The sequence below is a fragment of the Podarcis erhardii genome, assembly GCF_964252035.2.
Source record: "Podarcis erhardii genome assembly, chromosome: Z".
In the NCBI taxonomy this organism is placed as follows: domain Eukaryota; kingdom Metazoa; phylum Chordata; class Lepidosauria; order Squamata; family Lacertidae; genus Podarcis; species Podarcis erhardii.
The window spans coordinates 1,500,634-1,766,959 of NC_138504.1; the positions used below are offsets into that span (position 1 = coordinate 1,500,634).

Here is a 266,326-nt window from a genome sequence, read left to right on the forward strand (position 1 = left end):
TCATTTAGGAAGTCACTGACCAGTAACAACAATGATTGCACTGTGGCACCAGTTCAAGTCAGTCAGATGAATGGGGAGGATTTCAACTTCTGATCCAATCTGAGGCATTGTTTTGTTTTTAAAGCCTTTCACACATCTTATGTTTCACGAATAGAGTTTAAAAGTGGACTTGGAGGACAAATGGGATATCCCCCCTCTCACCCATATTGTTCAGAATATTTGTGTGTGTTATACCTGAAAAGATATCAAATGGGCACCATCACTTCCCTGTAACAATGAAAAGAAAATACCGAGAACCAGCAGCGACAACCAGAGAATCTGCAGATTCACCAGCAAGGTATGTGAGTTTCTAGCATCTTTAACAGCAAAGAGATCAGTGCCCAGTATCTTTGGAGTTCTCTGCTGCTTCATTGGGAGCCTGTGAAGAGAAGCAGAATAACCAGACCTTTGTTTTACATCTTGTTTGCTTTTACTTTGTTTTGTTGTTCTGGCCTGGAAATTTCTCTCATGTTACTGCTTTTATGATTTGCATTCTTGTCTTTTTCTGAAAATAATATTTTTTTAAAAAAAACATCTGTATCACTCAGAGCTCAGTGAACAGCCTGTGAAAAATAGCAGCTGTTCCAAAGCAAAACAGGTGCAGACCTGATCAGTAAACTGTAAGACACAACGTGTAGCTACAATGAGGAAACTTTTCCAAGTCTCTGTCGCTTTGTAAAAAAATTCCCAGATACATAAGTCATTGTTTCAACATCACAACGACCCTGTGAGGCAAGTCAGCTCCTCTCCCCCTGCCCAGGGTTACACAGCTGAGAAACTGAGGCCAGGAATTAGTGCTTGCCCAAGGCCTTCCCATAAGGCCATACTCAAACCGGGATAAAACGATAATTGGTCAGCAATCGATTTAATGATGCTGTGAGAGGAATGGCGCACGGTATAAATGACAGAAGTTTAAAAATGTTACCTGTGTTCTTTGTGCCTTGCAGCAGTGAGGATGCTCAGGTGCATTCATCTTTTCCCCCATGGGCTTGCATCTCTTTCCCCCTGCAAGGTGAAAGGTTGCTGGAGAGGGAGGATAGTTTGGATATGGAAGTTAACAAGCATCCTCCTCCCCTTCTTCCTTGAACATTCTTCTGCTCCATGGCTGCTTTGAATTCAATTAGTCATTGGGGGAAATATGCATTGCATTGAGCATGGCATCTAGTCTGCCAAGGGAGTTGGGGGACCTATCCTTCATTTCCAGAGGAAGAGTGGCAGCCAAAGCATGTTACAAAACATGTTACTTCAATGGGACTTCATATCCGTTTCCTTGAGAAAGAGTGTGGCCAGAGATGGAAGGGAAGTGGGACTGAATAGGCAGGCAGGCTAGAGCAGCGGTGGGGAACCTGAGGTCCTCTAGACTCCAACTCCCATTAGCCCCAGCCAGCATGGCCAGGGACTAGGGACCACAGGAGCTGGAGTTCAGCAATGTCATTGCAGGGAGTTGGACTGGATAACCCTCAAGGTCCCTTCCAGCTCTACAGTTCTCTTATTCTAGAGGGTCACATCTGGCTTACAAGAGAGAGGGAGAAATGGGGGGTGCTATAGCTCCATGGTAGAGCACCTGCTGAGCATGCAGAAGTCTCCAAGTAGGACTGGGGGAGACCCACTGCCTGAAAACCTGGACAGCTGCTGCCAGCCAGTGTAGGCAATGCTTAGCTAGAAGGAAGCTGTTTCCTATGTATGGAGAGTCTCTGTACCTTTTCCTCCTCTGACAAAGGTGTTTCAGCAGATTTCTGAAGCTTTGCCCCACATAACAACAACTGCTCTTTTCAGGCAGCACAAAGACGTTCTTCTGGGATAAAGTGCCCTCTATTAACCAGTTGGTCTCTTTACTCATGAGTTAAAGGCAGAAGAGTCAAGGAGGAGAGACTTGCAAGATCCTACCTGAACCACTCCATTATGATGTTCCTCTCTGGCAGTGGTGAAGGGTGAGGCAGCATAGCCAGACACCCTAAACCTTCAAAAGGTTTGGGAAATTGATGAGTTTGATTTGCACGTTCCAGAATGTGGCCAAGGGATGTGAGGGCAGTGCTTACTTGTCGGATTGGGAGGTGGCGTGGGCTGTCAGAGGTGCAGTTAAAGGTAAAAAGGTAAAGGACCCCTGGATGGTTAAGTCCAGTCGAAGGCAACTAAGGGGTGCAGCGCTCATCTTGCTTTAGGCTGAGAGAGCTGGTGTGCGTCCACAGACAGCTTTCCAGGTCATGCCATTCCAAGAGCAATCTATACATTTTTGGCCACAGACAGCTTTCTGGGTCACGCGACCAGCATTATTAAGCCACTTCTGGCACAATCGGACACCGTGACAGAAACCAGAGCACACAGAAATGCCGTTTACCTTCCCACTGCAGCGCTACCTATTTATCTACTTGCACTGGTGTGCTTTCATAGAATCATAGAATCATGGAATCATAGAGTTGGAAGAGACCACAAGGGCCATCGAGTCCAACCCCCTGCCAAGCAGGAAACACCACCAGAGCACTCCTGACATATGGTTGTCAAGCCTCTGCTTAAAGACCTCCAAAGAAGGAGACTTCACCACACTCCTTGGCAGCAAATTCCACTGTCGAACAGCTCTTACTGTCAGGAAGTTCTTCCTTTCGAACTGCTAGGTTGGCAGGAGCTGGGACAGAGCAACGGGAGCTCACCCCATTGTGTGGATTCAAACCACGGAACCTTACGATTGGGAAGCCCAAGAGGCTCAGTGGCCTAGATCACAGCGTCACTCACTCCCCTAGGGTCAGAGGTGCAGGGCAGGGGCAGGCCTGCTCCAACAAGTAGACAAGGTGCTTGGTTAGTTGTTTAACTCTATCATTGTTGCCAGTGACAGGAGGTGGTGCTTGAGGGGCTTCCTGCCACATTTGAATAATAATAATAATAATAATAATAATAATTTATTTATACCCCACCCATCTGGCCCAGTCACTCTCGGAGGCTTCCAACAAAATACTAAAATACAATAGTCCATCAAACTTTAAAAGCTTCCCTGAACAGGGCTGCCTTCAGATGTCTTCTAAATGTGAAATAGTTGTTTATTTCTTTGACATCTGGTGGGAGGGCATTTCACAGGGCAGGCGCTACTACCGAGAAGGCCCTCTGTGTGGTTCCCTGTAACTTGGCTTCTCGCAGCGAGGGAACCACCAAAAGGCCCTCAGCACTGGACCTCAGTGTCCAGGCAGAACTGGGCGGGTGGAGACGCTCCTTCATGTATACTGGACCGAGGCAGTTTAGGGGTAGAGGACCCGAGGCCGTTTAAAGATCAGCAGCAACACTTTGAATTGTGCTCGGAAACATACTGGGAGCCAATGTAGGTCTTTCAGGACTGGTGTTATGTGGTCATAGATCATATCATAGAATCATAGAGTTGGAAGAGACCACAAGGGCCATCGAGTCCACCCCCCTGCCAAGCAGGAAACACCATCAGAGCACTCCTGACATATTGTTGTCAAGCCTCTCGGCAGCCTCTCCCAGTCACCAGTCTAGCTGCCGCATTCTGGATTTATTGCAGTTTCCGGGTCACCTTCCGGTCACATAGAGTGCATTGCAGTAGTCCAAGCAAGAGATAACTAGAGCATGCACCACTCTGGCGAGACAGTCTGTGGGCAGGAAGGGTCTCAGACTGCGTACCAGATGGAGCTGGTAAACAGATGCCCTGGACACAGAATTGACCTGCACCTCCTTGGACAGTTTCGAGTCCAAAATGACTCCCAGGCTGCGCACCTGGTTCTTCAGGGGCACAGTTACCCCATTCAGGACCAGGGAGTCCTCCACACCAGCTCGCCTCCTGTCCCCCAAAAACAGTACTTCTGTCTTGTCAGGATTCAACCTCAATCTGTGAGCCACCATCCATCCTCCAACCATTTCCAGACGCTCACACAGGACCTTCACTCCCTTCACTGGTTCTGATTTGAAAGAGAGGTAGAGCTGGGTATCATCCGCATACTGATGAACACCCAGCCCAAACCCCCTGATGATCTTTCCCAGCGGCTGCATGTAGATGTTAAAAAGCATGGGGGAGAGGACGGAACCCTGAGGCACCCCATAAGTGAGAGCCCAGGGGTCTGAACACTCATCCCCCCCACCACTTTCTGAACACGGCCCAGGAGGAAGGAGCGGAACCACTGTATGACAGTGCCCCCAGCTCCCAGCCCCTCAAGACGGTCCAGAAGGATGTTATGGTCGATGGTATCAAACACCGCTGAGAGATCCAGCAGAACTAGGAAACAGCTCTCACCTTTGTCCCTAGCCCGCTGGAGATCATCGACCAGCACGACCAAGGCAGTTTCAGTCCCATGGTGAGGCCTGAATCCCGACTGGAAGGGATCCAAATGGTCCGCATCCTCCAGGCGTGCTTGGAGTTGTTCAGCAACTAGAAAAGTGGAAATTTGTCCTAAAACCTGCTCCGACCATAATGCTGTGAAAATGGAGATGAAACTAACACCAAGTGGCTCCTTCAGATGGAGGATGAACGACACCTTGTTTAGAGATGGAGAAGTGACCAAGAAGGCCCAAAAAACTTTGAGAGATTATTTTGAGATAAATATGAAGACTAGTGTTGAAAAAAGAGTAATGTGGGACGCAAGCAAAGCGGTTATGAGAGGGTTTCTGGTACAACAGAATGCAATAAAGAAGAGAACCCAAAATGAGAAAAAAAGATAAAATTTTGGACAAAATAAAAGAAGGCGAGAAGAAATTGAGAGCGAAACCAAAATCTCAAGAGATTCTGAGAGAAATAAAGTTACATCAAGTACAATATATGAAAATGATGAACCAGGAAATAGAGTGGAAAATCAAACAGATGAGACAAAAGACATTCTAATCGGCCAACAAATGTGGGAAATTGTTAGCTTGGCAAATGAAGAGAAGACAAAAACTCAACACTATTACAAATTTGGAAGTGGAAGGAAAGGATATACAGAACTCAGTTGAGATTAGAAAATGTTTCCAGAGGTACTTTAAACAACTATATACACAAGGGCCACAGAAAGAAGTTGATATAGATCAATTTTTGAAATTAAATGGACTACAAAAAATCTCTCAAGAAAATAAGTTAATGTTGAACTATAAGATAACTGAACAGGAGGTGGAAGGTGCCATCCAGAATATGCAATTGGGTAAATCTCCAGGGCCGGATAGTTTAACTTCAAGATATTATAGATCTTTGAAAGACTGGATAATACAACCATTAAAGGAAGTTTGTAATGAAATTTTGGAAGGGAAAAAAGCACCAGCGTCGTGGAAGGAAGCCTACATTACACTTATACCGAAAATCGAGTCTGAAAAGACACAACTTAAGAATTACCGCCCCATATCTCTGCTTTGTAATGTGGATTACAAAATTTTTGCAGACATTTTGGCTAAAAGATTTAAAAAAAGTACTAGTGGAAGAGATACATAAAGATCAAGCAGGCTTTCTCCCGGGCAGACACTTGTCTGATAACACGAGAAATATAATTAATATCTTAGAAAAATATCTTTAGTGAACATTAACACTAAAGCAGTTTTGATTTTTGTAGACACGGAGAAAGCTTTTGACAACATTTCTTGGAGTTTTATGAAGAAGAATCTTCAGGGGATGGTGGTTGGTCAAGGTTTTGGAAATGGTATAGGTGCAATTTATTCAGAACAAAAGGCTAAACTAATTGTTAATAATGTGGTGACGGAGGAATTTAAGATAGAGAAAGGGACACAACAAGGTTGCCCAATTTCCCCATTGCTCTTTATTTCGGTCCTGGAGGTTCTCCTAAATATGATTAGAAGGAACCAATTGGTTAAAGGTATACAAGTCGGAGCCAAACAGTACAAATTGAAAGCATTTGCAGACGACTTAGTACTGACACTACAGGAGCCAGAATCTAGTACTAAAAGAGTATTGGAATTGATTCAAGAATTTGGTCAGGTTGCAGGATTCAAGTTGAACAAGTTAAAAACTAAGGTTTTAGAGAAAAATCTAACACCGATTGAGAAAGAGAGGTTTTAGAAGGAGACAGGTTTAACATTGGTTAAGAAAGTAAAATACCTGGGGGTCAATATGACTGCTAAGAACCTGAATTTATTTAAAGATAACTATGAAAAATGTTGGTCAGAAGTGAAAAAGGATTTAGAAATATAGTCAAATTTGAAGCTTTCCTTGCTAGGCCGTATTGCTGCTATAAAAATGAATGTATTGCCAAGAATGTTGTTTTTGTTTCAATCATTGCAAATTTTGGACAAAATGGACGGTTTCAAGAAGTGGCAGAGAGATATTTCTAGATTTGTCTGGCAGGGCAAGAAGCCCAGAATAAAATTTAAAATATTAACCAATGCAAAAGAAAGAGGTGGATTTGCCCTGCCAGACTTTAAACTTTATTATGAATCAGCAGCATTTTGCTGGCTGAAAGAATGGCTGCTTCTTGAGAACACAGACATTTTGGATTTAGAAGGTTTCAATAATGTATTTGGGTGGCATGCATATTTGTGGTATGATAAGGTTAAAGCACATAAAGCATTTAAAAACCATATTGTCAGGAAAGCATTGTTCAATGTCTGGATAAGATATAAAGACTTACTTGAAAATAAAACCCCAAGGTGGTTATCACCGATGGAAGCAAAGGCTCAGAAAAAGCTCAATATGGAGGCCAAATGGCCGAAATATTGGGAGATCTTGGAATAAGAAGGAGATAAATTGAAATTGCAGAGCTTTGAGAAACTAAAAGACAAAGTGCGAGATTGGCTTCATTATTATCAAATAAGGGAGGCTTACAATTTGGACAAGAAAATTGGTTTCCGGGTGGAAAAATCAAAATTGGAAACAGAACTGTTAGATCCCAAAACTAAGATATTATCAAGAATGTATAACTTGCTTTTGAAATGGAACACTCAGGATGAAATGGTAAAATCTGCTATGATAAAATGGGCACAAGATGTTGGACACAACATTATGTTGGCTGACTGGGAACAGTTATGGACCACAGGTATGAAATTTATGGCATGTAATGCTTTAAGAGAGAATATTATGAAAATGATATACAGGTGGTACATGACACCAGTCAAGCTTGCAAAAATCTATCATTTGCCCGATAATAAATGTTGGAAATGTAAAGAAAATGAAGGTACATTCTTTCACCTTTGGTGGACGTGCCCAAAGATTAAGGCTTTCTGGGAGATGATCTATAATGAAATGAAAAAGGTATTTAAATATACCTTTCAGAAGAAACCAGAGGCCTTTCTCCTGGGCATGGTCGGCCAATTGGTGTTAAAGAAGGATAGAACTTTTTTTATGTATGCTACAACAGCAGCAAGAATACTCATTGCAAAGTATTGGAAGACACAAGATCTACCCACCCTGGAAGAATGGCAGATGAAGGTCATGGATTATATGGAACTGGCGGAAATGACTGGCAGAATCCGAGACGAGGGAGAAGAGTCGGTGGAAGAAGATTGGAAGAAATTTAAAGACTACTTACATAAATACTGCAAAATTAATGAATGTTAGAATGATGTCGGAATGAAGTTAAGTGGTTTTAGCAGCAATGTTATAAAGGAGTATGTAAAAATGGATTGTTATTAGGTGAGAATGCAAAGTTATAATACATCAAGGTAAAGGATTAAGATAAAAACAAGGAGGGAAAGGATTTGCTGAATTAACTAATTGAACTGGAATACAAAAAAGGGAGGTGTGAGGAGGTCAGGGAAACAAGCTGATGAAAGACAAGATATGAAAAGATTGATTTGTTTTTAACTATTTTTATTTTTCTGTACTTTGTATTTTTTTTCTTCTTTTTCTTATTCTGTAATCTTTTTTTTGAAACTTTAATAAATATCCTTAAAAAATAAAATAGAGTGGTTCAGCAACCACTCGCTCAATCACCTTGCCCAAGAATGGAAGATTTGAGACTGGGCGATAGTTGTCCATATTGGCCGCATCTAAAGATGTTTTTTTAAGAAGCGGTTTGATGACTGCCTCTTTCAGCGGGTCTGGGAAGGCTCCCTCACCGAGGGAAGCATTCACCACCCCATGAAGCCTGTCTCCCAGCCCTTCCCGGCTAGCTTTTATAAGCCAGGATGGGCAAGGATCAAGGAGACAGGTGGTTGGTTTCACTCATCCAAGCAGCCTGTCCACATCCTCGGAGGTAAGAGATTGGAATTGATCCCACGCAACTTGACTAGACAGGACTCTAGCACTCTCCCGCCCTGGCCCTGCTCCCATGGTGGAGTCTACCTCTTCCTGAATCTGAGTGACTTTATCTGCATTGCAGGAGATCATGTGACCTGTACTGGGCCCCGATGGAGCAGGGGCGAACCACCTGAAAGAGTCTCTTGCTGTTGTTTTCTGCAGATGCAATAGAGGCGGTGAAGAAAGTCCTCTTTGCCGTCACTATCACCACTTGGTAGGCTCAACATTGAGCTCTAACCCGTGTCTGGTCAGATTCAGAATGAGTTATCCGCCGCCGGTGCTCTAGCCGTCTCAGCGAAAGAAGCCCAGTTGGCCATGGGTGCTCTGCATCTTAACTTGGAGAAAGGGTGTTTGTTTATAGAAAGTGGCTTTGTTGGGTATAACATTGGAGTGGATGAAGTGAATTTTGTTTATATACAGTGGACTTACCTTCTGAATTTTATTTTTCTCTCTCTCAACCTCTTTTTAATTTTTCTTTATTTCTCTCTTTCTCTGTTTTTAATAATTTCTCCCTCCATTCTCTTTATATTTTTATTGTATTTAAATCAAAGTCTTAGTTCGGATAAAAAAAGAGGAAAATATATTTGATATTAAGTTTTGCATTTTTCTCTATAAACCCTAATAAAATTTATTCAAAAGAGAGAGAAAGGGTGTCATTTGGGCTGCAACATTTCTTAAGATAGCCTTTCGCCTGGGAAAAATGTGTGTGTTTTGTCCCCATGCCTTGGAAAAATTGCTACTCCTTAATTCTAAAAATGTAAGGAAATAGATCATAGAATCATAGCAACTTTAAAGTGAAGGAAAATGTGTTTAGGCATGACAGGAGATTTTCTATTAAAATTGCTATAGGCAAGTTTACATCTATTTCTTTTTTTAAAATGGGCATAGCCAATCATGGGAGGGGTGTGGTTAAAGATAGAGAGGCGGGGCTCCAGGAGATGCTAACACCACTGATGCTTGGGGTATGTGTGTGTGTGTTTGTGGAAGCACGCATGCACATGTGCAAAGACAACCAATTAATTTGAATTGGTTTACCTGCCAATCAGAAATCACCACACGGAAAAGATCTGCATCAAAATCCATTTGGGTCACTGACTTTTAACCCAGGCCTGCAGGAAAACAAAGAAATGTTGGGAGTACCAGGAATCTCCCCCTCCCTCTTAATAATAACTAATAAGCCTCCAATAGAAGGAGTGTAGAAATTGCAAATCTGATGGAGTTAGTAAATAACAGACAAGACACACCACTGAGCGTAACACCTGTTTATTATTGTAAAGGCATCTGGTTCCTTAGCTGTTGTGTCAGCACCACAAAAATGTCAAAGTTGCCAGTAAAACACACACACACAAGAGGGTAAAGATGAGGCCAAATCTGTTTGAAAAACAAATGAACTTGTTACAAAACACAGCTGAGTGAAAAACAGGTGAGTTAATAAATTTGAACCAAATACAGTGGTACCTCGGGTTAAGAACTTAATTAATTCTGGAGGTCTGTTCTTAACCTGAAACTGTTCTTAACCTGAAGCACCACGTTAGCTAACGGGGCCTCCTGCTGCCGCCGCGCCACCGGAGCACAATTTCTGTTCTCATCCTGAAGCAAAGTTCTTAACCTGAGGTACTATTTCTGGGTTAGCGGAGTCTGTAACTTGAAGTGTATGTAACCTGAAGCGTCTGTAACCTGAGGTACCACTGTAGTGTACAGCCCTGTGCATTATGTGTTTCCACAGAAGTAAGTCCCAAGGGATGCAATAGTTTATTTTCTAGCTACCTGTAGTCTGAAATGTGTGTTTTCAGGGTCCACCTTATTCCTGGGACTGAACTCTGTTTTAACTGTCCTTAATTCTGAATATAATGATGTAACCTGCTCTGGGATGTGCTAGTGAAGGCTGGATGGTAATAATAATGATAATAATTTTATTTATTGCATTTATAGCTCCTCCTCCTCATTCTATCCTCACAACAACCTGTGAGGTAGGTCAGGCTCAGCCACTGGGTCCAAGGTCGCCCAGTGAGCTTCCTGGTTGAGCAGGGATTTGAACTCTGGTCTCCCGGGTTCCATAATGTCACTTAGCTGTAATGAAGTAAGCTCGATGGCAGCCTGCCATGGAACCAACACGAAAGGAAATAAACAGAATTGTAACCTAAACATGTTGCAGGATACATATTTAGATGCTGGTGGTGTCAATAAATGCTCATTTTCTTTTCTGTCATTGTAATAAGACTTCTTGGTGTAGGGACGGGCTACCCTACTACCTGAAAACGAGCCCCCCCCCCCGCCCGCGTCGACTTCATTCGGGCTTCCTTCTGCAAACACCTCACCAGGAACAGGCTGCGCGGATCCAACCCTCCGCCTACTTTCAGGGTTTAACAGTGCCCGCTCCATTCTCCCCTCGCACGTCTGCTCAAAAGTAAGACCAATTGTTTTCAACGGGACTTGCCCCCAGGTGAGCAACCGCAGACTTTTCCCCGCCTCCGTCAGAGCCATTCTATGCACGTGGCTTCGGAAACAAGTCCCAGGAAGGCTTACTCGCGAGGAAGCGCATGGAAGATTTTTGCAGCCTACGGCGCGCCGGAAAAAACACCCACCCACGCACCCCTCACCTGTTCCTTAGGCTCTCATTGAACTCAATGGGTCTCCTTTCTGGCGCAGACGGAGGGGGAGGGGCGTGCGGCTTGCCAGGATTGTAGCGGCGGCCAAAAATCTGCTTTTGGAAGGGAGGGGCACCCTAGGGAATGGAAGCGAGACCCGCGCAATCTATTTTATTTTTTAAAAAAGAGCCCCTGCGAACTCTCAGCCGCTTCTCTCTTATCTTCATTATGGGCAGGGGCGGAGGGAGGGAGATTCGCGATTGGGGCCAGCCCACCCATTCACTGCCCCCTCTCCGCACTCCCATCCCGCCCCCGAGCGCGCCTGCCGGCTTCCCCGCGCGGAGGGAGGCGCGCGCGCACGCTTGGAGAGGCGGAGGCGGAGGCGAAGGCGAAGGCAGGGCTCCAGCTCCACTCCGCCCCGCCGGGCTGCTCCTGCTTTTCCTGGGGGCCGCCGCCGCCGCTGCCTGTCCCGGCTGGTGTTTCTGTCGCCACCGCCGCCGCGTCTTTCCCTCCGAGGCGCCTAAAGTTTCTTCTCCGCAGCGGAGCCGCCGAGGACTCGGTCGCGGTGGGGAGCCTCGCCGCGCGCGGCAGGGCGCCCTCGCCGTCCTCCGCCGGGCCGTGTGGCCAGCGGCGCCCTCTCCTCTCCGGAGCCCGCGCGCCTTCGTCCAGCATGCTGGCCCGCCCACGGCTCCGGCCCCCGGCCACCGCCGCCTGGGGCCGGCCGCTCCTTTGGCTGCTTCTCGCCGCCGCCGCCGCCGCCGCCGCCGCCTCGTCGTCGGCCGAGCCGCGCTCGCGAAGTTGTTCCGAAGTCAAGAAGCTCTACGTGGCCAAAGGTTTCAGCCAGAGCGAGGCGCCCAGCCACGAAATCAACGGTGAGGGGCGGCGGGGAGTTAGGGGGGTGGAGTAGCCGTGGGGGACCGGCTTTGGGTCACTTTCTGCGGGGTGGGGGAAATAGAAGCCTTCTTTGTCGTCAGTTCTGGAGTAGGCTCGGGGTTTAATTTTATTATATTCCACGACTCTTTCTCGCTCTACCAAGACTTCCAGGGGGGGGCGTCGCTTTTCTCTCCCTTCTCCCCGAGGTTTTGCCAAGAGCTTTCAGCCGCAACTGGTGTCCTTGGACACCCCCGGGGCTTTACTCGCTCCCCCCCCCGCCTTGGAAAACAGGGCCTCGTTGGGGTGGGTGCGGGAAATGGACCCCAAACTCCTCGATACCGTTTGCAAACTTGGGACAAGGCTTGCAAGCCCGACGCCGTTCTTCTGTGGAAGTTCGATTTGGAGCTCATTCCCAGGAGCGTCTACTTGCATGTAAGCCTCCTGGAGCTCAGTGGGACTTACCTCTAGGTAGGCGCGTGTATCCCCAAAGAAAGAATTGGGGAATGGGGATTTGTGTGAAGGAGAAAAATTTGCCCCCCGTTCTCTCTTTCTTTATCAAGTTGTTGCTTGTGTAAGGCTGGGGGCGTGCGGCGGCGGCGGCCGTGTAGGGAGATCTGAGGGGGAAATCTCCAGTGAACAAATTGGCAAAAAACTGTAGTCTTTTATTGCAACCCCCCAACACACACAAACGCACACAATTACAATTTAATTGTAATCTGGGTTCCTGAGTTTTCCAAACACACTTTTCAAGATATCCCTGGATTGCAGACATCTCATTCTTTCTTTAAACAACTTCAGTTTCGGAGCAGCTGAAAAGCGGAGGGGTGGAGAGAGATTATTTGGTGAGGAAATCACCTCCCGTCTCTCTCCCCCAGCCCCCCTTCGGATCTACTAAATGAATTCAGGCAAACCGTGGAGGAATTTGCTGATGGAATTCGCAACAATTGATGCCTCCCAAACCATGTGGCTGTTGCTCTCTCCTCTACCCGCCCCCCCTGGCAGTGGGGTGGAGTTTCTAGCAAGGAAGCTGAACTCGGGATTGGTGGGAAAGAAGGTAGACTGCATTTACATTTCCTTGGCAATTGAGAAGCCTCTGCCATTGAGAAGGCCACACAGTATTCCTACCCCCCTGCTGCTTTTTTTGTCGTAGCAAAAAGAAAGAATTCAGTAACTCCTAAGTAGTTTCAGGAGGCAAACCATAAAGAGGAGACATGGCTGGTCACCTTGGCCATTGCCTTGACCCGCGTTTCAGGCAGTTGATGAAAATTGATAATGGCCTGGAATAGCCAGGATGCCAAGAAGGATGGTGAAGAAAAACTTACGAAGAGCCTGGTCAACATGGTCAGGCCAAAGGGGCCCAACTAGGCTAGCACTCTGCCCTGCCAGTAGCCAAGCAGATGACCCTGTGGGAAATAGCCTGCAAGCGGGACCCAAGGGAAACAGCCCCCCCCACTAGCAGCCCCCAGCAACTGGGAGTCAGAAGCAATGCTGCCTCCAACAGTGGAGTGAAGAATCTAACCACTGACACTAAGCCACAAATTGCCTCCCCTGCCTCCTCCAGGAACTTGTCCAGTCCTCTTTTAAAGCCATCCAAGTTGGTGGCCATCATAGGAGCCAACTCCTAGGGGTTGAAGGGTCTTCTCTCCCCCCCCCCGTAAAATATTTGAGCCCCCCCCCAATAAATAGGCATTGCCATTCAAATGGTGTTTATGTGCTGCGTCGTGTGAACAATTATGTGGGGCTTACCTGTCCCCCCAAATATTTTATTCAAGTTGGCATCCCTGGTGCCCATTGCTACATCTTGTGGGGGGGGGAGTTCTAGAGTAAAACTGTTTTGTGAAGGAGTCTTCTGACATTTGGCTTCGTTGGATGGCACCTGGTGCTACTCATCCAGCCCTGCATGCCCTGCTCCCCCCCAGATATATTTATCTTTAAATGAAAGCAATTAACATGCCCTCTGTATTTTTGTCACATTGCAAAAGCCACATTTAACTTGTTTGCTGCTTGCCAGATTGTGCAGCTAGGCAGCCCCCCACACCCCAAGCTGCCGTCACCCCCTTGGGAGAGCATCACTTTAACTGGCCGATGAATTTTGGCAGACTTCTTGCCGAAATGCGAGACTCTCTCTGCAGGAAGTTCTTGGCCTTTCTCTGGTTTTGGGCCCCACCAGGCTTTATAAATAGGCATCCTGACTTTTGCCTCTTGCCCTTTAGAAGAGAGTTATTAGCAACACTTCCTAGGGAGGAGGGGTGGGAAAGAGAGGTGTTGATTCCCCCCCTCCTTAAGAATAAAGAGAGGCTACATGCATTGTTCCGTACTTTTAAAGCTCATTCAGAACAAATCCTATTCCTAAAAAGAATTCTGGGCACTGTAGTTTTACCTCTCACAGTTACGGTTCCCAGCAACTTTTTACAGGTTGCAGTGAGGGGTCAAAAATGTGTATTGAATGTGCTTTAAAGGTATAGTGTATGCCCAGCCAGCTGTTACTAGGGGATGGCCTCCTGCATAAAGGATCCTGTTTTAACTGTCCCATCTAGCCCAGGACTGTGTGCCAGCCTCCCTGCTCTCCAGATTACACTTCCATTCAACCCCAGGTCAAGGATGATGGGAGTTTTAGCTTACCAATATCTGGATGACACCTGGTTGGTCTTTGCTGACTGGTGGCAGCCAATCAGCAACTCTCCAGGATCTCTGCCAGAAAGAGGTCTTCCCCAGCTGATATTCTGCAAGATTGACCCTGGGAAGATGTGCATGCACTGCTGGCCCTCTGAAGGGAGAATGAAGCAGGGTCAGCCTGCTATTTAGCTCTCCTGCACTTCCCAGTCTTTGACTGGCAGTGACCCTCCAGGGCGTCTCTCTCCTCACTTACAGCCCAGTTCCTTTAAAGCTGAGGAGGACTGGGTTTGAATCCCTACTTCGCCAATCACTTTGGATCGGTCTCTGTGCATTCCCTTCTTGTTCTGTGCCAGTAAATGGGTGGTGGCGGTGGCAAAACCCTACTATTTAGGGGTTTTAGAAGCTGATTTCTGTGGAGTTTGGTCCTTTGTCTATCTAGTTCATTTCTGTCTGCATGCTAAATGGCTGTCCAAGGAGTCTTATTCCATCCCTGCATAGAGATGCCAAGGCTGAACCTGGGACCTCTTGCTCTGCTACTGAGCTGAGGCGTCTGTGAGAATAAAATGGATTGTAAGGCACTGCGTAAGATCAGTACTGTCCTGCTATAGAAGAAGAAGGACAAATCTCTGAGGTCTTATCCTTACAACGACCCTGTGAGGTAGGCCCGTGTTCTTATCCCTGCCCCCCAACATATAAATAGAACAGTCCTCTGTATAGAGGCTAAGTCCCACCAACAAACAAGGCTTTCTTCCAGGCGAGGCTCCTGGGGTCTCAGCTTCTCCAAGTTTATAATGGAGGTGAGGCTTGAATGGATCCTTCTGGATTCACAGCTCAGTCTTGTTGTGATGTTTCTCAAGGCTACCTGAGAATGCGCCACAGAAGCTGAGTGGCAGAGCATTTGCTTTGCATGCAGAAGGTCTCAGGTTCAAGTCCCAGCATCCCCAGGTAGGATCTTCTGCTTGAAACCCTGGAGAGCTGCTGCCAGTCTGTGTAGACAGCACTGCGGTAGATGAACAAATGGCTGCTGATTCAATATGAGGCACTACTGGCAAAGAAGGGTGCTTTCTTTTTCTAGATTCAGAACTGCTGTGCCCTTCCAGATGTTGCTCGAAGACAGTTCCTATCGCCCGTGGCCTTTGGAGGGCCACTGATGCTCTTCTCCACCACAGCCTTAGAGATGGTGCCAAAACCAAGGAGGCCACTTTGCGCCACCAAAATGCACCACTGGGAATGTTCATGGATAGCATCTGTGCAAATCATATGCTCGCAGGTGACTTTGAACAGGCTGCTCCTGTTGCTGCTGTTGTTATATTTATTTATATCCTGCCTCTTTCCCTGACAGGCGACTTACTGCTAAAATAGAAGCAGCTAAAAATACAGGGAAAAGCAATCATTTTTTTAAAGAAACGCACACATTTAAACAAAAGTAGAATATGGATGCTTTAGCTGAGATTACTGCATTGCAGGGGGTTGGACTAGATGATTCTCAGGGATTTCTTACAGCTCTACAGTTCTATGATTCTACACCCACCCACCCACCATTACAATACAAAGTCTGGGAGCAGACACCAAGAAGGCCCTGTCCCACGTCCCTACCAAGTAGACCTGTGAGGGTGGTGGGACTGAGAGTAAGGCAAAAGCCTCCCAAAAATCTCAGAACCTGGGCACGTTCACATGAGTGAATATGCTCTATCAGATAGCCTGGACCTAGGCTGTATAGTGCTTAATAGGTCATAGCCAGCACAGTTTGAATTGAGCCTGGAAACAGACCAGCAGCCAGTGGAGCTTTTCTAGCCAGGGACTCGTCTGCTGCCATGGTGCAGTTGGCTGAGCCATGTGTCAGTCTCCCATTATCCAAGAGCAAGCTTCTCGTTGCGGTTTCAGAACTGCAGAACACCCCCTTTGCAGCTTTGCCTTGATGCATTTGTGTGACAAAGGTACCTTGCACACTTTAAGCAAGCAAAACCGTCGTCACTGCGCTTGCACCAAAACGTTTTATTTCTCCCCACAACAAGCCTCTTTTTCACAGTTGCTTGTTTCAAGGTTTTTTCCCCCCACCCCCTCCAAAAAGAGAGAGACTGCTGCCTTTATTTTCCCTTCTGAATGACCTACTGGACTGCATTCTCCCAAGGAACAAAGGATGTGCCTTTTTAGCCGGGGCCTTTGAGAGACCACCAAGGACTCTCACCCTGGTGGTGCCATTTCACACTACCCCCACAATAACAAAAATGCATGACTGAATGACTCAAAAATGTGGAGGGTTAAGGCATTCATATGAGTCTAGGACACTGTCACAACACAGACAGCCCCTAAGTAAATACCTTGACACAGCAGGAAGTAGGGAGTGGGAGTAAATCTTCACTGTTGCAGGTGTCCTCCAGGTAGCTGTGGCATATCCTCTTTCCTTGCCATGAACAAAGACAGTGTTAGTTATTTTTTGTGTCTTGGGGAGGTGCCAGAGTTCAGAGGTAGAGCATTTGCAGGAAGACCTGAGGTTCAAACTCCACCCCCTGCATTTCCGGGTAAGCTGGGAGGACTGGCTGAAACCCTGGAATGCCAGACTCTAGACAATACAGAATGAGATGAGGCTATGCCATCTATCTATCTATCTATCTATCTATCTATATTTATTTATTTATGATAATAATAATTTCAATCTGACTCCCCCCCCCCTCAAGGAGCTCAAGGTGACCTATGTGGTTCTCCCCCTCATTTAATCCCCACGGTGTCCCTGTGGGGTAGGCTGAGAGGCAGCAACTGGCTCAAGGTCACCCAGTGAGTTTCATGGACAAGTGGGGATTTGAACCCTGGCCTCCTAGGCCCTGGTTCAATGCTTTAAAGTGCTGCACACATAGGCTCTGTCTCATTTATTCAGCAGCACGGAATGTTGGAAGGTGACCACTGCAGGGTCAGCAGTATAGGGCGGCTTCCTATCTTTCTGTGTCTTAAAGGAAGGGCCATAGATCAGTGATGGTGCCCAAACTTTGTGTGACAAAGGCTGCAACATTCAAGGCCTGGCATCACCATTTAGCAGGACCAAGTAGGTGGAGAGAGGCAAGGTGCACAGAGCGCCAGACAGTAACTGAACAAGGTTCATTTATTTCGTTCAATTATTAAACTTATCACCCAAAGGTATTCAAGCAACTTAAAGCAAAATGAATATACAATACATAAAGCCATGGGAAATGGGGGTGGGGGGGTGGGCAGGCGGGGGGAATCCTATAATACATGAATATAAAATAACATGGAAATAAATATACCAGCCGTATAGGTAGTGGCGAACAACAATAACAATGTTCAAATAATAATCAAAGCAGTTTTCTGACCACAAATTAGCAAATAAACAAAACTTCCTCTTCCTAGTCCAAAAATCATTCACATTGAACCAATATCCTGCCCCCATTTAATCTCCCCACCCAGAAGTCTGGTGTTACAAATCGGTGGTGGGTGGGTCCAGTGTCCTCCAGGAATGGTCTGCAAAGCAGGAAAATAGTAACCGCTTTGCAGTTGATCCGGCTGCTCCTCCTTTCCTGCTGCTGGTGGGGTTGCAGATCAATATAGTTAGGAAGTAGATGAGCATAGTTCAACTCTGGAACCATGTGCCTCAGGAAGCAGTGACTGCTACAATGTGGATGGCTTTCGAAGAGCTTTAGACAAATCCTCCCTGTAGTGAGTGCTGTGGAGACATCTTGGAAGACCTTGAGGCTGATGATCCTGCGGAGGGTCCCAGTGGGGTGGGATGAACCATGCTGGGCCCTGGGAAACATCAGAGTTGTCTACAGAGGATGTGGCAGGTGAGGAAACGGATTCAGGGGAGGGTTCCAGTAAACCAGCCTTTCTCAACCCTGGGTTCCACCTGGCCTTACATGAAGTGGCAGATCCAGTGCACACAACATCGCTAACAGATGGCAGAGGGGCCAAACTGCCTTGGAGAAGCAGACTTTGTGACATGCAGTGGTACCTCGGGTTACATACGCTTCAGGTTACACACTCCGCTAACCCAGAAATAGTGCTTCAGGTTAAGAAATTTGCTTCAGGATAAGAACAGAAATCGGGCTCTGGTGGCACGGCAGCAGCAGGAGGCCCTATTAGCTAAAGTGGTGCTTCAGGTTAAGAACAGTTTCAGGTTAAGAAGAGACGTCTGGAATGAATTAAGTACTTAACCTGAGGTACCACTGTATCATTAAATCGTGATGTTTAGCTGCTGATATATCATGATGTTGAAAACCAGATATCGTCTGCCCTGGTGGCAACCTTCTGAATGCCAAGCAGGTTCTCTGCCACAGAGCTATGGTCCTTCCCAGCTGGCATTCCGCCGCCCCCCCCCGCCTCGGTATCTTTTTTCTTCACCCTGATGCTGCTTCTCTCTCTTCCTTGGGATCTCCTTGCCTCTCTTCCTAATCAGAACATAAGAAGCGCCCATCTCAGTCAGGCCAATGATCTGTCCAGTCCAGTATCTTGCTCTCATTATGTCCAACCAAATCCATGTAGGAAAGTCACAAGCAAGACCCTTTCAGCTATTGGTTTCTGGAAACCACCCAAGCTGGTGGACATCACTGCCTCTTGTGGGAGTGAGTTCCATAGTTCAACTGTGCACTGTGTCTAATGCTCCTTCCTGCAGTTGTCATTCAGTGGTAATACCAGCCATTGCATCTTTGTTGCTTGTTGATTTACACATTTGTCATTGCAGCCTTGGCTCCTTGCCGTTTGCTTCCAGGCCTGTTGGCAAAACTTCACCCCTTTCTGTTCCATTGCTGGGCGTCCAAATCAGTCCTCCTTGTTTTCCTGCATTTTCGAGATGCTTGGTGGTGGGTCAGGTCAGCCAATATGAAGCTCAGAATCTTTCCTGAAAGGAAATGAAGCAAACGCCAGAGAATGTTGTCTGGGGAATCCAGCTTTTGATTATCCTTGCATTTGAAATGCATTTGATTATCCTTGTTCCTCTGAAGTCAGGGCTGGAGCCGTGCACTAATCTTCCACTAGCGCCACTGCATTTCTGCAGAGGTGGCTCAATCCTGGTGCAAGAGCATAAAATAAGGAGAGTCCTAGTGGATCAGAACAAACTCCTATTTGTCCCATGATTGCATTGCCCACAGTATCCAGCTGGCTTTAGGAGCTCATGAAGCAGGGCATGTGAGCAATAGTGCTCTCTCTCCCTCTCCCACTCTTGTCCCCCAATTTATATGAAGAGCATTGAGGGATCAGACCAATGGCTCATAGTGTACCATCCTGTTCTTACAGTGGTCAACCTGATGCTCATTATGGGAATCACACAATGCACAGAAAGCCTTTAACATATCTATAGAATTATATTGAACAGATATTAATTATTGCTTCATGTGTTTGGCATTACAAGCAATATACCGTATTTTTCGCCCCATAGGACACACTTTTTCCCCTCCAAAAATGAAGGGGAAATGTGTGTGCGTCCTATGGGGCGAATGCAGGCTTTTGCTGAAGCCTGGAGAGCGAGAGGGGTCGGTGCGCACCAACCCCTCTCGCTCTCCAGGCTTCGCACAGATCTCCGCAAGCCGTGGGAGCCCGCGGCGGGCTCCCACGGCTTGTGGAGAGTTGCCTGCATGCTGAAGGCTGGGCACGCTGAGCTCAGCGCGCCCAGGCTTCGCGCAGCTCTCTGCAAGGCGTGGGAGCCCGGTGCTGGACTCCCACGGCTTGCGGAGAGTTGCCTGTTCTGGGGGCTGGGGTGGAAATAAATTTTTTCCCCTTTATTTCCCCCCCCCAAAAACTAGGTGCGCCATATGGGACAGTGCGTCCTATAGGGCGAAAAATACGGTACATAGACACTGATGATGAATGTATTTGGAAACAGATGATTTATGCTAGCTACTCCATTTGTGTTTTCTTATCAGCATCTGATGCTGAACACATGGCTATTCACATAAATTGAATTTTCAAATCAGCCTTTTTGTGCATGTTTTGGTTTTCTTTTGCATTGTGGGAAGTCTGCAAGCAGGAACTGAGCAAAACGGTAGCCTCCCCTGACTTGTGATTCCTTCACTGAGTGCTCAGATGCATAGTAGTAGCTGTTGATAGTGTTGTCCTCCAGGAATTTGTCCAATCCTCTTTTAAAGCCATCTAAGTTGATGGCTATTGCTACATCCCCTGAGAGCAAGTTGCATGCCCTGTGCATAGAAGTCCTTCTTTCTAGGCACCTTTGTCCTGCCCCTTCCAACATTCAGCTTTATTGGATGGTCCAGAGTTCTAATACTGGGAGAAAGAAAAGCTTATCGCTATCTGCTTTCTGTGTGTAATTTTATACACCTCCGTCACGCACAAACTGTACTTGCCATGCAATCAAAGTATCCCTTTCTCTCAGGGAAGTTGTTCCAGCCCCTTAATCATTTCGGATGCTCTTCTCTGAACTTTTCCCAGCCCTGCATTGTCCTGAGGTGAGGTGATTGGAGCTGTAAACAGTATTCCAAGCACAGTTTCAAAATACTTGTCAGTGCAGTGTGATTTCTGGCCCCTTTCCTAATTATCCCCAAGATGGCATTTCCTCCCCACATCTGCTGCACCATGGGTCAGCATCTTCATTAAGCTGTCCATTAGGACGCAAGAGTCTTGTTCTTGGCTGGTCACAAGATGCCATGAGCGTAGATTTGAAACTGGCATTCAGACTTGGTGGTGTTTCCAGGACGTTTCTTCGTTGTCAAATTTTGCAGGGTGGTGTGTCTGCCTGGGCCCTGTGTGAGGGTCGGAGTAGATGCATGGAGTTCTGGGGTCTGAGAAGGGAGGTATGTTAGAAGGAGAAGGAATTGATGTTGTTATATATTAACAATTTATAGTAATGTAGCATCCATGCATGCAACACTCTGTATTTCTGTAACATTCCTTTATGTTATTATTGTTTTAGATACTTTTACATGTTAAGCAGTATGAAAATGGTCCAAATAAGAAAATAACATAGGTGACACTTGTTCCCCACACCCCCAAGTGTATATCAGTACATGTGAAAAGGATAAAATAATAATAATAAATTTTATTTATATCCCGCCCTCCCCAGCCGAAGCCGGGCTCAGGTCGGCTTAGATCCTTGTGACATGGAAGCAAAGAAGCCTAATGCAATTAAAGGCTGCATTAACTGAAGTTACCGTATTTTTCGCCCCATAGGACGCACCACCCCATTTTTATTCCCCCCCCGGCGCGGGGGAAGCCCGAGCTTCCCCTGACCCCAGCCCCCAGAACAGGCTGCCGCCCCAAGCCTCGCGCGCCCAGTGGGATCTCCCGCCAGGCACAGGAGGCTTGCGGACACCTGCCCGAAGCACGGGGCGTCCTCCGGAGGGCACCCCGTGCTCTGGGCTGCAGGCTGCTGCCGGGCTCGCAAGGCTTGCGGATAGCTTCCTGAAGCCTGGAGAGCGAGAGGGGTCAGTGCGCACCGACGCCTCTCACTCTCCAGGCTTCAGCGAAAGCCTGCATTCGCCCCATAGGACGCACACGCATTTCCCCTTCATTTTTGGAGGGGAAAAAGTGTGTCCTATAGGGCGAAGAATACGGTAATCACACCTGGAGTCCTGTGTCCATTTTTGGGCCCCACAGTTCAAAAAGGGTATTGGCAAACTGGAAGGTGTGCAGAGGAGGGTGATCAATATGATCAGTGGTCTGGAAACCAGGCCTGATGAGGAATGGTTGAGGGAGCTGGGCATGTTTAGCCTGGAAACGAGGAGACTGAGAAGGAGATATGAGAGCCAAATATCTAAAGGATTATTACACACAGGATGGAGGAAACTTGTTTTCTCCTGCTCTGCAGGGTAGGTCTCAAACCAATGGCTTCAAGAAAGGAGATTCCAACTAAACATTAGGAAGAACTTCATGATAGTAAAAGCTGTTTGATAGTTGAACAGTCTTCCACTTCCATGTTTCTATGATCACTACATGAAACAGTGAACACTATTTCATTTCAAAGCATAACATGATAAATCAAACAATGTCTTTTGATAGTACTAACACCATAGCCCTTTAAATTTATTATGAAATTTCAGTCATTAAGACACATATCCATTGATCTTACTTGTGTTGAAATGTACAGGCCTGGCATGACACAATATAACTTTGCAGTGCAATTGGGCATAAATAAATAAGATAACCAGAGACCTGTTCCTCAAAAGTGCCAGATTCAGGAAACAGCAGCTAGATTATTTGGAGCCTGCAGCAGAAGACCCCCCCCCAATATATTCTGCTGCAGTTCTTTAAGGGTCTGTCAGTAGCAGAGAAAGGGCAGGGGTCCCCTCACCTCTTCCCTATACACTGGGAGTTTTCCTGCTTTCAGTTGCAGTGGCAAGAATTGTCCAGAGTGAACCAGGAAGGCAGCTCTGCCTGCAGAGCCACCAGACCCACTGGACTGGGAGCTCTGGCTTTTCCATTCTCTTGCCCTTGGGGGCTAAGGCTAAGAGAAATCTGTCACTGCTCTGTCGTAAGAAGATGCCTTACACTGAATCAGGCTGTTGGTCCACTTAGCTCAGCATTGTCTACACCAGAGCTTTCCAAACTTTCCCTGTTGGTGACACACTTTTTGGACATGCATCATTTTGCGACATAGTAACTCAGTTTTACTAGCAAACAGGAGGTTAAACTAACCCCTTTCCAGCCCCAGGAGGAGCATGGGGAGTGGTCATGTGACACACCTACACACTGCAGCCAACACACTTACGTGTTTGGAAACCTCTGGTCTACACTGATTTCCAGCAGGGGAACATTCTCAGCGCCATTTGGCAATGCTGGGATTGAACCTGGGACCTTCTGCCTGCAAGGCAGACACTTCCCACTGAGCTGTGGCCCTTCTTCCCCTGTGGGAGCAAAGGAAACTGCCTTAGTTCAACCACTGATCCATCTAGTTCAGCAGTGTCTACACTGACTGGCAGCAGCTCTCCAGGGTCCTGTGCATGTGCCTTCCTTGAGCTGCTTTTTCAGAGGTTGAAAGGGATTGGCTCATTTTTGAAGAGAAGGGGCAGCAAGACATGTTGAAGTTGGTATCTCCTCTTCCCTACAGCCCTGCCCAGATTTCCTTGAACAGGAGTGTGAGCTTCCCTCTTTGCCCTCCCAGCTGCTTGTCTTTGCCTTGCTGCCTTGAAAGCTCCAAGATTAGGGTTTTGTTTGGCAGCAGCCGGGATGTTGGGTCTGGGCAATCTGCAGCGTTAAGCGTGCGGTTAGCCAGAGCTGCTTAGCGATGGGCCAGTGTGAGTGGGAGGACCGTTTTGCTTGGCATCCACTTCACACAGAGCCCTGCTTGATGTGCCAGAATAAGCAGTCATTACATTCCACGTCATTTACAGTCAAATTATTATCTATTGTTGAAATTGCCTCAATTATCAGATGGCTGCCTTCAGAAATGCAGAAGAAGACAATCTCCCGTCCCCACTCACCACCCAGATCAGTGTGGAAGACTAAAGTCATTCCCAAAGGCAGATAGGAGTCACATTTTAAAGTACCGGTATGTTTGGACAATGCAAGGAATGTGTGTGTGAGAGAAAGAGACAGACAGACAGACAGACAGACAGACAGACAGACAGACAGACAGACAGAGATAGATAGATAGATAGATACTTGCAACACTGTTGGCAGTTTCTTTCCTTCAAAATCTTTTTTAAAAAAAGTGTTCCTCAAAGTGAGGCAGGTCTTCCTGAGAGGCGGGCAGAGCTGGCTTCAAGACTCGACCCTCCTTCCTGATCCTCCTGTGAGGCTCCACCGTACGGAGAGGAGCATTGCTTTGTCTGTTACGCCATTTCAGTACATTCTGAAAGCCAGATGGACAGAGCTTTGGAGTTGACTTTGACCTTCTCTGGTGGCCTGTTTTTATGACATCAGACAAGGGCGTGGACTCTGAAGGGCACACGTGTGTTTCACAGCGAGGCCTGCACAGCTGGATGCTTTTAGAGCACACAGACCTGGATTCAAAAGTCCTAAGCAGCAACTCCAGAATTTGGAAGGCCTTTGGCGAAAAGGTGTGAGTGAGCGCCTTTAATTTGGAAGTGGCAAGTGGCACCAATTTGATCTCTGGCCTGCTAGGATGCCTAGACCAAACCAAGGGTCCCTTTGTCCATCTGTTTTGGTCTTGTCACCCTCTGGAACCAGCTGAGCTAACTGACTGGCTTTAGAAAGCCCAGACCCCCCCACCTCTCTGAGTATAAGCTTGCTTTTTGTTCCTTGCAGGAAGTTAAATAAAGAAATGTAAATTTTTGCACGTCTGACCTTGATTCAGGTATGTTTGAGAGAGATTCCAGTGTGTGCAGCAGTACGTTTTCAGGTATATTTCCTGATAGCCTTCTAAGCCAGCTTCACCAGCCTGGTGCTCTCCAGATGTTCTGGGTCAGTGGGAGTTGTAGTACAAAACATCTGGAGGCCACCAAGTTGGTGAAGGTGGCTGTAAAGAGCCTGATTAGTCCAAGGACCATCTAGCTGGGCATCCTGTTCTCACAGTGGCCAACCACAGATTTCCCAGTGGGAAGCACATAAGCAGGACCTGAGCGCACTCTCCACTTGTTATCCTCCACAGCTGGCGTTCAGGGGCTACTGCTTCTGACAGTGGAAATGAAGCGTAGCCATTGTGGCTGGCAGCCATTGACAGCCTTTCCCATGGATTTGTCTTTCAAAACTGCCCATCACTGCATCTTGGGGCATCACTGCATCTTGGGGCCATCACTGCATCTTGGGGCAGAGAGTTCCATAGTATAACTGTGCACTGCATGAAGAAGTCCAGCTTCATTGCACACCCGCAAGTTCTAGTGTTAATGAGATACAGAGAAAAATGTTTCTTAATCCACTTTCTCTGTGCAGTGGCCCACAAACACCCACAATATTTGCTTCTTTGGTGGCACCCGTTTCGTACGTTGGCTACCCGTTGTACGCATCCTTAAGCGCTGTCATTAATATGAAGACACCATCCTGCCCCCATCCCCCCAAATTAGAAGCTGGCTGAAGTTTCTGGTCCATTTCCAAGCTGTTAAAAACAGTGCAGAAAACAATTCCTGGAACTTTAAGTGTACCTAAAAGCTGATGCCCTTGTGTGTTTTTAAAACGGCATGCTTAATTTCAGCCAGTAAGTAGCAATAACGCAGGGTCCCAACTTGCAACTCTTTTCTCTGTGGCAGTTGATTTTAGCTGAACTGTACACGAATTCTGAGACCTGCACAAAAGTAATGGAGGGGGGTGCCAGTCAGAAATTGCCAGCTGACTCCTTTATGAATTGACTCTGTTTCTATATTCCATTGTTTCACTGTGGGCAGTAATGCCTGGAACTGTAAATGAAACTTGGGTTCATCTTGCAGATTCTAATAACAGCATTCAAAAGGGATCATGGGGATTTACCCTGTGAACTTCTCACTATAATGTCCCCACTGTGGAAGGACGTGTGGATCCAGAATTGGCCTCCACAGTCACTTACGGACTCATTGTTTAAACCGTGTTTATGGAAGACAATCTTACTCAGCTACGAGTGATCGCCAAGGAATAATAATAATAATTTATATGTGCCTTTTCAAAATAGTGGGGCTTCTGTGAAAGTCAGCATTTCTGTACTGCTGTATATGTCATCTGAAGGAAAAAATGCAAGCTTGGAATGCGATTTCAATTAAAAGCATGAAAATCTAATTTGAATCTGTAGAACTAGGTGCCTGAAAATGTTTGTTTGTGTGTGTGTGTGCGCGTGCGCGCGTGTGTGTGTTGTTAGAAAGCGGTATTCTCTTATCCCCCCTTCCTTCCCAAAAACTTTATATTGCAAGATTAACTCTTGTGTAGTCTTTCTTTGGGGTTGGGGAGAATGCTTTGTTAAAAAGGATTAAACACAACCACAATTGCAAAGCCATTTGATTAATGGAAAAATGGAGCTCTCCCTCCTTCCCTGAAGTTTATATATTCAGATTCTTTAAGCGCATGGTGTGGTCTTTGCGGCAAACTTATTTAAAATACGGTAACACTTTTATGATTGTAGGGGAAGTAGAAGAATTTTCAGCTCAGTGCAAAGTAGTTAAAACAACAACAAAATAGTTGCATGCTAGAAAGCACCGCCACACATAGCCAGTGATATTTTGTTCTTCACTTTGTGTGCACTTCTGTCAGTTTTCACACACACACGCACTCTCACATTTAATTATGGTGCAGGGAGGATAATGAAATGAATGTCTCAGCTTTCTAGTACATGTGTTTGGCAGGAGTGGCAAGTCTTCCACCTGAGGCCTTTTCACTCAGCTCCACAATTGAGGCTTAGCTCTCGCTGAAGTGACAAATCCATGATAGAATCATAGAATCATAGAATCATAGAGTTGGAAGAGACCACAAGGGCCATCGAGTCCAACCCCCTGCCAAGCAGGAAACACCATCAGAGCACTCCTGACATATGGTTGTCAAGCCTCTGCTTAAAGACCTCCAAAGAAGGAGACTCCACCACACTCCTTGGCAGCAAATTCCATTGTCGAACAGCTCTTACTGTCAGGAAGTTCTTCCTAATGATCCTTGGCTGCACCATTCCAAGCAGCATGGGAGAAACCAGAGGACTGCATGTTAGGATTCTTTGGAACCTGAGAGTATGGATTTGATTATAACTACTGAACAAGGTGTGGTACATCACCAGGAGGGTTTCTTTGTGTATTTCGTTGTTTTTAAGATTGCATAAATTGGCTCTAATTTTAGGGGGAACCAGGGACATTGACTATTCCATATCATAATGACGGTGCGATTTTGTGTTTTGGAGCTGAGATGGGCACCTGTCTTCTGAGCCAATGGGGGCACATTGCTAGTGGCTGGTAGTGTGTTCAGATAGGCTGCTGGTGACTAGACTGCAGAGTAATGCTTCTGTAGCCTGCTGAGTCAGTAGAAAAGGCTGTGCTTTGTTTGCGGGCTACATCCCTGGCTTGAGGCAAACAAATTATGTTTCTGGGTGTGCATCGCTTAAGAGTGTGTGCAGCCAGCTTTAACACACCTGTTACTAGCCTCTGGGCAAAATCTTTGATCCCAGCAATAACTGTATCGCTTCACTTGAGCCGTTTGTCATAGAGTTAATGAGTTGAGGCTTGCAGAATGCTTTGCACATTAACAGTTACTATGTAAATGGTTAAGAACGAAAGGCATATCTATTTCCTTCAGAGTAATGCTTGATTATTTTCATTATTTTCCATTTTTTTTAAAAAAAGAGACCTTTATTGGTATTCTTTGTGTCCATAGTTACAGATCCCTGGGAGCAAAAGCAAGTTTTGGACTGCGGTAATCTTGTTTTAATTTTAAGTCGCTAGCAAAACTCCCATGGATTTTGTCATTTTGCAGGAGCAAAAACGAAGAGCCACGAATCTAAATGATACTGTGTTTGTTTAACAGGTTTGCCTGAACAAATGTTCTCCATGAGCCTCTGATAAATGTTTACACCTGCCCTTTAGACTTCTCACAGACTTCCAAGAGTTTGGTGACTTTTAATCAGTTAGAGGAAGTCAGAAAAGGGGGAGATGTGATTTTTTAAATTAGGTTGCTTGAAAAATAATTTGGCAGGATTATGACTTGAAGCAAAGCAGCTTTGCATTTTTGTCCCATACAATGAATGACTTGATGTTGACTCATCTCTCCTCCCCCCACCCCATGGGACGGAGAGGGAAAGGGGGTAGAAAGTGGGTGGAAGTCTCTCCCTTTTAAATGAATCACACACACTCCTATTGTTGATTAGGAGGCTGTTCCATAACTTCTAAGTCTGGATTTGCCAGAGTGCTTTGTCTTATGACAGTTGCAAATGCTTTTGACTGTCTGGAATTGGTTGGGTTAATTTTCCCTGAGTTTGGGGTGTGCATATTCCCATAGCACAGGTGTGCAGAATTTTTGCACTTTTGGATGTAGCTGAACTATAGTTCCCATCAGCCTCAGCAAGCATGACCAATGGCCTGGGACAATATAAGCTGCTGTTAGGAACATCTGGAGGGCTAAAGGTTCCTCACACCTAGTGTAGCGTCCGGACGCCAATGGCTGTACGGCCTAGGTAGAGAGTGCTTTCCCAGGCTCAGAATAAGCCTGTGTGGACCACAACTCTTGGCCCCTCGGACAGTTCCCTTCTGGTCTAACCTTGTATTTATACAAGGCCTGGCCAATCTGGAGGCTTCATACTATCAGCCAATCAAAGGAACTGATATTGCACACACTTATTCATGCACACAGAGGAACAGAGCGGTGCTTTACTGGACCTTTTGATTGGCAGATAGTATGAAGCCTGGTATGAATTGGTCAGGTGTGGTATTAATAAAAGGCAAGGTTGGACCCACATTGGCTAAATTAGGCTAATCTCTGGCTGGAGATTTCAAGCCCATGCTTGGATGTATTGTTATGATTTATTTAATTCACAGTCTGCCCTTCATCTGGAAAAAGGTGTTCAGGACAGGAAAAGGATATACAATTTAAAAACAAAGAAAAAAATATTCAAAATTGGATTAAAATATTATGAGAAATTTAAAGTTGAAAAATCTAAAAGCAGTTACAGTTAAAAACATTTTTAAAAGCAATTACAACTAAAAACACACTTCTATCCAGTAACCTCAAGGTTTCCAGAAATAGTATTCTTCTGCCTCCAAATGCCTGGGTAAAAAGGAATGCTTTCAAATTCCTCCTGAAAGTTAGTAGTGATGGAGACAGGCACACCTTGTGGGGGGGGGGAGGGGAGGGTTTTCCACAACCAGGGAGCCACAACTCTTTTTCTCTTTCCTTCTCTCTCTCTCTCTGGGTCATTGCAGTTTAGGGCCAAAATGGTTGTTTCAAAGGAGAATTGAGATTGGATCTTTTCTAATATATGTTCCTTTTGGTAAAAGCATCCCCCTGAGGAACCAGTTTGGATCAATGCAGGCGGAGGGAGCAGGCAGGGAGGCCTAAGACTTTGCCCTGGTGCCAGTGCCTTGACTTCACTGATAAGAGTGAGGAGATTACTGGGGACTAGTTTCTGACCCTTTGTTTGGTTTTTGTGTGGGTATTTGCTTTTGCTTTCCAAGGATTTAGAAGGGCAGCAATGAGCTGAAACAAAGAAGTGAGATATAGGTGTTGGAAATTCACTGTAAGAAACATGAAAGATTTATTCAAGGTTGAAAGCTTTCCTGAGAGAGGCACTTTAGCCCAGCTCAGAAGATGGGTTGGGTCAGCTGTCTGTGGCCTGTATCACACAGAGACTCAAGCTGGGGGCAAGGTTCTTAAAATGCAAGGAGCCATGTCTATAGATTCAAGAATAGCTGCTATGTGGATTGCATAGGAATGTGTAGATTCACAGAAGTTGCCTTGGGCTCTGTCTCCCTGGTACAGCTAAATCCCACTCTCCTGAACTGTTTCGAACTCATTCAGACCAAGACCAGTGTTTTTCGAGAAAATCTCTTCCAGTTGCTAATGTAATTAATTAAGTTTAGTTTATTTAATGAGTCACATTGAATGCAAGTCAAACTCAAAGAGTATAGCCATTGAAATAAATTTATCTCAGTGGGTCTTCTCTGGCCATGTTGGATGCCACCCATTCCTTTTTTATATAAGTTTATTTTATAATAAGCTTATTTTACAATAAACTTAAAAAGCTAACAGTTTCTAAGAATAATAATCCAAGCATTTCTCAGTAAAAAGAATATAAGCTTGCAACAGTGAAATAAGTTACAGATAGGTAGCCGTGTTGGTCTGCCATAGTCAAAACAAAACAAATTCCTTCCAGTAGCACCTTAAAGACCAACTAAGTCAGTTCTTGGTATGAGCTTTCGTGTGCTTAGTTGGTCTTTAAGGTGCTACTGGAAGGAATTTGTTTTGTTTTGACAGTGAAATAAGACAGTGAAAGAAAACACCCATAAAACAACAATAGTTAAAACTTACAAAGACGGCTGAATTAAAAATTCAGGAAAAAGCATCATGAAACAACAAGCCAATTTGAAAGTGTGCCTGAATTAGAATAATTAGGAGGAACCTGGCATTGACTGCTAAGAGTGAAAAACAACTCCAGATAAGATACAAGGAGGGCCCTGCATGTATAGTAGAAAAAAGTTGAGTCAGCATTTCCAAGGACTGTGGTTAGGAAGAGATATGGGGTAACAAAAGGTGGTTCGCCATAGGATGGTATGTATTTCCTATATAGTCAGAGGCATACCAGGGGTTGACAAAACCAGCCTCCGCCAGGGGCCCACCCCAGAAATCTGTCACCAGTTAGCTGTGTAAATTCGTGAGTTTAGGCATGAGCTGGAAGTGGAGCGGTGGGAGAAATGACAAGGCGGGGTGAAGATAGATTGCTGGAGACTTTGGGGCCCATGGCATATGTGTGTGCAGCAAGGCGAGATCAAACGCGGGAGAAGTTTCCTATCATTGCACCACGGCCCAAAGGCGTGAACATTTTTTCACTTTTCCTCCCTGCTTCACACATGCTTTGGATACTTTGAGCACTTGGGTCTCATAAAATATAGTAGTTTCTAATGTAGTTATTGCAGCAAAGTAATTTTTTTTTGGAAGGGGGCAAGAGACCCTAGGCACACATATGTATATAGCTTGGATTCTAATGGAAAGTGCTAGCATGACTCTCTGTTAAGCATTACTGAGCAAAGTCTGAGCAATTGGGAAGCCTCTGTACTGAACCCCACAGGCTCCCAACAAATGTGATAATGGAATCATAGAATTGGAAGGTTGGAAGAATACTGAGGGTCATCTAGTCCAACTCCCCCGCAATGCAGGAATCTTAACTAAAGCATCCCTGACAGATGGCCATCCAACCACTGCTCAAAAACCTTCAAGGAAGGAGAGACCACAACTTCATGGGGAAGTCCATTCCACTGATCCTGGATGAGTTGTACTGCTGCATCAAGAACTAAAAGAGAGGGACAGCACGCTCCGTTTACTATGACTAGTAGCCTGCAAGGATCCACCGCTCCTCCAAGAGCTTGTAATTAGCAGGCCATGGGACTCCTAACTCTTGTCGGCATTCCACTGGCAGACTGAGAGCTTAATTCAGGTGGCCTGTGGGTGCCTCTGAAGGACAAAAGCAGGAGGAAGCAAGTTGAAGGGGGCGAAGAGAAGGTTAGGAGGCAGAAGAAAGGAAATGATGAGAAAGGGAGGTGAATAGGTTCCTCCCAGTAAATCACTTTAAAAGTGAAAAAAGGCATCTTTATCTTGCGAACTGATTTGCTAGAATGGTTGGAGAAGATTGGGGACCAGGAAGGCATCTTTTATAGAGGGAAACTGGCTAAGCCCTTTTCCTAGCAAAGAAGTGGAGAAGAGGTCAAGCAGTTGCAAATGACAAAATTGCCTATAGCAAAGTTTTTCCCCATAGGAGGGGGGTGGAACCTTTCTGGTCTTGTCAGGCCAGGTCCTTTATCTCCCAACACTCTGCAGGCCAACTGACAGGTGAGTGGGATCACACATATGTCAGTGTGTCATAATGATGTCAAGCGCTTAATAACTGGGTTTTCCCATTCACCTGTCAAAGTTGGCCCGTTGCAGGGAGATAGTGACCATAGGGAATGAAAACTCGGCCATTCAACTGTGTTCCTATACACACACACCTCTTGTGTGGCAGGTGAAGAAACCAAGGTTGGCAACCACCATTTAAAAACCTCTGTGTTAGTCCATAGTTAATTCCATTTCCACTGTGTGTGTTTCTCCTCCTTGTGTTCTGGAACAAGTGACTTGTTGTAAGAGGAAGCTACAGTCAAGCAATATAGCTGAGATCACAGAATCATAGAATTGTAGCGTTGTAAGGGATCCCCTGAGCACCATCTACTCCAACTCCCTGGTGAATTGACAGTCTGTTATGGCAACCGTAACCTAGGTCTAAGGTGCCATTTGGCACCTGGCTTCTATATCTTAGTTTCTAACACTGGTTCCAAAGTGTCGGATGTGAGTCTGGTGGGTGTCATTTGAGTGATGGTCCATTGTATGTGTAATAAAAGGATAACTTTATCCCCCTCTTCTGGCTAATGCCTTGAATTCCTTAGTTAATTTTTCAGTGTGTTAATACCCAAACTTTTTGTTTCCACTGTGATAATTGCAAATGTTGTAAAGATTTCCAGTTTTGATGAATGAGTTCTTTAGCAGCAGGATGGAGATTAGTGTGTTATAGCTCAAGTTAACATTACCATCTTAAAAATTCTTAGTAACACTAAGGTTGGGGTGCAGGTATCATTTTGGTTCATAATCAAGCTTATTTCATCAACATTCTTCCAAAATGGGTAACAGTATTTTTTTAATGCTCTTTATCTTTGGTTCATTTCATTTCATTTCATTTCATTTCATTTATTTATTTATTTATTTATTTATTCTACTACTACCACCACCACCTCTAATAATAATAATAATAATAATAATAATAATAATAATAATAATAATAATAATAATAATATTTTTATTTTAAAAATACCAGCCTGGCCAGTGGTCAGGGGTGATGAGTGTTGGAGCCAAGGGGCCTGGAGGGCATCAGGCTGATGGAGAGGGGCTGCCATTACACCCACTGGTGCTACAAGACAGGCAGTCCTCCCCTTTCTCCACAGATCTCCCCCTGCTTCTGGCTGCCCTTGCATATTTTGCATGCACATTCTTAGCGCTTCAGTGCAAAGATTGCTGAATAGTTTCAGAGCACATACTTTATTTCCATTACTAAAAGCGGGAGCTGGGCTTTGTAGAGGCCAAAGGCACTTCAGCAGCCCTGGGGATAATGAGGGAGCTGACAGACTGGAATGCAGATCTATCAGGGGGGAAGGCCTGGCAGAATTCCTCATTCTTTCAGAAATAGCCCTTTCACACTCTGGGCTGGCTGCAGCGGGCCACTGATTTCGTCCCCCCCCCCCCGCCTTTTCCCAAGTGTCTGTTTGCTACAGCATTTATTTAGAAATGGCAACACAACCTAATAGGTTTCTCTTAAAAAAAAGAAATGGTTGCACTCTAACATGAAATATTCAAGGCAAGCTGATCTGATTCCCAGTTCCATAAGGGGAAAAATAAATAAGACTGTCATGTTCTAAAGATTAGGCTCCTGCATTGGATTCCTGTGGCAGTGACTCCTAAATTTCCAAACTGGATTTTAAAAATTACTTTAAAGCCAGTTGTTTGCCAGCCATTACAAAAGAATCTGTTGTGGCAGCCTGCCACTGTCCTTAGGGTGTGTGGGGTGGGGTGGGTTGCATCTGAATGGTTTCTTTCTTTTTTTTAATAATATTTTATTTGGATTTTTCAAGCATAAATGCAAAAATAAAAAAACAGTATAACATATATCATAACATCTTTTCATAACATCTTTGGACTCCCTCCTGCCTCCCGCTCCCATTTACATCATTGCCAATTCTTGCCAGCAATTTATCATCTTGTTTACACTCTTATGTCAAATTCATTTAAATATAATCTATAAGTTCTCCAAAAGGTTTATAATTTTTCTCAAATTTACTTATCATCTTAATTCTCACTAATTTAGTGGTGCACAATTATTTATGATCTAGCATCCTTTCTTAGCATTCAACCAAATTACAGTATTTTTTAAAATAAATCTTGAATTTCTTCCAATCTTCTTCAACCCTCTCCTCTCCCAGGTCTCGGATTCTGCCAGTCATCTCGGCTAGTTCCATATAGTCCATCAGTTGCATCTGCCACTCTTCCAGTGTGGGTAGTTCTTGAGTCTTCCAGTTCTTAGCGATGAGTATCCTTGCTGCCGTTGTTGCATACATGAAAAATGTTCGGTCCTTCTTTAACACCTTCTGGCCGACAATGCCCAGAAGGAAGGCCTCTGGTTTCTTAGGGAAGGTATACTTAAATACCTTTTTCGGCTCATTATATATCATTTCCCAGAAAGCCTTCACTCTAGGGCAGGTCCACCAGAGGTGAAAGAATGTTCCTTCATTTTCTTTACATTTCCAACATTTATTATCAGACAAATGGTATATCTTAGCAAGTTTAACTGGGGTCATGTACCATCTATATATCATTTTCATTACATTTTCCTTCAAAGCATTACATGCAGTGAAGTTCAACCCAGTGGTCCACAACCTTTCCCAGTCCTCGAACATAATATTATACCCAATGTCCTGTGCCCACTATATCATAGCTGATTTAACCATTTCGTCTTGTGTATTCCATTTTAACAGCAGGTTATACATTCTTGAAAGTACCTTAGTCTTTGGTTCTAACAATTCTGTTTCTAACTTCGATTTCTCCACCTGGAACCCTAGCTTTTTATCATTTTTAAAAACTTCATTAATCTGAGCATAATGTAACCAGTCTCGCACTTTATCCTTGATTTTCTCCAAACTCTGCAATTTCCAATTGTCTCCATCTTTTTCTAGTATTTCCCAATATTTTGGCCATTTGGCCTCCATATTGGGTCTTTTTCGGGCCTTAGCTTCCAGGGGTGAAAGCCACCTTGGAGTTTTATTCTCCAATAAGTCTTTGTATTTTGTCCAGACATTAAATACTGCTTTCCTGACAATATGGTTCTTAAAGGCCTTATTGATCTTAACCTTATCATACCATAAGTATGCATGCCAACCAAAAGCATTGTTAAAACCTTCCAGATCCAGTACGTCAGTGTCCTCGAGAAGTAACCAATCTTTTAGCCAGCAGAAAGCTGCGGCTTCATAGTACAGTTTTAAGTCTGGCAGGGCAAAGCCCCCTCTTTCTTTCGCATCAGTTAATATTTTAAACTTAATTCTGGGCTTTTTGCCCTGCCAGACAAATTTAGAGATATCTCTCTGCCACTTCCGGAAGCACTCCGTCTTGTCCACAATCTGTAATGTTTGAAACAAAAACAACATTTTTGGCAATACATTCATCTTAATAGCAGCAATTCGGCCTAACAAAGAAAGCTTCAATTTTGTCCAACTGTCCAAGTCTCTCTTAATTTCAGACCAACATTTTTCATAGTTATCCTTAAATAGACTCAGATTTTTTGCTGTTATATTTACCCCTAGGTACTTTACTTTTTTAACCACAGTTAGTTCTGTTTCTCTCTGAAACCGTTCTGACTCTGTATCTGTCAAATTTTTCCCCAACACCTTAGTTTTCTATTTATTTAGTTTAAATCCCGCCACCCGACCAAAGTCTTGTATCAGTTGCAATACTCTTGCAATACCCCCAGAACCGAAATAAATAACAGAGGGGAAATCGGGCAGCCTTGTCGTGTTCCTTTTTCAATTTTGAACTCTTCTGTAACCACATTGTTAACTATCAATTTGGCCTTTTGTTCTGAGTATATTGCGTCAATCCCATTCTCAAACCCCCGTCCCACTCCCATTTCTTTTAAATTTCCCTTCATAAATTTCCAAGAGATATTATCAAAGGCCTTCTCCGCATCTATAAAGATTAGCACTGCTTTTGTATTTATGTCTGTTTGCAAAAGTTCCAAAATGTCAATAATGTTCCTTGTGTTAGCAAACATATGTCTACCTGGGAGAAAGCCTGCCTGATCTTTATGAATTACTTCATTTAAAACTCTTTTAAATCTACTTGCCAAGATGTCTGCAAATATTTTGTAATCCACATTTAGAAGGGAGATGGGATGATAGTTCTTGAGTTGTGTCTTTTCAGTTTCAGATTTTGGTATCAATGTGATAAAAGCTTCCTTCCACGATTCCGGTGCCCTCTTTCCCTCCATAATTTCGTTGCTGACCTCCATCAATGGTTGAATCAAATAGTCTTTTAATGTCTTATAATACTTGGAGGTCAGGCCGTCTGGCCCTGGAGATTTGCCCAATTGCATGTTCTGAATGGCTTGTTCAATCTCTTGTCGTGTTATTTTATTGTTCAGGATTAATCTGTTTTCTTGTGACAGTTTTGTTAATCCGTTTTTTTCCAAAAATTGTTTAATCTCAACCTCCTCTTGCGGCCCTTGAGTATATAATTTTTTGAAATATCTCTGGAAACACTTTCTAATCTCCACGGGGTTCTGAATGTTTCTTCCTTCAATTTCTAGGTTTGTGACTGTATTTAATTTTTGTCTCTTCTTCAACTGCCACGCTAGCAGTTTCCCACATTTGTTTGCCGATTCAAAAGTTTTTTGTTTCATTAATTTGATCTTCCACTCTATTTCCTGGTTTATCAGTTTAGAATATTGTGCTTGATGAAGTTTAATTTCTCTCAGAATCGGCTGTGATTTTGGGTTGGATCTTAACTTCTTCTCTAGTTCTTTAATTTTCTCCAAAATCTTATCTTTCCTCTCATTTTGTATCCTTTTCTTTACAGTATTCTGTTGTATCAAGAACCCCCTCATCACCGCCTTACTTGCGTCCCAGATAATTCTTTTTTCCACCGTAGTGTTCATATTTATCTCAAAGTAATCCTTCAAAGCTTTTTGGGCCTTCTTGGTGATCTCCTGATCTCTGAACAAATTGTCATTCATCTTCCATCTAAAGGAACCAGTTGGTAGTAATGTCATATCCATCTTCAGTGCATTATGGTCGGAGCAGGTCTTTGGGCAGATTTCCACTTTTCTGACCTTGGGTGCCAGACCTCTAGTTATCCATATTTGGTCGATTCTTGTCCAGGTCAGCTGGGCCTCAGAGAAAAATGTTCCTTCTCTTCCCAAGGGGTTCTTTATTCTCCAAATGTCAATCCAGTCCATATTGTCTGTCATTTCAAAAAAAGTCTTTGGTAGTCTGCCATCTTTCGTGCATCTGAATGGTTTCAGCCCAGTGAAGTTACCTGTGCATCATTCAGCCTGCCATCCTGTACACCTTTACTTGGGAGTAAGCTGCATAGAGGTCAGTAGCCCTTGCTGCTGAACACACACGTTTAGGCTTCCATTGCGGAGATAATAATGTGCAAGATTGCTGTTAAGGCTGAAACCCATCAATTTGTGCAGCCTCTGCCAGCATTGACAACCCCTCTTCCATGTCCTTGGACTCCAGCTCCCGTCAGCCCCAGTCAGCCCGGCCAGTAGCCAGGAATAATGGAACTGGTGTCAAAGAAAATGGTTTCCAGGCTGGAGAAGATAAGAATAGAGAGACCCCAGGCATGGCAATGGTTTGGTTTACTACAGTGTCTGGAGTAGGTCCAGGGATGCTCAGATATGAATCCCTCCATATCCATGAAATTCATTGGGTGATGGTGGGCCAGTCACTACTTCTCATTTTGATCTCACTCACAAAGTTGCTGGGAGGGTAAAAATTGGGGAGGATAATACATGCTGGCCTGTCCCCTTTGGAGAGAAGGTGAGAGATTTGTTGTGTTGCTAGATCAGCTGTTGAGTCTTATGACATGGTTATAATGGACCCAAGTCTGGTTGGCTAACTCTTCATTTTAGAAGAAAAAGGCAGAGAGCCAATCTGGTGTTTCTGTGTTTCGACTCCTTCTAGGTTCAAAGGAAATCTTCCACGGAGCATTGTACAAGGCCACAATCTGCACTCTCCAAATAACCCTTTTGCAAACAATTCCTAGGAAAGGTAGTGTGAGGAAGATTTTCTTCGAACTCTTTGAACCAAGTAAATGCCTCCCCTCTCTTAAGTTGCTAAACTTTGTCTGCTAAATCTTCTTTGATTACTCTATAGAGAGGTGGCCAAATGGCACCAGTCCTAATCTGAAGCTCTTTCTATAGCAGGGTGGACAGACTTCAGGCTTATAGGATCTACAGTGGTACCTCGGGTTACATACGCTTCAGGTTACATACGCTTCAGGTTACAAACTCCGCTAACCCAGAAATAGTACCTCGGGTTAAGAACTTTGCTTCAGGATGAGAACAGAAATCGTGCTCTGGTGGCGCGGCGGCAGCAGGAGGCCCCATTAGCTAAAGTGGTGCTTCAGGTTAAGAACAGTTTCAGGTTAAGAATGGACCTCCGGAACGAATTAAGTATGTAACCAGAGGTACCACTGTACTTCATTTTTTACTAACCCTCAACACCCACTAGTCAGCACCATATGCAAAATACTGGTTTTCAAGTAACACAAAACCATGGTTAACTGGTTTATTAACTGTGGCTTAGCATTATAGCTGTGCCTAGCCTAGCAGATTAACTGTGGGTTGTTAACTATGGTTAAAGGTCACCCATTAACCAAGGTGTGTAGTTATTTTGTAAACCTTAGTTAAGCTTAGCATTATGTGTGAACCTGGTCGTCCCCCATTACCACCCAAAAACTACAGAGCTGTGAGTAAAGATCAACACAGAATTCAAACCCTGCTCAAGGCTCACCTCCTTCACTGGAGCTTTTAACTGTTGGGTGATCTAAGGTTTAAGTAACCGTCTGCCCCAGCCTTAACAATGGTTTACTAAATGGTTTACTAACTGTGGCTAATGTTAACCATGGTTTAGTGTTATCCACAAACCAGGCCAGTGGCTTGTCTGGGTAGATGTATCCTAAGAATAAGAGAATGTGCCCAGCCCAGGAATCAGTATCAGAAGCAAACTCACAAGTCCTTACACATGAAAATTGACCCACCCCCAAAAAACTCTTTTCCAACAACCAGATTTAGGAAGGCTAGAAGTTGTGGTTTTTTTGTTTAGTTACTGCTATTTTGAGAGCTTTGGAAGCCAGAAACCCATTGCCATTTTATTGCTGACCAGCCAGAGATCCCTAAATAGATCCTGTTCTAGCTTCTGTGCACTCCTGATCTAGAGCCAGGGTTAGGAAGAGCTGGATTCGCTGCAGCTCCTTTTCATGGCTTCATTCTGCACATTCCAAGGGTCTTGCTGGAAATTTCCTTGGGCTGTTTTGCTGGCACTTTTCGGTCTCTTCTTCGACTGGTGTCGTTGGCCTTCTCACAAAAGTGCTTCTGTGCTGGAGATAACTGTCTTCATCCTATTGGATGGTCCTTTGTTGCCTGCTTGGGTGGGAGTCAGCAAAGGTAAACACAGTACTGTAAGTACTTCCAGGGACTGACCTTCCAGACACTCTCCAGCTCAAGACAGTGGGATGCAATGACTCTTCTGCCACGATGTTCTTCCTGAATGACAGGGCTCCCACTGAGGGTTGGATGCTCTGCAACACAGAATTTAAGGATCGCCGTGAGACACAGCCAATGCCTCTAGAATGTCTGTCAGACAGATGTGCGACGAAAGGAGTCTGGTGGTTCCAAACCTATAATAAAATAAGAGACTTTCTCTTGTCCCTCTTGCCAGCTTCTCTTCAAGCCAGGGTATTCGCAAAGCACAAATACGTTTGCCTTAGAATTGCTAGCCCATGCTGAGGTTAGAACAGTGGTTCTCAAACTTTTTCCTCTGGGCCGCACTTTCAGAATAAAAATGTGTTTGTGCCACAAATATTTTTTAAATTTATAACAAAAAGAAACAACAACTAGCAGAGGCTTGATTTATAACAAAGAGCACAACTACTTTATAATATGATCATGGGTAAAACAGTTTTTATAGTATACTATACAGTGGTCGGGACGTGGATGGTGCTGTGGGTTAAACCACAGAGCCTAGGACTTACCAATCAGAAGGTTGGCGGTTCGAATCCCCGTGATGGGGTGAGCTCCCGTTGCTCGGTCCCTGCTCCTGCCCACCTAGCAGTTTGAAAGCACGTCAAAGTGCAAGTAGATACATAGGTCCTGCTCCGGCGGGAAGGTAAACGGTGTTTCCGTGCACTGCTCTGGTTCGCCAGAAGCGGCTTAGTCATGCTGATCACATGACCCGGAAACTCTATGCCGGCGGCCTCGGCCAATAAAGCGAGATGAGTGCCATAACCCCAGAGTCGTCTGTGACAGGACCTAATGGTCAGGAGTCCCTTTACACCTTAGCTTTATACAGTGGTACCTTGGGTTACATACGCTTCAGGTTACAGACTCCGCTAGCCCAGAAATATTACCTCGGGTTAAGAACTTTGCTTCAGGATGAGAACAGGAATCGTGCAGCGGCAGCAGGAGGCCCCATTAGCTAAAGTGGTGCTTCAGGTTAAGAACAGTTTCAGGTTAAGAACAGACCTCCAGAACGAATTAAGTACTTAGCCCGAGGTACCACTGTACTATACTACACTGAAATGTTGAAATGTTTCATGGTTTGTTCTTAAATCTTCCTGCTGCACTTGCCACCCTCTCCTGCCACACCTTTTGAAAACCACTGGGTTAGAAATATAGTTTAAAGGGCAGGGGGAGGTAGCTCTAATAGCTTAGTTTGCTGTTTATATTCTGCTTTCTTCTGTTAAGGAAACTACATCAGAATTAAACAGCAACAACTGAATGCATCAAATAAAAGCTAAGAGTAACGAATCAGCAACACCATAGAATTCAACCACGGTCAGCATATGTCAACAGGCAGTCAGAGTCTCTATTGTTGTTGTTGTTTAGGCGTTTAGTCGTGTCCGACTCTTCGTGACCCCATGGACCAGAGCACGCCAGGCACTCCTGTCTTCCACTGCCTCCCGCAGTTTGATCAAACTCATGCTGGTAGCTTCGAGAACACTGTCCAACCATCTCGTCCTCTGTCGTCCCCTTCTCCTTGTGCCCTCCATCTTTCCCAACATCAGGGTCTTTTCCAGGGAGTCTTCTCTTCTCATGAGGTGGACAAAGTATTGGAGCCTCAGCTTGACGATCTGTCCTTCCAGTGAGCACTCAGGGCTGATTTCCTTCAGAATGGATACGTTTGATGTTCTTGCAGTCCATGGGACTCTCAAGAGTCTCCTCCAGCACCATAATTCAAAAGCATCAATTCTTCGGCGATCAGCCTTCTTGATGGTCCAGCTCTCACTTCCATACATCACTACTGGGAAAACCATAGCTTTAACTATACGGACCTTTGTTGGCAAGGTGATGTCTCTGCTTTTTAAGAAGTTGTCTAGGTTTGCCATTGCCTTTCTCCCAAGAAGCAGGCGTCTTTTAATTTCGTGGCTGCTGTCACCATCTGCAGTGATCGTGGAGCCCAAGAAAGTAAAATCTCTCACTGCCTCCATTTCTTCCCCTTCTATTTGCCAGGAGGTGATGGGCCCAGTGTCCATGATCTTCATTTTTTTGATGTTGAGCTTCAGACCATATTTTGCGCTCTCCTCTTTCACCCTCATTAAAAGGTTCTTTAATTCCTCCTCACTTTCTGCCATCAAGTTTGTGTCATCTGCATATCTGAGGTTGTTGATATTTCTTCCGGCAATCATTCCGGCTTGGGATTCATCCAGCCCAGCCTTTCGCATGATGAATTCTGCATATAAGTTAAATAAGCAGGGAAACAATATACAGCCTTGCCGTACTCCTTTCCCAATTTTGAACCAATCAGTTGTTCCGTATCCAGTTCTAACTGTAGCTTCTTGTCCCACATAGAGATTTCTCAGGAGACAGATGAGGTGATCAGGATCCCATTTCTTTAAGGACTTGCCATAGTTTGCTGTGGCCAACACAGTCAGAGGCTTTTGCATAGTCAATGAAGCAGAAGTAGATGTCTTTCTGGAACTCTCTAGCTTTCTCCATAATCCAGCGCATGCTTGCAATTTGGTCTCTGGTTCCTCTGCCCCTTCGAAATCCAGCTTGCACTTCTGGGAGTTCTCGGTCCACATACTGCTTAAGCCTGCCTTGTAGAATTTTAAGCATAACCTTGCTAGCGTGTGAAATGAGTGCAATTGTGCGGTAGTTGGACCATTTTTTGGCACTGCCCTTCTTTGGGATTGGGATGTAGACTGATCTTCTCCAATCCTCTGGCCACTGCTGAGTTTTCCAAATTTGCTGGCATATTGAGTGTAGCACCTTAACAGCATCATCTTTAAAAATTTTAAATAGTTCAGCTGGAATATCATCACTTCCACTGGCCTTGTTATTTGCAGTGCTTTCTAAGGCCCATTGGACTTCACTCTCCATGATGTCTGGCTCAAGGTCAGCAACCACACTACCTGGGGTATACGAGACATCCATTTCTTTCTGGTATAGTTCCTCTGTGTATTCTTGCCACCTCTTCTTGATGTCTTCTGCTTCTGTTAGGTCCTTACCACTTTTGTCTTCTTGCATTTCCTTTTAATTGGGATGGTTTTAGTTGCTGCCTCCTGTATAATGTTGCGAGCCTCCATCCATAGTTCTTCAGGCACTCTGTCCACCAAATCTAAATCCTTAAACCTGTTCCTCACTTCCACTGCGTATTCATAAGGGATTCATAAGAGTCTCTATTAGGTAGTTTTAAAGCAACAGACCACATTTTGAAAGCCAGAAGGGAGAAGAATACTAGACGTCTAAAGGTAGGCAAACAGCAAACTCAGCAGATCTCAATAAGAAGGATTTCCATAATCTTTGAGCTACCACTGCGAAAGCCCTGCTTTTCATAACTGCTCACCTGGCTTTGTGAGCAGACAGGAGAAATAGCAGGGCCTCTGAGGCTATTTGCAAAGGCAATTTCAGAACAAAATTTGGGAGACTTTCAGGTACTAACCAGTGATTTGACATAAAATGCTTCCTTCTTTACACCGGAACTTCTGTTAAATTTCAGCAGTTGAGTGTTTTGGGGCTCACACCCACCTCTTTTAGTTCAGGTTTGATCAAGATTGTTGCGAACCTTTTTAGATTGCTCTCAAAAAGCACTTCCAGTCCAATCTTCCAGTCCCATCTGAAGTTTCTCTGAGACCCAGGTGGTAGTTGGAGATGAAATGTGGGGTGCTGTATTATACAGTAGTCAGGCCATTGGGTCTGCCTAGCTCAGTAATTCCTGCACTAGCTGGGAGTGGGGCTCTCGGGTTTTGAATTCAGGTCATTCCCAGCCTTACCAACGACTTGGATGATGGACTCAAGGGCATCCTGATCAAATTTGCAGGTGACACCAAACTGGGAGGGGTGGCTAACACCCCAGAGGACAGGATCACACTTCAAAACGACCTTGACAGATTAGAGAACTGGGCCAAAACAAACAAGATGAATTTTAATAGGGAGAAATGTAAAGTATTGCACTTGGGCAAAAAAAATGAGAGGCACAAATACAAGATGGGTGACACCTGGCTTGAGAGCAGTACATGTGAAAAGGATCTAGGAGTCTTGGTTGACCACAAACTTGACATGAGCCAACAGTGTGACGCGGCAGCTAAAAAAGCCAATGCAATTCTGGGCTGCATCAATAGGAGTATAGCATCTAGATCAAGGGAAGTAATAGTGCCACTGTATTCTGCTCTGGTCAGACCTCACCTGGAGTACTGTGTCCAGTTCTGGGCAGCACAGTTCAAGAAGGACACTGACAAACTGGAACGTGTCCAGAGGAGGGCAACCAAAATGGTCAAAGGCCTGGAAACGATGCCTTATGAAGAACGGCTAAGGGAGCTGGGCATGTTTAGCCTGGAGAAGAGGAGAGGTTAAGGGGTGATATGATAGCCATGTTCAAATATATAAAAGGATGTCACATAGAGGAGGGAGAAAGGTTGTTTTCTGCTGCTCCAGAGAAGCGGACACGGAGCAATGGTTCCAAACTACAAGAAAGAAGATTCCACCTAAACATTAGGAAGAACTTCCTGACCGTAAGAGCTGTTCGACAGTGGAATTTGCTGCCAAGGAGTGTGGTGGAGTCTCCTTCTTTGGAGGTCTTTAAGCAGAGGCTTGACAACCATATATATGTCAGGAGTGCTCTGATGGTGTTTCCTGCTTGGCAGGGGGTTGGACTCGATGGCCCTTGTGGTCTCTTCCAACTCTATGATTCTATGATTCTATGATTCCCTACCTTGAGATGCTGCCGAGTACTGAACCTGAGACCACCTGCATGCAAGGTTCAGCTGCTGAGCTACAGTCCTGAGATGGAGAAGAACCCCTATTTGTCTTTACATGCAAGAGCTCCATATGGAAGGTTTTTTTGAGGTGGGGGTATGGGGGGGCAGCCCAGCCAGTTCCTTATCACTGCTACTGCTGTGGCTTTGCAGAGTATAGTTGCTAGAAGGACTTCAGGCACTGGGGTTAAAATAAGCTTTTGAAGGAGGAGTGGTGGTGTCAGAAAGCAGAATCGACATGTTTTCTGTGCATCACCACCATCTTCATTATTAAAACCTCATTCATCACTTCTTACCTTAAAGGTCTTCAGATGACCAACATTGATAAACAAGACTACATTTTAGCATTGTGGTGGTGTGTGGGTGTGTAAATTCATATACAGGCGTACCTTAGAGATCATAGAATCATAGAGTTGGAAGGGATCCTGAGGTTCATATAGTCCAACCCCGTGCAATGCAGGAATTCTGCCCAAAGCCATCCCTGGGTGGGCTTGAGCCACCAACCTTCAGCCAGACACACAGATTCATTGCACCACAGATATTGCAGATTTGGTTCCAGATCACTGCAATAAAGCAAATAATGCAATAAAGCAAGCCCCACACAAAAATGTTTTGTTTCCTGGCCAACTCCACTCCTGTGGCCAGAAGAGGGGCGGGGGGGAGGGGGCCTTCTTCCTTCCTTTGGAAGTGACTGGGCTGCCTGGAGCTGTACCCCTTGTCCTCACAAGGAGCAATATCTGTGAAGTGCAATAAAGTGAGGTGTGCCTGGACAACAGCTTCTGTAAACTGCTTTTGAGGTTTTCTACAACCAAGGGGCTTATGCATTTTATAGAATGAATGAACAAATGAATTAATGAACGAACGAACATAGAACACTTCTTCATGCAATATCCAAAAATCAGAGCCACTCACACTAGCTATAAGGAGCTTTGATATCAGAGTAGCATGCCACCTCCAGTTCTTTAAAACCAGAAATAGCAATCGGGGCAAACACCATAATCCTGCAACTTGCACCCCCCTGTCCTCTGGTCATCTCTGCAGCCCCCCTTTCATTTCCATATTGGGCAAAGAGGCAAGCATTCTGCAGGTGCTGCTCAGTCACACAAACGTGCTGGAAATATTCATGCTGCAGTATATGTCTGTCACTCTGGGATTATTATTTTTTAAAAAACTATTATTTTCCCACTGGCATAAGCTCCAGCACCATCCGCATTCTTGACCCTTTCAGGTCTTCTGGCTTCCCCAAGTTCCAAAGAGCAAACAGGGATGTTGTCTCCACTGGATCCTTTTGAAGCATGGGACATTACTTCAGCTCTCTGAACACCTCCCAGGGCCCTCGCATTGTCTTATGCAGATCATTAAAAGTGTTCCCTGCTGGGTCCTCTTTCAGCGCCCCCTCCCTGCAGTTTGTCTGACCTCCTCCACTTTAATAGCAGGGGAGCTGAAAACCTTAAAATGAGGAAAATCTGGTGTCCCAGGGGTGGAATTCCATTTCAAGAAGAGGGTAGCCTCCCCCCTTTATACATTAAGATTGGGTTGCCATATTCCCAAAAGTGAAAATCCCGGGAGAGTTGTTGAGTTTTTAATTTTTTTTCGTCAAAGTTGATGAGCCTTTTTGGGGAACATATCAGCAAAACACATTCATTTGGGGGCGTTTCTTAGATTTTAAAAAATAATTTAAAAAAATGAAAATAGCCCAACTTGCCGTAGGTCTGGGTTTCCCCAGACATTTTATGCTGATTGAGCAAAAATCCATCCAGATGCCATTTTTCTGAGTGATTCCTGGATTTATGGAAGCCCTAATTAAGCAGTCTGGCAAGAGGCAAAGCAAACGAACATAAGGCAACTAAATACCTGATGTTCTACAGTGGGGGGGGGGACCCTTCTTGGACCAGTGGGTGCATTTCGGATTTTGAGAGAGTCACAAAACAGCTGCCGCCTGGGCATGGCATAACATCAAAATTAGAGGAGCTGGGAAGAGACTTTGTGGGGGCCATGTCTCCCCCAGTAACTGGTTTGGTGGCCCTTGTTCTGTGGCCTGATGCAGTCTGTTTGATGATGATGACTGTAATATTTTTAAAATTAACTTTCTCCTTCTTTGTTTTAATTTTCCAAAAATGTTTCTGCATTGCTTTCTGTTCAGACAAGCAAATGTTTAAGTGTTGAGGCCCCAAGATAATAGGATCATAGAATCTTAAGAGTTGGAAGGGACCCCAAGGGTCATCTGTTCTAACCCCGTCCAATGCAGAATGGTAACTTGGTGGGATAGGACTTCTTTTTAAAATCAGACAGCTGTTGCCAATCTTGCTTCGGACAGCAGGTGAGATGCAGCAGAAGAAGAGGGCTCTGCTGTTGATGGGCCAATCTGCACAGGGCATCCTGCTTTCAGGCTGGCACCTCCAGCTGTTTTGAATTCCAACAAGTGTACTGGCTGGAGGGGATGGTTGTTGCGAGTGTGGTTTGTTGTTGTTGTTTTGCACCCAAGGTGGTGGTGCCCTGATTCCAGAATGCTTTCTCCAGACCTGCCTGCTAGGAGCTGCCTCTGATGCCTTTTTGGGCCCAGGCAGAGGCCATTTTACTTCCCCATGCCACCTGCTGGCCTTTTGTGAGTCTCAAAAGCTTAGGGCATAAGTGTGCTAGTCTCTAAGATGTGACAATACACCTTGTTGTTGCTGTCTTCAAAAGGCTGCTGTTCTGTTTTATCCTGCTTTTTAGTTGTTGCTCGGGTTTTATTTTGGATGTCATCCATGCTATTCCTATTTGTCCTGAGAACACTTATATTGAGGAGCTGCATGTCAATTCTCCAATCAGTCAGTCAGTCAGTCAGTCAATGCCTGTTATCTTTCTGCTCCTTGAAAATAAGCTCCATCTCCCACTTCCAAATCTCTGGAAGAGGTTTGCCTTTTCCAGCTTTGTCAAAAGCATTCTTCAAGATCATATTTTCTCCCAGCAGTACTTTGATATGCTTCTCCTCTGCTGCTTACAGTAGAATGCCATTTGGCTGATGTTCCTTTTTATTGGTAGATTTCTTTTAATGGTGCTGAGATTTTATATTTACTGTTATGAGCCACCCTGAGTTAGTTTCATCATAGAACATGCAGGATATAAATGTCCAAATAAATCATAACAAAGCAAGTATGATGTGTAAATTGCCACAAGACTGCTTTGGGTAGAGTTTCTAGGGGGTGGGGGCGAGAAGTAGAAATTCTGGTTTTCTTGGGCCTCCAAGGAGCAGCTGCAAGCAAGACTCCACCCTTCCTCTCTAAGTAGCGCTGGCATGTGTTCTGGAGGTGGAAGAAAAGATGGTGGCCTTAAAAAATAATAATACAGATGTTCAGAGAAGGCATAGGGAGCTGTCTTAATCCGAGTCATGCCTTTGGTCCATCTAGCTCAGTATTGTCTGCACTGAGTGGCAGCAGCTTGCCAGGGTTTCAGGCAGGGAGTCAACCTCAGACCTACCTGGATAGATGATTGGGGATTCAACCTGGAAAGTTTCATCTGTAAAGCAGATGCTCTGTCCCTGTCCTATTTTTGCTCAAGGGCTTTTGAATAACTCCCTGTGCACAGCCAAGGAGCAACGGCACAAACAGGGTGCAGGGTTGTCTTTTCATCTGCAGGCATGCTGGCAGAGCACTGGCCCTTCAGATGTTGTTGGAACTCCAGTCCTGTCTTGGACTGATAGGAGTTGGGAGTCTGACAACATCTGGAGGGGCACAGATTCCCCTCAGCCTTGGCAGCAAGCAGGGATGGGGATTCTGGGCCCCAGCTTCCATAATCCCTGATCACTGGATAGCTCACTTGGTTAGAGCATGGTGCTGATATGCCAGGGTTGCAGGTTCTATCCCCATACGGGACAGCTGCACATTCCTGCATTGCAGTGAGTTGGACTAGATGATCCGATTCTTCCAACTCTACAACTTTATGATTCCATGGTCATGGGCCAGCCTGGCTGGGGCTGATGGGAATCTGAGTCCAGCAACATGTGGAGGGCTACAGGATCCCTGCCCCTAGTGTAAAGGAGCATTGATATCAACTGTGGTTAATGCTGTCCAAGGTGCACTCACAACTACCATTTGAAACCAGGGTTAGCAAACCTCAACTGAGAAGGAATCTGTTTGCTTTATTTAGCATGCATGTAGAAAACTCCCAAGCAGACGTTAAAGCAATGCACATAAAACCCGACATCAAATCAGGAACAAATACCTTGAAGCAGCAAGGCAGTAATAAAACTAATTTACTGATGAAATTAAAGTTCTGACTTATTATTTTTTAAAAAACCATGTCTTTGCCTGGCACCAGAATGAGACAAGATTTGGCAGCAGGCAGCCCTCCTTGGGTGGATGGAGTCTTCTCTAGGCAGGTGCCACCACTGAAAAGGCCCCTTTCCTGGTTGCCACCTTGTGGTACAAATGAGGACCACTTCCTACCCCTTTTGAAGAGAACATTGCTTCAAGGCTAATCTGCTGGAGAGAGTGTTCTGGAGGTGGGTAGGACTGGGGCTAACAGTTGACGGGGCTTCCTTTTCTCTCTTTCTGCCACCGCCATCCTTTTTCTGGCTGCATATACTTGGCATTTATATCATTTCCTTAACTGTTAATTCCTACATTATATTTGAGCAGTCACAGAAAACTAATGGAATGCAGTGCATGCTGAGTGTTCATTTCTGTGTTATTTGATTCCGGGGTGGGGGGTGGGGAAACTGTTTGCAACTCCCTTAAAGCAGTAAAATTGTAGTAGCAAGCAAAGTATACTGGCATGCCATTCCCTCCCCCCCCCCCCCCGCTGTTTTCATGGAGGAACAGAAGCAGGCATGTGCAGAAAGTCTGGAGGAGGAGTGACTTTGCCTGATGACATTTGTTGTTGTCTTATGGCACTCCCCACTGGCATGAATGAAATTTAACATGCCATGCTGGTATATCAGTGCAAAGGCCACAGTTCCATATTGCAGCAGGTACTGCAGGGTGAGAGGAATGTTCAAAAATGGAGTAGAGGCGCTGGCATTATAGTCCAGCAAGCTAATGCAGTATTCTGAATGCACCCTCTCTCTGTACCCCTCTTCCAACCTGCTCAGTGGGCTGCCAAGGAAAGGGACACAGTGCTCCCTTGCCAGAGGTCTGAACTGATTGCTTGTGTTGGGCTTTTCCCTCTCCTCCTTCCATTGCTCCATCTCCCCATCACCACCACTTCCTTCCCTCTTCCTTGGCTCCCCCAACCTGCATGAAAGGAGACTGAGAGCCCACAGATTAATCCTTAAAGCAGGGGTGGGCAATGCCAGCACTTTGGATTGCCCTTACAAATAAGACCAGTAAGCTCTTTGGGAACCGACAAAGTGTGTTCCCAGTCAGCTGGCTAGTGGTCATCTTTTGGACCAGTTGCTGCTTCTGGCTGCACTTCAGTGGCAACTCCACACACATTGCATTGCAGTAGCCTAGTCTGGATGCTAGCAGAGGGTACGCAATAGTGAGCTGGCTTATCATGGTGCCACCGTAATCCTTAACTGCTGTAGAAGTGGATGGGGGTTGGCACCCATGAGGAAAGTGAGGGGGTGAAGATTTTTGGCCTGCTCCTGTAGGTAAGAGACCCCCAGGAAGGGGAGAAACCACGAAGAGCCTAGTGTGGGGTACCTTATTTGCTGGTGAAGTTTGTTGTGCAGCTGTCTTGTTCTGGGATGAATAGCTTGGCAGCTTTGAATTGAACAGTGAAGTCCTTAGGTTGCAGCCATGACTCCTAGGATACCTGCCTTCTGACTGGGCTTCCCCTCACTCTGCTCAGCCTGAATAAACTCTGCCTTTACTTTCCCAGCAGAAGTGCTTTTGGTTGGGGCCAGAGAGAATACTTTGCCGGATAAGGGTTGGTCTCTCCGACAGAGGTTATATTATGCAGTGGCTCATACAGTACAGTGAGCAATTTGTGTGTGAGAGTTGGATGGCTTGCTTGGCTGATGTGCGGAAGCAGCGTTCAGAGCGGCTGGCTGGCTGGCTAGCGAGAGACCGGCAGGAATTTAAACACAAATAGTCACTTTAGCACAACTCCTGTTAAGGATGGTCTGGCTCCTGTGGATAGGAGCTAGCAGATGAAATGAGGGAGCAGAGGCTTTTGGGGAAAGGGCTACAGGCAGGGCTGTGTGTTTGTGCTGGAATGCACAGTTTGGGTACAAAGCCTTTTAGGGATCTTGTTCAGGGCAGGGAACATTTATGAAGCCAAGGGCCATATTCCATTCTGGGCAGCCTTTCGGGGGCCACATGCTAGGTGCAAGCAGGGCAAGAGGCAAAAGCAGATACAGCAGTTGATGTGAAGTTTTCCTCTGTGTTGTCAATTCTACATTCCCATTTCCACAACCCTCTTTAACCTCCACTCAGGCAAGCAAGAGTAAGAGTAAGTAAGCCTGTCCCTTTTTGTCGCCTGAGGCAAAATGGGAAGGAGCTGCCCTGCACATATGCCCCCTTTGCCACCCCCACCGAAGCCGTGCTTACCAGGGTTGTGCGGCTAAGGCTACCAGCAAGATCTTTCAGAGGCCTCACGCAAGCTTCCCAACACCCCAGTGAGTGAGGCAGGCTTGCAGGAACCCACTGCAGCTGCTTTTTGCTTCTCTGACAGCAGGGGGCATTCCCTGAGACACTGCTTGGATTGTGCTGCCTGAGATGGCTGCCTTAGTCTGCCTAATGGACAGGCCAGCAAGAGGCATGATATGAGTTCAAGAGTGTGTTCCAGTTATGTGAAAGCACTCAAGGAGGGTGCAAAGCTGGTGAGTGTGTGTGCCCTGGGGGAGAGGGATGTGGCTGATGAGGGGACGTGGCTTCCCAGGGGCCAGTTAGAGAGACCTGGGGGGCTGCATCTGGCCCATGGTGCACGAGATCTCTCCATTCCTGATCTGCCCAATCTTTTCAAAGTTTAATCCAGTGTTTTCTGCTCTCTGGGTTCTCTGGCCAAGAAAGGTCTTTCCCAGCCTCTGCTACTGGAGATGGAAGGGATGGAACCTGGGGCCTTCTGCATGCAAATCATGTGCTGTGCCAGAGTTGTAAGGGACCTTAAGGGTCATCTAGTTTAACTCCCTGCAAGGCAGGAATTACAGCTAAAGGATCCCAGATAGATGGCCAGCCAAACTCTGTTTAAAAACCTCCCAGTGGATGGAGGTTCAGCATCTTCCAGGGCCATTCATTCCACTGTCAAATAGTTCTTATTGCCTGAAAATTCTTCCTGATGTTGAGTCAGAATCTCCTTCCTTGGCATTTGAATCCATTGGTTCTGGTCCTCTCCTCTGGAGCAGCAGAAAACAAGCTTGCTCCCTTCATACATTCGCAGTTGTCTATCATATCACCTATCGGTCTTCTCTTATCCGGACTAAGCACACCCAACACCCTCAGCCATTCCTTGTAAGGCTTGTTTTCCAGACCCTTGATCATCTTGGTCCCCCTCCTCTGCACATGTTCCAGCTTGTCAGTAGCCTCCTTAAACTGTGTTGCCCAGAACAGGACACAGGACTCCAGCATTCTTGATTTCTAGGACTTTATGGCTGCAAAGACTCACTTACCTGAGTGTGGGCAACCCCTTCAGAAATCTTTGAAGTCAGAAAGGCAGCTAGAACAAGATTTTCCAGTGTCCTTCATAGCTCCTGCACTGTGCCATCACTACTGAAATCATAATATATTTATGTGCATTTATGTTTAGCCCTTAACAACTCTGGGGTCCATATACCTGTGAGATCACCTTACCTCATAGATGCCCACTAACTGCTTTGATCTGCAGAACTGTCACTGTTATAGGTGCAGCATAATACTCACTCCACATCTGTAAGAAATCTATCTTTTGTTTTGGCAGCCCCTGCATTTTGCAACTCCATCCTGTTGACATCAGGCAGATACCTTCACAGGACACTTTTCAGTGCCTGCTAAAAAAACATCTTTTTTTAAGGCCAGGGTATCCAGACCACTATTTTAACTCGGCTTTTTAGCTTACCATTGCTTTTTATTAGTTTATAGGACATTTAAAACAGTTGTTTTTAACTGTTTTTATTGATAGTTTCATTGTTTTATTCCTTTTGTAAATAGCGGGTGGCGCTGTGCTCTAAACCACAGAGCCTAGGGCTTGCCGATCAAAAGGTTGGAGGTTTGAATCCCTGCGACGGGTGAGCTCCCTTGCTCAGTCCCTGCTCCTGCCCACCTAGCAGTTCGAAAGCACATCAAAGTGCAAGTAGATAAATAGGTACCGCTCCGGCAGGAAGGCAAACGGCGTTTCCGTGCGCTGTTCTGGTTTCATCAGAAGTGGCTTAGTCATGCAGGCCACATGATCTGGAAAAACTGTGTGCGGACAAACGCCAGATCCCTCGGCCTGTAAAATGAGATGAGCACCGCAACCCCCGAGTCGTCTGCAACTGCACTTAGCTGTCAGGGGTCCTTTACCTTGACCTTTTTAAACTACTTTGAGGGTTTTTTTTTTTAAAAGAATCAAGCAGTGTATAAATTTTATGATATAAATAAATTTGCAGTTGTTGTTGTTGTTGTTGTTGTTGTTGTTGTTGTTGTTGTTGTTGTTGTTGTTGAAAGCCCCCCCCCCCAAGTGGCTGGGACAACCCAGTCAGAAGGGTGGGATTAAATCAATCAATCAACAAAGAATATGGCAATTGCAAAATAAATTACATGTACTTGGCTAGTTTGCATAATTTTGGCAGGCTGCAGAATCCAGCTGCTGTTGGTGCAGAGTTTGCATTACCCAGGCAAATATTTTTTTAAGCATGGAGCATGTGCTGGCTCTGGACTCTGTGTCTACAATAGTGCACTTGGTGCTATTTTTTGATTTCAGAGTGGAATTTGTTGCCCTAAGAGTCAAGGGCACTTTTGAGTTTCCATCTGTCACGTAGTCTCCCTCCTTGTTGCCTGACGGTGGTCTTTTTTAAACATTTGTGGCCTGTGCCTTTTGTTTTAATTTATGTCTTTAGTGCTTGCGAAAGGTCTATTTTTAAGAGGGAGGTTGTGCAGAAAGGTCTTACCAAATTGGGCACCCGTGCCCCTAAATGTCGCCTCTACCTTGTGCACAGTCAGGCTGGTTCTGAATCCAGGCTGCCTCCAGATTGTCACTCTTCAGTCTATACTGGAAATTTAGGTTTCATGAAGTTAAACTGGGTTAAAGAGCACTGTTGCAACAAATCTGCTTTAAAAACACACAGCCCTTTTGCAGTTAGGTGATGTGGGGCCGCACTCAGAAGTGAGGAAGAATGATCAGTTGACAGGAAGACATATGATGTCCCTGCAAACAAATGAGAACAAATGGTCAGTAAAGACAAGGCATTGTATAACCTCTTTGTGGAAACAAATTGGGATGGAATCTCAATAAACAGGATGCTTGGAAGAGGCCACAGTTAGACCCAAGTCAGGGTGAGAGCAAGCAGGCGTACCACTTCCCCCTTATAAAAGACCTCCTTTCTTCCTGAAAAGGACACCTCTAGGGTTGTTGCCCAGTTCAAGATATCTTAGTGGATTCATTGATTAAATCTGCATATGTTTGCATACAAGGGGGAAAGAATTAAAAAGAAAAAGAAAGTGCTTGCATTTATCATCTTAAAAGAGGCATCTCTTCCCATGTGAGGGAGGAGCAGGAATGCTTATTGTGAGGTGTGTGGGTTTGCTGCCTACCTGCCACTTTTGTAAGTAATTATATTCTATTCAAAATAAAAATAATACTTTTCTTTAAAATTTACAGCAGCTTTGTGTTTGCTCTGACCAGTTACTAATTGGCTAATCACTGCTGTGATGATTCTTGCTGATGGAACACTGACCGCCCCCAGCTTCAGTGGCATGTGGTCAGTGGACTAGGAGGACTGGGCTAGTCCGTAAATGCTTCTGGTAAAGAGGAGGAGACCCTTGAGAGTCCCATGGACTGCAAGAAGATCCAACCAGTCCATTCTTAGGGAAATCAGCCCTGAGTGCTCATTGGAAGGACAGATCCCGAAGGTGAGGCTCCAATACTTTGGCCACCTCATGAGAAGAGAAGACTCTCTAGAAAAGACCTTGATGTTGGGAAAGATGGAGGGCCCAAGGAGAAGGGGACGACAGAGGACGAGATGGTTGGACAGTGTTCTCGAAGCTACCAGCATGAGTTTGATCAAACTGCGGGAGGCAGTGGAAGACAGGAATGCCTGGCGTGCTCTGGTCCAGGGAGTCACAAAGAGTTGGACACGACTAAACAGCAACAAAAATTAGAGTATTAAAACCTGGCGCCTCCTTCCCAAAGCCCAGGAAGCTTCTACCCAGCTTAGGCACAGTGCTGTCTACACTGACTGGCAGTGACTCTCCAGGGTTTCAGGTTGGGGACATTCCCTGCCTTACCTGGCGATACCATTGGGGATTAACCCTGGGACCTTCTGCATGCAAAGCAGATGCTCAGCCACTGAGCTACAGCCCTTGCAGCTTACTCACTGCAGGCAAGCCCATTCTACTTTGGAGGCTGCAGTTTGAAAGAGGTTTGGAAATGATGGCTTGCCCTAGCTCTGTTTTGCCATTTTGCCTGAATTCACAGACTATTAACTAACCTTAATCTTGATGGGCGGTGTTTAGCCATGTTAGCGCAAACCATGGCTATATCATCTGTTGCTTGAATTGAGCCTTAAAAGAAAATCCTCAGGCAAACAGCCTTTTTTTAGCGAGAGTTTCTGCACTCCAAACACATGTAATTTCTGCTGAGTATAATAAAATGCAAGGAGTTTCCTTCTAGATGGTTTTTGCTAAATTTAGGAGCCTGGTGTCATATATTTATATATTTATTCAAAATATTTCTAACCCACCCTATATCATCTGATCTCAGGGCAGGGTGCATATTTCAGTTAAAACAACAATTCGCCATGTGAAACAAACAATAGGAGTAGTCTTTAAAAAGCAAAGTGAAGAATCCTCAAACTGAGCAGAAAAACTGACTATATCCAGACCTCCAAAGAAGGAGACTCCACCACACTCCTTGGCAGCAAATTCCACTGTCAAACAGCTCTTACTGTCAGGAAGTTCTTCCTAATGTTTAGGTGGAATCTTCTTTCTTGTAGTTTGGAACCATTGCTCCGTGTCTGCTTCTCTAGAGCAGCAGAAAACAACCTTTCTCCCTCCTCTATGTGACATCCTTTTATATATTTGAACATGGCTATCATATCACCCCTTAACCTCCTCTTCTCCAGGCTAAACATGTCCAGCTCCCTTAGCCGTTCCTCATAAGGCATCGTTTCCAGGCCTTTGACCATTTTGGTTGCCCTCCTCTGGACACGTTCCAGTTTGTCAGTGTCCTTCTTGAATTGTGGTGCCCAGAACTGGACACAGTACTCCAGGTGAAGTCTGACCAGAGCAGAATACAGTGGCACTATTACTTCCCTTGATCTAGATGCTATACTCCTATTGATGCAGCCCAGAATTGCATTGGCTTTTTTAGCTGCCGCGTCACACTGTTGGCTCATGTCAAGTTTGTGGTCAACCAAGACTCCTAGATCCTTTTCACATGTACTGCTCTCAAGCCAGGTGTCACCCATCTTGTATTTGTGCCTCTCATTTTTTTTGCCCAAGTGCAATACTTTACATTTCTCCCTGTTAAAATTCATCTTGTTTGTTTTGGCCCAGTTCTCTAATCTGTCAAGGTCGTTTTGAAGTGTGATCCTGTCCTCTGGGGTGTTAGCCACCCCTCCCAGTTTGGTGTCATCTGCAAATTTGATCAGGATGCCCTTGAGTCCTTCATCCAAGTCGTTGATAAAGATGTTGAATAAGACGGGGCCCAAGACAGAACCCTGTGGCACCCCACTAGTCACTCTTCTCCAGGATGAAGAGGAACCATTGATGAGCACCCTTTGGGTTCGGTCAGTCAGCCAGTTACAAATCCACTGAGTGGTAGCATAGTCAAGTCCGCATTTTACCAGCTTCTTTACAAGAATATCATGGGGCACCTTGTCAAATGCCTTGCTGAAATCAAGGTAGGCTACATCCACTGCGTTCCCTTCATCTACCAGGCTTGTAATTCTGTCAAAAAACGAGATCAGGTTAGTCTGACATGACTTATTTTTCAGAAATACATGCTGACTATTGGTATCACAGTATTCCTTTCTAGGTGCTCACAGACTGTTTGCTTAATGATCTGCTCCAGAATCTTCCCTGGTATTGATGTCAGACTGACTGGCGGTAATTATTTGGGTCCTCTCTTTTCCCCTTTTTGAAAATAGGGACAACATTTGCCCTCCTCCAGTCTGCTGGGACTTTGCCTGTTCTCCAGGAATTCTCAAAGATGACTGCCAGTGGTTTGATCAGCTAGAGGCTGTTTTTGCTTTCTTCAGGCACCTGGGCAAGGGGTTATTTGCAGATGGTTTTTAGTGTGTGTTTTGAAACTTAGTTCCTTCTCCCTGAGGCAGAAAGAGAGGGAGACCTTGAATCTTTACCTCCTTAAGAATCTTTGGAGGGCAGTTTCATTTAAGTGTTAATACAGTTTGCCTTTTTAAATTGTAGAGTGTATTTGCAAAAATAAAAAGGCCCTTCATGACTAAATGTTGCTTCTTTTATGTGCCTCGCAAGAAACTCCTAGAAAGTTATTTGACACCCACGCAAAAGAAACCAAAGTCCTGCCCTTCTGCTTGTCATTCCTAATAAAGTTTGCTTAGATCTTAATTTTTCTACTTCACTTCACAAAGTAATTGAAACTTCCTTTTTGCTGTGAGCTCCCACCCACCCCCAATGCTGAAAAAGTACATGTTTTGGTCAGTGAGTTTATGGAATGTCACCAAGAAATGTAGATGTTCTTGTCAGGAAAGGTTTTTGCCCTCCAGATTTGCACTCAGGACTTGGGTTGGAGGTGTGGGAGGTATATATTGGTTTGACAAGCAATTCCCTGATGCTGCAAACCATCCTAGATGTAAAGAACCTGTTCTTTTCTCCAGAGATGTCTGAACATGCAAGCAGAGCTTTAGGAAGTGAAGCAGATCCTGAGAGAGCCTCAATACCTGCAAACATTGGACAGATCAAGTTGAGGTGGGCAGAACTGCACCTGGAAGGTGGTTTGCATGCTTTGTCTGCCTGGAAGGTGTCACAGGCAAGAGACCCTATTTTTAGAGACCCTTGAGCAGTGCCTGTGAATTTTTGCTGACCGAGAGCATGAAGGAATCAAAAAGTCTGCCCCCAAATTAATGTCCCATGTTATAGAAAAATAAATAAATAAATAAATAAATAAATAAAGGAAGTTGGCATTTCTCATTAGTGGACAAAACCAAGCATTGTTTTCCCTGAAGCTGCAATAATTTCCAAAGGCTGTTAAGGGCCTTTTGTCCATAAAACAAGATTTTGATCTTACTTACAAAAGTCACGTACCTAGTTAGTATTTCCCCCCCTCCCAGTAGACTGCCAGTGGTGTAGAAGGTATAGGGAATGGAGAGCAAATGTTAAAAAATAAATGCTTTGAATAGATTATCAATGCAAAACCAAAGTTGAGTTGAACACAAATTTGAGGGATGTAGGTGAGGGAGGGAGGAATGGAAATGCCTGCTTAACTCTGTCACAGTTAACCAGGTAGAAAGCATTGTTAATACTAGAACTGTTCCTTCTTCTTTTCTTTTTCTTTTTTTGGCATTTGTGTGAACTTATCAGGTTGGCTTGCAGTAAATAAGCAGGGTGGGTGGGGAATTGAAATACAAAGTAAAACGCAAGACCATTAAAATATCAACAAACAAAAGCAAGAAATGAATAAAAGCAGAGCTCAATGCAAGGCATACATGCGCCCAAATTAAAGCAGAGGCTACGACTACTATGGGCAAATGACATGCTAAACACACTTCACGCACCATAGTCTTAAGAAAACAAGTGCTTTTGCCTTGATTTACAGTTAGGGAACACCGAGACCTGGAAGTGCACATGTAAGAAGGGACCTATTGGCTGAGCCACCTGGGCCAGCATCCTGCTTTGATGGTGGCCAGCCAGATGCCTCTGTGATGCCTTCAAGCAGAGGAATGAGCCCCATGGAACGCAGTAGAGCTTACCTGGGGAAGGGCTGTAGGTAATGATCTTCTGCTTTGCTTTCAGAAGACCCAAGGGTAAAGCCCCAGCATCTTCAGGTAGGGCTGGTCCAGAGACACATTTGTAGCCCTGGAGAGCTGCTGCCAGTCAGTGTAGACAATACTGAGCTAGAAGGACCAAGGGTCCGACTTGGTGTAAGCAGCTTCCTGTGCACTTAAACAGAGGGGCGTGCTTCTGAGTAGATGTGCACAGGATTGCACTGTTGGAAGACGTGAGATACCACTGTGAATTTCAACTGTTCAGTGTGTGTTTGGGTCCACTGAGGAAGCTTGTTGAGTATTTTCTGCCCTTCATTTTCAGACACTTTCCAATTTTCAGCCATTGCCTTTCCAATTTTCAGCCATGGTCCGCTGATTATAAAGCGGTCTGTTGAGAGGTAAGTTTGCAAAGCTGGAGGGGCAGGGACAGGAACCAGAGGTCAGGAGGCCGCAGGCAGAGTCAGGTCGTAACCTTTTGAGCAGGAGACAAGCATAAGGGGGCACTGGGATTTGCCTCTCCATTAAAAAAAAGCAGCGCAGTTGATTGCATGCAGGAATGTGGTAACAGGATTCAAAGGAAACATACAGAGCTAACAAGGATTAACCTTAATTATTTGCCCTGGTTCTTGGAGAAGGGGCAGGAAGTGGGTTTACATAGGAAACCCAGAATTAACCCCCAGCCTGCCTCTTTTATCAGAGTGGTGTGGAATGTGACATTTTTTAGAAACACAAATATATTAAACAGAAAACACCAATCACTTCTGATTGTTTTTTTAAAACAACAACACATGCACCAAAAAACCCGTGCTTTTGAAGCAGCAAGTTAGCCTGGTGTTGCCTTAGATTAATTCATTTGTTCAAACAATGCCCTAAAGAAGACTTACGGTTGGAATATTCTGCTTTATTAGGGTGGTGGCGGGGTTGTGTGCAATTTAATAAATTGAACAGTGGGACTGGGGAACAGGTATGCCAAGTCTGCTGCACCCCTCCCAGGTGTAAAAAGTAAAATGCTATGTTGGACACGATGCTCAACATATCTCTTTCAGTGTTGTGTGCATGTAAATAGTTCCATGTAAATGGTGGTGAGCTGGTCATTGTTGTGGCTGGGTGGAGAGTTCAAAACCACCACCACCCCAGACTGTAGCCTGGAGCAAAACCACCCACCAAGCTTTACCTTCCTTACGCATCTCTCATTGGCTTCTGCGGGAGATGCCCTCCAGGTGCGAATAGTTTTCATCAGGATCCTATCTTCAGGGGAGAACTCTTTCTCCTTCCTGCCACACCCCCAGTTCTAAGTCTGATCAGGCACCCCAGGCAGCTGCCTGCATTCCTGCAAATGTTTGTGCAACACAAAGAGGCACATGTTTAGTCTCACGTGAAGTTTGGGGCTGAAGATAGGTTAATATGTGCCACTTCTGGAGAGGGCGAGGGGAGAAAAGGTGGAATCCTTGCAGTACCATATGGTGCTAAATTTATACAAATGGGAACATAAGAAGTTGTCTTATTTGGTGACAGGTCAGACCACTGGCCCACCTAGTATCGCCTAAATTGACCCAGTCCTGCTTAGAGCTGCCACCTGGGATTGAACTTGCGAAGAGGTGCACTGCTGCTGAGCTATAGCCTTTCCCCAGGATGGATCCAAACTACAAGAAAAGATTCCACCTAAACATTAGGAAGAACTTCCTGACAGTAAGAGCTGTTCGACAGTGGAATTTGCTGCCAAGGAGTGTGGTGGAGTCTCCTTCTTTGGAGGTCTTTAAGCAGAGGCTTGACAACCATATGTCAGGAGTGCTCTGATGGTGTTTCCTGCTTGGCAGGGGGTTGGACTCCATGGCTCTTGTGGTCTCTTCCAACTCTATGATTCTATGATCCATGGCTTTCCAGTGCTAGAACTTGGGCAGCAGGAAGACTAGTTTTAATGGCTACTCCTGGACCAGCATAGGTGTCCTCCACCAAAATAGAGTGACTTCCAAAAGAGCCAGTGAGATGTTGCAGGTTTGAGTGTTGAGCTTTAGCTGAAGAGATCTAGAGATACAATAATGGTTCAGGACTGGGAAGAACCAGTGGTATTCCCAATGTTGCTGGACTCCCCAACTCCCATCAGCCCCATCCAGCATGACAAATAGAAAAGATGGGAGTTTGTAGTCCAGCAGCAAGTGGAGAGCAACAGGTGTAGCTTTATCTTAATCTGGAATCGTTCATGCTCGTCCTCCTCATGCGGCTTTCCACCTGGGTGGTTGTGGTTGCTTGATGTGCACTTGAACACCCATGCCATTTCCTCTTTCCGCATGCCCCAGGTGAATGAAGAAGGAAGTGGCAATTGCAGTCTTGGACTATGCCCACCCACAATGCCGTTGGGCAGGTGTGAATATGTCTCCCATTGCAGGGATTGCCAACATCTGCTTTCAAAATGGCATAATGCAGAATCAATCTACAATGAGCTTTTCTTTTCAATATGAAACTGGCTTCTCAAGAAGCACTTTGAAGCTGGAAAAAAGTGCAATGGATCTAGATAGTGTGTGGCATATGTAGAAAAAAACAACAAGTACTCTGTCTTCATTGAATAGAATAAAATCCTCTGTGTTCACAGTGACAGTTGCTTTATTCTAGAGAAAAGTAAAGAGAAGAGCTGGGTAGTTTTTATAAGCCAAGTTTGGTGTATGTCACGATTTTGCAGGAGCAGAATGTAGTCGTGGGTGTCTTTGTGTTCCTTTTTTTAAAAAAACAGGAAATTTCTGGGCCTTCTGGCTCGAAAGATAAACTTGAAAGTGGTTTGTGGGCGATATGTTGATGTTTCAGACATTGGAGAGGTGGTTGAATGATACTTCTCAGTCTTTTTTTTTTTTGCGGGGAGGGGGTTGCATTGGTGTCCTTGCCACTCTCATACCTAAAGAAGGCAGGATTTTTTAAAAAAATAATACAAGAGAAAAGTCTTGCAAAACTTGCTGCTAGAAAAGGTAGCGAGCAAATGCAGTTTGGATTGCAAAATCTTGAGAGATGCAAATCCTGTTGTGCTGTGGAGGAGGCCCTAGGCATCTCTGGCTAAATGGGTCAGGGGGTGGGATAGACCTCAGACTGTCTCTCCCTGGCCCGTGGGATTGTTTCCACACCAAACCCTCTCCTCTGGCCACATCCTTCACTGACCGTGCTTTGCCAAGCTAGACCTCTGATAATGGTCACACCCATACATATCACAGAATAACAGGATCATAGAACAGTAGAGTTTGAAGAGACCCTGAGGGTCATCTAGTCCAGCCCCCTGCAATGCAGGAATCTTTTGCCCAGCGTGGACCTTGAACCCACAATCCTGAGATTAAGAATCTCATGCTTTGTTGACTGAGCTAACAGCAGTGGGTGTCCTTCTCTTGTCTTCCTTCTTTTTCTCTGTTTTTCCTTATTATTTCTGGGTATTTCTTTTGTTTTTAAGAACAAAAACAATAATTTAAAAATGAGAAGCTTCTGATACCTTTAGGAGCTGCAAACCTGAGCACCCTCCCTTGCCCGAAAGCCCCGCTGAGTACAATAACAGCGGTATGCAGGATTGTCCTGTAAGGGTTGGATCCAGACCTCATCCCCCTTGGAATCAATGGGACTCAAAAGTTGACTCACTACCATAAGATATAGTGATGCACACCAATTTGGACTGCTTTATAAGGGACTGAAACAAATTTATGGGGCTGCTAACCATGATGGCCGTGTCTTACCTCCATTGTTGGAGGCAGTTCCTGTGAATTACAAGTAGGGGGGCTGTTGCTTGCAGGCTTCACATTGGGGTTGGTCAGCAGGAGAAGAGGACGCTGCGCTATGATGGGTCTTTGGCCTGAGCCAGCCTGCTATGCATTGTAATAAAATAGGACATGCATTACAAACACGGAAAGGGACATATTTGCATAACATTTGCATATCTCACCATAGCATGGAAGTAGAGGGAGTAGAGTAGCTGAATGTTAAAAGATTCAGGACAGAGAAACAGAAAGTCCAGCACAGTTAAAGTATGGAACTTGTTCCTCCAGGAGGCAGTGATGGGCTCCGACTTGGATAGTTTTAAAAGAGTATTGGACAGATTCATGGAAGATGAGATTATTCTTGGCAACTAACCATGATGGCTATTCCACTGCATCTATGATGGAGGCAGTATTGCTTCTGAACACCAGATGTGGGAAGCTGCAGGAGAGGAGAGGGCTCTTGCGCTCCAATCCTGCTTGTGAGCTTCTCATTGGGGCATCTGGTTGGTCACCAGGAGAACAGGATGCTGGACTAGATGGGCCCTGGCCTGATCCATCAGTCAGGCTGTTCTTTCACTATAAAGTACATGGCAGCCCCAAGTCTCGGCTGAGGACCAGACTCTACTGATATTTAGGTGTCGCATGATGACTTGATATAGCATTTTCTTTGTGGGTGGGGGTGTCTGTCGGTGTCCATCCACTTTGATGTGGACTGGCTCCATCTAGCAGCAGCTATTTTATTTAAGCCGTTCATATGGCAGCTGCATTTGCAGGACTAGACCCTGGGGTTGTAAAACAAGTATTTGTAGAGGGAAATTTGGGAATGAATGAATGGGAAGGCAAGGTCTCTCTCTCTCTCCCTCACCCCTTCCAGAACAGAATTCAGTTTCCTAATGTGCCTTTTGGCTCCTTGGCTTGTACAGAGAGGGGCATAAATCTTTCTCATTCTTTTCCTCCTTAAAAAAAAAAAGTGTCTGGTGTTCTCTCTGTAGGAAATCCACAGGCCCTAAGCTGTCAGCAAGCAAAGTGGGGGGGAAAGCGGGGTGGGGGTGGGGGTGGAAATTGAAATCCAGACAGCCTTTGGTTGTATAGGGTATTTTAAGTGCATGCCACAGAAATAATTAGAATTTCTTGTTTTTGTGGTGAGGAGCTTGTTGTATGGAAGGGAACTGTATATTCTTTAGACCCAGGTGACCAGCCAGCAGCTGAGGACACAGACAACAAAAGGCTTGCTGAAAATAGCGCCTCCCCCAGCACCTGGGCACTGAACCCATCCAGAGGGCCAGTTTCTTAGCCACTTGGCAAAATTTGGCAAGGGTCTGGTTCCACATTGTAGGCCATTGTAGCATACTGGGTGAGGCTTTTGTTGTGAAAGCTGCCCAAAGAACGTCTCCCCCTCCAAATTTAACTTTTGTGTGCTCAGAATTCCTTGTGACTGTTGTGTATTGAGTCAAAGGATTTTATATCTGTTTTATTATTGTCTGTATTTGCATTAGGGTAAAGTAACTGCCTTTTGGTTCCAGAGGGTACAGCTACTATTGGTTCATTTAAGCTGCTGTATTTGGATCCTCTGTCTTATTGGTTTCCTCCAAAAGGCAGGACTGTGATTGCCTGATATTGTTCCCTCCAAAATGTATCCTTTCTAGCTAGTTCCCTGTCCCTATAAATGTAGCTCTCCCCTCCTCAGGTCTCAGTCTTGTTGCTTTAATAAAGAAGTGTTACTAGAGAAGTGTCTCCAGCATATTATGTCAAGAGAGCTGAAATCACAAACCCCACGTCACAACAGTGACCATCCCATAAGGCTTAATAAAGGCTGGTTTTCTTCCCTGCTCCATCTAATTACAGCCAGCCCCCAATGAGCATGGCACTGGGAAGTGTGTTGCATGTCCTCACTCTTGTAAACAGCTCCCTAGCTACCTGCCTGTGGTGAGTTAAGTATTTGCTCCCAGAAAGAGAAACTCTTGTAAACTAGAAGCAGGTTCGCTCCCTTTTTCTTTCAGACCCACACATGTGCCTGGAATGATTTGTGAAAGTTCATCTCAGGGGTTACCAAGTTTTTTAAGCATGTGGGCACAGCTGGAGTTTTGAACGAGTGCTGTGAGCATGCCTCCTCCCCAATTATGTCTCTCTTGCCCCCTTCCCATTTAGACTGAAAGAAAGTGGGGAGACACACACACACACACACACACACACACACACACACACATACACTTTGCTTTTCTAAGGGATCTGGGTAAAAGTTGGATCCAGTAGAATTAATATGGGTTTTGAAAAGGCAATGGGGCTGAAAGGTCAAGTGGAAAATGAGCCACTCTTCTAGCTTCCTCCATCAGCTCTATGTACTTTACAAGTGTGTGTGTGTGTGTGTGTGTGTGTGGCGGGGAGAAGCTAACCATCCTCGCCACTTCATGGCCAAGGAGACAGTGAGTGAGGTGGGCTCAGAGGTTTCATGGGCAGCAAGGGAAGACATGTTGGTCACCCCTAGTTTATACACCTGGGCTTCTTGGAGCAGTAGAAGTTGGGTCAGAAGTCCTAAATCTGTAACCCTGAGTAGAATCCTAGAGCAGCATGCTCAGTTTAGATCTGGGAAATTGTCTTCTGAATTGGAATGATAGTTGGTGCAATGGATGTTCCACTTTGGTGTTGGTGGTAGTGGTTGGTGAATTCAGGCACTTCTTTGTTTGGACCCTCTCTTGCACTGACTGACTTAGTGAAGCTTTGATAGTCTGGTTAGTGGAAATATTTGCAGACTAACAACTTATTTGCAAGGCTACCTTATTTCTACTATAATTTAATACTACAATATTTATTTTATATTTTATATTTGTTTACATCCCTTTATAAAACATATTTGATTCATTGCATACAGCACGATCACAGTGCACAAGTACAAAGTTATATAAAGGAAAATAGGGGTCCCTACTCGAACAGAATAGGGACGCGGGTGGCGCTGTGGGTTAAACCACAGAACCTAGGACTTGCCGATCAGAAGGTCAGCAGTTCGAATCCCCATGACGGGGTGAGCTCCCGTTGCTCGGTCCCTGCTCCTGCCAACATAGCAGTTCAAAAGCATGTCAAAGTGCAAGTAGATAAATAGGTACCGCTCCGGTGGGAAGGTAAACGGCGTTTCCATGCACTGCTCTGGTTCGCCAGAAGCGGCTTAGTCATGTTGGCCACATGACCTGGAAGCTGTACACCAGCTCCCTTGGCCAATAAAGCGAGATGAGCGCCGCAACCCCAGAGTCGGCCTCGACTGGACCTAACCTTTACCTTTACCTTTACTCGAATAGACTTGAATTCTAAAAATCAAGCTATTCGAAAGGAAGGGAGGGGAGGGGCTAAGAAGGGATTGATATGAACAAACACAACTACACATGATTACTTTTCCCTTCTGTTGGACGAGAAGTATTGCATTTGGATTTGGAAGTGACAATATGTTTTGTTGGCATGGAAATCAATAGTATTTAGCACCTCAAATAGCAGAATTATTATTACTTTCAAATTTATAATTAATAGTGGTGGTTGGTAGAATGAACTCTGCACCTGCTGGTAGCAGTGGAAGTGGAATGTGGTTACAGCCAGTTTGCATAAGAGCCCATGAACAAGCCTCCTTGATGTAGGAAGCTTCTGGGTGGCATTAGCAGCTTCTCAGTTCTTAGCAGCTACACCCACCAGTGGAGAGCCCCCTTCCATCTCTCTCGGCCACTTACTCCAGCACCACATCTTTGTGGTAGTATGCTGCAAATTCTCCTGAGCTGATGAAGGGGGGGGGGGACACTCTCTCGCTGTCTGTATCAATTTGGGAACTGACAACTGCTACAGTCACCTGGAGCCTTCCTCTATAGTTACAGTGTTAAAACAAGCCCATAATATGTACAGGTAAAGGGACCCCTGACCATTAGGTCCAGTCGTGGCCGACTCTGGGGTTGCGGTGCTCATCTCGCTTTACTGGCTGAGGGAGCCGGCGTACAGCTTCTGGGTCATGTAGCCAGCATGACTAAGCCACTTCTGACGAACCAGAGCAGCGCACGGAAACACCATTTACCTTCCTGCCGGAGTGGTACCTATTTATCTACTTGCACTTTGACGTGCTTTTGAACTGCTAGGTGGGCAGGAGCAGGGACTGAGCAACGGGAGCTCAGCCTGTCGCGGGGATTCGAACCGCTGACCTTCTGATTGGCAAGTCCTAGGCTCTGTGGTTTAACCCACAGTGCCACCTGCATCCCTAGCCCATAATATGACTGAGTCTTAAATTTTCTTTATATGACGCCTGAAGAGGGTGACGAAGGATCTATAGCTATCTTTTCTGTTTCATAAGAGCATATCAAGAGCTTACAGGATCAGGCCATTGCCCCATGTAATCCAGCATCATGGTCTCACAGTGGCTTACCGAATGCCCCAAAGGGCAGCCCTCAAGCAGAACCTGAATGCAGCATTTCCTGTGCATTTCATTAAATCTGTATTCTTACGCATCCACCAATTTTTCCAGTGAATGTCATGCATCTGACAAAGCCCATCGTTGATGGTAGAATAAAGTTTTTAGTCCCATTTAAGATGCTCTGGGACTCTGCACTGTCCTTTCTCCCAAATACTGGACTAACAGGGCTTCCATTCTGGAAACACTTGTTAATTAGCAATGATAAGAGGGACCCTAATACCCTTGATAAGGAGAACACAAGTCTGGTGTGAAATTGGATTAGCCCTGGGTTCTTTTTATAGCTGATTCTAAAGGAAGTCATAAACCATGAAGGAGGATGATACAAGCTGGTCGTTGAGAGAAGAGGATAGTATTTTGAGTTGGAAATCCCAGTGAGTGTTTCCAGGAAGGAAGAAAGGAAGGAAGGACTGAGGTTTCAGCACCAAGGGCACAAACCAGTCCGTCAGTTGGGGCAACAGCTGCCTTGTCTGCAGAAGTCACTTTCGCTTGGCAGTCTTCCCATGCTTTCTTGAATCACCTGCTGTATCACCAAACCCAACCTTGCAAACCATTTCTGCTCTTCTTCATAATGGAGAATAATTACAACCACAGCATGTCTTACTCAACCTTCACCAGGCCACAGGGCAAATTGCAGCATACAAAAATGTAATGCAGCTTTAAAAAGTGTACAGCAACAATACTTCCACACAACATATTACAGGTAGGGTACAAAAACAAGTTCTTCGGTTTTCAAAGGTCGGGAGACAGAGGTGTGTCTTCATCAGCCACCCGCCACATCCCGTAATACTATTGGCTATGCCAGCTGGCACTGATGGGAGTTGTAGTTGGAAATTTCTGGAAGGGTACCAGTTTGGCAAAGGCTGCTGCAAAGAGATGATGGCAGGCACACCTCTTGGGGGAGGGAGATCTGCGCTCTTGGAGGCATCAGCAAGGAGGTGGGAAGTGCTATGTGAACTCTGTGCTTCACAACTGAAGTAATGCACACATCTAAAGTACATGCACACGCACAAACATGCATATCCCATAAGACTGCTACCTGCTATAACTGATTCCAATGCTTACTTGATTAGACAGCTGGGTGTTCCTTAAATGGTTGTGAGGTTCCTGTCCGTTCCGCATTAGTGCTTTTTATCCAGAGCAATTGCCACCTTTCTGTGTATCTGCACACAGCTGCTGCCGCAGCAGCAAACTCAGCCTCCGCCCTGCCCTGCCCCGCCCCCCATGATTGTCATAGATTGATGTACTCGTGTGTAAAGCTTTCTCACCTTTGTGTTTCCAGGTGATCACTTGAAAGTCTGCCCTCAAGGCTACACATGCTGCTCTCAAGAGATGGAAGAAAAATACAGCCAGCAGAGCAAACAGGACTTCCGAAATGCTGTGGTGGAACTTAGTAATAACTTGCAAGCAACCTTCAGTTCCCGGTACAAAAAGTTTGATGGTGAGTCCTAGCCCCTGCGTAGCCCTTAGCTAGCCAGATGAGAAGTGCTGCAATATATTTATGGACTTTGTTTATGCCAACCTTTGTTAGCCTGGTGGGAAGTGATAGACTAGAGCATCAGCAGAAGGTCCCAGGTTCAGTCCCAAACATCTCTGAGTTGGTCTTTATGCAGCACATAGTGAAACCATGGGACTCTCTCCCACTGGAGGTAGTGATGGCATCAACCCAGATGACTTTGAAAGAGGATTAGACAAATTCAGGGAGGAGGAGAGGTCTACTGATGGCTACTAAATGCTTCTGACCACCAGTTGCTGGAAGCCACAGGAGAGGAGAGTGCTCTTGTGCTCAAATCCTGCTTGTTTTAGATTACAATTCCCATCAGCCCATACAACCGGAGGGCACCAGGTTGGTTTAGATAGACAAGGTTTTGTTGTGCTTTGTCATTATTTTTGTTTGTTTTTTCTACAACTCTCTCCTTTCCAAAGTTGTGCTTGAATGACTCAAGACTTTGGTATGACAAGTTCAGAGGGCTGCTTATTTTGCAAACCAGTTTGATAGAAATATTTGCCGATTGCATCTCTTTAGTTACCCACAAGGGGTGTGCATCTGTCTTTCCAATTTGATTCATGAACAGCAAACTCTGTAATAAAGCAGGGCACTTGCATTTTCTTTTGCTGTTCCCAGATGGGCATGATTCGCAAGAGTCCACCCAAACTCTTTTTAGACCTTACTGCTTACTTGTAGCTCTAATGAACACCTCCTCAACATTAAGTCTTGCTTTAACACCCTCATGCAGAATCCAGTTAGCAGGATTGGGCACAGAGTGGATGTGAAATGCAGTTGTAACTTCTCTATCCCCCTCCTTGCTTTTGCCCTTGGAGGGGCTGATACATGGTGATGAGGAGTTTTACCTTCACTGCGCAGCTCCTAAATGTGCAGCTTCTGGTTGCCACAGGCTGTAGGGGTCTTGCAACTCCTTAAACTTTACAATGAACAGACAGGAAGCTGCTTGAGATTATGAATCTTCCCCACTTTTTAAAAATGCACTTGAGGATTGTACCTTGCTTACCTGAAAGTGCAGATCTCTGGCCTAGTTCACAGGGTGGAAAATACCCACGTTGAGTGACAGAAAATGCTAGATTTGTCTTATCCCCCCACCCACCCCAAGATTTACATACCGCTTGGTTGCAATTCTATTGCTTGCCAACAGAAAAGTTTCTTGGAAGAGAGGACTATTGATGGCTACTAGCCATGACGAAGAATGCTCTGCCTCCATGGTTGAAAACAGTAATGCTTCTGGATACCAGTTGCCAGAAACTGCAGGGAGGGAGAGAGCTGCTCTTGTGTTGCGGTCCTGCTTGCTGGCTTCCCACAGGCACCTGGTTGGCCACTGTGAGGACAGGATGTTGGCCTCCTCCAGCAGAGCTTGTCTTAGGTTCTTCTACAGCTGGCTCCAAACATTGGTTTTTTGCAGCCTCCCAAGCACCGCACAGTCTGTGTCACTAAACAGGTTTCTTAATTAAACACTTCCTTTTTATGGAGAAGGGAGGGTGAGTGGGCCACAGGACATGCCAACCCTGATGTCTTCCTGGATAAGAAGCAGAAGCCATTTCTTGGCAGCCACCCCTGCAGCTATGATGAATGTTGGGAGTACCTCAGAGGTAGAAAACATCTAGAAAGCATGCAGAAGGTCCCAGGCTCAGCCCCCAGCATCTCCAGGTAGGGCTGGGGGGTGCCCCCTGCCTGGAATCCTAGAGAGATGCTGCCAGTAAGTGCTGGTGGTATTGAGCTTGGTATGGACCCAATGGTGTGACTCATATGAGGCAGCTTCACACGTGCCACAACTGCTCCCCAGTCTGTGTCTAGAACACAGGATCATAATGTGGCATCTAAATGATGAACGAGCAGGAGCCATGGTTTGGCATTCTGTCCTTACCAACCCACATTTGTTTTCCTTCCCAGATTTAATGCCGCTGTAACATCCTTCCCTTATCCATTGAGGGAAAGTCTGTGATCATCATCAGCTACTAAAATTATTTCACATGAAGTTTTAAAGCTGCAAAGTATATGTTTGTTAGGGCCAACTAAGAAGCCACAAGTTGTCATCCAGAGTTTTGTTTTGTTTTTAAATCAGGATGGATGTTTAGCAAAACAGTAAGGGGAAGGGAAGGAGATGCTGGGTATGATGGGAAATACCCAAGACCTTCACTGTACTAGCCTCAAAATGGAATGCAGGAGGTGTTGGGAAGGTTTAAGTTGAATGAGTGTGCTAGAGACAAAGCAGATTTCAGGCAACACTTGTAGGGGCTTGTAGGAGTTGTAGCTCAAATTGACTGTGCTGGCTGGGCATCTGTAAGGGGCCCCAGGTTGGTGAAAGCTGCGGTGGGGCCTTTCGAGAGAGTCAGTGTGATGTAGTGCTTAGTGTGACAGACCACTGATTCAAATGAAATTGTCACTGGGTGACCTTCACCCTGCCACCATCTTTCAGTCTTGGTCATCCTCACAAGGTTGTCATGAGGATAAATCAGGGAAATGCCATGCATGCCATCCAACTGGTGGGGGGGCAGATGGAACTACTGGTGATGTGGCAGTGATTAAAATCAGGTGAGGAAAGGTGGGTGGAAGGAGTTGTAGCCCTCTTCAGTTAGTTTCTGGTTCCTCTTAATCATGTACATAAAGCCATCTGTGTTGTGCCCACAGGAGAGCCACGATGATGTGCTTTGTGCTTTTAGTTCTTAATTGATATAAGCCAGCCTGACACTACTTGTTCATTGTTCAAAATTTAACATCATTTCCGACTTCAGTGCTGCCTGGTTCCCCTCACCAGCACCACATGCTTTATTTATTAAAAGCATTTGTTTCTCTCATTCCTTTCAATAAGGTGCCCAGGTAGCTGAAAAATAACCATGAAAATTCAGCACCAAAGGATGTTGCAGAATTCAAATAATGTTAAGAACAACGACCACTGGCAGAACAAATAGAGACAGTGGGCAAGCAACAGGTCCTTTGATAGGGGAGGCCTAGACCCTTTTCCTATCCATTTTCGGACACCCACCCCACACCAAGCTGTTTCCAGAAGGCTGGAGTAGAAGCCGTGATTTTGCTATACAGTGGTACCTCGGGTTACATACGCTTCAGGTTACAGATGCTTCAGGTTACAGACTCCGCTAACCCAGAAATACTACCTCGGGTTAAGAACTTTGCTTCAGGATGAGAACAGAAATCGCGCAGCAGCAGCAGTAGGCCCCATTAGCTAAAGTGGTGCTTCAGGTTAAGAACAGTTTCAGGTTAAGAACAGGCCTCCGGAACGAATTAAGTATGTAACCAGAGATACCACTGTAATTGGAGAGAGTCTGGGGTGTAATTTTGGGGTTTCGTTACAGAGGCCCCACCCCATAACTTAGACTACTGTCCTCACTCCTTCCAATAGCAAGCTCAGGTGATTTGTTGTTGTTGTTGTTTAGTCGTTTAGTCGTGTCCGACTCTTCGTGACCCCATGGACCAGAGCACGCCAGGCACTCCTGTCTTCCACTGCCTCCCGCAGTTTGGTCAGACTCATGTTTGTAGCTTCGAGAACACTGTCCAACCATCTCGTCCTCTGTCGTTCCCTTCTCCTTGTGCCCTCCATCTTTCCCAACATCAGGGTCTTTTCCAGGGAGTGGAATTTGCTGCCAAGGAGTGTGGTGGAGTCTCCTTCTTTGGAGGTCTTTAAGCAGAGGCTTGACGACCATATGTCAGGAGTACTCTGATGGTGTTTCCTGCTTGGCAGGGGGTTGGACTCGATGGCCCTTGTGGTCTCTTCCAACTCTATGATTCTATGATTCTAAGGCTGCATATTGTCTCCCTGCTTATTTAACTTATATGCAGAATTCATCATGCGAAAGGCTGGGCTGGATGAATCCCAAACCGGAATTAAGATTGCCGGAAGAAATATCAACAACCTCAGATATGCAGATGACACAACCTTGATGGCAGAAAGTGAGGAGGAATTAAAGAACCTTTTAATGAGGGTGAAAGAGGAGAGCGCAAAATATGGTCTGCCTTGTAGAATTTTAAGCATAACCTTGCTAGCGTGTGAAATGAGTGCAATTGTGCGGTAGTTGGACCATTTTTTGGCACTGCCCTTCTTTGGGATTGGGATGTAGACTGATCTTCTCCAATCCTCTGGCCACTGCTGAGTTTTCCAAATTTGCTGGCATATTGAGTGTAGCACCTTAACAGCATCATCTTTAAAAATTTTAAATAGTTCAGCTGGAATATCATCACTTCCACTGGCCTTGTTATTTGCAGTGCTTTCTAAGGCCCATTGGACTTCACTCTCCAGGATGTCTGGCTCAAGGTCAGCAACCACACTACCTGGGGTATACGAGACATCCATTTCTTTCTGGTATAGTTCCTCTGTGTATTCTTGCCACCTCTTCTTGATGTCTTCTGCTTCTGTTAGGTCCTTACCACTTTTGTCCTTTATTATGGTAATCTTTGTACGAAATGTTCCTTTCATATCTCCAATTTTCTTGAACAGATCTCTGGTTTTCCCCATTCTATTGTTTTCCTCTATTTCTTTGCATTGCTCATTTAAGAAGGCCTTCTTGTCTCTCCTTGCTATTTTTTGGAAATCTGCATTCAATTTCCTGTATCTTTCACTATCTCCCTCGCATTTTGCTTGCCTTCTCCCCCCCGCTATTTGTAAGGCCTCGTTGGACAGCCACTTTGCTTTCTTGAATTTCTTTTTCATTGGGATGGTTTTCGTTGCTGCCTCCTGTATAATGTTGCGAGCCTCCACCCATAGTTCTTCAGGCACTCTGTCCAGCAAATCTAAATCCTTAAAACTGTTCCTCACTTCCACTGTATATTCATAAGGGATTTGATTCAGATTGTATCTTACCGGCCCAGTGGTTTTCCCTACTTTCTTCAGTTTAAGCTGGAATTTTGCTATAAGAAGCTGATGATCTGAGCCACAGTCAGCTCCAGGTCTTGTTTTTGCTGACTGTATAGAGCTTCTCCATCTTTGGCTGCAGAGAATATAATCAATCTGATTACGATGCTGCCCATCTGGTGATGTCCACGTGTAGAGTCATCTCTTGTGTTGTTGGAAAAGCGTGTTTGTGATGACCAGCTTGTTCTCTTGACAGAACTCGATTAGCCTTTGCCCTGCTTCGTTTTGATCTCCAAGGCCAAACTTGCCTGTTGTTCCTTTTATCTCTTCTATAAGGTCTTGTAAGTCTTCATAGAATTTGTCAATTTCAGTTTCTTCAGCACCAGTAGTTGGTGCATAAACTTGGATTACTGTGGTGACTTCCAGGTTGGCGCCCCCGGCAATGGCGGAGCTCCTCCGATCGGGAGGAACTTGCTCCATGGAAAGTTGGGTCTGTACCGCCACGGCGAAGGCGGAGACCCATTGAAATCACAGGCGGAAGAAGCTTGTGAACCTGGGATTCGGCTGGCACCTTTTGCGCCTCCCCTACTCGCGGGGAAACCCTGTTTTGGGGATCCGGAGCGACGTGGGGTGAGCGGCGCGGTGCTTTGAATCGACCGCTTCTTTCACGGAGTGAAGCCGCATTGCTGTTGCTGGAGAGCGCTGACTTTTTCTTGTGGACAATTGGATTTTAAACAACAACCCGTGAGTAAAACGGAAAATTGGATCTTTAAATATCTTAATTTGGCATCGAACGGGGAAGGTTCAAAACAGGAAGTCCGCCTTCCCCTTTTGTAAATAGACTGAAGCAAAGAACTTACAAGTTAAGGTCTCGGAAAGCCTTATGTAAAGGATTAAACTTCTATCGATTGAAATTATTAGACCCCCTTTGGAAGCAGGAGAAGAGGGGAGAAATTTTTGACTGTGTATCCTGCTGGAGAGAGTGATTAAAATTAAATTACCACTGCTCTGAACCTGGGAACGGGCTCCCAGTGATTGACGTTTCGGGAGAGTTCATTGACAGCGAAGAGAACGGATGTTGACAGTCAGTTAAATAAGAGAAATATATTGTTTCCATTGTCCGCTTCTGCGTTTAAAAGGGAGGAAAAGTATCTGAAAATTGAAACTATCTTTACTTTTTGATCTGTGTTGGAAAAGATTGATACAAGTGGAGACTGTTCCCCTCTAGAGGGAGCTTTTGAAACTGTTACAAGAGTGGAGCTGGGAAATCTCCAGCTGCTTGATAAGAACTGTGGGAACTAGAGATTGACCTTGGATATTCAAGAATGTCGACAGGAGAAGCCTTATGGACTGCCTTTTCTAAGATAAGCCACCTGTTGGAACAGCTTCATAAAAAGATGGATGCTATGACTACTAAAATTGACATTTTGGAACCAAAAGTGAGCACCAATATAGAAATTATTCAGGATTTGGCACAGGAATCTATTTCAACAGGACAAATTGCTGAAAAGGAGAAGGAGAAAGTTGCTGTTGTCGAACCTAAAGTAATACAAGGGGGAGACTTAGCCTTACAGAGGCAAATTGAGGACTACAAGTTGAGGCCCTTTATGATTGAGACTAGAAAAAGTCAGATTTTGAAGATTGGAGCCTGGCCTGGACTAGAAAAGGAAAGTTGGAAAGATCCCTCTATGCAGGGATTAACTGACTTTTGGAATATGGACTTGGGTCAGGAGGAGATTGGAGTTCTGGGGCCTTTGGATTTGGAGGAATTTTGAAACATGCCTGGAAATACTTTATGGATCCTAGTTTTAATTATGGAAATCTGGCTGACCTGTCGAAGGAATAAAAGTATCATTGGATTGGAGTTTCCCCAAGATCTGCTCTTTAGCATCAAAGAATATGAAGAAGACTGGCAGAAGGGACGTGGAAAAGAGTTAAGAGCCTCGGACATAAGATCTCCAGGTTGATGGACTGTATGGAGTTGACGGAAGTGGCTGGTAGAGTCCGAGACTGGGGAGAGGAGATGGTGGAAGAAGATTGGAAATTTAAAGTCTATATATAGAAATATTGTAAAATTGATGAGTGATAGAAAAATGTTGGAAGGAAATTTTATGGCTTTAGCTGAAATGTTATAAGGAGTTAAGCTTAAATAAGTATACTAATTTTAATGGAAATAAGATTAAAAATATGTTAAGACATTTATATGATAGAAAATAGAGAGAGTTGGAAAGGAATTGCTGAGACGATTAATGGAGGTGGAGTACAAGGAAGGAGGTGAGAGGAGGTCAATGATACAAGGGAATGAAAGATAGAATATGGAAAAGGTATGATGTATGTTTTTAAATTGTTTTTGTTTTGTTTGGTTTAGTTTATTGTGTTAGTTTAATTTGTTAAGGTTGTGTTTTGTATTGTTTATGTATTGTATTGTTTTTTCTCTTTTTTGTTCTTTTTGTTCTTTTGTCTTTTTTTCCTTTTCTTTTTTGTAAGCTTTAAAAGTAATAAATATTATTTTTTAAAAAAATAATGTGTTGCCAAGGATGTTATTTTTGTTTCAAACATTGCAAATTTTGGACAGGGTGGACTGTTTCAAGAAGTGGCAGAAAGATATCTCTAGATTTGTCTGGCAGGGCAAGAAGCCTCGAATAAAATTTAAGATATTAACCGATGATAAAGAAACAGGTGGATTTGCCCTGCCAGACCTTAGGCTTTATTATGAATCGGCTGCATTTTGCTGGCTGAAAGAATGGCTGCTTCTTGGAAACACGGACATTTTGGACTTGGAAGGCTTCAATAATGTTTTTGGTTGGCATGCATACTTGCGGTATGATAAGGTCAAAGCACATAAAGCGTTTAAAAACCATATTGTCAGGAAAGCACTGTTTAATGTCTGGATAAGATATAAGGATTTGCTTGAAAATAAAACTCCAAGGTGGTTGTCACCAATGGAAGCGAAGGCTCAGAAAAAGCTCAATATGGAGGCCAAATGGCTGAAATTTTGGGAAATTTTGGAACAAGAAGGCGACAGATTAAAACTGCAGAGTTATGAAAAACTAAAAAACAAAGTGCGAGACTGGCTTCATTATTATTAAATAATGGAGGCTTACAATTTGGATAAGAAAATTGGTTTTCAGGTGGAAAAATCAAAATTGGAAATAGAACTGTTAGAACCCCATGTGAGGAGAACCTGAGCTTACAGGGTTAAACAGCTCAGAGTGTACGCACTGCCCACTCTTGGGAGGAGGGAGACCCTGCGTCATTTCCGAGTGTCTCCAGTCTTTGTTTTTTTCTCTACTTTCGCTTTTGAGGAGAGAGGACGTGTTTTTCATGATGCTGTTCGCTGTGATAGATAATGGATAGTCTGCTGTAAATAAACTGCTTCTAGCTGCTAATATCCTGAGTGGACTTTATTTTAGCACACTGAAGAAAGCTCTGAAGAAGCTTTGCAGCTTTCTCTTGCTGCTGCGTAAACTCTGCGTTTTTTTTGCTCAGAGCCTTTGGAATGTGGCCTTTGAAGTCCAGCAGAGCTGCGTAGCCGAAGTGGGCTGGACGCCAGGACTTATCTGAGCAATAAATCTACTATCCAAACCCAAAACTAAGAATTTGTCAAGAATGTATAACTTGCTGTTGAAATGGAATACTCGGGATGAAACAGTTAAATCTGCAATGACTAAATGGGCACAAGATGTTGGACATAATATCATGATGGCTGACTGGGAACAGTTATGGACCACAGGTATGAAGTTTACGGCATGTAATGCCTTAAGAGAGAATATAATAAAAATGATATACAGGTGGTACATGACACCAGTCAAGCTTGTAAAAATCTATCATTTGCCCGATAATAAATATTGGAAGTGTAAAGAGACTGAAGGTACATTCTTTCACCTTTGGTGGACATGCCTGTGATGGGATAATGAGCTGCTTGTGCGTAAAAGCTTGATCCCTCTGGGGTTTGGCTGGTCATCCAAACCGATGCACTAACGGAGCCCCCAAAGCATGACTCCGTCAGTCGCTGGTAGAATCTGACAGTGGGCGTCTACGGAATTTACGCCAACATAAAAGCTGTTTGACGGACATGCGCCTTCGTGACTCTCTGCGTGACAGTTTCCGGCGAAGGGTGGGAGTTCCCAACGGGGGTCCCGTTACCTCTCCACTACTCTCACTGGAAGCATCCCAGAGCCTCCCCTCCGCTGTGACTCCTGCACTCCCCCTGCTGGTTCCCTCTTCTGCTGCAGATTCTCTCCTATTCTCCTGGAGCCTGTCCACCACCTGTCTCTCCGATGGCAGTTCCCTGACATCCACCTCCCCCCCAGGGCCCCCTTCACCCCCTCCCGCCTCCTCTCCCACTGGCGGTGAGGGCGGAAAGCCCCTGAAGGAACTCTCCTCGTCGTCCGAGGATTCTAACACTTCTAGCCACGGCGTACCGTCTCTCTCCCCGTCTTCCTCTTCTTCGTCGGAGTCGGCTTCTTCACCCACCCCTGACTCTGGGAACCCTTCAAACTCTCCTTCCTCATCGGTGGTCCCAAAGTGTTCCCTTCTAAATCGTGCCACGGGTTGCGGTTTTCTTGGGAAACGCTGATGAAATGTTTCTATTAAAACCTCGTCATTGACTACCTCTGCTGGTACCCAAGTGTTTTCCGACTCTACTTCCCCCTCCCATTCTACCAGATATTCCACCTGATTCCCCTTCCACCTGGAATCAATGATTCCTGCCACGTTCATGTCGCGCTCTCTCTCTTCTATCACGGGCTTTTGGGTGGCCTCTCTCTCACGCTCCCCCCACTCACGTCCCTCTCGGTACGGCGACAGTAATGACCTGTGAAATACTGGGTGTAATTTCATGTGACTGGGCAGCCTGAGTTTGAATGCCACTGGGTTGACCTGCTGTATGACCTCAAAGGGTCCCAATCTTTTGGGCCTCAATTTCTTACTCCCGCCCTTGAACGGTAGCCCTTGGGTGGACAACCACACCCGGTCCCCCACCCTTATAGTTTCACCTTCCCTCCTATTTCTGTCTGCTTGCTTCTTATATTCTTCCTTGGCTTTCTCTAAGTTAAGTTGAAGCTGACGGTGGATCGCCTCCATCTCTTCAAAAAAATATTCCGCCGCCGGCACGCTCCACCTCTCCCCTCCCTCTCCTGGGAATGCCAGGGGGTGACACCCATAATTTGCCAGGAAGGGACTCATCCCTGTGGACACGTTCTCCGCGTTGTTGTAGGCAAATTCTGCTAGACGTAACTTATCCACCCAATCATTTTCTCTGTCTTTTACATAACACCTCAGGTATTGTTGTAAAATCCCATTTGCCCTTTCCGCTTGCCCATTGGTTTCTGGGTGCCGGGCAGTTGAGAAATTGAGTTCTACGTGCAGTAAGCTCATAAGTTTCCTCCAGAACCTGGAAGTAAATTGTTTCCCTCTGTCGCTCAAAACCCTCAAGGGGGCGCCATGCAACTTAAAAATATGTTCTACAAACAACTTGGCGGTTTCCTCCGCTGTGACTGCATGTGAACAAGCTATAAAATGACACATCTTGGTTAATTGATCTACCACCACCATGACAGCTGTTTTGCCTTTGGATTTTGGCAGGTCCGTCATAAAATCTATGGATACTGCCTCCCATGGCCTTTCGGGCGTGGGTAAGGGTTGTAATAGCCCCGCTGGTGCCACCCTCTCTCCTTTCGCTCGCTGGCACCTGTTGCAACCCCTGACATATTCCCGTACGTCCTCCCTCACCTTGGGCCACCAAAACTCCCTGGTAACCAACCACATGGTTTTGTGCTGTCCAAAATGTCCCGCTGTGGGGCTGTCATGCAACTGCTTGAGTACTCTGCCCCTCAGTTCCCCGTCGGGTATGTACAGTGCCCCTTTGTAATACAACGCCCCGTTCTTTTCTTCGAACCCCCCTGTGTTCTCCTCTGTCCTCCGGAGCTCTCTGAGTTTCTCTTGGGCGTATTCATCGTTCTCCGTACCCTCTATCAGTTCCCTCTGCCCCACCAATGCCGCCCCACACACCCAGCGGTCTTCAGGGATTACATGCCTTGCCTCAGGCGCTCCCTCCCCCTCTAAGTACTCAGGTTTCCTGGAAAGAGCGTCCGCCCTCACGTTCTCGGAGCCGGGCACGTAACGAATCTCAAAGTGGAATTTGGAGAACTCCTGGGCCCATCTCACTTGTCTCTGGTTCAGCACTCGGGCTGTTCGCCAGTATTCCAGATTTTTGTGGTCAGTTCGGACTTGAACCTTGTGCTGCACCCCAATCAGCAAGTGCCGCCATTTCCGGAATGCTTCATGAATGGCGAGCAGTTCTCTGTCGTACACTGTGTAGTTCCTCTCGGATTTGTTCAACTTCCGCGAGAAGAATGCACACGGTCTCCATTCAGACGTACCTTTTCCCGGCTGGAGAAGAACGGCCCCCACCGCTCGGTCTGACGCGTCAGTCTCCACTCTCATTGGTTGTTGTAGATCCACGTGCAAAAGTTGCTCTTCCGACGCAAACGCCTGCTTTAAGCGTTCGAACGCCCTCTGCGCTTCTCCCGTCCAAACAAATTTCTTTTTGCTACTAAGACAATCCGTGATGGGCGCTGTTAAATGGGCAAAGTTTTTGATGAACTTCCTATAGAAGTTTCCGAAGCCCAGGAACCTTTGCACGTCCTTCTTGGTCTTTGGTGTTTTCCATTCCAGTACCGCTTGAACCTTGCTGGGATCCATGGCCAATCCCTTGTCAGACAACCGGTACCCCAGGAATTCCACCTCCTTGGTATGAAACTGACACTTTCACCCACAGTTTCACCCACAGCCGGTTTTCTCGCAGCTTGCTCAGTACCTCTCTTACATCTCGCACATGCTGCTCCTCATTGTCTGAGTACACCAGGACGACATCTAAGAACACTACGCAGTTCTTGTAGAGCAGTGGCCCCAGGACGTGATTCATGAATGATTGAAAGCAGGCGGAGCCCGCTTGTAATCCGAAAGGCATAACGAGGTACTCAAAGGCCCCCAAGGGGGTGAACATAGTGGTCTTCCACTCATCCCCCTTTCTCACACGTATCAAGTTATATGCCCCCCTAAGGTCCAGCTTGGTAAAAATTTTCCCTTTTCTCACCTGTGTTAGAATGTCATCAATTCTAGGCATAGGGAAAGTCACTGGTTCTGACACTGCATTTAGGGCCCTGAAATCACATACAAGCCTGGGCTTGCCCGTGTTTTTTTTTGTCCACAAAGAACACTGGGCTGCCCCCCACCGCTCGTGACTCTCTGATGAAACCTCGCTTGAGATTCTTGTCAATGAACTCCCTTAACTCCTGCATCTCACTGTCTGACATTGCATACAGCTTGCCCACTGGCAATTGTGCTCCTGGGAGTAAGGTAATTTGACAGTCAAAGGGTCTGTGCGGGGGCAGTTTATCTGCTTCTTTTTCGCTGAATACGTCAATCAAGTCAGCGTTGTGGTGGCACCCTCCCCTTGTCCATCACTTCCATCCCTGCTAGAGTGGCCCTGGCGCCTGCCTGAGCCTCTCCCTCCTTGCAGTGTTCTAGGCAATGTGCTGATCCAAAGGAAACCACTCTCTGATGCCAGCCTACTAGCGGATCGTGTAGCGCCAGCCAGCTCATACCCAAGATAATAGGAGCTCCTCCCAAGGTGGCTACGTTAAACGCTATCAGTTCGGTGTGTCGTGCCACCCTCATTATCATTGGTACAGTCTGTTGGCTCACTTCTCCTCCCAACAGCTCCCTCCCATCAATCGTGGTAACCTGCAAAGGCTTACTCAATGGGATAGTCTGTATCTGGTGTTCAGCTGCAAACTCTTTGCTCATGAAATTACATGAGCTACCTGAATCCAATAGCGCTTTTATCTTCAGTGGGTGTCCGTTTGCCAGTTCCAGCAACACCTCTATCACAAGCGCTGGTCTTGGAGGTTCCGGCGTGGGCACATTCATTACTCCCTGGCCTGGCTGCTGTGCCCTGATGTTGGCAACCAGGCGTTGGCTTTTACTTGCTCCGTGATTTCTTCTTCCTCCTTCCCCCCAACAGTTCCCGCCATCCCTTGCCATTCCTTCCTTTGCGGACAGACTCTGGCAAAGTGACCTGGCTGTTGGCAGAGATAGCATCTCTTGCCGCTCTTTCCCTCCTTCTTCCGCCCTTCACTGGTGTTTGAAACTGCGCGCGCGCGCGCTATTCCAAGTTCCATCGGCTCTGCTGGCGGGAAAGGCTGCTCCGGAATCTCTGGAATGCGGAAGTCCTTCCAACGTTCCCCCTTTCCTTCCCGCTTTTCCATAGCTCTAGCTTCCTGGCGTGCCCCTATGGACAGCGCTGATTTAGTCAGCTGATCCATAGACTCCGCCCTAGGCGCCCGGGAAAGTTCATCTTTCACTGCCGGAGAGAGACCTTCTTCAAACAGCATTTGAATAGGTTCACTAGCAAGGTCCCACCCAAGTCTATGAATCAGCATGGTGAACTCAGTCCAGTACTCACGTACAGATCGGCTCCCCTGTTTACACGCCATTAACTGCCTGCGCACCACTCCCTGCTCGATCTCGCTGGAAAACATCAAGTCCATGGCGCGGAAAAACTTCATTGTGTCCTTTAAGATTTCATTATTGGCTGCCATCAGGGGCCGAATCCAGTCCCTCGCCCCTCCCTCTAGATGGCCAATCACGTATGCCACTCTAGAGTTCTCGTCGGGGAAGTCATCAAACAGTAGATTGAGAGCATATTGCATCTCTGTCCTAAAGGCTTGATAGTTCCGGGGATCCCCCCCAAATTTCTGCACCAGTCCAGGCACCCGTCTGGCAAGTGGGGTGGTCTTCCCCTTATCTGCATCTTGAGCCCTCCTCTCCTCGAGCCTCGCCGTTTGCAGCGCCAGCTGGACCTCCAACGCCCTGTACCTTTCTTGCAGGCTTGGACCTGCTCCAGCTCCAGCTCCTGCTCCTCCGGTTCCGGCTGGTTCGCTCATGATGCCTTCTGCTTGCACAAGCTGCTTTCAAAGACTGTCAGATTGCTGTGATGGGATAATGAGCTGCTTGTGCGTAAAAGCTTGATCCCTCTGGGGTTTGGCTGGTCATCCAAACCGATGCACTAACGGAGCCCCCAAAGCATGACTCCGTCAGTCGCTGGTAGAATCTGACAGTGGGCGTCTACGGAATTTACGCCAACATAAAAGCTGTTTGACGGACATGCGCCTTCGTGACTCTCTGCGTGACAGTTTCCGGCGAAGGGTGGGAGTTCCCAACGGGGGTCCCGTTACCTCTCCACTACTCTCACTGGAAGCATCCCAGAGCCTCCCCTCCGCTGTGACTCCTGCACTCCCCCTGCTGGTTCCCTCTTCTGCTGCAGATTCTCTCCTATTCTCCTGGAGCCTGTCCACCACCTGTCTCTCCGATGGCAGTTCCCTGACAATGCCCAAGGATTAAGACTTTCTGGGAGATGATCTATAATGAAATGAAAAAGGTATTTAAATATACCTTCCAGAAGAAACCAGAGGCCTTTCTCCTGGGCATGGTCGGCCAATTGGTGCCAAAGAAGGACAGAACTTTTTTTATATATGCAACAACAGCAGCAAGAATAATCATCGCAAAGTATTGGAAGACACAAGATTTACCCACCCGGGAAGAATGGCAGATGAAAGTGATGGACTGTATGGAACTGGCGGAAATGACTGGCAGAATCCGAGACCAAGGTGAAGAGTTGGTGGAAGAAGATTGGAAAAAATTTAAAGTTTATTCACAGAAACATTGTAAAATTAAGGAATGTTAGAAGGTTGTTGGAATGAAGTAATGGGGTTTTAGCAGAAATGATATAAAGGATTAGGTTAAAATTGATTTATTAATTGGTGAAAGACGAGAATTACAGTATATTAAGATAAATTATTAGGATAAAAATAAAGATGGAAAGGATTTGCTGAAACATCTAATTGAACTAGAATACAAAAAAGGGAGGTGTGAGGAGGTCAAGGAAATAAGTAAAGGAAAGAAAGCTATGTAAAGGTCTGATCTATTTTTTTATTGTTTGTGTGTATTTTTCATGTTTTTGTTATTTTTCTTTTTCATTGTTCCTTTTTGTAACTTTTAAAACTTGAATAAATATTATATAATTTTTTTTAAAAAAAATAAACTTGGATTACTGTGATGTTAAAAGGTCTGCCTTAGATTCATATCGAGATCATTCTATCATTTTTGGGATTGCATCCCAGTACAGTTCTCGCCACTCTTTTGTTGACTATGAGGGCCACTCCATTTCTTTTGCGGGTTTCTTGCCCACAGTAGTAGATATGATGGTCATCCGAACTGAATTCTCCCATTCCCGTCTATTTTAGTTCACTGATGCCCAGGATATCAATATTTATTCTTGCCATCTCATTTTTGACCACATCCAACTTACCCAGGTTCATGGTTCTTACATTCCAGGTTCCTATGCAATATTTTTCTTTACAGCATTGGACTTTCCTTTCGCTTCCAGGCATGTCCGCAACTGAGCGTCCTTTCGGCTTTGGCCCAGTCGCTTCATCAGCTCTGGATCTACTTGTACTTGTCCTCCGCTCTTCCCCAGTAGCATGTTGGACGCCTTCCGACCTGAGGGGCTCATTTTCCAGTGTCATAACTTTTATATGCCTGTTGTCTTTGTCCATGGAATTTTCTTGGCAGGGATACTGGAGTGGCTTGCCGGTTCCTCCTCCAGGTGGATCACGTTTGGTCAAAACTCTCCACTATGACCTGTTCATCTTGGGTGCCCTGCTTGGCATAGTTCATAGCTTCTCTGAGTTATTCAAGCCCCTTTGCCACGGCAAGGCAGTGATCCATGAAGCTCAGGTGATACCTGTTGATAAAAATGGAGCCAAGAGAGCCTCACCTGCACATAAGAGGGAGAACCTTGAGAGTTAAACCCCCTTTAAAAATCCTAACGGGGCAACCCTCCACTCCACAGAGAAAATAGCAGAATGAGGACTGAGCATGCTCAGTAGCCACAAATGTCAGCTGAAAAAGAAAGATGGAAAGAGGAGGATGGAATGGAGTAACTTGGAAGTGGGGCATGGCTGGCTGGCTAGAACCCAAAAGAAGAGCCCTTGTTCCCTTCCCAGAGCTACAATTCCCAGAGTGGTTTAACAATTCACCCCTCTTCCCAGGGAACTCTGGGAATTGTAGCTCTCTGAGGGAGATGGGGTCTCCCAGCAAGTCAGTAGAGTGCAGCCCCCAGGATCCTTTGGAGGAAGCCCCTACTGTTTTAAGTGGACTCACAGTGCTTTAAATGTATGGTGTAGCCATTGAGCCTTTACTTTTGTAAAATGCACTTGGGCTTGATCATTGCAGGCAGGGATGACCAACTGAGCATCGTCCAGCTGTTAAGGAAATCCCCACACCCATCATCATGTTACCTTTGGCCACACTGGTTGCCCAGCAACATCTGAGGGAACCAGGTTGGTCTACAGCTCTCCCCCTGTTAGGTGTGGAGACTTTTCCAAAGGCTTCGTGGAAAGCTGGTGGGGTGGGGGAAGAATGAGAGGTGGCATCGTAGAGGTGATCCAGGAGGCAGTTCTAAGGATACGGGACTGCAAGAGAAAAAGTCCTTTGGGAGAGGGACCAGGAGGCCTGAGGGTGGTAGACACCTGCATTCCACCATCTTCATGGTCCTCAGAAGATCACCCTAGTAGCTGAAAGTAGCTATGAGAATTTACACACCCACACACCCACGCCCACATCCCTAGACAAATATGGAAGAGTGTTATATGTGAAACAAACAGGACAGTTATGAGATCCACCAGCAATGAAGAAATTCATGTTCTCTCAAGAGGCCCCTGCTTTAAAAACCAAAGCCAAAAAACATCCTTTGCCAACTTGGTGCCGTCCAGATGTTTTTGACTTCAGCTCCCATCAGGAGCTTCCACAGCATCTGATGGAAGCTGTAGCCCAAAAACATGTGCAAGGCACCAGCTTGGCAAAGGCTGATGGTTAAAGGCTCTAGTCTTGTTGCCCCAAGTCCTTGTCATTCATGATGTGAATTCCACTGGGTATCTTTTCTATAATAACAACAACAGCAGCAAAAGGAATTCTGCCTTTTTCTTGGCTCTTTAAAGGGTTACTCTCTTCCCTCCATGCCCCAGGCTGCTCCCCCAATACAGGGTGTAACATCTTAGGTTTAAGTTTCTTCACGCTGTGTGAATGAACTCTCTTCCTGTGTGCATAAGTGCTAACACATGTTTTGCAAAGTCAAACAGCTCCGAAAGCTTTTGTGTTTTCTCCGTTGCGTTTTCTCTCTTTGGCTCCAGATTCTGTAAGTGTGTGTCAACCCTCTGTGTACATGCTGCAGCCCTTTCTTGGGGAGACTTTCTAGTGCTTGGACCATTAAAAAATAGTAGTAGTAGTAGTAGTAGTAGTAGAAGAAGAAGAAGAAGAAGTGGGGTAAGTTAGAAAGTAGAATTCATGTGGACCAGCCCAAACTTAAAAATGGAAAGTGTAATGCTGGTGGCCAACAGAAGAGGTTTAAAGACTGTCTCAATGCATTTATTTTTTTTTTAAAAAGTAGTATAAACATTGACAACTAGGAAACACTGGCCTGTGAGCGCTCCAATTGGAGAATAGCCTTTACCAAAGGTGTCATGGGCTTTGAAGACACTTGAACTCAGGATGCAAGGGAGAAACGTGTTAGGAGGAAGGCACGCTTGGCAAATCCACACCATGATCAACTCCTGCCCGGAAACCAATGTCCCCACTGTGGAAGGACGTGTGGATCCAGAATTGGCCTCCACAATCACTTATGAACTCACTGTTAAAACCGTCTTCATGGAAGACCATCTTCCTCGGCTGCAGGGGATCGCGAAAGAAAGAAAGAAGGAAAGAAAAAGAAAGAAAGGCTCTGCTAGGAAGAGCTGATGGGAGTTGAAGTTCACTGACAGCCAGAGGGCAGCAGCTTGGGGGAACTTGCCATAAAACTGTTGGTTGGGTGCAGCAATGATTGGCCAGCATTTGTGTGCACTCCATGAAAGCTCTGCTCTACCTTCACGGTTGTAGGCAGCAATGCTATAGTCTCTGTCTATAATCCTTCAGGATTCTGGGAGAACAGGTGAGGTCTCTGCGGGCTGGAGACTGGCAAATGTTGTCTCTATCTTCAAAAAGAAGGGAAAAGAAGAGCCAGGTAACTGCTGACTGGTCAGCTTCATGTCATAGAATCATAGAATCATAGAGTTGGAAGAGACCACAAGGGCCATCGAGTCCAACCCCCTGCCAAGCAGGAAACACCATCAGAGCACTCCTGACATATGGTTGTCAAGCCTCTGCTTAAAGACCTCCGAAGAAGGAGACTCCACCACACTCCTTGGCAGCAAATTCCACTGTCAAACAGCTCTTACTGTCAGGAAGTTCTTCCTAACGTTTAGGTGGAATCTTCTTTCTTGTAGTTTGGAACCATTGCTCCGTGTCCGCTTCTCTGGAGCAGCAGAAAACAACCTTTCTCCCTCCTCTGTGTGACATCCTTTTATATATTTGAACATGGCTATCATATCACCCCTTAACCTCCTCTTCTCCAGGCTAAACATGCCCAGCTCCCTTAGCCGTTCCTCATAAGGCATCATTTCCAGGCCTTTGACCATTTTGGTTGCCCTCCTCTGGACACGTTCCAGTTTGTCAGTGTCCTTCTTGAACTGTGGTGCCCAGAACTGGACACTGGTGAGGTCTGACCAGAGCAGAATACAGTGGCACTATTACTTCCCTTGATCTAGATGCTATACTCCTATTGATGCAGCCCAGAATTGCATTGGCTTTTTTAGCTGCCGCGTCACACTGTTGGCTCATGTCAAGTTTGTGGTCAACCAAGACTCCTAGATCCTTTTCACATGTACTGCTCTCAAGCCAGGTGTCACCCATCTTGTATTTGTGCCTCTCATTTTTTTTGCCCAAGTGCAATACTTTACATTTCTCCCTGTTAAAATTCATCTTGTTTGTTTTGGCCCAGTTCTCTAATCTGTCAAGGTCGTTTTGAAGTGTGATTCTGTCCTCTGGGGTGTTAGCCACCCCTCCCAGTTTGGTGTCATCTGCAAATTTGATCAGGATGCCCTTGAGTCCTTCATCCAAGTCGTTGATAAAGATGTTGAATAAGACGGGGCCCAAGACAGAACCCTGTGGCACCCCACTAGTCACTCTTCTCCAGGATGAAGAGGAACCATTGATGAGCACCCTTTGGGTTCGGTCAGTCAGCCAGTTACAAATCCACTGAGTGGTAGCATAGTCAAGACCGCATTTTACCAGCTTCTTTACAAGAATATCATGGGGCACCTTGTCAAATGCCTTGCTGAAATCAAGGTAGGCTACATCCACTGCGTTCCCTTCATCTACCAGGCTTGTATTTCTGTCAAAAAACGAGATCAGGTTCGTCTGACATGACTTATTTTTCAGAAATCCATGCTGACTATTGGTGATCACAGCATTCCTTTCTAGGTGCTCACAGACTGTTTGCTTAATGATCTGCTCCAGAATCTTCCCTGGTATTGATGTCAGACTGACTGGGCGGTAATTATTTGGGTCCTCTCTTTTCCCCTTTTTGAAAATAGGGACAACATTTGCCCTCCTCCAGTCTGCTGGGACTTTGCCTGTTCTCCAGGAATTCTCAAAGATGACTGCCAGTGGTTCTGAGATCACATCTGCCAGTTCTTTTAATACTCTTGGATGCAGTTCATCTGGCCCTGGAGACTTGAATACATCTAAACTAGCCAAGTATTCTTGTACTATCTCCTTAGTTATTCTGGGCTGTGTTTCCTCTGCTGAATCATTTGCTCCAAATTCTTCAGGTCGGGCATTGTTTTCTTTATCGGAGAAGACTGAGGCAAAGAAGGCATTGAGGAGTTCAGCCCTTTCTGTGTCCCCTGTTTGCATTTCACCATCTTCTCCTCTGAGTGACCCCACGGTTTCTTTGTTCTTCCTTTTGCTACGAACATACCCATAAAAGCCTTTTTTGTTGCTTTTAACCTCTCGAGCAAGCCTGAGTTCATTCTGTGCTTTAGCTTTTCTGACTTTGTGTCTACACGTGCTGGCTATTTGTTTGAATTCCTCTTTGGTGGTTTCCCCCCTTTCCCACTTTTTGTACACATCCTTTTTTAATCTTAACTCAGTTAAAGTTCTTTAGATAGCCACCCTGGCTTCTTTAGGCACCTTCCATGTTTCCGTCTCCTTGGTATTGCCTGAAGTTGTGCTTTTACTATCTCCCTCTTAACAAACTCCCAGCCATCATAAACTCCCTTTCCTTTTAGTATTACTGTCCATGGGATCTCACCCAGCACTTCCCTAAGTTTTATGAAGTCGGCTTTCTTAAAGTCAAGAAATTGAGTCCTAGTATGCTTGGCTGCTCCTTTCCGCTGTATAGTAAACTTCAGAAGAGCATGATCACTCGCGCCTAATGATCCTTCCACTTCTACCCCACTAACCAGGACATCAACATTGGTTAGGACCAGATCTAAAATGGCTGTTCCTCTTGTTGCTTCTCCCACTTTCTGGACAATGAAGTTGTCTGCAAGGCCAGTGAGGAATCTGTTTGACCTTATGCTCTTGGCTGAGTTTGACATCCAACAAATATCCGGGTAATTGAAGTCCCCCATTACTACTATCTCCCTTCCTTTTGCATGCTTGGCCATCTGTTCCAGGAAGGCATCATCTATGTCCTCCGTTTGGCTTGGGGATCTATAGTAAACTCCCACAATGAGGTCCCTGTTATTCTTCTCTCCCTTAATTTTGACCCAAATGCTCTCACTTTGGCTTTGAGGTTCTAAATCTTGGGTCTCTTCACAGGTATACACATCCCTGACATATAACACCACTCCTCCTCCTTTCTTGTCTGGTCTGTTTCTCTGAAATAGATTGTATCCCTCCATTATTACATTCCAATCGTGGGACTTATCCCACCAGGTTTCAGTGATGCCTATTATGTCATATTTAGTTTGCTGTACCAAGAGCTCAAGCTCATCTTGTTTATTTCCCATGCTTTGCGCATTAGTGTACAGACATTGAAGTCCATTAATCATTCCCCCGTGTCTCTTATTTAAGGATTTTTTCCTCCCACCACTAGGTCTGCGTGCTGTTTGCTCCATTTGGTCTATGACATTTGGATGATCATCTTCATCAATTGATAGACTCCTACCTTCAGGAGCACTGTCTCCCTCCCCCACGTTAGTCAGTTTAAAGCCCTCCTGATGAGGTTTCTGAGATTTTTGGCAAAAACATTCCTCCCAACCATTGTGAGGTGAAGCCCATCGCTTGCCAGAAGTCCATCTTCAAGAAACTGCAGTCCGTGACCTAAGAATCCAAACCGTTCTTGTTTACACCATTTGCGAAGCCAGCTGTTCACTTCCACTATTTTTCCCTCTCTCCCTGGGCCATGTCGTTCAACTGGGAGGACAGATGAGATGACAATTGGTGCATTTAATTGCTTCAATTTCCTGCCCAGAGCCTCATAGTCTCTTTTGATCTTCTGGAGGCTATTGCTTGCAGTATCATTGGTTCCCACATGAACCAAGAGGAAGGGGTATTTGTCAGTGGGTTTTATGATTCCTTGCAGTCGTTCAGCTACATCTTGGATCTTAGCCCCGGGGAGACAGCACACTTCCCGAGACATCTTGTCAGGCCCACAGATCACTGCTTCTGTTCCCCTCAGTAGGGAATCCCCTATCACCACTACACGCCTCCTCTTAGGTCTGGTCGGGATTCTTCCGTGAGCTGTTCGTTCCAAGGTCGCCTGCACATTCCCTGAGGACTGACTTTGCTGCTCGTCTTCATATACCTGATCGACTGTAATGAGGGGGGAGAGATCCTCAAATGGAGTCTGCTCTTCGTCTTCCATGCTAGGGGAGAGGACCTCAAAGCGATTGTGTATTTCTAAACAATCAGAGCGAACCCTGGGCTTCCTACTTCTTTGAGTCACATTTCTCCATATATCTGGCTCCTGTGTTGGTGAACTAGCCTCCTTCTCAGGGGAGTCCCCTGTCTCCTCCTTGGTGGAGACGGTGTGCTCTGTTGCTTCCAAGAAGAGCTCCAGCTCTCTAATTCTTTGGAGCGTAGCTACACGTTCCTCCAGTTGCTGGACTTTGTCTTTTAAGAGGGCAATCAACATGCAATTGCTGCAGGTAAAGCTGCCTGCAACCTTTGGCAAGATGGCAAACATTGTGCAGGAACCGCAGGCGACTGCAGCTGTTCCCTCACTCTCCATCTTGAGAACGTGTTGTTGGGGGTGGCTACAGCGGTCCTCCATCATAAGAAGCCTAATCTAACAAACGTTTGAGACTAGCTCCCCTAATCTAAAAGATGGATCAAACTGCGTGCGCCGCTAGGCACGCGCTGCTGCCCTGCAAGCTCTGATAAGCTTCTCCCACAGCTAATCACCTGCCTCAACAGAAACCCTGCCCCCTCTGACCTTTGCACAGGGAGAGCAGCTAATCAGCCACAAAGAAACACACACACACACACACGAAAACCCTTTTTGCTCCTTCTTCAGCTGCTGCCCTGCAAGCTCTGATAAGCTTCTCCCACAGCTAATCACCTGCCTCAACAGAAACCCTGCCCCCTCTGACCTTTGCACAGGGAGAGCAGCTAATCAGCCACAAAGAAACACACACACACACACACACACGAAAACCCTTTTTGCTCCTTCTTCAGCTGCTGCCCTGCAAGCTCTGATAAGCTCCTCCCACAGCTAATCACCTGCCTCAACAGAAACCCTGCCCCCTCTGACCTTTGCACAGGGAGAGCAGCTAATCAGCCACAAAGAAACACACACACACACACACGAAAACCCTTTTTGCTCCTTCTTCAGCTGCTGCCCTGCAAGCTCTGATAAGCTTCTCCCACAGCTAATCACCTGCCTCAACAGAAACCCTGCCCCCTCTGACCTTTGCACAGGGAGAGCAGCTAATCAGCCACAAAGAAACACACACACACACACACACGAAAACCCTTTTTGCTCCTTCTTCAGCTGCTGCCCTGCAAGCTCTGATAAGCTCCTCCCACAGCTAATCACCTGCCTCAACAGAAACCCTGCCCCCTCTGACCTTTGCACAGGGAGAGCAGCTAATCAGCCACAAAGAAACATACACAGGAGAAAACCCTTTTTGCTCCTTCTTCAGCTGCTGCCCTGCAAGCTCTGGTATGTCAATACCAGTAAAGGTCCTAGAACAGATAATTAAATTGTCAGGCTGCAACCACTTAGAAAAGGATGCTGCGATTACTAAGACCCAACAAGGGTTTCTCAAAAACAAGGCATGGCGGACAAATCTTACTTCTTTTCTTTTGATAGTTTTGAGTTTGGTGGAAAAGGCAAATGCCTGATTTCAGTAGGGCTTTTGATGAAGTCCCCCCATGTTAATCTTCCACAGACACTGGTGATTCCTGCATTCCAGGGGGTTAGGCTAGAACAGGGGGCAGCATTTTTTTTCAGCAGGGGGCTGGTCCACTGTCCCTCACTCCTTGTGGAGGGCTGGGCTATATTTTTTTTGGGGGGGGGGGGGATGAACAAATTCCTATGCCCCACAAATAACCCAGAGATGCATTTTAAATAAAAGGACACATTCTACTCATGTAAAAACACGCTGATTCCTGGACTGTCTGCAGGCCGGATTGAGAAGGGGATTGAGCCGGATCCAGCCCCCAGGCCTTAGGTTGCCTAGCCATGGGCTAGATGACCCTTTGGGTCATCACTCTCAACTCTACCCTCTCAACTCTACCATCCTATAATTCTACGGGGGAATTTTGATGTTCTAGGTTTTACTGGACAACAGTTCTATTCACCACCGGCCATTGACACTGTTGGCTGATAGGAGTTGGGAGTCCAAGGAGGGTTGTAGATCGGAGTCACTGTTCACACTTCCTGGACATGCAGGCTCAGAGCAGAGACCTATTGTTCTCCATGACCTTGTAGAATGTCAAGCAGGGTGACTTTTTGTTCTTCTAATCTAAACTTAAACATTTAGCACAGCCTGTAAATAGTTCAGGGTATCAATGGAAGTCCACCTTTAAGCTGAGGCAGAGAAAACATTGTTTGTGTTGGTCTCCCCCACCCAGAGCACCCACTGCAGTGCTGATCAGGCCTTTACAATGCCATAAAACAAGAAAAGTAATCGCTTAAAGCACAACTTTTGTTTGAGAACAAGCCCAATTTCCAAGACAAACGAAAGGTGTTAATTCATTTTGCCCTTCAACCTGTCAAGATAGCAGACCAGCCTCCCTGCCCCCACCTCCATTCTCTCCCTCCCCTCAAGGTCAGAGGGGTTATTCCTGGGCCACGTTGTGGCTCATTAATCAGCCAACAAACCATGAGAGGGAGAGAATTTATACCTAACCAGGAGAAACAGTAGCAAAGTCTTGCCTTTCAGGAAGAACCAATGCTGCTATTTGCCTCAGGAAGAACTTTCTGACAGCAAGAGCTGTTTGAGAGTGGGATGGAAGGTGTGTGTGGGGGGGGCTCTCCTTCCTTGGAGGTTTATAAGCAGAGCTTGGATGGCCATCTGTCCAGGATGTTTGAGCTGAGATTCCTGCATTGCAGGAGGGTCCCTTCCAACTCTACAATTCTATGCTTCTAACAAGGATGCAACTTATGCCAGTCTCTCCCAACCTGGCCCCCTCCAGATGGGAGTACATAGGATTCGGTCAGTCAACCAGCCAAAAATCCACCTAACAGTAACATTGTCTATGCCAGGGGTCAGCGAACTTTTTCACCAGGGGGCTGGTCCACCGTCCCTCAAACCTTGTTGGGGGCTGGACTATTTTTTTGGGAAAAATAATAATTGAACGAATTCCTGTATCTCACAAATCACCCAGAGATGTGTTTTAAATAAAAGCACACAGTCTACTCATGTAAAAACACGCTGATTTCCGGACCGTCCGCGGGCCGGATTGAGAAGGGCTTTAGTTTGTCTACCCATGGTCTCTGCAGAAGGTTCCAGGTTCAATCCCTGGCATCCCCAGGCAGGGCTGGGAGAGACTCCTGCCTGATATGCAAGAGAACTGCTGCCAATCAGCTTAGACTTGCCTTTGTCAACTTGGTGCCCCCCAACTCCCATTCTCCACAAGCAGCACCACATATGCAGACAACACTGGACCAATGGCTTGACTGTGTGTAAGGTATTGGATTACCCAGTTCAGGGTTTGACCACCTGGGGTTTCCAACTTGGGAGGACTACAACTCCCATCACCCTTCACTTTTGCGTGGATGATGTTAGTTGTATTCCATCAACATCTGAAGGACATTGTTCTAGTGCACCAATTCCACATCCTGTCTTTGTCCTTATGGTTTGCCCCTTCAGTCTTCAAGGAATTAGCAGCTGTGTTCTTTTTGGCATGTTTTAGTGTGGCAGAACCCACACTTTGGAACTCCCTGCCTCTTGACGTCAGGAAGGTGCTTTCACTGTACTCTTTTCTACACCTGCCAAAGACACATTTTGTTCAGGCCAACCTATCCAGATTTATTTATTTATTTATTTACCCACTTTTCCTCCAAGTAAAGGACCTCTAAGTGGCACACAAAGTTGAAACAGACATATAGCACAAAACAAATGTCTGTAAGTAAACCTCTTTGAGTTGTCATTGTTATTGTTGTTTTTACAGTTGAGCGGTGTATATGTTTTATTACATATATAGATGTTTTGTTTTGTTATTTCTTAACACTGATACAAATAACTGAGCTCCGTCCATAATGCTAGAAATCTCTTAAGTAACCCAGGCTTCTGCTCTTTGGATTAGAAGATGGAGGTGTTTTAACAGCATTATTTTCAAAACCAGTTTTGTCATAAACCTTTTCCAGCTATGCTTCCAAGGGTGTAGCTGGCCTTCTCTGGTGTTCTCTGGCCTTCCTATTCCTATTAAAAGTTCTGCAGTGCGGGGGGGGGGGCAGGTATAAAAGAGAAAGAAACAGAGGTGAACAAGGTGAGCTTTCAGAATGATTAAATGAATTAGAAATTAATACATACAAAAAAGAAGAAGTTGTTAATACATACCACCCAGCCATTCTCTATAGTATATATTAAATGCGCACAAGAGTGAGAGAGAAAATTTTAGACAGGAAATGCCAGGCATGGGAACCAACAGAGAAGTTCGTGCTGATACTGGACAGAGGATGTGTTGGGAGGCGGGTGTCAAAATAAAATCCTTTTTCCCCCTAGGGGTCGTTTTCCTCCTCCTGCACTCTGAAAGTTGCTGTGCTTTCTGCTGCTCAGTCAAGCTCCAAGCCCAGAACTATGTTAATAAAGAACACCTTTTAAAAAATGCACTTCAGTGATTCCCCCTCCTTGAACCCCACCCCATCCCAAATATCTTCTGAGTTAGACTTTGTTTGTACTGGAGCACTTTGAAGACTTAAAAAATTTGAACTCCTACATACTTCATACATTTTAACAAGGTTTAAATTCAAACCGAGCCAAAGACTCTCTCTTTTTCCTGCTCCTGCTTCTAACAACTTTTTAAGTCTAAACACTGCCTCCTTTGAGGATCCCAGCACAGAGGCATGTTTTATTAAAATTTTATTTATTGAACATGAGTCACAAAAAGGCACAGGACAGAATGCCAGATATCCAGTGCCCTGGAGGAAATAAGGGGGGGGGGGCGTTTCTACTGTCCTTCCCAGGGGGGCTTTTGTTTTTGAGGAGTGCAGTAGTCTGTGCAACAGGGAACCATCAGGACTGCACACAAGAAGTCTGGGAATTCCAAACCTATTGACCTTCCTTCTTCACCCCACCCTCCTTTTTTGAACGATATTAAATCATAAAGTAGTTACGTACAGGACAGATGGGAAAAGGTAACATTGCATAGAAACTCTGGGACACGGAATCATGCTTTCTGTTACAGACATCTGTCCCACATTAGACACTTTTTAAGATTATTACACTGCTGGTATTATGATGGTATTAATGTTACTTGTTGAGCTTTCTTTGAGTCTCGTATGAACTCCTCCCCAAAATAAACCCCGCTGTGCCTTCTGACCACAGAGCTGGGGCTGTGGAAATCTCGCACCTTTTATCTCATTTTTGGGATGGGGATGGCAGTTTTCTAGGCATGATGTGGGACACTCCCAAGAGCAATCCCTAGGTCTGGATTCCTTTTTCAGTTTGAATCAGCTGGTCTGGCTTTTTGTGTATGAAGTTGCACCTATTAAAACATTTAAGGTTTTCTGTGTCCAGGAATCTATATGTGGCACTTTGGGGTATCTGCTGGCACCCTAGACAGTGCCCACCCTTGGCATCTGCCCCAGGTTCCCCTCTAACAGGTGGTGGTGTTAAGGCGGGGATTGGGAGCAAGTCAGCAATAACCCACAAGGTGTCAGTGAAGTTAACCCTGTATTCAAAGAAACAAAACATCCCAGGCCTCTTCCCAGGGTCCACCCAAAACAGTCTGACACTCCAATGCTTTGTTTGTCTCTGCTCTGCCCTCTTCATACCTCTGTGGGTTCTGGGAGGGGAGCAGGTCACAGCAGGAAGAGGAAATTCCCTGGCTTCTTCAGCAGCCTGTCTCATATCTGCCTCTTGGCCTCTCCACTTCTGTCTCTGATTCTGCTCTGCTCTCTGCCATAGCCTCTTTCTGCTTCCAACACCTCCCCCCCCCCTCTTCTCCCTGCGGTCACTCACAGTCACCCCACCACCACTCCCCGGGTCCTGAGCCTTTATTCCTTGGGGGTTCACCAGCTGCTGACTCTACTCCTCTGCATCCACCCAGTCCATGGCAAGTGATCAGCAAGAATCTGGGTCTAGGGTTGTGCTGAAGAATCCCCCCATGTGTTCTCGCCCAGAGAGAAGAAAATGCATTCAAAAACAATCATAGGGGAAGTTTCCTGCTTGGCAGGGGGTTGGACTCGATGGCCTTTGTGGTCTCTTCCAACTCTATGATTCTATGATTCTAAGGAAATTGTGGTGCATTGAACAATAAGAACACAAGAAGAGCCCTGGTGGATCAGGCCCCAACAGTCCATCTGGTCCAGTATTCTGCAGTCATGGTGACCAAACAGCTGTCTTTGGCAAACCATCAAGAAAGACCCAGCACCTCTGCCCTCCCATGGTTTCCAGCAACTCGTATTCAGAAGTATTTCTGCCTCCAGCTGTGGAGGCAGAGCATGGCCACCCTGGCTAGTAGCCACCAATAGAATTTGTCTAGATAGAATTTGTCTAGATAGAATTCTCCAAGAATTTGTCTAGTCCTCCTACAAAGCCATCCAAGTGGGTGCCCATCACTGTCTCCTGGGGGAGGGAGTTCCATAGTTTAACTATGCATTGCACGAAGGACTTTCTTTTGGATTGGGTAACCTCCAAGTTCCCTTGCATATCTGAAGTTCTGTAACGGTTTGCATTTTCCACCATTTTCCCAGTTTGGGCAGAGTCTCCCTCTTTCCTTTCCAATACCCTTCACCTTTCATCTTGTATTCTTTATGATGCTCAGGTAGGCATGTGTGTGTCCCATTGTTGCGTTACTCCTGGATGATATTGGGTGCTGCAGAAATGCAATGGTAATAACTTGCAGGAGAGCATAAATCTTCCCAGAGTGGAAGGCAGCTTCTGCCTCTCCACCCTGAGGGTCTGGTATTTCGTTTTTCAGAAACTTTGCTCTGTCCCACCTTTTGATTTATGGGCTGAGGGAAGGCCACATTTGGTAGAGAACACCCATCACCTTGCTGCATCTCTGGGAGTCTGCAAGACTTAAAATTGATTGGAGGGAAGATGATGATCAAATGTGTACCTTTTTGTACTATTGGAGGAAGGCTATTATATGCATGCTGCCTCTGGGCAGATAGAATTCTTAAACCACATTTAATGCAAACTGTGGTTTGCAAATTGTGGATGGAATCATAACCTTGCTTTCAGCCAGTCTTTAACTCTAGCTGAAGTATTCAGATGTCAGATGTTCTCTTTCACATTCAGATGTGGAAGAGAAACGATGACTAAGGATGACATCTGAAGTGACCTGTTATCCAGAGGAAGGGCCAACTTTAATTCAGAGGAGAGATGCAAAGAGCTTCTCTGTGAATAAAGCATATTAGTGGCCATTGATGTGGAGTGGGAGATGGTGGAGGCATGCCTGCACCATTTTGTGGTTGTGTCTCTTTATCTGCTCTTTTTGATGCAGCAGTCATTTTGTGTCCTCTTGAGGCCTCCGCAGCAAAAGAGGCCCAAAAGAGGCTTCTGACCCTTGTCCTAAACAGTCCCCCCTCTGCCCATACCCTTCAAAATAAAAACGTGTGGCCCTAATTTGCAGTCCCTCCTAGATTAAAATTGAGCTTTGTTTATTACACCCAAAGCTTTGGAGACACATTGGAAGCTTGCCCTCTTGTGCATAGTCCACTGGGGTTCTTTGGCTGTGATTCCTGCATTGTAGGGAGCTGGGCCAGGCGACCCTTTGCAGCCCTACAATTCCATGATTCTGTGAACCGATTCTCCCCTTCCCTGCAGAATTCTTCAGAGAGCTTCTTGAGAACGCTGAGAAATCCTTGAACGACATGTTTGTAAGGACTTACGGCCTCCTGTACATGCAGAATTCAGAAATGTTTAAGGACCTCTTTGTGGAGCTGAAGCGCTACTACACAGGCGGCAGCGTCAACCTGGAGGAGATGCTCAACGACTTCTGGGCCCGGCTGCTGGAGCGCATGTTCCGCCTGGTCAACCCCCAGTACCACTTCTCTGACGAGTACCTGGAGTGTGTCAGCAAGTACACGGAGCAGCTCAAGCCCTTTGGGGATGTGCCCCGCAAGCTGAAGCTCCAGGTGACACGGGCGTTTGTAGCAGCACGCACCTTCGCACAAGGCCTGGCCGTGGCAAGGGACGTGGTTGGCAAGGTGTCTGTGGTGAGTTGTTGTTGTTGTTGTTAGAATTTATATACCGCCCTATATCCAAAGATCTCAGGGTGGTTCACATTAAAAGATTACAGTATAGAAAATAAAAGCAGGGTGGAGATAAAAACCAATGATTTTTTTAAAATATATATCAAAAAATGATTTTTTTATTTAAATCGGATTTTTTAAAATTTAAACTGGATTTTTAAAATAAAATGCTTTTGGAGGAAAAACCTTTCTAAAGATGGTTTTCTATTTAAGTTACATTATACTTCAAAGGCTATTCATCAGGAAACAATGATTTGTTTTAACTTTTCATTTGTGCTAAAACTCAGTCTAAGGTGGGGGGTTGGGGTTGGGGGGGGGTTAAAATGATAAACCAGCCAAAGTCCTGGTTAAAAAGGAATGTTTTGCATTATATTTATTTACTAGTAACTTTTCATCCAAGGCTCTCTAAGCAACTTACGTTGCACATATGTGCATATGCATAATAACATTTGTCAAGGTGGGCGGGCAGGGTGGAAAAATCATATAATACCTTACCACTTCATCTAACACACAACTTATGGAAAAACAAAAATGACACACAAGTCCTGTAAACAGTAACAAGCAACGTTAGCAATAGTCAAACAGTAAGCAAAGCAATACTCTCACCCACTGATGAGCAGATAAATGAAACCGCGGTCCCCCCTCTCCCCCAGAACAAAAACCATTCACAGCAACCAACAATTCCCTTAACCTGGCATTAGCCCAGCTGCTGCAAATCAGTGGTAAGTGAATCCAGGGTCCTCCTCCAGGGAGTGTCCAGCACCTTTCCTCTCCCTTCGGTGGGAAGCAGTAGCAAAGCAGAGCAAGGGAGGTGGTAGCAAACGTTTTACCTGCTTTGTAGCTACCCTGGCTACTGCTCCTCTCTTGCTGCTGGTGGGGATGCAGGAGACAGACATGCTTGCTGTTGTTTCAGCCACCACTTTCCTAGGGTTTGGTGTGGTGGGCTCATTGTCCACAACAGAAAGCCCTTTACGGTGCATCTGGGGGGAAAGGGCTGTGGCTCAAGAGGCAGAAGGAATAGCTTTGCACACTAAGATCTCCCTGGTTCAACCCCTGAGAGCACCTCCAGTTAAAAGGATAAGGAAGAACAGAATAAGAGACTGCTGGATCAGTCCAGTTGTCCATCTTCTCCATCATCTTGTTTTCAGTGGCCACCCGGTCCACAAGCAGGACCCGAGAGCAACACCACCCATCTCCCTGCCTGATGCTCCCAGGAAGTGGTATCCAGAAGCATTACTGCCTCTGACCATGGAAGCAGAGCAGAGCCATTGTGGCTAGTGGCCTATCTACCATGAGCTTGTCCAATCAATCCTCTTCTGAAACCATCCTAGGTAGTGGCCATTGTTGCCTCCAGTGGTAGCAGGTTCCATAAACGTCTACCACCTCTGAGAAAGGTAGCAGATCATGGGAAGCACCTTTTATGCCTGAAGAAGCTCTGGAGAGGCACTGCTAGTCAGTGCATAGAATATTGTTCCAAGAGTCCTCAATGTGGTGCCTATGTGTTGAGGCCCTGTCTGAGTCCCGTTGCTGAGCAAGCAGGGGCTAGGAGTCTCTGAGGAACACTTCTTTGAGAGCAGAATCCACATATGAAGTCAGATAGTTCAGAGGTCAGGGAATCCAGATGAACACAGGCCAAAGGGTCCAGATGGAGAGCAGAAAGCAGCAAAGTAGTGTTGGGAACCACAGGCGTTGTTTCCAGCATCTGACTGAGCTGAGAGCTCTGTTTAAAAAGACCAGAGCCAGCTGGTTCTCATCAGTGCCTTCTCCTCTCTGTCTCTGAAGGCTGATCAGCTGCAGGTAGAGTCACTCTGCCTTCTTGCCCTTCAGGCTGCGGTTCAGCAGGTGAAGCTGACTCCTGGCCCATGCCGCTTTGGGCATCACATCTCCTGCTGATACCCTCCTTAGTTTTCGGACAAGGCCTCCTGCTCATCCCAGTTTTTAGTTTTACAATGGTACCTTGGGTTACAAACACCTTGGGTTACAAACACTTCAGGTTACAGACTCTGCTAACCCGGAAGTAGTACCTTAAGAACTTTGCTTCAGGATGAGAACAGAAATCGCTGCAGCAGCGGGAGGCCGCATTAACTAAAGTGGTGCTTCAGGTTAAGAACAGTTTCAGGTTAAGAATGGACCTCCGGAATGAATTAAGTTTGTAACCAGAAGGACCACTGTATTTAAAATTGAGTTGTTTTGCTTTAGTTAAAGGGGTTGACTCCGGAGTAGAAGTGTTTGGTCAAGGTTTTTTTTTTTGGGGGGGGGGAGTGTAGCGCATAGTTAAACTACGGAATGTAGTTGGTGATGACCACCACTTATATGGCTTTAAAAGAGGATACGATAAAATCATCAAGGAAAAGGCTATTGGATAGCCATGGTGGCTAGTCAGAGGCAGTTGTTGACACCCATTTGTCTTGAGAGAAACTGGAGTGCACTTCTGTGGGTGATGTGAAACTGCTGAGTTAGCAGCACTGAAGTGACCTCCCCAGGGCCCAAGCCTGGGCAGTGTGTATGGTGGTTCTGGGCAGGCCAGATGACAAGCCCCCCGCCTCTTGGCCTGGCTGATGTGCTCCAAAGGAAAGTAGAGCAGTACATTTGGCAACAACCTGGCTGCAGGAGTTGCTAGAAGGAGGTGTACAAGGCACCATCCAACTAGGGACTCCACTCCAGATTTGTTTACAGTTTACTCCTTGGCCCTTTCCCCCCTGAAGATATTTTACAAGGCAGTTGAGGTTTAGGATCATAGTTTTCCTTTTCCTAGATGGGCTCCCTTCCCAGGTGGACAAGCTCACTTACCTCTACAGCATGAGCAGAAACCGCCTTCTTGGCTGTTGGACCCATTATTGGTCTTGTCCACTCCATCTGCCAGAGCTGTCTTTGCATGCAAAACCCTCTAACTCAATGAGGGTTTGAGACCCATCGGCTGCTCTCACCCAGCTTAGCCAGCCAGTCAAAGCCATTCCCAGGTGTGGCTGCTGTCTCATGCTGACAGCTTCTAGGAACCACAGGTGAGAGTTGAGTGCAGGGTGGGGACCAAAGGTGGCAAACTACCCTAGAAGGAGCATGACGTGTCCCCCAACAGAGGTATTACTGTATTGTCCTGAATATAAACCTCACTCCCCCCCCCAATTCCAGATGTGAAAAGTTAAAGTGTGACTTATATTCAGAACTAAGTGCTACAAGCCTGCCTCCCAACACTACCTCCCTGAAAGGGGGCGGCCGGCGCTGGCTTAGGGAGGTAGTGCCAGGAGGCAATAGTACCAGGAGATAGGCACGCAGCATGCTCAGAACCAGGCACTGGCCACCCCACCCCCATTCATGGTGGTAGTGCCAGGAGGTGGCAGCTTATTTGTGGATGCATCTTATATCCATGCCAATATGGTACCTCCCCCATAACACCACATACACCCTTTGTATATCACGATTGCATGATGATGATTTTGCACTATGATACCACGGAATCATGGTTTCATGAATCATGATATCACAAAATCGTATCACACAATCGTTATGATTTCACGCAATCATGATACCCAAGCAGGAGCATGACATGACCCCCACCAAAGGTACTACCCCTGCTCTAGCACCCTATACACCCCAGTATGCCCCATTGCAAGGGGCAATGGGAGAGAGCTGCAGTCACACTCAGATCCTGCTTGCTGATTTCCCACAATGGGCATCTGATTGGCCACTGGGAGAACAGGATGCTGGACTGGATAGGCCATTGGCTGGCAGGTCTTCTGTTCTTAGGTGCTTTGCTTGTTGTTGTTTCAGGGAGGGGAGGGGTTTCTGAGCATTACCAATTTTTCTTCTGTGAAATGGGTGTTTCACAGACAACTTCTTAGATTTCCGAATGTGCCCCCAGACCCAAAAGGGTTGGGGAGCCTCTGGGCAAGATGGAGAAATACTCCAACCTTATAGTGGGCAGCTTCCAGTATCACTTTTGTCATTGGAACACTTATTGTAATGATCCCCCTTTAGCGATGTTTGTGGTTTCTGTCTCCTAATGATGCAGTTGACGCCTGTGTACAAGTCAGCTTCCTATATAAATGCAGATCAAAAGGATGCTCTTATATTGGCTGTGCAAACTATGGATTACTATAGCAGACCATTCAGAACAAAATACAAATCTGCTGCTCTTGTGCTGCAAGAAGCACTCTTTGAAATGTTACTCATGTTTTAAGTTTTCTGTGCAGCCCTGCAATGTAAACCCTCTCAGGGCAGCTTACTCAGTAGAAAACAAGCATCACAGCAAAGCAATAGCAAGATAAAAGTAAAATTCAATCATGGAAAAAAGGCCTGGCAGCAATAAAATCTTGAGGTTTTGTTTTTAATAATTATAAAGCCAGTGGGGGGGGGGAATTAAAATGTTTTCATTGACTGAATTTGAAAATATAGCAAAGGAAGAAGCAGACTAGGCTCTCTGGGGAGAGAATTCCACAAATTCCTATAAAATGCTGACTTTTCCCATTGTCTGATTTCCTTCCCTTTTATTTCTCCCAGCCTCAAAATTCTCTCCCTGCACCCCACCCCCAACTGAATAGCCTCAGCCCCCATGAAGATGTAACATTCACGATGTTGAATCAATCATGTTGGCAGGCCCAATTCAGATGTCACGGTGCCCACTTACCTAACTGTGTACCACGTGAATTTCTTTCAGTTTTGCAGAACTACGGGAATTCTGTATAGCCAGATTTCATGGCCTTAATTTTCAGCCCACTCCTGAGGAACCTGAATTTCTTACGCAACCACCTCATTTTGCATTATTATTATTATTATTATTATTATTATTATTCCAAAATTCTCTGTCAAGTCTTTCAAGTGCTCCTATGCTGGTGGTGGGTGAGTTTTAATGTTGGCCAAGAGGGGAATTCAGTGCAACAGCTGCACTACTGGAAACTCGTTGTGTTGAAGACTGCACAGCAACCAAGTCACCAGCAGCCAGCTTCTGCTTTCTCTTGCATGGGGGGAAAACATTTTGCCAGCAGGACACATATAATGCCGAGTCGCTTTAGCTTAGCGCTACATTGGATACAGCTTATTATCATTACAGTTTTGCACTTTTTAATTTACAAAAATATTTATATATTGCAGTTCATAAAAAATATATTAAAAAGCAGCTCTTCTTATTTTCACAAACAGAAAGTAGGGCATCCAATAGGAACTTTCACCATGTAAAAGCGACCTGCCGCGGGGCCTCCTTTTCCTGTGGTTTTCATATATCCAAATCTAATCTGAGCGTTGTTTGAGCAGAACCTATCCGCTACTCCTCCAAATTTTACTTTGCCCTTTGGAGGACAGGGCTCTGGGGTCCCCCCCCCCCCCTGAGAGGAATTGTTCTTGTTCTTGCCCTTGGGATGGTTGGGGCTATAAATTTCACTTAATTATAGGACATAGGCTAGTGGGTGCCAAGGGGGTAAATCTGAGCAGAGCCCTTTCAAGTGCAGGTGAAATGTATTACAGTGGTACCTCGGGTTACATACGCTTCAGGTTACATACGCTTCAGGTTACAGATGCTTCAGGTTACAGACGCTTCAGGTTACAGACTCCGCTAGCCCAGAAATAGTACCTCGGGTCAAGAACTTTGCTTCAGGATGAGAACAGAAATCACGTGGCGGCAACAGGAGGCCCCATTAGCTAAAGTGGTGCTTCAGGTTAAGAACAGTTTCAGGTTAAGAACGCACCTCCAGAACGAATTAAGTACTTAACCCGAGGTACCACTGTAATTTGCAATATGATTTCTCTCTTGTCCTCCCACCCTGGGCTCCTCTTTCCAACCAGAGTGAAGGCCTTTTTGGCTTCTTCTTTTTTTAAAGTATGGGAACTTTCTATTTCACATGTTCTCTCCCTCACCCTCCCTCATCTCTCTCCCCCCAGGGCAGGGGAATTGGGCTATTATTGAACCCTTGACAGATATTAAAATCAACAGGTTTAAATTGCTGCCAAGCATGGACATTTCCTGCCTAAGCCCCCAGGGCACTAAAAAAAAAGTATGTTTGGTGGGAGCAGAAATATGTAAGCCAGATCCCTCAGTGACTCAAGGTGGAGGGGAACTTGATATTTTGCAATTCATAGATTTCAGAAATATCCTCATAATGAACAACACATGGCTAAATTATATGTCATTTAAAATTGGGGCTAAGCTGAAAAGCAGTTAGGAAGAGGGGCAGAATTTGACATTTCTGTGAGCCGTTTGTGGCAGCATCAGATGCTCCTCTTGAGTCTTGACAGTTCATTTCTGATGCTCCAAAAGAGACCAGAATTCTTCGTTTATGCAGGACTCGTGGCCTTCAGTTGACAATACAGCCACATTGCCAAATCCAATTGGCTACCTACCAACGTTGTCCTGATACATAGCTTGACACCTGTTAAAATTTCAAGCAATGCTTTTTAAAAATTACACATCTAACCAAAGAAAAAGGGTGTGTGTGCGTGAAATGAATGTGCTTGAGTCTACTCAGAGCAAGACTTAATACTGGATGTCACACAATTATGTTTTAGACACAATGTTGTTGTTAAAAAAAAAACCTAACATGTGACAAATTGAAACAAATGGCTTTTTAATTTTTTTTATTTTTTAAAATGATATTTATTGAAGTTTCAAATAATACAAAAAAGAAAAAAGAAAACAAAAAGAAAAGAAAAACAGTCAACCTTAACAATCCTTTTTTTTAATAACTTCTTTTCTGCGACTTCCCCTCACCTCCCCTTCTTGTATTCCTTATCCAGATATTTATTCAACAAGTTCTTATTCTTAAATTTTTAACCCTAATTTGTTATTATGTCTAATTCAATTTATATATCAAATTTTAACTTTAACATTAATCATTATTCATTATTCATTATTCATTATTCATTAATCATTAATCATTAATCATTAATCATTAATCATTATGCTTAAAGACTTTTCCTAAGGTCGACCCTGTTTCCCTTGCACGAATTCCCCGTTTTTACACTAATAGCAATACAAAAAAAAAAAAGAAACAATAGAAAGAATCAAAAACATACTTGTGCACCCTTCGGATTTCCAGATCCCACCCTCCCCTTCCCGGTTTCAATCCCCAAACCATTGTCCATTTATCCTTGTGCTGTCAGCCTGGATTCCTCACATCAAAAGCCCTTAAATCTCTCTCAGTTCCTTTCTGCCGGTTTTTTTGAAAGTCCTCTGTAATAACCACCGAGTCTCGGAAGGGCTCTATCCCAAAAATGTCCATGTTCCATCCGGCCGGGCCTCCAGATTTGAAGGTGGAGCTCAAAACTTGTTTCTTAATCTTTATAGGTCCAAATGTCCCAAATTCTTCAGCTCTCCACAAAGGGAGAACTTTCCATTCTTCCTTCTTCAGTTCAAACCAAATTTTCATCATCCAGTCCTCTTTTTCTTTTATAACCTTCTTGACAGGCCTCCAGTTCCCTTTTGCCTTCTGCAACATGTCAGCCCCTCCTTCCTGATGCTCCTGTTCAGCAAATATCTCTTTCTGCACTTTTTCTTGTTCAGCTGCCTGGGCTATAGACAAAACATGGCTCTGCTGTACCAATTTTCTCACGAGAAAAGCAACCTCTTCCAGATCAGCTAGTATTTTTCGACCTATTTCCATTCTTGTAGTGTCCCTGAATCCCCTCTAGAGGGATTCTGGTTATTATGTATTCCTTACACTTCCAACCCAAAAGTCCAGTTAGCTTGTTTCAATTCTTCTTTATTTTCAACAATTTCTCGCTATATTGTAACAAATATAGCCAGCAAAGGCATCAGAAACAAAGTTCTCTACTTTTCCCCACTTTGACAGCTAATTTGACAGCTGTCAAAGTCTTCTATGTCTCCTCAGCAGGCTCCTCTCACGGATCGCTCCCGGGTCTCGGGGGGGCACTTTAGCTCTCAAAGTTAGCTCTTATCCTCCAGCACAGTTACTTATACTGTCAATTCGTGCAATTAATAGTTTAGTCCATTTAAAAAGGAGATATTCTCTCGACCTTAAATATATAATCCTTGCTTCAGATTGTTTACAAGACTGGGGAGACGGACTTCCTCTTTGGTCTTCCCCGGTCGTGCCAAATTCAAAAAAAAATTTTCTTTTATAAGTTCAATTTCTGTATTACTCACGGGTTGTTGCTTTTAGTCCAAATGTTCATAGGAAAATTCAGCGCTCTCGGTCGAACAGCATGCGGCTTCGCTCGTCAGGGGAAGCAGAGGACTCACAGCACCACGCCACTCCGGTCCCCCGCTCCGCAGCCTTTAAAAAGGCTCCGTCGCGGGTCGGGGGGCGCAAAACGGTGCCCGCCGAGTCACCAGGTCCACGGGCTTCCGCGCCCGTGGTTTTTGAGGGTCCCCGCGTCGCCGGCGCGGCAGGACCCGACCCCTGTCAAGCAGATTCCCTCCCTCCGCCATTCGGCTGTGGCGCCAACCCGGAAGTCCCGAAACAAATGGCTTTTTAAAGCCAGGCTAATGGTTCCAGAAGTAGCAAACCTCTACATGGAAGAGGAAGATAATAGTTTCTTTTATTTTCTCTTTTTTGTATTTGTTTTGGCTTCTGTCTGCCCTCCCCCCCCCAAGCCTTACTTGCTTCTTGATCCTCTTAACTGGAAATATTGGGGATTTAATTTTGGGATTCTCTACATGTAGAACATGTGTCTTTATCACTGACCTATGACCTCTCCTTCCCTGCTTATTGTAGGGGCAAAGCTGTATGTGCAAAGTTGTCCTCTGTTCCTTAACAATGGTGAGGGAGACCATTCCAAACAGTGGGACCAGTCACATCCCACCCCCCCACCCACACCCGCTTGGGTTTTTACTTAAAACCAAGTTTCCAGCCCACAGCCAGGCAGTGTGGACTCTTTAAAGCCAGGTGCAAATTTTTTTGCAAAGATTTCCAATCCAAGGTGCCTTCGTTTCCTGGTCACCAGACTCCTCAGTTAAGGGCTCTTAATTGTTGTGTGAGATGCAGCCGGGAGGCAGATAAGTGTCTTGGAATTCAAATGGAGAAATCTCCAAGGGATGGGTTACTCTGCTGGCAGGCAGAGCTACGGAAATCTGGAGACTTGGAGAATTGTTTGTTCCAACCTTAAACTTGCTAACATGCAGCTCTGACATCTAAGTCTTGAAACCCTAAACTGTAGCACGGTTTTCCTTTCCAGTTAAATACAGTCCCAAAGCCTTTCTGGAGGATTTATCACTGCATCGCGCGCGCGTGTGTCTTTTTGTACATGCTACCTCCTGACTCTGCAGCACATGTTGCTGAGTTGTGCTGTGCTGCTTTTCAAAGTGCCAGCGAGCCACAACCACTTCCAGCACATTCTATTCCAGGGGTATAGAGCTTCAGTAGGCCAAGTAAGTGTGTGTGTGTGTGTTCGTGTTCGCACGCGTACACACACACACACACACCATCTTTCTCTTTTTTTTTTTTTAAAATAATTTTTATTGATTTTACAACATAAACAAAAAACAAATAAACATAACACGACTTCCCCGAGCCTCCCCTTCACTGCATCCATATTTTAAGATTTTTAGCAATTCTTCATCCCATTTTTATATTTAATTCTCTTTAAAAAAAAAAAAAAAATTCTATTTTATAAATTTCGATTTATAGCTGTAATTCTTTGTATCCAATCCCTTGACATCTTAACATTCCGAAATTTTACAACAATTTTTAAGATAGATTTTAAATTTTTTCCAGTCCTCCTCCACTGTCTCTTTCCTCTGGTCACGGATTCTGCCGGTCATCTCTGCCAGTCCCATAAATTCAGTCACCTTGGTCTGCCATTCTTCCAGAGTAGGTAATTCTTTAGTCTTCCAATACTTCGCCAAAAGGATTCTTGCTGCTGTTGTTGCATACATAAAAAAGGTCCTATCTTTCTTTGGTACCAATTGGCCGACCATGCCCAGGAGAAAAGCCTCCGGTTTCTTTACAAATGTCCACTTAAGGATTTTCTTAATTTCGTTATAGATCATTTCCCAGTAGGCCTTAATCTTTGGGCAGGTCCACCAAAGGTGATAAAAAGTTCCTTCACATTCATTACACTTCCAACAATTGTTATTGGGCAAATGATATATCTTTGCAAGCTTGACTGGGGTCATGTACCACCTATAGATCATTTTCATTATGTTCTCTTTCAGGGCACTGCATGCCGTAAATTTAATACCTGTGGTCCATAACTGCTCCCAGTCAGCAAACATAATATCATGACCAATATCCTGTGCCCACTTAATCATAGCTGATTTAACCGTTTCATCCTGTGTATTCCATTTTAGCAGCAGATTATACATTCTAGACAAATTCTTAGTATTGGGTTCTAGCAATTCTGTTTCTAACTTTGACCTCTCCTTCTGAAATCCTATTTTTCTGTCCTGCTTAAAAGTTTCATTGATCTGGAAATAATGTAACCAATCTCGGACTTTAGGTTTCAATTTCTCGAAACTCTGTAGTTTCAACTTTTCACCATCATATTCTATAATTTCACAATATTTTGGCCAATCTGTATCCATGTTCAGTCTTTTTACCGCCTTGGCTTCCATTGGTGACAACCACCTAGGGGTTTTACTTTCAAACAGATCTTTATATCGATTCCATACATTATACAATGCTTTCCTAACAATATGATTTTTAAAATTTCTATGTACCTTTACCTTATCGTACCATAAATATGCATGCCAACCAAAGTTATTATCATAACCTTCCAGGTCTAGAATGTCTGTATTCTCAAGAAGTAGCCATGGTTTCAGCCAGCAGAAAGCTGCTGCTTCATAGTAAAGTTTTAAGTCCGGCAGGGCGAAGCCCCCTCTATCCTTTGCATCAGTTAGAATCTTAAATTTTATTCTGGGTTTTTTGCCCTGCCAGACAAATTTAGATATGTCTTTCTGCCACTTCTTGAAACAGTCCATCTTATCTAGGATTTGCAATGTCTGGAACAGAAACAACAATCTCGGCAATACATTCATCTTGATAACAGCAATTCGGCCTAACAAGGAAAGTCTCAATCTTGACCATATATCAAAATCTTTCTTCACTTCAGCCCAACATTTCTCATAATTATCTTTAAATAGGTTCACATTCTTAGATGTTAAATTCACCCCCAGATATTTTACCTTTTTAGTAATTTCCAAACCAGTTTCTCTTTGAAAACTGTCTTTTTCCCCCACCGTAAGATTTTTTTCCAACACCTTTGTCTTATGTTTATTTAATTTAAAACCTGCTACCTGACCAAATATTTCAATAAGTTCCAAAACTCTTTTTGTACTGGTTTCTGGCTGTTGTAATGTCAAAACTAGATCATCTGCAAATGCTCTTAACTTATAATGTTTAGTTCCGACCTGTATACCTTTAACCAGCTGGTCTCTTCTAATCATATTTAGGAAAACCTCCAGTACCGATATAAACAATAGAGGAGAGATTGGGCATCCCTGTCGTGTCCCTTTCTCTATTGGAATTTCGTCCATAACCATGCCATTTACAGTTAGTTTGGCCTTTTGCTCAGAGTAAATTGCACTTATACCATTTTCAAAGTTCTTGCCTACCCCCATCCCTTGGAGATTCCTCTTCATAAAGCTCCAACAAATATTGTCAAAGGCTTTCTCTGCATCCACAAAAATCAAAACAGCTTTTCTATTTATGTCAGTTTCCAGAAGTTCTAGAATATCTATAATATTCCTCACATTATCTGACAATTGCCTGCCTGGTAGAAAGCCTGTTTGGTCCCTGTGAATCTCCTCTAACAACACTTTTTTGAATCTTTTTGCTAAAATGTCTGCAAAAATTTTATAATCCACATTCAAAAGTGATATAGGGCGATAATTCTTAACTTGATGTTTCTCAGTTTCTGTCTTCGGTATAAGTGAAATGAATGCTTCCTTCCACGATTCGGGAGCCTTTTTCCCTTCCAAAATTTGATTGCAGACTTCTTTCAATAGTTGTATTAACCAATCCTTCAGTACTTTATAATATCTCGCGGTTAGTCCGTCTGGTCCTGGTGATTTTCCCAGCTGCATATCCTGAATGGCGCTCTCTATTTCTTGATCTGTAATTTTCTCATTCAAACTCCTTCTATTATTTTCAGAGATTTTTGGTAGGCCGTATTTTCCGATAAATTCTTCTATCTCCTGTTCGTTTTTTGGCCCTTGTTTGTATAATTTCTTGAAGAAACTTTGAAAACAATTGCTTATCTCATTTGGTTTATTAATAAACTTCCCATCTACTTCAAGTGATGTCACTGTATTCAATTTTTGCCTCTTTTTCAGTTGCCAAGACAGTAGCTTCCCACATTTATCTGCGGACTCAAAAGTCTTTTGTCTCATTTGTTTAATTTTCCATTCTATTTCCTGATTCATCAATTCCATATATTGTGTTTGATAGAATTTTATTTCTCTTAATATCTCATGAGATTTAGGCTTAGATCTCAATTTCTTCTCCCCTTCTTTTATTAGGTTCCAAATTTTCTCTTTCTTCTCATTCTGTTTTTTCCTCTTTATTGAATTCTGTTGTATTAGGAAGCCACGCATCACGGCTTTACTTGCATCCCAAATAACTCTTTTTTCGGTATCTGATCTCATGTTAATCTCGAAGTAGTCTTTAAGTGTTTTTTGGGCCTTTTTACAAATTTCCTCATCTCCAAAGAGGGTGTCATTCATTCTCCATCTAAAGGTTCCAGCTGTTGTCAGTTTCATTTCCATCTTGACAGCATTGTGGTCAGAACAGGTCTTTGGGCAGATTTCTATTTTTTTAACCTTCGATGCCAGATTACTAGATTACATCTTTCTCAGGCCTTTGAAACTCTTCCCAGGCCACACCTCTCAACAACCAGGCTTCACACACGCTCCTTCCGTCTCATTGCCTGACTAGAATTTTTCTTGCGAACCACTTAGCGGTTCAATCACAATCAAGTGAGCCAGGCAAAAAACATTCCTTTTCAACCAGGCCTTTGGTTGATTTGATTGACATCCTAGGCCCTTTTAAAATGTGTTCGGGGGGGTAGGGAGTTATTGGGTTGTTACTGCTTTTATTTTGATTATGTATTTTGTGGTTTGATATTTTGATTCTATTTTGTGAATCGCCCGGAGACCTCCGAGTATAGGGTGGTATATAAATTCAATAAGAAAGAAAGAAAGAAAGAAAGAAAGAAAGAAAGAAAGAAAGAGTGATATGTACAATTTGTTATATAAACAACAAAGTAAGGATAACATCTGCAGTAATTTTTTGGATGCCAGGATCCCTGTGGTGCCACAGAGCAGTTGAGGAGTCCCTGTTTTCTGCATGCAGCTTTGTCAGGGTACCACTTTGCCCCAGGCAAGTCATAGAATCATAGAATCCTAGAGTTGGAAGAGACCACAAGGGCCATCGAGTCCAACCCCCTGCCAAGCAGGAAACACCATCAGAGCACTCCTGACATATGGTTGTCAAGCCTCTGCTTAAAGACCTCCAAAGAAGGAGACTCCACCACACTCCTTGGCAGCAAATTCCACTGTCAAACAGCTCTTACTGTCAGGAAGTTCTTCCTAATGTTTAGGTGGAATCTTCTTTCTTGTAGTTTGGAACCATTGCTCCGTGTCTGCTTCTCTGGAGCAGCAGAAAACAACCTTTCTCCCTCCTCTATGTGACATCCTTTTATATATTTGAACATGGCTATCATATCCCCCCTTAACCTCCTCTTCTCCAGGCTAATCTCTGATCACGCTTCTTGCTTTATCTTGGTGGAAGATAGTGAGGGGTGTGTGAGTGTGTGTGGAAATCGCCCTAATGTACAAAGGCAAAAAATCAATTTTGCCTCTCATCCAAACAAACTCTCAGGCTGCATCCAGACAGTGTTTTATTCCATTTTCCTCTCATTTCCTCACCTGATTTCCATGTTTTATGCAATCTTCCACATGATGTGAAAGCCTGTTCAGCAAATCTAATGGAAGTGTAGTGCTCATTCCCTGTGTTCTTTCCAGAGGTAAAAATCCACCTGCAGCCCTGTTAACTCAGAAAATTGCAGGAGTTTTGTGTTGTAATTTCATGAGATGAAATTTGGGGGTGGTATCCCAGCACGCAGTTCTTTGCCACCATTTAAATTTAGCATGGCATGGTGGTGTGTTGGTCAAAAAACCACAGCTCTGTAACGGAAAAGGTAATGCCGTGTAAATGGAATGTTGGAAGTGGGGACAGAAGCGTTATCACCAGGAAAACTTAATGAAATAAGCCCCATGTCTGAATGCAGCCTCAGATCACCTCCCTGCAAAATTTCACAACAAGGAGGGTTCTTGGAACCTGCTGACGGCACCCTAGTCTGTCACTCCAGGAATTATGGGCAGGCATCCAGGTCTTGCAGAGCTTCCTTGGGCTCCCCGCATCATCTGCACTGCATGCACCCAGTTCCAGGCTACCGTTGGTGAAATTCCCAGGGGGTCCCAGAGATGACAAATAGGATTACAGTGTACCTCTAGTTACAAACTTAATTTGTTCCGGAGGTCCACTCTTAACCTGAAACTGTTCTTAACCTGAGGCACGCTTTCGCTAATGGGGCCTCTTGCTGCTGCTGCTGCTGCGCCACCGGCACACAATTTCCGTTCTCATCCTGGGGCAAAGTTCTCAACTCGGGGTAACTCTTCCAGGTTAGCGGAGTTTGTAACCTGAATCGTTTGTAACCTGAGGCATTTGTAACTTGAGGTACCACTGTACTCCTTCCCTCCTCCAGCTGCTTTTCTTCATGGCAAGGCGCGGGGGAGACTAGTGTGGCCCCGTCCATGGGCTGGTGAAGGAGCAGCTGGTCCTGCTGTTGCTTTCCTTGTCCCACTCTGTTCCTTTTTCCTTTTGTGCTGTGTCTGTTAGATACTGAGTCTGCTGTATCTTTTGGTATCAGTGCTTAGAAAATAGTAGGCACTTTATAAATGTTAAAGACAAAATAGCTCTGTCTGTGGTTCTCCTCCTGGCCCCTCCACCCATGCTTTTATTTTTGTTCTCTGCAAAGGTCAACCCCACACCGCAGGGGGCCCAAGCCTTGCTGAAGATGATGTACTGTCCGTTCTGCCAAGGCCTAGTTGCTGTCAAGCCGTGTTACAACTACTGTTTCAATGTCATGAGGGGCTGCCTCGCCAACCAAGGCGAGCTGGACACGGAGTGGAATAACTTCATAGGTGAGTGGCTCTTGTTTGTTCAGTTTATTTAAACCAGGCAATGGAGAATTAACAAAATGAAACAAACCCCCGTGTGATTTAATTAATTATTTAGAAAAGTGTATATAGACTGCTTAATAAAAACAGAACAACATGGCTGGCATAAATTGATAAGGTGTTGCCCAAGAATAGGGATCCCAGGAAGGTTGTCAGCTAGGGGAAAGAACAAGAGATAGGTTAATAAATAAGGTTAAGGTACAAAGAAGTCAGACTCCTCTAGATTTACACCAAACCACCACAATTAAGACTAGTTGCTTAGTTCTTTAGCTAGCTTTTTAACTAGTAATGGACCCAAATATAAGCATTTTGAAGCATAGAAGTTTACACTTACTTTTTGACACTGAAAGTGTTGAAAGTCCTTATTTGTTAGTTCAGTGTGCTGTGGCACCTGGGGTGCCTTGAAGGATGGTCAGGGGGGCTGCAGACAACAGGGGCTGCAGCGGAGGACTCCCAAGGAGAGGGGAGAGGAGAGGAGGCTGAGGGAACACACCACAAGGGAGTGTGTTCAAAAAGGGGTGAGGGGCTGCTGGCTCTGCAGGCAAGGGGGGACATAACTGGGCTCCTCAGGTTCAGAGCATGTTTTCCCTACTAGGCACCTGAGCCCCCAGGGGAGTTGCAGAAACAATGTAGTTGGTCAAGGGAGCTGTAGACTCAAAAAGATTGAAAAGCTCTGTATTAGTGGATCTCTCTCCCCCCCCCCATATAATTTAATTTAATTATTTTTCTCTCGGTTTCTGCCACTCCCTTTACCTTTTAAGAGCCATGCTGTATAAAGTGTGATATCGCACCTGGCTGAATTTTCTGACAGCATTTCACTGAACAGCTCTAAGCACTGTATCCAAAACAATATAAAGTAATGATCCACAATACTTAAAAGGCCAATGTCCAACAAGACTAAGGTTCCTTATCCCTTCTTTAGGCCTTTTGAATATTTTTAGTTCCATTGGGATGCAACTGAAATTTTCTGCTCCAGGCATCTAAATAGCTGGCCTTGTTATCAGTGGAGCAGGGAGAGGACTTCTGAGCCTTCTGGGAAATCCACCCTAAGTAGCTCTGGGATTACAATTCCCAGGGTCCTTTGGGGAAATCCTGAGAACAGGGGTGGACAAATGTGTCAATTTTGGTTTCTCCCGCTTTCTAACTTTTCTAGTATAAGTTCATTTTGCTACTCTCCCACATCAGTCTGGATCTCTTTTTAAAAGTCCTTGTGAAAATTCGCCAGCATTTTAGTACAGTGGACGCTCGGGTTGTGAACCTGATCTGTGTGGGATGCACGTTCGCAACCCACAGCGGTGCGTCTGCGCATGTGCAAAGCGCGATTTAGCGCTTCTGCTCATGCACGACCACCAAAATCCGGTACTTCCGGGTTTTGGCGGTCCATAACCAAAAACAAACAAAGAAAGAAACGCAACCTGAAGCGTCTGTAACCCAAGGTATGGGATGTACTTGTTTATCCTAAGGGACACATTTTTGTGTGCAATTTTCCCTTATACATTGCATTGTTTTATGTTTCTGTTCTTCTAGGTTTATGTTTCATTGTTCCTCTTATCATTAGGATCATTAAATGTGTTGCCTGCTCTTCATCCAGGGCAGGTTGCAAACATTTAAATTTTGTTGTTAGAAACAGTTAAAACCATTTACAGTCACAGAAACAGAGCTAGCCCTGTTGTTTTTCCACTAATACATGCAGATGTGTGTGAGTGTGTGTTTGCTTGTTTGTTTTATAACCAGATATACACATTTTTACGGGATGTGGGTGGCGCTGTGGGTTAAACCACAGAGCCTAGGACTTGCCGATCAGAAGCTCAGCGGTTCAAATCCCTGTGATGGGGTGAGCTCCCGTTGCTCGGTCCCTGCTCCTGCCAACCTAGCAGCTCAAAAGCACGTCAAAGTGCAGGTAGATAAATAGGAAGGTAAACGGCGTTTCCGTGCGCTGCTCTGGTTTGCCAGAAGTGGCTTAGTCATGCTGGCCACATGACCCAGAAAAACTGTCTGTGGACAAATGTTGGCTCCCTCGGCCAGTAAAGCAAGATGAGCACCGCAACCCCAGAGTCGGTCACGACTTGACCTAATGGTCAGGGGTCTCTTTACCTTTACCTTTACACATTTTTAAAATAGTGTTTTTGGTCAGAGAGCTGCACCGCAAAATGCGAAGTACTGTACACATTTTGTTAGGTAGTTGCATCTTGGTAAAAAGTAGAGGTTCATGTTAAAAGGTGATCTGAACTGAATTTCTCACCCCACCCCATCATTCCCTGAGAACTTGGTAGCGGAGATGACAAGGCTTGCAGATGCTGTAGCAGGAACTTCTTCCAGGTAGCCAAGACACAGTTACACTCTAGCAACGGCCCTTTTCATGGGCTAAAAACCTTTCTAGATTCCCTTGCCAGGCTGTTCTAGCCATGGCTCCGGATGATTTTCCCTCCCTCCCTCCCTCCCTCCCTCTCTGTGTGTGCAGGGCTGTTATTTGGCATAGAGGCCTGATATCCCTTCCTCTTGGGGCTTGTTACAGAGGCTTGCCTTGTCCTGTGCCTCTGCACCGAGCCTTCAGAAGCCCAGTTTCACCAGAGAGGATGTGAGCACACTAGCTAATTCATCCAAGACCATAACCAGAAGAGCTCAGGGCTGAAAAGAGTTGCAGCAAAAAAGTGCAGAATGTTTCAAAGGAGAAGGGCTGAGTGCCAGGAAGCTCAACAAAGGAGAACAGTCTGCTAATTGTAGGGGCCTCTGCACCACTCACAATGGCTCAAGAGGCAAAGCTCCTTGTGAGGAGGGAAGGCAGGAGCACTGGCAAAACAAGAGAGCCAGTGTCGTGTAGTGGTTAGAGTGCCTGCCTAGGACCTGAGGGTCTTCGGTTCAGATTCCCACTGGGTGGCTTTGGGCCAGTCGCTGCTTCACAGGGCTGTTGTTATGGGGAGGAGTGTCAGGAGCCAGTCAGGACCAGGTCAGAATGAAAAACACTGGTGTCAGTGAAGTTAACTCTTTATTGAAAAAAAAACCAAAACAGTGCAGGCCTAGCAACTCTTCCCAGTAGGGGCAGTTACAGGGACTGAAGGAGAGATTCCCTGGCTTCTTCACCAGACTGCTTCCTCTCTGCATCTTGGCCGCCCTCCTCTGCAGCCTCTGCTTCTGCCTCAATGTTTTCCTGCTCTCTGCCCCATCCTCTTCCTGCTCACTAAACATTGTTGCCTCTTCAGCTTATGACACCTTCTCCTCCCTGCCTGGTCCCTCATCTCCCTCTGACCATTTATCATCATCCAGTCCCCTGGCTCTCAGCCTTCTTCCCTTGAGGGTTCTCTTGGGGGTTCCCCAGCTGGTGCCTCCCACGCACTCCTCTGCACCCAGCCTGTCCATGGCACTCAGCCATTGAGAGCTTGTAGGCAGATGTTGCTGGTCAGAGCCAATGAAACTGAGTCAACAGACAAACAAACTGAGTCAACAGACAAACATTCTGACTTGCTGCTAGAAGGCAGCTTCCACTGCTCAGGTGTTCAGCAAATGCCTGAAGAGAGGAAGAGAGTCTATAGCTCTGGTGCCACAGCCAAGAATGTCCTGCCTCCAAGTCACAGCAGACCAGTCTTCATAAAGCCACCTGTCCCAAGTGAGGGAATGTACACATGAGAGGAGGCATTTCCCCCACCCCCAGGTAAACAAGCATACAGCTTTTACTGCTGTTCCAAACCATTATCAGCTTTGCCCTGGGGCACCTTGCTTCCTCCTCTACCCAGCCTCCACCCACCTCCTCAGTTGTGTAATTCTAAAGCCCTCTTGTCCTGAACCACAGCCCAATGCTGTTGAGGGGGGGAGGGGGGATTTACCATTCATCACGATTTGTTGGCAGGCAAGATCTTAGCAGGAGCAAGGATGTAGTCATTCCCATGCACCTTTAACGCATCTCCCTCGCTAAATCCTTGCATTTAAAAAGTGAAAACTTCACCCTCCTTCAAAAATGCCATCTGTCTCCCACCTGATTCATTATGGGTGGGGGTTGCAATAAAATGTATTTCTTCTTGGCCCATCCCTTTCAGCCCCCTGCCAGCACAGAAAGAGTTTCCATCTGTATCCTTCCTCTGAGACCAGAATTGTGCTTATCTCTGAATGCTTTGCGCTGGCAACTTGGATTGCTCCTCTCCCTCCCTCCCTCCCTCCCTCCCTCCCTCCCTCCCTCCCTCCTGTCCTCTCCTCTGCCCCCACCCCCACTCTCCCCTCCCAGCCTGAATAAGGATGGCATGCCTGAGTGGTGATTTGTGTGCTGCCATGACAATTGCAGGTCACAAAGGCCCCGATTCAGGAATGGTCTACTTAGCCACGAGGTTGGACAAAGACACCACATAACCCAAGAGATCCATTCTTTCTTCTCTTCTTCTGCCCCCACACACCCCCAAGTCTCTCTTTCAAATTTATTGATTATTTTGAAAAACCAAAAAGAATACCACTTTTTGTGTGTGTATCTTTTTTACAGTGTCTATCTATCTATCTATCTATCTATCTATCTATCTATGTATCTATCATCTATCTATCTATCTATCTATCTATCTATCTATCTATCTATCTATCATCTATCTCTATCTATAGTAATCCAAGACATTTTCTCTTGGCTGTAACAGGGGCAGCCTTGTTGGCTCACCAAGGCAGCTCTGAGCATTGCTCTAAGTCATGCTCTGCTTTCCTGTGGAATGCTTCCATTTTGCTGTCACATCAAAAGCCATTTCCCCCTCTTCACCCCGAGTACAATGAGGGATATTCATAGGAGCAGTCATTGCTCAGAAAGGCTGAAAGGTGAGCGTTATGGGAGCCGGCTGCAGTTCCATCTCAGGCTATACCTTGCCCAGCTGTCCCATCCCTTGCTCTGCATTTACTGAAGTTCTTTGGTCGGTCCATTTGCCTTTCCTGGGTGGGCAGCTTTGCAGGTGGGCACTGCATCTCCCCTATGCACTGGTCTATTGCTGGCCAGATCGAACGCCTGCTGCCAAATTGGCCAATAGCGGCGGGGGGGGGGGGGTGTCAGTGACATGCGCCATTGCTTACCTCAGTGCCCATGGCCAAACTTTTCACATCTGCAACCAATAAAGTTGTGGCATTATTTGATCCCAAAAATCCAATAAGCTGTGTGGTGTCTGGTTATTTGCAGCTTCGGGAATAGGGTTAGAATCATAGAATCATAAAGTTGGAAGAGACCACAAGGGCCATCGAGTCCAACCCCCTGCCAAGCAGGAAACACCATCAGAGCACTCCTGACATATGGTTGTCAAGCCTCTGCTTAAAGACCTCCCAAGAAGGAGACTCCACCACACTCCTTGGCAGCAAATTCCACTGTCGAACAGCTCTTACTGTCAGGAAGTTCTTCCTAATGTTTAGGTGGAATCTTCTTTCTTGTAGTTTGGAACCATTGCTCCGTGTCCGCTTCTCTGGAGCAGCAGAAAACAACCTTTCTCCCTTCTCTGTGTGACATCCTTTTATATATTTGAACATGGCTATCATATCACCCCTTAACCTCCTCTTCTCCAGGCTAAACATGCCCAGCTCCCTTAGCCGTTCCTCATAAGGCATCGTTTCCAGGCCTTTGACCATTTTGGTTGCCCTCCTCTGGACACGTTCCAGTTTGTCAGTGTCCTTCTTGAACTGTGGTGCCCAGAACTGGACACAGTACTCCAGGTGAAGTCTGACCAGAGCAGAATACAGTGGCACTATTACTTCCCTTGATCTAGATGCTATACTCCTATTGATGCAGCCCAGAATTGCATTGGCTTTTTTAGCTGCCGCGTCACACTGTTGGCTCATGTCAAGTTTGTGGTCAACCAAGACTCCTAGATCCTTTTCACATGTACTGCTCTCAAGCCAGGTGTCACCCATCTTGTATTTGTGCCTCTCATTTTTTTTGCCCAAGTGCAATACTTTACATTTCTCCCTGTTAAAATTCATCTTGTTTGTTTTGGCCCAGTTCTCTAATCTGTCAAGGTCGTTTTGAAGTGTGATCCTGTCCTCTGGGGTGTTAGCCACCCCTCCCAGTTTGGTGTCATCTGCAAATTTGATCAGGATGCCCTTGAGTCCATCATCCAAGTCGTTGATAAAGATGTTGAATAAGACGGGGCCCAAGACAGAACCCTGTGGCACCCCACTAGTCACTCTTCTCCAGGATGAAGAGGAACCATTGATGAGCACCCTTTGGGTTCGGTCAGTCAGCCAGTTACAAATCCACTGAGTGGTAGCATAGTCAAGACCGCATTTTACCAGCTTCTTTACAAGAATATCATGGGGCACCTTGTCAAATGCCTTGCTGAAATCAGGGTAGGCTACATCCACTGCGTTCCCTTCATCTACCAGGCTTGTAATTCTGTCAAAAAACGAGATCAGGTTCGTCTGACATGACTTATTTTTCAGAAATCCATGCTGACTATTGGTGATCACAGCATTCCTTTCTAGGTACTCACAGACTGTTTCTTAATGATCTGCTCCAGAATCTTCCCTGGTATTGATGTCAGACTGACTGGCGGTAATTATTTGGGTCCTCTCTTTTCCCCTTTTTGAAAATAGGGACAACATTTGCCCTCCTCCAGTCTGCCGGGACTTCGCCTGTTCTCCAAGAATTCTCAAAGATGACTGCCAGTGGTTCTGAGATCACATCTGCCAGTTCTTTTAATACTCTTGGATGCAGTTCATCTGGCCCTGGAGACTTGAATACATCTAAACTAGCCAAGTATTCTTGTACTATCTCCTTAGTTATTCTGGGCTGTGTTTCCTCTGCTGAATCATTTGCTCCAAATTCTTCAGGTCGGGCACTGTTTTCTTTATCGGGTTGTCACAGGGCCTCGCCATGCAAACATGGAGTGAGGATGAGCATGGTTTGCATTGGTGCTTAGCAGGCACTCATGGGTAATGCAGAAGGTTTGTGCCTTGGAAGGGAGTGGCTGCCTCTTCCCTTGCAAATATCCATTTTTCACAAGCCATTCTGAAATCACCGAGATGGGGTTTGGCATAGGGGCCACTTCATTTGGCCTGCGGCTACAAAGAGTCTTCTTTCAGCTTTAGGAGCTGTTGTGGCACGGCAAATTCAGATGTGCAAGGTCCCTTCATGATAGTCACAGGCTTGTCCACAAGCACTTTCCTAAGATTATACAAATGCCTTACAACTATGCAGCAATACTAACTAGAGATGCATTGCAATTATCACTGTGTGCATGGCCTTTCTGCTAGATCTACTTGTGTTCATTGCATGTACACAGGTAAATGATTTGGAGTGCTCCAATATCTTATTTTGGAGTAACTTAAGAAGTTCTAATGTGCTTAAAAGGGCTTGCGCACCACTTTCTTGAAACAGAAGCACCTTGTGTCCCCAGTGTTCTCAAATGCTTCTTCGAGCATACAAAACAGCTCTTCTTTAGAGTTCTTCCCGTGTCCCTTCTCCAGAGTGATCCTGGGAGTCAATCCTCAGTGTCTGATGGGCTCCAATCAGCACAAGGGGTGAGAAGACTCCGTGGCTAGAAAGCTTTCGTTCCGTGCTGATTGGGCGGCTGCAGGGTGCTGGAGACAGGAGCCCTGCTGCAAGGATAGAAATGGGTCTTCAACCACTACACCTCTACTTGGGATCACAAGAACAGCCTGGCTGCTGGATCGGGTCCATTTAGTCCAGCACCCTGAGGCTGGCCAGATGGCACTTTCGGAAGCCTGGAAGCAGAACTTGAGCACTATCCCTGAATTTTGCTCCTCAGCAACCAGTATTCAGAGCCATAAAACACTCAGTTTCCTTAATGTTCCTCGGCTGATTCCTGCCACCAATAAGCTAACAATGTAAATATATACAAGGGATGGAAGCCCTTCAGTGGAGAGGGTGTGTGCATGGGTGTTCTGATTTTTTTATATATATAAAAAGAAATGAAACAGGAAAACTTGAAACGGAGCATGAATAAACAAGGCAGATGGTATTATTTATTTTAGACAATCTGCTCTGATTGCAAAATTTCAGGGGAGGGTGCAGTTTGAAGAGCCTGGAATCTCTCCCTCCCCCTGGGGCTTAGAAGGCAAATGGGGAGGGGGAGGCAAGCAGGAAGCCCATATGGGAACTGGTGTGAGGAAGTGGAAAGCTGGGCAAAAAGCAGACGTCTAGCTGCCTTCCTTGGTTTCTGAAACAATGGGATGCCTACCTAGAGAATGTTCCAGATTTCGACGTTGTTTACTCTCCTTGTTTCATCAGCATGAGCAGGAGAGGTGCTGTTGGGAAGCTGCTGTGGTGGGTGGGGGGCAGTATAATAGATTGTAACTGGGTATCCAGTGGCTCACAAATTGCCATTCCCTGCCCCCTCGCTAGCAAACCCGTAATGTGAAAAAGCTCAGCAAGACCAGCAGAGTAAGCAGGCCTTTCAGTAGTTTTGTGACATCAGTGGCCAAAATGGTCATGCTGGCTGGGATTGCAATGCTGTCCAAAACATCTGGAGGGTACTCGGGTGGGGAAGATTGACTCATTGCATCTGCCACAACCCTCCACCCCACTGTTCCTGTATTCTGCCTCAGATTCCATGCTCATGGTGGCGGAGAGGCTGGAGGGCCCTTTCAACATTGAATCCGTCATGGACCCGATTGATGTGAAGATCTCTGATGCCATAATGAACATGCAGGAGAACAGCATGCAGGTCTCCCAAAAGGTATGGTGAGGGCATTTTGCATTTGGAGAGAGAGAGAAAGAGAGAGAAACTCATCTTAATGAAACCAAGGTTTCCAAGCCACGAGGCACCATGACCTCACTATAATTATGAATTACTTTTTAATTATTTATTTTTCATCTCTTGACATTTTTTTTTAAAAAAATGTAAGTACATTAGTTTGGTTGGATTGCATAATTTGAGTTGTCAAATTACCTGGATTTATTTTTTTTAAATGGGGGAATGAATGTTTGTTTTTTAAGGCAGGAGTAGAAACTGAAAGCTCAAGGGATAAAGTTGTCTACTTTTCAAGGTTAAACCATCCCTATAAAGAGTCAGGATGCTGAGCTGGTCAGCTAGCAGTTGCTGTGCTAAATCAGAAAACATCTGTATTGCAGTCTAGCATGTTAACTTCAAACTACTGGCACAATGGCTGCAAGAAGTGGGTGGGAGGTAAGAACAAAGATGCACAAAATCAAACTTCTGATACTGTTATGTGTCTCCCATCGGTTTAGGTTTTCCAAGGGTGTGGGCAGCCCAAGACACTTGCGCAGAGCCGGACGTCTCGCTCCATTTCAGAAAGCAGCTTCAGTGCCCGTTTCAGACCCTACAACCCAGAGGAGAGGCCGACCACAGCAGCTGGCACCAGCTTAGATAGACTGGTGGGTATACAGAGATCTGTGGTGTGTGGTTCAACATGACTAGGAATGGGGGTCTTCTCTCCCCTGCATAGAGCAGCACTGCCGAGCTGGTGGCCCACAGGCCTGAAGGCTCATTATTGTTATTATTTATTACATTTCTACACCACCCATCATCAGTGGGTCACAGGGTGGTTTACAGTATAAAACCTCAGTAGTACTAGACTTAGTAACGAACAAAACAACACCCCCCACTCACTTTGCCTGGTAGAAGAGGAATGTTTTTGCCTGATGCCAAAATATATGTAATGAAGGCACCAGGCAAGCCTCCCTGGGGAAAGCATGCCACAAGCAAGGAGCCACCACAGAAAAGGCCTGTTCTTGTGTTGCTGCTCACTGGACCTCTTCATGGAGGAGGCACATGAAGAAGGCTGCAGTCCTGAGCCATGATCTGGCCTAACAAGCCTTTTCAGCTGACCTGTCATTTTGATTGGATCAAAATGCAATGCTCTGAAAAAATGAAGGAGCTCTTCAGTCTGTTTCAAAGTTTCCCATGGAGCAGCAGGCGCCAGAGGCTGTAAAAGCTGCTTTTAAGAAACGTTTTCTCTTCAGTCCCTGTTTGTGGGCTTTCTAGGAGCATCTGGTTGACCGCTAGGAGGCTTGGTCCTGCTCTAGATGGACCTTGCGTCTGATCCGCTTTTCTCACAGTGGCCACTCAGATGACTTTGGAAAGCTGAGCAAAACAGCAACTCTCCTCCTTTCAGTTCCCAGCTATTGGTATTCAGAGGACACTGCTTCCAGCTGTGGAGGCAGAACATAGCTTCACGGCTGGTAACCATGGGTAGCCTTATCCTTCACAGATTTCTCTAATCCTCTTTTTAAAGCCATCCAAGCTGGGTGCCCTTTTGGCAGCACAAAAGCTGTTTGCCTGCCAACTTCGTTAAGAGACCCCAAGTTCCAGCACTGTGAGAGAGGGAAGGGGAATAGCTCAGTGTGGTGTAGTGGTTAAGAGCGGTAGTCTCGTAACCTGGGGAACTGGGTTCGCGTCTCTGCTCCTCCACCTGCAGCTGCTGGGTGACCTTGAGTCAGTCACACTTCTCTGAAGTCTCTCAGCCCCACTCACCTCACAGAGTGTTTGTTGTGGGGGAGGAAGGGAAAGGAGATTGTTAGCCGCTTTGAGACTCCTTAAGGTGAGTGAAAGGCGGGATATCAAATCCAAACTCTTCTTCTTCTTCTCAATGGCAGAGCATCTTCTCTGCATGCAGAAGGTCCCAGACTCCCCAGGTAGGGCTGGGGGGACGACGACTCCAGCCTGGAACCCTGGAGAGCCACTGCCTGTCAGTGCAGACAATGCTGAACTAGATGGATCAGTGTCATAAGCCAGCTTCTTTTTTCTGGGGTTGTTTTGCTGAGCAAAAGAAGAGTAACTTTGATGATACTCTTTGACCAACAGGTGACAGATGTGAAGGAAAGGCTCAAGCAGGCCAAGAAATTCTGGTCCTCCCTTCCCAGCAATATCTGTAGCAATGAGAAGATGGCTGCTGACAGCATCAATGAAGAAGAGTGCTGGAACGGAAGTGACAAAAGCAGGTTTGGAAGAAGCCCAATTCCTCCTTTCATAGAATCATGGAATTGTAGGGTTGGAAGGGACCACAAGGGTCATCTAGTCCAACCACCTGACAATGCAGGGATCGTAGCTGCATAATCCCTGGCAGGTGGCCATCCAATCTCTCTTTAAAAACCTCAAATGAAACCTCAAACCTTTCAAGGTAGTCTGTTCCATTGTCAAGCAGCTCATACCCTCAGAATGTTCTTCCTAATGTTTAGGTGGAATCTCCTTTCTTTTAATTGGAATGCATTGGTTCAGGATTCAGATTCCAGACAGGAACCCTGTGTTAGGTAGGTGTGTTAGTCTGGTAGAAAAATAAAATAACAGAATGCCTCATTCTCACATAAAACTAAGCCGTGGCTTGCTAACAAACCATGAGTTGTCCCAGAGGAGATTAAACAAGCTGTGATATGTGTTTCCAAAACTCAGTTCATTTCCCAGCTGCACTTGCCTCATGCCTTTGTGGCTTGGTGAGCATTTGGAGTGGCCAAATGAACCATGGTTAATGCCAATGCAATGCCAAACCATAGTTTAAAAATCTAAGAACTTGCAAGCCTACAACAAACCATGGCTTCAGATCATGGTTTGCTGGCAGTAAGCACACCATAGTTCAGTGGCTGGGCAGCATTCACACATGGTTTAAACAATGGTTTAATATACCATGGTTCAATAAATGCTGCATTAGCATTTGTGTGAACCTGGCCAAAGAGGCTAACAAGCTTTCATTGGCATTTGGTTGGCCTACTGGACTAGATGAGCTGTTGGCCTGATCTAGAACCCTCTTCAGATGCATGAAGTGCGATCCTGAGTTACAGGTGTGTGTGTCGATAGATAGATGATAGATAGATAGATAGATAGATAGATAGATAGATAGATAGTAGATAGGTAGATAAACACAGAGTTTGTGGGACAGTGGTGGTGGTGAATTGTAAGCAGTGAGGTCAAAAATACAAAAAAAGTATAGGCAACTGTAGTTGCAGTAATAACAGTGGCCATTCACAAACAGTTGCTAATGATGACTCATTCAACCTGGCATTGGGAAGTTATTAATGCATGTAGGGCAGCTGAAGTTTCCAGGTATGACTGGAGATGCCCCCTGTGGAAACACTACCGGTTAGTCTAGACAATATTGAGCTTTGTGGACGAATGGTCTAACTTTGTATAAGGCAACTTCCTATGTTCTTGAGCAGACAAGAGGGGTGTGAAGACAAGGTCACCTCTCCCACTGTCTGTTCCATTCATCCCTCATCATGACCATTGCTGACCGTTGACTGAGTGGCCTCTGATGGAGTGAATGCTGTTTCTCACAGGTATGTCTACGCAGTGACAGCAAACGGCTTAGCCAACCAGGCGACCAATCCTGAAGTGCAAGTTGACACCTTGAAGCCAGACATGGTGATTCGCCGACAAATCATGGCTCTCCGCGTGATGACCAATAAGATGAAGAATGCCTACAACGGGAATGATGTTGACTTCATTGATATAAGTAAGTGCAGATGAGTTTTCCCAAGGCAAGGAGAGAGAACCTGAGGCTTGCCAGATGTTGCTGGATTCCAGCACCCATCATTCCAGACAACTGACCACACTATTGGGAGCTGTAGCCCATCGACTTTTGGAGAATGCCAGGCTCCTGGCCATATATCTAGAGCTTATTGAAGTTCTAGGATGCCTGGGGGGTCTGTTTCTGCAAAACGGAGGGGTGTGTAGGATTCTTCTGCATTCCTCTGATTTTCCTAGAGATCTGACTGGGTGATGGAAGCGTGGAAAGAATTTACCAATTTTGTTGTTGTTTAGTCGTTTAGTCGTGTCCAACTTTTCGTGACCCCCTGGACCAGAGCACGCCAGGCACTTCTGTCTTCCACTGCCTCCTGCAGTTTAGTCAAACTCATGCTGGTAGCTTCGAGAACACTGTCCAACCATCTTGTCCTCTGTCGTCCCCTTCTCCTTGTGCCCTCCATCTTTCCCAACATCAGGGTCTTTTCCAGGGAGTCTTCTCTTCTCATGGGGTTGCCCAAGTCTTGGAGCCTCAGCTTCACGATCTGTCCTTCCAGTGAGCACTCAGGGCTGATTTCCTTCAGAAATCTTCTTGCAGTCCATGAGACTCTGAAGAGTCTCCTCCAGCACCATAATTCAAAAGCATCAATTCTTCGGCGATCAGCCTTCTTTATGGTCCAGCTCTCACTTCCATACATCACTACTGGGAAAACCATAGCTTTTACTATACGGACCTTTGTTGGCAAGGTGATGTCTCTGCTTTTTAAGATTTACCAATTTACCATGTGGCAAAATGATGCGAGCCTGACTAGTGGTAGAATGCAGAGCATGAGAGTGATCACTTGGTGAACAGCCTTTCATTCTGCAGATAGATCACTTGGGTGTTGGAGGCAACTGGAAGCAAGTTCCATAAACTTGGGCCCACAGAGCTCCTTGCAGATATGAACCATACATTCAGGTCCTGGGGGACTACTAATAGTGACTCCCCGGAAGGCCTCAGTGATCAGTCAGGAATATAATGAATCAAATTGTTAAGAAGCTTGTAACGGAATACAAAAACTGTAGACCTGGCCCTTGAGCTTATTTGGCAGCCTGGGTAGACTTTTGAGCCCTGGAGTTAGGTGCCGGCAAGAGTCTGTCCCCATCAACAGTCTAGTCGCAGTGTTTTGCACCTGCTGGAGCACCAAACCAGGCTCAAAGGTGAATTGCAATTTTTGAGTCTGGAGTTGATGGGCTTCCTTAACAAAAAGAGTGGGGAGGTGCTGGCCCAGTCTGGATGATGTTTGCTCTGCACTGCATATGTTGAACTTTAAAACTTTCAATTTCCAAAAAAAGAGAGGGTGTTAAAAAAGTTGTAGTAAGGCTTAGGAATTGAAAAGATATTTTGATTAAATAAACATAATTTGGTGTTGCTTGGTAAGTAAAATGTGTGTAGAATTGCATAGAAATCATTAAAAATGATTGCCAAGTACTTGCAGTTATATATTAATATATATATTTTGTTGTTGTTGTTGTTTACCATTATCTGACATTTTCAAAAGGCAATATTAAAATTCTTTGGTTTTCCTAAAGCAGTTTATGTGCCTAACAAAAATAGTAGCAGATTTAAATTCCTCATACCCAAAAACGTATTTTTAAATACCCCCGACTGAAGAAATTTGCAAAAATTATATCCCCCCCATCTAAAATAACACACCCTGAATTGCACTTGTTGTTTGCAGCTGACTCCTGTCCAAATTTTGCCTCTTGCCTCTTTGGTGAGGAGTTGGTAGATGGGTTTTGCTCCCTGTTCAGGCTCCTCCAAACTCATAATATGGTGAATCTGAATAGAATGCTAGAATTGTAGAGCTAAACAAACTGTCTGTGCAATTCTTCCAGGTGATGAAAGTAGCGGAGAAGGCAGTGGAAGTGGCTGTGACATGCAGCAGTGCTCTCCCGAATTTGTGTTCAACGCAACAGAAGTCAAACAGAACACCAACAAAATGGACAAGAATGCCAGCCCCGGCAGTGCCTCCCCCAGGGTGGCCTCCTTAGAAGCACCTCTCCTCTTCAGCACCCTCTTTTTCCTGGCCGTGCAGAGACAGTGGAGATAACTGGGCCACTCCTTTCTTTCTTTTACTTTTTGAGGGTGGAAAATGACTGCTATTAAAACGAAACAGGCACCCGATTTCACTTTTGTACCATCTAGTGACTTGGGGGGGGGCAGGGAGGAGGGGTGTGTGATTTGTAAGTTAATGGACAGCAGTGTACAGTTTTTACCATGTTGCCGCTGGGTTTCATGAGTTTTTCCAAGATATCTCTCTCCCTCTCTCTCTCTCTCTCTCTCTCTCTCTCTCTCTTTGGGAAGGGGAAGATGAATGTGAGGATTTGGACCAGTTAGTCTGACCTGTTGACTGAGAAACCACAATAGATGTGGTGAACTAAGTTGTATATACAGGCCTGTAGGTAGCATTGCTTTTGTGTTGTTGTTTTTAAATAGCCCATTTCTCTCTTGCCTCGCCACAACCCCTTTCCTTTTATTTTATTTTAGCCTGTTCCCTGCAAAACAAATGGCTGAACCAGAGTCCTATCTTGGCATGTATCAAGGATGATACCAAAACACACACACACACAAAAACCCAACCCACATGAAATTATCTGTACAGAAGCAAATGGGTTTTTTTTTAAAAAAAATATCATCATATTTCATGGGCAGTGAAAGAAGCTGCCTCTCAAGCAAACAGACACTTCTTTGTATAATGTTGAGTTCCCACATGTATCCATTACGCTCAGATGCCTTACCTAGGAGAGGAAAGGGGCTAATTTCTTTGTGGGGTGTTCCAATCTTTAGAACAGAATGTGAACGGTTAGCTTCTGCACACCTTGTTCCCAGCTGTGGAAAGCAAATCATCATCTCCGCCAGCCCTTCCCCAAGAAATTACCCAGGTGCATTTATGGCAGTGGTTCCCAGCTGGTGTTCCGCAGGCCCCCAACTACCATAAGAGATACCAAAATTTTCAAAAGTAGGAGGTCCATGGCTTGGCTTTTGAAAATTGGGGGGGGGGGGGAGGTCTGCAGCTAAATGGGAACCATTGATATATGGGGTTCTGCCCCTCCCCCAGCTTAGAAGAGATTCCACACCCTCCCAGCACCCAATTTTTAACTGGAGCAAACATTTGGCTTCCAGAACCCCTTCCTAGTTTTGACAGTGTGGTCCCTAGGTACAATATCTGCTACGCTTCCTTGGTGTCAAACTGGGACTGCTACTCTGCAAGCTGTTTCACACAGGGAAATAGATTTAGGTCCCATCTGCTCTATACTTTTAAAGCAGTATCATATCACTTTATGACTTCAACCACGGCTTCTTCCAAAGAATCATTGGATCCATAGTTCATTAAGCATTCTGAAAGTTGTTAGGAGACCCCTGCTCCCCTCCCAGAGCTACAAATCCCAGAGTGGTTTAACAGTTGATCCCTCTTCCTACAGAGTTCTGGGAATTGTAGCTCTGTTGAGGGGAACAGGGGGTCTCCTAACAACTATCGGTGCCCTTAGCAAACTGCAGCTCCCAGTATTCTTTGTGGGAAGCTATGACTTGAGGCCATAAAGTGATATGATAGTGGTTTGAATGTATACTGCTTTTCTCACCAGATGGAGAATGGGAAGACTGGTCCATGTGATGTGTTTAGACCTCTTCCAGATGTTTTGGATCACAGCTCCAGCCTTCATGGCCAACGGTTAGGGAAGATGGTTGTCACAGTCAACAGCGACTGAGGGGTAATAGGCCACATTAACAGCTGGTGGGTTTTTAATGGGTTTCCAGGAACAGACTTTTAGGCAACAGGTGAGGGTGAGAGATTTTACCGAGAGGGAAAGGAAGGAGGCTGATGTGAGGCAAGATCTGCAACCTTCTTTCTTGGAAGATCCCACTTACCTCTAACCTCAGAGGGGGCTATACTGAGGCAACGGGAAACTCCTGGATAAATGTATATATTTTTATATTGGGGGGGAAGGGGTGAACAAATAAAATCACTTTAAATAGAATAATACATGTGAAGTCTGCAGGAAGACTAAAAACTTTTCTGGAAGTTTCTCCCTAGTTCAGCCATCGTTGTGTCTCTCTGACTCTGAGAACAATTGGCTGAGGGTAAAAGAGAAAGAATGAACAAGGAACATCATGAGAGGGGGATTTATTGCTATCCTGTGTTGTATTGTAAGCGGGGTGTGTGTGTGTTCGGGTTGTTCCTTCTATTTTTATACTGAAACATTAATTGCTTGGTAGACCAGGGTTGGGATTTTTGTTCACATCCCCCACCCCCCGCACTGAACCCCCCAAAAAGAAGAACTTTTATATAAAAGACAGAATTGTATTGGGTGAGATACTAAATAAATTGCTCCTGAGAGGCATAATATTTCCAGAAGTAGCCATTTATTTATTAAAACACCATGTTACTAAGCCAGACATAATTCTGGCTAGATGTTTGGTGTTTCTATTGGTTGGGGGTTTTTGCGGGGGGTGGAGGGGTCCTGTTGCTGAAAGCTGGTCACAGAAAACCTGAGAAAGGTTATAAATGTATGCATGGGAAGGAGCGGGGTGAATTGTAAATAACTGTTGCTTTAAGGAGTTGTGGGGGGAAAATGTGCCGGTGACTAAGAAACTACCTCATTTCTGAGGAATTTCCCTCCCAAAGTTTTTTATTTTGTTTTTAGTGCTGTTACACTGAAGAAGAAAATACCAGCAACCAGGGCCTACAGCAACCAGCCAAGGGAGTGATCCCCTACAGATCTCGTTAGACTGCTTTTAATTCTGAGCCTCAAACTAAGCCCAGCTGTTTCCCTTTTCAGTTCTTGGGCTGCACAAAAGGATTTCAGATGAGCCTTTTCTGCCAAGGGTTTCCATGGCTCCTAATGAACTGGATTAGGATGTATTACTTCCCAACCCCTTGTTTTCCTCTTTTCAAAGAAAATAATAATAATAATAATAATAATAATAATAATAATAATAATAATAATAATAATATTATTATTATTATTAAAGGGGGATTGTTATATGCATTTCAGTCATGAAATAACACAAATCAACCTTATGTTCTCGGGGTTTCTTGTGAGTATGTCCCAATAAGATCTAGGTGGATAACTCCTTCGTTTTATTTTGCTGGCTGGTGGCTAATGAGCTTGCCAGCGAGATTTAAATGGGCTGCAGTGAAACATGGAGTTTCTTGGAGCCTCTGCCAGCTGGGGGCGGGCAGGGGAGTTGTGAGAAATAAAACTGAGTAGAGCTCAGAAGAGAAAACGAGCTATGGGGGAGCTTGGTCTACATACAGAATAATAGGACTTTTCTGGATCCTCAACATGGGGTCTATGCAAAGAGCCTGTTCACACCAGCGTCTTCCTCGCTTGACGCCCACAACGTTCTGTGTGGATGGTTTGGCACTGGGTTAACGTCACCCAAAAAAACTTCTGATATTCTCCTGAACTCATCAAGCTCCTGTGAAGTTTACATGTGTCAAAATGTGTGCGCAATTGTGAGAAGCTGGGCCACAGGGTATTCCTGGGTTGTTTTTAAAGGCTTGTAAATTATCCTCTTAAAAGGGGGGGGGAATAGCCCATTTGGTGTACCCAACAACAAAGCCCCCTGCCCTCAGAATTTCCATTAATCCATATATAAATATATAAGGGACATGGGTGGCACTGTGGGTTAAACCACAGAGCCTAGGACTTGCCGATCAGAAGGTCGGCAGTTCGAATCCCTGCGACGGGGGTGAGCTCCCGTTGCTCAGTCCCTGCTCCTGCCAACCTAGCAGTTCGAAAGCCCGTCAAAGTGCAAGTAGATAAAAAGGTCCCACTCCGGCAGGAAGGTAAACGGCGTTTCCGTGCGCTGCTCTGGTTTTGCCAGAAGCGGCTTAGTCATGCTGGCCACATGACCCGGAAGCTGTACACTGGCTGCCTCGGCCAATAAAGCAAAATTAGCGCTGCAACCCCAGAGTCATGCGCAACTCGACCTAATGGTCAGGGGTCCATTTACCTTTACCTTTATATATAACTAATGGCCTACTAAGTATTATTCATTAAGTTGTTTTGATGCAGATGGGGCTCCACCATTGTAAAGCACCAAAGCAATTCCTGGAACTTGTGATATTTGAATGTACTTTCCCCCCTAACCAATAAAAGGACTGGGGGGGGGGGAGTGTCCTCCATTTTATATAATATAATAAAATAAAATGACATGGTGTCATCTAAGAGGCTACAGAAGCCGAAGTAAGCGTAGAATGATGAAATTTGCATTTCCTGCTTCTCTGTGCATGCTGTGCCGTAAATGTGAAATTTCTATTTAACTGTGAATACAGAAACACAGTGGTTGTAGAAGTTCAGTCAAGATCACTGCACCATAATGGTGGCTAAATATTTTAAAATTATGAATTTCAGTCTTGTTTTTGTTATGTGATTGAATGAGTGTCTAGTTCTCATGGAATCCTCAAAGCCACCCAGATTGCAATGTTTGCAAAAGTGTCAAGAAACAGAGGAGGTCTTGTGTCTGTATGATCCTGTTACTGCTTTTGCTCTGCTGGTGCCAGATTACACTAACAGTGCATATAAATATAAAGTCATCCAGAGACCTGAGAGCAGATTCCAGCTGAGCAGATCTCAAGCAAATTTTTTGTGTGGGGAAGATGATTTTGTGAGAGGCCCTACAGACTTCCCCGTATCCCCATAAGTGTGAAGCTAGTGCACACCAGGGGAAATGCCTCTGACCTCTCTGCAATGCACAAAGGTTCCTTGGCATCAAAGGGGACATGGAAGAGGGAGAGAGCCTGAAACCTCAGGCTCTGGGAGGCTGCTTTCTTCAAAGGATCTGAAGAGAATCATGAAGATGGTGGCCAGGAGGTAATTTTTATGCACGTCTGAAACCGTCGCTCCCAGCACTGAAGCCGGACTGTCTGGGAGCTCATCTGGTGGGGCTTTGCTTCACTTGGAAGGGGGCCTGTCTGCATTGCACCCACTCCTTAGGAGGTCCTATGGGGGATGGAGGTGGTTGCTGCTCATGACTACATCCCCACACATGTTTGTCAGCTGGCTGGCTGCAACATATGCCCAGACGCCTTGCTTTTGAAGTTCTGCCTTATGCAACAAGTTAAAAAACAGTGGGGCATTTGGGGTGAACATGAGCTGGTCAGAGTAGTCCAGGAATCTTCCAATTTTTGAAATTTAATTTCAAATTGCAGTAGGAGGGCCAGGGAGGGGGGGCATGTGGAGGCCATCCTAGGTTTCCCAACATCAGTTTTCCTTCTCTCTTTGGGGCAAGTGGTGAATAAATTGTTGCAGCCCACCCCCTGCTTGTGTGCCATAATTCTTCCTTTGAAGCCCAGTTCAAATTGAAGCTGTTGGGCTGAAAAAAGGGGGGGGGGTTCCCAGGTCAGACATCATATAAGGCTTAGAAAAGGTGGGTATGGTTAGCCCAAAATAACCCAGGATTGTGGACTAGAGTGTAGAGTTGCATTTCCAACACTATAGGAAGCAGAAGATTTGCACTGCAGATGGTCAGAACTAAAAATAACCCACTGCAATTACCAAAGAGGTATGGAAAAGCAAAATGATCAAGGGCTGAAGCAATTCCCCATGAGGAATAGTTGCAATGTTTGGGGCTTTTTAGTTTAGAGAAGAAAATTATTCAACAAGGCAGGTAAGTGGGGGCAGGATAAAGGGATATAAGATTCTGCATGGCATGGGTAAAAGGAGCTAAAAACCTTTCTCCTTCACATCATAGCAGAGCCTGGGGTAATAGCCAAAGCTTTAGATTGTTAGGGGGATTCTGGACAAATAAAAAGAAGCACTTCCCCACACAGCACATAATTAACACTATGGAACTCACTGCTACAAGATGTAGTGTTGGCCCTCAAGTTGGACAGTTTAGACAAGCTCATAAAGGACAAGGCTGCTCGCTCTCCTCTTGACACCGGCTGCTGGGAATCAAGCGCAGGAGAGAGAGGTTGCACTCTGGTCCTGCTTGTGAGGTTGGCGCCCATGAATGCAAGAGGCTGGACTAGATGGGCCTCTGAGCTGACCAGGCCAGGCTCGTCTTAAGTTTTTATAAATAGGGCTGTCATGTGATTATTAGGGTTTTTAAGCCAATTGAGTAAAATGAGTTTGAATTAAATGGAGCTGCTTAGATGCGCAGAAATTTGCATATAATTAAAACAGGAAAGTATGCCTTTATGAATTGTGGACGACTGCATCAGGGTCCCTTTTTAAAGAGGCATTCAATCTCTGAGTGCCTCTCTAAACACTGTACTGGCTTGTAATTCCCCCCCCAAGTGCCTCTGTTACAAGTAGTTTGCTCCTCTTTTGTAAGTGCCTGACTAATTGAGAAAGTCCATTAAAAGTTGCAGCCTTAGCTATTAAAATATATTCTATGCAACTGTTAAAGAACTACGCTCACTTGCATTTGATTCTCCCTCCCCTCACCCACACTCCTTCCTTTTCTCTCCCTCTCTCGGCTTTTCTCCTCTTCAAAAAGAACCACAGAATTGTGGAGACCCCACAATGATACACCTTATGTCAGGACACAAAGTCCTTGTGGGTTTCAGACCACTGGATGAAGATCAGGTTTGGAGGCAGTATTCTGGGAATCACAGGGGGGGAGAACACTCGTGATCATGTCCTGCTTCCATGTTTCTCCAAGGCATCTGGTTGGTGACTGAGAACAGGGTGATAGATGGGCCTTTGGCCTGATCAAAGAGTCAGATGCTTTGTTCTCACTGGTCCAACACTGTTTTCTGCCTCTGCAATGTGGTAAGGTCCTTTCTGCCCATTTCATTCCTTGATCTAGCATGTGTAGGATGACCTCTCATCAAGGAGACTTCTGTTACATCTCTCCACTTTGGAGTGTGTGTGTGTGGTTCAAGAGTGTGCAACTTTGCAGTCACTCCAGCATGCCAATCTGTGCACATGAACTTGGATGAAGAGCACATCTGGCCACAGTTTTGCTTTACAAAGAGAAATGCTTCTGCTTAAGTGCAATACTTTAGAACAATTTGCTTCTTAAAAGTGGGGTGGGAAATCATAAGGCTGAGTGAAAACAAGCTTTTAAAATATTAAAAAAGTCAAAACTGCTCCCCCTAACATAGCTTTGTTCTGTGGGCTTTGCAGACGCCATGTGATTTAAGGAAGTGTGCAAGTGTTTATTGGAGGCTGCAGGGATGGCTCTCTATTACCCAGACTGGAGCTGCTGCCTCAGACAGGAACATTAGGGAGCAAAAAGCAGCAATGAGGTGCTGAAGGAGAGTGCTGCGTCTTGACACCCACAGCTTCCTAAGTTCTTGGGCTACACCAAAACATCCTGGAGGATCCTGATCTGTTGCCAGCATTACAGTAAGATTCAACTCCTGGCCTGACTGATGTCTGCATACAAAATTTGGAGGGAGCACAGTGGTTATCTCAGGTATCAAAAATTTTGAGACTGGCCCTGGGTGTCTTGTTTATTCCACTCTAGTTTTGCTAGCCCCAAGTGTGGGCTCTTCTCTTCTCAAGATGTCAAAGTCCCTTTCGTTGTTGTTGTTGTTGTTGTTGTTGTTGTTGTTGGCGGCAACCATCTGTCTCGAGAGACAATGGTGTGTGTCTCCATGGTGAAGCCAAACCACTGCATTAGTAGCACCGAATTGACCTCCCCAAGGAGCAAGCCTGGGCAATGTGTATAGAGATCCTGAGCTGCCCAGAGGACAAGACCTCCCATCCTTCTTGGTCTTGCTGATGTGGTCCAAAGGAAAGCAGAGCAAGATGTTTGGCATCAACTTGGCTGCAGGAGTTGCCGGAACAAGGTGCACAATGCACCATCCAACCATCCTAGGGACTCCAAATTGGATTTGTGTAGGGCCTATTTCTTAGTATTTTCTTTTCCTGAAGATATCCCACAAGGCAGTGGAGATTTGGGATCAGAGTTTTCCTTCTCCTAGATGGGCTCCATCTCCTTCTCATTTCCATCTTCAGAAACAGCCTTCTTGATCATTGGACCCACTCTTGATCTTGTCTGTTCTATCCGTCAAAACCTGTCTTTGCATGTAGAGGAAGACTCTAACTCACCCAGGGTTTGAGATCCATCGACTACCCTTATCTAGTTTAGCCAGACAGTTAAATCTGTTCCCAGGGTATGACCACTGTCATGAGCAAACTACATCGGAAGAAGTCCTGTAACACCCCATACACCCTTTCTTAGTCACTGCAAATAATATTCAGCAACTGTTCTGGGGTGAGAGATTTCACTGTGTGCCATCCACACACTTTCATGAAACCTTTGCAGTGATCAGGAGTAGAAACACTGGGTTTTGTTTTGTTTTGTTTTCATAACTGCACTGGGTTTTGGACCTGGAGGGCTGGGGAAGGAATATGGCTTAGTGACAGAATGCAGAAGGTCCCAGGTTCTATCTATCCCCAGTGGAATCTCTAGCTAGGGCTGGTAAAGAGAGTCCCTGCTTGAAACCCTGGAGAGCTGCTGCCAGTTAGTGTAGACCTTGTTTAGCCAGATGGAACACAACAGCCTGACTCAGCATAAGGCAGCTCCATAAGTTCCTCTGGCCATCCTGCATTTGGACTGCAGTTTTGCTGGAGATGAAGCAGAAGGCTTGTGATGATTCATTCGATGTGTATTAATAGTGCCATCAAGATATTGTTTTTTTTTTGTCTACCTGTGCAGCACCCAATCCCAGCAAACCCAAATATTGCACTCTCCATCTGGCTTGTGGCTGCTTCTTCAGCAAAGGAAGCTTTGAGGAATTGTTTGGAAAGAGCACTGCACAGCACGTTCTGCTGAGGAGAAAAACCAGATGATTATTACCCATGGGCTTTCCATCGGGGGGGGGGATTTTTTTGCCTTCTTGCATAGTGATGTGGATGTGGGCCAATTCATTACCAGGAATGACCCAGCCCATAGCAGTTGGAAAGTTGGTGCCCTCCTTCTGAAGAGGCCTGTGGGTGGAGAGGGGCTTATTCAGCCTTTTTCATGGCTGGTGGTTGGATATATCCTTCAAGTCCTGGGCTGGGTTAACTTTGCGCCAAGAATGCAAGAGTGTTCCTGGTGATGCTTTTGCACATGGGGAGGGAATCTTTAACATCTCTTTTCCTTGTGGAAGTTGCCCCTGAGGAAAGGTGGTTTTCTTAATTAGAGGGGCTGCCTTCATTGTTGTTTCTTTATTTTCTCAAGGTTTGCAACAAAAATCCCTGTGATCCTCTCAAAAGTGAAAACATATCTCAGGAACAGGTGGAGTGTGAAGCCCTATAGACAGATGTTTCTGGACTCCACCATTCTTGACTGCTGGCCATGCTGCTGAGGGTTGATGGGGGTCCATCAGCCCCAGAAGGCCAGAGGCTTCCCACCCCCCCAGCACAATATTTTCTCAGTCTTGACATTTGGTTATTACATTAGATGTGTTTGTTTATCTAACGAGTGCTGAGGAAGATGGTAGTTCACTGACTTCTGATATGACTTCCAAGACACACTAAGTTTTTATGAAAAATGTCCATTTTGGTTCCCAAAGTCGTAGCTCTGACCAGTGAGTACAGGTGATTCTCAACTTATGCAGAGGTTATGCTCCGGGAGCAGCGCCTAAAGCTAAAATCATGTAAAATCATGTATAGTCAAAGCACACTTTCCCTGCACCTCTGAATGCTGCACCGTGCCGGTAAGAGGGGGCGCCATGCAGTGGCGTAGCGTGGGGGGTGCAGGGGGGGGCCGGCCGCACCGGGCACAACATCTGGGGGTTAGGGTTAGGGGGCGCAAATCCACGGGTTAGGGGGCGCAAATTCCTTGCCTTGCCCCGGGTGCTGACAACCCAGGCTACGCCACTGGATAGACGAGCCCTGTGGGCCACTGCCGACCCACGGGCCTTAGGTTGCCAACCCCTGATCTAAACCAATCTGGAGGGCATACAGATTGCTTTTCACTTTTACCAGATGTCCCCCCCCCCCATATTTGGCCTGGTGAGTAATCCAAAGGAAACACTATTAATTTCAAAGGAATGCAGTCAGTTCTTACAAGGTTCAGGGCTGGCTCCAGGTGGATCTACTAACTATTTGCTTTTGAATCAGTGGTTCGGTTGGGTATGAATCAAATGCCTGCCAAAATTGGGTGCCATTTCCAGAGGAACAGCCCTGTTAATCTTTTGCAGTAAAAGCAACCAAGAATCTTCTGTAACCTTAGAGACTAACAAATAAGCTCTCTTGGGCTACAGTTCAATTCAGCTGATGCATGAAGTGTTATTCTGAGCTGCAGAAGGGGGAGCGGGTTGTAGAAAGTGAGGTCAGGGGAGTGAAATGCAGACAGTAATTATATAATTAACTGTGGTAGTATGTTTTTTTAGAAGAAGAAGAAGAAGAAGAAGAAGAAGAAGAAGAAGAAGAAGAAGAAGAAGAAGTTGTTTTTGATGACACAGTCGTCCTGGAATTGTTAAACCAATTAACATATATGATATGTTAAAAATATTTCACTCAAGTTCATTCCACAAGCAGTAGCTTTGAATCTCTTGGTGTATTGTAACTCAGCAGTTTCATGTTGAAGTCTCCCTCTAAAGTCCATGGCAGAGTGTCCTGAAAGTCAGAAGTCTGCCCTTAATGGGTTTTGAATCTTGCCTTTTCTGATGTCAGATCTGTTCCAATTTATTCTGTTTGCAAATATTCTGAAAGGAATACTGCTTCTGATACTAGAGGCAGACCACAGACATCCTGGCTAGTAGCCACTGATAGTCCTCTCCTCCAATCCTCTTTTAAAGCCATTTAAGTTGGTGGCCATCACTGCCTCTTGTGGGAGGGAGTTCCACAGTTTCACTATGTGTTGAGTGAAGACAGCCTTTCTTTTATCTTCCAATGTCTGAGTATTAATGTTACAAGAGGGGAGGACTTTCTTTGTCCACTTTCCCCATGCCAGGCATCTTCTTATAAACTTCTCTCACTCACCTTTTCTCTGAACTAAAAGGCAACCTTTCCTCATAGGGCAATTTTGTCTCTCTTCAAGCCCAGTGCTCCTGCCGGAGATCACATCTGGCGCAGCTTGCTCCCATTCCATTGCCAGGGGAGGAAATTTATTATTGTACTCCTATCTCTGTTCTGTCCTTCATCATTCCTGTTTCCAGAGATGCTTCCACATGCAACATTAACAACAATAAAACACAACATCCAATAAAATGCAATTGCTAAAACAGAGAAAAAACCAACCCCTAAAATGCAAACTATCTTTATGAACTGAGCAGGCAGACTCCCTGTTTCGTTTGCAGCTGGCCAGACAAAATAAAGCCCCTGTAAAAAGCCTTGACAGCATTTTCAACTGGGCACAGAAAGGTAACCAGCATTGGCGCAGGTGGTGAAGCAGAAGGCACAAAAGTGGGCAGAGCAATTAATATAAATCCCTAACCCTTGGTGCAGGGACCCAGAAGTCTCTAGACTCTGCTTGGGCAGGCAAGAGGTACAATCAGGGTTCAAGGACAAGGAGGATGTGCACTGGGTTGGGGAGAGGTGTGACCTGAGGAGAATCCCAGGATAGCGTTCAGCCCCTGATGACTTGGTTGCCCACCCCTATTGTTTTAGATTGTAAGTGTAATGCGGCAGAGACCTGTCCTCTTGTACTATGAACCTGGGGCTGATGGGAATCGCATTTATCAACATCTGGAGGGCACCACATCCCGGCGGCTGGTAAAGGGTCATGCACCCTGATGGTGCTGTAAAAATAATTAGAGCTCCATGACACTGGTCCGCAGTGAAGGCCTGGTGCCACCTTCACACCAAGGGTTGTGAGCTTGCCATTCCCCAGCGTGTTTGCTCCTTGTCTGAGCAGTTCCCCCCACACCACTTGGGGATACGAGAGCCTTGCAGGCTCAGTGGGGCTTCCTATTGAGGAATGCCTTCTGCATGTATTTCTGCACAAATAGTTGGCCACAGAAAAAGGGATGTGGAATTTCTGTTATGAACTGAATAAACATTATGTCACAGGCCGTTTGGATTTAATGAATTCTGACTCACTTTAGATGGCTTAGGAGCACTTAGTTTCCAAGGCACAAAGATCATGTGATCTTTTCCTATAGCAATAAGCAGTTTGAAAGCCATAATTACCAAATAATGATTTCCACTAGAGCACTGATAAATGTTACAGGAGAGTTGGCCTATAAATCCATTTAAAATTATTAATTTTTCAGAAAAGAGGTTTTCGGGTTTTGTTTTCTTTATTTAAAAAGCCACTTTAAAAGTCTTGTGAAAATGTTTCAATTTCTTCAGTAATTTTTCAAAAGGCATGTGAGCAATCATAAATATGCCGTGAGTGAGCGAGGGCCAGGTCAACAGGTGAGGATGCTAAACAGTTGTAATGAAAATAAGTTAAGGAATTACAGTGCATTACAAGGCCTTTTATTTTGTTAGGAGCTGGTCTGTGTGTTGAGAAAGAAACCTCAGACTATGAGTTCCTCTAGCTGAGTTTTGGCTACACTGCTGTTCTTTTCTACCTGGCAAAAGGCGCTGTGCTCTGACTCTTTGTATGTTTGTATCAGTAGACCATCTACACAAAATGCATGTGTCTACACACACACACACACACACACACACACACAAACACACTTTTTTCTCTCTCTCTCTCCTTTCGAAATGGTCAGAAGCACTCCAGGATGTTATGGAGAAAGTCAGTGAAGGGTCAGCTTGAGAAGAAGGAGTGGCTTGGTGGGAATCCCAAGGCCCCTTTGGAAAGACCTGGAGGGCCATATCTGGACCTTGGCCCTGAGTTATGTCAGAGAATCCCAGTCTATACATGAAGTGATTGTTTGGGTGTATCAAAGAGCCATCACAGACTATTAACTGCACCCAAAACTTTGGTGTGGCCCATTGTCAATTTCGGAGGCCACTGCCACCTGTGGCAGTCATTAGTGGATGTGCAACCACGTGACGGTGCATGAACCAAGCCTTACGTGCACAGCATAGGTGAAGCTGTTTTAGGTGCAGCATTTCTGTAAATAGAAATTGAAGGGATGTTTCAGGCAACCCAATAGCATCTAAGAAGCACAAGGATAATTGGATTTTTTTGTTCTGCCATTATTATCCATATTCAATATAAGAACACCCCCCCAAATCTAAATTCATAGAGGAAACAATCTTTATTTATTTTTTGCTAGATGTTAGCTGCGCACTAGATCCAGCCAGTCCAGAGCTCAAACTGAAGCAGGCTGAAGAAGCACCCAGCGGGATTTAACTTTCTCCTCACTGACTGGTGAGGGGAGAGTTCAATCCTGCTCTCTGCAGGAATCTGGCATTCAGCAGGATTGAACGTTTCACCTCCTTGCTTTACCTCTCCTTGAGAGAAATATTTAAACAGGGCTTAAAACCCTAATTAAGCATTGGGGCTGGCCCTCAAATCAGTTATAGGCCTGGATCCAGCTTAAATTGGGCCCCAGATTAGATCTGGGTGTGTGTCACTAATAAACCTCAATTGCTTCATTATCTGGCAAAAGCAAAACAAAACCCTAGCCCCAAAGCTCTAAAGGTGTGTGTTGTTTATGCCCTTGTATGCTGAGGCACAAAGGGTGTGTCCAATATGTGAGAACTTATGCATATCAACCTGCAATTTCTATCAACCTACAGCCTTAAATTTGCCATGTTTTGTTTTTAAAAGTTTAAATTGCAACAATGGGAGAAAGAAGGCCGGGTGGTTGCCATCTGTTCCCACTAGGTGGCACTGCACTGTCAACTTAGTTCAGGTTGGCCGTTGAAAGGTTTGGCCAGGATTCCAAAAGTGGTTTGAGATACGTCTGCATTAGGAACGGCCACAGGTCCTGGCATGCTAGCGCAAGCCTTATTCCTGGAGCTTGGATCTTTGCAAGAACCTTTTTTTGAGATATATGTAGCATTTTGTTTTATTCATAATATCCTGTCTTCATTTTTTCCTGTGTCCTAACATGATTGGCCATGATTGCCTTCCATCAAGAGCCTTATTTTATTTCTGTATTTATTACAACATTTATGCCCCGCCTGCCACCTTTCCTCCAGGGAGTTCAAGGCAGCATATACTGTTGTGCTCTCTCTGTTGTGTATTGAGTCAAAGGATTTTATATCTGTATTATTATTGTCTGTATTTGCATTAGGGTAAAGTAACTGCCTTTTGGTTCCAGAGGGTACAGCTACTATTGGTTCATTTAAGCTGCTGTATTTGGATCCTCTGTCTTATTGGTTGCCTCCAAAAGGCAGGACTGTGATTGCCTGATATTGTTCCCTCCAAAATGTATCCTTTCTAGCTAGTTCCCTGTCCCTATAAATGTAGCTCTCCCCTCCTCAAGTTTCAGTCTTGTTGCGTTAATAAAGAAGTGTTACTAGAGAACTGTCTCCAGCATATTATGTCAAGAGAGCTGAAATCACAAACCCCACGTCACAACAACTGGCGACGAAGGTGGGATCCGGAATGCTGAGGAGAGGTTAAACTCAGCCCTGCCTCAGAGTCCGGATTGTAGCTAAGAACAAGACTCACTGGCCAGCTGAGAAGACGACGCTGCCCACAGGACAATGGAGAGTCCAAGGGTATTGGAGCCCTTCCAGCCATCAGAGCCCCACACGTGGGAAGACTACGTCGAACGCTTCGAGTTCTTCGCAGTGGCTCAAGGGATCACCGATGCCAGCAAAAGAAGGGCCACATTCCTGAGCTACTGTGGGCCTGAGACCTTCAAGCTGGCCAAGGCATTGCCTGCCCCAGCGAAGCTAAGTGAGACATCTCTCAAAGATATTCTTGCCTGCCTAACAAGCCATTTAGCGCCTACTGAGACCAAGATGGCCCGGCGGATGGAGTTTCATAAGAGGCAGCAGCGTGCTGGGGAGTCTGTATCTGCCTTTCTAGCTGAACTGCGGAAGCTCGCTCAGCACTGCGACTTCCAAGATCTGGAAGAGACTCTCCTGGATCGGTTTGTCGGTGGTCTGAGCAGCAAGAAAGCCAGAAGACGCATCGTGGCTAAAGAAGAGGTTACCCTTGCTTCAGCCTTGAAGGAGGCCACCGCCACGGAGAATTATGAAAGAGAGGAGCTTGATGCCAGTCGCAGGGCCCCTAAGCCACAGATAGAAGTTGCGCATGCCATGGACGAGCTAGAGGCTACTCCGAGCCAGAGCCCAGTTCGTAGGGACGAGTCAGTGCGTCAGGCCTGCACAGTGCACAAAGATCACCGAGGCAGGTGCCCTGGTTGTGGCGGAAACCATGAGCGGAAGCGTTGTCGTTTCCGGGATGCTATGTGCCAGACGTGCAGAAAGACAGGTCACATTGCCAGGGTCTGTAGATCGGTGGCGTTGGGAGCGACAGGAGCACCTAGACTGGAGCATCGCAGATCGCCCACAGCAAACCATGTTCTAAAGGACTGCCACTACGTAACGGAGATCAACGGGAGGGTCGTGCAGTTTCCAGCGCAAGGCAAGGCACACGTCAAGGTGAAGATTGAGGGTCAGCTGTGCGACATGGAGGTGGACTCCGGATCTGGATTCACTGTCGTGTCGGACCAGACCGCGAGGACATTCTTCCCCAGGGGTAAGTTGCCCCCTCTGGAGCCCTTCCCGGCAACTTTGCAGTCATACTCAGCGGGCCGCATCCATGTCATGGGAATGTGTGCCGTGAGAGTACAGTTCCGGCGGTACTCAAACTGGTGATTGCGAAGGGCGGTCGCCCCAGTCTCTTGGGCACTGACTGGTTTCCCGCCCTGGGACTGAGTATATCAGGGCTTAATTCAATCCAAACCTGCCCCGAGATGAGCGAGGCATTATACAAAGAATTTGCTGGTCTCTTTAATGGAAAACTGGGTTGTTATAAAGGGCCCCCAGTTGACTTCGAATTGGACCCTGGGGTGGCCCCAATCCGACTCAAACCAAGGCGAGTGCCATTTGCACTGCAACCCAAGATCGAAGCAGAGCTGGATAAATTGGTCAAGCAGGGAGTTCTCTCACCCGTGGACTCCGCTAAGTGGGAGACTCCAATCGTCACGCCCCTTAAAGCAAATGGGGAAGTCAGGATCTGTGCTGAATACAAATGTACTATCAATAAGGCACTCAGGGGAAACTCATACCCCATTCCAGTCGTATCACATCTGTTGGCTAAACTGGCTGGGGGCAAGGTGTTCGCCAAACTTGACCTGGCACAAGCTTACCAACAGCTGCCAGTAACCCCACAATCAGCGGAAGCACAGACTATTGTCACACATAAAGGGGCGTTCAGAGTTAACAGATTACAATTTGGAGTTTGTGTGGCCCCAGGGATTTTTCAAGGGCTCATGGAACGCCTGTTAAGAGGTCTGCCGGGGGTCTTGCCATTTTTTGATGACGTTTTGATTGCTGGAAAAGACCCACAGGAACTGGTTGCGCGTGTCCGTGCAGTGTTGCTCAAGTTCAAGGAGGTGGGGTTGCAACTAAAAAAGGAAAAATGCAGTTTTGGGGTGCCAACTGTGGAATTCTTGGGGTTTAAAATTGATGCATAAGGCATCCACCCCACAGATGCTAAGGTTAAGACCATCATCGAGGCACCACGACCACAGAACAAGACGGAGTTGCAGTCATTCCTGGGACTTATTAACTTTTATCATTCGTTCTTACCCCAGAAAGCTTCGGTAGCTGAACCATTACATAGACTGTTGCAGAAAAAGAATGTGTGGCGATGGGGGCAGGAGCAGCAGAAGGCTTTTGACTCCTTGCGAGGAATGCTGAGTAGCAAGAGCGTCCTTGCTCATTATGATGAATCGAAGCCGCTGGTCCTGGCATGTGATGCCTCTCAATACGGCCTGGGGGCGGTGCTGAGTCATAGGGAACCGGATGGGTCGGAAAAGCCCATCTCTTTCTATTCCCGTACGTTGTCGCCCACGGAGCGCAACTATGCTCAAATTGACAAAGAGGCGCTTGCAATTGTGGCAGGAATCAAAAAGTTCAATGATTATGTGTACGGTCGTCATTTCTCCATTGAAACGGACCACAAACCACTGTTGGGGTTGTTCAACCCGAACAAACAAACGCCACAAATTCTCTCCCCCAGAATGTTGCGTTGGTCTATATTCCTGAACGGGTTCCAGTACACCTTGACCCATGTGCCGGGGAAACGGTTGTGCCACGCTGATGCGCTGAGTCGATTGCCCCTTCCTGGCGGGAGCAATGAGGATCCTGCTCCAGCGGAGCACATAATGATGCTGGAAACACTTCCGGGGGCTCCTGTAACGGCTACTGATATTGCTGAGAAAACGAGGAAAGATGCTGTTCTCTCCCGTGTGCTCACTTGGGTGGGGAGGGGGTGGCCAGGTGGTCCGCATGAAGACAAATTCAGGCCTTATGCGATGAGGCAGCACGAGTTATCCATGCATAAGGGTTGTCTCCTGTGGGGAGATAGGGTGATCATCCCAGCGCCACTGAGAAACAGGGTTCTTGAGACGCTTCACATGGGACACCCGGGAATGGTCAGGATGAAGTCGCTAGCCCGATGTTATGTGTGGTGGCCTGGAATGGACCAGAACATAGAGCAATGGGTACGAACATGCAAGGCAAGCCAAGAGGTGCGGCCAGAAGTGGCCAGAGCACCAGTTCACTGGTGGGAGCAGTCCAGATCTCCCTGGAGCCGGCTGCACTTAGATTTTGCTGGGCCATTCTACACTCCAAAAGGCAGGACTGTGATTGCCTGATATTGTTCCCTCCAAAATGTATCCTTTCTAGCTAGTTCCTTGTCCCTATAAATGTAGCTCTCCCCTCCTCAAGTTTCAGTCTTGTTGCGTTAATAAAGAAGTGTTACTAGAGAAGTGTCTCCAGCATATTATGTCAAGAGAGCTGAAATCACAAACCCCACGTCACAACACTCTCCATATTATCTTCACAGCAAGGAAGGTTAGCTTGATCAACCCTACTCAGCATGGCCAAAGATCAGAGGTGGTCAGAGTTGTGGTCTGACCGCAGTTGGAGTGCCAGATATCCCCAGTCTCTGCTCTAAGGGCTCAAACTCTTAAATGCCTAATCTGGAGATACATGTGGAAAACAAGAATTGTATGCATGCATCAATGTAGATCTAGCAAACTGAAGTTCTAGGAAAAAAGTTTTTTAGAAAACAAGTTCCTCAGTTACTTGCAGCTGCCCCCAAATATCTGCTAGGCATTGGGGCAGTGTGAGGCTCGTCAGCAGCTTCCTCTTTAACGAAGTGGATTTAGAGTGTGTTGGCAAACATTCAACCTTGCCAAAAATGCAGCATTTAAATGATGGCACAAATTCTGTGCGAAATTAGAAAAGCAACAAATGGTGGACAGGCCAGTAAAAAGACCCTGGGTGGAATTTATAGCACTTTGTCAATGTTTTATTACTGCAGGAGGTGTTCCAGGTGGTGTTTATGGAATAGATCAGTATGATGAAAACTACTTTCCCCCTTCTTGGACTTAAGCCACTTGTTGTGTTGCTGGAATGGGTAGTATATGGCACCTCCAGTAGTGCCAATTCTGCCAATCAAAACAGTCAAGTGGGCACATTTGGAGTAAGGCAATCTCAGAGGTAAACTGATCCCAAGTTAAGGGCTTTATGTACTGATAGCAACACCTTGAACTTAGTCCGGTAGCAAATTGGCAAGCAGTGCAGGTCTCTGAGCACAGGTGTTATACGCTGACAAGGCCTTGCTCCTGTCAGCAATCAGGCTGCAGCATTCTGCACTGACTGCAGCTTCCAGGTCAAGCAGCAAGTGAAGCCAACACAGAATAAAATAAAAACCACAGTTTGCTTCTAGTGCTATTTTTAAGTGAATTTTTAAGGATACTTCTAGGTCATACAAGCTTGTCTAGCCCATTAGTGGCTCGGTCCCTGCTCCTGCCAACCTAGCAGTTCGAAAGCATGTCAAAGTGCAAGTAGATAAACAGGTACCGCTCTGGCGGGAAGGTAAACGGCGTTTCCGTGCGCTGCTCTGGTTTGCCAGAAGCGGCTTAGTCATGCTGGCCATGTGACCTGGAAGCTGTACGCTGGCTCCCTCAGCCAATAAAGCGAGATGAGCACCACAACCCCAGAGTCACTCACGACTGGACCTAATGGTCTGGGGTCCCTTTACCTTTACCTAGTTGTCTTTGGGAAGCCCAAGTTTTAAGGGGTATGCTGCCCCTGTGCCTGGATGCTCTACTAGCTGCCATGATGTATAGCCATTGTGATAGACCCACCCTTCTTTCTCTAAGAATGTTCCTAATATATTTTTAAAAAAGAAAAGGGGGCAAAGCAATTTAAGCTAGTGTCCATGAGCAGATTATGCAGGCAACAAATTCCACAAGCCAGGTTTACATTTTATGGCTTAATTAATAAAGGATGCTTTTGAATGTTGCACATCACAAGTTGAGCAAAGCTGGCGTCTGCTCACTGTACTGTACTTTCTTTTTTTAAAAAAAGCAAATTTTGATTCCCAGAAAGCATCTGGGAATTTGAATAGAGTTCTTAATGATCTGTATCCTCTAGAGTTCAGGAGGGTTTGGAGATTAATGACTGCTGTTCTGGCCCACTGCTACATTTTATGATGTATTTGGTGAGTAAGAGCATACACATGCATTGTATAACAGAGAGAATCTGCAACACAAGCTTGAGAGAGGTTTTTTTTTGGGGGGGGGTGATGGGGAAGAGGGAGACACCCAAATTTGAGATCACACAGAAAGATTTCGGCCAGAAATGGTCACCACACCCAAGAATCACAGTTGTAGAACAAATCAAACTGCAATTGTTTTATTTTATCTCTCGGGGTTGTTGTTGTTTTAAAAAATAAAAACCTTTTACTTTGTGATCCCTTATTTCATTGTTCCAGTTTGTACTCAACTCCCACCCAAAGGGGCAAGAAAATGACATAACAACATCAGAAGGATAGCTGTCAGTAGAGCATGAGGCTATTTATCTCAGGGTCGTGGGTTTGAGCCCCACATTGGGTGAAAGATTCCTGCATTGCAGGGGGGTGGACTAGATGATCCTTGTGGTCCCTTCCAATTCTGTGATTCTGTGATAAGAGCCTGCTGCATTAGGCCAACAGCCCTTCAGATCCAGCATCTTGTTCTCATGGCGGACAACCAGGTGCCCCAATGGGAAGCCCACAAGCTGGGCCAGAGCACGGCATCAACACTCTCCCGTTTTGCAGTTCCCAGAAACTGGCATTTGGCGGCCTCCTGCCTTTGACAGTGGCGGCAGAGCAGAGCCTTCATGATGAGTAGCCACCAGTAGTCTCATCACCCCTGGATTTGCCCAATCCTCTTTTAAAGCCACCCAGGTTGGTGGCCATCACTCCATCGACCACGGGGGCTGTGTGCGCAACTCCTTCCAGCATCCAGCTTCATTTGACCAAAATCTATCAATCATTGTGGATTTAAATTCTTGCAGTGGGAGAACTGGGAGGGAGAATCTCACATTTGATTTCACAAGGGGAGGGTGGGGGAGTTTCAACAAATTCCAGAGGGCTGGTCTTGGATAGGGTTGCCATATATCAAAAAGTTAAAATCTGGACAGAAATGTCACTGAGCTTTTTTTGCAAAGACCCAAAGAAATTGGATGTCGCCAACATAGTTTGCCATCCATCCAGATTTTTCCCGGCTATTTAGCCAATTTCCTGGACACTGCCTTCAACTGTGGTGTTCCCGATACACCTGGGAAATTCCATGGCTACCATAGTCTTGGATCCACCCACCTGTCTGTCTAAGCCAGTTCCCAACATTTGGTCACAGTCCAGCGTAACCAAGAGACAGAACAGAGGGTGGAGCTAAGCAGAGGAGAGACTAGGCTGGATTCTCAGCCTAAGGCTACCAGGCGTAGAGAGCAGGTGTTTGGACCTCACACCATCATCTCCCAGGAAACAGCAAAATGTTGCCCAGCTGCTTAGATTTTCAAAGTACATGTTCCTTGAAAATTTAAATCCTGAACAACTTGTATTTGATTCCATGTATTTTCTCCTCTCACCAAAAGAACTGCCACCCCCATCTAGACTCAGAGTAGGTGAGCTAGTAGCAGCAAGCGCTTTGGACAGTCATTTGTTTCTTAATTTGTACAGTGCTTTCCTGCCAGATCATGCCCAAAACAGCTTACAGAATATCAAATGAACAAGTAGGTCCATTAAAAGGGCAATGGTTTGGGTAGGGCTGGTACCAGAGATCGGCTCCAACACCCACCACTCGCCCTTTCCGTGTTCTTAAGAATTTCCCATCTCCTCTAATCGCAGTCTGATTTCCCAGCCTCTCTTGTATACTGTATACTGCCTAATCGAAGTGAAACTACACTTGTCAAATACTAGAGCCGCTGAACCAAATGCCTGCAAAGCTTCATTTTTCACCTAGTAAATACCAAAGTTCCCCCACCCCACCCCTTGCTTACATTCCCAGTGTGTGGATCTGTTCTGATTAATATTAGCAACTTGGAGAGCAGGAAGGATCTGATTAAAAGCAGATGGGTTTAATTATCTGGTGAAACAATTCTGGTTCCCCCTCCCAACATTCTCATTTCATTTGTTTTTTTAAAAAAGAAAAAGAAAGAAAATGTAGTTTAAAGCAAAAGAAAAAGAAAAAGAAAAAGAAAAAGAAAGGTCACAGTAGGACTTGGCCAGCAAAACACAGTCCAGTAATACTGACTGGGATCTTGATCTTTTTCTCATGAGAAAATGAATGTGCTGCACCTCAAACGACTCAGGGCACCGGGACCTTCTCCTGGGGTCTGCAACTGTTGTTTGTGTGCTCAGAGTAAGGACCACCAGAGAGGCGAAGCACAAGGAAGGAAGGAAGGAAGGAAGGAAGGAAGGAAGGAAGGAAGGAAGGAAGGAAGGAAGGAAATGTCTGGGGCCCATGCAGCCCCTCTAGTGTTCCAAAGAATTCTTTGGAAATGGTCTGGCTCACGGTGTGCCAAACTGGAAGGAGGAAAGGAAATGGGACAATTTTGAAGGAAGTTGGCTGGTTTCAAAGTGAGCTGGGGCGGGAGAACTGGGAATCTTAGGGCTGCCATATTTTGAAGAGGACACTATGGTGGCCACTCAAAGCAAATAAATGCAACTTGTCTCCAATTTCACAACTGAAAAAGAGGGCACATGGCAACAACAACAACAACAACAACAACAACAACAACAACAACAACAACAATAATATAATTTTTATTTATACCCCGCCCTCCCCAACCAAGGCCGGGCTCAGAGTGGCTTACAAGCAATAATAAAAACATGTTGAATGATTGCAACTTAAAAACAAAATTAAAATACAACATTAAAATATTGAAACATTAAAATATTAAAATGTAGCCTCAACGCAGGAGGAGAAGGAAAAGAAAAAGGAAAGAGAGGGATGGTTAAGGCAGAGTGTAAGAATGCAAGAACAGCTTAGTGGCTGGCTCAGGCCAAAGAGGGCCATTTGGTCCAGCACTCTTCTCTCATAGTGGGCAACCAGGTGCCTGTGGGAAGCTTGCAAGCAGAGCCTAAGCACAACTGCACCACTGCCCATTGGTGATTCCTAGTAACTGGAGTCCAGGGTTACACTGTCTCCATCAGTGAAGGGAAAACAAGCCGTCGCGGCTCACAGCCATTGATGGCCTTATCTTCTGTGAAGTTGTCTAAACCCCCTTTAAAGACATCCAAGTTGGTCACTGCCACTGCATCTTGTGGCAGTGAGTCCCATAGCTTAACTACAGGCTACGTAACAAAGCTCTTCCTGCTCTTCATCCTGAATTCTCCAAAATATGACCCCATTCTAGTATTGTGAGAGAGACCTATCCACCTTCTTCACAGCATTCATATTTTTTTATATTTTATTTTTATTTTTATAATATTTGCATACCACCATCCATAGATCTCAGGGCAGTGAACAATATAAAAACACAATATAAAAGCACAAAATACATAATAAAAACAATAAAAAACCCATGCAATCCAATAACCCCCTCCCCCAACCTTTATTTTGCTCTTCCTTTATTATGCCCTCCCTTCCTTCCCCCCACAAACTAATTTATTTTTATTACTTGAACATTTCTATACTGCCCTTCCCCCGAGGAGCACAGGGCAATTTACGAATAAAAGCTGCAGGTGTCACAGGGATGTTGCTCCAGCCTTCTGATCACTTCAGCTGCCATTTTCATTGAAGACATTTATTTGATACTTGCCTATAACACCAAACTATTAACTAGCACACATGTGTCACTAGCTTGGAATGCTGCCCCCCCCCCAATTGCAATTTGGGGGTTTTCTGATGGAGCGCCAGACACCCACCCTTCCTGCCATCTCCCAAGACAGGCATTTTTTTCTCCGTTTGCGTCTCTCTTTCTCGGCTTGAGCAGAATCCAAACAGCTCAGCGTCATGATATCAGAGCAGGCAGGAGGAGGGGAACGCCACCTTCACCTGTGGTTAGTGCCCTTCCCCCAACTGCAACTCAACACAGTCCACTTGGGGTTACCAGAATGCAAGCAAGAACAGGCAGGATACTCCATTTGTGCTTCTAGCACAACACTGAAACAAAAAATCCAAAAGAATCTGGTATCAGCAGCTTTGACAGATGTTAGGTTTTTAGCTTACATGCACCAGAATGGGTTCCTTTGAATGATTCCTTTGCTGTCCATTTGGTGGAGAGCTTCCCAGCCTCAGCAGATGGGGGAAGAATCTGAAATCCCTTGGAGATGTTTTTGAAGCGAGAGGCAGACATTGAGGAGCAATGGTGGGTTGTGAGAATGGTTAGCATTGAAGAGAGCCATAACTCACTTGCAGACGTGCTAAAATCTGGGTAGAGGCCCTGAGAACCAGATGGAAAGGATGTTGCCATGAGCACTTTGTGAAGTGTTGTCTTGATTTCCCAGTCCATGCACTCTCCCAGAGCCCTCTGCAAGAAACAGGATGGGGGCTCTGAACTTGAGCAGGGAAGCCAGACAACTGTAAGTAAGGTAAAGGGACCCCTGACCCTTTAGGTCAAGTCATGGCCGACTCTGGGGTTGCGGCGCTCATCTCGCTTTATTGGCCGAGGGAGCCGGCGTACAGCTTCCGGGTCATGTGGCCAGCATGACTAAGCCACTTCTGGTGAACCAGAGCAGCGCACAGAAACGCCGTTTACCTTCCTGCTGGAGTGGTACCTCTTTATCTACTTGCACTGGTGTGCTTTTGAACTGCTAGGTTGGCAGAAGCTGGGACTGAGCAACGGGAGCTCAGCCCGTCGCGGGGATTCGAACCACTGACCTTCTGATTGGCAAGTCTTAGGCTCTGTGGTTTAACCCACAGCGCCACTTGCGTCCCTAGACCACTGTAGAAAAGGCAATAATGCTGCAGGAATGGGAGCCAGCCTTCAAACACCTCCTCTGGGCCCATGAGAATAATGGTGATGAATATGACGTTTTACTTGTTATATTTAGCTGTCATCTTTTCACATCCAGAAGAGTGTCCCGAAGCAACTTGTAGCATAAAAGATTCTCAAAGCTGAATACTGAAAAGATGGCTCTGTTATGTGCCACATGTTTTCATGTCCTGGGTCTAGGGATATGGACTCTCCTGGATGGGGTTGGACTTCTCCCGGAGGCCTGCGGTTTGGGGATGTTCCAGGCAGTGGCGAAGCTTCATGCTCCAGCACCGAGGGGCGGAGAGCAAGCAGGGGTGGGGCTGGCATTCGTCCCGGGGGTGGGACGCACCACCTGCAGGGTTGTGGCATGCATCCTGGGGGCGGGGCACGCCACCTGCAGGGATGTGGTGCCCAGCACGGGCAGGGGGGTGGCAGCCACGATGGCACCCTACCGGGATCAAACTGCCAGGGGCAGTGCGCTCCTCCCGCACTCCGCCAGTCGTTCCAGGGTCCCACACTGTCAGCGAAGACTCAAGTGGCAAGGAGAGTCTTTTTTCATCTCCTGCTCATTCACCAGCTTCTGGACAGAGACAACCTGTTACAATGCAATGTACATTCTTGAAGGCAACTCAGAAACTTCACAATGCAGTGGACAGATTCTTGTCCAAAATGCAGTGGGCAAATTACTGCTTAGGGTTCCATTTCAATCTCATATAGTCCCCGATGTAAAACAGCTGCACTGGTTGTCAGTTCATTTTCAGGCCCAATTCAAGGTACTCCCATTAGAGTTTTAAGCCCTAAACAACTCAGGCCACAAACACCTGAAAGAATGTCTCCTTCTCTACAGATCTGTTCTACTGTTAAATTCAGCAGAGGGGGCTTGTTATGTACTGAGTCGAATAGGATCCAAACTGCAGCAGTCTGATTGGTCCTAGAACAATAGGATCCAAAAGGCAGCAGTCTGATTGGTCCTAGAACAATAGGATTCAGAATGCAGCAGTCTGATTGGTCCTAGAACAATGCAGCAGTATGATTGGTTGGCAGGAACCACCCAATCATGCTCCAGATTGAAGTGAATCCACAACCTGATTGGTTTACAGTACAATTCCGGAATTAGCCAATCATGTGCAGCCCATTGTGTAAATAATGTATATAAGGCAGATACTTTGAGGGGACTTTCATTCATTCCTCCTCACCACTATGAGTCACTTTGCGACTCCGAGTATATTTCACTGGCGACGAAGGTGGGATCCCGCTGAGCTGACTGCCACACACAGCACCGCAGCACCGCCACCTGCCGCACCGCTGCCTCGCACCGTGTATCCAGGCTTCAGCTCCGGGACACAAGGAACTCAGAATGGCAACTGACAGCAACTTCTCGCCGTTCAACCCAGCATCTGGAGACTGGGAAGCGTACGCCTCCCGTTTCACCTTCCTCCTAGAAGCCAAAGGGGTCACCGATGATGAAGACGCCAAGAAGAGGGCAATATTCTTCAGCGTCTGCGGAGAGGAGACATTTGAAATCGCCCGGGCTCTCCTTGCGCCTGAAGACGTTGCTACTGTTCCATACAAAACAATAATGGAACAGCTGAAGGGGCACTTTTCGCCACAGCCCTCAGTGGTGGCTCGTCGAAATGCCTTCTACGCAAAGCGGCAAGCCCCTGGGGAAACCATAACTGGGTTTGTGACCTCTCTCCGCCAAGCCGCCCGGTTCTGCAACTTCTCAGAGCTGGAGAACATGCTTCGTGACCGCCTCGTCGGTGGCCTGAGGGATGAGAAGCTGCAACGACGCCTCTACGCTAAGAAGAACCTAACATTCCAGGTCGCTCTGGAGGAGGCCCTGGCAACGGAAGCTGCCGAGAGGTCGACACAAGAGGCACGGCCGAGCCAGCCGTCCCAACCGAGGGTCCACCATGAAGACCTCACCGACGACTCAGGATCTGACAGGGAGGAGGTGCACCGAGTACAGCAGCGCACTCAAGCAGCCCACATACCACAGCTGCCTCGACGAGAAGGAGGGAACTGCGCAAGCTGTGGAGAAAGTCATGAGAGGAGGACCTGCCGTTTCCGCAATGCAGAGTGCAGACAGTGCAGAAAATCGGGACACATCGCCCGGGTGTGTCGGGCTCGGCCCACCCGACACCAGGCATCAGACGACCAATCCAAGAACCCCAGGTCCCGGGGCCCAACGCACCAAGGCAACTCGACAGAGCTCACGGACTTCCAGGTATACCAGTTGCCCCACCCCAACATAGAGAAAATTTATGTAGAGGTACAGATAGAGGGGGCCCCATGCCGCATGGAGCTTGACACGGGTTCAACTCTATCCATAATCTCGGCAAGGACCTTAAGGAAACTGTGTCCTACTGGGGGTCCCAAACTCAGGCCGGCCCCATTCACCCTCCGGGACTTCCAGAAACGTAAGGTCCCCACAATGGGGGTGGGGACCTTCAGGGTGCAATACCGAGGGCGGACGCGGCAACTGGACTTGCTTGTGGTCAAGGGCCCCTACATTAGCTTACTGGGATTGGCATGGTTTGGACCACTGGGGCTAGCTGTCACCGGGGTGAACCACACTAGCTTACAAGTGGACGTGGACGCCATATGCAAGGAATTTCCGGGGGTTTTCGATGGGAAATTGGGACAGTATACGGGCCCCCCCATTGCTCTACAGCTTGACCCCGCAGTACGACCAGTCAGGCTCAAGGCCCGCCGGGTCCCGTTCGCTCTGAAACCCCGTATAGACGAGGAATTGGACCGGCTCGTGGAGCAAGGAGTGCTGGAACCGGTACCTAATGCCCCCTGGGAAACCCCAATCGTCACACCTGTCAAGCCTAATGGCTCAGTCCGCATCTGTGCAGACTACAAATGTACCATAAACAAGGCCCTCACGGCCCATGCATACCCAGTGCCAGTGGTCAGCCATGTCCTTGCCACCCTGGCTGGGTCGAAAATTTTTGGCAAGCTGGACTTGGCCCAAGCATATCAACAGCTGCCAGTAGATGAGGCAACAGCAGAGGCACAGACGATTGTGACGCACAGAGGAGCATTCAGGGTAAAGCGGCTGCAATTCGGTGTCAGCGTGGCACCAGGCATATTCCAGAATCTAATGGACTCTCTCCTTAAAGGGTTTATTGGCGTCACCCCCTTCTTCGATGATGTGTTGATTGCCGGGCCCACACCAGAGGAGTTTGAGGACCGCCTCTGCACCGTTCTGCACCGTTTCCAGACAGCGGGTCTCAAGGTAAAGCGGGAAAAATGTCTACTAGGAGTGCCCCAGGTGGACTTTCTGGGATTCATGGTGGACGCAGAAGGGGTCCACCCGACTGGGGACAAGGTACGGGCCATTTGTGATGCCCCAGCGCCCAGGAACAAGACTGAACTTCAGGCCTTCTTGGGACTATTGAACTTTTACCATTCCTTCCTTCCCCACAAGGCGGCGGTAGCGGAGCCCCTACACAGACTCCTGGACAAGCGGGCCCCTTGGGTGTGGGGCCATCGCCAGGAGGCCGCATTCCAGGCAGTCAAGGACTTGCTTGTCTCAAACTCGGTCTTGGCACACTTCGACGAGAGGCTGCCAGTGGTGCTAGCATGCGACGCCTCACCCTATGGCATTGGCGCTGTCCTGGGACACCAACTCCCAGATGGAAGAGAGGTACCGGTGGCATACTTTTCCCAGACACTCAACGCAACCGAGCGGAACTACTCACAAATCGACAAGGAGGGCCTGGCAATCGTGAAGGGAGTAAAAAAATTCCATGATTTCTTGTATGGGCGGCCCTTCACCGTGGTGACTGACCACAAACCGTTGCTTGGCTTGTTTGCCCCCGAAAAGCAGACCCCCCAAGTGCTGTCTCCTCGTGTCCTCAGGTGGTCAATTTTCCTTGCCAGCTACCAGTATGCACTGATTCACCGCCCTGGGAAGGCGATGGGCCATGCGGACGCCCTCAGCAGGCTACCACTACCAGAAACAGGCCCCGACCCGGCACCTGCACAAGAGGTTATGAGCCTGGAGCTGCTTCCCGACCGCCCCATTCAGGCACAAGAAGTTGCACACCATTCCAAGAAAGATAGGGTCATCTCCCGGGTCCTGGACTGGGTGTGGAGGGGATGGCCCAGCAGCAGCCCCGGGCCAGAATTCGCCAGCTACACAACCCGCAAACATGAACTGTCGGCCCACAAGGGGTGCCTGTTATGGGGAAGCAGGGTCGTTGTTCCCCAGCCCCTCCGCAAAAGGGTCCTCACAGCCCTACACGAGACACACCCGGGGTAGTAAGAATGAAGGCCCTTGCCAGGAGTTATGTGTGGTGGCCGGGGATCGACGGAGAGATAGAGGCCTGGGTCAAACACTGCCAGGCCTGCCAAGAATCCCGCCCAGATCCCCCAAGGGCCCCAGGCCAGTCCTGGGAGTCTGCCCGAGCACCATGGTCACGCCTGCATGTGGACTTCGCTGGCCCCTTTCAGGGGAAAACATTCTTCATAGTGGTGGACTCCTACACCAAATGGCTGGAAGTCGCACTGGTACCATCCACTTCTACATCCGCAGCCATCCGGGTACTACGCAGGCTGTTTGCAACGCACGGGCTCCCTGACACTCTCGTCTCAGACAACGGGACTGCATTTACGTCAGGAGAATTCCAAACCTTCACAGCGCAGAACGCCATCCGCCACATCCGTTCGGCGCCATTCCACCCTGCCACCAATGGCCAAGCAGAACGCATGGTGCGGACCACCAAGGACACCCTTCGCCGCATGACGCAAGGGGATTGGGAGTACCGCCTTGCCACATTCCTTCTAGCACAGCACAGCACCCCCAGCTCAACGACTGGCCGGAGCCCCGCTGAACTACTAATGGGTCGGCGCCTTGCAATCAGATTGGACCGCCTTCACCCCGATAGAGCTCAGGATGAGGTAGGGGTGGGGGAAGGCAGGAACCCCCGGACCTTCGAGGCCCAGGACCCAGTGTACGCAAAGAATTTTGGGGCAGGCCCTGCATGGGTACCCGCCACAGTCACCAGGGTCACTGGCCCCGTGTCGTACGAGGTGCTAACGGATGGGGGGCAATGCTGGCGCCGCCACTGCGACCAGATACGGCGACGATTCCCGGGAGAAAACCAGGAGGAGGAGGACAGGTCAGAGGAGTCCCAGGGGAACAGTGGGGCAGTGAGGCCCATAGAGCAGCAGGGGCCAGCAGGAGAGGCAGAACCAGTAAATACAGAGAGGTCCCGGGAGGCCGAAAGGACACCGGAACCAGAACCACGACTGAGCGAGCCGGTTGCGCCAGACCAAACAGCCCCATCACAGCCAGCATCCTTGGAACACGAGCCAGAACCAGAACCCCGGACCAGGGAACACCCCAGGCCGCAACGCACACGTAGGCCGCCAGCGTACCTTGAGGACTATGAATGCGACCTCCCGGGCAGGACTGGAACTTAGAGGGGAGGGGTGTTATGTACTGAGTCGAATAGGATCCAAACTGCTGATTGGTCCTAGAACAATAGGATCCAAAAGGCAGCAGTCTGATTGGTCCTAGAACAATAGGATTCAGAATGCAGCAGTCTGATTGGTCCTAGAACAATGCAGCAGTATGATTGGTTGGCAGGAACCACCCAATCATGCTCCAGATTGAAGTGAATCCACAACCTGATTGGTTTACAGTACAATTCCGGAATTAGCCAATCATGTGCAGCCCATTGTGTAAATAATGTATATAAGGCAGATACTTTGAGGGGACTTTCATTCATTCCTCCTCACCACTATGAACTGAATAAAGAGCATGAAATCACTTTGCGACTCCGAGTATATTTCAGGGCTCTTGGTTGTTTCCCCAAAATATGCCTCCAAAATATGCCCCCAAAGAATCCTGGGAAATACGAAGGACGTTGAGAGGAGATACCCCCATACCCCTCAGAGAGCTCCAGTTCCCAGAGCTCCCTGCGAAAGAGGGATTAATTGTTAAAAGCACACTTGGAAGGAGAATAGGGGAATTTCTCTGTGAGGGGAATAGGGGCCTCCTAACAACTCTCAGCACCCCAAACAAACAACACTTCCCAGTGTTCCTTGAGAGAAGCATTGAGTGCTTAAAGTGACTTTAAATACATATTCTTCAATCAAAATATTCAAAACAGGTTCACAATGAAGCATGCAAAGTAAGAATATTTGCATAGATTTCATGTACATGCCATTTCCTCCTGGTTCAAATTTATATTTTGTAATTTGTAGTTATAAACAACAACAACGGGAACAGATCACTTCCTTTCCCTAGCGGGATTATTATCCTGGGTAACCAAGCATATTGTTCACACCATTCTTAATTGCCAATCTTTAAAATATTGTTAGTATTAATAATTCTGCCTTTTCAGGGGCGACTGGGTGGGAGATACTCTTTATCTGTATCAGTTGTAGACTGCCCCCTGCTCGAGTAGGCTGTCCTGGGGAATATTTCACTCACTGTTCCTGTGATACTTTCCTGAGATACTATCAGTTTGTGGAGATTCAGATTGTTGAGTTTGTTTTAGATTCACTAGAGTGTTGTCAAGGGTCAGGCATTCTCAGAAATGCAAATCCCTACCTGCCAAATCGAGGGGGGGGGGAATCCATTATGGATCCCATAGTCCATTATGGAAGCTTAAAAGTTGCCTCTTTGCACACGTGTAAACAAGCCTCCACTTGGAATATGTTCACAAAATGATTTGTTAATTGACAGGCATATTTTCCAAAAATTATAAACCTATCTGTCGATTCCATCTGGAATATTGTCATCCTAGGCTCCTTTGGGTGGAAGGGGAAGGATATGATTTTTTTTAATTAGACAAATAAAAACTAAATGGAGGTGGGAAGAACCGGAGGGATTAGAACATGCCTTCAGAAGTTAATGCATTTTGGCTTTATAAGGCACAATTTAAAGGAAACTTAACCAACGAGTCTTGTTATTAAAGACCAATAAAAGTACTAGAGCTGTGATTCTCAGTGGATGGTCCAGGGACCCCAGGGGGTCTGCGCATGTCTCCCACCCAGGGGGTCCAGGGCACCATTCATATAACAAAACTACCATCCAGATCGCCATTTCAAAAGGAGAGGGTCCACGGTGGCTTTTGAAAAACTGGGGATCTGCAGTAATTGGGAACTACTGATTTAGAGCATTTTTTTGTGCGCTATAGTCCACTGTTTACACAAGGTATAATCATGAGGAGGGGTGTGTGAATCTGTCCGTTTAGAGGCCATGGGTGTAGCAACTGTGTTTGCATCTTGCATCTGCATGCTTTCAATGAGTTCATGGATCTTTTGCCTTTGGTTGATAATAATAATAATAATAATAATAATAATAATAATAATAATAATAATAATAAATTTATTATTTGTACCCCGCCCATCTGGCTGGATTTCCCCACAGAAACAAAAAATATACTAAAATTATACATTAAAAACTTCCCTGAACAGGGCTGCCTTAAGATGTCTTCTGAATGTCAGGTAGTTGTTTATCGCTTTGACATCTGATGGGAGGGCGTTCCACAGAGCGGGCGCCACTACCGAGAAGGCCCTCTGCCTGGTTCCCTGTAGCTTTGCTTCTCGCAATGAGGGAACCACCTGAAGGCCCTCGGCGCTGGATCTCAGCGTCCGGGCAGAACGATGGGGTGGAGATGCTCCTTCAGGTATACTGGGCCGAGGCCGTTTAGGGCTTTAAAGGTCAACACCAACACTTTGAATTGTGCTCGGAAACGTACTGGGAGCCAATGTACTGGGAGCCAATGTAGGTCTTTCAAAACTGGTGTTATGTGGTCTCCGCAGCCACCCCCAGTCACCAGTCTAGCTGCCGCATTCTGGATTAGTTGTAGTTTCCGGGTCACCTTCAAAGGTAGCCCCACGTAGAGCGCATTGCAGTAGTCCAAGCGGGAGATAACCAGAGCATGCACCACTCTGGCGAGACAGTCCGCGGGCAGGTAGGGTCTCAGCCTGCGTACCAGGTGGAGTTGGTAGACAGCTGCCCTGGATACAGAATTGACCTGTGCCTCCATGGACAGCTGTGAGTCCAAAATGACTCCCAGGCTGCGCACCTGGTCCTTCAGGGGCACAGTTACCCTATTCAGGACCAGGGAGTCCTCCACACCAGTCCGCCCCCTGTCCCCCAAAAACAGTACTTCTGTCTTGTCAGGATTCAACCTCAATCCATTAGCCGCCATCCATCCTCCAACCGCCTCCAGGCACTAACACAGGACCTTCACCACCTTCACTGGTTCTGATTTGAAAGAGAGGTAGAGCTGGGTATCATCTGCATATTGATGAACACCCAGCCCAAACCCCCTGATGATCTCTCCCAGCGGCTTCAGATAGATGTTAAAAAGCATGGGGGAGAGGACGGAACCCTGAGGCACCCCACAAGTGAAGGTCCAGGGGTCTGAACACTCATCCCCCCCCCACTTTCTGAACACGGCCCAGGAGGAAGGAGCGAAACCACTGTATAACAGTGCCCCCAGCTCCCAGCCCCTCTAGACGGTCCAGAAGGATGTTATGGTCGATTGTATCAAAGGCCGCTGAGAGATCCAGCAGAACTAGGAAACAGCTCTCACCTTTGTCCCTAGCTCGCCGGAGATCAACCAGCGCGACCAAGGCAGTTTCAGTCCCATGATGAGGCCTGAATCCCGATTGGAAGGGATCCAAATGGTCCGCATCCTCCAGGCGTGCCTGGAGTTGTTCAGCAACCACCCGCTCAATCACCTTGCCCAAGAAGGGAAGATTTGAGACTGGGTGATAGTTGGCCATACTGGCCGGGTCTAAAGATGGTTTTTTAAGAAGCGGTTTAATGACCGCCTCTTTCAGCGGATCTGGGAATGTTCCCTCACAGAGGGAAGCATTCACCACCCCGCAGAGCCCATCGCCCAGCCCTTCCCGGCTTGCTTTTATTAGCCAGGATGGGCAAGGATCAAGGATACAGGTGGTTGGTTTCATGCGTCCAAGCAGCCTGTCCACATCCTCGGAGGTAACGGATTGAAATTGATTCCATGCAACTTGACCAGACAGGGCTCTAGCACTCTCCCGCCCCAGCCCTGCTCCCACGGTGGCGTCCAGCTCCTTCCGAATATGAGTGATTTTATCTGCAAAAAACTTCGTTGCAGGAGATCTTGGGGTCTTTACAAGGCCCTGGTGGTAAAGGTGGTTCCGTTAAATTGTGAACCACCTGAAAGAGTCTCCTGCTACTATTTTCTGCAGATGCAATAGAGGCGGTGAAGAAAGTCTTCTTCGCCGTCGCTATCGCCACTTGGTAGGCTCGACGTTGAGCTCTAACCTGTGTCCGGTCAGATTCGGAATGAGTTTTTTGCCACCGACGCTCTAGCCGTCTCAGCGATTGTTTCATCACCCTCAGCTCCGAAGAAAACCACGGGGCTGCCCGGGCTCCATGCAATCGGAGAGGGCGCTTCGGAGCCAGGCGGTTGATAGCCCTGATTAACTCCGCATTCCAGCGGGCCACCAGGGAATCAGCTGAAAGGCCACCCACATGGGATAAAGCATCCCCTACCACTCTCTGGAAACCATTTGGATCCATTAAGTGGCGGGGGCGGACCATCCGAATTGGTCCCACCTCCCTGCAGAGGGGAAGGGTCGCGGAGAAGTCCAGTTGCACCAGGAAGTGATCTGACCATGGCACTTCTTTTGTATCACTTTTACTTAGTGTCAGATCACTCACATCACTAGAGGTGAACACTAGGTCTAAGGCATGTCCGCGGCTATGGGTTGGGCCAGACTTATTCAGGGACAGCCCCATGGAGGCCATGCTTTCCACGAAGTCCCGAGCAGCCCCGTGTCGGCATGGATGTTAAAATCCCCTAGGACAACCAAACTAGGTGTCTCCAGGAGAACATCCACCACGACCTGAAGCAGCTCGGACAGGGAATCCTTGGTGCAGGCGGGAGGTCGGTACACCAGTAGGAATCCTGTACTGCCATATCTCTAAATTTGTCTGGCAGGGCAAAAAGCCCAGAATCAAGTTTAAAATATTAACTGATGCGAAAGAAAGAGGGGGCTTTGCCCTGCCAGACTTAAAGCTGTACTATGAAGGCGCAGCTTTCTGCTGGCTAAAAGATTGGCTACTTCTCGAGGACACTGATGTACTGGATCTGGAAGGTTTCAACAATGCTTTTGGTTGGCATGCATACTTATGGTATGATAAGGTTAAGATCAATAAGGCCTTTAAGAACCATATTGTCAGGAAAGCAGTATTTAATGTCTGGACAAAATACAAAGACTTATTGGAGAATAAAACTCCAAGGTGGCTTTCACCCCTGGAAGCTAAGGCCCGAAAAAGACCCAATATGGAGGCCAAATGGCCAAAATATTGGGGAATACTAGAAAAAGATGGAGACAACTGGAAATTGCAGAGTTTGGAGAAAATCAAGGATAAAGTGCGAGACTGGTTACATTATGCTCAGATTAATGAAGTTTTTAAAAATGATAAAAAGCTAGGGTTCCAGGTGGAGAAATCGAAGCTAGAAACAGAATTGTTAGAACCAAAGACTAAGGTACTTTCAAGAATGTATAACCTGCTGTTAAAATGGAATACACAAGACGAAATGGTTAAATCAGCTATGATAAAGTGGGCACAGGACATTGGGTATAATATTATGTTCGAGGACTGGGAAAGGTTGTGGACCACTGGGTTGAACTTCACTGCATGTAATGCTTTGAAGGAAAATGTAATGAAAATGATATATAGATGGTACATGACCCCAGTTAAACTGGGGTTGTATGCAACAACGGCAGCAAGGGTACTCATTGCTAAGAATTGGAAGACTCAAGAACTACCCACACTGGAAGAGTGGCAGATGCAACTGATGGACTATATGGAACTAGCCGAGATGACTGGCAGAATCCGAGACCTGGGAGAGGAGAGGGTTGAAGAAGATTGGAAGAAATTCAAGATTTATTTAAAAAAATACTGTAATTTGGTTGAATGCTAAGAAAGGATGCTAGATCATAAATAATTGTGCACCACTAAATTAGTGAGAATTAAGTAAATTTGAGAAAAAACTATAAACCTTTTGGAGAACTTATAGATTATATTTAAATGAATTTGACATAAGAGTGTAAACAAGATGATAAATTGCTGGCAAGAATTGGCAATGATGTAAATGGGAGCGGGAGGCGCGAGGGAGTCCAAAGATGTTATGAAAAGATGTTATGATATATGTTATACTGTTTTTTTTTAATTTTACTGCCCCTATTGCCCATCTTCCAGAACATGCCCTCAGAAAACTGGGTCTTCCCAATAGGACGCCCAGTGCAAGCTAATGACTTCCTAAAAATCACTGCAACCCCCCCTCCCCCCCCCACATGACCTGGGTTGCTGTGCGTAAGAGAAACCTGGTGGGCAAGCAGCAGCAAGGACAAGCCCATCTGCTTCCTCCAACCAGGTCTCTGTCACACATGCCAGGTCAAATCCTCCATCCACAATCAGGTCGTGGATGGCAGTGGTTTTATTCATCATTGACCTGGCATTACACAGCAACACCTTCAGGTCATGTGGGTTTCCCTTGTTGATTCCAGTATCCATCCGGTCAAGGGCAGACCCGGAGGCAGGGATAGTCTTCAAACAACGACTAAACCTGCCTCCTCGGTAATGACATGGTCTGGTCTTAGTGTAACTCTTCCTCCTGCCCATGATCACCGAGATCGGATGTCCCAGTGCCTCCCCCCCTGTGGAACTTGCCCCAGCCATTGTGTTGGCTGGGGCCCCACTCCCAGGCAGCCCTGATCCCACCCCTTAAAAACAAAACACAAACTATACAGCAACCAATAAAACAACAAAAAACAAAAACAGAACAATTATATTAAAATTAATCCCCAACCAAATATCCATAACACCCACCCACCCCCAACAAAGCAAAAAAGGAAAAAAGAAAAAAAATTTAAAATGCCACCGACTGCTTGAGGACATTTGAGGACATTAACCCCTTGGAACTTGGAAGCAATGGCAGAACAACTTCCCACACTTCCCCCAAAGTTTGTTCCAAGTAAGGGCCTGGGCCACGCCCCCTGGGCCAGCTGGAAAAGGCCCTGGAAGGGAGCAGGCCCTGCAGCCCCCCCACAGCCGATGGTCCGAGGCCTCACCACAGCTGGAGTCCCTTTATAGCCGGGAGAGAGGGCTGGGCCACGCCCTCTGGGCCAGTTGGAAGAGGCCCTGGAAGGGAGCAGGCCCTGCAGTCCTCACCCAGCCGTTGAGAAGAAATGAGCCATCTTCTTCTCTTTTAACTTGAATGCCGAGGTAGTACTGGACTTCTCCAAGTTCCTTGACCTCCACTTCTTTGCTAAGATGTTTTACAATTTGCGCATAGTCTGTTTCATTTGCTGTAACAATAATCGTCATCAACAAATGCTAAAACATATGAGAATTGTCTATTACTTGGCTTACTGTATAAACACTTGTCAGCATGGCTTTTCTTGTACCCAAGCTGTGTCAGCAGTCTATGCAACTTTTGGTTCCAGGCTCTAGCAGGCTGCTTGAGTCCATAAAGTCCCTTTTGCAGTTTACACCCTAAATGTGCCTCATGTGGTTTTACAAAACCTTTGAGTTGACGCATATAAATCTCTTCCGTAATCTGTTTGTGAAGAAAGGCAGTAGCAATGTCAATGTGTTTCATCTGCATTTGCCCGGAGGCTGCGATGCTCAGAAGCATCCTCACACCGCTGTACCTCACAGTTGGTGCAAAGACCTCATCATAATCTTCACCATATCATTGTGGAAATCCCTGTGCTACAAGCCTGGATTTGTAGTGTTCCACTTCTCCTTCTGCCCCCTTCTTAACCTTAAACACCACTTAATTCCAATTGCTTTCTTGCTGTGAGGTAGCTCAGGTCCAGGTCTTGTTCTGATGCAGTGCATCCATCTCCTCCTGCATGCCCTTCCTCCAGAGACTGGCTTGTGCAGCTCTGATCTCCTATATCTCTTCCCATGTGGAAGGTTCCTGTGGAAATGCCGACCCTGCGAAGTAGGACAGTCGTACTGGTGGGATACCTTTTTTTGGTTCTGGATGAGCGTCTGACCTCTGGTACTGCGACCACATCAGCTTCCTCATCCTCCTTCAACACTGGTATGTCACCATCCAAGTCCTCCTCTTCATCTCTGGTGCCACCAGGAATCTGGTCCTCTGCGTCTTCTAGTGTGTTGCCTTTGGGGGGGGGGGCTATGACACTGGAAGGCAGATCAGGACTTTGAAGGAAAGTACACGTTCTTTAATCTTTTCTGAGTCCTCAGAAAAATCCAGAACACTATTTTAGTGTCAGCTTTGCTGTGTTCATCAAAATATTCTGCATGGTGCACACTTGTCTTACCAGTTTGTAAGTCCATAATTCTGTATCCCTTGCCTCCAGAGGCATACCCCCCACAAGGATACCTGCTTGCGCCTTGGAGCTTGTGTCTATGTTCTTTGGTGATGTGGTAGTAACACACTCTGAAACACACATATGTGCAAGAGGTTGGGAACTCTCCCATGCCAAAGTTTGAAAGGTATGCACAGCTCCCTTTGTAGGCAGTATTTTGAAGATATACTGCTGTAATTACTGCATCTGCCCACAGCTTGTGTGGCAGGGATGCATCTCATCTTTCAGTGAACCAATCTGCAAGAGTTGCAGCCAAAAGGATGAGGCAGACCTGGACCTGTGGCACAGAAGGCTTGGACACAAAGACACCAATGTTATTCTGGATCTGCAGATAAGAGAACATGTGTAGGGACATGCATCTCATCACTTCAATGATGGATCTAAATTTTCTCTCAGCTATGGAGTTCTGTTGTGGTGTGTAGGGAATTGTGGTTATGTGTTCAATTCCCTCCTTCGTCAGGAGAGACTGCATTTCATTTGAGCAGTACTCACCTCCATTGTCAGTCATTAACACAGCTGGAGCTCTATGGAAATTGTTCTTGACCATGGCAAGGTATTTCTTGAACATGTCCACTTTCTCACTCTTTTCCTTGATGAAATATGCAACACAATACAGTACTTGGAAAAATCATCAACAAATATTAGTATGTACTTATTCTTCCCCCAATGAGGGAACATTCACAGGTCCACATAAGTCACTGTACACAATGTCAAGCACTCTGGTGCTTCTCTGCTATGTGCAACATGGAAATGAAGGTTTTACAGCCTTTTCAGTAACACAGCTTATGCACCTTGTTGGAACTGTGTTGCTCGCTGTTACCTGCAGTCCCTACACAAGTTTTGCCTCATTCTTTTGGCTGCAACATGCCACTCTTGCAGATTGGTTCGCTGAAAGATCAGCCTCATATACGCCATTTATCAGTTTAGTTTGAACAAACACTATACCATTCTTTGTAACATTGCATTGTCCATTTCCAAACGTTATCTGGAAACCCTTTTTGTCCAAACTGGACACACTAATAAGATTGCAGCTGAGCTGTGGAACATACAGCACTTTTTCCACTGTAGTTTGTAGAATTTGATTGTCTACATTGAATTTCACATTCACAGAACCAGCCCTCGCTTGGACAATATTTCTATTTGCAATTTCAATTTCTGATCCTACAGCATCATTTATCTCATTAAAACAGTCCTTTTCAAAGGAAAAATGTGAGCTGGCACCACTGTCCAGGATCCACATTACTTGTATTTTCACGATTCTGGAGATCTGAATTCCTTTCCTGTAGCGGCCAGGTGCATTCAGATATCCCCTTCTTTCCCTCTTTTGGCTGAAAAGGGAGGGGTTTCTTTGTTTTGGGTACTCTGCAGTTCTTAGCAGTGTTCTTGCAACTGAAGCAAACTACTCTTTTCTGTGTTCCTTTGGGCCTTGCAAACTGCCTGGACACATAATTGCTCTCTTTGCTTCTAACATTTCTTTCTGGAGACTCAGTTCTGCCTCTGCATTCCTGCCTCAAATGTGGTCAGGTTTCTCATAGTTAGACCTTCTTTATGATCCATTATTGAAACAAAAGCATAAAATTTTGGTCCTAAAGATGATAGCAGAAAAGAATTCAGTTCCTCATCAAAAGGCCTAGCAGTGAATTCAATTTTCTGAATAATTGCTGTAAATTGGTTCATATGCTTTGTGAATTCATCTTCAGAATTCATCCTGAGTCTGGTTAACTCACGTATTAACATTCTGTAGGAGCTCTTCATGGTGTCTCCAAACACGCTCTATATAACTTAAAATTTGAGATGCACTATCCTCGGAATGTATCATTGAGAGGAGTTCATTGCGAAGCCCATTCAAAATGATGAATCTGGCATTACTGTTCTTTTCATAATCTTGGCTAAATCACCCTCACTTGTGCCTGTAGGTTGAGGGCTTGTTACAGCATCCAGGACTCCTTTTGCACCTAGAACGCTATTAAGCGTTGCTTCCAGTGTACAAAATTGTTCATTTAAGCCCAGTCATGCCTTGGCCTAGGTCACTATCAAAAGCTACACTAGCCATCTCCAAAATCCAGAAATTTGAAAAATATTCAAAAATCACTGTCTTAGGTAATTGTGAACTCTGAGGGAAGGGAGGGGGTTGCTTAATCTCCACTGCACAATGGAACAAAGGACCATGTGCTTACCAGGAAATGTGCTCAGGAAAATTCTTTTTGGCCTAGGATTACAATCCTTTGCAATCCTTCAAAATTACACAAAAATACACAATGCTGGGCCCATAACCCTTTGTGAAGATGTTTAGGGAGGCAGGATATATTATTTTATGATATCCTTCCTAACTTGTGTCAATAATTTAGCAGTGTTGTTAAACAATGCCCCTTTAAAATTACACAGTGGTTAGCTAGTTGCAGGTTCGTCTGGTAAGATCCCTTTTTATATCCCTCTTAAAAGAATAGACACAATCATCTGATTAAAGTTAACATAAAGCTAGTTTACTTATAAAGCTACTTTACTTACTCATCCAGTTCACAATAAGATCTCTGAAAGCGTTACAGAGCAACCTATAACAATGTGAACCATCCCATAAGAGAAATAGTCTCAAGTGGCTGCGATTCAGTAGTCACTTCTCCTAACTCTTAGGAACACAAAAAATGGAGAACAAAAAAGGCAGAGGCCATGTGCTCATCTGTCCAAGAACGGACCACACCCACACTAAGTCACATGCAAAGGAAGTCTGTCCCAGCTCAGGAGGAACTAGCAAGTTTTCTCCTGAGTGATACATTGCATGTGCATTGTGGGAATGTTGTATTTGACTGCAATACATTTTACATCCCACACGTTTAGGGTTCTCTCTCTCTTTTGCAAACTTAAATTCAGTTCTCCACATTCCAACAGCAATTTGCTTTTTTTAAAAAGAGGAAACCTTGTGAAAATTCATCCACATTTTAGTGCATGTTTCTCCTAATAAACACACTTTTTAATTCAATTTTGATATACACAGTTTTGCAAGCAATGTCCCCTGCATGTTATTTTCACTAATACAGTGGTACCTTGGTTCTTGAACTTAATCTGTTCCGGGAGTCCGTTTGACTCCCGAAACCATTCAAAAACCAAGGCGCAGCTTCTGACTGGCTGCAGGAGCTTCTTGCACTCAATTGGAAGCCTGCACTCAATCAGATGTTCGGCTTCTGAAAAACATTTGCAAGCCAGAACACTTCTGGGTTTGCGGTGTTCAGGAGCCAATTTGTTCGGGAGCAAAGCTGTTTGAGTACCATGGTACCACTGTATATGCATTTATGTGCATGATTTATCCAAATATGTGCATTTCTATACACATTGTTTGGATGGAGAATTGTGTTGCAACATTCAGAACACGGTGAATTTTGCGGAATGGCTGTTTCGCATATTGCTTCAGGTTGTGTGTAGTAAGTTTAAATGGAAACTGGATCAAATTTCTCCCTCTTCCCTAACATTGAGTTACAGGGCATATTGACACAGGGCGGCATTTTGCTAACAAGCTCTGCTAGTGCAACAGGACTTCTGCCTTGCCCTCCACCCCAAATTGACTCTGGGGGTGTTGGGAGAACCCCTGGAACTGGGGAGGTGCAGATCATTCCAACAGGAATGCATGAGCTGATGGCGTGATCTGCTTAGTGCAAAGAATTCTGCCTATACTTGCTGTGAGCGGCTGGCAGTATTATAAACAAGGAGGTCAGAAGAAAAAGTGGAAAAGAACAGATGTAATAGTTGCATTGTGAATAGGAGTCAATTATTTTTTAAAAAAGCCTGTATGATGAACATTGACATTTTGTGTATGCATGTGTGTGAATGTGGATGTATAGATATAATATAATGTGTAACTCTGGTGATGACAACCTAGTCCATGAAGGCTTATACCATAATAAAGTTTTTAGGCTTTAAAGTGTCGCCAGAATATTGCTTTTACTACAAGTGGACTAGAACAAGGGCTCAGCCTCTACATTTAAGGGAAGGAATCAGAAAATCTGTGTCTGTGAGAGAGGTCATTCAGGAAGTTTGTATTTGTTTTGTTCAGTGCCTTTGCATTGAATTGCATCTGTTGTCAATGCAAATTGTCCAATCTATCAAACATTTAGCCTATTCATAGGGATCAGAAATATGTTCCATTCATATGAAGGAAGTTCTGGCAGCAAGTCTGGAGTGGGGGTGGCCATTGCTACTCCTTGCCCACCCCATTACTGGCTCGTTTCCAGATCAACAGGAACTGGCAAACGCTTGGGATTCCAGGACCCTTTTCTGAGAGCCTCACTTGCTCCCAAGGTGACAGTTTGACCTCTTGGGTTGCTCTCCATGAATAATAGGATTTGCTCTTTAAAACAGTTCCGATTTTGTATGCGTGGGAACAAAAAAAAGATAAAAATAAATGAAGTGAGTAATTTGCGTGTTCAAATCTGTGTAGGCTGGTATCCCCCTTTGATGTGTCATGCTGTAATTGTACTTTACCGTGGCAAAGAGAGGGTTAAGAGGGCTTCTTGGTTTCCTCTGAAAGGCGAGCTGTTCTGCTCTATTTAATGAATGGCCTCTGCTGCTTCAAATGTCAATGGCTCCTTCTTTAATGGATGCATCACCCATTCATTGAAAGTTCACGTCTGTGGCACTGACTGAGTGCTTGGGTGATGATGCCCAAGGAAGTGCGCATTTGGAAAGCTCTATGTTGAGACTGATCGCCCATGTGGATATTCTCCCCACCCCCATAAGCCTCTGTGATCAAGATGCTGCAACTCCTACCTTGCTTCCTATTTGTGGTTCTTTTCTGCAAAAGTCACTTGGATTTCCCAGTTCTAGCCCACAATCCTGGCAAGGTCTTTATTCAGAACAGTGCCTGTGGTGGAATTCCTGCACCTGGGGTTCCTCCAGGGCTTTTGAGAAAGGGCCTTCCTTGGCGCTCCTGGGAAGGCGGGGGCTGCACTGGAAAACACTTTTAAAGGAAAGTTGCTGAAGCCTGTTGAACATCAGTGCATCAGGCTGTTGAATTTCCTTCTATAACACTTTGGTTTAAATCAGGCTGCAGTAGTAGGACTGCAATAGGACTGTATGGGCCAGATTTAGGTTTGATGAAGCCCTAAGCTACTGAAGGCCCTTTATATATCCAGCTGTCAACAACAAATTGTTGCTTTTTTGTGTGTGTTTAATATATGCTATATGATATGGTAATTGGTAATAGGTATCTAAAGCCATTTGCGCATAACAAAATATGTATTTTATCAAAGTAATTGTATTTTAGAAATGTACATCCAGTTTTTTTTCTTTGATTTTTTTTTGGGGGGGGGGCAAGAGAGTGGGGCCCTAAGCTACAGCTTGTTTAGTTTATATGTAAATCCGGCACAGGCTCTGCCTCCGCAGTTGGTGCATGTGCTTCTGAATACCTGGAGAGGAGAGTGCCACTCATGCGCTCAGGCCCTGCTTATGGGCTTCCTATTGAGGCATCTGGTTGGCCACTGTGAGAGCAGGACGCTGGACTAGATGTCCCCTCTTCATCCTGATGCAGAAGGTTCTTCTGAATGTTCTTCAGTAGATTGTTCCCAGGTGACTGGTTTATTGAGCATTGCACAACTATTAGACAACGATGGCTATTTCTTTGTGGGGAGGTTATACAATGTTTCATCAAGCATCAGGTTCTCCCACACCTTCCAGTGCAGTTCCCCAGCCACTTCGACAGAGCTTGATTTTGCAGGGAAGCAAGTTTGTTGTGCTCCAGTTGCATTGCCTGAATTTGCTGGTACAAAACCCACTTGAAAACAGCAATGGCCCAGAAGTGCCTGTGGGCAATCCATTTAAAAAGGTCAATCAGCTGGCAGATTTAAAATTAGTTTTTATGCAAGCTCTTATAAAAACTGTGGGTGGGGAATGCCGTTTTAAAAGAGGTATTACTTCTTGCATAAGAGAAGGGCAGGAACCCATGTATGCATCTTCTGTTTATTTACTATATTTATTTAAGCCTTCCTGATGATCCTGGGGTCTTCCCAAATAAAATGATAAAATGCAATTAAAGCAAATTGGCTCCTTATTCTTGGGGTATTCTTGGGATACTGACGCACATATTTATCCACCCAGTGCCTTTCCCACCCCCAAACCTTTCTCCCACGTCCTTGTAAATTATGCAATGTGTGTCCTTATAGACAAAGACTTTGGATTATGGGGAGGGAAAACTGTGTGTGTGTGTGTGTGTGCAGCCATGTGCCTCAGAGAACTAGGAGAAAAGATTTTGGGACATTTGTTTCACTTGTCTGGTTTCTGTGCCTTTGAAACCAAAGATGTTATGTCCACATACGAGAGACTGTCAAGAGAATTTGTTCACCCACACCTTCCGTAGATAGTTGATGACAGTGGCAAAGCAAATTATACTTGATTCACCTCTCAAATCACCCATGCAAGATTCACCATGCAAGATTGATTCACCCATGCAAGAGAGAGCCTCTTCGCTTTTGCAGGAATGAATCTCCTAACAATATCAGTTGTGGTGGTGATTTTTTTAAAAAAAAAATACTTTCCCATCTTGGATTGCTCTTCAATTTTGGAAGGAGTGTTTTCTAGTGGCAAAATTTTTAAAACAGTACAGGATGTCCAGTCCTAGGAAATATTTTCTACAAAAGGAAAAGGGGTAATATTCAGCTACGTCATACCCAGAGTAGACCCACAGAAATAAGTGGATTTGCTCTGAGTATGGCTAACATTAGATATTGCACCCTGGTTTTGATGGGTCAAAGCTTTTGCAGCAAGCCTTGATCAATCAGTTGATTCACTTATTTTTTTCTCCAAAGACCTTTTGATCAATTAAAAGCATGTTCGATTAATCAAGTAGCTGATTCTTTCTTAAGATGCAAAACTTTATTTTTTAACACAAGTACTTGGGGTAAAACTGGAGATGATGTGAGAAGGCGTGTCTTTGCAGCCTTAAGCTCTGCAAACATGTTCTGAATTGTGTGTGTGTGTGTGTGCAAGCAAGTTTATTAGGATTCTGTGCATCTGCTACTGAGTTCTGTAGTTTTTCTGCACAATGTAGAATCACAACTTTGTGTATAGGAACCTAAGGTGAACCTGGCTGCTGGATCAAGCGAGTGATCTGTCTAGTCCAGTCTCCTGTCCTGTCCAGCAGCCAGCCAGATGCCCCTGTGGGAAGTTCAAAAGCAGGACCAGAGTGCAAGAGCAATTTGCCCTGCTTGCAATTCCCAGCAACTGGCACCCAGAGGTACGTTGCCTATGCCAGGGGAGGTGGAATGCAGCCACTGGGACCGGCAGCCACTGACAGCTGTTCTCTGTGTATCTGGATCCCCAGCTGGTGGCAACCACTACCTCTTGTGAGAACAAATTCTGCAGTTTAACTATGTGCTGAGTGGAGATGTCCCATCTTTGGAATGTGTTGAATGTATAAGAAAGAACAGAAAACAAATCCAGCTAACGAGATCCAAGGTGAACTGATGCAAGGAGCCATGTTGTCTTTTGTTATGCTGTGGAACATGGAAGCATAGGATGCTCCCTGAGCTTGTCCAACTCAGTATTTTCTACACTGACTGTCAGCAGCTCTCCAGGGTTGCAGTCAGATGCCAGAAATTGAACCCGGGACCTTCTGCATGGAAGGCAGATGCTCTGCAACTGAGCTAGGGCCCTTCTTGTGAAAAGTAAACAGAGGAAAATAGAAAGCAGCAGCAGGCCATTGGTGCATCTAGATCAGTGGGGTGTTGATTTTGTTGGCTACTATGTTATGCCTTTTTGTAGTTTTATATTGTAAACTGCCCTGGGTTCCTTGGATGAAGGGCAGCATAGAACTTCAATAAATGAAATGAAACACACTGGCTGGCAGCTGCTCTCCAGGGTCTCAGGCAAGGGATATTCCTAGCCCTATCTAAAGATGGAACCTGAGACCAGCCTCCCCATACCTGGTGCCCTCCAAGTGTTGCTAGTCCCCACTACCCATCAGCCCCACCCAGGATGGCTAAGGGTCAGTCAGTGGAGATGGGAAACTGCCCTCCGCCAGCATTTGGAGAGCAACAGCTTGAGGATAGCTTCCCTGAAATGGCCTCATCCTTCACAACAGTTCTGAGTTGGGTAAGGGTGAAAACAGCCAGCTCTTGAGACCGTTCCCCAAGGAACAAGACTGGAGTGGTGGAATTGGTTCTTGGCACAACCTTAGCTTTCAGAATCCAGGTTTCCTCTGTGCAAAGCCGTGGGATGGACAAATGAAAGATAAACATTTCATTTTCCGAAGAGAGAAGTGTGATTTGTTCAAACAAGAATGCAAATGGCTCTCAGATGCCCAACTAATCTGTGCCTTCATTAAAATTCATATGGACAGAAGCACCGTAAAAGAAATAGCTTCTCTGGGTGCGATTCTGAACTGAGTGTCAGCAAGGAAGCCATGCTCTTGTGCTCTGGCTCGGGAGAGTCAGCCTTTGGATTTGAACAAGTGCTTTTGAATTAAAAACTCGTCCCCTCTCTCTTTCTGATTTGTTTGTTTTTAATTAAACTGTGACATCGTGCCTTTTTAAAATAAAAGCAGCCTGGAGAACTAAGCTGGAATCAAAATCACAAGCCCGTTTTTTTAAATGTGAATTCAGAGCGCAACGCAGCTGACCTTTGGAAAAACTTGTGGTGTCTGACCTATTAAGGCATATTTTAATTTTTATATATTAACTTTTCATAGCATACAGGTTGGTTGTCTTGCTGTGAGCAGTTGATATTCCAAGACATTTGAAAGCTAAAGCACCAGCACTATAGATGAGAGGATAATAATGTTAGCAGAGGAAAATTCTCCCCTCCCCCTCTCTCCCAAAATGTGCATACATAGAACTTTGTAACATACACAATTCTTCAAGCTGAATTTATACCATGCTCTTCCGCCCAAAAGGCTCCCAGAATAGCTTGCAAGCAGGCAATTAAAACAATACAGTCCCTGCCCCACAGGCTTACAATCAAAAAAAAGTGGGGAAACAAGGGGAAATGCACCAGGAGAGAAGAGGGGAAAATATCCACCTCAGGCACTAATTCTTAAACAGTTGTTCTTATGCAGTAATGATGAGCTGGAACAGTTCAGGAAATGCTTGATACACTCCAACAAAGCTGGCAGTGAGCCCTGCTTCCCATCTCTGCCCCAGATGGAAAGGGATTGTGGAGAACAGAACCTACTGGTCTTTCTGGCAGGACCTCCCCCCCCCCCCCGCCAATATTTAATCAAGCCACCTACCTAGTTGCCTTCTTGCCTATAAAAAGGGAACAGGTGGGTTCCATATAGAAGGCTGCAAGCGTGAAGAAAGTTGGGAGAATGGGGTGGGGGGCAGATAATAGACAGTTGCTAACTTTGGGTTAAACTGCATTAAGCTAAATTGTAAACAGCAGTGGTATCACCTCTTTTGCAATGCACTGTTTATTCGTATGCTTGCAGTATCGGAGGGTTAGGGTGTGCTCCTTTGTTTTTATCCTTCTTCAAGCCCAATCCTTTTTATACAATTGATGGCCCTTGGCTAAATAATAAAGTTGTGGCTTTGCAACCTGGATTCAGAATACGTATTCAGCACATGGACAAAAATTCTCTCCCGCACTATTATTTTGCACATATCTGGAACAGGGAAGGCGCTCTCCGAAGCCTTGCCTTCCCCTCCTAATCTGCTCCTTCTTTGATTGGTAGGCATTTTCTGCAATGGAACCACCTTATTGGAAAGCACAGAAGTTTGGGTTATTTTTTATTTTAAAATAATATTTATTAAGTTTTCCAATTTAACAATCCAATAAAGGTCACATTAAAGACATTCAGAATTATAAAATAATCAAGCAGTCCAAATATTAAGTCAAATCATAAATCTTTGTTTGACTTCCCAAGTTCTGAGGTCAGAGGATTGCAATCATCTCACATTTGCGCTGCTTTCTTAATTAGTCCAGGTGGTTCCCATAAATCAATCCGATGTTAATCCTTTGTTCGCTTTCACAGCCTCTGAGTTTGTCCAGCAAGCGAGTTATATCAACAGTATGTTTCTGTGTGGTTGTTTATTTTCTTCCATGTCTTTCACTTTCGCTTCTTCATGCCAATACGACACATCCCAAAATGGAGGAAATCTGGCTTTCTGCCAATTGTTCCAGGCAGATGTCCAAACCTCTTCGTTTCATCTCATACCAGAACAGTTAAGCCTGCACTTTGGCTAGAAGCCTCAATTCCCATCTTCCGCTCTTAACAGTCCATCAGAATTAATTGAAAATTCATAAATCTTTTCCACCCAGTTAATAATTAGATCAAAATTATATCAGTATTACAGTACAGTACAGTCCGTACATAATCAATCGGTATTCAGACTTTCCAGTGGGATTTGCCAAGTAAAATAGCAAATACGCAGTATATCAAAAAGAAACAAAGAAGGCTCCCCCTGCCCCCGCTTTCTGTTCCGAAATACCAGTTACATAATAAAGATAGTCTCTCCTCCACTCTAACCCTTTAGCTCCTCAGTGGCTGAATCAGCTGGCAGAGTAGTTTATCTCCCCTCACTCAGAGCATGCCCGTTAATTAAGTCCAAATTATCATCTTAAAAAATAGGAGTTCGTTTGCTCATGGAGGCAATTTTGGAGAGCTGCCAAAGAGACACACAGTGTTTTCCACCCAGCGCCCCCGGTGCCCTCATTCCTACCGGATTGGGGGCAGGTGTTGGGCAATCTGTGGGTGAAGCTGCCTCCCCCGGCCCTGGGGGCGTTGGGAGGATGATTACTCCCATCTCATCCTCAAAATATCCCATGTGAAACAGCTCAGATGTAATCATAGAATCATAAAATCATAGAATCATAGAGTTGGAAGAGACCACAAGGGCCATCGAGTCCAACCCCCTGCCAAGCAGGAAACACCATCAGAGCACTCCTGACATATGGTTGTCAAGCCTCTGCTTAAAGACCTCCCAAGAAGGAGACTCCACCACACTCCTTGGCAGCAAATTCCACTGTCAAACAGCTCTTACTGTCAGGAAGTTCTTCCTAATGTTTAGGTGGAATCTTTTTTCTTGTAGTTTGGAGCCATTGCTCCGTGTCTGCTTCTCTGGAGCAGCAGAAAACAACCTTTCTCCCTCCTCTATGTGACATCCTTTTATATATTTGAACATGGCTATCATATCACCCCTTAACCTCCTCTTCTCCAGGCTAAACATGCCCAGCTCCCTTAGCCGTTCCTCATAAGGCATCGTTTCCAGGCCTTTGACCATTTTGGTTGCCCTCCTCTGGACACGTTCCAGTTTGTCAGTGTCCTTCTTGAACTGTGGTGCCCAGAACTGGACACAGTACTCCAGGTGAGGTCTGACCAGAGCAGAATACAGTGGCACTATTACTTCCCTTGATCTAGATGCAATACTCCTATTGATGCAGCCCAGAATTGCATTGGCTTTTTTAGCTGCCGCGTCACACTGTTGGCTCATGTCAAGTTTGTGGTCAACCAAGACTCCTAGATCCTTTTCACATGCACTGCTCTCAAGCCAGGTGTCACCCATCTTGTATTTGTGCCTCTCATTTTTTTTGCGCAAGTGCAATACTTTACATTTCTCCCTATTAAAATTCATCTTGTTTGTTTTGGCCCAGTTCTCTAATCTGTCAAGGTCATTTTGAAGTGTGATCCTGTCCTCTGGGGTGTTAGCCACCCCTCCCAGTTTGGTGTCATCTGCAAATTTGATCAGGATGCCCTTGAGTCCATCATCCAAGTCGTTGATAAAGATGTTGAATAAGACCGGGCCCAAGACAGAACACTGTGGCACCCCACTAGTCACTCTTCTCCAGGATGAAGAGGAACCATTGATGAGCACCCTTTGGGTTCGGTCAGTCAGCCAGTTACAAATCCACTGAGTGGTAGCATAGTCAAGACCGCATTTTACCAGCTTCTTTACAAGAATATCATGGGGCACCTTGTCAAATGCCTTGCTGAAATCAAGGTAGGCTACATCCACTGCGTTCCCTTCATCTACCAGGCTTGTAATTCTGTCAAAAAACGAGATCAGGTTAGTCTGACATGACTTATTTTTCAGAAATCCATGCTGACTATTGGTGATCACAGCATTCCTCTCTAGGTGCTCACAGACTGTTTGCTTAATGATCTGCTCCAGAATCTTCCCTGGTATTGATGTCAGACTGACTGGGCGGTAATTATTTGGGTCTTCTCTTTTCCCCTTTTTGAAAATAGGGACAACATTTGCCCTCCTCCGGTGTGATGGCCTGGGATTCTGAGTCTGAGAGTGATCCGGAGGAATCCCAGCCGGCGCAGGAGTCCCCGCCTCCAGGGCCGGCTGAACTGGGGCAAGGCCTAGTTGCTGAGGAAACTCAAGAGCAGGCACCAGGTGAAATCATTCAGGCCCCAGAGGTGCTGGAAGACTCAGTGGCTACAGGTGAGCCTCCCCCGGGGCCCAGTAACCCTTCGGCCTCTCCTGATCTGCAGAGGCTTAGGGCAGAGAGGCGAAGGGAACTGGTGTCTCCCAGGAGGAGTGCTCGCCTTAAGGCCAAGAGAGGCGGGGCTTCTGGGGGCCGGGACCGCCCCGGCCTTAGAAGAAGATAAAGGTCAGGCAGCCCGGTCCCAGGTTGCGGGAGCAACGTCGTTGTGAAGTATCTGCTTTACCCAGTCCTTGTTCGGCACTCCCAGTGTGCCTGTTCCTCGCCCGGCTTCCTGCTTCTGCCTTACCAGTGTTCCTGTTCCCCGCCTGGACTCCTGCTTCTGCCTTACCAGTGTTCCTGTTCCCCGCCTGGACTCCTGCTTCTGCCTTACCAGTGTTCCTGTTCCCCGCCTGGACTCCTGCTTCTACCCTACCAGTGTTCCGGTTCCTCGCCTGGCTTCCTGCTTCTGCCCTACCATCGTTCCTGCTACCCCGCCCGGCTCCCTGTTGATCTTGGCCTACGGTAATAGTAACTCATCCCCCCTGGGACCAGCACAGTTTGCTCCCGCCATACCCGCACTCCCCCTTCGTAGGGGTGCGTTCGGGAAGAGCCAGAGGCCATGGCTGACCAGGCGGCTGCACTGGTGGATTTGGCCCAGAGGAACCAGACCTTGACTCACACCGTGCAGCAGCTCAGTGACGCGGTTGTGGCACTTCAGCAACGCTTGGAAGCCCTACCGGCTCCTGGGGCCGACGCCCCGGCTCCTGGCAAGTACCCAGTGGCTTTGCCTGAGAAATTTGATGGAGCCCCGGCCAGCTTTCCCATGTTCCTGGCCCAGGCCAAGCTGTATATTCAGGGGCGAGCCCGGAACTTTCCTGACGACCGCACCAAGGTGCACTTTTTGATTAGTTTGTTAAAGGACCAGGCGGCCAAGTGGGCGTTGCCGCTACTCAGGCAAGACTCCCCCTTGCTGGCAGACTATACGGGGTTTTGCAATCATTTGGAGGCCGCGTTCGGCAATCCCCAGAAAGGGAGTCAAGCCAACCGGGCGATTCGGCGTTTGAAACAGGGCAAGTCCACGGTGGCCGCATATACCACGGAGTTTCGGCTGCTGGCACAGGACTTGACCTGGAATGATTCGGCACTGCGGGACCAGTATCTCGAGGGGCTTTCAGACGAGGTACTGGACCAGTTGGCCACAATGGAACGCCCCACCACGCTAGACACTCTCATTCAACGGTGTCTACAAATAGACGATCGGTTGGAGGATCGTCGTCAGGCCCGGGGTCGCCGACACTTCCAGTTCACGGCACCAGCTTTTTCCAGCAGCCCCACGGTCACAACTGATTTAACAGAGGAGCCTATGCAGCTCGGGGCAGTGCGGCCACGCCTTTCCCCTGCAGAGAAGGCGTGGCGTCGGGAGGGAAATCTCTGTCTTTACTGTGGCGGAAGTGGACACTTCGCTCGGTCTTGTCCAGAGAAACGCCAGCCGCAGGGAAACCGCCAACCCCAGTAGCTGATGGCCCTAGCTACCGGGGGTCCCAAACAGCACAGAATGGGGCCGCACCAATTGAATTACAACACCTTATGGTTCCGGTACATCTATACCCTCCAGGAGGGCCATGGATTCTTACCCATGCTCTGGTGGATTCAGGGGCAACCCGCTCTTATATGGACGCTGCTTTTGCTGCCCAGCATCGGGTGCCACTTCGGAACAAGCCAGAACCGGTACAGGTGGAGGCAATCGACGGACGGCCACTGCGTTCGGGCGCCGTCACTCAAGAGACCCAGCCCCTGGTCCTGTGCCTCCAGCAGCACCGTGAGATACGAACTCTGGATATTGCTTCCATGCCCCGGTTCCCCCTGGTGCTTGGGATGGACTGGCTAGAGGCTCACAATGTGCAGATTGACTGGGTCAAACGGACTGTACACTTCCCAGACCCCAATTCTCCTGCTGAGACTGAGATGCTAGCAGCTGCGTCCACTGAGGAGGCGGCTGCGACGCTCCCCGCTGAGTACCGGGACTATCACGACGTGTTCGAGGAACGGGGGCAGACCAGCTGCCGCCGCATCGGTCCTTTGACTGCGGCATAGACCTCCAGCCCGGAGCGCCTCTACCGGTGAGTCGCTTATACTCGTTAACAGAGCCAGAGCGCGAGGCTTTGCAGGACTTCTTGCGCAAGAACCTGGAGCGTGGGTTCATTAGACCCTCTACCTCGCCCACTGCTGCACCAGTGCTCTTTGTTAAAAAGAAATGTGGGGAGCTCCGCCTTTGCCATGATTACCGGGCCCTGAACAAAATTACCATCCCGGACCGGTACCCCTTGCCCCTTATTTCGGAGTTACTGGAGCGGGCGCAAGGGGCGCAGGTGTTCACCAAGCTAGACCTCCGGGGAGCCTACAATTTGATTCGGATCCGCGCCGGGGATGAGTGGAAGACAGCATTCGGGACCCGGTACGGACAGTTTGAATACCTGGTTATGCCCTTTGGTTTGTGCAACGCGCCTGCTGTGTTCCAACGGTACATCAACCACGTGTTCCAGGACTTGCTAGACAAGTACGTGGTGGTGTACTTGGATGACATTCTGGTTTACTCCCGTGACCCGGCGTGCCACGAGGGCCATGTCCGGACCGTGCTGCAGCGCTTGCGCGAGCATCGTCTGTATGCAAAGCTCAGCAAGTGCGAGTTCCATCAGCAGTCAGTGGACTTCCTGGGTCATCGACTCTCACCAGGTGGGGTGCAAATGGATCCTGGGAAGGTGGCAGCGGTTCGAGAATGGGCGGCACCTCGGAACCGCAAGGACCTACAGCGTTTCCTGGGGTTCGCCAACTATTACCGGACCTTCATTGCGGATTATGCTCACCGCACCACCCCGTTGACCCGGCTTCTGCGCCCCAAGACGCCGTTTTCCTGGGACAAGGAGGCGGAGGAGGCATTTCAAGGGTTGAAGGCCTGTTTCCAGAGAGCGCCAATCTTGCAACATCCGGATCCTTCTCGACCCTTTGTGGTAGAGACTGACGCCTCCAGTACGGCTCTCGGTGCCGTCTTGTCTCAGCAGCACGGACCGGAAGCGCCACTCTTACCCTGCACCTTCTATTCCCGCCAGCTCCTTCCAGCGGAGCGTAACTATACCGTGTGGGAGCGGGAACTGCTGGCCATCAAGGTGGCCTTTGAGGTTTGGCGCCACCATCTTGAAGGAGCAAGACACCCGGTGGAGGTGAGAACCGACCACCGGAACCTGGAATACCTCCAGACCACCCGCAAGCTGAACCAAAGGCAGATCCGGTGGGCGTTGTTCTTTTCCCGGTTCCAGTTCCGGATCCGCTACATCCCTAGCTCCCAAAACCAGAAGGCGGATGCCCTGTCCCGGAAACCTGAAGACAACGCAGACACGGTTCAGCAAGCAGCACCCACCACGATCCTACCACCAGCTGCGTTCCTGGCCACCCAGGAGGTCGAGCCACTGCAGGCTTGGGTGCGGGAACAGCAGCGGGTCGACGCTTGGGCCCAGGAACGACTCCGGGAACTGGCCGAGGGATCATGCCCTCAGTATCCAGGGCTGGTCTCGCATCAGGGTCTTCTGCTGCACTACGGGCGCCTGTACATCCCACCAGGGCCGCTGCGGGCTGAGGTTCTCCGGATGACCCATGACGCTCTAGCGGCGGGGCACTTTGGGCGGTATCGGACCACCCATCTGGTAAGCCGTGAGTTTTGGTGGCCCCGTTTAAAGGCTGACGTGGCTCGCTACGTCGCTGGTTGTGACGTCTGCAGGCGGGCCAAGGGGCCTACCGGGCGACCCCCCGGCCTCCTTCAGCCGTTGCCGGTTCCACCACGTCCTTGGCACACAGTTTCTCTAGACTTTGTAGTGGAGTTACCCCCGTCTCGTGGCTGCACCTGCCTTCTAGTTTTCTCCGACCACTTCATGAAGATGGTGCACTGTGCCCCCTGCCCATCCATACCCTCAGCTAAGGAAACCGCGCAGCTGTACCTTCAGCATGTCTTCCGCCTGCATGGCCTACCTGAGCGTGTAGTATCCGACCGCGGCGTTCAGTTCACATCCCGGTTTTGGCGTGCTTTGCACCAGGCCCTCGGAACAGAGGTCTGTCTCTCATCTGCTTACCACCCACAGACTGATGGCCAGACGGAACGGGCGAACGCGGTACTGGAACAGTACCTCCGGTGTTACTGCAGCTACCAGCAGGACGACTGGGTCGACCACCTAGCATTGGCGGAGTTCGCTTATAACAACGCGGTGAATGCGTCCACCCAGCAGACCCCGTTCCAAGCCAGTTATGGCCTTCATCCACGGTTGTTTCCGGATGTGCTGCCGGCATCTACGGTCCCTGCGGTGACAGAGTGGCTTCAGGAGCTCCAGTCCCAGCAACAGCTGTTGATGGAGCAGCTGCACCAGGCCAAGGAGGCGTACAAGGTCCAGGCCGACCGCCACCGCCAGGTGGGGCCGGAACTTCACGTCGGTGACTTGGTATGGCTTTCCACTCGCCACCTCCACCCTTCTCGACCTTCGTGGAAGCTGGACGCCCGGTTCACCGGCCCGTTCCCTATCGTGGACCAGGTCTCGCCTGTGGCATTCCGTCTCCGGTTGCCAGCAAACCTGAAGGTTCACCCGGTATTCCACAGGTCCCTTCTGAGTCCGGTGGCCCCACCCGACGAGTTCCACCCGGACCGTCCCCGACCGCAGCCAGTCTTGGTGCAGGGAGAGCCTGAGTACGAGGTGGAACGCATTCTGGACTCCCGATACCGCAGGGGAAGGCTGCAGTATCTCATTGACTGGAAGGGGTATGGGCCAGAGGACCGTTCCTGGGAACCAGCGGTCAACGTCCACGCACCTGCCTGCATCCGGGAGTTTCATGCAGCGTATCCCAGCAAGCCGGGTCCGGGCCCTCAAGTGAGGGGGGGGCCTGGGAGGGGGGATGGTGTGATGGCCTGGGATTCCGAGTCTGAGAGTGATCCGGAGGAATCCCAGCCGGCGCAGGAGTCCCCGCCTCCAGGGCCGGCTGAACTGGGGCAAGGCCTAGTTGCTGAGGAAACTCAAGAGCAGGCACCAGGTGAAATCATTCAGGCCCCAGAGGTGCTGGAAGACTCAGTGGCTACAGGTGAGCCTCCCCCGGGGCCCAGTAACCCTTCGGCCTCTCCTGATCTGCAGAGGCTTAGGGCAGAGAGGCGAAGGGAACTGGTGTCTCCCAGGAGGAGTGCTCGCCTTAAGGCCAAGAGAGGCGGGGCTTCTGGGGGCCGGGACCGCCCCGGCCTTAGAAGAAGATAAAGGTCAGGCAGCCCGGTCCCAGGTTGCGGGAGCAACGTCGTTGTGAAGTATCTGCTTTACCCAGTCCTTGTTCGGCACTCCCAGTGTGCCTGTTCCCCGCCTGGACTCCTGCTTCTGCCTTACCAGTGTTCCTGTTCCCCGCCTGGACTCCTGCTTCTGCCTTACCAGTGTTCCTGTTCCCCGCCTGGACTCCTGCTTCTACCCTACCAGTGTTCCGGTTCCTCGCCTGGCTTCCTGCTTCTGCCCTACCATCGTTCCTGCTACCCCGCCCGGCTCCCTGTTGATCTTGGCCTACGGTAATAGTAACTCATCCCCCCTGGGACCAGCACATCCAGTCTGCCGGGACTTCGCCTGTTCTCCAGGAATTCTCAAAGATGACTGCCAGTGGTTCTGAGATCGCACCTACCAGTTCTTTTAATACTCTTGGATGCAGTTCATCTGGCCCTGGAGACTTGAATACATCTAAACTAGCCAAGTATTCTTGTACTATCTCCTTAGTTATTCTGGGCTGTGTTTCCTCTGCTGAATCATTTGCTCCAAATTCTTCAGGTCGGGCATTGTTTTCTTTATCGGAGAAGACTGAGGCAAAGAAGGCATTGAGGAGTTCAGCCCTTTCTGTGTCCCCTGTTTGCATTTCACCATCTTCTCCTCTGAGTGACCCCACGGTTTCTTTGTTCTTCCTTTTGCTACGAACATACCCATAAAAGCCTTTTTTGTTGCTTTTAACCTCTCTAGCAAGCCTGAGTTCATTCTGTGCTTTAGCTTTTCTGACTTGGTGTCTACACGTGCTGGCTATTTGTTTGAATTCCTCTTTGGTGGTTTCCCCCCTTTTCCATTTTTTGTACACATCCTTTTTTAATCTTAACTCAGTTAAAAGTTCTTTAGATAGCCACCCTGGCTTCTTTAGGCACCTTCCATGTTTCCGTCTCCTTGGTATTGCCTGAAGTTGTGCTTTTACTATCTCCCTCTTAACAAACTCCCAGCCATCATGAACTCCCTTTCCCTTTAGTATTACTGTCCATGGGATCTCACCCAGCACTTCCCTAAGTTTTATGAAGTCGGCTTTCTTAAAGTCAAGAAATTGAGTCCTAGTATGCTTGGCTGCTCCTTTCCGCTGTATAGTAAACTTCAGAAGAGCATGATCTCTCGCGCCTAATGATCCTTTCACTTCTACCCCACTAACCAGGTCATCAACATTGGTTAGGACCAGATCTAAAATGGCTGTTCCTCTTGTTGCTTCTCCCAAATTCTGGACAACGAAGTTGTCTGCAAGGCCAGTGAGGAATCTGTTTGACCTTATGCTCTTGGCTGAGTTTGACATCCAACAAATATCCGGGTAATTGAAGTCCCCCATTACTACTATCTCCCTTCCTTTTGCATGCTTGGCCATCTGTTCCAGGAAGGCATCATCTATGTCCTCCGTTTGGCTTGGGGATCTATAGTAAACTCCCACAATGAGGTCCCTGTTATTCTTCTCTCCCTTAATTTTGACCCAAATGCTCTCACTTTGGCTTTGAGGTTCTAAATCTTGGATCTCTTCGCAGGTATACACATCCCTGACATATAACGCCACTCCTCCTCCTTTCTTGTCTGGTCTGTTTCTCTGAAATAGATTGTATCCCTCCATTATTACATTCCAGTCATGGGACTTATCCCACCAGGTTTCAGTGATGCCTATTATGTCATATTTAGTTTGCTGTACCAAGAGCTCAAGCTCATCTTGTTTATTTCCCATGCTTTGCGCATTAGTGTACAGACATTGAAGTCCATTAATCATTCCCCCGTGTCTCTTATTTAAGGATTTTTTCCTCCCACCACTAGGTCTGCGTGCTGTTTGCTCCATTTGGTCTATGACATTTGGATGATCATCTTCATCAATTGATAGACTCCTACCTTCAGGAGCACTGTCTCCCTCCCCCACATTAGTCAGTTTAAAGCCCTCCTGATGAGGTTTCTGAGATTTTTGGCAAAAACATTCCTCCCAACCGTTGTGAGGTGCAGCCCATCGCTTGCCAGAAGTCCATCTTCAAGAAACTGCAGTCCGTGATCTAAGAATCCAAACCGTTCCTGTTTACACCATTTGCGAAGCCAGCTGTTCACTTCCACTATTTTTCTCTCTCTTCCTGGGCCACGTCGTTCAACTGGGAGGACAGATGAGATGACAATTTGTGCATTTAATTGCTTCAATTTCCTGCCCAGAGCCTCATAGTCTCTTTTGATCTTCTGGAGGCTATTGCTTGCAGTGTCATTGGTTCCCACATGAACCAAGAGGAAGGGGTATTTGTCAGTGGGTTTTATGATTCCTTGCAGTCGTTCAGTTACATCTTGGATCTTAGCCCCGGGGAGACAGCACACTTCCCGAGACATCTTGTCAGGCCCACAGATCACTGCTTCTGTTCCCCTCAGTAGGGAATCCCCTATCACCACTACACGCCTCCTCTTAGGTTTGGTCGGGGTTCTTCCGTGAGCTGTCCGTTCCAAGGTCGCCTGCACATTCCCTGAGGACTGACTTAATAATCTCTGTTATTTCCTTGAAATACTGACATTCAGAGTCAATAGCAAAACAAGAGAATGGCATATAAAATGCAAATGAATTGGGGAGAACATATAATTTGGTTTCTTTACAATCAAAACTCTGGGGAATATTTTGCAGGATGCTTTGTTGGGGCTGCTGCGGTCCAGAGAATGGTGCTGGGCAACCTTCTGGAACCTTCTGGCTCATGACAGTGGCTGGCTGGGTCAGAAGCAAAAGTGGACAGAGTAATGACTGTCAATGTTACTTTTGTGCAGTTAGTTGGTTTCTGCACACCCTCTGTTCCATCCTCCCTCCAGGCATGCAAGAAGCATTATCAGGAAAGCATGAAGCATTGCTGATGAGGGGTGTGGTCTAGGGAATAGTTCTGGGGGCCACATTCTGCCCTCTCTGCAATAAAACAACTCAAGGAAAACAAAAGGGTATTTTAAGACTTCCTTAAAGGGCCGTAATTGTGGGGCCATCAGAATCCAAACTTTAGGGACTTCTGGTTTGACTTGCCATGGTGGAGGCTGTTGATTAATGTGGGGGAGGGAGACAGTGCTCCTGAAGGTAGGAGTCTATCAATTGATGAAGATGATCATCCAAATGCCATAGACCAAATGGAGCAAACAGCACGCAGACCTAGTGGTGGGAGGAAAAAATCCTTAAATAGGAGACACGGGGGAATGATTTATGGACTTCAATGTCTATACACTAATGTGCAAAGCATGGGAAATAAACAAGATGAGCTTGAGCTCTTGGTACAGCAAACTAAATATGACATAATAGGCATCACTGAAACCTGGTGGGATAAGTCCCACGATTGGAATGTAATAATGGAGGGATACAATCTATTTCAGAGAAACAGACCAGACAAGCAAGGAGGAGGAGTGGCGTTATATGTCAGGGATGTGTATACCTGTGAAGAGATCCAAGATTTAGAACCTCAAAGCCAAAGTGAGAGCATTTGGGTCAAAATTCTTATTTTTTAAAAAATAATATTTATTAAGGTTTTAAAGGTTACAGATAAAACAGAAAAACACCAATTTAAACAAAAAACAAAACAGTGTATCACAATAGAAAAAAAGAATACCATACAAATAAAAGAAGAAAAAAAAATATCAAGGAAAAAGGAAAAACAAAAGCAAAAAACACATCAAACCTTCACATAATATATATTTCATTTGCTTGTTTCCTTGACCTCCTCCCACCTCCCTTTTTTGTATTCTAATTCAGTTAAATATTTCAGCAAATCCTTTGCCTCTTTATTTTATCCTTATAATCTTAATACACTATAATTTTACATTCTCTTCTTTCACCAATTAACAATCCGTTTTTGCTTTTTGCTTTTTTAATCTTATTTCTCCTTAAAATTAATATATCTATTTGAACTTAAACTCTTAAAACATTTCCACTAGGGTCATAGAAATTTCATTCCACGATTTTTCTCTCCCTCATTAAATTTTTACAAAATTTCCAAATATAAACTTTAAATTCCCAAACTTCTTCCACCGTCTCCTCTCCCTGGTCTCGGCCTCTGCCGTCCCTTCTGTCAACTCCAAACAGTCCATCAACCTGGAGATCTTATATCCGAGGCTCTTAACTCTTCTTCACGTCCCTTCTGCCGATCTTGTTCATAATCTTTAGTGCTAAAAAGCAGATCTCGGGGGAGCTCCATCCCAACAATGCCTTTATTCCTTCTTAACAGGACAGCCAGATTTCCATAGTTAAAGCTAGGATCCATAAAACATTCCAAATCTTGTTTCAAAATTCCTCCGAAACCAAAGGCCCCAAAAGCTCCAATCCCCTCCTGACCCAATTCCATATCCCAAAAGTCAATTGATCCCTGCAGTGGGGAATCTCTCCAACTTTCCTTTTCCAAACCAGGCCAGGCTCCAATCTTCAAGATCTGGCTATTTCTAGTTTCAATCATAAAGGGCCTCAATTTGTAATCCTCAATTTGCATCTGTAAGGTTAAGGCTCCCCCTTGTATTACTTTAGGTTTGACCACAGCAACTTTCTCCTTCTCCTTTTCAATGATTTGTTCAGTCATGATATTCCTGTGCCGGATCCTTGACAACTTCTGTGTTAATTCCCACTTTTGATCCCAAGATGTCAATTTTAATAGCCATAGCATCTATCTGTTTATGAAGCTTTTCCAGCAAATAGTTTGTCTTATAAAATGCAGACACTAAATCTTCCCTAACCGACATTCTTGGGATGTTCAAGGTCAAACTCTGGTTTCTCACAGTCCTTATCTTACAGCTGGATGCCTCCGCTCCACTCTTGTAACAGTTTCAACAACTCAGTCCTTTCCAACACAGTTCCAAAGGTAAAAAATAGTATCAATTTTCAGTTACTTTTTCTTCTTTTAAAACACAGAAGCGGACAATGGAAACAGTATTTTCTCTTATAGCTAGCTGTCAAATATGTACTGTTCACCGTCAATGGACTTTTTCCTTCTCCTCCTTTTTTTTTTATTTTTTTTGCAACCCGTTCCCAGGTTCAAAGATGTGGTAATTTAGTTTTCCACTCTCTCCTGCAGGCATGCTTGGTCAAAATTTTCCCCTCTTCCCCTGCTTCCAATGGGGATTTAATAGTTTCAATCAATGGAAGCTTGATCCTTTACATGAAGCTTTCCAAAACCTTAGCTTACGAATACTTTGCTTCAGTCTATTTACAAAAAGGGGAGGCGGACTTCCTGTTTTGAGCCTTCCCCATTCGATACCGAATTAAGGTATTTAGAAATCCAATTTTTCCGTTCTACTCATGGGTTGTTGTTTAAAATCCAATTGTCCACAGGAAAAAGTCAGCGCTCTCCGACAGCAGCAATGCAGCTTCACTCCGTGAAAGAAGCGGTCGATTCAAAGCACCGCGCCACTCACCCCACGTCGCTCCGGATTCCCGATACCGGGTCACCCCACGAGTAAGGGGGGCGCAAAAGGTGCCAGCCAAATCCCAAGTTCACAGGCTCTTCCGCCTGTGATTTCCAAGGGTCTCCGCCTTCGCCGTGGCGGTTCAGACCCTGCTTTCCATGGAGCAAGTTCCTCCCAATCGGAGGAGCTCTGCCATTGCCGGAGGCGCTAACCTTAAGGGAGAGAAGAATTACAGGGACCTCATTGTGGGAGTTTACTATAGATCCCCAAGCCAAACGGAGGACATAGATGATGCAATCCTGGAACAGATGGCCAAGCATGCAAAAGGAAGGGAGATAGTAGTAATGGGGGACTTCAATTACCCGGATATTTGTTGGATGTCAAACTCAGCCAAGAGCATAAGGTCAAACAGATTCCTCACTGGCCTTGCAGAAAACTTCATTGTCCAGAAAGTGGGAGAAGAAACAAGAGGAACAGCCATTTCAGATCTGGTCCTAACCAATGTTGATGACCTGGTTAGTGGGGTAGAAGTGGAAGGATCATTAGGCGCGAGTGATCATGCTCTTCTGAAGTTTACTATACAGCGGAAAGGAGCAGCCAAGCATACTAGGACTCAATTTCTTGACTTTAAGAAAGCCAACTTCATAAAACTTAGGGAAGTGCTGGGTGAGATCCCATGGACAGTAATACTAAAGGGAAAGGGAGTTCATGATGGCTGGGAGTTTGTTAAGAGGGAGATAGTAAAAGCACAACTTCAGGCAATACCAAGGAGATGGAAACATGGAAGGTGCCTAAAGAAGCCAGGGTGGCTATCTAAAGAACTTTTAACTGAGTTAAGATTAAAAAAGGATGTGTACAAAAATGGAAAAGGGGGGAAACCACCAAAGAGGAATTCAAACAAATAGCCAGCACGTGTAGACACCAAGTCAGAAAAGCTAAAGCACAGAATGAACTCAGGCTTGCTCGAGAGGTTAAAAGCAACAAAAAAGGCTTTTATGGGTATGTTCGTAGCAAAAGGAAGAACAAAGAAACCGTGGGGTCACTCAGAGGAGAAGATGGTGAAATGCAAACAGGGGACACAGAAAGGGCTGAACTCCTCAATGCCTTCTTTGCCTCAGTCTTCTCTAATAAAGAAAACAATGCCCGACCTGAAGAATTTGGAGCAAATGATTCAGCAGAGGAAACACAGCCCAGAATAACTAAGGAGATAGTACAAGAATACTTGGCTAGTTTAGATGTATTCAAGTCTCCAGGGCCAGATGAACTGCATCCAAGAGTATTAAAAGAACTGGTAGGTGCGATCTCAGAACCACTGGCAGTCATCTTTGAGAATTCCTGGAGAACAGGCGAAGTCCCGGCAGACTGGAGGAGGGCAAATGTTGTCCCTATTTTCAAAAAGGGGAAAAGAGAAGAACCAAATAATTACCGCCCAGTCAGTCTGACATCAATACCAGGGAAGATTCTGGAGCAGATCATTAATCAAACAGTCTGTGAGTACCTAGAAAGGAATACTGTGATCACCAATAGTCAGCATGGATTTCTGAAAAATAAGTCATGTCAGACTAACCTGATCTCGTTTTTTGACAGAATTACAAGCCTGGTAGATGAAGGGAACGCAGTGGATGTAGCCTACCTTCATTTCAGCAAGGCATTTGACAAGGTGCCCCATGATATTCTTGTAAAGAAGCTGGTAAAATGCAGTCTTGACTATGCTACCACTCAGTGGATTTGTAACTGGCTGACTGACCGAACCCAAAGGGTGCTCATCAATGGTTCCTCTTCATCCTGGAGAAGAGTGACTAGTGGGGTGCCACAGGGTTCTGTCTTGGGCCCGGTCTTATTCAACATCTTTATCAACGACTTGGATGATGGACTCAAGGGCATCCTGATCAAATTTGCAGGTGACACCAAACTGGGAGGGGTGGCTAACACCCCAGAGGACAGGATCACACTTCAAAACGACCTTGACAGATTAGAGAACTGGGCTAAAACAAACAAGATGAATTTTAATAGGGAGAAATGTAAAGTATTGCACTTGCGCAAAAAAAATGAGAGGCACAAATACAAGATGGGGGACACCTGGCTTGAGAGCAGTACATGTGAAAAGGATCTAGGAGTCTTGGTTGACCACAAACTTGACATGAGCCAACAGTGTGACGCAGCAGCTAAAAAAGCCAATGCAATTCTGGGCTGCATCAATAGGAGTATTGCATCTAGATCAAGGGAAGTAATAGTGCCACTGTATTCTGCTCTGGTCAGACCTCACCTGGAGTACTGTGTCCAGTTCTGGGCACCACAGTTCAAGAAGGACACTGGCAAACTGGAACGTGTCCAGAGGAGGGCAACCAAAATGGTCAAAGGCCTGGAAATGATGCCTTATGAGGAACGGCTAAGGGAGCTGGGCATGTTTAGCCTGGAGAAGAGGAGGTTAAGGGGTGATATGATAGCCATGTTCAAATATATAAAAGGATGTCACATAGAGGAGGGAGAAAGGTTGTTTTCTGCTGCTCCAGAGAAGCAGACACGGAGCAATGGTTCCAAACTACAAGAAAAAAGATTCCACCTAAACGTTAGGAAGAACTTCCTGACAGTAAGAGCTGTTTGACAGTGGAATTTGCTGCCAAGGAGTGTGGTGGAGTCTCCTTCTTTGGAGGTCTTTAAGCAGAGGCTTGACAACCATATGTCAGGAGTGCTCTGATGGTGTTTCCTGCTTGGCAGCGGGTTGGACTCGATGGCCCTTGTGGTCTCTTTCAACTCTATGATTCTATGATTCTATGATTTAGGCTCGTGCAATTTAAGTGGATTAAAGCACTCTGCTGCCCTGGTGCAATTTGTAACATGACAGGGAAATGTGCTAAGAAATGTGAGATGAACAATTGTTTAATGGGAAGACGTATAACCTTCATGAAAGCAAGAGAAGATGAATGCATCAGATCACAATTTTTTTTTAAGTCCTCATGAAAATTCATCAGTGTTCTAATGCAATTTTCTCCCAATATTCACATTTTTCTGTGCAATGTTGCTTGGCATACTCATTTTTCCAAGCTCCACCCCACCCCCAGCATAATGAATGTTGTTATTTTAACAAACATATTCATTTTTATTCTCACTTTCTCCTAATAGATGCAATTTTTTACACATTATATGGTTGGAGAACTGCATCCTAAAATTTGGAGAAATGCAAAATTCCGATTCACATATTGTTTTGAAAAGTGCAAATATGGTAGGTTTCTATTAAAATCTGAACTGAATCCATCACCTATCCCTATATGCTTCTTACTGTGAATGCATTTCCCACCTCTGACTTCCACCAAACCCTTGCAGAAACCCCCTCCACCCACAATGCTAAAATAACTCCTGGCATCCAGCTCTTTCTGCTTGTTGCCACTAAGTGGCAGTCAAGGAATAATTATTACCAATGCTGAGAACTTCCCTGGATAGTGGGCTTCCTTATCGTGATGAACGGGCTGCAAAATGTTTCTACACCTGGATTTAATGTAAAAGTAAATGTACTGGCAGTTATTCTCCAGGCTGAAGCCAGGTAATGTTAACATGCCAGGTCTAGAGTTCCAGAAGTTTTCTCTTGTTTCTAATGTTCTTGGATCAGATGGGATCTCAACTGCAGCAATTAAGCAGCCATTCCATCTTACAATAGCTAGTGGGAAAGAGACGAGAGTTAAGAGCAACTCAGAAAATAATTAAAATCAACAATAAACTAAAACCAGATGGAAACACATATCATTCCACACATCCGAACAACAATATAAGTCCCAGATTGCAAGAGTAGAACTGTCTTATCATTGACAGTTGTCATCTGCTCTGGGAGCTAGGGGTGGAGGAAGAGTGGTGCGGTGGGGGCAAACCGCCTTGGGTGTCACCACTGAGGGGGTGACAAAATGCCGGGCGGCACTCACCGCGGGGCCTGCAGCGTGCCCAAGCCACACATCTCTCCTGGGAGTGGCGCAGTGGCTTGGGCTCCCACAGGCTCCGCACTGCCCCAAACGGTTCACCCACCACCTCCACCTCCCCTGTAGGGCGGCTGAGTGGGAGGAGGCAGGCAGACTCCTTGGAGGCCTTGTGGAGCATCCTACCCCGGCTGGCCCCACCCCTGGGCGCAGGGCACGCGCGCTGCCCCGGGTGCCCAATTGGCTTTCTCTGCCGCTGCTGGGAGCCATTGTTTTGCTGGATAAAATACTTCAGGATAAATAAATAAAAGCGGAGCAAAAGAAGTGTGTGTGTGTGTGTGTGTGTGTGTGTGTGTGTGTGTGTGTGTAAAAGCCAGGGCCAGCCCAAGATTTTTTGGTGCCTGAGGCAAGATGTGCCACAGACGCTTTGCTCCCACCACAGATCTTGATCAATCCACATCCTAGTGGGGCGGGAGGAGCATTGCCTCCCAAGTTGCCTCAGGTTGCCTCGGTGCACCAGCCATGCTAGGAGAGCAAGCTCATTTAGGGGCTACAGGCAAGATTACATGGCAGGTTAATTGATTCAATTCACACAGAAGTGAAAAATGTATGTGTATTAATGATGGTTTAAAATGGAAAATGGCTAAATGTGCATTGCTAACCCTGGGGTTTTCCCACAGTTGTTTTCTAAAGGACTCTGAGCTCTGCTGATTGTTTATCTCTTTCTCTAAACTATTGTAAACTTAGATCTGGTGACAAAGGTATTGAGCTGGAAATTCCCCATCACTAAAGGGTGGTGGCTGATAGTCTTCCTCTGAAAAGGACAGAGAACAGAAGGATGTAAGTGAATCTCTCCTGAAGGAAGAGTAAAGACCAGAAGAGGCTGGAATGCAGGCTGTGGAGACAGAGAGAGACCTTTGCTTATACAGTCATACCTCGGGTTAAATATGCTTTAGGCTGAGCGTTTTCAGGTTTCAGGTTACAGAACACGTTACTTCCAGGTTTCGCCGCTCGCGCATGCACAGATGGTCAAAATGATGTCACGGCATACGCGGAAGCGGCGGATCGCGACGCATGCATGCACAGACGCACAGGCACTGGTTACGTTCGCTTCAGAATGTGAACAGGGATCCGGAACGGATCCCATTTGTATCCAGAGGTACCACTGTAGTTCTGTTTGGATTGTTTCATATCTTGTAAGATGCTGAGCCTGTGCTGGACAGCACAAGGCATTGTATGGACATTCTGGACATACCATCTGATGCATTCTGTTTTATGTTAAAGAGTTCTTCCAGTAAAAGTTTGAATAATATTTCCATGGGCCTGGGCAATGGCTCATTTCCAAAAGGAGTCAGTTCTTGTGCAGCCAGTCACAGGTTTCCCAGAGAAGGCATCTGGATGGCCACTGTGAGAACAGGTTGCTGGAATAGATGGGCCATTGGCCTCATCCAACATCTTATGGTCTTATGAGGTAACAGTCCAACAACAAAGGTTGTGGCCTCTCCTTCCCTGGAGGTTTCTGCACAGAGGTTGGATGGCTATCTGTCATGGATACTTTAGCTGAGATTCCTGCACTGCAGGAGGTTGGACCCTTGGGTCAACTAGACCCTTGGGTCCCTTCCAACTCTACCATTCTGTGAACATCTGGAGGGTACTCAATTGTGGAAGCAGGCAGCAGGCGACTATTGCATTGATTATTCATAATTTTATCTCTCTCCCCCGCCCCACCACCGTCCTTAAATTCCTGCCAGCCCATTCAACACTTCTTGCTATGCTTCACTTATGTAGAACATACACAGGTAATTATGCCTTCACCAGGACGCTTCCACCAGCCTTGCCCCTGATATTAAATAACCATTATAAACAAGCCAAATTAGGACAAGCATGGTGCGATTTTTACCCTGAGACTACGATTTCTTGTAATGCTGTTTGAAAAGGTCACACTGAGCAATTGTATTTTCAGTTCTAAGACCATTCATTTCCACAACAGTAATGATTTCTTTTTTTATTATTTGGCTTCATTTCTTCATATTACTTTCTCAGATAGATTAAATAATGCAGCAGCAAACGAGGTATGGAATAATTCAGTTCAATGGGATGGAGTGCACAGTCTCAAGGTGAGCAACAAAAAGGTGCTAAGCCTGGACAGACTCTTCATGGTATTAACTCCTTCGTGTGTTAATTAGACATGAGCATGTTGGCTGTAAGAGGTTGGCTATCCCACAAAATCCATACTCATTGCTGCACCCACTTCCCATTACTCCCATTGCCGGCATGCAGCCTGTCCAGAAGGCAATGTGGTCTTGGGGAGTTGGGTTTGTTTAGCCTGGAGAAGAGAAGACTGAGCAGAGATATGTCATCTTCAAATACCTTTGCCCTGTTCTGGAGGGTAGGACCCAAATCAATGGATTCAAATTACAAGAAAGGAGATTCCAACTAAACAGCACGAAGAACTTTATAACAGTAAGAGCTGTTCAATAGTGGAACTTTGGAAGGTAAAGGTAAAGGGACCCCTGACCATTAGGTCCAGTCGTGGCCGACTGGGGTTGCAGCGCTCATCTCGCTTTATTGGCCGAGGGAGCCGGCGTTTGTCCGCAGACAGCTTCCAGGTCATGTGCCACTTCTGGCGAACCAGAGTAGCTCATGGAAACACCGTTTACCGACTTCCGGGTTAGTGCCATCGGTAATGGCGGAATCCTTCTGACTAGGAGGGATTTGCTTCAAGGGAAGTGGGTCTTACCGCTACGGCGAAAGCGGGGACCCTTCAAAAATCACAGGCGGGTGAAGCCTGTGAGCATGGGGATTCGGCGGGCACCTTTTGCGCCCCCCCAATTCGCGGGGAATCCCGATCACGGGTTCTGGAGCGAAGCGGGGTGAGTGGTGCTGTGAATCGACTGCTTCTTCCTCAGAGCGAAGCCACACAGCCATTACCGGAGAGCGCTGACTTCTTCTTGGGGCAATTCGATCTTAAAAGCAACTACCCGTGAGTAGGGGAATTTTGGAAGGATAAGGAGAATTAATTTGACACTGAAGCGGGGAAGGTTTAAACAGGAAGTCCGCCTTCTGCTTTTGTAAATAGATCAAAGCAAAGAGATTACAAGCTAAAGCCTTGGAAAATTGACTGGAAAAGGCTAAATTTCTGACACAAAAAGCATCGAACCCCCCTCCCAAGGAAGCAGGGGTGGGAGGGGGGAAGTCTTGGACTATATATACCTGCAGAGAGAGGGAAAGAACTTAAAATCCATCGCTCAAAACTTGGGAACGGGCTGCCAATAGACAAAAGACTGAGTGCTTTGAACTGCGTATTAACTGTGACAGACGACTTGCTGACAGCTAGCCCAGCAAGAGAGATACATTGTGGTTAGTTTTCCTCTTCTGTCTTTAAAAACGATGGAAAGTAACTGAAAGTAGCTGAAAAGTAACAAAAATTGGAACTGTTTACTTTTTTACTGTTTGAGTTTAAAAGGTGTTTTCCTTGGACTATTGCAACTGTTTCCCTCTAGAGGAAGATTCTGAAACTGTCAAATTGCTACTAGGGGAATTTTCCATTTTGCAAAGACAAACTGCGTAGGTGGGACTGACCTTGGCACTCCTATTGTTTAAGTGTTATGGCAGATGGGAAAGAAAAAGTAGATTTGCCACTCCCAGACAAAACAACAAGGTTTGGGAAGAATTGGGCGAGAAGACCATCTGCTGTTGGTCTCCCTACTTCATTTGTGACTGTACCATCACAATCTAAGCCTAGTGGAATGTCATCAGAAGATGTTTTAGCGACTGCACTTGCTAAGATTAATGAATCTTTGGAGCAACTGAATAAAAGGGTCGAAGAGACAAATAAGAGGGTTGAAGAGACAAATAAGAGGGTCGAAGAGACAAAGACGACAGTGGATGAGACAAAAGTGAAAGTAGATGCAGCAACTACTAAAATTGACTTAAACACAGAAAGTTTAAATAGTTTGGGACAAAAGGTGAACACCAATACAGAATCCATTCAGAAATTGCTACAGGAATCTACTTTGACCCAACAGACTGCAGATGAAGCTAAGGAGAAGGCTGCCGCTGTGGAATTTAAGATAACTCAATTGGAGACAAAGAAAGTCCCAGATTTACAGAGGCAAATTGAGGACCATAAATTGATGCTTTCTATGATTGAACTTAAGGAAAAGCAGACGAATTTAAGGATTAGAGCAGTACCTGAAGTGGAGAAGGGCAGTTTGATAGACTTTTTGACACAGGAATTTGCAGAGTTCTGGAAGTCGGATTTGAAACAAGAAGAATTTAAAATCGTGAGGGCCTTCAGACTAGGAAGAGGAGGAAAGAAGATTAAGACAAGGAACTGTCTGATTACCCTCCGATCTAAAGAAGAGAGAGACAAAATTCTGGGTCTGCACTTTCAGAATCCTTTGACAATTCTGCAATCAAGAGTGGAAATTTTTAAAGACATTCCGAAACATCTTTTTGACCTTAGGTCCAATTTTGGAGATTTGGTTGCCCTTCTAAGAAGGATCAAGATCATCTCTAGGTGGGAATTCCGCCAAGGTCTATCCTTTAAGCAGAGGCTTGACAACCATATGTCAGGAGTGCTCTGATGGTGTTTCCTGCTTGGCAGGGGGTTGGACTCAATGGCCCTTGTGGTCTCTTCCAACTCTATGATTCTATGATTCTATGATTCTTTAGTTTTAAAGGAAGGAAGACAAAAATAAGATCAGTTGAGGAAAAAGACAAGTTTCTGAGAGATCACGGAGAAGATCTGCAGAAAGAACTTGGAAAAGAGCCTGGAGCTTTGGACAGAAGTTCCCTGAAAAAAGGGAAACCAACACCATTGACAGAACTAGATCAAGCATTGGGTGCTGTTGGTGGAGAAGCAGATTAACTACATCATGGCACTGCAAGCATTAAGCTGGAATGTGAATGGACTCAACTTCCCGGCAGACTTCATCATGGCGAAGTCCTGGCAGACTGGAGGAGGGCAAATGTTGTCCCTATTTTCAAAAAGGGGAAAAGAGAGGACCCAAATAATTACCGCCCAGTCAGTCTGACATCAATACTAGGGAAGATTCTGGAGCAGATCATTAAGCAAACAGTCTGTGAGCACCTAGAAAGGAATGCTGTGATCACCAATAGTCAGCATGGATTTCTGAAAAATAAGTCATGTCAGACTAACCTGATCTCATTTTTTGACAGAATTACAAGCCTGGTAGATGAAGGGAACGCAGTGGATGTAGCCTACCTTGATTTCAGCAAGGCATTTGACAAGGTGCCCCATGATATTCTTGTAAAGAAGCTGGTAAAATGCGGTCTTGACTATGCTACCACTCAGTGGATTTGTAACTGGCTGACTGACCGAACCCAAAGGGTGCTCATCAATGGTTCCTCTTCATCCTGGAGAAGAGTGACTAGTGGGGTGCCACAGGGTTCTGTCTTGGGCCCGGTCTTATTCAACATCTTTATCAACGACTTGGATGATGGACTCAAGGGCATCCTGATCAAATTTGCAGATGACACCAAACTGGGAGGGGTGGCTAACACCCCAGAGGACAGGATCACACTTCAAAACGACCTTGACAGATTAGAGAACTGGGCCAAAACAAACAAGATGAATTTTAATAGGGAGAAATGTAAAGTATTGCACTTGGGCAAAAAAAATGAGAGGCACAAATACAAGATGGGTGACACCTGGCTTGAGAGCAGTACATGTGAAAAGGATCTAGGAGTCTTGGTTGACCACAAACTTGACATGAGCCAACAGTGTGACGCGGCAGCTAAAAAAGCCAATGCAATTCTGGGCTGCATCAATAGGAGTATTGCATCTAGATCAAGGGAAGTAATAGTGCCACTGTATTCTGCTCTGGTCAGACCTCACCTGGAGTACTGAGTCCAGTTCTGGGCACCACAGTTCAAGAAGGACACTGACAAACTGGAACGTGTCCAGAGGAGGGCAACCAAAATGGTCAAAGGCCTGGAAACGATGCCTTATGAGGAACGGCTAAGGGAGCTGGGCATGTTTAGCCTGGAGAAGAGGAGGTTAAGGGGTGATATGATAGCCATGTTCAAATATATAAAAGGATGTCACATAGAGGAGGGAGAAAGGTTGTTTTCTGCTGCTCCAGAGAAGCAGACACGGAGCAATGGTTCCAAACTACAAGAAAAAAGATTCCACCTAAACATTAGGAAGAACTTCCTGACAGTAAGAGCTGTTTGACAGTGGAATTTGCTGCCAAGGAGTGTGGTGGAGTCTCCTTCTTTGGAGGTCTTTAAGCAGAGGCTTGACAACCATATGTCAGGAGTGCTCTGATGGTGTTTCCTGCTTGGCAGGGGGTTGGACTCGATGGCCCTTGTGGTCTCTTCCAACTCTATGATTCTATGATTCTATGATTCCCGGAAAAGAGACGGAGAGTCTTTCATTTATTAAAAAAAGAACATTTGGACTTGATTTGTTTACAAGAAACACATGTGATAAGGCTACACAGGAAGATTTTGAGTAATAAAAGATTAGGTAAGAATTTATCTCATCAGACAAAGTTAAGAAAAGAGGAGTAGTACTTTATGCAAAGGAGAGCCTATCACCGAAATTTTTATTTAAAGATGATCAAGGAAGATTTGTGGCAATTGAAATTCAATCACAAGGAGAGAAATTTTTGATAGTAGGTATTTATGCACCAAATGAGGGAAAATCGGAATTTTTTAAGAAGTTACATGAGACTCTGTTGGACTATTTGGAATACAACATGATCCTGATGGGAGATATGAATGGAGTGGTGTCTACTAATATGGACAAGGCACAGAGACAGGCAGTCACAAAAGATGGTAGACTACCAAAAACGTTTTTTGACATATGGACTTAGTTGATATTTGGAGAACTAAGAACCCCTTGGGAAGAGAGGGAACTTTCTTCTCTGAGGCCAAAATGACATGGACAAGAATTGACCAAATTTGGGTAACTAGGGGACTGGCCCCGAAGATTAGAAAAGTGGAAATATGTTCTAAAACTTGCTCCGACCATAATGCTGTGAAGATGGAAATGAAACCAACATCAATTGGTTCCTTTAGATGGAGGATGAATGACACCTTGTTTAGGAACGAAGAAGTGATTAAAAAGGCCCAAAAAACCTTGAGAGACTATTTTGAGATAAATATGAACACCACTGTTGAAAAAAGAGTAATTTGGGATGCAAGCAAAGCAGTTATGAGAGGATTTTTGATACAACAGATCACGATTCAAAAGAGAATTCAAAATGAGAAAAAAGATAAGATCTTGGAGAAAATAAAGGAAGGAGAAAAGAAATTGAGAGTGAAACCAAAGTCGCAGGAGATCTTGAAAGAGATAAAGTTGCACTAGTTACAATATATGAAAATGATGAATCAGGAGATAGAATGGAAAATCAAACAGATGAGACAAAAGACATTTGAATCGGCAAATAAATATGGAAAACTGCTGGCTTGGCAATTGAAAAAAGACAGAAACTTAACACTATTACAAATCTGGAAGTAGAAGGAAAAATTATACAGAATCCAGTGGAGATTAGAAAGTGTTTTCAGAGGTATTTTAAACAACTATATACACAGGAAACCCAGAAACAAATGGACATCGATCGTTTTTTGAAAATAAATAAATGGAAATAAATGGACTACAAAAAATCTCTCAATTAAATTTTGGAAGGGAAAAAGGCACCAGAGTCGTGGAAGGATGCTTATATTACACTTATACCGAAAACAGAGACTGAGAAAACACAGCTTAAGAACTACCGCCCCATATCTTTGCTCAGTGTGGATTACAAAAATTTTGCTGATATTATGGCCAAAAGACTATAAAAGGTACTAGCAGAAGAAATCCATAAAGATCAAGCGGGCTTCCTCCCGGGGAGACACTTGTTGGACAATACGAGAAATATAATTAACATTTTAGAAAAATTACAAGTGAAGATTAATACCAAAGCAGTTTTGATATTTGTGGACACGGAGAAAGCCTTTGACAATATTTCATGGAGTGTTATGAAGAAAAATTTACAGGGAATGGGGGTAGGCCAAGGTTTTGAAAACGGTATAGGTGCAATTTATTCAGAACAAAAAGCTAAATTATTATTATTATTATTATTATTATTATTATTATTATTATAAATATTTATTGAGATTTTTAAATACAAATGCAAAAATAGTAAACAATATAACATGTTTCATAACATAGTTTCATAACTTCTTTGGACTCCCTCACGTCTCCCGCTCCCACTTACATCATTATAAATTTTTGCCAGCAATTTATCAACTTATTTGCATTCTTATGTCCCGCTCATTTAAATATAATTTAATAATTCTCCAGAAAGTTTATATTTTCCTCAGTCTCACTTATCATCCTAATTCCAACTATTTTAATGGTGCTCCATTGTTTGTGATCTAGCATCCTTATTAACATTCAACCAAATTACAATATTTTTGTAGATAAATCTTGAATTTCTTCCAGTCTTCTTCAACCCTCTCCTCTCCCAGGTCTCGGATTCTGCCGGTCATCTCAGCCAGTTCCATATAGTCTATCAGTTGCATCTGCCATTCTTCCAGTGTGGGTAGATCTTGGGTTTTCCAATATTTAGCGATGAGTATCCTTGCTGCCGCAGAACAAAAAGCTAAATTAATTGTGAACAATGTAGTTACATAAGAGTTTAAGATTGAGAAAGGAAAGGGTATTTGGATAACTCCCAAAAATATAGATTTATACAAAAATAACTATGAACCAGCTTGGAAGGGAATCAAAAAGGACTTGGAGGTGTGGGGAAAATTGAAATTGTCATTTTGGGGAAGGATCTCTACAATCAAAATGAACGTGCTCCCAAAGATATTGTTCCTATTTCAGACTATCCCCATAATTAAGGGAAGTAAGATCTTTAAGGAGTGGCAAAGAGTGATCTCAAAATACATCTGGCAGGGCAAAAAACCGAGAATTAAATTTAAACTGCTAACAGATTCAAAAGAAAGAGGAGGTTTTGCCCTGCCAGATCTGAAACTGTATTACGAGGCTTCTTGTCTTTGCTGGACGAAAGAGTGGATTAAATTAGAGAATAATGAATTGTTGGATCTGGAGGGATTCAACAATAGATTTGGGTGGCATGCCTATTTATGGCACGAAAAAAAGAGAGTCCATAAGGGTTTTGAGAACCACATATTCCGAGGTCCTTTAATTGAGGTATGGGATAGATATAAAAATCTATTAGAACCTAGAACACCACGCTGGTTTTCACCTCTAGAAGCAAAGAGTATAAAGAGATTAAATATGGGAAGTAAATGGATAACATATGACCAACTGTTATACAAAGAAGGGGGAAAGTGGAAAATAAATCCATATGAGCAGGTGAAGGAACATGTACATGACTGGATGCACTATTTCCAAATGAACGAGGTGTTTAAGAAAGATGGTAAAGAACGAGGTTTCATGGATAAGGAATCGATATTTCAAAGCGAGGTTATAGACAATGATACGAAAATTTTTTCCAAAATGTATAAACTGTTGTTGGATTGGAATCTGGTAGATGAAGAAGTCAAGTCGGTAATGATTAGCTGGGCAAAGGATGTGGGCCACAATATACAATTTGAGGAATGGGAAAAATTGTGGAAGGAGGGCTTAAAATTCACTGCATGTACGACGTTAAAAGAGAATACGATGAAGATGTTCTATAGATGGTATATGACACCGGTGAAATTGGCGAAGATGTATAAGACATGCAACAGGTGCTGGAAGTGTAAGGATAAGGAGGGTACTTTCTATCACATGTGGTGGGGCTGCGGGAAGGTGAAAGACTTCTGGGAGAAAATATACAATGAGTTAAAGAAGATCTTAAAGTATACGTTTAGAAAGGAGCCAGAGGTCTTTTTATTAGGAATAGTAGGAAAGGAGATAAAAAGGGAAGACCGCAAATTTTTTAGATATGCAATTACAGCCGCAAGAGTGGTATTGGCCCAGAGATGGAGACAGCAAGAAATACCGACCATAGAAGATTGGAGAACAAAATTGTTAGAATACGCAGAGTTAGATAAATTGACAGGGAAGATTAGATACTTAAGAGACCAAAAGTTCATCGGGGACTGGGAGAAATATGTAGAGTATCTGGAATGTTTAAGTAAAGGACAGATGACGCTTAAGGGATTTAAAGAAGCACTGTAAAAAAGTAATAAGTATTGATTAAAGGGAATAGGAGGAAAAGAGATAAACAATGTCAATACAAGTCTGATGAATGCGTAATGAAAGTGACGAATACGGATGATTTACGGGACAGCTGAGGGAAGTACAAAAGAGAAAGAAGTTATGAAAATGATGTGAAACTATTGTATATATATATATATATATATATATATATACATTATTTTTTGTTGTTGTTGTTGTTTTGTTTTGTTTTATGTTTAATAATAAAAATTATATGGAAAAAAAAAGAGAAAGGAACACGACAAACCAATCTCTCCATTGCTTTTTATATCGGTCCTGGAGGTTTTGCTAAATATGATTAGAAAGGACCAATTGGTTAAAGGTATTCAAGTCGGAGCTAAACAGTACAAACTGAAAGCATTTACTGATGATTTGATATTGACATTACAGGAGCCAGAATCTAGTACTAAAAGAGTATTGGAATTGATTCAAGAATTTGGTCAGGTTGCCGGATTTAAGTTGAATAAGCTGAAAACTAAGGTCTTAGAGAAAAATTTAACAGAGATTGAGAGAGAGAGGTTTCAGAAGGAGACAGGACTAACATTGGTTAAGAAGGTGAAATACCTAGGGGTCAACATGACTGCTAAGAATGTGAATTTATTTAAAGATAATTATGAAAAATGTTGGACGGAAGTGAAAAAGGACTTAGAAATATGGTCAAATTTGAAGTTATCATTGCTAGGCTGAATTGCTGTGGTAAAGATGAATGTGTTGCCAAGGATGTTTTGTTTCAAACATTGCAAATTTTGGACAAAGTGGACTGTTTCAAGAAGTGGCAGAAAGATATCTCTAGATTTGTCTGGAAGGGCAAGAAGCCTCGAATAAAATTTAAGATATTAACCGATGCTAAAGAAAGAGGTGGATTTGCCCTACCAGACCTTAGGCTTTATTATGAATCGGCTGCATTTTGCTGGCTGAAAGAATGGCTGCTTCTTGAAAACACGGACATTTTGGACTTGGAAGGTTTCAATAATGTTTTTGGTTGGCATGCATACTTGTGGTATGATAAGGTCAAAGTACATAAAGCGTTTAAAAACCATATTGTCAGGAAAGCACTGTTTAATGTCTGGATAAGATATAAGGATTTGCTTGAAAATAAAACTCCAAGGTGGTTGTCACCAATGGAAGCGAAGGCTCAGAAAAAGCTCAATATGGAGGCCAAATGGCCGAAATATTGGGAAATTCTGGAACAAGAAGGAGCCAGATTAAAACTGCAGAGTTATAAAAACTAAAAAACAAAGTGTGAGATTGGCTTCATTATTATCAAATAATGGAGGTATACAATTTGGATAAGAAAATTGGTTTTCAGTGGAAAAATCAAAACTGGAAATAAAACTGTTAGAACCCAAAACTAAGAATTTGTCAAGAATGTATAACTTGCTGTTGAAATGGAATACTCAGGATGAAACGGTTAAATCTGCTATGATTAAATGGGCACAAGATGTTGGACATAATATCATGATGGCTGACTGGGAACAGTTATGGACCACAGGTATGAAGTTTACGGCATGCAATGCCTTAAGAGAGAATATAATGAAAATGATATACAGGTGGTACATGACACCAGTCAAGCTTGCAAAAATCTATCATTTGCCCGATAATAAATGTTGGAAATGTAAAGAGACTGAAGGTACATTCTTTCACCTTTGGTGGACATGCCCAAGGATTAAGACTTTCTGGGAGATGATCTATAATGAAATGAAAAAGGTATTTAAATATACCTTCCAGAAGAAACCAGAGGCCTTTCTCCTGGGCATGGTCGGCCAATTGGTGCTAAAGAGGGGCAGAACTTTCTTTATGTATGCAACAACAGCAGCAAGAATACTCATCGCGAAGTATTGGAAGACACAAGATTTACCCACCCGGGAAGAATGGCAGATGAAAGTGATGGACTATATGGAATTGGCGGAAATGACTGGCAGAATCCGAGACCAAGGTGAAGAGTTGGTGGAAGAAGATTGGAAAAAATTTAAAGCTTATTTACAGAAACATTGTAAAATTAAGGAATGTTAGAAGGTTGTTGGAATGAAGTAATGTGGTCTTAGAAGAAATGATATAAGGATTAGGTTAAAATTGATTTTTTAATTTGTGAAAGATGTGAAGAACAGTATATCAAGATAAATTATTAGGATAAAAACAAAGTTGGAAGGATTTGCTGAAACATCTAATTGAACTAGAATACAAAAAAGGGAGGTGTGAGGAGGTCAAGGAAATAAGTAGATGAAAAATAAGTTATGGGAAGGTTTGTTTTTTGTTCGTATTTTTCTGTGTTGTTTTTCTCCCCCCCCCTCTTTTTCTATTTTTTTGTCTGTTTGTATTTAGTGTGAATGCAGTGTTTTATTTTTGTAACCTTTAAAATTTGAATAAATATTATTTTTTTAAAAAAGGAAACACCGTTTACCTTCCTGCCGGAGTGGTGCCTATTTATCTAATTCAATGGGGGTTTTTAAGCAGAGGTTGGGTAGCCAGGGATTATTGAGCTCTGACTGCTATGCTTGCTGTATTGGACTAGATGTTCCTTGGGGTCCCTTTCAACTCTTCTATTCTATGATTGTATGAATCTGAACCCAGTAGATCTCAGCTGCTCTCAAGAGCCTTGATGAGGCGCCAGCTCCCTCTGTCCCACTCCCAGCCTTCATAGGTGACATTTGAATTTTTATAGAATGAGCTCAGCAATTTATTGGGAAGAAATAAAGGTTTATGTGCTTAATTATCACCTTGGCACTGGGATTTCTGGCAAGCTGTCTGGAGGGGTGGAGATGTGCTTTTCTGCTTTTTCCTCCTCATTTCAGAGAGAGGCTGCCAGAAAGAATGAAGTAGGACATCTGTGCCAAGGTGGAGAGTCCCAAGCTGCATGGCAAAAACAAAGTTTCACCTAGCCCTGTTCCAAGTTGGTAAAGGCATGTGCTGGGTCCAAAACAGGCCAGAGTTGATATTCAGAGCAATCAATAAGATAGGCTGGTGGCAGACCAGGATTTCCAAATCTCCAGGTTTGCCTGACCCTTTCCAGGCAGCAGGTGGAGGGCTTGACTCCCCAGCTGGGTGAGAGTGCCTTTAATCATCATCAAAATCACCATCATATTTTTGTAAAAACATAATAATTAAGAAGGCTGTGTGTGCAGCTTGCAAGCGTCAGCCCAGCAGGAGCTGGCGGCAAATGACAGCATAGCCACTCTGGGGGATTCTGCCCCCCTCCCTCCCCTCCCCTCTCCCAATTAATCTCTATCTCCAGGGAATCATTGCTCTGTGAGGGGAATAGGGATATTGTAACAACTCTCAGCAACCTTAGCAAACTACAATTCCCAGGATTCTTTGGGGGAAGCAATGACCGTTTAAAGTGCTCTGAGGCTGCTCTAAATGCAGAGCAGATGGGGCTTAGGTGGCCTCTTAGGAGCATTGAGCTCTGTATGCCACGGGGGAAAAGAAGGGAAGGAGCTGGAGCCCAACATCTTTCTCCTCCTCCTCCTCCTCCTCCTCCTCCTCCTCCTCATTTCCTACCTTTTCCAGCCCTTGGCACAGCCTGATAGTCTCATACCTGCTGCAACCAAGTTTAAGTAGCACAAAGCTGCAATTCTTGTTTATTAGCAACTTGGGACCAGTTTATCTGTAAGTTTGCCTTAGCCAGGGGTCCTCAAACTATGGGCTGCGGGCCGCATCCGGTCCTCCAGGGTCCTGAACCCAGCCCGCCTGCTAAGTGAAGTATCAGAGGCGGGACTTGGAGGAGGAGGGTGGGGCAAGAATTGGCTCCTGAGCGAACTCGGGACTGGTGGGCGGGACGTGTGTGAGGAAGCGTGGGCTTGCGACTGGGCTGGGGGCCAGTCTCAGAGGGTGAGACTCAGCACCTGGGAGGGCGGCACTTGCGTTGAGGGAAGGCCTCCCGTGACTGCATGGAGCGGGGAGAGCTGGGCCTCCAGTTGGATGAAGCTGGCTGCGGTGGCTCGTTTATTCCCTTAAGTCTCCATGAGGCGATCCACCAGTGAGCTCCCTCAGGCTCAAGGGTGTGTAGGGTGTGTGTTTAAAACAACAACAACAGCAGCAGCAGCAGCAGCAGCAGCAGCAGCAACAACAACAACAACAACAACAACATTGCTAATCCTGTTCTTGTTAAGCCAGTCATTTGCTGGCGAGGGATTCGAGCGCCCCTCCCCCTGCTGCACCAAGGTGGATTTAATTACTTAACACTCAATCATTTTGAGGCGGACCCTGCCTTTCTTGTGAGAGTTCAGAACTTAACTGGTTAAGTGTTCTGAGGTGTGCGTCACTTTCTGACGTCAGCTTTAGAAGCTAAGGAGGAGCTTGTTTCCTGTTTGTTCTGTTCTCTCTGTGTGTTTGAGAGAGAGAGACATATTTGCTATGGCTGCAAGCAGCGATGGACAGTTTTTCTGAGAAATGTACCAATAAAGAGCTGTAAATAGACAGACCTGTCTTTGTATGATTGTCTGAAGAAACTGACAGCTTTACACCGCTGTATGCTACTCTGCTAAGGCGTGACTGGGCGAAGCAGAATTTATTGCGCAGCTAAGAAGGAAGTGTGCTGGACGCTGTAAACGGCTGATTGAGATCGTAAACTAATCAGTGGTCACGCCTAATAGATCGAGTTGGAAGATCGATATCTCACAGGTTATGGAGGTCAGTCAACGCTCGTAAAGCCGTCGGCTTTGAGCCACTGGAATGCTTTGAAGCTGGCCGGAGGTTGGAAGCTACATTCCGTGAGTCTAGCCTGATGCCGGAAAGCAGAGGGAGTTTTTGCCTGCTTCTGAGAGGCAAGGGAGCTGCTGAGAGACAGAGCTAAAAGCTGAGAGCAGCTGAAATCGTTTCTCCACGGAAGGGAGAGCCAGAGGAGCTGGTGCTGAGTGAGTACAGCTTGGGGGCCCCTTGGGAGAACGGGAGAAGATGGCAGAGAGCCAGGATATACCGGTGGAAAAGCTCACTTTAAAAAGTTGGGCAACCTGGAGCAAAAGAATAAGGGGCTGGTTCCTGGTCCATGGGCTTTGGGAAGGAAGCCAGAGGGAGCCAAAAGCACCACCCCTTAGCTGGGAAGATAGCCAGCAGAAAATGCAACAAGAGCTGGATATGCTCAGAGCATGCGTTCATGCATCGCTGAGGCCTCATTTGGAGGGTGTACAGACAGCAAGGGCTGCCTGGGATGTGCTGAAGGGCTTGTGTGAAGCTTCAGCAGAGGGCCAGAGCCCTGGAGACGCTGGACTGGCAGGCCCATTTCCCGATGTATCAGCCTCTAGGAGCGCTGGTGAGCAGATCGGGGGGGCGAAGAGTTCCAAAGGCAAGTTTAAGAAACTTTCCACAAGAGCTGGAGCGGAGAGAAGCTTCAGAGGGGGCGAGGCTGGTGGGAGGCGCCGTTCCAGGAGAAGGAAGGCCAGGCCAGCTGGGAGGAGCCCCGGGCAGTGTTTTTCCACTGGAGTTCAACATCTGCGTGGCAGTTGCCCCCACCGGAGCACAGAGCCGAGGCAGGATGGTGGCAAGGTCACTTCACATGGGAACCAGCCGGGTTTCCATGGCAACAAGCCTGGCCAGGCAGGAAGACGTGCAGGTGGCCGTGGTGGTAAACAACAGGAAGAGTCTTATCAAGTAACTGCTAGCATGGCTTTGTTTGAGAACAGCTGTGTGGGAAATTCCGAGCTGAGTCTTGTCATTGACTCAGCTGCTAACCGCAACATGGTTCCAGAGACCCCTGCAGTCGAGATGTGGAATTGCAAGGCAGTTCCACGTGGACAGACTGTTAAGTTTGCAAATGGACAAAGAACTAAAATTTCTAAGTTTGCTAATGTTTATCTTTCTGTTTTGCAGGAAACGATGGAGTTTTGTGTCGTTCCAGGGGTGCATCACTCTTTGTTATCTGTGCCTTATTTGTTGAAAAAAGGGTTTCAGGTTTGTTTCCAGGGGGATGTCTGCACAATCTCCAAAGGGGAGAGGGTACTTGCCAAGGTTAAGAAGGGGCAGAATGATCTTTTCATTCTTAAAACGTCTCTTGGGGGTGAGGGGAAGGTTGAGAGAGCACAGGCGCAGCGTGCTACAGTTCCCACTCATGTTCAATGTGCTTGTGTATGGCATCAGAGGACCATTCACAGCCCTGTAGAGGATTTGCAGGTTTTACCCGAGGTTGCAAAAGGGTGCAAGATTAAAAATTGTAAAAGTGCCGTTAATTGTGACACATGCAAGCAGGCGAAGGTGAAAGGGTGCAGTTACCCAAAGGTGGAACGGGTAACCACTAAACCTTTTGAGCTGGTACACATAGATCTGTTCAATCCTGTGAAGGAACAGAGTCTAGGGGGGGCCAGGTATCTGCTAACGATTCAGGATGATTTTTCGCAGAACACCTGGACTCATGGTCTCAAATCCAGGGAGGATGCAGCACAGCTGATCAGGAGCTGGGTTGAGGAGGTAGAACAGAGGTTCTCCACCAAGGTGAAAGCGATCGCCAGTGACAGAAATGCTAAGTACACTGGTTCTGCTTTGCAGCAGTTCTTTCACAAGAAAGCGATACGTCACACAGTTACTTCTCCCCAGCAAGGGGGGGTAGCAGAGCTTAGAAGTGAAGCTCTGGTTAAGGCTGCACAGGTGATGCTAACAGAAGCTAGGTTACCTCCAAAGTTTTGGCTGGAGGCAACTAGGTGTGTGTGTTTCACCTGGAATCGTGTCTACAACTCACTGGTAGGTGACACACCGTACTCTTTGTTGAATGGCAGAAAACCCCAGGTTCACTTTCTGCGCAAGTTTGGATCTCCTGCATTTGTCCCTGTGCCTAAGGCTTTGCAAGGGCCAGATGGAGCCAAAGTCCAGAAAATGATCTTCTGTGGGTATGAGCCAGAAGCTCGTGCATGGCGATTTGCTTACCCGTCAGGTGATCAGAGTAAGGTGCTGATCAGTAAACACGCTGAGTTCTTTGAGCAGGATGGAAGGCCAAAGATTTCTGCACAGCGTGATGTTCTTTCAGAATGTCTCTCTGATCCAGAGGACAGTTCTGATGAGGAGGAAGGAGAGGCTGAGTCTGCTGGTGACGATCAGGTCACTGACCAAGGTCAGGAGCAGGATGGGGCGTCTCCACGAGTTGTTAGAAAAGGACAGCCCAAGAGTGAGCCTAGTTCTCCTGTGAGTGTAATGGAGAGGATTCGAAGACGCTTTAAGTCAGAGGGGGAATCCCGTGATGCAGAGGACACACCTGCTGGTGACAGTGAGCCAGAGGAAACACCAGAGTTTGTGCCTAGGCGATCCAGTCGCACAACCAAAGGTATTCCACCTGAGAGGTACCAGGCCACAGGTGCGTGGGTAAGTTTCGCACAGTGTGATTCTGAGAGTTGTGAAGTTATTCCACAGATGCCTAACAGGTACTCCAAGGGAGGGCACGAGGCATTGGGGAAGGGATTGATCTCACAGGGTGTTGCTGAAGATGTTACACAGATCTTGTCAGAAAGCAACGCAAGAGGGGGTGTTAGAGTTCAGAACTTAACTGGTTAAGTGTTCTGAGGTGTGCGTCACTTTCTGACGTCAGCTTTAGAAGCTAAGGAGGAGCTTGTTTCCTGTTCGTTCTGTTCTCTCTGTGTGTTTGAGAGAGAGAGACATATTTGCTATGGCTGCAAGCAGCGATGGACAGTTTTTCTGAGAAATGTACCAATAAAGAGCTGTAAATAGACAGACCTGTCTTTGTATGATTGTCTGAAGAAACTGACAGCTTTACACCGCTGTATGCTACTCTGCTAAGGCGTGACTGGGCGAAGCAGAATTTATTGCGCAGCTAAGAAGGAAGTGTGCTGGACGCTGTAAACGGCTGATTGAGATCGTAAACTAATCAGTGGTCACGCCTAATAGATTGAGTTGGAAGATCGATATCTCACATTTCTTACTCCTCAGGAAGGTTGAGGCGGCGTATCTCTCCTTTTATCTCCACCTCTCTCTCTCCCACCCTGTGTGGCTCTCGAAATGCTGCCCTAACAGCAGCCCTACGAGGTAGGCTGGGCTGAAATGAAGGGCTCTCTCACCCATGGTGCGAGCAGCCCCCAGCAAATAAGGTGAGCGATTTGGACCCTGAAGTCCTCGTTAGCTGCTGCACTGTACTGATGGGTAGTTAAAATATGTATATCTAAAATAAAAAGCATGGCTGTTGTGAATATGGTTAATCGCCCTCTGCCAGCTGGTGCCCCTAAAGGAGAATAGAAATCTACCTTGTGGCAAGTCAGACCATTGGTCTATCTGGCTCAGTTTTGCTTATTGTTATTAATTCAATTTGTATGCTGCCTGTTATGTACTGAGTTGAATAGGATTCAGAATGCAGCAGTCTGATTGGTCCACAGGAGCCACCCAATCCAGCTCCAGGTGGAAGTGAATCTGCAACCAGATTGGCCTACAGGAGAATCCCAGAATTAGCCAATCACATGCGGCCCATTATGTAAATAATGTATATAAAGCAGATATTTTGGGGGAACTTCCATTCCTCACTACCATGAGCTGAATAAAGAGCAAGAAATCCACACTCGACTCCGAGTATATTTCACTGGTGACGAAGGTGGGATCCCGCTGAGCTGACCGCCACACACAGCACCACAGAACTGCCACCTGCCACACCGCTGCCTCGCACCATGTATCCAGGCTTCACCTCTGGGACACAAGGAACTCAGAATGGCAACCGACAGCAGCTTCTCGCCGTTTAACCCAGCATCAGGAGACTGGGAAGCATACGCCTCCCGTTTCACCTTCCTCCTAGAAGCCAAGGGGGTCACCAACGAAGAAGATGCCAAGAAGAGGGCGATATTCCTCAGCGTCTGTGGAGAGGAGACGTTTGAAATCGCCTGGGCTCTCCTTGCACCTGAAGACGTCGCTACTGTTCCTTACAATACAATAATGGAACAGCTGAAGGGGCACTTTTCGCCGCAACCCTCAGTGGTGGTTCATCGAAATGCCTTCTACGCAAAGCGGCAAGCCCCTGGGGAAACCATAACCAGGTTTGTGACCTCCCTCCGCCAAGCGGCCCGGTTCTGCAACTTCTCAGAATTGGAGAACATGCTTTGTGACCGCCTCGTCAGTGGCCTGAAGGATGAGAATCTGCAACGACGCCTCTACGCCAAGAAGGACCAACGTTCCAGGTTGCAATGGAGGAGGCCCTGGCAATGGAAGCTGCCGAGAGGTCGACGCAAGAGGCACGGCCGAGCCTGCCGTCCCAACCGAGGGTCCACCACAAAGACCTTGCCGATGACTCAGGATCCGACAGGGAGGAGTTCAGCAGCACACTCAAGCAGCGCACAGACCACAGCTGCCTCAACGAGAAGGAGGGAACTGCGCAAGCTGCGGGGAGAGTCACGAGAGGAGGACCTGCCGTTTCTGCAACGCAGTGCAGGCAGTGCAGGAAATTGGGACACATCGCCCGGGTGTGTCGGGCTCGACCCACCCGATGCCAGACATCCAATGACCGATCCAAGAGCTCCAGGCCCCGGGGCCCAACACACCAAGGCAACTCGATAGAGATCACGGACTGCCAGGTATACCAGTTTCCCCACCCCAGCATAGAGAAAATTCATGTAGAGGTACAGATAGAGGGGGGCCCGTGCCACATGGAGCTTGACACGGGTTCAACTCTATCCATAATCTCGGCAACGACCTTAAGGAAACTGTGCCCTAGTGGAGGTCCCAAACTCAGGCCGGCCCCATTCACCCTCCGGGACTTCCAGAAACGTAAGGTCCCCACAATGGGGGTGGGGACCTTCAGGGTGCAATATCGAGGGTGGACACGGCAACTGGATTTGCTTGTGGTCAAGGGCCCCTACGTTAGCTTACTGGGATTGGCATGGTTTGGACCAGTGGGGCTAGCCGTCACTGTGGTGAACTGCACTAGCTTACAAGTGGACGTGGATGCCATATGCAAAGAATTTCCGGAGGTTTTCGATGGGAAATTGGGACAGTATATGGCCCCCCCATTGCCCTACAGCTTGACCCCGCAGTACGACCTGTCAGGTTCAAGGCCCACCAGGTCCCGTTTGCCCTGAAACCCTGTATAGATGAGGAATTAGACCTGCTTGTAGAGCAAGGAGTGCTGGAGTGTTCAGGGAAGTTTTTAATGTGTGATTTTAGTGTATTTTTGGTTTCTATGGAAGCCGCCCAGAGTGGCTGGGGAAACCCAGCCAGATGGGCGGGATACAAATAATAAATTATTTCTTCTTCTTCTTCTTCTTCTTCTTCTTCTTCTTCTTCTTCTTCTTCTTCTTCTATATATTATATGGAGCCTGTGTGCCCAATGCCCCCTGGGAAACCCCAATCGTCACACCCATCAAGCCTAATGGTTCAGTCCACATCTGTGCAGACTACAAATGTACCATAAACAAGGCCCTCACGGCCCACGCATACCCAGTGCCATGGTCAGCCATGTCCTCACCACCCTGGCTGGGTCAAAAAAATTTGGCAAGCTGGACTTGGCCCAAGCCTATCAACAGCTGCCAGTGGATGAGGCCACAGCAGAGGCACAGATGATTGTGACGCACAGAGAAGCGTTCAGGGTAAAGCGGCTGCAATTCAGTGTCAGTGTGGCACCAGAATCTAATGGACTCTCTCCTTAAAGAGATTCCTGGCGTCACCCCCTTATTCGATGATTTTGATTGCCAGGCCCACACCAGAGGAGTTGGAGGACCGCCTCTGCACTGTTCTGCACCCTTTCCAGACAGCGGGTCTCAAGGTGAAGCAGGAAAAGTATCTACTAGGGGTGCGTCAGGTGGACTTTCTGTGATTTTTGGTGGACGCAGAAGGGGTCCACCCAACCGGTGACAAGGTACGGGCCATTTGTGATGCCCCAGCGCCCAAGGGCCAGACTGAACTTCAGGCCTTCTTGGGACTATTGAACTTTTACCATGCCTTTCTCATAAGGCGGCGGTAGCGGAGCCCCTACACAGACTCCTGGACAAGCGGACCCCTTGGGTGTGGGGCCTAATTCCAGGCAGTCAAGGACTTGCTCGTCTCAAACTCAGTCTTGGCACACTTCGACAAGAGGCTGCCGGTGGTGCTAGCATGCGACGCCTCACCCTACGGCATTGGCGCTGTCCTGGGACACCAACTCCTGGATGGAAGAGAGGTGCCGGTGGCATACTTTTCCCAAACGCTCACCGCAGCCGAGCGGAACTACTCGCAAATCGACAAGGAGGGTCTGGCAATCTTGAAGGGAGTAAAAAAAATTCCATGATTTCTTGTACAGGCGGCCCTTTACTGTGGTGACTGACCACAAGCTGTTGCTTGGCTTGTTTGCCCCTGAAAAGCAGACTCCCCAAGTGCGGCTCCTCGTGTCCTCAGGTGCTCAATTTTCCTTGCCAGCTAGCAGTATGCACTGATTCACCGCCCGGGGAAGGCGATGGGCCACGCGGATGCCCTCAGCAGGCTACCACTACCAGAAACAGGCCCCGACCCAGCACCCACGCAAGAGGTTATAAGCCTGGAACTGCTTCCCAACCGCCCCATTCAGGCACAGGAAGTTGCGCACCATTCCAAGAAAGATAGGGTCATCTCCCGGGTCCTGGACTGGGTGTGGCCCAGCAGCAGGCCCGGGCCAGAATTCGCGGGCTACACAACCCGCAAACACGAACTGTCGGCCCACAAGGAGTTCCTGTTATGGGGAAGCAGGGTTGTCGTTCCCCATCCCCTCCGCAAAGGGTCCTCACAGCCCTACACGAGACACACCCAGGGGTAGTAAGAATGAAGGCCCTTGCCAGGAGTTATGTGTGGTGGCCGGGGATTGATGGAGAGATAGAGGCCTGGGTCAAACACTGCCAGGTCTGCCAAGAATCCCGCCCAGATCCCCCAAGGGCCCCAGTCCAGTCCTGGGAGTCCGCCCGAGCACCATGGTCACGCCTGCATGTGGACTTCACTGGCCCCTTTCAGGGGAAAACATTCTTCATAGTGGTGGACTCCTACACCAAATGGCTGGCGGTCGCACTGGTACCATCCACTTCTATGGCCGCAGCCATCCGGGTACTACGTAGGCTGTTTGCAACCCACGGGCTCCCTGATACTCTCGTCTCAGACAACGGGACCGCATTTATGTCAGGAGAATTCTAAACCTTCACAGCGCAGAACGCCATCCACCACATCTGCTCGGCACTATTCCACATCTGCTTGCCACCAATGGCCAAGCAGAGCGCATGGTGCAGACCACCAAGAACACCCTCCGCCGCATGACGTAAAGGGACTGGGAGTACCGCCTTGCCACATTCCTTCCAGCACAGCGCAGCACCCCCAGCACAACGACTGGCCGGAGCCCCGCTGAACTACTAATGGGCCGGCGCCTTGCAATCAGACTGGACCGCCTTCACCCCGACAGAGCTCAGGATGAGGTAGTGGGGGGGGAGGCAGGAACCCCCGGACCCTCGTGGCCCAGGACCAAGTGTATGCAAATAATTTTGGGGCAGGCCCGGCATGGGTACCCGCCACAGTCAGTCCGTGGAGCAGGAGGGGCCAGCAGGGGAGGCAGAATCAGTTAATACAGAGAGGACCCGCGAGGCCAAAAGGACACTGGAACCAGAGCCATGACTGAGCGAGCCAGTTGTGCCAGACCAAACGGCCCCATCACAGCCAGCATCCTCAGAACACGAGCCAGAACCCAAGCCCCTGACCAGGGAATACCCCAGGCCGCAACGCACACATAGGCGGCCGGAGTACCTTGAGGACTATGAATGCAACCTCCCGGGCAGGACTGGAACTTAGAGGGGAGGGGTATTATGTACTGAGTTGAATAGGATCCAAAATGCAGCAGTCTGATTGGTCCTAGAACAATAGGATTCAGAATGCAGCAGTCTGATTGGTCCTAGAACAATACAGCAGTCTGATTGGTCCGCAGGAGCCACCCAATCCAGCTCCAGGTGGAAGGGAATCCGCAACCTGATTGGCCTACAGGAGAATCCCTGAATTAGCCAATCACGTGTGACCCATTGTGTAGATAATGTATATTTTGGGGGAACTTCCATTCCTCACTGCCATGAGCTGAATAAAGAGCACGAAATCCGCTCTCAACTCCGAGTATATTTCACTGCCCTTCATCCGAAAATCCTAGGGCAATTTGCAACACAGAAATACAAAATGAGAGCACCAGAAAACATAATAAGATAAAAACAAGCCAATGCCCCCCCCCAAAACACATTTAAAAGGCCACAGGACGTTAATCAGCCAAATGCCTGCTTGGCACTGAGTGGCAGCTGCTGGTCACTAAGCTATGTTCTTTTCCTCCCAGGGAAGGGACAAATTAAGAGGGAGAAACAAATTGGCTTGCTTGGGCCTGAGAGGCAGTCTCACCCTTCTGCAAGTCCCCTTTCAATCTGTGCTAAGACCCCCATGTGCTAAGACCCCCCCCCCCCGAATAGGTTGCCTGCAAGCATGGCAAGCTGGAGAGAGGGCAGACTGCAAAAGATTGTAGGTGGCTAACTGAGGCTGGACTTAAAAGAGCTTCTCTGTAAGAGAGGCCACTGGCAGTCAGTAGGGATGACGGATGGTTCTACAGGTTCGACTAGCAGAGACCAGCCTTTTCCCATTGAAATACTAATACAGTGGTGCCCCGCAAGACGAATGCCTCGCTAGACGGAAAACTCGCTAGACGAAAGAGTTTTCCGTTTTGGAGGTGCTTTGCAAAACGAATTTCCTATGGGCTTGCTTCACAAGACGAAAATGTCTTGCGAGTTCCTGCGGGGGTTTTTTCCTTCCCCCCCCTTTTTCTAAGCCGCTAAGCTGCTTATCCGCTTATCCGCTAAGCCGATAAGCCGCTAAAAGCCGCTAAAAGCCGCTAAACCGCTAATAGCGCTAATCCGCTAAGCCGTCAATGGGCTTGCTTCGCAAGACGAAAAACCGCTAGATGAAGAGACTCGCGGAACGGATTCTTTTCGTCTTGCGAGGCACCACTGTAAGTTTATGTTGATTAAAATTGTTCTTCATTTTAAATATTGTATTGTTTTTCCAATTTTTTGTGCACCACAAATAAAATATGTGCACTGTGCATAGGAATTTGTTCATATTTTTTCAAACTATAGTCCGGCCCCCAGCAGTGTCTGAGGGCCAGTGAACCAGCCCCCTGTTTAAAAAGTTTGAGGACCCCTGGCCTTACCCCTGGCCTTACCCCAGTTGACAGCTTTGATCTGCAGAACTGGCACTATTATAGGTGCCACATAACACCCGTCCCACATTTGTAAGAAACTCTGGAACTCTCTGCCTATTGATGCCAGGCAGGCGCCTTCACTGTACTCTTTTCAAAATCTGCTAAAAGCCTATCCAGATTTGCAGAATATTGACATATGCTTTAATCTGTTTGTAGTTTATTGTTAATTTCACTCTTTGAACATCTCATAGAGGTATTTTATTGTTTTTACTGATCATTTTATTGTTTTGTTCTCTTTGTAAGACGCTTTGAGGCGGGGGGGGGGGCTGTAGGCCACAATGTCATCCACACCTGGCGGCATTTGCAGCCCTGATGCTTGCTGCGGCCCTGACACAAGGAAGGAATGTTCAACTAAGGTTCTCTCCATGTCTATAGGATAAAGGGATTGTGGGTGGTGGGTGGTGGTTGGCCTGTCTCTGTGGCTGGGTCAGCATCTGAACCGGCTCCTTTCAGGGCTCCCAGTCTCTCACCACTCTACGAAGGACATTGTGGCCTGGCTCCCCAAATGGTAATTAGCCAGCGGCATGCTGGGAAACAGGGGTGACAACTTGAATAAAATATTGCTGGAGGCCCAGGTAAGCCCCCCCTTCAATTGATCATATGTCATGGTGCATGCACACCATTTCAGTGGCAATGCCCATCAACTGGGGGGGGGGAATCACCCCCCTCAAGTATTTTATTATGGAACCAAAGGGAGCTTGGCCCCCAGGAGCTGGCTCCTGTGCTGGGAAATAATAGTTTCTGAAACTGATGCCAATTGGATCCATCCAATTTGGTTTCTCATTTTTTGCAGCCTTAAATTCAGTTCTCCACAGCAATTTGCAAACAAAGAAAAATCCGTGCCAGCATTTTAGTCTGAATTTCTCCTGATAAACACTTTGCTGTTGTTGTCACAGCAGCAAGGTTTGCTAATACAACACAATTTTGTTTGTACTGTTTAGTCAGAGAACAGTACTGCAAAATTGGGAGTATGGATTTTGTAGGGGTAGCTGTGTTTCAATTCGCCTGTTGGTATGAGAAGTGCGAATTAGGGAGTTTCTCATTTCAAAATGCAAAGAATTCAGTTTCACTGCCAGCCACCCCTCTGCTCCCTAGCAAAGCTGATGGGGGGGGGGGAGGCAGCAGGCTGGTGATGCCCAGGGCACCCCCTGAAACCTGGCCTTGCCCTTTGCTTTTGTGCTCTACTCTTCCCTCTATCATCTCCCCATTTGGGGCTGTTTATACTGTAAACTTCTCTGCACCTGCCTTCTCATACTTCTTAAAGTGCTCTGCGCATAGATCAATGGGACAAAAATAGTCCCGCTACTAATATTATTATTATTAATGTTGTAATTAGGCAGCCCCTCCTCTCACACTTTTGAAAGCTGCAATTTGATCTGGATTAAGATCCTCCTGGCATTTATTCAGGACGCATCTCAAGGTCACACCGACCTCCAAAGGACTGATAGGTTCTTAATGGAGTGTGTCTCCAATATGTGTTAAGACGGCAACCGGCTGCCACTTCCCATGCACCTCTGTGCAACAGAGACATCTTTTTCTCCTCCTCATTGACTTCTCTTCGCCCTGCCAGTATTTATTGTGGTCCACCGGGCAAGGCAAATCCTATTCTCTGGTGTGTGCTGCGTCGACATCCATCCAGGCCTATTGATGGAGCTGAAGAATCATTGTATTCTGCTGGTCTTTGTTGATGCTGTTAAAAGGAAATGTCCCAGTCAATATTCCAAGGCCATTGAGCAAGTTGTAATGGGAAATGACCTTTTCTTTCACATGAGACTTTGAGCTCTGAAATAGAAGTCCTTCATCTCCACAAAGAGGTGTTGCAAATCTTCCTACACCACTTTGACGCCAGCAGGGGCTGGTGGGGGCAGACTGTGGAAGCCACCCTGTTAAAGCGGAACCAGAGGCGCTTTTCTCTCTTGTGAAAAAGCAATTTTCAAATGACAGCAGGGACAATGTTGTGCAAATAGCAGAGGACTGGAGTTTTTTGGGGGGGAGGGGGCAGTATGCAGCAGCTGTCAAAAAAGTGGGTTTCGTGCTGGGGTTGTTAGGAAATAAATGGAAAATAAAACTGCTATCGTAATGTTATCATACAAATCTATAATGGAACTGCATTTGGAGTGCAGTGTGCAGTTCTGGTCACCTCTCTTGAAAAAGGCTTCTGTAGAGATAGAATTGATTCAGAAAAGGACAACAAAAATGATCCAGGTGGAGTGATTCCCCTGTGAGGAAATCTTGCAGTGTTAGGGACTTTAGAGAAAAGGCAAGGAGGAGGCGCCATAACAGAAGAAATTTATGCCTGGCCTGGAGAAGGTGGAGAGAGAAAAGGTTTTCTCCCTCTCTCATAGCACTGGAGCCTGTGGGCCTCCAATGAAGCCGAACAATGGAAGATTCAGGACAGAGAAAAGGAATGACTTGTTAATGCAGTGCATCAACTCTGGAACTCATTCCCACAGAAGGCAGCAATGGCTACCAGCTTAGATGGCTTTAAAAGAGGATTGGACAAATTCACGGAGGAGAGAGCCATCAGTGGCTAAAAGGCATCATGGAGGCTATGTTTTGTGTCCATAGTCAGAGGCAGCAATGCTCCTGCACAGCAGTTTCTGGAAACCACAAGAGAGGAGAGTGTTTCTCTTGTGCTCAGGTCTTGTTTGTGGGCTTCCCAGTACAGGCATCTGGGTGGCCTTTGTGAGAAGATGTTGGACTAGATGGTTCCCCATTGGCTCTTCTTATGTTCTTATGGGTGTATTTCTCTGGGACAGAAATCCAAATCTCATCATGAGGCCTGCATTATGATCACAAAGGTTCTTCTGAGGCTTAGATCCAAGCCAGAGCTGGAGAAAGGCACTCCAGCCCTGCCTGTTCAAATCACTTCCCCCACTGTCCCATTTACTTTCCTTGTTTCTCACTAACAGTGGTAGAATAGATGGAAGGAAGGAGCTCCGCCTCCCCCTTGGATGACTGTCAGGCTACTACGGTTCCACAGGATGTGAGAAGCTAGGAGCAGCAGTTTCTTCCATGGTGTTGACTTTCCCCCTTTATTCCTGGAGCAGCAACAAAGGAAAGCGGGATTTGGGGGAAGAGGAGGAGGAGGCAGGTAGGTGAATGATTTGTAAGGAGTTGTGGCAAGCCTTAAGGGCAGCCTCTCTCCCCATGTGAACCAACATTGACTCTGTGATCATCATCTGAGGTCCTTCTTCGTGTGCCTCCTCCACGAGAGCAGAGGCAGATTTAGGGCAGCCAGCGCAACCGATTTTGCCACACTGGACAATGCAACTATGACATTGTGAACTGAGCAGAACAGAAGGCGAGAGGGGACACAAAATTTTGGCCTCACACAGTGCACTGCTGAAATTTGAAAGACCAAAATGCACCCCAGCAACATGTCCATAGAATCATAGAATCATAGAATCATAGAGTTGGAAGAGACCACAAGGGCCATCGAGTCCAACCCCCTGCCAAGCAGGAAACACCATCAGAGCACTCCTGACATATGGTTGTCAAGCCTCTGCTTAAAGACCTCCAAAGAAGGAGACTCCACCACACTCCTTGGCAGCAAATTCCACTGTCGAACAGCTCTTACTGTCAGGAAGTTCTTCCTAATGTTTAGGTGGAATCTTTTTTCTTGTAGTTTGGAACCATTGCTCCGTGTCCGCTTCTCTGGAGCAGCAGAAAACAACCTTTCTCCCTCCTCTATGTGACATCCTTTTATATATTTGAGCATGGCTATCATATCACCCCTTAACCTCCTCTTCTCCAGGCTAAACATGCCCAGCTCCCTTAGCCGTTCCTCATAAGGCATCGTTTCCAGGCCTTTGACCATTTTGGTTGCCCTCCTCTGGACACGTTCCAGTTTGTCAGTGTCCTTCTTGAACTGTGGTGCCCAGAACTGGACACAGTACTCCAGGTGAGGTCTGACCAGAGCAGAATACAGTGGCACTATTACTTCCCTTGATCTAGATGCAATACTCCTATTGATGCAGCCCAGAATTGCATTGGCTTTTTTAGCTGCCGCGTCACACTGTTGGCTCATGTCAAGTTTGTGGTCAACCAAGACTCCTAGATCCTTTTCACATGTACTGCTCTCAAGCCAGGTGTCACCCATCTTGTATTTGTGCCTCTCGTTTTTTTTTGCCCAAGTGCAATACTTTACATTTCTCCCTATTAAAATTCATCTTGTTTGTTTTGGCCCAGTTCTCTAATCTGTCAAGGTCATTTTGAAGTGTGATCCTGTCCTCTGGGGTGTTAGCCACCCCTCCCAGTTTGGTGTCATCTGCAAATTTGATCAGGATGCCCTTGAGTCCATCATCAGGATCAGAGTGTCGCAATACAAGAATGGGCCTTTTTGGTGGTGACTCCCCACTGAGCATTTGTGGCATGCTCTCCCCAGGGAGACCCACCTGGTGCCTTCATTACATATCTTTAGGTGCCAAGTGAAAACATTCCTCTCCTCCTAGGGCCTCTAATATGTGTTTGTTTGTTTGTTTGTTTGTTTGTTTGTTTGTTTGTTTGTTTGTTATTATATTTTGTGTTTCCATGTTGTATTTTAATATTGTAAACTGTCCTGTGATCTTTGGATAAAGGGCAGGATATAAATTTAATAAATTAATAATTATTATAATTAAATAAAAGCTAGGCACTGAAGTGGGTGCCAAATAAAGCAAGCTGCTGTCTGAGGTTTGGGGAAAATACATTGCTTTTTTGAAGCTCAGATCCCAGATAGTGGAGTTGCCAAACCTGGGAGCACTGGGAGAATGGCATTTTAGTGCCTAACCTTCAAGGCACCTCCAAGTAATCTCGTCCCCGAGAGGGAGCAATGACAATAAAGATATTATTATTATTATTATTATTAGTTGGAGCCTCAATGTGCCTAAGTTGAAGAGACTTCAGCCAAGAGGATGCTGGCTGCTTGGGGTCAAGAAAAGACCTTGTAAGCCATGGGTGGAAAACCTGTGGCCCTATAGCTGTTGCTGAAAGGCCCTGGACTCTCTTGACCACTGGCTAAACTGGCTGGGGTTGATGAGTGTTGATTTCCACCAATATCTGGAGGACACCAGGGTGGGGATGGCTGGATCAGAGGGAGAGCAAGGGATTGCCTAGATGACACAGATATATCTTCTGATTATTTCAATGTGAATATTTCTTTGAAAGCCTACTAGCAAAACTTGGTGAGGAAGAGTATATCTGGAGACTGCCAGGGACAGATTAAAATCTGTTCTGTTGCTAATTTATCCAGGGGTCTGTGCAGTACTCCCTTCTGCTTCTCCTCTCTGCCTGTCCCCCTTCTCAAACCAAGTGAAATTTCTTTTATTTTAAGGGACAATTTCCCCTACAAATGGCAGCATTAAAGCAGAATTCCTGCATCTGAAGGACAGTCTGTGATCCAGTCCATTGACTCCTGATTTCATTTAAACTGCAATTCATTATTTTCTTCCTCTGCTCATTCAAGAATCCATTGTTCATTACTTTTTCATCACTGTATGATTGGAACAATTTGTATCTGTCGCTTGTACATTGGCCAGATAATGAAATAATCATTTGCGCATCTGCAATAGCATCTTACATTTATTTTTCACAGTGCAATTCACTTCATTGGGTCATTTTATCACTCCGGAGCAAATTGTGATCTTGTTTTAGCATTTAGGAGTTGGTAACAGTTTGCAGCTGCCTGTGTCGGGACACACGGCTGAATTTTGCCATCCCTTAACCATCAAATCGTTGCTGATGTTCCACTCAAGGGAAGCAGCAGGGGTCTTATCAAAATAAAACTGAGCAGATATAGATAGTTGCAGAGGAGGGATGGGAGTGGAGGAGGTCAATGGGAATACAATTGTTGACTTGAATGAATGGGGGATGATGCTCCCAAGGAGAAAGGGCTGAATGGGAAGACCAGTGTTGACTTGAACCCACTGTGGATAACTTTATTGGGTGGGAGTGATGGTCACCAACCTGGGCTCTACCTTCAGGATCAGAGGAAGTATTACTCTGTTGTGAGGATCACAGGTGGGAGAGTTGCTGCTGCACTCAGGTCCTGCTTGCAGGCTCCCCAAAAGCATCTGTTGTCCACTGTGGGATGCAGACTGTTGGATTAGATGAGCCTTTGGTCTGATCTAGCAAGGCTCTCATTATGCTCTTACCTGCCTTTTTCTTCTATTTGCCTTCTTCTCCTCTAACTCCCCATTGCTCCTTTGGAGCTTAACCTTCTGTCTCACTCTGCCTCTGCCTTTATCTCAGGCCCTTTGATCTTCACCAAACCTCCAGCCCATCCGTGACTGTACCTGCTGCCCTTCTGAGCCCCATTCACCTGAAACCTGCACTGGACCCCACCTCAGGGATAGGTCAAGAGCTGGCATTAATATAAAGAGCAACAGAGCTTTCTTTCTTGCTTATTTATTTGTTTAATTTTAAATTATATACCGCCCTTCATACGTAGATCTCAGGGCGGTTCACAACATAAAAATACAAGATAAAAACAACAACATAAATAGCAGAAACAAGAACACACACACACACACACACACACACACACACACAGCCCTTCCCATATTTAAAAGGGTATAGGATGTTAATCAGTCAAAGTGCTAGTTAAAGAGGAACATTTTTGCCTGGCGCCCAAAGGTGTATAATGAAGGTGCCAACTTACCATTAAGGTCTTACTCATGCCCATGCATGCCACCTGCTAGCTCCTGTTTGCCATTGTCTTGGCTTGCACCTGGGAGCGAGCAGAGAGCCCTGAGAACGAGTGAGAGTTAGCAAGTCCTTTCTCCTTGTTTTGGTATTTGAGAGGTCCATTCTAACATCACCCATGTGGATTGCACCCATCTTGCTGGTTTTGCATATGGGGTATCATCTGGACAGCTATTTTCCTAGAATGCTTTTGTTCTGCATTAATTATTCTTCAACCCCCCCCCCAAATATATTCTGGCTTTCACAGTGAATGGTGTTTGAAACCTTGTCTTACAGGCACTGGAAATCTCTTTTGATGCCTCCCCTGCCTCTTGAGATACCACAGAGTAGTGCAAGTGCAATTTGAAGGAAATCTTTGTATGCATAAGGCCTAGGAATTCACTTTGCCATTCTTTAAAAAGAAAAGGTGAGATTCTCAAGAAGTTGGATTCTCCCAGGTATCCCATTCTAAGGTTTTCCCAGCACAGAATTCTCTGCAGAATAGAGGCAGAATTGTGTCCCTGCCAAGTGCTGCCTAACTCTGAGCTGGATTTTTGTAGCCTAGTTAGGTTGTGATTAAAGCAAAGCCAACAGTCTATAGAGTGTGCCAAAGCAGATGATTATGACATCAAGTAGATAAGAAGGCAGTGCCTGATTGGCGAATTCATTTGCTTCTGTAAATCTATTTCTATCCAATTAGTTAAAATGGCACTCTACGCGATGTTCTCCAAATATCACATGTATTATTGTGTAAAGGTTGAGTTAGTCATTATGTTAGAAAAGGTCAGGGCTTGAATTTAATGCCAAAGGGAGAGAGTGTCTCCCATCAGCTCTCAGTAATTACAATGCAGCCTGTTAACCAGACCTCAGTTCAGAAGGATTAGGATGTTCTTCTTGTCACAGGAATCATCAGCTGGTCAAACAAAGTGTTCTGGAAAGCTCTGAAGAGGGGTAAAAAGCAAGGAATCACCTCCAGCTGCATTTACACCACAGCTGACATTTTCTCTGCTCCCATAAATAATTCTAAATACTTCTGGTACTAGGAAGGAGAGCAACAGAGGGGAGTGAGGGAGCCTCTATCCCAAAAAATGGTGCCAACTCCTCGGGGCTGAGGTCCCTTCACCCCCCCCCCATTAAAATATTTGAGGGGACCAGGTCCCCTCAAAGTAGATTAGTATTGTCATTCAAATGGTGTGCATGGACCATGCCATGTGATTGTGTGGGGTGGGGCTTACTTGAGTGCCCCCCACCATATTTTATTCAAGTTGGCACCACTGTTTGAACTCCAGCTTATGAAGAACAATTGAAATAGGGCACAAATTGCCTGATTCTTCCACCCATCCTTCCAACAGCCCCCTCCAGCAGTGCCAGTGGCCATAGGCTGATGGGATTTATAGTCCCAACAACAGCTGCAGGGCCTCCATTTCCCCCCATCCTTGACCGAAGCCTTACATGACAAATTGTGTCTGAATATATTATTTATCTGGGACTAATATACTAAGCCTAAAAATAGATAAAGATGGTGCTAGGCATGCCTCTTGGGGGATAGCTTTCCAAATGTAGGGGAGGCCACCACTGAAAATACCTATTCTCTTATTATAAGTACACAGCTTTTAGCCACATGATAGGAAAGAATGAAGAAATTTTCTGGACTTTTGCACAACAACCCTCACAGTGTAACTTAATGCAGCTAGTCAGAGGTTGTTAACAGTGCAATTGATATATACTGCACTCCACAGAGTTCTAATATCCAGCAAGGCATGTCTCTGCCCTGGAGAGATACCAATATAAATTCAGAGAAAATGAAGGTTGGAGTTACATAATACCTCTGATGTGTTTCTAAACATGTGTTTGTGAAGTTGACATGGCCACAGAGGTCAGAGGGGAGCATTCATAAGGAATAACTGGTTAGCAGGGAAGAAGGCTTAACACTTACTGTGATGCCAGCTTTCCAAGTACAATGGTTTCCTTATTTCACTCATCAATGCTACATCTGGTCCAGGGAGGGTGATAGGGACTGTTTGCTTGAAGGTAAGGCGAGCAGAAAGTTGTTGGTTGGATGTCCAGGGGCACCTGGAATTCTGCTGCTGTTAATTGGGTTGTCTGTTCATCAAAATGAATGAAAAATTGTACAAAAAACCCACCCCACTGCATGCTTGTCCATCATGACCAAATACTGCTAGTTTCCCAGTACACACAGGTCAGATGGGACATGCCTCAATTGCATTTATGACCAGGCAGCAACTGTACCCAAGCACAGAAAAATTATTCCTTGGGTAAGGAGTGCACGTAGACTGTAGGCTGCACAAAGCATGTACGTGTGTGTATTGGTCTGGCACTCTTTGAAGAATTGTGCTCCTTTTCCCTGATGTTAGCAATTTCCCATCATGCTGCATTGCCAATCACTGTTACTAATATACCATGAAATTCAGTTGCATAATGCAGTGCATGACCCAGCTTCCCATCTCAAAGGTTTGTTACCCATAATCCTACATGACTCATTAGCTGTGTCAGTGAACAGGGTGGAATTTGTTCAATTCTCCCCAGCAGTTCTCCCTCTGGCAAATAACTGACACCAACTGACTCCAATTCAATGGAGATGTCTGATATTTGCCTTCCTTGGGGACTATCTGGGTCTCCTTAGGGACCATCTGACAAGTCCATCAGTCTTCATATGTTTAGGCGGTTCCCATTTCTGGGACCTTCAGCTGAGCAAGCCAATGCTTTAACCAAGCGCTCCTCTGAGAAAAGGCCCCACAAGACCATTTCAGCGAATCCAAGATGTAACTGAACAACTGCAAGAAATCATAAAACCCACTGACAAATACCCCTTCCTCTTGGTTCATGTGGGAACCAATGCCACTGCAAGCAATAGCCTCCAGAAGATCAAGAGACTACGAGGCTCTGGGCAGGAAATTGAAGCAATTAAATGCACAAATTGTCATCTCATCTGTCCTCCCAGTTGAACGACGTGGCCCAGGGAGAGAGGGAAAAATAGTGGAAGTGAACAGCTGGCTTCGCAAATGGTGTAAACAGGAACGGTTTGGATTCTTAGATCACGGACTGCAGTTTCTTGAAGATGGACTTCTGGCAAGCGATGGGCTGCACCTCACAACGCTTGGGAGGAATGTTTTTGCCAAAAATCTCAGAAACCTCATCAGGAGGGCTTTAAACTGACTAATGTGGGGGAGGGAGACAGTGAAGGTAGGAGTCTATCAATTGATGAAGATGATCATCCAAATGTCATAGACCAAATGGAGCAAACAGCACGCAGACCTAGTGGTGGGAGGAAAAAATCCTTAAATAAGAGACACGGGGGAATGATTAATGGACTTCAATGTCTGTACACTAATGCGCAAAGCATGGGAAATAAACAAGATGAGCTTGAGCTCTTGGTATAGCAAACTAAATATGACATAATAGGCATCACTGAAACCTGGTGGGATAAGTCCCACGATTGGAATGTAATAATGGAGGGATACAATCTATTTCAGAGAAACAGACCAGACAAGAAAGGAGGAGGAGTGGTGTTATATGTCAGGGATGTGTATACCTGTGAAGAGATCCAAGATTTAGAACCTCAAAGCCAAAGTGAGAGCATTTGGGTCAAAATTAAGGGAGAAAAGAATAACAGGGACCTCATTGTGGGAGTTTACTATAGATCCCCAAGCCAAACGGAGGACATAGATGATGCCTTCCTGGAACAGATGGCCAAGCATGCAAAAGGAAGGGAGATAGTAGTAATGGGGGACTTCAATTACCCGGATATTTGTTGGATGTCAAACTCAGCCAAGAGCATAAGGTCAAACAGATTCCTCACTGGCCTTGCAGACAACTTCATTGTCCAGAAAGTGGGAGAAGCAACAAGAGGAACAGCCATTTTAGATCTGGTCCTAACCAATGTTGATGACCTGGTTAGTGGGGTAGAAGTGGAAGGATCATTAGGCGCGAGTGATCATGCTCTTCTGAAGTTTACTATACAGCGGAAAGGAGCAGCCAAGCATACTAGGACTCAATTTCTTGACTTTAAGAAAGCCGACTTCATAAAACTTAGGGAAGTGTTGGGTGAGATCCCATGGACAGTAATACTAAAAGGAAAGGGAGTTCATGATGGCTGGGAGTTTGTTAAGAGGGAGATAGTAAAAGCACAACTTCAGGCAATACCAATGAGACGGAAACATGGAAGGTGCCTAAAGAAGCCAGGGTGGCTATCTAAAGAACTTTTAACTGAGTTAAGATTAAAAAAGGATGTGTACAAAAAATGGAAAAGGGGGGAAACCACCAAAGAGGAATTCAAACAAATAGCCAGTACGTGTAGACACCAAGTCAGAAAAGCTAAAGCACAGAATGAACTCAGGCTTGCTCGAGAGGTTAAAAGCAACAAGAAAGGCTTTTATGGGTATGTTTGTAGCAAAAGGAAGAACAAAGAAACCGTGGGGTCACTCAGAGGAGAAGATGGTGAAATGCAAACAGGGGACACAGAAAGGGCTGAACTCCTCAATGCCTTCTTTGCCTCAGTCTTCTCCGATATAGAAAACAATGCCCGACCTGAAGAATTTGGAGCAAATGATTCAGCAGAGGAAACACAGCCCAGAATAACTAAGGAGATAGTACAAGAATACTTGGCTAGTTTAGATGTATTCAAGTCTCCAGGGCCAGATGAACCACTGGCAGGGTCAGAACCACTGGCAATCATCTTTGAGAATTCCTGGAGAAAAGGCGAAATCCCGGCAGACTGGAGGAGGGCAAATGTTGTCCCTATTTTCAAAAAGGGGAAAAGAGAGGACCCAAATAATTAGCGCCCAGTCAGTCTGACATCAATACCAGGGAAGATTCTGGAGCAGATCATTAAGCAAACAGTCTGTGAGCACCTAGAAAGGAATACTGTGATCACCAATAGTCAGCATGGATTTCTGAAAAATAAGTCATGTCAGTCTAACCTGATCTCGTTTTTTGACAGAATTACAAGCCTGGTAGATGAAGGGAATGCAGTGGATGTAGCCTACCTTGATTTCAGCAAGGCATTTGACAAGGTGCCCCATGATATTCTTGTAAAGAAGCTGGTAAAATGCAGACTTGACTATGCTACCACTCAGTGGATTTGTAACTGGCTGACTGACCCACCCAAATTTGCAGATGACACCAAACTGGGAGGGGTGGCTAACACCCCAGAGGACAGGATCACACTTCAAAACGACCTTGACAGATTAGAGAACTGGGCCAAAACAAACAAGATGAATTTTAACAGGGAGAAATGTAAAGTATTGCACTTGGGCAAAAAAAACGAGAGGCACAAATACAAGATGGGTGACACCTGGCTTGAGAGCAGTACATGTGAAAAGGATCTAGGAGTCTTGGTTGACCACAAACTTGACATGAGCCAACAGTGTGACGCGACAGCTAAAAAAGCCAATGCAATTCTGGGCTGCATCAATAGGAGTATAGCATCTAGATCAAGGGAAGTAATAGTGCCACTGTATTCTGCTCTGGTCAGACCTCACCTGGAGTACTGTGTCCAGGTCTGGGCACCACAGTTCAAGAAGGACACTGACAAACTGGAACGTGTCCAGAGGAGGGCAACCAAAATGGTCAAAGGTCTGGAAACGATGCCTTATGAAGAACGGCTAAGGGAGCTGGGCATGTTTAGCCTGGAGAAGAGGAGGTTAAGGGGTGATATGATAGCCATGTTCAAATATATAAAAGGATAACACATAGAGGAGGGAGAAAGGTTGTTTTCTGCTGCTCCAGAGAAGCGGACACGGAGCAATGGTTCCAAACTACAAGAAAAAAGATTCCACCTAAACATTAGGAAGAACTTCCTGACAGTAAGAGCTGTTCGACAGTGGAATTTGCTGCCAAGGAGCGTGGTGGAGTCTCCTTCTTTGGAGGTCTTTAAGCAGAGGCTTGACAACCATATGTCAGGAGTGCTCTGATGGTGTTTCCTGCTTGGCAGGGGGTTGGACTCGATGGCCCTTGTGGTCTCTTCCAACTCTATGATTCTATGATTCTATGATTCTATGAAACACAACTTCTTCTTTACCACTGCCAGGATTGACCTGGGCATCACTCACCCTGGCTTCATGACTTTTTAAAATGAAATAGACTACAGCATTTTGGCTCCAGTGTTGATTTAATTCAGAGCACGTCCTGTCCTGAAGGCTTGGGATGGGTAATGAAATCAAGCCCTCCCCCAAAACTCTACACAGCAAATTTTTCCAGATTTCCCATTTTCCCACCCATTTATCCTTGCACGTGCAGTTTTATAAACAATTTCACCTAACAGAATGTATTTTTGCACACTATTTTCACTAATATCTGCATTCTTGTATCCTCTTTCCTCTGATATGCTTTCTTTTTGTGTGCATTTGTGGATGGAGAACTGCATTGCAAAATTCAGAGAAGTGGGAATTTCAAAGGCCAGGTGCATTAAGGTTGGTTTGAGAAATACAGATTACCTAGGTAGTTTCTCCTTAAAATGCAAACAAAATCTAATTTCTACCCCATTCCTGCTATCAAAATGTGTAATTTAAAGTTTAATTTTGTTATCAGTACGCCAGCTAACCAAGAGGGCATTGGCTGCTGTTAGTAGAGAGCCAGTGTGGTGTAGTGGTTAAGAGCGGTAGTCTCGTAATCTGGGGAACCGGGTTCGATTCCCTGCTCCTCCACATGAAGCTGCTGGGTGACCTTGGGCCAGTCACACTTCTCTGAAGTCTCTCAGCCCCACTCACCTCACAGAGAAGAAGAAGAGTTTGGATTTGATATCCCCCTTTATCACTACCCGAAGGAGTCTCCAAGCGGCTAACATTCTCCTTTCCCTTCTTCCCCCACAACAAACACTCTGTGAGGTGAGTGGGGCTGAGAGACTTCTCAGAGTGTTTTCTCTGAGGTGAGTGGGGCAGAGTGTTTGTTGTGGGGAGGAAGGGAAAGGAGAATGTTAGCCGCTTTGAGACTCCTCAGGGTAGCAATAAAGCGGGATATCAAATACAAACTCTTCTTAGTTTAGGAAATGTGAATTAGCTTGATATGCAAACCAAATGAATTTCTTCTGTTTCCCTACCCAGGACCCTCTACAGAACAGATTGAATGCCTTGAAACTGTGGAGTAGCAGTGAGACTCATTGGACTTGGGCCAGGAAGAATTCAGTTTATATTCACACCCAGACGCAAAGCTCCCTGGGTGATCTAAGAACAGCCATTCTTTCTCCCTGTAACCTCCCTCACAGGGCTCTTATGCAGGGCTAGCCCAGGATGCCTTGCCACTTAAAGCAAAACAGAAAATGCTGCTCCCAACTCCTCTGAAGGTAGCCACCCCCAGTTGCCAAAGATCCATTGCCAATTGCAATAGGGCAGGACTAGAATACATGGACCAATGATCTAACCTGCTATAAGGACAGTAAGAAGAAGGAACATGGGTTTAATTTAATTTATTTATTTAAAAAATGAAAGTAAATGAGCTATTGAAAACATCTTCCTGCAACATCGGTGCATAGTAGTTTTGTTAGAAGCACAGATTTTCCAGAGAAACTCCCTTCCACAGGTCTCTTACCCAAGATCTCCCCTGCTGCCATATAAATCTGCTTCCGATGGCAGTCAAAATAACTTCTATTGTGTGTAAATAAGATTTTGTGGCACATAAATATTTGCTCTGAAGTCTTCCTACCATTTTGACAGTGACACATTTATTCTGCAAAGAATAAGAAACGCAGGCATACAGGCACATGTATTTTTATATACATTTTTAATGTGCGATTTTTCACAAGACATGGATTCTTCTGCACCTTTTCAATGCTCAGTGAGACAGGAAACAAGATGCTCAGCAGCCAGGCACAGTGTTAATTGGAACTAATTATAACTTCTTTGCCCTTCTTCAGTGGATTGAAAAACACTTCACTAAATATGTTCGGTTCCATCTCAAAGAAAGGGGGAGATTTGGACAGCCTCCTTGTGGGGCCAGACAGGAGATTTACTGTTATAATTTTACTCCTTTTCTGAGGCTGCTGGGTCTCGTTAGTGCATGCCAGACTATGTTGGGGGCGTACATGGAAGGACTAGGTCAAAGCGTGGGGAACAATGTGGTGAGGAGCCTCAACTTCTGCATTGTTAGGGAGTTTATAAATTAAGTTCTAATCAAATTTGCTTCTTAATCTGGAAACAACAAGCATTAAAATGGAAATGTTTTGCACTTCAAGTTTCCCTCCACTGAAGGGTTCCCAAAATGTTTTCATTTGACTGATTGCTTAAATTTTGAAACCTTCCACTCAGTTCTACAGCCTTCCTTGGGCACCTAGGAGTGATGTGCTTAGAGTCTTGAGCAACACTGGTGAAGCTGTATTAAGTTAAGAATGTAAGAAGAGATTGGATGGATCAGGTCCACATGGTCTAGCATCTTGTAGCAAACAATATGCCTATGCAAAGCCCACACCAAGAACATGAATGCAATAGCCCTCTCCTCACAAGTGATTCCCAACAACAGAGGCATCCTTCATCTGACAGTGGAAGTAGAATGTAGCCATCTTAGCTAGTTTGGGTTCCTTGATAAGGAACATCCCAGGCCCTGAGATCTTGGGGCAGCCCCTGGTGATGGGCCTCATGAGTCTTCATATGTGCTCCCTCCCACCACTGAGTCCTGGAGATGCAAGTTAATTGGGAGGGCAGGGAGGAGTGGCGGTGAGCAGACCCCACCCCAAGAGTCTTGTGCAATAATTTGCAGCTAGTTTCTTCTGAACTGAAGCTTGCAAGTGCATGCCTAGTCTTCTAAATAATTTATTTCCTTTTTTAAAGGCACTCTTACCCACTTGGAAATTGAAACCTTCACTTGCTACCTTGTCTTCCAGTTTCTTCCACAAATTTTAGTCCACTAGCCTCCCTTTTGGGAATTATTGGCAAGAGCAGTGAAGCCCACTTCCTGTGACAATGTGCCCTCAAACCAATACAGAAAGAATTATTGTTTTTAAAATAAGTGGCCTCAGTGTAATTAAAATCTGGATCACAAGACACAGCAGTGATTCTAATGCTAATTGCCAAAAGATCTCAGGAGAGCTGGGAAAATCAATGCAGTTGATGAATCTTTTTTTAACCTAACAGTTAAGGACAAGTTCCTCTTAATAGCCCCTAGTAATTTTTGAGTATACAATAACCAAGTGCTCAGTAATTAAGCCAAGCGCTTTTTTGTTGTTGTTGTGAATAATAACATGAAGCACCACCAGGAACATCTATGTGGCTTTTCTTTTCTCACCATGGCTTTTCACTTGCATGATCCAATTTGAAGAATGTGGTGCTCCTGAGAGCTAGATGGAAACTTCAGGCTCCAAGGCAGTTTTGCGCAGAAACATAGTGGTCCAAGGTCAAAGGGAGTCAAAGACCAGCTCCTGTTTCTGCAGCAGGGTCCCTGTCTCCCACATCTTAGAGCCGCAAGGGCACTCTCCACCTTGTGACATTCAGAAGCATGATTGCCTCCAAGCATACAAGCAGAGCTAAGCCATTGTGGCTAGTAGCTGCTAGCAGCCCTCTCCTCCTCTATGAATTGGTCCAGCCCTCTTCTGAAGACATCCAAGTTGGTGGCCATAACTGCCTCCTGTGAGAGGGAGTTCCATAGTTTAACTGTGTGCTGCATGGAGATCCAGCATTTCCAGCAGACATGGAGTGTCTCCTGTGCTTAATCGCTGGCCTCTGAGTGTGTGCAGAGTGCATTCTCTCCACTCTTAGTAACCCCAGCCACCTGCCCTGCACCTCTGGGATTTTGGACTGCCTTTAACGGCAGAAGGCCCTCTTTCCAATAAACAATCCCCACGTCTTATCCTAGATGTTGAGTCCCATGCTCAGCAATGTCCCACCAGCATTTAGCAGAAGTGCACATTGTCCTCTAGCACAAAGCAAGGCAGGTGGTAGGAATGGATTATGGTGGCTTCTGGGTCTAAGGGAGTTGGCTTTGGTAGGATGGAACACTCCTCAAAGTACAATCCTTTAATTGCAAACCATCGTTATTCATCCCGTTGTAATCCCACCACATCCTTATCAAAGGAGTGCTGACCTTGTCTCCTTTCATACAGCGCAGTGGACTTTGCCCCCGGGGGTGCACTCCATTGTCCCTTGAGACAGGCGGAGGCCAGCAAAATCCCAACCCAACTAGCTTAATTCAATGGGACCTGCCCCCTGCCCTCCCCATGCTTGACACTGTTATCTTATTTAGTTTTGAGGTGCACATTTTCCACTTGAAGGCCTCTCTGGAGTCTGGCAATTCCCCGCTAACTTCTTCTGCCACTTCAGGAATCAAAGTCGCATTCACGGTTCCCACTCCCCCACTTCAAAATTAATTATAAACATGGCACAGTGAATTGCACCTCCTAAAAACACACATTTGAAACAAATTATGCTCCCACAACAGCTAATAATAAGTCTGCTAGCAGGCAATTGGTAAAAGCCAGGGAGCTTACCCAAAGCATTATCAAGGGAGGGCAGGGAGGGAGGGAATTGTCTGAGCTCGCTGCAGTGGGTTCTTCCAACCCCTTGTGCCATGTATTTCAGCTAGGGAAACAAAACGAAAGGAAAGAATAGAGGCTCCAATAGGCTCTCCAACATTCAACAGCTCTGAATGAGGGATGTTGATGACGATTTGCACTAAGAGCATACATCACACTTTCAAGGGCTCAAAGTGCATCGCCTGCATTAGCAATTTGTCACCCTCACAACAGCCCGTAAGGTAGGCTAGTGTCAGTGATGGCTGGTGCCCTGGCTTGAGCTTGCAGGCAGGGCCAGAGCCAAAGTCAGGTAGGGCCAGTTCATTCTCATCGTCCCCATCCTCCTTAGGGCAATCCCAAGACTGAGGGATTCCACCTACTAGTTGCTGTAGGTAAGAAGGCTGACTGATCTGTGGCCTGGCTGAAAGCAGGTGGAAGTTGTTGGGGCAGTGCCCCCAATGGACCAGTTTCCACTGGTCAGTGTTGTCATTACCCTAATCCAGAGGAGGAAGGACCTTGGAGGGCCCATAGACAGAGGCTTAGCAAAGAGGAGTAAAGGGTTTGGACTATAGAATTGCAGAGTTGGAAAGGACCACAAGGGTCATCCAGTCCAACCCCTGCAATGCAGGCATCTTTTACCCAACGTGGGGCTCAAAGATTAAGAGATTAAGAGTCGCATGCTCTACCAACTGAGCTAAGTGCCTTGGAGGGGGCCAGATGTCAGCGAAGCTCAGATGCTGACAGGAGGAGAAGCAGGCACAGGGAGATGACAGTTAGCAGCGGAAGGCAGAGAGCAGGGGGAGAGCAGCTGTAATCTGAGCTCTGAACAAAGGGGAGAAGAAAAACAGGGCCAGAGTGACAGACAGCTGTGTGAGAGCTCCAATAGTGAGTCAGATGTTGCAATGCAGAAAGCATTCTCTCCCAAATCTTGTAGGATCTCAAAAGTGGCCGAGACGCGCGAAAGACACCGGAAGAGAAGGTGGGGGCTTCCGTGCTGGGGAAGGGGGGGGAGCTCAGTCTGGGCAACTCCATCTTCTGGGGAGGACGATGAGTAGAGGAGCTCCGTCCTAGTTTGTTGTTTTAGCAATAAATCTGAAATAATTAACAGCCAGAGTCGTCTCGCGTTTGTGGGAGAGATCAAGCCATAACATCAGACAAGGGATGGAGCTGGTGATAGAAGGAGATGATAGGAAGAGCAATGTCCCCTGCAAGGGTAGCAGAAGAAGGCCTTGAGATGGAGGCAGAGGCAGATTTAGAGGAGTGCTCTGGCCATGAGGTCCAGGGGGTGCTGCAGGGGGTGCCACAACTATGAGGTAGAATGGAAGACAAGAGGCAGGGTTGCTGAATTTTGCCGTTGTACAGGACACTGCTGAAATTTGAAAGCCCAAGGCCCACCACTGCTGGAGGGAGTTCCAGGAACCAGCAGAGTTCTGCCCTTGGCAGAGCCTATGTCTGCGCTGCCAAGGGCAGGATTGCTCCCAAGGGGGGCAGGGTGCAGAGACAGCTGCTCGGGTGCACACACCCTGCAGCCAGGGGAGGAGTGAGCCGCCAATGGCGGACATTTGTTCTGCCACCCGCCCGCGACTCCCAAGCCTCTCCCAAGCTGTCAAAAAGAAGGGGGAAGGGGGGAATGCTGCCGGCAAAGCGGAGCAGCTCCCCCCTTCTCCTGATGGATCGGGGTGGGCTTGGGAGTTGCAGGTGGGCAGCCCACCAAATGTCACCTTCCTCAGCGTAGACACCCAGGGCAAACCGTCCCCACCACACCCCCTTCCTCCACCCCTGCCCGTAACTTCTGGTGGGCCACCCTCTCCCCATCCTTGCATTAGGAATGGAGATTTAGGAGGGACCAGGGGCAGTTGGAGCATCTGTGTTTCTAGCAATGATGAAAATGGGTGGGGCAGGGGAGGAGGGAATTTCCACAGAGTGCAGCTTCACCCAGCGTGGCTGAATTAGGCTGTAAAACAACCACGCCTACTGCACCTATCTAGAGTTCTACGATTCTTTGTGAATTTCATCTGCTCTTCTAATTGTGGCTGTGTTTCTGTCAAGTGTGATTTCTGGTATTAAATGCTGACTGCGCTCTGCCCACTTGGATCAAGTTGTGATGAAGCTCAGGCTAAAAAAACTGTTAAGTAAATAAAATAACTCAATGGCTGCGGCAATGTGAAAGGAATATGAGAAAACAGGGCACCAGCACCAGTGTTGAACCTAGAAGAACTCACCCAATATTCCCCACTTCTGAATGCACCCATTTTCTCTTCATCCTCATAAGCTTAAGAATGGCTATTGATACAGCCAGTTAATGAACATAGTAACTACAATGACATTTCTGTGCAAGTTGCATTACATATGATTTTTTCTCTGTGGAACAGGGGCAGTGAACATACAGCCTCCAGATATTGTTGGACTACAGTCCCATCATCGCCAGCCAGCATGGCCAGTACTCAGGGACACTGCCGCGAAATTGTTCAAGATGGTGTTGTTTATTGTTTTGTTTTTGTTCTGAAAGGCGATTGTGAGGCGCTCCAAAGGAATCTCCCAAACTGGGTGAATGGGCAGTAAAACCACAAATGTGGTTCAGTGCAAGCAAATGTAAAGTGATGCACATTAGGAGATGATTTTTGCCCCCAGTTGCACATATGCATATGTATATATGGATCTGAACCGGTGGTGAGACCTTGGGGTTGCAGTTGACAGCTCAATGAATGGTGCGTGGTAACTGTGAAAAGGGCAAATTCCACACCAGGAAAAGAACTGAAAATGACGTGCCAACATCATCACATTGCTATACAATTTAGGGTGTGTGCTGTTCTGGTTGCCTCACCCTCATTGTAGATCTGGAAAAGGTTCAGAAAACAGCCATCAACAAGATCAAGGGAGGGTGTGGCTGCTCCTTCCAAGGAAAGGTTGAAATATTTGGGTCTTTTTAATTTTTACAAAAGGTAAGTAAAAGAAGACATCATAAGGTATGTAATATTAAGCATAATGAGGATCAAGTGGCTAGACAAAAGCTTTTTTATCTCTCCCATGAAACGAGAACTCAGGGTCATCCGATGAAACTGAGAGTTGGAAGGTTCAGAAGAGACAAAAGTACTTCTTCACACAGCTCAAAGTTAAATATGAAATTCCTTTCCATAAAAGGTACAGATGGCCGCAAACTTGGATGGCTTTAAAAGACAAATTCATGGAGGATGAAGACTTATCAATGGCTACGAGCCACAATGACTACGTATCTTGTGCCTCCACTGTCAGAGGCAGCCATGCTTCTGAGCACCAGTTGCTGGAAACGCAGGAGGGGAGAGTTCTGCTGCTCTCGGGTCCTGCTTGCAGGCTTCCCATCTGCTTGGCCATTTGGAGAACAGGATGCTGGACAAAGTGGGCCTTCAGCCTAATCCAGCATCCAAGCTCTTCTCAGGATGGGATTTGGAGTCCAAAGACACACGAAAGAACTGCTGCAGATGGACAGCATAATCAACTAAGAATTAACAAAGAATAACTAAGAACTTCAAGTTTGAGGTCATATGCTGATAATAATGATAGTAATGATAATAATAAATCAAAAAATGCAGCAGTACTAGAGGAGAAGGAAGGGGAAGACATGGGCTCATTTCCTTTTTCTACAACTTCTTGGTCATTCCAGCAAAGGGTATTGCTCTACGCGGTGGAGCTATGGCTTCAGCTGTATTCTGGCAAACTGTTGTAGAAACCACTGTGGGCTCTCAGTTTTGTGACAAGTTCACTGAAACAAACCACAGAACAATGAAACTAAAGACAATGAATTTTGTTCTCCCATCGGCTGCTCTCACCCAGCTTAGCCAGCCAGTTGAAGCTATTTCCAGGTGTGGCCGCTGTCGCATGCTGACAAGCTTCCAGGAGCCACAGGTGAGAGCTGAGTGCAGGGTGGGGACCAAAGGTGACAAACCACCCCAGAAGGAGCATGACGTGTCCCCCACCAGAGGTATTACTGTATTGGTCCGGATAAAAGCCTCACTTTTTTCCAAATTCCAACTGTGAAAAGTTAAAGTGCGGCTTACATTCGGAACTGAGCACCGCTTGCCTGGCTCCCAACACTACTGCCCTGAACGGGGGGGGGGGGGGCAGCTGGTGCCGGCTTGAGGAGGCAGAGCCGGGAGGCGGGCACCCACTAATAAACCTTCAATTTTAAAGGTGCAGCTTATTTGCAGGTGCATCTTATATTCGGTCCAATACGGTACCTCTCCCATTACGCCACATACACTAATTTTATATCTCGATTGCACGATATCACGATTTCATGCTATCATGAATTTGTGATACAATATAACGAAATCATATCATACAATTGTGATATCAGACAATCATGAAATCATGATGCCATGATCTCGCACTGTGATTTCACGAAATCATGATGTCGCACTTTCATTGAATCATGATATCTTGATTTCACACTATGATTCCGCGAGAATATGAAATCACACAATCACGAAACCATGAAATCATGGTATCAAACAATCATGAAATCATGATATCGCACAATCATGAAATCATGATATCGTGTTCTTGCTAGATCATGATATCACGCAAACATGAAATCACAGTGGCACACAAATATGAAATTTGTGATATCTTGATCTCGTGCCGTGCTGTCATGATTTCTTGAATTCATGATTTCGCGCAGACATGGTATTGTGATTGCATGATATGTTATCACAACATCACACAATCATGATTGTATGATTTCATGATGCCTATATCATGAATGCTTGTGGAATTATATGCTCGCATGATACCATATTGGCCCAAATATACACTGGGAGCCTTTTCACAACACAAGCAAACTTCTGCTATGAATATGGTAACTTTTAATTCATAGTGGGGAGGAAACAGCAACAAATCAATGTTACTTCAAGAAGCTCCACAACTGGAGGATAAGTTGAATACTGAAAGAGTGTGGCCTAATAGCTAGAACCTTCTTAAGCAGGTGGAGTCTGCACCATGCCAAAAACAGTGTGTGAGTGTGTGTGTGTGTGTGTGTGTGTGTGTGTGTGAGTGTGTGTGTGTGGGAGTGCAGGATGCAAACCAGTTTTTCCCCCTTGGGACCCTCTGCATTCACAGACCCTTCCCCTCTCTAAACAATTCTGCCAGAATTTATGGCCTTGATGTGGGATGATCCCCTTGGATTCCATTTCTTGTCGAAATGCAAAGAAATTAATTTTCTGGTCATAATTTCAGGGCCTCTGGGACATTATCAGGAGGAGAGTAAAAATAGAAGATCATTATGGTGTCAGGTAATGTGGACAAGTGTGACTAATAACCAGAGTGTCATTGATTTAATAATCTAATATAACGTCTCTGCACACTCAGCGCTTGAGCTCAGTGAGAGCAGATAAAGATTTAAGCCTGGCTGCGGCAGCAGATTAAAATCACCACCTCAGCTTGCGGGCTTACTGTCAGATCCGGGTGGGAGATAAGTAATCCGTGGCTGGCATCCAAAATAAAGTTCAGGGCGAAGGAGGGGGTGGCCGGCCCTGGCAACACAGAGCTGGGGAGCAGAGAAGTTTTAGCCCTCTTCAGACCTCCTTCTTCCAAGCTAAGTCAACACATGGGGTGGGCCTTAAGTTAAGTAGTTGATATTTCATTTTAAAAATACAGCGAGATGGTGTACATTATATGAAATGGCAATAAATCATCCATAAATACTGGTTGGTAAAAGGTAAAGCTAAAGAACCTCTGGACAGTCAAGTCCAGTCAAAGGCGACTATGGGGTTGTGCCGCTCATCTCTGCTTTCATGCCAAGAGAACCAGCGTTTGTCCACAGACAGCTTTCCAGGTCATGTGGTCATCATGACTACACAGCTTCTGGCACAATGAAACATCATGATGGAAACTAGAGTGCACGGAAACACCATTTACCTTCCTGTCACAGCAGTACCTATTTATCTACTTGCACTTTGACGTGCATTTGAACTGCTAGGTTGGCAGGAGCTGGGACAGAGCAATGGGAGCTCACCTATCGCGGGGATTTGAACCACCAACCTTCAGAAGATCGGCAAGCCCAAGGCTTAGTGGTTTAGACCACAGCACCACCCATGTCCCTGTTGGTTGGTAAAACTATATACTGGTTGGTGTGTGAATAACACTGCTCTTTAGCAGATATCTTTTTTTTTATTACTATTGCACTTATGTATCACCTCCTCTTCAAGGAGCTCAAAGTGGTGTTCAAGGTTCTTCCCCCCCCCCCCCATTTAATTCCCACAAGAACTCTGCGAGGTAGGTTAGACTGAGAGGCAAACACAGTGAGCACCATGGCTGAGGGGGGATTTGAACCTTGGTCTCTTGGGTCCAACACTCTAAATGCTGCCCCACCAGTGGCACAGAGAGCAGGAATGATTCCTGCTGAACCATACTAAGGTATCGGTCCCTAGTAAAGGTCAACTGAACCTCAGAGGCTCCTTATCCAGTTTGAAACCCTCTTTCTCCAAGGCTCTAAATGTGGGGGGGGGGTGTCCACAAGAACGTGTCCCCCTTTCAGAAGTTCATCCTTCAACCCATGGAAGAAGAGTTGTGGAACAGAACAAAGAAATGGAATAATTCCTGTTAAATGAAAGCAGGGGCAGGAACCCTAAAAACTGGGATTAGTATTTTAAAAAACCTAATCCTGGCTGGCTTGACAGCAGAAGACAAAAGGTCAATAAAGATGGGGACAGCCAAATCTCCTGTGGCAAGGAGTTTCATAGCTTCAGGCTGTAATCCTACAGCTGGAAGTAAGCCTCATTGAACTTAATGGGAATCACTTCTCAGCAAATATGTATAGCAGGGAGAGACCACGTCATGGGCCAAACAGGACCCTCCAGCCCCCTCAGCCTGGCCCTTGAAATGCTGCTCAGGCCATATACCCTTTGCATGCCTGGCTGAAACGTGCCATCAAACTCTGATAATGCCTTGCGCTCCCTGGATGGAGGGAAGAGAGAGGTATGTGTGGGTGCCTGCTCATTCAGGTGGAATGTTCATTCATTGCTCTGCCCACTGCTGCCTCTGACTCCATCCATGTGGCCCTCACAAGTTTGCACAGAAGGGAATGTGGCCCTTCAGGCTGAACAATCCTTTCCGATAAAAGCAGGGCTTTCAGCACAGCTGCACTTCTTCCGTGGAAGAAACAGCTGAAGAGATTGTTGCTCTTCATGAGAACCTTTCCAACTGGATGGATAGGTCCTTGCCATGTGGGCCAACATTTAGTAGTAGTAGTAGTAGTAGTATGGGCTTCTTTTAACTGTGTTCTCAGCTGTTTTCACTTATATTTTGTAGACCACCTTGAGACATATATGCAGAAGGCAATAAACAAAAACAAACAAACAAACAAACCCTAGAACAATAATGGTTCACCACCACTGATGTATAGGATTTGTGGTTTTAAACTACTTAATCTTGTTTCTTTTGGCATGCTGTCACATTCTCTGCCTTGGTTTGTGGATTGAGAGCTGCTAGCTTAATCTGAGAATGAGTTGTGCATCCAGCTGGTTTGGGTTTGATATTCATAGAATCATAGAATCATAGAGTTGGAAGAGACCACAAGGGCCATCGAGTCCAACCCCCTGCCAAGCAGGAAACACCATCAGAGCACTCCTGACATATGGTTGTCAAGCCTCTGCTTAAAGACCTCCAAAAAAGGAGACTCCACCACACTCCTTGGCAGCAAATTCCACTGTCAAACAGCTCTTACTGTCAGGAAGTTCTTCCTAATGTTTAGGTGGAATCTTTTTTCTTGTAGTTTGGAACCATTGCTCCGTGTCCGCTTCTCTGGAGCAGCAGAAAACAACCTTTCTCCCTCCTCTATGTGACATCCTTTTATATATTTGAACATGGCTATCATATCACCCCTTAACCTCCTCTTCTCCAGGCTAAACATGCCCAGCTCCCTTAGCCGTTCCTCATAAGGCATCATTTCCAGGCCTTTGACCATTTTGGTTGCCCTCCTCTGGACACGTTCCAGTTTGTCAGTGTCCTTCTTGAACTGTGGTGCCCAGAACTGGACACTGGTGAGGTCTGACCAGAGCAGAATACAGTGGCACTATTACTTCCCTTGATCTAGATGCTATACTCCTATTGATGCAGCCCAGAATTGCATTGGCTTTTTTAGCTGCCGCGTCACACTGTTGGCTCATGTCAAGTTTGTGGTCAACCAAGACTCCTAGATCCTTTTCACATGTACTGCTCTCAAGCCAGGTGTCACCCATCTTGTATTTGTGCCTCTCATTTTTTTTGCCCAAGTGCAATACTTTACATTTCTCCCTGTTAAAATTCATCTTGTTTGTTTTGGCCCAGTTCTCTAATCTGTCAAGGTCGTTTTGAAGTGTGATCCTGTCCTCTGGGGTGTTAGCCACCCCTCCCAGTTTGGTGTCACCTGCAAATTTGATCAGGATGCCCTTGAGTCCATCATCCAAGTCGTTGATAAAGATGTTGAATAAGACCGGGCCCAAGACAGAACCCTGTGGCACCCCACTAGTCACTCTTCTCCAGGATGAAGAGGAACCATTGATGAGCACCCTTTGGGTTCGGTCAGTCAGCCAGTTACAAATCCACTGAGTGGTAGCATAGTCAAGTCCGCATTTTACCAGCTTCTTTACAAGAATATCATGTAAATATCATGTATTCACCATTTGCAATTCCATAATATTTGCCATATTCTTCGCATGGTGATGTATACTCCACACTTAAGTTTTACAAGAAGAGAGAGAGAGAGAGAGAGAGATGGCTTCCCTCTTCTCTTTCTCTTTCCCCTAAATGTTGACTTGCCTATCATTCCTCCACCAGTGTTCATGGTGGAGAGAGAAAGCAGAAGAATATCTCCTGTGCTGCTTTTTAATCCTGGTTTATTTTACTATTGCATCTCTGCTTCCATCCAGGAGATTTATAGTGGTATTAGTTTCCTTCTTGTGGGCTCATTTCATAGAACTACAGGGTAATCATTTTGAAAGCTGGGAGCTGACAAGAAAATTAGGAGATTGGATAATGTTCACATTCTAGCCAGTCTCTTAGGCTACAATCCTTCTCTAGCAGTAAGGCCCATTGAACTCAACAGATCTTACTTCTGAGTAAATACGTATATGTTTGCACCATCAGAGAGAGAGAAACAAGAATGTTTGGGTGGCAGAACGAAGAGGACTTAGGCTACAATTACCCTCACCAGTAAGCACCAATGAAATCAACAGGACTTACTTCTGAGTAGACACGGTTAGGATTGCACTGTAAAGGCCTATGGATATACGATTCATGAATCCTATCTTGTTTTACAAGATAGGATCCACATGTGTATCCCATCTTTTATAATTCTTCTCCCCCCTCCATTTTATCTTCGCAACAATCCTGTGGAGTAGGCTAGGCTGAGAGAGGCACATGCAGGCATTTGGCTGGCTGTGCAAGTGCCCATCTAAGCAAATAGCTTATCAATGCCTGGCCAAATGTTGGAAGGGAGAGAGTCTGCTGGACTTCCCTTGGAAGTGCATTCTAAAGTTAAGGTGCCACCACTGAAAAGGCCCTCTTAAACATAGGAACCTGCCTTGTACCGATTCCTACTCTTGGTCCATCTAGCTCACTTGTCTACACCAGGATGTGGAATCTGTTGCCCTATATTATTGTGCTATAACTCCCACAATTGGCTTTACTAACTGGGGTAGATGGGAATCCAACAATGCTGAGAGGGACACAGTTTCCCTGATTGGCAATGGCGCTCCAGGTTTTCAAACAGGAGTCTTTCCTTGATTTACCTGCAGTGGTTGTTGGTGGTCATGGGATGTGTTTGTCAAAAACCCATTACAATTTCCGCAGCAGAAGCTGAGTGGGGGCCCTGTCTCCCATGTCCTAGAACTGCCCAGTCAGCATGAAAATGAGAACTTTATACTCATTATATACTCCAAAGCTAAGCATTTGGGAAGACTGAAATAATTGTGCTGATTGGAGCCCATTAGTGAAAGGAGGACAAGCACCAAGGGTTACTCTGGAGAAGAAGGCATGTGGGAAGAACTCCGAGAACTAGTTGTTCTGTATTGCTCCAAAGCTAAGCATTTGGGAACACTTAAAACACAATACATTTCTGTTTCAACATAACAGTGTGCAAATCCTGTTACACACAATGGAAAACGCTACTTACGTCACTCTGAAATAAAGTATTGGAGCCCTCCAAATCATTTGCCTATGTCCATGCGCTGAAAATAGTAGATCAAGCTGAAAGGTTGCACATGGAGAGCTACATTTATTGTTGCAATGCATCCCTAATTATCATTGTTGTAAATTTATGGGATTGTTGCATGATCCTAGAACCTTGCATAATCTTAGAAGGGGCCTGTGACTATCATGAAGGGACTGCACTTCTAAATTTGCCACAACCCTTCTGCTTACTTAGAGATTGTGGAGTTCAAACATGAGCCTGTCTGTGAGCAAAACAGCTGCTCCACCAATGAGCCTGGGAGGTGTTTCTCCAGTGCAGGTGAGCATCAAACCATCAGTGGCTACGATGTGAAAAGGAGCAGACCCACTGAAGCCAATTTCAAGGCTTCGGCAGCTTCAGAAGGGAGGGTGAAGATGTTTTACCCTCTAAATGTGCCACAGCACTGCAGAAACTCTGGGTGGGTGAGCTCGTCTCAGGGTGGGATTTTTACTCTTACACTTTCCAAAACTAAACCTTTGGCGGTACAAGAGTAAAGTGTATTCAATTTTAATTCAGAAAACATGCTCCTTGGTTACTAGACATTTGGGAAATATGGATTTAAGGGCTCTTTGCTGAGACCAGTGCTAAATATGAATAGATCTTATCTAGCCACCCTGTTGCTAATCAAACTCTGCAGCATTGGAAAGTCTGCTTTGTAGAAAGCCCCGCAAGGGCCATATCAATATTATATTAAGTTGCATTTAATTAGCATAATTTGCATGCCATTTTCACGAAGACTGTGCCTTTCTGATGCAAGGAAGATAGTTTTTTAACCAGACACATCTGGGATAGGAAAAGTTTTCATGATGGGTACAAGCTGCATAGAATAACCTAACAAAAACAAAAAACAAACAGCAGGTCCTTGGATTTGTTTAGCAGGTGCAACTGATGGGCATGTTGCTACTTAAGCAAACAGTGGTTAAGGATTGCTGCTGGGTTCACGTATTATGCCGAGTGGTAGTTAAAACAAACCAAGTTTTATAAACCAGCAACAAACTATGGCTTCAGATTGCAGATATGTATGTATGTATGTATGTATGCATGCCAATCTTTGTAAAACATCTTTTAAATCAGTAAACATATCCACAACCACCCTTACACCCTGGAAAGGTCACTTTGGTGCTGCTAACACAGCAAAAGCAACACAGGGAGGCAGAAATTACCAGTCTCTGCAGCCACAGACTTCTCCCTCTGAGGAGCACTCCATTGTTCTTCGAGACAGATGGGTGTGAACAATAATCCATAAAAATGCAATTCAAAACATCAATAGATACGGGTTGGTGAAAAAGAGAAATTCATATTCTGAAGGACAGCCTAAGCAGTGGAGTTTTCAAAGAAGGCAGGGACAGTTCCTGCCAAACTTCTGGTGGTCGGGAGTTCCACAGGGCAGGGCAGGGATGGGGAAAACCACTAGAAGGGCCTCATTAGAGATGCTCAGTGATTGAGGTGGAATGTAAAGAGTCAGGTGGTACTTCGGGCCTAAATTACAGAATCATAAAATCCTAGAATTGTAGAGTTGCTCTACCACAGAGCTAAGGCTCTTGGCCTCTTGGCTGACCATAGCAGCATGGCAGGTTCCTACATAACAGGGAGGGCACAGCACCCTCCCCTAAGGAATGCCACCTTTCTGTGCCTGGGAGGTTGAATCCATGGACAGGCTGCTGCTCTCGTTACTCTCTCCACGCTAAGTGAAGCCACAACTTTCAAGATTTGTGTGGAGCAGACTGTCCTATGCATGAAGTAACCCTTGGCCAAGGCTGCCAGGCAAGAGCTGACATAAGAGTCCTGCCTGCTTAAATGCAGTTTCGCATCAGGCTGCCCAAAGTTTTGCATACCCTCCGACATTTCTCTGATGAAAATAGGGATGTCCCATTCCATAATGATAATTTTACTATTTATACCCCACACATCTTACTGGGTTCCCCCAGCAACTCTGGGCAGCTTCCAACATAAATAAAAACATAATAAAACATTAAACATTAAGAAAACTTCCCTATACAGGATTGCCTTCAGACGGCTTGGGGGTCGGATAACCCTCCAATATTTCTCAGATGAAAACAGAGATGTCCTAAGGAAAAGTGGTACATTCCAGGATTAAATCAGAAACCAAACGGTTTCTCTAAATCAGGAAAGTCCCTGGAAAATAGGGACACTTGGAGGGTCTGGTGTTGCTTCCTCACCATGTGATTTGTGATTACCCCCCCCCCCCACTTCCCCACTCCCCCACTTGAGTGTACTTGTCTAAACCCCTCGGAGCACCTCTTTGGAAAGCAGAAAGCTGCAAATGCTGATAGCCGTGTCTGTTATCCCTGAGCCTCTTGGATCTGAAACAAATAGCTTGTGTGTGGCAATTATACCCCTTCATTCCTACTTAATCTCACACTGACCACATATTAGTGAAATGGCACTCCCTCAAATATGAGGATAATACCCAGAGAACCACACAGGGATGGCTGCCATTTCCCTCTATTCCCCTCCCTCTATCCCTCCCTCTCCATCCCCAGGGCCTCCGTCCCTACAGAGGGTGGCCAATACAGCACATGACATCATGGGCTGTCCCCAGAGTTTGCTAGATGACATCGCGGGAGACTGCTGCCTCAGGAGAGTGAGGAAAATTCTTAGGGACGACTCACACCCTGGCCAGCACTTCTTTAATCTCCTACCTTCGGGCAGAAGATACAGAAGTATAGTCAGCCACATCAACAGGTTAAAGAACAGTTTTTATCTGTGGGCTGTTGGGCTGCTGAATGGATAATAATAATAATAATAATAATAATAATAATAATATTTTATTTATATCCCGCCCTCCCCAGCTGAAGCCGGGCTCAGGGCAGCTAACAACAATAAAACAGTACAACAGTACAACAGAACACAACACTCTAAAATCATTCATTATAAAATTAATTCAAATCAAACCAATGGCAACCATTGGGCCAGAGCTCCGCAAAGATTGCCGAAGGAGGGAGTCAGGCTGTGCCTTGGCCAAAGGCCTGGTGGAACAACTCTGTCTTGCAGGCCCTGCGGAAAGATGTCAAGTCCCGCAGGGCCCTAGTCTCTTGTGACAGAGTGTTCCACCAGATCGGGGCCACGGCCGAAAAAGCCCTGGCTCTAGTTGACAGTGGTGTAATTGACTTCTGACAAGCACACAGAGTGCAAACAAAACGGAGTGTATGGGGGGAGGGGGGCTTGTTTAATTTCACTGCACACAGGTGGTGTAGTGACAATAAATGTTTATTATTTATTTATTTATTATTTTAATGTTTTATTTAAGAATATTTACAAACAAACAAACAAGGTACACACACTTAGCCCAAAAAACCAAAGAGAGTAAAGGGAAAGGTTAAGAAAGAAAAAAGGAGGATGTACCACACCCATTTGACTCCCCTCCACCAGCACTCGTCATCTTTGAGTCATTTAAGTTCTTATTTAAATTGCATATCATTTATCGCTGTAATTACTTCTTTTATAGTACTATTATGGTATAACATCAAGTCCTCTTACAAGCTTAGTCTAAACATATCAGCATGTTATGCTTGCATCCCAGATTACTCTTTTTTCAATGGTAGTATTCATATTTATCTCAAAATAATCTCTCAAGGTTTTTTGGGCCTTCTTGATAGTCTCTGCGTCTCTAAACAAGGTGTCGTTCATCCTCCATCTAAAGGAACCAATCGGTGTTAGTTTCATCTCCATTCTCACAGGGTTATGGTCGGAGCAAGTTTTAGGGCAGATTTCCACTTTTCGAATCTTGGGAGTCATTCCTCTAGTTATCCAGATTTGGTCAATTCTTGTCCATGTCATTTTAGCTTCAGAGAAGAAGGTTCCCTCTCTACCCAAGGGGTTCTTAGTTCTCCAGGTATCAATTAAGTCCATATTGTCAGTCATTTCAAAAAAAGTTTTTGGTAGTCTTCCATCTTTAGTAACTACCTGTCTTTGTGACTTATCCATTCTTTAGTAACTACCTGTCTTTGTGACTTATCCATATTTGTAGACACCACTCCGTTCATATCTCCCATCATGATAATATTACAGTCCATATAGTCCAACAATGTCTCATGCAGTTTCTTAAAAAATTCAGATTTCCCCTCATTTGGTGCATAAACTCCTACTATCAGCAGTTTCTCTCCTTGGATTTGAATTTCAATTGCCACAAATCTTCCTTGGTCATCTTTAAATATAAATTTTGGTAATAAGCTCTCTTTTGCATAAATCACAACTCCTCTCTTTTTGACCTTATCTGATGAAATAAACTCTTGACCTAATCTTTTATTAATCAATACTTTCCTGTGTAGCCTCGTCACATGGGTTTCTTGTAAGCAAATCAAGTCCAGTTGTTCCTTTTTCAATAAATGAAAAACTTTTTTCCTCTTATCCGAGGAATTAAGACCGCGAATGTTCCAACTTAATATCTGCAGAGACATGGTGAAATTATTTCGTTTTTCCTCCTACTGCACCAAGTAATTGTTCTTGTTCTGTCGGTGGTGTCACTTTCTCTGGTTTGTCCAATCCTGAAAGAAGCATTGCTGGGTCTAGTATTCCTGGTTTTAATGCTCTTGGCTCTTCTTCTTCCTCAGCTTCTTTTTGTAGGTTTTCTCCGTGATCTCTCAAAAATTTCCCTTTATCTTCCACTGATCTTATTTTGATTTTTCTCCCTTTGAAGGTAAAAGAAAGGCCTTGGGGGAATTCCCACCTGAATGCAATTCTGTTGCTTCTTAACAGGGCCGCTAAATCTCCGTAGTTAGCCCTAAGATCCAATAGATGTTTCAGAATGTCCTTAAAAATCTCTATTCTTGAATCTTCTATTTCCAAGGACTTCTGGTAATGCAGACTCAGTATTTTATCTCTCTCTTCTTTTGTTCGGAGAGTAATCAAACAGTCTCTCACCCTGTTCTTTCTTCCCCCTCTTCCAAGTCTGAAAGCACTTAAAAGTCTTGTTTATCTGAATCAAGGTTCCAAAAGTCTGCAAATTCCTGTGTAAGATAATCACTTAGGTTGTCTTTCTCAAGTTCAGGTACAGCCCTGATCCTCAAGTTAGTCTGTTTTTCCTTCAGTTCAATCATAGACAACAGTGACCTATGATCCTCTAGCTGTTTACTTATCAGTAGTATCTTTTCCTCTACAGCCAACGCTTTCTCCTTTGCTTCTTCAGCTATTTTTCTATTTAATGTGGATTCTTGCAGCAGTCTGTCAATAGCTTCTGTATTGGAATTCACCTTCTGCCCCAAGTTATTGATACTTGTAGTATTTTGGTCAATTTTAATTGATGCATCAGCAACCTGATTGCTTAATTTTTCCAAGGATTCAAAAATTTTATTTAATGCTGAAGCTAATCCCTCTTCAGATGCCATTCCTTTTGACCCAACCTGTACAGAGTCTTCCCCTTGTGGTGCAGAAGGGCCAGATGCTGATGGTCTGCGCTGCTGCTGCACTCTAATTTTACTCGATCTTGTCATTTTTTCCTGAGGCAGATTTGCCATCACCCTGTATCTGCGGATCAAGGTCAGTCCCACGGCCCAGACTTGTTTTGCAGTGGAAATTTCCCTGGCCGGTTAGAATGGAAAGTTCCCAGTTGTAACAGTTGTAAAAGTTTCAAAGTTAGAATCATGAATCATAGAATCATAGAATAGAATCATAGAATCATAGAATCATAGAGTTGGAAGAGACCACAAGGGCCATCGAGTCCAACCCCCTGCCAAGCAGGAAACACCATCAGAGCACTCCTGACATATGGTTGTCAAGCCTCTGCTTAAAGACCTCCAAAGAAGGAGACTCCACCACACTCCTTGGCAGCAAATTCCACTGTCAAACAGCTCTTACTGTCAGGAAGTTCTTCCTAATGTTTAGGTGGAATCTTCTTTCTTGTAGTTTGGAACCATTGCTCCGTGTCCGCTTCTCTGGAGCAGCAGAAAACAACCTTTCTCCCTCCTCTATGTGACATCCTTTTATATATTTGAACATGGCTATCATATCACCCCTTAACCTCCTCTTCTCCAGGCTAAACATGCCCAGCTCCTTTGCCGTTCCTCATAAGGCATCGTTTCCAGGCCTTTGACCATTTTGGTTGCCCTCCTCTGGACACGTACCAGTTTGTCAGTGTCCTTCTTGAACTGTGGTGCCCAGAACTGGACACAGTACTCCAAGTTCCTCTAGAGGGACACAGTAGCAGCCAATATTTGTTACAATAAAATGTCTTTTCCAACTTTTCAGGTCCCCTTTCAATAATAAGCAACAGTTTCAGATTTAGAGAAAACCTTCAGAACCTTCAAAACACTTGCAGAGTATCTATCAAAAGTTACATTGTCCATAAACAGTGCAACTCTCAGCACGGCAGTTCTATTGTTCCTTGACAGTCCGTTCCCAAAGATTAAGTGGTGGTCTTTGTTCCCTTTTCTCTCCTTTTCTTTTTTTGCAGGCAAAAAAATTGTTTCCCCTCTTCCCTCCCCTCTCCTGCTGCTCAGGGAGGGAGTCCTCTTAATTTTGACGTTAGGAATTAAGTCCTTTTAGCACAATTTTTCCGGTTCTTAGCTTAGAAAGTCTTTGCTTTAATCTGTTTACAAAAAGCGGAAGGTGGACTTCCTGTTTACACCTTCCCGCTTCAGTACCAAATTCTAATTTTTTCCTTTAGTTCCCCGGTCTTTAACTTGACCTACTCACGGGTTGTTGTTTAAAAGTCGAATTGTCACAGGAAAAAGGTCAGCGCTCTCCTGATTCAACAGAATGCAATAAAAAAGAGAACTCAAAATAAAAAAAATAATTTTTATTGGAGAAAATAAGAGAAGGTGAGAAGAAACTTAGAGCGAAACCAAAGTCGCAAGAGATTCTGAGAGAAATAAAGTTATATCAAGTACAATATATGAAAATGATAAATCAGGAAATAGAATGGAGAATTAAACAGATGAGACAAAAGACATTTGAATCGGCTAATAAATGCGGGAAACTGTTAGCTTGGCAGATGAAAAAAAGGCAAAAGCTAAATACTGTTACAAATTTGGAAGTGGAAGGAAAGAACATACAGAATCCACAGGAGATTAGAAATTGCTTCCAGAGATACTTTAAACAACTTTACACACAAGGGCCACAGAAAGAGATTGATATAGACCAATTTTTGAAAACTAATGGATTACAAAAAATCTCTCAAGAAAACAAGTTAATGCTGAACTATAAAATAACAGAACAGGAGGTGGAAGGTGCCATTCAGAATATGCAGTTCGGCAAATCTCCAGGGCCGGACGGTCTAACCTCAAAATACTACAGATCTTTGAAAGATTGGCTAATTCAACCACTAAAGGAGGTTTGCAATGAAATTTTGGAGGGGGGGAAAGCGCCAGAGTCGTGGAAGGAAGCTTATATTACACTTATACCGAAAACTGAGTCTGAAAAGACACAACTTAAGAATTACCGCCCCATATCCCTGCTTAATGTGGATTATAAAATTTTTGCAGATATTTTGGCTAAAAGATTGAAAAAAGTATTAGTGGAGGAGATACATAAAGACCAAGCTGGCTTTCTCCCTGGTAGACACTTGTCTGACAATATGAGGAATATAATTAACATTTTACAAAAACTACAAGTGAATATCAACACCAAAGCAGTCTTGATATTTGTAGATGGGGAGAAAGCTTTTGACAATATTTCTTGGAGCTTTATGAAGAAAAATCTTCAGGGGATGGGGGTTGGTCAAGGTTTTGAAAATGGTATAGGTGCCATTTCGGTCGGTGCTAGCGATCAATGGTGGACTTCTCCCGGAGCTCCGAGAGAAGTCTGCTCCGTGGGTTCGGGTCCTGCCGCTACGGCAAAGCGGGGACCCTCAAAAATCGCAGGCAGTGAAGCCTGCGAACAAGGAGGCTCGGCGGGTGCCTTAGGGGTCTCCCCAAACCGAGAAGGAGCCTTTTTAAAGGCTTCGGAATGGCGCGGGGGGAGCGCGGCACTGAGAGCTGTCACCCAGTCCGTGGAGCGAAGCCGCATCGCCATTATCGGAGAGCGCTGATTTCTTCCGGCAAATTGGACTTAAAAAACAACTACTCGTGAGTAGGACTAAAAAGCTTAAATTGGACTCTAGAATTTTTTAAATTCCGTCACGGGAAAAGGTACAAAAAGGAAGTCTGCCTTTCCTGATCTGTAGATAAAGCAAAGCAAAGAGACTGCTAAACTGTAACCTTTGAAGACTATATCTGCCTAAGTGTAACCCATTGATAAAAAGCAAGATTTAAACCCCCCACTTAGCTGGCAGGAGCGGTGGGGGAGAATTTACTGCTGAAAGTTTATTACCTGCATGAAAGGAGAAGGGAAACAATATCCAATGTCTTTGCATCCTGAGGGAGGACTGCCTTGAAAGGGATAAAAACCTCTGAATTGTGGAATAACTTTGTGAACTTTATTGAACTTTGGGGAAAGATACTGTATTGGAGGACTGCCTTTTAAAAACTGTTACATATCTGCAACTATTTAAAAAAAAGAGCTGGGACCAGGGCTTCTCTCTCTGTGTAAGAAGAACTAGGGGGGGACTTGTAAAAGTATCTTTATTTTAAAAGACTGTGAAACTAAGTTGGGAACTTCCCCCCCAGAGGAGACTTTGTTACTTTTTGAAACAACTAAGCTACCAGAAGCTCAGCCAGTGGAAATTTCCTATTGAAAACAAATTCTCAAGTCTGAGACTGACCTTGACTGGGCATGATAGTGGCATGGCAAATGATAAAAGAAAAATAGAATCATTTCAGGAGAAAAGTCTTAGATCCGGCAGACAATACAGAGTTGATACCTCACAGCAACAAAGGGCCTCACTGACAGGAGCAGCTGCTGCCTCACAAACAAAATCTAAAACTATGTCATCAGAACAAAACAAATTCCTTCCAGTAGCACCTTAAAGACCAACTAAGTCATCAGAAGACGTTTTGACTAAAGCACTGGAAAAAATAAATCAATCTTTGGAACTTCTCACGAAACAAGGGAGTGACACAAGTAAACAAGTTGCAGAAACAAATAAAAATGTAGCTGAGATTTCAGCAAAACTTGATTTGAATACTTCAAGCATAAAAGAATTGGAAACACAAGTTAACGCAAATGCTCAAAATATAGAGAAACTTTTAGAAGAATCAGCAACTACTAGGAAAATTGCCGAGGAGGCAAAGGAGCTTGCAACTGCAACACAAGAGAGAATACCACCGGTTGTTAAGAAACTGGCGGACCATGATTTGTCCTTTGCTATGTTGGATCTACAAAGAAAAGAACGGAACTTAAGATTGAGATTTATACCAGAAAAAGAACAGGATAATTTGGTGGACTTTCTTACAAAAGAATTCCTTGACTTCTGGCAAGAGGGCCTAGAAAAGGATGAAGTAAAGATTGTGAGTGCATTTAGACTTGGAATAAGACAAAAAAGGAACAAGGCAAGAGACTGCTTGATTACTTTGAGATCAAAGGAAGAAAGAGACAAAATTTTGAATCTGCACTACCAAAAATCACTGGAAATTGAAGATTCTTTTGTGGAGATCTTTAAAGATATTCCTAAGCCTATTCTAGATGCGAGAGGTGACTACAGAGAGTTAGTTATACTATTGAAGAAAAGCAGAATCTTCTTTAGATGGGAATTTCCCCAAGGCCTGTCTTTTAAATACAGAGGGGAAAAAATAATAATTAAGACACCGAGCGACAAAAACAAATTTTTGAGAGAACACGAAGAAGATCTTGTGAAGGAGGCGGAAGCTGGAGAGGAGCCAACACCATCGGGAAAAGGAATCTTGGACTTAGCAAATTTATCGTTTGGATTGCAGCCACCAACAGAAGAGGAACAACAACTAGGAGCTGTAGGAGGAGTAAGTAAATAACCCCATCATGGCCTTGCGACTTCTGAGCTGGATCTGTAATGGTTTGAACATCCCTTGGAAGAGGAAGAATGTATTTCATATATTAAACAAGCAACAATTGGATTTAATTTGCTTACAAGAGACACATGTGATGAGAACACATAGAAGATTACTTATCAACAAAAAATTAGGACAAGAATTCGTCTCATCTGATAGAGTGAAAAAAAGAGGAGTTGATATATATGCAAAAGACAAATTGATGCCGAAATTGATATTTAAAGATGAACAAGGAAGATATCTGGCAATTGAAATTCAAATCCAAGGACAGAAATTTTTGATTGTAGGAGTCTATGCACCGAATGAAGGTAAATCTGAATTCTTTAAGAAATTGCATGAGATCTTGTTGGACTTTTTAGAATGGAATGTAATTTTGATGGGAGATATGAATGGAGTTGTCTCCACAAACATGGATAAAGCGCAAAGACAAGTAATATCGAAGGATGGAAGACTACCAAAAACCTTTTTTGAATTGACTGACAATATGGATTTGGTTGACATTTGGAGAACAAAGAACCCCCTTGAAAGAGAGGGAACCTTCTTTTCTGAAGCCAAAATGACCTGGACTAGAATTGACCAAATATGGGTTACTAGAGGATTGGCACCAAAGATAAAAAAAGTGGAAATCTGCCCAAAAACATGCTATGACCATAACGCCGTGAAGATGGAAATGAACCAAACAACAGCTGGCACCTTCAGATGGAGAATGAATGACACCCTATTCAGAGACAAAGAATTCTGTAAAAAGGCCCAAAAAACACTGAGAGACTATTTTGAGATCAATCTGAAGACCAACGTTGAAAAAAGAGTAATCTGGGACGCAAGTAAAGCCGTTATGAGAGGGTTCTTGATACAACAAAATGCAATAAAAAAGAGAAGCCAGAATACGAAAAAGGATAAGATTTTGGAAAAGATAAAAGAAGGAGAAAAGAAATTAAGATCAAAACCAAAGTCTCAGGAGATCTTGAGAGAAATTAAATTATATTAGGTCCAGTATATGGAATTGATGAACCAAGAAATAGAATGGAAAATTAAACAAATGAGACAGAAGACCTTTGAATCCGCCGATAAATGTGGTAAATTTCTGGCTTGGCAATTGAAGAAGAGACAAAAATTGAATACAGTGACAAACTTGGAAGTGGATGGAAAGAACATTTATAACCCAATTGAAATTAGAAGTTGTTTCCAGAGATACTTTAAACAATTGTATGCACAAGGGCCACAAAAAGACTCTGATATAGAACAATTTTTGGAGAAAAACGGATTGAAGGAAATTTCAAGTGAGGGTAAAGTACTTTTGAATCAGAAAATAACTGAACAAGAAATAGAGAGTGCCATTCAAAGTATGCAACTGGGCAAATCTCCGGGGCCTGATGGACTGACTTCCAAATACTACAAAGCTTTAAAGGAATGGATATTACAACCTTTGAAGGAAGTCTGCAACGAAATTCTTGAGGGGGAAAAGGCACCTGAAACGTGAAAAGAGGCCTACATCACGCTTATACCGAAGACAGAGACTGAGAAGACCCAACTTAAGAACTACCGCCCAATTTCTTTACTAAATGTGGATTACAAAATCTTTGCTGACATTTTAGCTAGAAGATTGAAAAAAGTATTGATGGGGGAGATTCATAGTGACCAACAGGCTTTCTCCCGAGAAGACATTTATCAGATAATGTAAGGAATATAATAGACATTTTGGAGATGTTAGAAGTTAATATAAACACAAAAGCTGTTTTGATATTTGTGGACGCGGAGAAAGCCTTTGACAATATTTCTTGGACCTTTATGAAGAAGAATCTCCAGGGTATGGGGGCAGGCCAAGGGTTTGAAAACGGTATAGGCGCAATATATTCTGAACAAAAGGCTAAACTTATAGTGAACAATGTGATCACGGAAGAACTTAAAATTGAGAAAGGGACACGTCAGGGGTGCCCAATCTCCCCATTACTCTTTATTTCGGTCCTGGAGGTTTTGTTAAACATGATAAGAAAGGACCAGCTGGTTAAAGGAGTCCAGGTCGGAGCGAAACAATATAAATTCAGAGCTTTTGCAGATGATTTGGTACTTACATTACAAGAGCCAGAATCTAGTACTAAAAGAGTTTTGGAACTGATGCAAGAATTTGGTCAAATGGCAGGATTTAAATTGAATAAGTTAAAAACTAAGGTATTAGAGAAAAACTTAACAGTTATTGAGAAAGAGAAGTTTCAGAATGAGACAGGTCTAACTGTGGTTAAGAGTGTAAAATATTTGGGGATCAATATGACAGCTAAAAATATGAATTTATTTAAGGATAACTATGAGAATGTTGGAAACAAGTGAAAAAAGACTTAGAAATCTGGTCAAATTTGAAGCTTTCCTTGTCTGGTCGAATAGCAGTTATAAAGATGAATGTATTGCCTAGAATGTTGTTTTTGTTTCAAACTTTGCAAATTGTGGACAAGATGGACTGTTTCAAGGGTTGGCAGCAAGATATCTCTAAATTTATCTGGCAGGGCAAAAAACCCAGGATAAAATTTAAGATTTTAACTGACGCAAAGGAAAGAGGGCGATTTGCCCTGCCGGACTTGAAACTTTATTATGAATCAGCAGCTTTCTGCTGGTTAAAGGACTGGCTGCTTCTCGAGAACACAGACATTTTGGACTTGGAAGGATTTAACAATTTCTTTGGGTGGCATGCATATTTGTGGTATGACAAGGTTAAGGTCCATAAAGGTTTTAAAAACCATATTGTCAGGAAAGCATTATATAATGTCTGGATTAAATATAAAGACTTGCTGGAGAACAAAACTCCAAGGTGGCTGTCACCAATGGAGGCAAAAGCTTTGAAAAAACTTAATATGGAGGCTAAATGGCCAAAATACTGTGAAATTTTAGAACAGGAGGGTGATAAGTGGAAATTGCAGAGTTTTGAGAATCTAAAAGATAAAGTGCGAGACTGGCTTCATTACTATCAAATAATGGAGGTCCATAAGTTGGACAGGAAAATTGGCTTTCAGGTGGAAAAATCAAAACTGGAAACAGAGTTGCTAGAATCCAAAACTAAGAATTTGTCAAAAATGTATAACTTGCTGTTGAAATGGAATACACAGGACGAAACAGTTAAATCAGCTATGATTAAGTGGGCACAAGATATTGGTCATAACATTATGTTTGCTGACTGGGAAAGGTTGTGGACCACCGATATGAAATTCACGGCATGTAATGCCTTGAGAGAGAATATTGTGAAAATGATCTATAGGTGGTACATGACCCCAGTCAAGCTTGCAAAAATCTACCACTTACCAGATAACAAATGTTGGAAATGTAAAGAAAATGAAGGTACATTTTTTCACCTCTGGTGGACATGCCCAAGGATTAAGGCTTTCTGGGAAATGATATATAATGAAATGAAAAAGGTATTTAAATATACCTTCCTGAAGAAACCAGAGGCCTTTCTCCTGGGTATGGTAAGCCATGTGGTGTTAAAGAAGGACAGAACTTTCTTTATGTATGCTACTACAGCAGCAAGGATTCTTATCGCAAAGTATTGGAAGACACCAGATCTACCCACTCTGGAAGAATGGCAGATGAAGATGACAGAATACATGGGACTGGCAGAGATGACTGGCAGAATCCGAGACCAGGACAAAGAGACAGTGGAAGAAGATTGGAAGAAGTTTAAAGACTATCTTAATAAATATTATAAAATCAATGAAGGCTAAAAAGATATGGGTTTAAAAATTAGTGGTTTGCAGGGGCGTTGATTAAGGAAAAAGAATAGAATTAACAAAAACTATGGGAAATATGGGAATGGATTTGCTGATAAGATAAATGAGATTAGAATACAGAAGGGGGAGGTGTGAGGAGGTCGGTGAAATTAGGTTTAGAAAATATGGTTTGAATTTATACTTGTTTTTGATTTGCTTGTTTGTTGGTTTATGTTTTTATTGTCTTTTGTGTTTACATGTGTTTATTTAAAACTTTAATAAATATCATTTTTTTAAAAAAATGAAAATGGTATAGGTGCAATTTACTCAGAACAAAAGGCTAAATTGATAGTTAATAACATGGTGACAGAAGAATTTAAGATAGAGAAAGGGACACGACAAGGCTGCCCAATTTCCCCATTGCTTTTTATTTCGGTCCTGGAGGTTTTGCTGAATATGATTAGAAGGGACCATCTGATCAAAGGTATTCAGGTTGGAACTAAACAGTACAAACTTAAAGCTTTTGCAGATGACTTAGTATTGACATTACAGGAGCCAGAATCTAGCACCAAAAGTGTATTGGAATTGATCCAGGAATTTGGTCAAGTGGCAGGATTTAAGTTGAACAAGTTAAAAACTAAGGTTCTTGAGAAAAATTTAACACCGATGGAGAAAGAGAGGTTTCAGAAGGAGACAGGTTTAACATTGGTAAAGAAAGTAAAATATTTGGGGGTGAATATGACTGCTAAGAATGTGAATTTGTTTAAAGATAACTATGAGAAATGTTGGTCAGAAGTGAAAAAGGGTCTTGAAATATGGTCTAGCCTGAAGCTTTCCTTGCTTGGCCGAATTGCTGTTATAAAAATGAATGTATTGCCAAGAATGCTGTTTTTGTTTCAATCACTGCAAATTTTAGACAAGATGGACTGTTTCAAGAAGTGGCAGAGAGACATCTCTAGATTTGTCTGGCAGGGCAAGAAGCCCAGAATAAAATTTAAGATACTAACTGATGCAAAGGATAGAGGTGGATTTGCCCTGCCAGACTTAAAACTGTACTATGAATCAGCAGCATTTTGCTGGCTGAAAGAATGGCTGCTTCTTGAGAACACAGACATTTTGGATTTAGAAGGTTTTGATAATGTTTTTGGGTGGCATGCATATTTGTGGTATGACAAGGTTAAAGTACACAAGGCATTTAAAAATCATATTGTTAGAAGAGCATTGTTTAATGTCTAGACAAGATATAAAGACTTACTCAAAAATAAAACCCCAAGGTGGCTATCACCTATGGAAGCGAAGGCTCTGAAAAAACTCAATATGGAGGCCAATTGGCCAAAATATTGGGAGATTCTGGAACAGGAGGGTGATAAACTGAAATTGCAGAGTTTTGAGAAGCTTAAAGATAAAGTGCGAGATTGGCTTCATTATTTTCAAATAAGGGAGGCCTACAATTTGGATAAAAAAATTGGCTTCCAGGTGGAAAAATCAAAATTGGAAACAGAACTGTTAGAACCCAAAACTAAGATATTATCAAGAATGTATAACTTGCTGTTGAAATGGAATACTCAGGATGAAACGGTAAAATCTGCTATAATTAAATGGGCACAAGATGTTGGACATAACATTATGTTTGCTGACTGGGAACAGTTGTGGACCACAGGTATGAAATTCACGGCATGCAATGCCCTAAGAGAGAATATTATGAAAATGATATACAGGTGGTACATGACACCAGTCAAGCTTGTAAAAATCTATCATTTGCCCGATAATAAATGTTGGAAATGTAAAGAGACTGAAGGTACATTCTTTCACCTTTGGTGGACGTGCCCAAAGATTAAGGCTTTCTGGGAGATGATCTATAATGAAATGAAAAAGGTATTTAAATATACCTTCCTGAAGAAACCAGAGGCCTTTCTCTTGGGCATTGTCGGCCAATTGGTGCCAAAGAAGGATAGAACTTTCTTTATGTATGCTACAGCAGCAGCAAGAATACTCATCCCAAAGTATTGGAAGACACAAGATCTACCCACCTTGGAAGAATGGCAGATGAAAGTAATGGACTATATGGAATTGGCGGAAATGACTGGCAGAATCCGAGACCAGGGAGAAGAGTTGGTGGAAGAAGACTGGAAGAAATTTAAAGACTATTTACAGAAACACTGCAAAATTATTGAATGTTAATGATGTTGGAATGAAAGGAAGCGGTTTTAGCAATAAGGCAAAAGGAATATGTAAAAATGGATTGATACTAGATGAAAATTTGAAGTTATAATATGTGAAGACAAGAAATTAAGGGTAAACAAAGAGGGTATGGATTTGCTGAACTAATTATTAAATGGAATACAAAAAAGGGAGGTGTGAGGAAGTCATGAAAATAAGTAAATGAGTGGTAAGATAATAAAAAGAGGGATCTATTTTTAACGGTTTTTTCCCCCCTTTATTATCTTTTCTTTTCTGGTTTTGTATTTTTTGTATTCTTTTTTTACTATTTTTGTAACCTTTTTTCTTGTTGAAAAATGTAATAAATATCATTTAAAAAAAATAAACATATGAGCATGTTATCTTTAGAGCAGTGTTTGTTCATATATTATATATATTGTTCGAATCATAACAATTGTGCCCTTAATTTCTGGTGTGTTTGATATCTTATTACCGCAGTTAATTCTGCCAATTCTATAAACTCTTTTAGTTTAATTAACCAATCCTCTTTTGTAGGTATGTGATTTCCTTTCCAGTTCTTTGCAAGGTGTATTCTTGCTGCTGTGATTGCATATAGGAATAGTTTTCTCCTATCTTGTGGTACCTCTTTTCCAACTCTGCTCAGCAAGAATGTCTCAGGTTTTTTTCTCCTATAGATATACTGAGCATTTTTTTAACTCTTCATGGATGCAGCTCCAATTTTTTTTTACTTTTTTGCATCCCCACCATAAGTGCATCACAGTACTCTCAATTTCCTTGCACTTCCAGCAAAGATTGGATTTGGTCTTATAGATTTTGGCAATCTTTGACAGTGTCATGTGCCATCTATAAAACATCTTTATCATGTTCTCTTTTATAGAATAACAGGCAGTGACTCTTAAGTCAATTTTCAATAGTCTTTCCCACTGGTCTAGTTCTGGCCTCCGTCTTCTTTCCACTGCTCACTGCAGATGCACAACACTTGTATAGAAAGCCTTCCTTGCACCAGAACCACTTGCAGCCTGCATCTGTTTAAAGGACAATTTTGAGTCATCTCTTCACATTGTAATAGTTGAAAATAAATTTTGCATACTAATCCAGCTTCACTCTGCTGCCTGTAATCATTATTTGCATGTCTCTGATGGATGTCTGTATTTGTTTCCGATGATTTACATGCCCTGACATCTCTTATAATGAGCTTGCCGGCACCAAACCCATCCATGGTATCCGAGGCTGTGCTAATCTATCATGGGCTGACCTTACAACAGTTGGGGTCATGGATTCAATCAGTGAAATGTTTCAGGGTGTAATTAATTACATTTCCCCCTCGCTGCTCTAAAACTGCTTCCTTAAAACTTGATGAAAGCATATTTTCATTCCCTCGCAACATTTCTTCAGTATGTACAGTGCTATTTTTAAGATAATCAATCATGCTGTTTAGGGACTTTTATTCTTTTTTGTGGTATTCATGAGTTTGCCTTGCTCAGAACTTCCAAATGTTTATCAGCTGTCATAATTTAATAGTTTAATTAGCTTAACAGCAATGGGTAGTTGGGAAATTACTCATGGGCTGCGATTTAATAATGCTGTGGCAGGCAGAGATTTCCACCCGCTCCAACTTTCTGAGCTGCAGAATGACACAGGGCCATTTCTGTGAGGCCTAGAACAGCAGCTAACCCCAGAGACAGGCATGCAACACACAGCAACATCTAAGCGCTTTAAGCAGGCCACTGTAATGGCGCCATTAGGTCACAGAAGGTGTGGTATCTCTTCTTCTGTTGTGAATTATTTATACAGATGTACCACACGTGGCCAGAGTGATATCTAAGAAGCAGGCAGTCAGGTGAAGGATGGCTTTGAATACAGGCTAAAGTTCAGCGTTGCCAAACATAATTGGGTCCTTTCAGGGAATCAATATGTATTAGGCCTTTGGGCCTTCTGCAGAGGTGAGAGAGATGCTGTCCTGAGCAGTGCCTAATTTTGGGCGATTCAGGCCGCCAAGCCAATGCGGCACAAAATTGAGAAGATCTATTTGGGGGCGTCAAATGTTGGTCTCACTCAGGGTGCCATATTATGAAAGTTTACCCAGGTCCACCCTGCCCTGAGCACATTTGAAGGAGCATTTTGGAACACTGCGTCCAACCAGTCAAGGCAAGGCATCCAGGAACTCGGGCCAAAAACCTTCTGTTAAGTTGTGGGTGAACATATCTGGTATGCCACCTAGTATGAGCGAGGTCCAGTGACTCCCACTATTGTGGCTGGCACCCAAGGAATGTCCCCTACAAAGTTCCGGGCAAAGACCTGGTTTCCTGTAACAAATAACCGTGGCGCGTTGGCACAGCCTGGGGGTTCAGCTACGGCAAAGTCCGGGTGCAGCCGGTCAAGCAGAGACCTGAGTCGGCGGCCCATAAGCAGTTCAGCAGGACTCCACCCTGTGGCCGCATGAGGGATGATGTGTTGCACGAACAAGTATTCAGCTAGCCACTCATGCCAGTCTCCCTGGTCCAGGCACGCCAGTGCCTCTTTTGCCGAGCGCACCATTCTCTCCGTTTGCCTGTTGCTGGATAGATGAAATGGTGCTGTTAGGGCATGGCGGATGCCCAGTCCCAAAAGGTGCCACTCAAAAGTGCCTGACATGAACTGCGGTCCGTTGTCAGAGACGAGGACATCAGGACACCCATGCGTTGCAAAGAGGCCTCGCAGCACCCGGATGACCGCCTTGGTAGTGGTGGAGGGCATCAGGGCCACCTCCAGCCATTTGGAATAGGGGTCCACCACTACCATAAAGGTCCAGCCGTGAAAGGGGCCGGCAAGATCGATGTGCACCCTCGACCAGGGTGTCTTGGGCGTCGGACTTCCGGGTTGACGCGATCGGTGTAATGGCGGATTCCCTCCGAGCTCCGGAGGGAATCGGCTCCTCTGAGGACGGGTCTTGCCGCGCCGGCGACGCGGGGACCCTTAGAAACCACAGGTGCGGATACCTGTGGACCTGGTGACTCGGTGGGCACCTTAAGCGCCCCCCCTGACAGTCGAAGAGCCTTTTTAAAGGCTGCGGAGAAGGTACGGGGGGTGGCGTGGTGCTGAGAGTAAAACCGCTACCTCAGTGGAGTGAAGCTGCAAGCCATTCACCGGAGAGCGTCAACTTTCTACCTGAAAATTCGATTGGATACAAACACCCCGTGAGTAGAAGAAAACTTGGACTTTAAAAAAATCGTTATTTGTAAATCGGGCAAACGGGGGGATGTGCTAAAGGGAAGTCCGCACCCCCCTTTCATACAGACAATTGGAAGCAAGGAGCGAAAATCTAAGATCGGAAAAAAGATTTTATGTCTACGGAAATTGGTAAGAGACTTTAATAACTTTTAAGAACAAGTTTTATTTTGCCAAGTTGTGCTGGAGGGAAGAGACGAACTTTGGAAACTTTTGTGACCCCCCCCCCCTTGGACCTGGGAGCGTCCTGCACCAATCTAGCCTTAAGGAATCGGAGTTTGACAGCTGTCAACTGAGCTGTCAAACAGCTGAACAAAGGACAAAACTGTATTACTATATATCTCTTTGGTTTAAAGGTGTTACATATAAACAGACGTGATTTGAAACAAAGTAATAAACAATAGGGTAAAGGATTGCTGGCGTAGAACTTTGAACAATGGCAATCCCCCTAGGGGAAACCAGTGACACTACAATGGCTGCAGAAGGAAAATTACTAGCACAAATTGAGAGAGCCTCTTTTCTCGTGGGAATCTTACAAGAACAATACATGACCTTGATTTTTAAAACAAACAACCTTGCTGATGGAACTAGAGACTTGTTCTTGAGAGACTCTGTAGCTCAACCAAATATGACATCTTTGGAGGGGGTGAAGGAGGAAGTCGGAGAAGAGAAAGTGTGGAAACCTATGTTGCCAGAGAACAAAGAAACCTTTTGGATTACAAAGTATGAAGACATGAGACTGAGGAGAAAAGTGAAGGAGGAAGCCCTTGGAAACTGTGGAATTATGAAAATTAAAGGAGTAAAGAAATATAACTGGGACTTCCTCCTCTTTTCTGGCCTTTATTATCTGCAACCTGGAGGACTTTTGGTAGAATCCTGGCAACAAGTTTTCTCAATTAGGTTTGAACTGGGAGAAGAGGAAGTAACTGTAACAGACACCCTTCGAGACCTGGAAACCAGCAAAAAGGAATATCAACAGAAAAACCGGAGAGAGACTGAAATAGACTTGAGGGCTGGAGATGTGAGGAATCCTGGCTAGGAATTTTATGGGAGGATAACTACCTGGGAAGGGACAGATACCCGGGCAGGGAGGGAGGGGGGAAAACAGATTTTTGAAAAACTTTATGATTTTTGGATATTGTAAATTTGATTTATACTTTAATATAAAAAAGGGGAGATTGGTATATAAATTTTGATTGATCTTAGAAAAAAGGATTTATTGCATATAAGAAGATAGGGTAATAATATAGGGTTTAATAAGATGAACTAAGTTGGAGAATAATGAGATTAAGTTTAGAGAGAGGAATAAGAACTTGCTGAATTAAATGGGGGAAGTGGGATGTATGTGGGGGGGTGGGGGGAAGTCATATGTGTTGTTTGTTGTTAAAAAATTTGAAAATCCAATAAAAATTTATAATAAAAAAAAAAAACAGGGTGTCTTGGGCGTCTCCCAGGTGTGTCCCTTAGCTGCCGGTGGTGCAGGCCTAGATTCTTGGCACGCTTGACAGGCAGAATCCCAGGCAGTGATGGCATCGTCCATGTTAGGCCACCAGACATAACACCGAGCCAACGCCTTCATTTTGACGATTCCCGGGTGGCCAATCTGCAGAGCTTCAAGGATGTGTTGACGGAGTCTTTGGGGAATCACGATGCGGTCTCCCCACAGCAGACAGCCGCAATGAGCTGAGAGTTTGTGTTGTCTGGTTGCGAAAGGCTGGAACTCTGATGCAAAAGGCCCTTGTGCCCACCCCCTCCACACCCAGTTGAGCACACGGCTGATGGTGCAATCCTGGGCAGATGCGGAGGACACAGTGGCAGCCGATAGAGGCGCTGCCGGAAGATCCTCAATCAGGAGGAGCGATGAAGCAGGAGCTGGGTCTTCCACAAATGCTAGAAGAGGGCAACGACTGAGGGCGTCGGCATGGCCCATCGATTTTCCCGGGCAATGGACGAGCCGGTAGTGGTAGGCAGCCAGGAAAACAGTCCATTGCAGCATGCGTGGCGAGAGGACTGGTGGAGTTGGTCGATCACCGGTGAGGAGGCCCAGGAGCAGCTTGTGGTCGGTGATGAGGTCGAAAGTCCTGCCGTAGAGTGAAGAGGTTCATGGAACCTCTTCACTCCAGCCACAAGTGCCAGTGCCTCCTTGTTGAGCTGGCTGTAATTCTGTTCCGTCGGAGATAGCATCCTGGAAAAGTAGGTGAGAGGTGCTTCTCTTCCTTCTGGAAAACGGTGACTAAGGACAGCGCCGATGCCAAAAGGTGAGGTGTCGCAGGCAAGGACCAGCGGCCTGGCTTCGCTGTACTATACCAGCACACTGTCCGATGAAAGAAGAGCCTTGACCTCGTTGACCCCAGGACCAAGGTGTCTTCGTGCTGAGGAGTCGCTGAAGAGGCTCAGCCACTGTGGCTTTGTGGGGCAGGAACATGTTATAAAAGTTCAGCAGTCCCAGGAACGCCTGCAACTCCGTCTCATTCTTTGGGATGGGGGCCTGCTGGATAGCGCGGATCTTGGATGTGGTCGGGTGAAGGCCGGAGGCGTCGATAAGATAGCCCAGGAACTCCACCTGTGGAGCGGTGATCTGGCACTTCTCCCTCTTTACCTTGAGCCCGGCCTCCTGGAACCTGGTCAGCACGGCACGGAGGTGCTCGAACAGCTGCTGGTGTGAGTCTGTGGACACCAAGACGTCATCAAAATATGGTACCATGCCCGGAAGCCCTTGCAGGAGACGCTCCATAAGGCTTTGGAAGACATCAGGAGCCACACTCACCCCGAACTGCAAACGGCGGCAACGGAATGCCCCTCGGTGGGTGACGATTGTCTGGGCTTCAGCGGTGGCATCATCGATGGGCAGTTGTTGATAGGCTTGGGCAAGGTCCAGCTTAGCAAAGACCTTAACCTCACCCAGGGAATGCAGCAGGTGTTGAACAACAGGAACTGGGTAAGCGTGCTGCTGAAGTGCCTTGTTGATCATACACTTGTAGTCGGCGCAGATTCTCACCGACCCGTCCGGCTTGACAGGTATGACGATGGGGGTTTCCCACTTGGCGTGGTCAACCAGCTCCAAAACTCCTTGGGCGGTCAGCTTGTCCAGTTGTTCATCCACCTTAGCCTTGAGAGCAAAGGGAAGCCGGTGTGGCTTTAGCTTGATGGAGGCAACTTGTGGATCAAGGCTAAAGGAGATGGGCGTACCAGTATATTGCCCCAAAGTGCCGTCAAAATCTCAGCAAAGTCTTTGACCAGACCCTCAGTCTCTGCGTTAGAGATGCAGTTGATGCCGGTGACTTCCAGGCCGAGGGCATCAAATCAGTCTAGCCCTAGGAGGCTTGGCCACTGACCTTTGACCACCACCAGTCGGAGCAGGCCCGAAAAATCCTTGAAGGCGATCCAGAACCGGCCAACACCTACCACGGGAATGTCGTTTCCCTGGTAGTCTCTCAGGTGTACACCGTGAGAGTCAAGTTGCCTTTTAGACACTCTGGGTACCAGTCTTTTGATGGTGCTCCAAGACACGATGGACAGGGCAGACCTGGTGTCAATCTCCATGTCATATGGAGCTCCTTCAATGAGCACTGTGACGTTCAGCTTGCGTCGCGTAGGCGAGTCGGTTTGACCAATCGTGGTTCCAGATGGGCAGTAGCAGTTGGTGAGAGCAAAACAGCTTTCCTTGGCGGACTGGAGTGAAGACTTGGACTTGCGAGTCGGTGAAGGGGGGGTGTCGGATGGAGCCGATTGGCAGACCTTAGCTATGTGGCCCCTTCTGGAACACTTCCGACAGATGGTGTCTCTGAATCGACACTTGGCACGGGAATGGTTGCCTCTGCAGCTGGCACATTCCGATTGGCCCTTGGACTTCTGTTGGAACTTCCTGCGCTCCTGCTTTGTCTGGTGCACGTCATCGTCTTCACTGGAGGATGCCTCATCACTGCTGGCCTCTTCGTGATGCACTGGAATTGGCTTCCTAGCAAGACGCAGGCTGCTGGCCTTGCGGATCTCCTGGGCGGCAGCTTCTGAGGCCACGGCCTCCTCAATGGCTTTCTGCAGCGTGAGGTCTGGCCTGGCGAGGAGACGCCGTTGCAGATGGATGTCCCGGACCCCACAGATGATTTGATCCATCAGGGCATCGTCTAAGTCTCGGAACTCGCAGTGCATTGCAGCCTGTCGGAGGGCAGCGGTGTAGTTGTTAATTAACTCCCCCTCTGCCTGGTTCTGGTGGTAGAACGCATATCTTTGGCGCGTAGTGGTTGCAGAGCTTCTCTTGAATCGTGTCCCGCGGTGCTGCCTGGACTGCTTCAGGTGCAAGCAATGCTCGGGCCGTCTCAAACACCTTGTGCCCACAGAGGCTGAGGAATATGCGATACTTCTGTCAGCTCATTGGCTTGGAGGTAGCAGTCGAACCGAGCGAGGTAGGAGTCCCATGATTCAGAGGCTGGGGCAAACGGCGGTAGAGGCACAAGTGAAGCCATGATTCCGATGCCGGCGTGAAGGGCGATGGATGGAACACAGTGCTCTAGCCAGAACAGTCAGCTCTGAATTGGTTCTGTTCAGTGATTTCGCTCAGTGTTTCAGCTCAGTGATTCAGCTCAGCTCAGAGGACACAGCGATTCTTCAAACAGCTCTTGT

The 266,326-nt window shown here is 45.6% G+C and overlaps 1 protein-coding gene and 1 long non-coding RNA gene across 3 annotated transcripts; one reads left to right on the top strand and one right to left on the bottom strand.

The window, feature by feature from the left end:
- Positions 1–374: 374 nt before the first annotated feature.
- On the bottom strand, positions 375–14,430 carry LOC309333408. 2 transcript variants are annotated; one of them, XR_014152499.1, is made up of 5 exons: positions 14,278–14,430; positions 9,454–9,565; positions 9,230–9,303; positions 965–1,062; positions 375–418 (listed from the first exon to the last, which is right to left on the bottom strand). It is a non-coding gene; the product is annotated as an uncharacterized lncRNA (long non-coding RNA). The 2 variants fall into 2 exon arrangements; XR_014152500.1 differs by lacking the exon at positions 14,278–14,430 and adding an exon at positions 10,795–11,149.
- On the top strand, positions 11,222–130,045 carry GPC4 (glypican 4). Its single transcript, XM_081846776.1, has 9 exons — positions 11,222–11,654; positions 67,266–67,424; positions 96,693–97,084; positions 112,046–112,211; positions 120,759–120,889; positions 121,402–121,548; positions 122,978–123,114; positions 124,444–124,619; positions 126,506–130,045. The coding sequence occupies exons 1-9, from the start codon at positions 11,453–11,455 to the stop codon at positions 126,718–126,720; spliced, it is 1,725 nt and encodes a 574-aa protein (XP_081702902.1). The 5' UTR covers positions 11,222–11,452; the 3' UTR covers positions 126,721–130,045.
- Positions 130,046–266,326: the final 136,281 nt, after the last annotated feature.

Coding starts and splice junctions, on each gene's coding strand:
- GPC4 (XM_081846776.1), top strand. CDS start 11,453: ATGCTGGCCCGCCCACGGCTCCGGCCCCCGGCCACCGCCGCCTGGGGC. Junction 97,085..112,045: donor TGGTTGGCAAGGTGTCTGTG/GTGAGTTGTTGT, acceptor TTCTCTGCAAAG/GTCAACCCCACACCGCAGGG. Junction 120,890..121,401: donor GCATGCAGGTCTCCCAAAAG/GTATGGTGAGGG, acceptor CCATCGGTTTAG/GTTTTCCAAGGGTGTGGGCA.